The following is a 288,358-nucleotide window of genomic DNA, read 5'->3' as shown; positions in this document are numbered from 1 at the left end:
AGTGGGGTGACATGTTGGCATGGATAGAAGATTGGCTAGCTAAAGGAAACAAAGGGTAGGCATAAATGGGACTTATTCTGATTGGCAAGATGTAACGAGTGGTGTGCCACAGGGATCAGTGCTGGGGCCTCAGCTTTTTATAATTTATATAAATGACTTAGATGAAGGGGCCAATGGTATGATTACTAAATTTGCTGATGACACAAAGGTAGGTAGGATATTAAGATATAAAGAGGGCACAAGGACTCTACAAAGGGATGTAGATAGGTTAAGCAAATGGGCAAAGACCTGGCAAATGGAGTATAATGTAGGAAAGTGTGGAATTGTCCATTTTGGCAGGAAAATAAATAAGAAGCATATTATCTAAATGATGAGAGATTTCAGAGCTCTGTGATGCAGGGGATCTAGGGGTCCTAGTGCATGAATCACAGAAGGCTAGTATTCAAGTACAGCAAGTAATTAGGAAAATTAATAGGATGTTACCATTTATTGCAAGGGGAATTGAGTACAAAAGTAGGCAGGTTATGCTTCAGTTATACAGGGCATTTGTGAAACCACATCTGGAGTAGACAGTGTACATTATTGGTTTCCTTATTTAAGGAAGGATGTAAATGCATTGAAAGCAGTTCAAAGAAGGTTAACTAAACTAATACTGGATTGGGCGAGTTGTCTTATGAGGAAAGGTTGGAAGGCTAGGCTTGTATCCGCTGGAGCTTAGAAGAGTAAGAGGCAACTTGGTTGAAACATATAAAATCCTGAGGGGTCTTGACAGGGTGGATGTGGAAAGGATGTTTCCTCTTGAGGGAGTATCTAGAACTAGGGGTCACTATTTAAAAATAAGAGGTCGCCCATTTAGGACAGTGCTGAGGAGAATTTCCTCTTCTCAGGGGGGCTTTGATTCTTTGGAACTCTCTTCTTCAAAAAGCAGTGGAAGCAGTGTTGTTGAATGTTTTTAAGGCAGAGGCAGAGAGACTCTTGATCAGCAAGAGGATGAAAGGTTATCGGGGGTAGGTGGGAATGTGGAGTTGAGGTTACAATCAGATCAGCCATGATCTCACTGAATGATGGAGCAGGCTTGAAGGGCCGAGTGGCTTACTCCTGCTCCTAATTCGTATGTTCATATGTTGAAAGTCATCATTCTGTGCATGCAAATGATGGACCGGGAACCCAACTAAAGAAATTGTTGGATGCATGAGGGGTGAAATAAGACAGAAACAAAGAAGTGTGGGTATCTTAACGAGAACCTAACTGTGTTTTTATTTCTTTAATCCAATAATGTAACTTTAATTAAAAATAGCACATGAATATATGAGTTCATTAGAAAGGGCAGAGTAGAGCTTCTGCTTCTTTCTGCTAGTTTTACACCCAGCTTCCAGCGCAAAAGTCAACCCTGACTTAAAGCACTTACTTTAAGGTTCTCCGTGATGTCTTATGATGGTTTGAGAGTCAATTTGTCTGAATCTACCGCATTCAAAACTGGCCACACCCTCCAGATCATCATTGAAAGTTTCCTTTGCTAAAAGAAGGCTCTTGCTTCAAATTATGCTGCTTTTCTTAGGTGCACAGGTATTATTCATAGGCCCATTTAAAAACTTTTTAATCATCAAACTACTTAATTTACTAAGAAACTGACTAGTGTACAAAAATCAAACGAGTAAAAATGGTTGTGTAGCTCTTTAAAACTCACTTTCAGGTTAAAATCAGGCTACTCACTGGTGGAGTACTCAGTAAATTTCTTGCAATAAATCCATTTTCAGCTGTGCTTATAAAACAGCCCCACATTACCCTCCCAAATGCATCAATGAATAGTTTTTAATGCAAAGCAAAACTATGTTCTATTATCCAAGTGCACTGGTTTTTTGGAAGATTCTATCTTTGTGATTGTGTAAATTGTGCATTTTGGCGGAAAGTTGAGCTGTAAACCGAGCAGAGCAATTCGAGTTCTGGAGTCACATGCGACTCCAAACGTTAACTCTGTTTTTCTTCCCACAGATGCTGCCTGAACTGCTATTTCCAGCATCCGGAGTATTTTGCTTTTATTTTCGCACATTTTACCCATTGCGCCCAAAATTCCTCTGCGGCGACAGATGGACCTTAAAAACTTTGCCTCCCCATCAGAGGGCGCGCTAAGGGGCTTTGTTCTGCGAGGGAGGCGCGCGCGTGTGGTGAGGGGACGCGCGCCGCCGCCGCCGCCGCCCCTACCCCTGCCCAGGTGCGCGCACGCCGGGGGTGGGGTGGGTGGGGAGGCGCGTACGCTGGCGCTTTACCCAGCATGCGGCGGGTTGGCGCGGGGCCGCGCGTCAGTTATTTACAGCCCTGGCCAAGATGGCGGATCATGAGGAGCAGGTATCGGAGGAGGAGAAGGTGAGAGCGGCTGCTGCGGCGACTGTCTCAGTGAGCGAGCGGCTCTGCTCGCTCCCTCGCTGCACGCATTTGGAAAGGTGTGAGGATCGCCGGGCGGGCGGTGCTGTTGTCGTTGTTGGCTGCGGGGCCCCCTTGCCCTGCCCTGCCCGGGGCGGCTGCTTTTTTTGGGCCGGAGCCACTTTATTTTTAGCTCGGCCGCCGCCGGCCGCAGTCCTTGTACGGTCGTTTCATGGCGGTCGCCTGGGCAGTTACCCACTCCTCCCACCCTACACCTCTCCACCTCATCCCCCCCCCTCAACCCCAAAAGCGGAGGGGGCAGGGCCCGTGTGGCCTGGGTTAGGGCCTGGGGAGGAGGGTTGGCGGTCGGGGCGGGGTCCTGCCACCCCGCCTCTGGGCTGTGGGACTGTGGAGCGGCCGCCTCCAGATGGCCGCACCCGGCCTGGAGGTTGGCTCCAGGGAGCTGCTCGGTGTGGGGCCAGTGACCGGGAAGCTGGGGCGTGGCGCGGAGCAGTAGCCGGTGTCCGCCTGTTGTAATCTCTGTTCAAATTGTCAATCCCAAACCCACCCGATTGAGCCAGCGAGGGAGGTGAAGTAGCTGCTTTAGGGTAGCACAGTCAGCAAGTACTGAAGGAAATACTCAGGCTATATCTTACACTTTTTCTTCCCTTTTAATTATATATTTTAACACATTTCCTGCTAGCTAAAATTACAAAGCTATGATCTGTTTAACTGGCTTCGACCCCTATTGTTCCCAGTTACCAAAAGTAGCAGCTTTGCTGAAAGCTCTTGCCCCTCTCCCTCCCCCCCACCACCAAACAAACACCTACAATCCGAAGCATGTTAACATCTGAAGCAGTTCAGTGTCAAACTGCCTGCAAAATCAGAACTGCAGGCCTTAAACTCTGCCCTATACCTCAAATATTACTTTGGATCAGAAATTCATTGAGCTTTACTCTCACTGTTTAGGATGTCATTGGGCACTTAAGTAAATTTGCAACTTGATGCCTGTCATAAATTATTTTAAGACTTACAAGAGTGAATATCAAGGTAGTTAATTTTAGTTTTCCTAGTAACACTTTGTTCTTGTCACTTGGCCTTCATTAGAGTCCTGTACACTTTTGTTCCTGTCACATGATGTAAATAGAATGGTGGATTTCATACGGACAAAACTGTAGACCTGTGATGTTCCAGTTTGTTAAAAGTAGCTCTACTGTACTTGAGATATTTTCCTCTAATGGTATAATAAGCTGCATAGAGTTTTTGTGACATTGTGCAAAGCAGGATTGTAATAAGTCTAACCGACTGTCTCCTTAATGGTTTGATGGGGGAACAAGAGAGCTTAACATAATTGTCCAAAATGGTTAAAGGAACATTTTGTGATTAACTGATTAGCTAAGATTGACATTAGGGCTGCTTTCCACATTGAAGCTGAATTGTTTAATCCTTAAATGTCTTGGTACCTTTTTAGATTATTTTAATGTGAGGCGATATGAAATTGAAGTTTTTGTTCACTGCACCTGTGACTAATTTGTGACAGATGTCATGTACCAATCTGAAGCCTTACAGGAAGTTTGCTTAAGTGAACATTCAACAGTTTGTTGGTTTGCGACAATAATATGTCAATACTGACATTTCAAAGTCAAGTTATAAGCTGTTGCATATAACTCTTGTTTTTGTAAGAGTATTCTGGAGCAATATGTCATACTTGTGTGGCAGTGGAAGACTGTCCAAAGTTGTCACTAAGAACTTGGTAACTGAAATTGTGGGTATGCTATCAAGTATGTCATATACACGTCACACATTTTCTTCCTTTTCTGTTCTCTTTCCAGTCCTTGAAATATAGTTTTATGCACATGACAGTTCACTTGGCAAGATGAAAGAGCTTTAATCAGTTTTTAAAGTTATAAAGAAGTTTCACTTCTGAGTGACATGGGTCATTTCTGTCTCAATTACTATTTAACAAACTATCTAGCCAGCGAAAGACAATAATGTGCCAAACTACTTTTAAAGCATGTCAGATCGGTTGTAATTTGTAGTGTGCTAGGGCTGTTAAGTTTAATGAATACAATGATGGTAAATGTAGTCATGTTACAGTAATATTTTGTTAGAGCAATGTTTCCCATGCTTATTTTTAAAAAATTTTTGGATTCTCCCTAAAGTTTATTTATTTCATGAACTAAAGTGTATGTGTGTGTGTAAAATGACTCCCTCGAAGCCTAAAATTGTCATCGTGTTTGCTGGTTTAGGTCTTGGAACTATATACTGAAATCATAAATATTAATTGATAGGCTTCATTTTATGATCTATTGGTTGCTGTTCTTTTTGAGAAGAAACTATAGTTTTGTAAATTGCGTCCCATAACCTGCTCTTGGAGAATCTATTTTAAATTTGCTGAAAACACAACTTTCCCAGTTTTTATAATTGATTTAGTGCTAAAGGTGAAAAAAACTTCTCCAGACTCCTACATACCTTAAATTCTAGCAAAATACTTTATGGTTAAAATATGTAGTGCTTTGAACAAAATGCTGAACAAGTTTTTGCAAAATATATGGTAAAGAGCAGGTAAAGAAAGATCAACCAGTTCATTGATCCTGTCTCATCCTGACATGGTATAACATCTAGACACCATTCCTACTCTCCCTCTGTGTTGCCTTCCCCACACCCGAACATACATGCCTGCAATCTCTCGAGATGCAATAAGAAAAATATAGCCATTGGCCAATTTCAGGGGAAATTTTTAGCTGCACTTTCCCAAAGGCAATCAAATATGTTCCAGTAGAGCATGATGACCAGGGTATAAATCAGCTAAAGTTAAAGCTAAACCTAAGTTACACCATATTTCTATTCCCTGATGTGCCCTAACCAAGTTAGGGGAGACTGCAGGGAGTCAGGTAGTTAAAGTTGCAATATAAACATGTCCCTTCACTTTTGATTAACAAATTCTGCTGTTTAATAGAGGCCAGTCAGAACAATTATGCTCTCTTTCCTCCATCCTGGCTCTTGTTCTCTTTATAAAGATTAATTAGGAACCTTTCTACTTAGCAATTCTCAAATAATTACAGTTATCGAGTTTGTAATAATGGAGCAATATTCGGTGTCTGGTCTGGTGTGCATCATGTGATAGTTATGGTCCTTCTGAGTATTGTTGACCCAATTTCAGAAAAATATATTGCTTTTTTTGTTATTCAGTGGTATTCATTTATTAATGTTCACTTTTTAATGGTAACTATTAGGGAAATTGATATTTGAATCCATCACGAGTTTTCAATTAATATTAATGACACCAACAAACGAAGCTTAAAGGGGCGAGATTAGCAGCACAGCTAGAAATGCAGTCGTGAAGAGGATTCAGTAGTTAGGAGGGGCTTGACAGTCTGTTGCAGTTCAGACCAACTGTCCCAGATACTTCATTGTTTCCTTTATGTTAGGGTAAGGCACACATTAAATAGACTAGAAAAGATTCTGTAAGATGTGAGACAACGCAGCACCAGCTATCATGGCCCATGTAGGTAAAGAAAAGCCTGAATGTAAATTCTAGGTGGAAAATAAGCTCAGGAGCAGGATCTTATGGGTGGTAGTCTTAATTTTATTGCCCCAGCCATATGGTAGAGTAGGACAAGAAAAATCAGTACATGGCTGATGTCTGCCAGGGAGAGGGATTCCGCTTTGGGTGTCAGCACCTATTCAGCTGTAGCCTGACTTTTGGAATAGGCAGGATGCTAATGTGCTGGCAAATAGTTAAATAGGGAAGTAATGAAATATTTAAACTACGCTAGGAAAATAAAATAAACAGGATCAACTAATAGAGAAGGAGAGGTAAAGAAAGATAATGCGGAAAGCAATTTACCAGAAAGATTTGGAGTAGAGGAATAAAATCAAATGAGTTAATTATAAATGGTGGACCAAGTGTGACAGGTAAGGGGTAGCTTAAGAAAAAAAAAGCATGAGGAAATCAAAAAAAAAAACTCCAAATGCATGTTCTGCAATATGCAGAATGCAAGAACTGGGAGAACCGGAGGCAGGTATTTTTACTGAAGCATCTAGTTTTCATAGCATTACCAGACACTTGATAGTTAATATGGTTGGAGCTCAAGGATTTTTAAAAGGCCTCGTTACATTAGTAGGGATCTATGACATACAGATAGTGAAAACGAAATGGAAGAGGAAAGTCAGATTAGGGAGATGAGCAGGCATAACTAAATTAGTCTGAAAGATTTTAATTGAGACAGAGGAGAACAGGCAATGAAATTCTCAAATGTAGGTAGGATTACATTAGCAGCCAACAAGGAAAGAAACATTGCTACATCTGGTTATGAGTAATAAATAGATAAGTTAGATGAGGTAAGTAAATTTAAGATCCAACTTTGGAGCAAAGATTAGATCACTGGCTGGTTAAGGGCTGATTTTAGAAAATTGAGCACACTAGCTGAGGTAAAATGGAAGGAGAAATTGGACTCTAGAACAACAATGGAATGTTTTAAAATGGGCATTGCCAAGTTACACGTTAAGTATATTCCATTAACAATGGACAATGTTAGTTTTACAGTTGAGGCTAGGAACCTACTAAAGTTAAATAAGAGGGCCTATGATGGCTCTTAAGAATAATGAAAATCACCTAAGTTAGAATGAGAAAACAATTGGTTATTAGCTGAAAAAGGAAAGCCAGATGGAAGTAGGAAGAATTTTTGGGAAACATTTAAAGGAACAATAAAGTGATCAATGTCAGTGAGATGTGATCCCAAAGAGAAGATTGACACTTAAATACACCTGCAATTTTTTCACCTGTAAGTATATCACATTGGTCTTCAGCGAAGCATATTGGAGAAGTGAATTCTGAAGTTGTTGAGTGAGATAACAGTATTATAATAAAAGAGAAAATGTAGATGCTTTAGTTAAGCTAAAGGAAAACAAGAGCACCAAGGTCCCATGGGATGCATCTGAGAATCCCGAGGGAGGAAATTGCAGGGCAGAGTGATTGTCCGTCAGAGGACCAGAGAGTAGCCAAAGTAGTATCAGTATTTTAAAGGAAGATGGACGTAATTCAGGTAATTGCGGACCAGTTAGCTTAACTTTTGTGGTAGGGAAAATTTGAGTCTTTCAATCAAGGATGAAATTACCATATATTTGGTTGGAGAAAATAGAAGTAGCCAGCATGGAGGGGCAATAGGGCTCAACAAACCTTGTAGAATGCTTGAGCTAACATGCCATAGATGGGAGGAATGCAGTGGATGTGCGGACCTTAGGAAAATCTTTGACAAGGGATTATACGAGAGATCATAAGAGAAGATTAAGGGGTATAGAGTTAGAGGAAGGATAGCAAACTGGATGTAAAAATTGGTTAGAAAGGAGTAAACTGAGTAGGAGTTGAGTTTTTTAAAAGTTTTTCTTTCTCACTATAAAAGTGCCTGAACAAAAGTTTTGAAAGCTTCAAGTTGAGGCAGCACTACTTGTATTTGTCACGATGCATAAAAAAATGACAGGCTTGGAATCTGAAGGGCTGATGGGATGTGGTTGGTGATGCTGAGATCTCTTTTAAAGCAGATTTTTAAAGGTGATGTATTCAAATTGTGTGTAGGCAAGATGGTTGAAGGCTCAGCTACCATTAGAAGCTAGACAAGGCTAGAGAAGTTAGGGAGGCCAAAGGGGGAATTTGCAGATGTAATGAGACAATGGAGATCAGGAAGATTTGGGTGATAAGTGGGATAGGATGAAACGACTGAGCTTCAGATGAGTCAGAGTTTATGCAGGTTAGAACTTGAGATGCTAGCAGAGAGTGTTGGGAAAACTTTAGTCTGGGGATGGCAAAGGAGTAGATGACAGCTTCAGGTAGCAGTGAGCTAGGGGCAAGGTAGTAAGCTGTTGTAGTGATGGACTGGACATGGTGTATGAAGCAGTGGAGTTCAATGAAATGTAGTGGTGTATGTGTGAAATATCATATGCTGACATGAAATGTGGTGAACCATCTAGCAGTGTTTAGATGTAGCCGTTCCAAACTTGGAATGTGCCTATATTTACAGCTGGGGTGATGTCCTGGCCTGTCATATGTTGTGGTGTGTCAACGTTTTGAGGTGACAAATTAAGTTACCAAATAAGTAACAACTCTTGTTCAGTTATGGTTCCACTCTTGCAGGCATCTTATTTAAATGCCCATTCTTCAGTTGTAAACTTTCACAGGTTGATTGATTGTTGCGGCAAACAAATCATAGTTTTATCTAATGTTGACACATACACACTTTGCAGTCATTTTATTGATCAGTAATCTCTTCTTCCTTCCCCAACGTGCAGAAAGTTCAGGCATTTTAGCATGCTGACCACGCCCTTCTTGAGATTAGGTGAGATGATTTTGTTTGTAGAGGGAGGTAATAAACTAAAAGTTTAGAGAATAAAATCCATGGTCTGGATGGATTATACTGAACAAATTAGAAGTTAGGGAAGAGATAGCAGAGGCATGTATATGTATATAAAAGTTAATTAGAAAAGGGAGTAATGCCAGAAGACTAGCAGATAACTAATGTGATTCCTATGGATAAAAAGGGACATGGAGCCAATCCAGCGAATGTTAGATCAATTAGCTTCAGGTTGGTGACAGGAAAGCTGATGGAACCCTTACTCACAGATATATTAGAAAACCTCTAGAAATGAAAAATACAATAGTCAGTACAGATCCCAAAAGGGGAGGTTATGCTTGCCAACCTGATTGAATTCTTTGAAGAATTAGCCAGAGGATTATATAAGTATACTATAGTAGGCAACATATTTGGATTTCTAAAAAGCCTTTATAAGGTCTGGCTCGTGACTGAGGTAGAATGGGGTGTGGGGAGCTGTAGCAAAATGGATACCAAGCTGGCTACAAAACAGAAAACCGAGTAGGGAAAGTAAGATTTACAAGTATTTACTCATAAAATGGTGGGAATGGTGCTTGGGCCATAGACATGTAGATGTTTCCATTTGCGAGCAAGGCCAGAGCTAGGTGCCATAAATAGCCACTAATGAAACCTGTAGGGAATTCAGGATAAACTTTTCTACCCAGAAGGTGACTTAAATGTAGAACTTGCTCCCATAATGAGTAGTTGAGGCAAATAGCATACATAGATGCATTCAAGGGGAAGCTAAATAATATCACGGGTGAAAATAATAAAGGATGTGTTAAAGTTCGATGAAGTGGGATGGGATGGAGGTTTGTGTGGAGCATAACCACTGGCAAGGATCTTTAGGGTCAAATGGCTGTTTCTGCACTGTAAATACGTTGTAATACGTTTCAGCTAGCTGGAATGAATTACATAGAAACAGACCATTTTTCCTTTAAGGTCCATGCAGATGTTTATGCTCCACATGAACTTCCTCCACCTTTTTTTTCACTCTATGAACGTATATTTCTATTCCTTTCTCCCTCATTTATATATCTAGCTTCATCTTAATTGCTTCTCTGCTACTCCATATCTCACTTTATCTCAACTACTCCATATGGTGGCAGAATAATGGAACAATGGTGTGTATTTATATAGTGCCTTTGACATACAAATTATTCTACAACACTTTACAGCAGAGTACAGAGAATGGAACGTCAAGACAAGGAAGACTTGAGAGTAAAGATGCATTTTGATAAGGATTTTCAATGAGGGAAAAATGGAAGTTTCCAGAGGAAATTGTAGAGGGCAGGCCTCCTGGGTGATATGAGTGCCTTAGAGAAGGTCCAAAGGACACCCAACCCAGACTGATAGCCAAAAGCCCTAAACTTAGTTGTCAGGCTCAGAAAAATGGCCTTTGTTCATTGGATGTGCAGACTTGAAAGTAATATGATTTAAGGTTTTTTTTTAAATGATAAAGGAATTAGATGTTGTTTGACTGAAGAGGTTAACTTGGACTATATTTGAATAGAAGTACTAGAGGGGGGATTGGTATAAAATGAGAATATATTTGGCTAGATGCTGGAAAGTATTTCTTTTCAATGAGTCATTAACCTCTGAAATTTACAAAACGCACAGGTGTGGATTTTTTATTTTGGGAAAGGTGGAAGGTAAGAAATGTGTATTTAATTGCTATTTTGTTTATTGATATATCCAATCCTCTAAAAGGAGAATCCAGGAGCTGAAGCAGAGAGTAATAATTTTCTGGTTGATTCCTGGACCTTGCAATCATTTACATAGGCAGCAGATAGGAAAGGATGTACTTCAAATCATGAAGTCTATTGACAGAACTGCCTGGTCACATTGAACTCAAAGGTACTTAATGTACAAACCCATGAAACAAAAACAAAGTGCTGGTAAAACTCAGCAGGCCTGACAGCATCTGTGGAGAGAAAACTGAGTTAACATTTCGAGTCCGTATGACTCTTCAGAACCCATGATTTGGGCTGCCAAGTTGGAAGGAGGGGTTCAGGTAGTGAAGGTTTAAGTCACCAAGGATCAGGAGTTAATGAGTACAAAGACAAAATATATTTGAGAACATGTTGTCATGGGCTTTGGAAGGGTGGTAAATGGATTTGAGTTGGGAGCGGTGGAACAGGGCAGGTCATGCCAGAGGAATTAGGGAAGAAGCTAAAGTGTGTTTTGGTGATTGAGGCTTCACCACTGCCCCTTGGATGGGACAAATAATGGGAAGTATGGGATAGGGAGGTCTCAGTGAGGGGATAAGAATTGCCGCTTGAGCCATTAATTATGGCTCAATTAATGCCAGATACCTATGGGCTTATCCATGACTAACCTGGCTAGCAGTCTGTCCAGAATATGAAGTCTCTGTTGCTGACTTAAGTCTTTGATCTTAGTTTAATTATGATGGTTAAGTGATTCATAATTAGCATCTAGTCTAAATATTGGAAGTGTTTACAGAAAGTGTTTTGGTGTTTGGATTTTCCTTTAAATGTTAAGCAGATGGTGTTTGCAACACATATTGACGTAAAAGATCCCATGGCACTATTCAAAGAACAGAAGGGTTCTCCCGGTGTCCTGGCTAACATTTATCCTTCAGCCAGTACTCAAATTATCTGTTCGTTATCTCATTGCTGTTTGTGGAACCTTGCTACGTGCAAATTGACTGTCCTGTTTCCCAACATTACAACATGACTACACTTCTAAAGCACTTAGTACCAACCACTTTTGAACGTTTGAGGTCATGAAAGACATTGTACAAATGCATGTTGTTTAAGAAACTTTATCGAATTTTAGCTTAAGGGAAAGGAAAGGTGGGGTATTGTAGCTTTGGTGATCATTGCAATATTGTAGCTGGTAATGAATTTGCTGTTCAGAAAAGGAATTCTGAATTAGTGAATTTCCCCTTTTCTGGAACAGTTTCCTTTGACAAGATTTGACAACTTTAAATCAGGCATGAATGAACATCCCCTGACCTATTTGGAAAGCCAGATTCTAGTTAGTTTTCTTCCATTCTTGTTTTACATTTTTTCACTTTAGCAGAGGATATTAAAACAAAGAAAGCACAGACATAGTTACATTGAATAGAAGTAATGGTACCAGAGGTAAATTCTTGCTTAGGGTATCCTATATTACAGGCTAAAGTGAAAGCATGATCTGAAATTATGGGATGAGGTTAGAAGGGTGATAAGGGGTCAACTGTAGTAGTTGGAGATTTTAGTTTGCTGTAAATTGACAGACAGTATATGTGTTGGCAAGACAAGGAAGGGATTTCTAGAGTTAATGAAATGTTTTATGAGTTAACAAGGGGAGAAAAATCATGAATTTCAGTAATTGATCAAATCTCTAGCAGAAAGGTGAGTGAAGCTTTAAATGAACATGTGATCGCATTTGACATTACAAGGATCATTATAAAAACCCAAAGTGCTTGAAGTCTTGTCAGTGAGTTTGACAGGTTTACATATGGCTGAGAGTGGAGAACCTATCATCATCGTTTAAGGTGACTGAATGCAGTAGACCAATGCTTACTTGTACAAAACAAATGGACCAAGCTTAAAGGCTCACCCGTCCAGTTGAAGGGGATAACCAAATAACTTAAAAATTAAGTAAATGCATTTAAGGCCATGAAGAAAAATGGCACAGCATTAAAACAAAAACAATATAAATAGGTGTGCCAGGAGTGTAAAAAAAAAATGCAACTGAATGTCGAAGAGAAATTTTGAATTAAATATGACGAGAAAAGTGAAGCATGTCATTTAGTTATATTAAGAGATAAAGAAAATCTAGGGATTGGTTTGGGCCACTGAAATTCGTCTTGGATGAGAACCTGACAACATAATGTGTCTCAAACTGCAAGATTCATGGGATGTTGGGTATCGCTGGCTAGGCCACCATTTATTACCCATCCCTAATTGCCCTTAAGAAGGTAGTGATGAGCTGCCACCTTAAACCGCTGCAGTCCCTGTGGCGTAGGTACACCCTCGGTGCTGTTAGGGAGGGAGCTTCAGGATTTTGACCCAGCAACATGAAGATATGGCGATATATTACCAAGTCAGGAGGGTGAGTGGCTCGGAGGGGAACTTCAGGTGAAGGTGTTCCCATGTGTCAGCTGCCCTTGTCCTTTTGGATGGTAGTCATTGTTGGTTTGGAAGGTGCTGTCAAAGGAGCCTTGGTGTGTTGCTGCAGTGCATCTTGTAGATGGTATACACTGCTGCCATTGTGCATCAGTGGTGGGGGGAGTGAATTTTTGCAGATGGGGTGTCAATCAGACGAGCTGCTGTGTCCTGGATAATGTCAAGCTTCTTGAGTGTTGTTGGAGCTGCAGTCATCCAGGCAAGTGGAGAGTATTCCATCACACTCCTGACTTGTACCTTGTAGACGATGGACAGGCTTTGGGCAGTTAGGAGGTTAGTTACTTGCCGCAGGATTCCTAGCCTCTGACCTCTTGTAGCCACAGTATTTCTATGGCTAGTCCAGTTCAGTTTCTGGTCAATGGTAACCCCCAAGTGCCTCAATTATTACCAAAGAGGGGGTAGGCAATTATCTTGATCTGGAAAGGGAGATGGAGGGTGTGGCAGAGATAAGTTATGACACTATCCATATTACTATTGGCATTGCACATTTCAGTAATTTCATCTAAGCCATCTTATGCAACAGTTCACTAATTTAGCAAGGAGTGTTGCAGATGAGCCTAATCCTGTGTTCAATGGAAGTCCAGCAATCCATGCAGTAATGCAGGTTATTAGATAGCAGTTGGCTGCTGTTCACCTTATCAGTTACGAGGTGTCGGCTATGGCTCAGTCCATAGCACCCTCGTCTTTGAATCAGAAGGTTGTGGGTTCATGTCCCACTCCCGGAAACCAAGAACTGTGATTGTACTCAGAAGAGTTGCAATCTGTGACTGTTGATAACTCGAAAGAATTTTTTATCAGTTACCACCCACTCTAACTCCTATTGTCAAGGCTGATTAACATACCTTTGCTGTCCTGGCTGCAAGTAGTAACTTGTCACAAATGAGATTTGGGACTTGCATGTTCTTTTGAGAATATTTCCAAATATTTACCCAAAGGTAATATACATGTGTGACACGGGTGCATTAAGATGCCTGTCTTAAGTTTCTAAATGTGCGTATTATGCTTTAGTTATAACCCAGGTGCTATGCAGGGCTATTATCTGCTCTGAGTGGTGCATCATGTTGTACTGCTGGCTACACTTTGGTCTAAGGAGAAAACAGAGCTCTGCAAGTTCCAATACTGGTCAGTTAGCTTCAGCTTTTCTAACATTTTAATATGAAAGTGGTCCAATGAACTGCATTTTAAAGTTAAAAACATGCTACTGTGGGTCTCAAGGACTGAAAAGCTTCAGTTATACTTGACCAAGTTTCAAAAATTTAGCATACCTCTGATCATTTATCAATTATTTTGAAAATGAAGTGAGAATTCACAAACCATAAATGTACTTCATATGCTTGAGACTCATTTTTTGATTTCCCTTCAGGGCTAAAATTAAGGATGAGGGGGTTATCTTAGAGACAGTTCTTGCCCTCACTCAGGTACTCCTAAAGTGACATGGCTTTCAATCATAGCTCAGTGGTAATCAGAAGGTTGTGGGTTCAAGTCCGACTCCAGAGGCTTGAGCACATCATTTAGACTGACATCTCAGTGCAGTACTAAGGGAGTGCCATCTTTCAGATGAGATATTAAACCAAGGCGTACTTAAATGAGTGTGAAAGATTCCATGGCACTATTTAAAGAAGAGCAGAGAGTTTTCTTAGTGTTCTGGCCAATATGCATCTTTCAATTAGCATAACTCAATCTATTTTAAGTAATCATTGTTTTGGGATCTTGCTCTGTGTAAATTGGTTGCTGTACTTCTTACATCAGTGCAGGAAAAGACACTGACTGAAAAACTGACTTAATGATTATAAGATGCTGTATAAGTGAAAGTTCTTGTTTCCCCCCCCCCCCCCCTCCTTCCAATGACATTGCCAGCAGTAGCAGCATGGCAGTGCATTCCTCTTACCTAGAGAGGTCAAATGTTGCTTTACTCCACTCTTCTGAACTGTGATATTTAATTGGCAACTTTGCTTCCTGATTTCAGTCCAAGCTCCAGCTGCTGATTTTAAACCTGGGTAAAGAGGTGTCAGCTGTGGCTCAGTTCATAGCACCCTCGCCTTTGAATCAGAAGGTTGTGGGTTCATGTCCCACTCCCGGAAACCAAGAACTGTGAATGTACTCGAAAGAGTTACATGCGATCTGTTGATAACTCGAAAGAGTTACAAACATGAGAAAAAGCAGGACAGGGTTTAAACCTGGGTAAACAAGGGTTGCAATCAGCAATGTGCAGGGAGGTTCAAAGTACAAGAATGCATTGGTTGAAATGAGAAGCATTAGGGAAATTTTTAATTGTGAATGCCAACCAACATAGAGGTGCTAATTAGCAATCTTTACCCCTTACTGAAGTGGAATTGTGGTGAAGCTGTGTTATGCCTGTATGTATATATGGTGACAAAAATAGCGCTAAACTGTACTGAGTTTCTGAATCAGGCTGAACAAGTAAAACAAAACAAAGGAAACAAGTATATTTAGGGTAGTGTTGGAATGCACTGTAGTAGTACTGTATATTATAAGAGTCAATCTCATGTAAATGTCAATCGCGTGATTTTTAGCTTAAAACCAAAATCTTTAACTTAACTAGTGTAAAAGTTGACCCTAGTTTTTCAGGGAACAAAAGCCCAAAAATTTCAGAACCAAAGTATAATCCTAGAGATGTTCATGATTTGATTTCAGTGCAAATGTATAAATGTTATTTAAAAATAAGAACTGGTAAGTAAAACATTTATACATTTTGTTTTTATTTAAATTTTTTAAGTGATCAGATTATGAATTATATAAATTCTTTAGTGTTGTTAATTTTCACTTTATTCCATTGTGATGGTTTGTTTTGAATTTCACTTGGACCCAAATCAAGTACACATGCCAACTCCTCAAACATCACCTGTGTAAAAGTCAACCCCAGGACTTTTGTCCTAAAAAACTGGTCTCAAAAATCTGACTTTTACATGAGTATGTGCAGTCTATCACAAAGTGGACCATTAGGCACTTTCAATATTATTGGAAGGCATAAGAATGCAGTTGCTGTTAATGAAACCTGATTTATTTCCTCTTCATTTTGGTATTTTACAAATGGTGAGTGGAATGTAGAAGGTTAAAAATGATGAACCATATAATTCAATAAAGAGTTTTGATAAAATTCTGTATTCTTTTATTCTCAATTAGGAACATTAAAACTTGAGCTATTTTAAACTTGAGTGTAAGTTATGGATGAAAATTAATTAGAACGTCTCTTTTAATTACAGGTGCGCATAGCAGCAAACTTCATTACTCATGCTCCACCAGGAGAATTCAATGAAGTTTTTAATGGTGAGTTCTGTTAAATTGCTTATAAGGTGACTGTGCCTTTTCATTTTATTTGTAAGGGTGCAACTCGGGAGCCTAATTGTTAACTCTTAATTATGGTTGAGAATTAACAGATACAAGCTTGCAGGAAACTACGGCATGACTATTCTATATTTACAGTAGTTATCATGTAAGATTGTGAAAATACAGCATGGTAACCTTGTGTATTTGTATGCCAGATTAAGTTTGAAGTTCCTGTCAAGCTGCTTGGTTGAAACTAAAAGGTACAGCCTTTCAGAGGGATGGAACGTGAACAGTGCTATTCTTGTCCAGCTGGTAGTTCATCAATATTGCATGTCTGGGAATACATTTTCTGCTCTCCTGATCAGCATCCTGTCCACTTTTTGTTCATGCACCTGGTTATTTATGCAACCTGAGCAACTAGACTTATTAGTACACGAGTATCTGAAAGTCAGTTTTGCACCACTTTAAATGGATTCTGCTTCAACAGAAGCTCCTTGTGGTGGTTATGCCTTGCTTGTTCCCTTATTACTCATTGGACTAGATTTTGCTGTCAGATGGAAAGAATTGGTGCTCGCCATTCTATGCTGACAGCTGCCCACAGAAGTTTTTACAAGCTTTGGAAATTTGATCGAATCAGAAGTTTTTAAATCCAGCCAGCCCCCTCTAGAGGACATTTGTGGCCTGTGTGAGCAGGGCGAGAAACAGTGAGGCTGTTTAAAACACCAGATTGAAAGATCCTCAGAGATATGCAGTGTCTAAACTAGGATGTGCAAAGCAGGAAGTTTAAATTAGGTTCAAATCATGTAGAGAAAGGGAAATAAAGATTGGGAAAATAGATGGGATTAAGAAAGAGAGATGAGACAAGAATTTTTTTTAATTTTATTAAATCTCAAAGCTAATTAACTTCTACAGAAATCAGAGCCTGTGATTTGTAAGATTAAATTTTCAGGATCGGAGGGGTTGCCGCAATGTTCATTCTTTGGAGCGGTTTGATCCAACCGAGTGGCTTACTAGGCCACTTCAGGGCAGTTAAGAGTCAACTATGTTGGTGTGGGATTTGGGTCACAGGCCAGACCAGGGTTGGCCAGCTGGTTTCATTCCCCAAAGGGCATTATTGTTCAAATCGAGTTTGACAATTTCATCGTCACTTTTACTGTTACCAGTTTTATTTTCAAATTTTTTAAAAACCTCTATTCAAATTCTCAAACTCCATGTTAGGATTTGAACACTCATTCTTTGGTTTATTAGTCCAGGCCTCTGGATTACTGGCCCAGTAACAGAAGCACTGCAACATTTAGTAAGCGAGGATATAAAGCCCTCAACCATCAAAAAAAATTATACAACTCTCTTACTAGTTTATCAATAAATGCATAAAACAGTTAAAAGACGAATGACTGTTGAAATCATGTACCCAACAATGATGTCCACTACTGATTTTTTTAAAAACTACTAATCAGAAATCCATTATTGACATCTGGATCCCCAAATAGCCCCATGTGCAAATTGATATATCTGAAAGCATTGTGGAATTGAGCATTTTCAACCTTTTGTTCATTTGTACAGAGGTTATTATTGGGTATCTCTAGCAGTTAAAGGTTAGCAAATGTAGACAAAGTTGAAGACAAAAAGCTAGAGCAGGAGACTTGAAGCTTTTACATGTAACCAGAGTAAACTGTTGACTGGCAAATTTGCACAAACATTGATTGAGTTCCTTTCCAGTGAATGATTTCCTGGGAACATCTCTTCCTCCCCAATGTGTCGCTGTTTGAGTATTCTTGTACGTATCATATTTTTTTCTCCCTTTCTCCAAAGTTGCCTTTATGCCCATGACAGTTGAGGGGCATGCAGAAAGTCAGTCATAATTCTTGTATTCCTACTCGCACATTATTTGAATAATGAGATATTCTGTTCGCTGCAAGTACCAGATGGACATGCTGACCATGTAAAATACTTGTCTTTTAGTAAGATACTGCTTTCAGATTTATTTCTCTTGAATTAGCGTGGGAACTGTCTTTAATTTAAGAACTTTAAAAACAGTGAAATAATTATTTTTTTCGTATATATAATATGGATACAGTAGCATAGTGATAATATTACTCGACTAGTTATCAAGAGGCCTAGACTGATGCTCCAGAAACATGAGTTCAAATCCCACTAAGTCAGCTAATAGACTTAATTTAAATAATTAATAAATGTGGAATTAAAGCTTGTAACAGTAATGATAGTCATGAAATTACCAGTTGTCATAAAAGCCCATCTGGTTCACTAATGGCCTTCATGGGAGGTGTTATGACTACTGGACTTGATAAGACAGGTATGTTTTAAACTGCCTCCTTTAATTCAAAGTGAAATGTAGCTGTTTAGCGAGGGGAATATGACCACCTATGAAATCTGCCATGATTAAGCCCGTGTGACCTGGTTGTCATGGGGACAGAGGCCAAGGTCAAAACTTACTGAAAGTAAGGTGCAAGTTTTAACACCTGGGCACAAAGGAGGTGGCGAGCTGGTCTTGCTGTGTGCAGACTCATAGACTCTTAGTCAGACACAGAGATTTGGGGAAGTCAGCCAAAAGAAGGTGCTGCTATGCCCAGCAGAGGAAAAGGGCTGTTTTGGGTTAACCACCAAGCAGAGTGCTAGTGAGGATGGATTCCCTGTTTGAGGAGGATGTGTGTGTGGAGAATTAAAGACCAAGGAGTCACCAGAGGGTGTCTAGCTACTGGAAGTCCATTTGGTTCTGCTCATAAGATTGAGTGAGGGAACTTTGTTTGAAAGGACACTAGAAGAGTCACCTTGGTGGGACTTACAAGACTACATCTCTGCTGAGAGTGTGATGTAATGTATAAATGTGGAGTGGGGTTTCGATTGTGTTAGAAGTCATTTGGAAGTACCTTTTATGTGGTTCAATGTATTTGCCTACCAAATCTTCAGCTGATTTTGATTTGCTACAGCAAAAGTCTTAAAACATGAAATCCTGCCATGTGGTTATGTCAATGACTGGGAAATTTATATATATTTTTAAGTTATCTGTATCTGCAAGGTTCGTAACGAAAGCAAGTCTGTCGTCCTTTCCCAGTCTGGCCTAAATGTAACTCCAGTACATTTGACTTTTAACTGCCCTCTGAAATGGCCTAACAAACCAGTTCTGTCAAGCCACTAGAGAAAAGTTGAAGAAGAATAAACCCAGATGGACCATCCATATTGGCACTAAAATGACAAAGACACACACTGTCCAATCAACCCTGCAAAGCCACCCTCATTAACATCTGGGAACTTCCCAAAATTGGGAGAGCTGTCCCACTTGACTAGTCAAGCAAAAGTCTGACGTAGCCATACTCAGTGAATCATACCCTACAGACAATGTCCCAGACTCATCCATCACCATTCCTAGGGTATGCCATGATCCACTGCTAGAACAGACCCACCAGAGGTGCTGGCACAGTGGTATACAATCAGGAAGGAATGACCCTGGGAGTCCTCAACATTGACTGTAGACCCCATGCTAATGGCATCAGGTCAAACATGGACTAGAAAGCCTGCTGAGTACCACAAACTACTACCATACCCTCCACTGATGAATCATTGTACTTCCATGTTGAACACCACTTGGAAGAAGCACTGAGGGTGCAAGGGAACAGAATGTGCCCTGGCTGGGAGACTTCAGTGTTCATCACCTAGTGTGGCTGAGTCACATCATGACTGGCTGAGCTCTGAAGGACACATCTGCTGGACTGGGCCAGCAGCAGATGGTGAGAGAATGAACAAAAGGGGAAAACCTACTTGACCTCTCCCTCACCAATCTCCCTGTTGCCAGTGCACCTGTTCATGACAGTATTGGCAGGAGTGACCAAAGCACAGTGATTGTGGAAACAAAATCCTGTCTTCATTCTGAGGATACTCTCCATGTTGTGTGGCGTTACCATCATGCTGAATGCTGAAGAAGAAATCTAGCAGCTGAAAACAGGGCACCCCTGAGGTGCAGTAAGCCATCAGCAGCAGAATTGTATTTGACCATAATCTGTAACCTCATGTCTGGGTATATCCCTCACCCTACCATTACCATCAAGCTGGGAGTGAACCCTGGTTCAATGAGGAGTGCAACTGAGTATGCTAGGCCAGCACAAGGTATATCTAAAAATGAAGTGCAAACCTGGTGAAACTACAACACAGGACTTAGATGAATGCTAAATCATGGATGCAATATGCAACAGACACAGCTAAGCGATCCCACAACCAAAGGATCAGATCAACGATCTGCAGTCCTGCAACATCAGTCATGAATGGTGGTGGACAATTAAACAACTAACCAGAGAAGATTCCACAAACAACCCCATCCTCAGTGATTTCAATGCAGAAGACAAGGCACTTGTAACCATTTTCAGCCAGGAATGCCAAGTGGATGTTCCATTCCTGCTGCCTTCTGAATACCCCAGCATCAAAGGTGCCAGTCTTCAGCCAATTCAATTCACTCCATGTGATATCAAGAAACAGCTGAAGGCACTGGATACAACAAAAGCCCAACAGCATCTCGACTGTAGTACTGGAGATTTGTGGTCCAGAGCTAACTGTGCTCAGAGCCAAGCTGTTCCAATACAGCTGCAACACTACCACATTTTTGGGTAGATGTCAAATTGTCCAGGTATGTCCTGTTCTCAAAAAGGACAAATTCAGCCAATTATTGCCCCACCAGTCTCCTCTCACCATCAGTAGTGATGGAAGGTGTCTTCAGTGTTGTCAAGTGGCACTTAGTCACCAATAACTTCACCAGTGTTCAGTGTGGGTTCTGCGGGGGGGGTGACGAGATACCATTGACCAGAAATGTAACTGGACCAGTCAAATAAATATTATAGCTGCAAGAACAGGTCAGAGGTTGAGGATTCTGCGCCGAGCAACTCTCCTCCAATCACATCATCTTGACTTGGAACTATATTGTTGTTCCTCTAAAATCACTGGGTCAAATTTCTGGAAGTCCCTCCCTAACAGCACTGTGGATGTACCTGCAACACAGACTGCAGCAGTTCAAGAAAGTGACTTGCCCCACCTTAAGGGCAATTAGGGATGGGTAACAAATGCCAGCCTTGGTAGCAAGGCTCACAACACATTAATGAATTTTTAAAAAGTTGCCCAGTGCTGATTTGAAGATGTATTACTGCAGCTATATGTAGTCTGTTAGCATAACTCCTCTATCATTCCTGAATTGTGCTTTTTGTTGCCATGACTAACTCAGCACTATTGTTAAACTTGCCACCAGATGTGCGGTTGCTGCTCAATGAGGACAATCTTCTCAGGGAGGGTACAGCACAGTAAGTAGAGTTATGGTTTAACTATTCAAATACTAAATCTGTTATAATTGCAAAATAAATGTTTCTTACAATTATTCAGACAATAATATGATCAATCAAAAACAAACTCCATATGACACAACCTTTCAAATATGGGGAGATTTCCTTTTCAGTATTAGTTGCGTTCTGCTCTGCATCAGAACTTTAGTTCTGCCTGCAATGAGGCAGGTAGGCCAGGCGTCTTGCTTACAGGCCATTGGCTTTTGGCCAAACGCTGGGAGGCAAAGATCCACAAAGGTTTTAGAGACCCCATGACATTGCAGTAAATTCTCTGCAGAGATAATTCACTGCCCTACCCAGAATACTGTCAAGTTCTTGAAACATTACATGAAGACTGAACTGTACATGAAAGCCAGCAAAAATATGAATAGTGCAGTTTTCTCAGCACTTTGCTCCCCATCAGGCCATTTCCTTGTTGCTGGATACTGTCCCCTAGAGGACAGTGACTGATTCTGAACGTTGACAGGAAGTTCAGTACAAGGGGTATCACAGCCCAGCCTGATCCTGCCCCTCACCCTATCTTTGCATGTGTAGAGTTTTTGTATTTAAAATGAAAGTATTTCACTGTGCAATGCAGATGACCATTTTAGTGTTCTAAAAATGAAATAAAAATCTTCCTTGTTACAAAAATTTATTAAATGCTCTAAATTGCTTTTATTATGTTAAGTTTTCCCCCAATAGGGCTTTGTAAAATTTGAATATTTGGGGAGCTAACTATTTTAGCTGCATGTGTTTGTACTTGGGGAAATCTATCCTTTCTATACCTTATAACCTAATATTTTGATTTTTATTCATAATCTAATTTTAGTGCCTTTGCACAGTATAATGTGGACCAGTTTACTCCAGCAAAAATTGAAGGGTATGATGATCAGGTATGGAATAATCTGTCTGTCATCTTGAAACTGCTAATATATAAAATTGGCATGAGCACGTTTAACTTCACATACTGTAATTGTTAATTTTATTGCATATCTGTGCTGTACTTCCCAAAGCAAATATTTAACTCCTTGTCTTGTGGGGAAGGTGGAAGAGGAGATCTGTGGGTGAGCAAGCTCAGCTGTCTGTGTTGGCAACAGAATTAGAGGTATGGTCACTGATGGCCTTTTTGTTATATTTGAGTCTCCAGTTCCCAGATGGTGAACTCCTGATCTAATGTTTGATTAGCCAGCTAAATTTCAGCAGGATATTTATTTTGATTCTTTATTGCAAATTTTTATAATGGCATCAGCGAATCAACATAAAATGAAGCTAAAATCTTTTCATTTATACTTTTTGTGGACTAAGTGACGAAGCAATTGAACATATTTTTGTGGTGATGAAGACCATTCCTGTAGCAGCCTGCTGATTCTGTATTCCTACAGAGAGGATAATTGAGCTGCCACCTGCTATTGCTTAACCAGAAGTGAATGGCATAGCTTTTTAAAACATCATATCCTATTCCATTGCCCATTTTTTCAATAAAGTTTAAAAAGTGGAATTAATTCATAAAATAATTAGATTATTTCCTGATCAGTGTTGCCAACTTAGTTTGATTGTTAACTCCACTAACTGTCTCCCACTAGATAAAATGGCCAATTTACATTATTTAACAAAGTAAACCTAATTCTACTGACTTTATAGCACAAGGTGTCAGTTTATGTATGTTATAAGTATGTTGCAGATATAGCATAACTATTAACGAAATAAATTAGAATAACATCAGCTTATTCAGTTTTGAAAATGCAAGATCTTGCTGATGGACGTAATTTCACAATGAAAAGCCATTTTACATAGTTGGAAAGTAAGATTCTTTCATTTCCAGTCAGAGTAATAATTCTTGTGTTCCTACTCGCACATTATTTGAATAATGAGATGTTCTGTTCACTGCAAGTACCAGATGGACATGTTGGCCATGTAAAATACTTGTTCTTTTAGTAAGATATTGCTTTCAGATTTATTTCTCTTGAATTAGCGTGGGAACTGTCTTTAATTTAAGAACTTTAAAAACAGTAAAATAATTATTTTTTCGTATATATAATATGGATACAGTAGCATAGTGATAATATTACTCGACTAGTTATCAAGAGGCCCAGACTGATGCTCCAGAAACTTGAGTTCAAATCCCACTAAGTCAGCTAATGGAATTTAAATTTAAATAATTAATAAATGTGGAATTAAAGCTTGTAACAGTAATGATAGTCATGAAGTTACCAGTTTGTCATTAAAAACCCATCTGGTTCACTAATGGCCTTCATGGGAGGTGTTACAACTATTGGACTTGATAAGACGGGTATGTTTTAAACTGCCTCCTTTAATTCAAAGTGAAAAGGAACTGTTTAGCGAGGGGAATATGACCCCCTATGAAATCTGTCACAATTAAGCCCATGTGACCTGGTTGTTATGGGGACAGAGGCCAAGGTCAAAACTTACTGAAAGTAAGGTGCAAGTTTTAACACCTGGGCACAAAGGAAGCAGCGAGCTGGTCTTGCTGTGCGCAGACTCATAGACTCTTAGTCAGACACAGAGGTTTGGGGAAGTCAACTAAAAGAAGGTACTGCTATGCCCAGCAGAGGAAAAGGGCTGTTTTGGGTTAACCACCAAGCAGAGTGCTGGTGAGGATGGATTCCCTGTTTGGAAAGACTAGGCTTGTGGAGAATTAAAGACCAAGGAGTCGCCAGAGGGTGCCCAGCTACTGGAAGTCCATTTGGTTATGCTCAAAAGATTGAGTGAGGGGACTTTGTTTGAAAGGACACTAGAAGAGTCACCTTGGTGGGACTTACAAGACTGCACCTCTGCTGAGAGTGTGATGTAATGTCTAAATGTGGAGTGGGGTTTCGGTTGTGTTAGAAGTCAATTGGGAGTACCTTTTATGTGGTTTTATGTATTTGCCTACCAAATCTTTAGCCGATGTCGATTTTGATTTGTTACAGTAAAAGTCTTAAAACATGAAATCCTGTCATGTGATTGTCGGTCACTGGAAAATTTATATTAAATTATCAGTCTCTGCGAGGTTTGTAACAAAAGGAAGTCTGTCCTCCTTTCCCAATCTGGCCACCGAATGGAACTCCAGTACAGTTGACTTTTAACTGCCCTCTGAAATGGCTTTCATTTTCCCTCCCTCGGGGAGGCAGTGGCATAGTGGTATTGCACTGGACTGGTCTGCTACCGGATAAAATGGCAAATTTAAATATTTAACAAAGTAACCATAATTCTACTGACTTTATGGCACTAGGTATCAGTTTATGCATAAGTATGTTGCAGATATAGCATAACTATTAATAAAATGAATTAGAATAACATCGACTTATTCAGAATTCTGAAAATGCAAGATCTTGCATTTGGGGGTACTCCAGAGACCCAGAGTAATTTTCTGGGGACCTGGGTTTAAACCCCACCATGACAGATGGTAGGATTTGAAGTGAATAAAAAGTCTTGAATTAAAAGCCTAATGATGACCATAAAACCATTATCGATTGTCGTAAAAACCCATCTGGCTCACTAATGCCCTTTAGGGAAGGAAATCTGCTGTATTTACCTGGTCTGGCCTACATGTGATTTCAGACCCACAGCAATGTGATTAACTCTTAAAAGCCCTCTGAAATGGCCTAGCAAGCCACTCAGCTCTTGAGGGCAGCCAGCGATGCCCACATCCCATGAATGAATAAAAAAAATAACATGCCGTTCGGTATTGCTATATTACAGGTCTTAATAACAGAGCATGGTGACCTTGGCAATGGTAGATTTTTGGATCCCAGGAACAAGATTTCATTCAAATTTGACCATTTACGAAAAGAAGCAAGTGATCCCAAGCCCCATGATGTCGAGAATGCATTGGAATCTTGGAGAAGTGCTGTGGATAATGCTATGAGAGCATATGTAAAAGAACATTATGCAAATGGTGTCTGCACTGTAAGTATTTCATTTTGAATTAATAGTGGCCAATACAGTTGTTCATGTGTATTACAGGTATTTTGCAACTCATCCATCTGAAACATTGTTAGTATGCTTTTCCACAGTGAAGGTGTCAATTTGCCAAAGTTCATCTCAGCTGCTTTTGTCACAGCATATCTGATTGCTGTTAAGATGGCCTACTTTACATATGTTTCATCTAACACTGCTGTTTTCATTGTAGGTTGGTACCCATGTTACTGTTCTGCCCCATGCCAAATAAAGTGCTCTTCCTCATGACTGTCCTTTTTAAATCTCTGTTAATAACTTGGATGCCCTTATTACACTTTTGTGATTGTGCTAGTACGTTTTCTTCTCACTCAAACCTAGTCAGTAGCTTATTCAAGCATTCAAATTAAATTCAACTGGTCCTTTGTGGGTGGCAGATGGCCAACCCTTATATTAACAATTATTAAACTCAAAGTATATTGTGTTGCATAATGTTTCGTATTTTTCTCAAGTACTACCCTCAAATGCCTACATGGAAGCTGTCTTCCAAAGGAGAGTGAGTAGTGTACCTGCTAAAACAATGATCCTAGGTCTGCCTTTTCTGTTTACGTATTATAAATATGGGAACTAGTGTCCACGAGGCATGATTGAGTCTGCATTCCTCTGCTTTGTTTTCTCACCATCTGGTAGATAAATATGGTCATTGCTTCTCCTCAAATTCTACTTGTTGGTCTGGGTACCAGCATCAGACGAGTGATGTCAGCCCTAGCTGGTACTGGTTGACACTGTTACTGTATGGCAAAATGTATTTGAAAGATTGTTTCAATTCCCCCCACAGCTTTTTCTCCCAGGCCTTTTACCAACTACCTTGCTACGGTTGCCATATATAAAAGGCCTGAGAGAAAAAGCAACAGTGGGAAATGAAACCAGTGAAGCCGCCAGACTGTGAAGGGTAGCAACACTAGGCTCTCTCTCTCTCTGGATTGGTTCTGGAAGTAGACAAAATCTGTACACCATAAAGGTTTTGCCATATGTGGTGAAATTCTCAATGGAATTTATGCCACCAGGAGAAAGTACTGCCTGGTCAGATACTTAGAACTCTGGAATATTGAAGTACTTTTAACCTGAAGTTGCTAACAATTTCATTTGGCAGTGAATGTCATTCCTTCAGGGCATGTATTCCAGCTGCTGCTTTCCATGTCATCTAAGCATAATTTGCTTTGGGAGCATCCAATTATGTTTTTATCACTGGAACTTGAAAATTTACTCTAAATACTCCAGATTTAGAATTGACACTTGTTCCTGAAACTCAGTAAATCATATTTGTTTCTTTAGGTAAAAAGATTCCTTCATCCAGTATTCAAATTCTATTTTGAACATGCTGTGTTTATTAAATTTTATAATCTCTTTCCAGGTATATGGGAAAACCATTGAAGGACATCAAACCATCATAGTATGCATTGAGAGCCATCAGTTCCAACCCAAAAATTTCTGGTATGTTGAACTTTTCTTACGATAGCTTTTTTGAAAGGTATTTTTCAAATGAAACCCCTGAGAAGGAAAAGTAATCAGCATTGTTAAAATTGATATTTGTGGCAACTCTTCATAAATGACACAGTAAAAGGTGTTGACAAAACTACCATGCTGTCTGACTTGAGGCATTTAAGACAAATCAAAAGGAGGATGGCTGGGAAAAATAAATGTTTGCTGATGATTGCAGTTTTCAGTACCTATCGCAACTCAGAAACTAAAGCAGTAGACTCATAGACAATTACAACACAGAAGAAGGCCATTCGGCCCATCGTGTCCGCATAGGTCAACAAAGATCTGACTATACTAATCCCATTTTCCAGCGCTTGGCCCATAGCCCAGGAGGCTATGGCAAAGCAAGTGAATATCTAAATACTAAAATGTTATGAGTTTCTGACTCAACCACCCTTTCAGGCACTGAGTCCAGACGCCCACCACCCTCTGGGTGAAAAAAATTTCTCCTCAACTCCCCTCTTATCCTTCTACATCTTACCTTAAATCTATGCCCCCTGGTTATTGACCCCTCTACTAATGGAAAAAGTGCCTGCCTATCCACCCTATTGATGTCCCTCAATCTTATACACCTCTATCAAGTCCCCTCTCAACCTTCACTGCTCCAAAGAAAACAACCCCAGCCTATCAAATCTTTCCTCATAGCTCAGACCCTCCAGCCCAGGCAGCATCTTGGTAAATGTCCTCTGCACCTTCTCCAGTGCAATCACATCCTTCCCATAATGTGGTGGCCAGAACTGGACACAGTACTCCAGTTGTACCCTAACCAGCGTTTTATACAGTTCCAGCATAAGCTCCCTGCTCTTGTGTTCTATGCCTCGGATAATAAAGGCAAGTATCCCATATGCTGCCTTAACCACCTTATCTACCTGCCTTGCTACCTTCAGGGATCTGTGGATATGCACACCAAGTAGTCTGTGCCTGGATGCAGCAAGACCAGGACAACATTCAGACTCAAGCTAATAGTTGCCGAGTAATTTCCGTGCCAGACAATGACCATCTCCAACAAGAGAGAATCAATCCATCTCCCCTTGACATTCAGTGGCATTACCATTACTCTCACTATCGACACTGGGGGTTGCCATTGATCAGAAACTTAACTGGCCCAGCCATCTAAACACTGGCTGCAGGAGCGGAGCAGATCAGAGGCTGGGAATTCTGTAGTGCGTAACTTACCTCTTGATCCCTCGAAGCCTGTCTACCGTCAACGAGGCATAAGTCAAGAGTGAGATGCAATACTTCGCACTTTCCTGGCTGAGTGCAACCCCAACAACACTTTAAGGTCAACACCGTCCAGGATCAATCAGTCAGCCTGTTTGATCAACACCCTTTACACCACCTTAAACATTCACTCCCTCCACCACTGCTACACAGTGGCAGAAATGTGTACCATCTACAAGGTGCACTGCAGCAACTTGTCAAACTGCCCTTTGACAGCACTTTCCAAACATGTGGCCCTTACCACCTAGAAGGATAAGGACAGCAGATGCATGGGAACACCACCACCTGCAAGTTCCCCTCCAAGTCACACACCATCCTGAGTTGGAAATATATTGCTGTTCATTCGCTGTCACCAGGTCAAAACCCTGGAACTCCCCAACGGTGGTTGTAACTGTACCAGATGGACTCCAGGAGTTCAAAAAGGTAGCTCCAAACTGCCTTCTCAAGGGCATTTAGGGATGGGCAATAAATGCTGGCCTTGCCAGTGACACTCATCTCATGAATGGAATTTTTAAAAATCCAACTCCTTTCATGACCTCAGGACATCCCAGACTTTATAGCCAGTGACTCTCTGGAGGTATAACCAGATTTGTAATATAAGGAACGTGGTAGCCAATTTGCACTCAAAGTTCCCACAAAAAGCAGTATGATCTAGAATATAATCTCTCTTTTTAGGTGTTAATTGAGGGATAAATATTGACTAGCCCACTGGGGAGAACACCCCTATTACCAACATATGAGGCTTAACATATGAGGGACGTTTGAGGACTCTGGGTCTCTACTCAATGGAGTTTAGAAGGATGAAGGGGGATCTGATTGAAACTTATAGAATACTGAAAGGCCTGGATAGAGTGGACGTGGGGAAGATGTTTCCATTAGTAGGAGAGACTAGGACCCGAGGGCACAGCCTCAGAGTAAAGGGAGGACCTTTTAGAACAGAGATGAGGAGAAACCTCTTTAGCCAGAGAGTGGTGAATCTATGGAATTCATTGCCACAGAAGGCTGTGGAGGCTAGGTACTTGAGTGTATTTAAGACCGAGATAGTTAGGTTCTTGATTGGTAAGGAGGTCAAAGGTTATGGGGAGAAGGCAGGAGAATGGGGTTGAGAAACCTATCAGCCATGATTGAATGGCGGAGCAAACTCGATGGGCCGAATGGCCTAATTTCTGCTCCTATGTCTTACACAAATTTTAATTAAAATTTATATATTTGTTATTTATACAGGCGGGGCAGGTACTTGAGCAAGATCCTGTTGTACACTTGCCTTGATTGTTAAAAATCAATGACAGTTATATTTATGTAGAAAATTGTATTAATTCTGATTCCAAATCATCCTAGCTCAACTATTTTGCGAAGATCTCTTACATTACCACAGCTTTTTCTGTTCTTGCCAATTCTCTCCCCTACCACCATCACCTTGCCCCCTCTCTCCCCACAAGTTCCCTTTCAAAAAGGGATAACTTTTTGCTGGAATATGTTTTTACAGTTAGTCATAGAAGGTTAGTATGCAGGTACAGTAGGTAATTAGGGATCTTGACAGGGTAGATGTGGAGAGAATTTTCTCTCATGGGAGAATCTAGAACTAGGGGTCACTGTTTAAAAATAAGGGGTCGCTCATTTAAGACAGATGAGGAGAATTTTTTTCTGAGGGCTGAGTCTTCAGAACTCTTCTTCAAAAGGCGGTGGAAGCAGAGTCTTTGAATATTTTTAAGGCAGAACTAGATAGATTTGTGATTAACAAAAGGGTGAAAGGTTATCAGGTGTAGGTAAGAATGTGGGGTTGAGGTTGCATTCAGATCAGCCATGATCTTATTGAATGGCAGAACAAGAGTGACCTCCTCTTCCTAATTCACATGATCGCTCTTTGGTATCTCGTCGAGTGGGCACCATTCATCTGCGTCTATAGCCGTGGGTATTGGAATGTTCATGGACTGCATGTAACATCACACCTAGTCCAAACTTGACTTTGTCTGATTTTCCCACACTCTCACTCCTCCTCCCCCCCACTTTCTGCTTTACAGCAATTACATTTGGTAATCATGATTGATACTCTAATTTTAACCCATGGGTCACTGAGGCCAATTATAGCACACTATCTTCTTCCAAACTAAGATCAAGTAACATGACATAGATTGGGAATTGATGTTGGGACCTACCTTGCCTTGAAGGCTAAGCTACCTATTTGATCAAATATCTCACCTAAAAAAGTCTATTAAATGCTTCGAGAATTTGCTTTGTGGCAGACAAAATGGAAGGTATTAGTTATGTGAAGACAAATCAAAACTGCAGGAAGTAGAAGATAAAATTCTTCAATTGAATACACCTTTTAGTCTCATTTAACCAAGTTTGCAATATTTCCACTTTGAGATTAATGTCTACTTTACATTATTGACTTTTTAAAAGGAGGGGCTGATTGTTTAGTACTTTAATTATCATCTTGCCTATTTGGGCCATTGATATACTTTGACTTGTATATAGTCTCTTTGCATTTATGTATACCTATACATTTTATTACTTCTGTCAAGTTTTCATCCAGGCTTAGCTACATTAGACCTACAATTTTTGCAAAAACTCAAGGATTTGCTAACGGAACCCAAGCAGTTAATGTTACGCTCAAATGTGTGTTTTTTTTAAAACAAATTATATCATGTTGACTTTATCAAAATAGGATTCAAGTTACCTTATTTATTTGCAAGGTTCATGGACTGCATGCATTTGCAAGAGAAATACCAATTGTTGTGACAAATTGCATGTATAAAGCATTATTTTGTTTGACCACCACCTTCATTTTCTGTTAATTGAATGAAGGAATGGACGTTGGAGATCAGAGTGGAAGTTTACTATCGCTTCTTCATCAACTCAGGTGGAAGGCATTTTGAAGATTCAGGTTTGTAATAACTGTAATATGGCTGTGAATCTCTCAATCCATAACCAATTCCACCCAAAGAACTTTTAAAGATCTTATTTGTTCTTGTTGATCCTCTCAATATTAAGAAATAAAGCAGGAATCAAAAATCACTTGACTCTGTAAACCTTTCCCTTCCTCAGACCATACACAATCTCCATCATAGGCTCTACCAAATGTTTTTTGAAAAAAAAAGATTATGCTAAACTCTCTAAGTGGTACCCACTAAAACAAACTTTAGTATATAGCTCTAATCTTACAATAGTACATTATGCCCTAGACCAATTTTTCTTCCTTGGGTGAAATTTCCATGGTCCTTGGGGTCCAGACCATTATGTTCTTTATAACATTCGAATACCTAAACCTACCTTTAATATCAGCTGTGTTTCTAAGTAGATACTCATGTAAAGTTGTTTATCACTCCAGGTTTAATTTTTTGTGTGTATTTCATATGTTGCCCACTTTCTCTTGAGTTATGGGTTTATTTTTTTGAGTGTAATTGGGTGGGCAGAATGTGCCCTACCATCCAACTGATGAAGTGTGCTGGTGGCTCCACCCATTTTAATGTCAAACCTTATTCAAATATTATCCATACACTGCTTACACATTTAGAGCAGAAATCATACAATTCATTCACAGAACCAAGCCAGCAGCTTTTCCCTTAAAGAGAAGGCCAGGTTGTCCTGGGCTGGGATCATAGGACTAGACGTTGAATGGGTAGTTTTCCATGGGGCTAAGAGGAGTGTTAGTGCTCCTCCTAGCTCTACAAAAAAAACAGTAAAAAAACTTAACTGAAGCATTTTCTGAGCAGCCTCTGTTGCCCTTTTGAGGACCACTGATTAGGCACTTTCTGTTGAATTTCAAGAAAACACGAGACCTGTGTTTCCCAGCTTGCTCCAAAGCCACAGTGGGCTCTGCACAAAAGGGAGCAGAGTGTTGCACAGTAGTTTTAACACTAAGGCAGCAAATGACTGAGACACTATTGTAAATATTTGAGACTTAAATTCAAATGCTGTCCTCCCAAATGGAAGTCTCATGCTTTAACATTATGGCTACTAAATCACCAATAAAGGTTTAAAATTAACAGTGAAAAATATCCAATGATCCTAATTATAGAAACTGATGACCTTTTAACAAATGGCTCATAGGTTTGAGAAATGCAAAAGATGTATTTAATTTCATGTGACTGACTTTCTGGTACAATATTGGTGTAATCACAGATGAATCAAAATTTCTGAGCATATTCCGTAACCTGGGTTCTTAGTGTGCTTGTGATTGTCAACTAAAAACAGTTTGCAGACCATTTTTCAAAGGAACAAACTTTTTATGCCACACATTATGCTGTAGTTACAATTTTTTTGTTTGAAAGTGGGGTACAGGTTTTTAAAAAGACAACTGAATACAAATCTAAATGTGTTGTAAATTGTAGTATGGATTGTTAGGAGTATTGTAATTTTTAAGAAATTTTAAAATCCTTTTAGGTAAAATTAGATTTTAATAAATGTAATGAAAATTGCAAATCCAAACCTTTTCACAAGTTTGTTTTTTAGGTTCACTATTATGAAGATGGCAATGTTCAACTGGTCAGCCATAAAGATGTACAGGAAACAATGTCTGTCACTGTAAGTAAAACTACTATGCCACATTCTAAGAATAATAACCATTATAGTTTCTTTCTCTTTTTATGATATTCTTTCAGGTAACTGCAAATTGTTTTTGTAAATCCTGCCTTGTGTTGCATGTTTTATTTTTATGGCACAATCTTTTACATATTAATGAATGATTTTTGCATTTTTTCATTTCCCACCCCCCACCAACCACCTTCTGTCTTCTCTCTTCCACTCCACATCACCCTGAAAGCACTGAATGTTGTTGATGTACTGTTTGAGGTGTCAACGGCTGTGGCTGATGGCTGATTGTCATTTGTCAACCTGGATGGAGCATTGGCTGAATAGTCTACCGAGAAAGGCATCAAGCTTCACCCGATCCTCCTATCCATATTCAATTTTCCAGAATGAATTTCTGATTAGCAGACAGAAATTGGAGCTGTTTTTTTGCCCCCGCCCCCATTTGGTTGAAGAGTATTGAGGCGATGTTTAGACCAGCTAACTCAGCATAGACAATCAAGTCTGTTTTGCTTAATAGTTAACTAGGTAGTATCTATACCATGTTGACTATCAGGAGAGCCTTTATGATTCTAATTGAAACTTTAACAAAGCTCAAGTTAATTGTTTTCATGTGCACATAACGTGCCTTCGGATAGTCTATAATCTAAATCGGACTCACTTGATATTTTTACATCTAGATTGCTCTGCTTTCTTTTATAGAATGAAGCCCAGATGGCAAAAGAATTCACAAAACTTGTAGAAGCAGTAGAAAATGAATACCAGGTATGAAATGGACATTTGATTATCTCAATGAAATATTTGGACTGATTTCTAATATTCCAAGATCTATGTTTAATGTGGTCTTGTGTAAATCTGATTAGCACACAGTTATAGATGCCCTCAGTCAGGTGCCATTCTGTCAGTTGAAGCAGAGAAATAAACTGCACAGCTATTCAGCATTCGTTTGGCTGAAACTTCCCTTTCATTATTTTTACATCGAAGCCTTTCATGTGTTTGTCTCAGGATTTTCAAATTCTTTTGTTCTTGTATGGTAATGTAAATATCTAACCCAATTGCCTCATTGAACAGTGCCTGAGTCTTCAGGTGAGGACCACGTGAATCAGCAGATTACCAACACTTTCACAAAACATGCTTAAAACAATAGCTGCTTAAATAGACAGATATAGCCAGAAAAAGCCCACCCAGGAATAGAATATAGCTGCTAACTGATTTCAGGAGGCGCACTTAAAAGTATTGTTGCAGAAGTATAATTTTCATATTTTTCTGCTTTATTATAAAGTAGGTTTATGGGTGAGAGTATAGTTGGGTCTGTCTGTGTGATTTAATTACACTTGGAGTCAAGTAGACTGCAAGTTTGGAGTTGTCAAAAGAAGTTAGGTGTAGAAATGTTTGAAATGCTGGTTTAAACATGGATGCTGGCTTAGCATGTAAGGTGTGAAGGGAATTTGCATTTTTAGATAGGTGAAGGGAGATTTGGATTTCAAAGGGATGTTAGTCTGTTTACAGCTAGCCAGACAAGCAAGGCTAAGGAGTGTGTTTATTTTTCCCAAAGGTTACTGATAATATTGGCAACATGAAAGTTTTTATATTATGAGAAAAATACAGTTTCAAAGTTGTATGGAGCAATAGAATTTACATTTTAAAGAGAGAAGCATATATAAAGGAGAATGAAAGGCTATGTGAGGAGAGGGCCATGTAAGATCTAACAGGAGTGTGTGAAACAGCCTTCAAGAAGCCTCCAGCATTTATGCATAAATCTGTTATGTAAAGTAACTGAAGTTGGGGAAGCCATTTGGAATTCCACTATCAATTGGGTACTGTGTTAGCTTGCTGGTTTTGTTTTAAATCTCAAATCTATTTTGGACTGTTGCCTTAAAGGGGGGGGTGTAACTAGTAGTCGGGCTAATTAGGAATTTTAGGAGGAGTTGTAGTATTAAATAATTGTAGTCTTATGTATGTTTAAAATTTTTAATTTTGTTAATAAATATTCTAATTTAATTTTTTAAATCGCAAAAGGTCTTGGTGGACTCATTACTTCTGAATTCAGTGCACACATCTCGTAATAAATACAAATTGCAAAACCATTGTGATAGAACGACTAAGTTTCCCATGTAAATTTGGTCCACCTGGCGCACGCCATCTGCCATGTCATAACAGTATATAAAGGAAACTAGTATGACCTCTCATTGAACTGATGATTACTAAGTTGCACAGACCTGTATTTAACAATATATTATGCACAAAATGCTTCTGAGCTTCAAAACAGTGTATTTTCCATTTCACTGTGAATGGTGTCATGATATATCTGACACATTCAATAAAGCTAATTCTGTGGTTAGTTATCACCATTGATATATATTAATTCTCTGTTTTTCCAGTTTTAATTTTTGGATAGAATTTAATATCTAAGCCTGTGGGGATGGTGTGTTGGTTGGTGGCAGAAATTTATTCCATTGACGAGGGATTTGACTCTATTGGTCCAGTAAACTGAGGCTTTCTTCCTATCACCACAACCAAAATATTAGTCAGTACTCAAAAGTAGCAAATCTTGAGTTGATTCGTCAGCTCGAGAGGGACTTGTAGGTGAGCATCAATTAGTGATTGTTATTTGCACTTCCCTTTTTTATGGAACTTGTAGCAAATTATTTTATTTGTCGCACTTGTGTTTCACTTTTTCACTATCTAAATGTTCACTTTTTCCAGACTGCTATCAATGAAAACTATCAGACCATGTCGGACACTACGTTTAAAGCCTTGCGTCGACAGCTGCCAGTCACTCGCACCAAGATCGATTGGAACAAAATTCTGAGCTACAAGATTGGCAAAGAAATGCAAAATCTTTAAGAGGAAGTTTTGCATGACTGGATAATTTTCGTGTCTGTTTTAAAAAGGTCTGGTCTCACAAGTGTGAAATTGTTGAATTACATTTATAAATAATTTGGGAAATTGCCTCATAACCTTTTTTAATACACTTTCAGTTGAATACCATTAGCGCTCATGATAGATTTACTGTGCACAAAGCACATGGCTTTCAATGCAGCATTTCCCTTTCTAACAATGTTAAAATAGTCTGACTCCTTGGTTTACTCATTAATGTGTTTGTTTTCATTTTAATGTATGTTCACTTTCTGAAGCAGCCATCGTGTTTAGTTGCCATACTTGTGTTTACAGTACCATGGTGAGACCATGCCTTTTTTAGGTTTTCTTTTTTGGTTCCCGCTTAGACAATTAAGTTGCTGAGGATCCAAGCAAATTTTAAATTTAACAGAATGGGCCTATTTCTTCCCAGTACCTTTATTTCGAACGGTTGACAACTACTAATCATTTATATCTGAAATATATCCCTTCATAGATTGCAGTCACTTCCACATAATTTCTGAACTTGCCTTTGTTCTCTATAAAGAAGTATTCTGTTCAGGGGTAAATGGCATGGGACAGAAAATACTGAGTTAATGGGTAAATAATTCAATGTGGTTAGTAATGTTTATGCTTTACTGACATGGCACTGTCTCAGATGTAGTTATTTCCTGCAAAAATATACATAAAACGCAGTTACTGCTTTGTGCCCACATAAACTCCTCCTTCAATGAGCTGTGTATTAAAAGTTACCCATGAGTTATTTTTTATGAAGCAGACACAACTGTACCAGAACAAGACACATTGTAATATAAACCTGTATTCATTAATTTGTGTGCCAGCCTGGTTTGTTTTCTCCTTTTCAGTGGCAATAATTTCAACATTGAATTCCCTTTCCATTTGTAAATGACAGCTGAAATTGTCATTGATAAATCTAGATCAGATTTCTAAAGGAAATGGACGGACATGGTATTTGTTGCACTGACAAGTACTGCCTTCCCAAGTTTGCAGTCAATATTATTTCAGCTATCTAGAATATAAGGCTTCAGTTAAACTGCCACAAATGTGAGAAGGTTCATGGTGCATTTTTCTAAGTTTTATTAAAACTTGGGCACTTGATCCCAATATGACTTGAATAAATTAAAGCCAAATAGCATGAAATGCCATATGGGAGAGGTTGCATCTTAGAGCCTGGTTGTTATACCGAGTGGCATATTGTTATAGCCCAGATGAAGCTGAACCTGAAAAAAGCTCAGTTGGTCTGCTGAATTGTTGCGAATTTTAGTATTGAATATTATTAATGATCTCTGCCGATATATTAAGTGTACTGGCTCAAGTAGCTTTGCCCATAAAACCCACGTGCAGTGTGCTCTCCCAGCAGACATATTTTGGCTTGACCACAGTATAATTCTGGTTTTGACTAGTGTTTTATGTATATGTGGCCTTAACGAGTGCAATTACTAATGTTTCCGACATTACAAGAGTGACTACTACACTTCAAAAGTATTTAAAGCATTTTGAGATGTCTGGTGGTCATGAAAGACACTATACAGATGCAAGTCTTTTTTGAATAAACTCTAGCCATCAGTGCTGAATAATATTGAGACAAAAAAAAACAAGGACTTTAGTATCCACGGGTTTATTTATTGAACTCATGAGTATCTGCATTTTAATATAGTAAAATCTATACAAACCTCCAAAAAGAGGACACTTTGGGGCATACAGTTAAGTATGAGGTGGCACTGGATGAAATGTTTTCAGTAGAATGTCGGATTACTTTACATGGAATTCATAGTGTCAGAGAAATCACAATCTCAGGGCTTGAATGCTTGTACAAATCTTCATATCCTACAATGGATGCTGGGTAAAGAACTTGCTATCCTGCAAAAGCCAGGAACTACGTTGTTTACCTTCATATAACTGTCCAGTTTCCAGGATGAATCTGCCCTATCCTCAACACTGCCACCAGCAACTTGGGAGATGAGTAATTCAGTGCATTCACATTAAAGTGTGGGAGAGTGATATGGGAGCTCTATGGGGATGATGAGAGAAGAAACTCTGCAGGAGCTACAACCAATCCTGGAATATTTAGCTCATCTAGTTTACAATGACCATTTTGGAAATAAAAGCACACGATACAAGCTCCTTAGATATCATTAATTTACAGGTTTCACTGTATAATATACAACAATCCCTCAATTAGCATTGCTAGTGTATTCCTGAAAAACGGCATGCTAAATGAAAACGTGCTAAAAGAAAATAATTTTCCTGAATGAAACCATGTAATAAGTGTAGGTTACAATCATGGCCTGTAATTTTTAGATTAAGTTGGGAGCTGGCTGACTATGGGGTGTAAACTGGCTCTGGCACCTCCAGTCGGTCACAGGCTTCTGCTATCTGTTCCCTCAATGGTGGAGAGTGGGAAATGATGGAGAATTTACCAGGTTTCAGCCTGTACCTTAGCCCTGGTAATGTTGCTGGCTGGCAGCAATGCACATTGAGAAGTGAGGGCCAGGCTAAGAGTCCCCACACCTTCACCTTGGGTGGGCGGGGCCTCTGGAAGGTCACAAGCTTGACTGTACCTGGAGTTAGCGCCATGATTACAGGAGAGCTACAGGCAAACAGTCCGAGCGGGGGACAGGAGCAGAAAGATTCTATCCCACCCCACTGGGAGAGGAGGTTGGGAATTGTTACCTGTCTCATCAGGAGAGCCCAGGAATCATTCTTGTTCTACCAGCAGAGATTGGGAATCCAACTCTGTCCCGGCAGCAGGGGCTAGGGCTGATCAATTCAGCTCTCACCAGGACAAGTTGGAATATTTCATTGTCCCACCTAGATGGACTGGAACATAGCCATATAATAACAGGGGCAGTCCATTCATCCTCTTGAGACTTACCAGCTGCTAAACTGAAAATTGAGATCATGGCTGGTAATGCTCTTTGAAAAAGTTCCTTGATGTGAAAACCATTCTGAAATGAAAACAAATTTTAGAAAGTGCTCCAAGTGGGGGTTTATTGTACTCTGAAGAACATTAGGTGATTTTTGCTTGGTCTGTTTTTAGTGAAAACTTACTCCCAAGATTTAAGCAGATAATCTTGGCTGACACTTGGGTCCTGTTTGGACAGAACATCAAACTATGCCTCTTCACGTTGGTTTAAAAGGTGCCCTGGCACCGTTGAAAGAGGGAGGTACTGGAGAAGATTTATCTCTCAATCAACACAAAATAGATTAACTGGTCATCTGTCTCATTGTTGTTTGTGAGACCTTGCTGCGTGTAAATTGTCAGAGGCATTTGTAAAAGTGATAATATACTGAAGTCATTCATTGACTTGGAAGCACTTGGAAAGTTCAGCAACGTGACAGGTACTATATAACTACAAATTCATTTTCTTATCCACAATGAATTGCATTTGCCACCTGTTGGTCCAGTTATTGAAAAGGTCTAATGTATCTAATTTCCCCTGCTCATCATTTACCCTGTCATAGTTTGGTATTTTCAAATTTATAGAACTCTGCTGATGACATGTGTGCAACTTATTAAAATACGTTAAAAAATACCAAGGGCTCTGAGACTAAACCGTGGATATCTTGTTCATAACCTCATTCCAGCCTGCAAAGTTCCTATTTACAACTACCCTTCATCAGCTTTCTATCCAGCACTATATTCTGTCTCTTGTTCTGTGCCTCCTTAGTTATTAATGGTTGATCTGGAGCCTTGTTTGACAAGCAAAGTAAATCTGGCCTTTAATTTAGTATATTACTGTATTTTGGATTGTACCATTTTCTGTGGCTCTCAATCAAACCATAAGGCATAATCTCTGTTTATTTCCTGGATTGCCATGTTGTAAGTTTAATTAGAAATTTAGCACCATAACCACCTTCTGGATTGTGATTGTGTTATGAAGTCCATAGAAATGCATTACATGTTCTACTAATGAGATCATCTGGAAACACATCTGACGATGAACTTGGCTGCGGGTATTCTTGTTCCACCAGCAGAGACTGGGAATCTGTCTCTGTCCCATCAGCAGAGGCTAGGAATGAGTTAGCTCCCATCAGGACAAGTTGGACTATTTCATTGTAATACCAAGGCAGACTGGGACATATGCATATAATAACAGCATTCCATTCAGTCACTTGAGGCTTACCAACTTCTTTATATTCATTCATGGGATGTGGGCATCGCTGGCTAGGCCAGCATTTATTGCCCAGCCCTAATTGCCCATGAGAAGGTGGTGGTAAGCTGCCTTCTTGAACCACTGCTGTTCAGGAGGGAGTTCCAGGATTTTGACCCAGTGACAGTGAAGGAACAGCGATATATTTCCAAGTCAGGATGGTGAGTGGCTTGGAGGGGAACTTCCAGATGGTTGTGTTCCCATGTGTCTGCTGCCCTTGTCCTAGATGGTGGTGGTTGTGGGTTTGGAAGGTGCTGTCTAAGGAGGCTTGGTGAGTTCTTGCAGTGAATCTTGTAGATGGTATACACTGCTGCTACTGTGTGTCGGTGATGGAGGGAGTGAATGTTTGTGGACGGGGTGCCAATCAAGCGGGCTGCCTTATCCTGGATGGTGTCAAGCTTGAATGTTTTTACACCTATGCTAAACTGAATAAATGGATCATTAGAATGTGACTTTTTAAAAATGTGAATGTTGCCTAAAACGACTTGACTGGAAATTCTAAATCCAACATTCCAGACTGGAACACTGCATTTGCTATCCTGTGGGGTCAGCTTGACCTCTCTAAAGGTTACGTAAAGAAGTGCAAAAAAGTACACAAAATTTTTGACCCTTAGAATCACTGACTGAAATGTTTACCCTGTGTAATGAGTGTGCAGGGATGGAAAAGTAATTGTTGCAGGCATATGTTTGGATTTATTTGCGATATTACTATGCGGAACAGTCCAAGAGCAACTCTTTCCTTTAGGTGAACTATATCCTGGTTGGTGCTGAGCATCCGGGGTCATTCTTCTTTTGCTGCTGCTCAGATTTTCTGAATTTTTTCATTTTGCCCCTGCAAAATATCAGCAGTGAAATTTTTGAACATATTGTAATGCTTACAACCGTCAACTATTTTTCTTTAATTCTCAAAAGTAGTTCTACTGGGGGGCATCTGTACACAGTATTGAGGAACATAGACCCTAGCCTTCTTTGGGCTAGTAATTTCTATCTCTAACATCCTACCATCTTGAAAGTTGCATGATGCAATAATAATGGTGTTGGTTGATCATGACAATCTATCTCTTTGTCTAAAACCGACCCAGACATCAAGCTAGGTTCAAATTCACCTGACCCTTCAACCCCCAATCCCCTAACTAAGCAAAATACAATTGCTGCACGTTAGTATCATATTACACATGTAATGTATCCTGTTATCTGAAGATGTGTAATTTGCATATTAATTTCATTTTCCATGTCTATACACGTTGACCTTTAACAAGTTGTTTCCAAATATTCATTCCCTACTAGATCTAGGTCTTGAGCTCTTTTTGGAGATATTCCATACAACGATTGTTAAAACTTGTTTAATGGTTTTGAGTACATTTCTTTACACTTTTTTTAAAAAGTTATATTAGCCACTTATCAGTCCCTTGGGGACCTCATTAATTAGTGTATGTACAAAAACATCAGTTAAATGGGGCAAAAAACACACGCAGCAAAAGTCCAAGCCAACTTTTGTTGCTTTAAAAATGTTGTCCATATGTTCAGATCCTCCAATCCTGGCTCAAGTTATCACTGGAGATGCAAGATATTTAAATGTCAAATGCATCTTAAATGGTACTCTGCCCAAAAAAAGAAATTCCAATGGAAACTACATAAACCATAGAATTATAGAAGTTCCAGCACAGAAGACAACCGTTCGCTGCTCTTTCCTGAATTTTTTCTCCCCCTCTTTATTTCTTTCAAATAGTGTGCTACATGGCTTCAAATTAACCAAGTGATAACTTAATTGAAATTGTTAGCATATAGGCTCCATAAGTTAAGTAGACATGCACAGTTTATTCCAAATAGCTATTGAAGCAGATAATAAGTGGAACTCCTAAATATTTGAAGGGAGTATAAAAGGATATTCAGAAATTGGATTCGTGTAGATGTAGTTCCAAATTAAGTGCTACAGTTTCTTCTGCAGATGAAATAATTTCAATGATTGAATAAATAATTTCAAAGTAGTGTTTTTTGTTTGCATTTCAAACTCTGACAATAATAGTACATTTACACATGAGTAGCCTGCCCAGATAACCTGGCAGGTCAGGCTACTCTCAGGAAAGAATTAAGAAAGATGACCAGGAAACAGCAACCACTTTTGAGTCAGGCAGGTCTGCCAGAAAATACAGTGGCCCTGCGTGTTAGTCTTTCTTTGAAAATGTTTTAGGATTGGTATTTATGAAGGGGTGTGGGTTATTAGACTTAGAATGCCTATTGGTTCTAGAATTTCAAATTCCTCCATGACAATAAATTGAATTTACATGGCACGGGGAATCCTGGCCAAGAGGACATAATCTCAAAATTAGAGCTAAGCCCATTTGGGAGTAAAGTGAGTAAGTGCATTTTCACAGTTTCAGATTTCCACTACCCTATTTCCCACAAAAGACAGAATGCTGAGACAATTGAAGTTTAAAAAGTGAAAGACAGTGATTGATTTTTAAAAATAGATAAGGGTATTGATGGATATGAAGAAACAGTGGGTAAATGGAGTTGAGGTACATATCAGCCATGGTCTGATAGAATGATGGCACAGGCTAAATAGGCTATGTTCCTACTGGGGGCACAGCTCCACCCTATGGTTTGAATTGGTTATTTTGTATAAGTTAATTGAACCTGGCTAAATAAATTAATTCTTCATTTGGAAAATAGTCATTTTCCCTTTAATTACAGTAATTTCTAAAATTAATTTTCCACATACCACTCCCTTCAGGCCCCATTTTGCTTGATCGTGACAGTTCATTTTTAGAATTACAAGTGTGTATCAGAAACTCAAATCATTCAATAATAAAGTGCAACTATTCAGTGTTTAGAAGAATTTGACCAGGGTTTTATTTTCCTTTCTAATATTCTAGTGCTGGTTTGCTATTGTTGTCCAGGTCGTACTAAACTTGTATAAGTGAAACCATGTAAATAAATTAATCTACTTTTCTGTATTGTACAAATAGGCCTTACATTCACAAAGCCTTGATTAACAGTGTTCACTAAAATAGGGGATAAATAGCTTTTGCAGGAATTTCAAAGATTTCAAATACTCCCTACAGAAATAGGCATTTGCACTGATACTATCAAATCTTTTTGCTTTTCGATCCATTCAATTAGGAATAAAAAGAGGAAATGTCTGAAATCTCAAAGGAAGGTGTGATTCTCTCAATTCTGGCACCTTCAAAATGGTTCTGTTCATGCCCAGTACAAGCACAGGTTCCTATGAATCAATACCTGACCTTAGGCACAAAATGAGCCAGAAGCAAATGAAACAATCTTCTGATGTCTAGAGCAGCAAAATCTAGACTTTAGTCTGTGTTGCACATCAGGACCCTGCATAAATCTGGAGCACAAGTATGCTAAAATTGCCTGGGAAGTTTAATTTTTCGTTGGCCTGATTTGCACTGCTTGGACACTATGCAAATACCTCTAACATTGAGCTTCATCAGAGACTAGACTAGATACACAGGACTTGCTTGGATATGTACCCTGGAAATGTTACACAGTTTAATCTCTGGTGTAACTCAGATTGACCACATATGCTATGTCTAAAGCAGCTAGACCACTGGAAGCTAATACAAAAAAGTAATTTTTTTTTAACCTGAATATGAAACCAGGAGAAGGAGGTGGATTGTTAGTCACCCCTCACCCTGCTCCGAATTGCGCCCTCCCTCCACCTGACACTGGATGTACTTTACGCCCAGTATCAGTCACACTGGCCAACCTCCCTCATCTCCAACAGCCACACTGCCTCTTAGGGCACAGATAGTGCCACCTGCCCGCCAGATGCATCCTGATGATGCATGCAAATTAATTTTGCATGCTTCTCTTGTTCAATTGTGTCAGTGCTGCCACTAGATTTGTGACCAAATTCAGGTACAAACTATCACCACAGCCTTTGGCTTATGTTCTATGCCTGATTTACAAAGTTTCCAGTAAGAAATGCAATGCATAAAACTGAACGGTCTACGGATAAAATATAAGGCATGTAGGAAAGGAAGAAGTGCTGAGGAGAGTGAATGAACAAAGAAATTTGCTGGCCCTAATTCAGAAGAGGCAGAGACATTAGGCGGGGCACATGGTAAGAGGAAATGAACTAGTAAGACATTATGGAGGGAAGTTTTCAAGGAAAAAAGGACTTATGATGCGGCAGATTGTGTGCCAGGTGGTTCAAATGCACAAGGGAAACTTGATCGCGCCAACACAACAGTTTTGTAATTTGTATTTAGTTTGAGATGTGTGCTCTGAATTCAGAAGTAATAAGTCCACCAAGACTTTGAGACTTTTTTTAAAAACTAAATTAAAATATTTATTAACAAAAGAGATGCTTTCAAGCACATCCATAGAAATACAAATTACTACTATAATAACTCCTAAAATCCCTAATTAACCTGACTCCCATTTACACCCCCTTTAAGGCAACAGTCCAAAAATAGATTTTAGATTTAAAACAGGTCCAGCAAATTAACACAATACCCTGGATAGTGGAATTCAAAATGGCTCCCTCCAGCTTCGGTTTCTGTAGACAGCAGACTTATGCACAAATATTGGAGGCTTCATTAAGGTTATTTCACACACTTCTGTTAGATCTTACAATGTCTTCCCCTGACACACAGCCTCATTCTCTTTTATATATGATTCTCCCTTTTTAATGTTTAAATTCCACTGTTTCCATGTGCCTTTGGAACTTTATCTTTCTCATAATATAAATCTTTTCATGTTGCCAATATTCTCATTAACCTCTTTGAAATTCAAACCTCCTTTCATCTATCTAAAAATGCAAATTCCAGTCACAATTTACACGCTAAGACCTGAATCATGTTTACCTACTTAGCATTTTAAAGACACTTCTACACCTTCTTTTGATAACTTCAATTTGCAATCTGCTTGGCTACAAAATATAATTAAATCTCACACACACAGAAAAACACAACCCCCATAAACCTACTTTACAATAAACCAGAAAAATATGACAATTGTTATACTCTCATAACAAAGATGAGAATATCAATGCTGGATGGTTTGAAAATTGAAGAAAGTTATTGGAAAATGAAGTGATTGGTACAGGACCGATAGGGCATGGAGAAGACTGTGAGCCAAGAACCTGCCTTTGGACAGAGCACACATGGTGATGAGGAAACATAATTAAGTATTTATTGCTAGATAAGTTAATGTATTTTTATTTTTCTGGAAGAACTCTATTTTAGTAGGTCCATTGTTCCATCACAGTACATCACTTCAATTTCAATGTGTGAATAGATAACCTGTGAGGAACCCATTATTATGATTAATTTGTGATCAATATTGTAAACCTTAAACCAGAAATATCTTGGCCCACAAATAATCCTCCAGAGTTTAACCAGAGCCATGGAATAATTGATACTTATGGATCAAAATCTGTTTTTTCAAATCATGAAATACACCATTTTAAAAATATTCTTAGGGGATTTTGATTGCTGACTGTCTCTTTAATTTGATTACTTCTTGTTGAAAACAACATATGTGCATGAATGTATTAATTATCTCATGTCATAGGGTCAATCTTGGTTCAGTGGTAGCACTCTTGTCTCTGAGTCAGAAGATTGAGTTCAAGATGACTCCAGAGACTTGACATACATAATCTAAGCTATCAATTCATGGCAGTACTGCAGGAGTGCTATACTGTCAGAGGACTGTCTTTCAGATCAGACATTAAACCAAAGTCCTGTCTGTCCTCTCAGGTGGTTATAAAAGATCCAATGGTACTATTCAAAGAAGAACAAGGAATTTCCTTTGGTATCCTGACCAACAACAACAATCTAGATTGCCAGGCTGCCTTTGATATAGCAAAACGTCCCAAGGCTGTACACCGGAGTGGATGAGCAGAATTGGAGGAGTGCAAATATCATCAGAGCGTTGGAGGAGATTACATGTGGGGAAAGGCAAGAGGCGAGATCATGGATGGATTTGAAAACAAGAATGAGATTTTTAAAATCAAGGCATTGCTTGACACTCGAAGATATACGATTGGAAATTATTTTAAAATAGAATTCTAGTGGGGTCTGTATCTATGTGTGTGTTAATTGGATTAAAGACAGCTAGTCTGGGTGCTTTGCTGAATAGTAGTTTTGAGATGTTAATTAGATAAACGTAAGGATGGAGAAGGTAAAGTGTAAATTTGCATTTACATTCAAACCATTCAAGACTGTGGGTGAAATCTTACACCTAGCTAGGAGACATCAAGCAATGTGTTTTTTTTTCAAGCTTACTAATAAAATTTAATGGGATGAAAGGAATTATTGTTAGAAGAGGTAAAGTTAAAAGCCTAGTGATACAATGGAAAACTTACATTCAAAGAGAAAGATATGTATAAAGGAGAAAGGAGATTGTGTATTAGATAGAGGCATTTTAAGATCTAACAAGTGTGTGAAGCCTCCAGCCTGTTGAGCCCCAAGTCTGTCTGCAAGGACTCAGAGCTGAATGAAACTAATTTTGAATGCGACTGTCCAGGGTGTGCTTTGCCAGAGGTCTGTTAAATCTATGGGTTTTACTGTTGCCTTAACAGGGGTGTAACTGAGAGTCAGATTAATTAGGGGATTTTTGTAGTTATTATAGTAGTAATTTTGTAGATGTATGTATGAGTTTACAATCTTTCTCGTATTAATAAATGCTTACTTTAGTTTTATTTAAAAAAACCTCTTGAGACTCAGTGGTATTGAATTCAATGCCTGCATGCCGAAACATACAAATTGCAAAAGTGGGTTATGACAGTTGTTTCAAGTTTCCCTCTGGGATTTGAACAACTCAGCCTTTATCATCGACTGCGTCATAATATTGACCAGGAGCCAATCTAGATCACCAAGCAACAGGATTTGGTATGAGTTAAGACAGGGGCAGCAGAGCTTTGGATGACCTCAAGTATACGGAGGTTTGAATGTGGGAGACGAGCCAGGAGTGCATTGGATTAATCAAGTCTGGAGGTAACAAAGGCATGAATGAGGATCTCAGCAGCAGATGAGCTGAGGCAAAGGCAGAGTCAGGTGGCATTATGCAGTGAAAATAGGCGGTTTAAGGTTGGGGCAAATGTGGCTGGCAGTTCATCTGGGGTCAGATATGACCCCAAGGTTGTGAACAGCCTGGTTCAGACTCGACAGTTGCCAGGGTGAGGAATGAAGTCAGTAGCTAGGGAACATGGGCATGAATTTTACGTACCCCCCCCCCCCCCCCCCCCACCCCCCACTCCAGCTGTAGGTAGGCTGGCAGGTGAGGGGAGTGCAAAATTGGGTGGAATAGCAGGAGATGTCCTATCTGTCATCTACCCACCTCCACTGAGTTTCACCAGTGGTGGGGAAGTTTTCAGACAGGCTGTCTGCCCATGGGCCAATTGAGGCCGTTAATGGTCACTTAAGGATCTCCTGCTGCTGCTGGTATTTTACTAGCATGGCAAGGGCACCAGCTAATCCTTAGCACTCTGGCTGTGGGCTTGAGGGGTGAGGCCTCAGGTTTGGGCACTCTGTGCCTAACCAAGGCCCCTCCCCAATGTCCTCGCACTTGTCCTCCACCCCTGGCCGCCTGATCAAGCCCCCCTGCCCCCCATTAAAACGTCCCAAGCAGCAGAACTAACTAAGAAAACCTTTTTTTTGCCTATTTGCTTAAGAAGCAGCGCTAGAGAGAGATAGACCAAGCCCTAAGACCTAGTCACCAGGGAAGGGGAGAGTGACCTGGGCAAAGCTAAAGAGATCGGTTTAACTAACACCGACTTTACCTCTGGTGGTGCACAATATGGGCGGAATCTTCTCCCCTCCCCCTCCCCCTCCCCACATTCAGTGAAAATCATGGCGGGCGGGATGGAAGACATGGTGGGGAGTGAAAGTTAGTTTCCCAACATCGGGAAACCAGGTTGGGATTGTCCCCTCCTGACGTTCATGGCGGGATGATGGTGGGTCAGGTGCCCCACTGAAGTTTGTCGGGAACTCACTCTGCATCTCATGCATGTTCACTAAAAGCACAACAGACCAGGATTATGCGCCCCCGTCAAATCTTCCACCCCGCCAGCAGGAATTCACATTGTTCTGTAACTTGACCAGACATTCGTGGCATGCACTCAGCGAGGGAGAATTTTAACACACTTACCTGGAGTCAAAGCTGGCTGCACCACCGGAACTGGCTGCAGGTATAGTGCGGGCAGAAGACACGAAGGTGGACATGGGGTGGGTACAAGACACAAAGGTGGGGGTCCAGAGGGAAAGAAGTGGAGGTCAGGTGGACAGAAGAGAAGAAGGGGTGGCCTCTGGTTGAGAACGGTGGGGGGGGAGGAGGGTTAAGGTCTGGATGGAGTGAAGGTGGGGGGAAGGTCACATGGCAACAGTTTTGGTCCAGAGCGTTCAAACAACAATGAGATCCCAGCAAGGTGCAGAGCTGCCATTCACTCTGAGCCATTGGCCATTTGCTCCAGGCACAGTTAGGGAAGAAAGGGGGAAGGGAGGGAGATGCCTACAAGGGGCATGCAGGTGAACGGCAGAAAAGTCGCGACTGCAAACCTCCATCATCCCAGAGGAATGGACCTGCCTGACAAGGGCTCATTTGGTTAGTCTTTCCATTGAGATGAGGTCGATCCATTCAGCTTCGAAGGCAGTGGAAGCGAGCTGAATATACTGTGAGTGGGAAGCTTCTCGCACATGGCAGTCTTCACCCTTGTTAAAGAGTAATGTCTCCATGCACAGCCAGGTATTAAGGGGAGGAATATCTATCTTTGGTTCACCCCTTGAAGGGTTGGAGTGGATGCGACCATTAAAACTACTCGCAGCAAGGATGAATCCAGGAGACTTCCAATCAGTGCAACATAACATATTTTGGAATGTAGAAACTGAATGAATCAATGATCAATGAACACCCATGCCACCAGTGCTCATTCAATGCTTTTTAACTTTCATTAATCTACCACTACCTCCAAGTACGGCCCCGACATCTGCAATGGAGATGCAGGCAGCCTGCTGACTGCCATACCCTGTAGTCTGTGGTGATTTCGGCAGTTGTCCTCTGGAGGGTTGAGACCTGGAGGGCCCCAACCAGTTTTGGGTCTCCTCTCAGGGGCAGGCACACCCTTCTTGGCCTGAGCAGCTGAAGCTGATAGGGTCACAGTAGGGGGGATTGGCAATGCCTGGACACCCTTGGAGATTCCCGGCTGGATGCCGCCGGGGTGTCTGCCTGATGCTCCTTACTCCTCCTTCCTTTGTGTGCCTGAGGACCCCTCCCTGACTCCCTGAGGAGAAGGGGCTTCTGGATGGAGGGCAAGGTGCCCTGTCCCCCTCTCGCATAGCCACTGTGAAACCTCGTCCATGGATACTGCGATGGAGTGCAGGTCTGAGCACATCTCCAGCAGAAACTGGGTGTTCTGCTGGACCAGGTTCTCCATGGCGTCTGCCATCCTCCCCATGGAGACTTTGATGCATTCACGTGTCAGAGCCACTACATCAGAGAGCACGCGGACACACTCCTCCGCCTCGCACGCCACTCTATTGAGGGCTTCTGACACTTTGCCTCATGTTCCCTCGCGTCTCACTTATAGTCCAACGTCCTCTCCATGACCGCTTTCAGAGGCTCATCATCTGACTCAGACTTAGTAGAGATCTCTTCTCCAGCAGTTCTCCGAGTGCCAGAGACCTTGGCTCTCACTACCTCCTCCTACTATGGACATGTATCTGTGAGGTGACCGCCAGAGTGTGAGCCCAAGCCTAAACTAGATCTATGAGCCAGCGAAGTTATGTGTCTCTGGGCTGTTGGGGTGATGGTGAATGCTGTGATGGCTGTACAGGTGAGAAGTCATCATCGTCCTCTTTGGAGGCCGCCTGCGGGCTGGGGCTTACTTCAGGTGCGGGGACTGGCCTTACCCTCTTCCCGATGGCACATAGGATGGAGAGAGCAGAGAATGAGTGACTGCCTAGGTTGGCTCATACTTGGCACTCAACAATCGCCTTGATTTTCCGAGGTTGTCTGAATTGTGCACGCTTCCATGCTAGATGGTCGGCGGATGCCAACCTTGCCGTTGACACAGGTATGGTCACAGTTCTTTACTGCCAGCTCTGCAGCCTATTGTTCAGATTGTGTGAGGAGCTGGAGCTCAGGCATAACCCCCTGCCCTCTGTTTTCTCTCTCTCCCTCCTGTTGTGGGCCGCCTTCTCCTGCATAAAGACAGACAGATGGATTGCGAACAAGGATGGTGAAAGAGCAGGTCACGTGCTGGTAATTCTGTGGCTGCTAACTGACCTTGTGACTCCCCAGATCTGACCACCACATGCATGGCACAAGTGAGGAGTGAGATGGAATAGTCTCCGGCTGCCTAGATGAGTGCAGCTCCCAGGACACACAGGGAGCTGGGTACCATCCAGGACAAAGCAGGCCACTTGATCGGCATCACATCCAGCACCCTCAACAATCAGTCCCTCCAGCACTTGTGCACAATGGCAGCAGTGCGTACCAAACACAAGATGCATTGCAGCAAGTCACCAAGGCTCCTGGAACAGCACCCTCCAAACCCGCAAGCTCTACCCGTGGAAGGAATAAGGACAGCAGATGCGTGAGAGCAACAGCACCTGCAATTGTCTGCTGTGCCTTCACTGTGGCTGAGTGAAAGCCCTGCAGTTCCCTCACAAACAGCACAACAGATGGGCTGCAGGGGTTCATGAAGGCGGCAGCCCACCACCTTGTCAAGGCCATTAAGGGATGGGCAGGAGAAATGCTGGAGTGACATCCCAGTCCCATGGGACAAACACAGATGTGGTGAGGCTTACTTACCCTAAAGGCATGGATTAAATCGTTAACCCTTTTCCTGCGCTACAGAGCGGTCCTTCTCTGCACCTCGCCTGACGCTGACTGTCCTGGATACCTCCTCCCAGGCCGCAGTGGTCAGCTGGGATGGTCGCAGGACTTTACTGAACTGCCTCCAAGGGATGCATCGCTGAATCGGGAGCCGTGGCTTGCTGCCTCCTCCTACTCATCCTTTCCTTCTTCCTGTTAATCAAGGGCTGCCCAGGTGCCTTTCAAATGTGGTGCCCAGACATGATGGCAGGGCGTCTGACCTTCTGCCCCCCCTGGCATGAGACTTGGCGTGGAATTCGCGCATGCATGGCTGATGACACGGGGTGCGCATGATTGCTCCATGGCGGGAAGCACTCCTACTTTCTCATCCCGCCACAGAACTTATGGCGGGAGGGGAAGATTCTGCACTATGAGCTAGCCTTGGCAGAGTTCATACAAAAGTGAGAGTCGGAAGTGGGTTGCCTTTCAGCCTGGGTTTTCTTCCTCACCCAGCCAGTGTGTGGATAGATTTTTAGGGAGGGAGGAGGAGGAGGGGGAGAACGTGTGTCCCTGAATCAAGCAGCCTGCGTGTGTGTGTCCAGCTCACTCCCGGAATCAGGGTTCACACATTCCCACACACTCACTCGCTCTCACGCTTATATGCACTCACTCACTCTCACACTCACTCACTCACTCTCTCACACTCACTCACTCTCACACACATTCACTTGCTCTCACACTCACACATGCTCATTTGCTCTCACATACACTCACTCTCTCTCACACATACTCACTCGCTCTCATACACACACACTCGCTCTCACACTTAACAAAGTCCTGTCTCCACATTGAGAATTCCCTCCGTGGTAAATGGAATAGATTTCAAACAGATCTAGCAAATCAAGACTGGGCATCCATGAGGTGCAGTGAGACATCAACAGCAGCAGAACTGTACACAACCACAATCTGTAACCTTATGAAAATGAGTGAGTGTGTGTGACAGCAAGTGAGTGTGTTTGAGAGCTCTTGACCTCATTACAGCCTTGGTTCAAAAATGGACAGAAGAGCTGAACTCCCAAGGTGAGGTGAGAGTGACTGCTCTTGACATCAAGGCAGCATTTGACCAACTGTGGCATCAAGGAGCCCTAGCAAAACTGGAGTAAATGGGAATCCAGGAGCAACTTTCCACTGGTTAGAGTCGTACCTAGCACAAAGGAAGATGGTTGTAGTTGTTGGAGGTCAATCATCTCAGTTCCAGGACATCACTGCAGGAGTTCCTCAGGGTTGTGTCCTAGGCCCAACCATCATCAGCTGCTTCATCAATGACCTTCCTTCCATCATAAGGTCAGAGATGGAGATGTTCGCTGATGGTTACACAATATTCAGCACCATTCGTGACTCCTCAGATACTGAAGCAGTCCATGTTCAAATGCAGCAAGACCTGGACAATATCCAGGCTTGGACTGACAAGCGGCAAGTAACATTTGCGCCACACAAGTGCCAGGCAAAGACCATCTCCAACAAGAGAGAATCTAACCATTTCCCTTTGACATGCAATGACATTGCCATCACTGAATCCCCCACTGTCAACTTCCTGGGGGGTGGGGGGTGTGGTTACCATTGATTAAACTGAACTAGCCATATAAACACTGTGGCTACAAGAGCAGGCCATAGGCAAAGAATTCTGCATTAAGTAAGTCACCTCCTGACTCCCCAAAGCCTGTCCTCCATCTCCAAGCCACAAGTCAGGAGTGTGATGGAATCCTCTCCACTTGTCTGGATGAGTGCAGCTCCAACAACATTCAAGAAGCTTGACACCGTCCAGGACAAAGCAGCCCACTTGACTGGCACCCCATCCACAAACATTCACTTTTTCCACTACCAACGCACAGTGGCAGCAGTGTGTACCACCTACAGGATGCACCACAGGAACTCACCAAGGCTCCTTAGACAGCACCTTCCACAGCTGCTACCATATAGGAGGACAAGGGCAGCAGGTATATGGGAACACCACCATCTGGAATTTTCTCCTCCCAGCCAAACAGTATCCTGACTTAGAAATATATCTCCATTCCTTCACTGTCGCTGGGTCAAAATCCTGGAACTCCCTCCCTAACAACACTGTGCGTGTACCTACACCACATGGACTGCAGCTGTTTATAATATTTACTAAATTTCATTATACCATGAGACAGGAAATCACAAACCCAGCAAGTTCCTATTGACAGAGGTTCAAGAAGGCAGCTCACCACCACCTTCTCAAGGGCAATTAGGGATGGGCAATAAATGCTGGCCCAGCCAGTGAAGCCCACATCCTATGAATGAATGAAAAAATGTTGGTGGTAATGTAGAGCTGGGTATTGAGAGCATACAGGTGAAAATAACATTATGCTTGCAAATATGTCACCACGGGACTTTATGTAGGGGAGAAATGGGGTGGGTGTGGATGGGAAATAACAGAAGAGATAATGGTGAAGAGAAAGCATTGCAAGTGATACTCTGACCAAGGTTAGATAGATAAGAATGGAAACATTCAAGTGCAGTCCCATCCAGCTGGACGAGAGTGGAGAGGTATTGGGAGGGGATGGTGTGGTTAACTGTGTCAAAGGCTGCGGACAGGTTGAGAAGGACGAGGAGGGACAATTTACCTTTGCCACAGCAACATGGAATGTCATTGTCCAGCATTATGCCTCAACCAGATCATTAAAACATATTTGTTTAGTTCATCTCTTTAATCAGAATAACACACATCACTTTTAGTGGGAACTTGCTGTGTTCAATTTGATTGCTTCGTGTGTCCACGCTTAAAAAATATTTAATTGGTTGTAAAATGCTTTGGAATGTTCTGAGGTCATGAAAGGTGCGATACAAATGCAAATGCTTTATGTGCCAAAGCCACATCAAAGACTAGATGAGTTGCCTCTCTCCTCTTGGACTACTCTGCTAGCTGTCAAATGACAGGAGAACCTGGCTGTCAGAAGAAAATAAAGCTAACTGTTTGGAACAAAAACAAAAATTGCTGGAAAAACTCAGCAGGTCTGACAGCACCTGTGGAGAGAAAAACAGAGGTAACGTTTCGAGTATGTATGACTCTTCTTCTGAACTAAAGAGAAGTAAAAATGTGGTGAAATATATACTGTTTAAGGGGGTGGGACAGATGAAGTTGGATAGAAGGCCAGTGATAGGTGAAGGCAAAGGAGAGATTGCAAAAGATGTCATAAGCAAAAGGCTGAAGGGGTGTTGATGGTGGTGATATTGGCTAAAGGAGGTGCTGGTGGTGACATTAAGAGTAGAAAGCAGGATGAGCAAGTGACAGATGGACCGAGTGGGGGTGGGGTGGGGGGAGAGGACTGTGTGGGAATAAAGATCGAAACAGGCTCAAAGGTAGGGACAAAACAATGAATGGAAATAAATTTTTTAAATAATAATAGAAATACGTGGGGAAAAAATATATACATAAAAATTAAAAAATAAATATTTGAAAAAAGGGATCAAAAAAAGGAGAGGGTAGAGGAGGGAGCTCATGATCTGAAGCTGTTGAACTCAATGTTAAGTCCGGAAGGCTGTAAAGTGCCTAATCGGAAGATGAGGTGCTGTTCTTCCAGTTTGCGTTAAGCTTGACTGGAACAATCCAGCAAGCCAAGGACGGACATGTGGGCATGAGAGCAGGGTGGAGTGTTGAAATGGCAAGCGACAGGGAGGTCTGGGTCATGCTTGCGGACAGACCGAAGGTGTTCTGCAAAGCGGTCACCCAGTCTGTGTTTGGTCTCTCCAATGTAGAGGAAACCGCATTGGGAGCAGCGAATGCAGTAGACTAAATTGAGGGAAGTGCAAGTGAAATGCTGCTTCACTTGAAAGGAGTGTTTGGGCCCTTGGACGGTGAGGAGAGGGGAAGTAAAGGGGTAAGTGTTGCACCTTCTGCGGTTGCATGGGAAGGTGCCGTGGGAAAGGGTTGAGGTGTAGGGGGTGATGGAGGAGTGGACCAGGGTGTCCCGGAGGGAACGGTCCCTATGGAATGCCGACAGGGGAGTGAAGGGAAGATGTGCTTGATGGTGGCATCATGCTGGAGTTGGCAGAAATGGCGGAGGATGATCCTTTGAATACGGAGGCTGGTGGGGTGATAAGTGAGGACAAGGGTTCTGGGAGGGAGAGGAATGTGTGAGGGAGGATGCGCGGGAGATGGGTTGGACACGGTTGAGGGCCCTGTCAACCACCGTGGGTGGAAAACCTCGGTTAAGGAAGAAGGAAGACATGTCAGAGGAACTGTTTTGGAAAGTGGCATCATCAGAATAGATGCGACGGAGGCGAAGGAACTGAGAGAATGGGATGGAGTCCTTACAGGAAGCAGGGTGTGAGGAGCTGTAGTCGAGGTAGCTGTGGGAGTCAGTGGGCTAGTAATGAATATTGGTGGACAGTCTATCACCAGAAATTGAGTTGGAGAGGTCAAGGAAGGGAAGGGAAGTGTCAGTGATGGACCATGTGAAAGCAATAGAGGGGTGGAAATTGGAAGCAAAATTAATAAATTTTCCCAGGTCCAGATGAGAGCATGAAGTAGCACTGAAACAGTCATCGATGCACTGAAGAAAGAATAGTGGGAGGGGGCCTGAGTAGGACTGGAACAAGAAATGTTCCACGTATCCCATAAAGAGACAGGCATAACTGGGGTCCATGTGGGTACCCAAAGCCACCCCTTTTATTTGGAGGAAGAGAGAGGAGTTTAAGGAGAAATTGTTCAGTGAGAGAACAAGTTCAGCCAGACGGAGGAGAGTTGTGGTGGATGGGGATTGTTCGGGCCTCTGTTCGAGGAAGAAGCGGAGAGCCCTCAGAACATCCTGGTGGGGTATGGAGGTGTAGAGGGATTGGATGTCCAGGGTGAAGAGAAGGTGGTTGGGGCCAGGGAACTGGAAATTGTTGATATGATGTAGGGCATCAGAGGAATCACGGATGTAGGTGGGAAGAGACTGGACAAGGACAAGGAAAGAGAGAACGGAGTCAAGATAGGAAGAAATTAGTTTCCTGGGGCAGGAACAGGTTGACACGATCAGTCTACCGGGACAGTCCTGTTTGTGGATTTTGGGAATGAGGTAGAAGCGGGCTGTCTGAGTTTGGGAGACTATGAGGTTGGAAGCTGTGGAGGGAAGATCTCCAGAGGAGATGAGGTCAGTGACAGTCCTGGAAACAACAGCTTGATGTTCGGTGGTGGGGTCATGGTCCAGGGGGAGGTAGGAGGAAATGTCTGTGAGTTGGTGCTTAGCCTCTGCTTTTATCTAATTGTTTGGAATTGGCCCTCCTAATAGCAGTATGTGCTCCACATACCACTCACCTCTGCCTTGATGTAGATGTATGAGTGGAGACATCTCTAGGAGAAATGCAAAATACTGCGGATGCTGGAAGTCTGCAATAAAAACAGAGAGTGCTGGAAATACTCAGCACATTTGGCAGCATCTGTGGAGAGAGAAACAGTTAACGTTTCAGGTCAAAACCCTGAAGTTCTTACGATAGGTCATCAATCTGAAATGTTACTTGTGTTTCTCTCTCCACATTTCAAGGAAGTTGCCCTGATTTGAGGTTTGCAATATTGATCACCAAATTGACTCTAACAATGCGTTCCACAGAGGGTATTTAGTCATGTTTTGAGTTCAAAGAAATGTGCTGTGATTGATCAATAAAATGCTTGTAATAGAGTTCTTCCAGAAAACAAAAATGCACGAACTTATGTAGCCAGAATATTTTATGTTTATTTGTCTTATATTTTCTCAGGCTGGTCAGATTTATTTGCTTGAACTGCTCTAGAAATCTTGTAAAAACACATAAGCTGTGTTAAGGGCACGTTGGCCTTGGCTAATGGCTTTGAAATTACTATAATGGAGGAGTTGTCAGTCAAATGGATGTGCAGAGAATCCAGATATTATAATCTTTTAGCTCATTTCTGAAAGGCTCAGTTTATGCCTTGTCCTAATTTGTTCCTGGGCTTTGTGCCAAAGGTTAACCACAAAGACAAAATTGTATTTATGTATTTGATGTAAAAATTTGTCCCAAAATGTTTAATGGTGGAGGGAAACAGACACAGGAGATAACCAGAGATAACCAAATTAGGAGATGGTTGAATTTGTAGATTTTGAGGAGGTTTCAAATGGAGAGAGGGGAAGGACTGAGAGCTGAATGAGAGTAAAATAGATGGTACTCAAGAGGTCGGGATTAGATGAATGAAGGTTTCAGTGTGGACACTGACTAGTATAAATAAAGCTACAGACGGATCAGTAGCTGAGGATTTGAATTTTATGGTCAATACAATGGGGATAGGGTGCTAGTGTAGATTTACAAGGATTAAGGGCTGATAAGTAGGAATTTGCGCTGGAAGGATGCACCTGGTGGAATTTTGGAGGAGTTTGTCGAGAGTGAAGCTTGGGAGGCTGGCAAAGAAGGCATCAAAAAAAATTAAGTTAAAAGCTGACAAAACTATGGATACGAATTTGAGCTGTAGTGGAAGTGAGGTAGAGATTGAGGTGGGTGGTGAAGTATATATTTTTAAAAGCAAAAAACTGTGGATGCTGGAAATCCAAAACAAAAATGAAAATACCTGGAAAAACTCAGCAGGTCTGGCAGCATCTGCGGAGAGGAACACTGTTAACGTTTCGAGTCCGTATGACTCTTCAACAGAACTAAGTAAAAATAGAGGTGAAATATAAGCTGGTTTAAGCCTTTTTCGATTCCTTCATCCCACCCCACCCCCACTGGGGCTATCAGTACCTTGCTTGTCCTGCTTTCTACCTTTAATTAGCACATTCCTTAGATAATATCACCACCTTCAACACCTCTTTGTCCTTTTGTCTAGGACATCTTTTGGCTATCTCCACTTATCACTGGCCCTCTATCCAGCTCTACTTGTCTCCCTCCCCCCCCCCCCCCCCCCCCTTTAAACCAGCTTATATTTCACCTCTCTTCTATTTTTACTTAGTTCTGTTGAAGAGTCATACGGACTCGAAACATTAACTGTGTTCCTCTCTGCAGATGCTGGAAGACCTGCTGAGTTTTTCCAGGTATTTTTATTTTTGTTTTATATATTTTTAAATATCGTTAAACTAGGTTATGGGATCTGATATTCTATTCCTGGGCTGCAATAGCATTCTAAGGCTTCGTGCTAGCTAATAGGGTCTCAGCAGCAAATTAATCAGGAGAGATGGAATCCGTGGTAAGAGTTCAGAGTTTTTTTTATGAGGGCTGAATATTATGGCTTTGGTCGTGCCGGTATTCAATTGGAGGACATTCTGGTACACCCATGACATGATGTTGGGAAAAGCACAGAGGTAGCTTTGGATCGAGAGGATGTGGAGAAAGTAATAGTGCTGGCTGTTGTCAGAATACAGATGGACACTGACCCTATCCCTACAGATGATGCCACAACAAGGTGGTGCAGAGAAACCAAGGAGGACAAAAGGAGCCAATTAGCTGCTTAGCGGTTGTATCCGCAAGCGTTACCTTTTTATGTTTACAGGGAAGAGCGAGACTAGAGGCCATCAGTATAAGGTAGTCACCAAGAAATCAAAGACTAGATTCAGAAGAAACTGTTTTTATCCTGAGGGTGGTGAAAATGTGAAACACACTAACACAGGGAGTGGAGGAAGCGAATAGTATAGAATCACTTAAGAGGAGGCTTGATAAGCATACGAGCGAGGAGGGAATAGAAGGTTAGCTGATAGAGTTAGGTGAGGAACAATGGGCGGAGGCTCTGCAGCATAAACATGGGCATTTACACTTTGGTTTGGAGCTGAATGGCTAGTTTCTGTGCTATATATTCCAGATATTTCTATGTTTTGTACTTTCAATTACCTGCGCTTGTGTGTCTGGTAAATTATGTTTTGCTGTCCCAACTAAGAGTGATGTATTGACACCCAGGGACCTACTGACCAAAAAAAAACTATAGCATCTAATTTTTGAGCACCTCATCCACAGAGCCCGCACTCAGATGAGGAGGTCTGAAGAGTTTGGAATTTTGGGTCTCCGCCCTCAATATCATGTAGAAGGCCCTGCGGTAGAAGCCCGCACAAGTCGATGTGCTGATCTCCAGGTATGACCCCACGGATTAGGAGTATTGTTAGCTGGCCCTTGGAGAGCAATTTCAGGCAGAGGGGGCTTGGAGGCTGAGGAAGAAGATCATGGGGGTCTTGCAGGGGGCCTCGGAGTGCGATCGGGTGGAGGCAGGGACTAGGTGGTCAGGGAAGCGCATCGCGGGGCCTGGAGTATTTTTGGAGGGGGAGGTGGTGGAGGGGGAGGGTGGGGGTGGAGGTAAGGGCGAAGAGGTCAGAGTCTGGAGTAAGATTGGAGATCTCAGGACCAGGAATGGCAGTGATTAAAGTAAGGGCTCATTTCTCCCTGGCAAATCAAAATTGCAAAGTCAGAAGCAGCCGTTAGGCCTCTTTTTGCATATAATAATTACCAAATGCCTCTTTCTCCTGTGAGTAAAGGGCACCTCTTGTTTGTCCTTTACTAAAATGGCATCTGGCGGAGCCCATACCAAAATTGTGCATGTGCGGCGCAGACACCATTTGTAACAATGTGACATCTATAGTATTGAAAACCCGGGCACCACAGAACTGAGTTTCTTTATCTTTATCTTTGAAGAGGCAATACCATGAAAAGGAACGTAACTTATGCTTTTCCGAAATCTGCATTACTGATGTAAACTTGGGGGGGGTGGAGACAGCGGCCTAGAAGTAATGTCACTGGACTAGTAATCCAGAGGCCCAAGCTAATTCTCTGGGGACATGGGTTCAAATCCCACCATGGAAGGTGGTGGAATTTAAATTCAGTTAATAATCTGGAGTTAAAAGCTAGTCCCAGTAATGGTGGCCACAAAACTATCATTGATTGTCATAAAAACCCATCTGGTTCACTAATGTCCTTTAAGGGAGGAAATCTGCCATCCTTACCTAGTCTGGCTTACATGAGGCTCCAGGTTCACAGCAACATATTTGACTCAACTGCCCTCTGAAATGTTCAGTTCAAGGGCAATTTGGGATGGGCAACAAATGCTGGCTTTGCCAATGACACTCACACCCTGTGAAAGAATAAAGACAAAAACTAGCATACTTTTCTTGATTACTGGCCTCCTGGAAGTCTTTTCAAACATAATTTTAACGATATCAATGTTTAATTTTAAAGTATGTTGACATAATATTCAATTCTTTTAATGTTATTTTTATCCATTTATGGGATGTGGGCATTGCTGGCTGGGCCAGTATTTATTGCCCATCCCCAATTGCTCTTGAGAAGGTGGTGGTGAGCTGCCTCCTTGAACCGCTGTTAATAGGAACTTACTGAGTTTGTGATTTCCTATCTCATGGTATAATGAAGCTTAGTAAATATTATGAAGTAGCTGAATTTGGAAAAAATATTCAACAGATTAAACAGCTGCTATAAACTTACTGGAAACTGACACTAATGTAAATGCTTTGTTCATGTCTTTACAAGTTAAAGCTTACTCATGGAAGAAATGGGCCAACATGTTGTCAGGCTGTAATTTCTGGTAAAATTATCTGTGGATTCACAGATATGCAAGTAATTTGAGATACAACCGAGCATGTTCAAACAAACAGGAACATAATTATTTTATGCCATTAATAATCCAGAACCAGCAACACTCTATTTAATTATGTTCTCCACAGGAACTCCATCAGTATTTGTGAACTCAAAGGTTCACACTATTTTGTAATTAATTGCTGAAAGTAATAAAATCGCGGACGCTTTTCTGAACATCAATAAACTGTCTCAATGGAGACAAGGCGACTCTAATTAGCCATAGTTCTCAACTCTTGTTATTATGAGCAAGTCTATACTCAGAGTACTATGATCATAGAAAATTTACAAAAAATACAGCGCAGGTAATGGCAGTAAAGAGGTCAGCTAAGCTAGGATGGAGAGGGGCTTGATGTTAAACAACAAAGATCCCATGATGAGGGCATTGGTTGGTATAAAGAAAGACCATTAAATGTTTTTAAAAATACACAATAGGACTTGTGGGAAAAAAAAAGTTCACATGAGCAGGGTGTTCTGGAAGCTAAATGTGACCTGAAAATGAACAATTCCAGGTTTGCAATATGGTTATGAAAGTTGGATCTAGATATAAGGGCTTGAAAATAAATAGCTGAGCAATTTATATGCTTAATCATCATCTCTTCTATGGGGATAGGCTGTATAACATGATAAAAAAAACTCCCAGTATATCTTAAAGAGTTCGAAAGGAAGCATTGCATTATATAAGAAGGTTCAACAGATTCCATTGGTGACAGCAGGCTCTGAAAGTTACCAGGATCATCAATCTTTTATGTAAGAGCTCTGTTAAAATGAGGCTATTGCAACGTTGTGGAGTTCTCAGGCAGGTTAAACACTGGAACAGTTTGTTCCTTAAATTAGTCGAAATTTGTTACTTTGGCTGACAAAGGTAACTGTGTTGCAGATGACAACACTATATCGGTCAATGTGGAAACTTTAACAAAGTTTGGTTTGTTTTTATTGTTAGAATCGAGTGGAACAGACAAAAGGTTATGGTATGCCCTTGATCATATCATTTCACACTCAGTTGGCAATGTTGCTAAAGATCTAGCAAAGAGACAGTTCTAATGCTGTACTGACAAAAGCTTCTTCAGCTTTTCAATTTGTAGCATGCAGTTTGTCACATTTGACTAGGATCTAGGCATCAAATTGCAAACCAGCAAGTACTATCAGATAAAAAAAAACACATTTTGACTTTTTGCTTTGAATTTCCAGAAAGCAATTAAACTACAAGTTTCTGTTTGACCTCATACATTCTCCCTCTGCCTCCTAAGCTACATACTGGTTTGATCGAAAGCATTGCTTTAAGGCATTGTTAATTTAAGTACAATAATAGATTCAATGAGACCTTGCAATAAGGACAAAGGTACAAATAATTTTGTCAAACTACGTTTCAAACAACCTTAAATTTAAGAAGACTAATTTTCTGCACTAATCTTTGCAAGCGTCATAAGATTCTATACTTATGAAGAAGATCACTCCTCCACAAGGTCTTCAAATTTAAACTTTTGGAGGTAAAAACAGAAAATGCTGGAAATACGGAGCTGGCCAGGCAGCATTTGTGGAGAGAAAAACCGAGTTAACGTTTTGGGTTGATGACCTTTCATCCTGGCTTTGCTGACCTTTCACTGCCACTACACGCACTGTTTTTTCACAAGTTCTATATGACAATAGTATATTGAGTATAGACTTGCTTGCAATAACAATAGCTGAGAACCATGGCAAACTGGAATTATTCTGCCTCCGCTGAGACAGTTAATTGATGCCCAGAAAAGTATCTGTTCTGTTGAAAGGTCATTGAACCTGAAACGTTGGGCACAATTCAATCAAGGCAACGAGCGTCTTGCCTGCTGGCTGGGGAGTCAGTGTCACCTCCTTTGGGGAAGGCCTGCCATATTAGGTGCCAATTAGGTACTTAAGTGGTCAGTTCTGGGCCTTCCCCAAGATCAAGGACCAGGGGTTGGGGGGGAAATCCTGCCCCTGAGAGCTGCCGGCCATTTAGCGACAGGCAGCATATTGCAGGCATTACCAACAGGAGCAGTCACGGCTGCCGGGAATGCACCCATTAGAGCCCCAGAATCAACAAGAAGAGTGAGGGTGGGATGCAGGTTTGCGGGGTGGCGATTGCATGAGAGGGTCAAGGGAGGTTGGCAGCACTTTGTTGATGTCGGATCCCTCGATCAGGCACTGAGTACTTGACAACGACGGACCCAGCCCCACCCCCACCCCCATCCAGGAGCCTGCAAGCAAACCCAACAGGGTTTTGCTTTGCAGACTTCCTGCACAGCCAATCCTCTGCCCGCTGCTCATTGGATACATTAATTGCCCACTTAAGGATGTCAATTGGCATCAAGGTGGGAGGACCATCCAGGAGCCTTCCCACCCTGGACTTAATTAGGCCAGAGACAGGAAGGTGGTGGGGTATCCACCCGGCACCTCCCCTCCCAATTAGATGCCACCACCCCCCCCCCCCCGCCTCAGAGAAGTTCATGAAATTCCGCCATTATCTGTTTCCCTCTCCACAGAAGATTCCTGACCTGCTGAGTAAGATTTCCAGCATCTGCAGTATTTTGCTTTTACTTTTTAGACGGTGTTTCTGCTGATTACTTCTTTGGAGCTTTCTTATTCCTACAGAACAAAGGTCACTACACGAATGTCCAAACTCAGTTCCCATTTCCTACAAACCATTTCTTCTCCGAAATAAGTAAATTGTGAAAAGAAATCCTGGTGAATTGCTCCTAAAATGTAGATGTCATTAAGTAAGATTGTTTTTTTCCTATTGAAATTGATTAACTCTTTGAGTAACAATCTATTATACAAGGTTCTAGAGGGTGTTACCAAATCACACCCAGCTTTCTATTTATTATGAAATATTTTTATGTGCTTTTGTTTTTCAGTGCAGATCATTATTTTTATAATTTGATGAAGAAATGCATTTCAACTTTATCAGCTGGAGGATGACGGTGCTCTCTATGACAGCAACAATACTGTTGAAATCTTGGTAGTTACCCAGGAGAAGAAGCCTTACGCCACTCCAAAAATAACATAAGGCTGTAGAAACAGGAGTCGGCCATTTAGCCCCTCAAGCCTATTTCTCCATTCAGTGAGATGCTGTCTAATATGCAACCTAACTTCACATACTCAACTTTGGCGCATATCCCTCAATATCTTTGGTTAACAAAAATCTATCAATCTTAAATTTAAAATTAACAATTGATCTAACATCAATTAACCACGCTTTGTGTGTAGAAGTATTTCCTAATTTCAGTCTGAAAAGTCCGGCTCTAGATTCTAGACTATGGCCCCTAGTCCTGGACTGTCCAAGTAGCGGAAATGGTTTATCTCTATCGACCCTCTCTGTTCTCTTTAATATTGTGAAAGCCTTGGGTGGAATGCGGAGAGCCATTCAAAAGTCCATTGACTTCGGCGGGACCCTAAAATCCCACCGGTATAAAATTCCACTCATGCATCAAATCAACACTTAACCTTCTAAATTCTAGGGAATCCAATCCTGCGACGGAATTTTACACCAGCGAGATTTTATGGTTCCGCCAAAGTCAATAGACTTTTGAACGGCTCACCGCATTTTGTGGCCCTGCCCCAGCCACAATGGGGCCATAAAATTCCTCCCCTAGCTTGTGTAATATCTCCTCATAATTTAACACTTTGAGTCTCGATATCATCCTGGTAAATCTATGCTGAACTGCCTCCAGGTCAAAATATCCTTCATAAGATGTGGTGCCCAGGACTGCCAACAGTACTCCAGGTGTGATCTGAGCATGGCTTTGTATAGCTGAAGCAATCATCTACTCCATGGATTCTACCCCTCTAGACATAAAGACCATTGTCCATTTTTGATTTTTTTTTTGCATCTGTTTATGAAATGTTAATGATTTAGGCACCTGGGCCCCAAGTCTCTTTGGGGCCTCCATTGCTTCCAACTTTCTACCATTTAGAAAATAAAAACTGAATTCAAATTCACAAAATGCCATGGTGGGATTTGAACTCACCTTCTCTGGATTATTAATCAAACCTCTGGATTACAAAAACTAAGTACTGTGGATGCTGGAAACCTGAAATAAAAACAGAAAATGCTGGAAACACTCAGCAGTTCTGCCAGCATCTGTGGAGGGAGAGAAACAGAATTAACGTTTTAGGTCAATGACCTTTCATTGGAACTAGAAAATGTGACAAATGTGACAGAGGCAAGAACAGCAGATGGGAGGGAGAGAAAGAAAAGGGAAGGTCAGTGACAGGGTGGAAGGTAGGAGCGATTAAATTACAAAAGGGATGATGGTTCAAGGAAAGGAGGTAATAATGGGACAAGTAAAGCGAAACAAGAGGTAGGTCTAGAGTAGCTAGAAATGGCAATAGAAATTCACCAAGGAATTCACCAAGCCTCCTTAGACAGCACCTTCCAAACCCATGACCACTAGCACCTAGAAGGACAAGGGCAGCAGATAGATGGGAACACCACCACCTATAAGTTCTCCTCCAAGTCAGTTACCATCCTGCCTTGGAAATATTTTGCCATTCCTTCACTGTCGCTGAGTCATAATCCTGGAACTCCCTCCCTAACAGCACTGTGAGTGTACCCACAACACATGGACTGCAGCATTTCAAGAAGGCAGCTCACCACCACCTTCTCAAGGGCAACTAGGGATGGGCAATAAATGCTGGCCCATCCTGCAAAACCCACATCCCGTGAATGAACTAAAACAAAAAATTCTGTTCGAAAGAATGGCAGCAATGGTTATGATCTGAAATTGCTGAAATTGATGTTTAGTCCAGAAGGTTCCAGAGTACTCATCGAAAGTTGAGGAGCTGAGATTCTGTTAAACTTCACTGGATTAATGTAGGAGGTTGAGTCAGAGTGGACTAAGACTTCACATGGCAAGTGACCAGGGTCATGTTTGCAGACTGAATAGAGGTGTTCAGCAAATCTCCGTCTTTTAGAGAAGAACTTGGAGAAGGAGGGGCGGAGGAAGGATCCAATTGTTGCGTTTCCTATGTGTATGTGTACTTGCATAACCAGAGATTGCAACATTAATAGACAGGATCACGTGCAAAGTGGGAAGTTGATAATTTGGTGAGAGAGGGAATTCAGTGCTGAGAGGGAAGAATGTGCTCCTATTTGGCACTAACACCTGTAGCGGATTGTGTAAGCTCGAGGTAGTAAGTATTAAAAGTTTTGTTTAGTGTTTTAGCGCTTAGTGCAAGTTAGTGTGTTTAAAATAAAACAGAAAAAGACTAAAAGTTAATTACCCATCAATAAATCTAAACTAAGATATGGTAAGGACCAAAGTTAAAGAATTAGGGAAACTAAACTGGATTTCAAAATGCGTGAGATTTTCCAGTGATGTCCAGTTAACTGGGATAAGCAACCCCTGAACCCTCATCCCTGGAACCATTCTCATGAATCTTTTCTGCAGTCTCTCTAATGTCTTCACATCTTTACTAAAGTGTCCTTTTGAAGTTCTACACTATCCTCCTTGTGGTTTACAATGCTTCCGAGTTTTGTATCATCCACAAATTATAAAATTGTACCCTGTACACCAAGGTCTATGCCATTAATATATATCCCGAAGAGCAGGGTTCCTAACACGGATCCCTGGGGAGCTCCACTACCTTCCTCCAGTCCGAAAACTGGACTCGCTGTTTCCTATCAAACTACTACTCGCTGTTTCCTATCATTCAGCCAATTTCATATCCATGTTATTACTGTCCCTCATATTCCATGAGCTATAATTTTGCTCACAAGCCTATTGTGTGGCACTTTATCAAATGCCTTTTAGAAGTCCATGGGCACTACATCAACAGCATTACCCTCATCAACCGCTCCATTACTTCATCAAAATCTCAAGCAAGTTAGCTAAACACGATTTGACCTTAACAAATCCATGCTGAATTTCCTTAATTAGCCTGCAATTGCCCAAGTGACTGTTAATTTTGTCCCAAATTAACGTTTCTAAAAGCTCCCCCACCACCGAGGTTAAACTGACTGGCCTGTAGTTGCAGGGCTTATCTTTACATCCTTTTTTGAACAAACGTGTAACATTTGCAATTCTCCAGTCCTTTAGCACCACCCATGAGTCTAAGGAAGACTGGAAAATTATGACTAGTGCCTCCAGAATTTCCACTCTCACTTCCTTCAGTATCCTTGGATATGTCTTACCCGGTCCTAGTGCCTTATCAACTTTTAAGTACAGACAGCCTAACCAATACCTCCTCCTTATCAATTTCAAACCCTTCAAGTGACTGAACTACCACCCCTTCCAACATTACATCTTCTTCCTTGGTAAAGACAGGTACAAGGTATTAATTTAATACCTGAGCCATGCTCACTGTCACCATGTGTAAATCCCCTTTTTTGGTCCCTGAGCGGCCCCACTCCTCCTTTTACCACCCTTTTCCTATTTATGTGCTTATAGGACACTCAAGTTAGCTGTCAGTCCCTTCTCATACTCTCCTCTCTTATTTGCTTTTCAATACCCGTCTGAACCTTGTATATTCGACTTTTTTCTTTATTGTGTTATCCGCTTAACATCAGGTTTCATTTTAATCTACGTCTTTTTCACCATCCTGTGAGCTCTGGATTTGTTTCCTCTATGTGTCCTTCTCACGGGAACATACCTTGACTGTACTTGAATTATCTCTTATTCAAAGGCAACCCATCATTCAGTTACAGCTTTGCCTGCTAATCTTTGATTTCAATTTATTTGGACCAGATCCATTCTTACCCCATTGAAGTTGGCTTTCCTCCAGTTAATTATTCTTCTCTGGATTGTTCCTTGTCCTTTTCCATAGCCAATCTAAACCTATACAATGATAACTGTCCACTTAATGCTCCCCTCCTGACACTTGATCCATGTGGCCCATCTCATTCCCAGGAACCAGGTCCAGCAATGCATCCTTTATTGTTGAACTGGAAATATTTTCAGTAGAAAATTCTCCTGAACACACTCTGGGAACTCTTGCCCCTCTCTGCCCTTTACACTTCCACTATCTCAGTCTATATTTGGATAATTAAAAGCCCCCCCCCCCAATTATAACTACTCAATAATTCTTGAACTTCTCTGTAGCTTCCTTGCAAATTTTGTCCTCTGTATCTTTCCCACTAACTGGTGGCCTATAGGCTACACTGAGCAATGTCATTGGGCCTTTTTTGTTCCTTAGTTCTAGCTAAATAGATTCTGTCCTTGACCTCTCTGGGATCTCTCCAACATTGCAATGTTCTCCTTAATCAATAATGCCACCCCAATCTTTTCCTATCTTTACGGAACACCTTGTATCCAGGAATATTTAATACACAGTCCTGCCCTTCTTTCAGCCACATCTTCGTTATCACCACAATATCATATTTCCATGTTTCTATCTGTGTCTGCAGCTCACCAAACTTATTTACCACACTCCAAACATTCACATACATGCACTGTAATGCTAGTTTAGACTTTATTACTTTCCATCCTATGCTGAACCCACCTAATACCTTACTATTTCCTTCTCTAGTAATATCTGTTTCTCCTAATATTCTTTGCACCTTGGTATCCTTCACTAGTATTACCTCCTTGACCCCACACCCGAGCCAAGTTAGTTTAAACTCTCCCCAATAGCACTAGTAAATCGGCCCTCAAGGAAATTAGTCCCGGCTCTGTTTAGGTGCAACCCATCTGGCCAATACAGGTCCCTTACCCCCAGAACTGACACAAATGTCCCAAGAATCTAAAGCCCTTCCTCCTGCACCTCCTCAGCCACACATTCATCTGCTCTATCCTCCTATTTTGAGCACATGGTGCTGGGAGTAATTAGCAAATTACTACTTTTGAGGTCCTGCTTGCTCATTTCCTACCTAGCTCCCTAAATTCTGACTGCTGGAACATATCCCTCTTTCTACCTATGTCGTTGGTATTGATGTGAACTATAACTGCTGGATGTTCACCTCCCCCTTCAGGGAGCCATTCAGTGACATCCTTGACCATGGCACAAGGGGGCTAACAACCCATGTCAGATATACATCTATGGCCACAGAAACATCTGTGTGTTCCCTTAACTATCAAATCTCCTATCACTATTGCTCTTAAAGTCTTCTTCTTCTTCCCTGTACAGCTGAACAACCCATGATGCCAGGGACTTGGCTCTGGCTGCATTCTCCATATTCAGAATTGAATACTGGTTGGAGAATGAGATGCACTCAGGGCTCTCCTGCACTACCTAATTATTTCTTCTTGACTGCCTGATGGTCAACAGTCCCTCTCTCTCTCCCTCTCTCTCTGCATACTCTTATGCTGCAGGGTAATCAAATCTTTAACGCAGCTCACCACCACCTTCTCAAGGGCAACTAGGGATGGGCAATAAATTCTGGCCCAGCCAGCAAAGCCCACATCCTGTGAATGAATAAAAAAAACCATGCTATTCAGGAAGCTTTCAACCTTGTAGATGCGCTACAGTGATGCCAACTGATGCTCAAGCTCCAGAAGCTGGACTTTGAACTGCTACAGCTGATAACACTTCCTGCACCTATGGTTATCCAGGACACAAGAAATATCCTAGAGTTCCCACATGGAACAGGATGTGCACTCCAACGGCGGGTTTTCAGGGCATATCGTTAGCTTCCCAGCGCATCCCACCTCATTAATAATGCATTCTCAGGAAACATACCGGATGGCTGGCGGGTGGGCTTGGATTTTCCCGCCACACTGTGACCTCAGCGCTTCCTCGCTCCGGGCGCCAGACCAGGACTGCTCCAGGCAACAGATGGCCCTGAAAGCAAAGGTCACGGCAGCCCCCACATTTAGTGACACCTCCCTGGGGCACCTGCTGGACACTGGAAGGCTGCTGCTCTGGCCGCAGGAGGTCCACCAGAGTCACCAATCCGGCCTGGGAGAAGGTGGCGGCAGTGGTCAGCACCAACAGAGGCAGTGCAGGGAGAGGATGAATGATCTCATCCGTTCCACCTGGGTAAGTCAGCCACTGCATCACCCTCAACACACACTCCCAAACCCATCACACTTTAAAAAAAATTACTCACGGGATGTGGGTGTCGCTGGTTATGCCAGCATTTATTGCCCATCCCTAATCTAAGAGTCAACCATATTGCTGTGAGTCTGGAGTCACACGTAGGCCAGACCAGGTAAGGATGGCAGATTTCCTTCCCTAAAGGACATTAGTGAACCAGATGGGTTTTTACAACAATCGACAATCGTTTCATGGTCATCATTTTGAGCACTTGGCACGTCATAACATTGAAGGTTATGGGCCAAGTGCTGGTAAATGGGGTTAGGTAGGTGGTCAGGTGTTTCTCACGTGTCGGTGCAGACTCGATAGGCGGAAGGGCCTCTTCCGCACCGTGATTCCGTGATCAGACTTTTAATTGCAGATTTTTATTGAATTCAAATTCCACCATCCCGGGTCCCCAGAGCATTACCCTGGGTCTCTGGATTACCAGTCCAGTGACAATAGCACTACGCCAGTGCCTCCCCATATTCACTTTCACTGAATAATGTGTAATGTTGTCTTTCAGCTTCATTTACAGGCTTTGTGAATGTTCCACCTGCACCCCCACCCCCCAAACAAGCAGTCCAGCTGTATGCAGCTGAATGAGTGATTCTGGAGGAAGCAGTGTCTGTGGCAGGGCATTTCAGGGGCTCGGGCAAGCACCCTCCCAAGCATTTGGAGCATTCATCCATCACACTCGTCTCACTGTCCCAAGCATTTTCAGTGCTGCCTGCTGGGGTTCGCTTACAGTTGTCAAGCTGAACTGACCTGCATCTCCGCCCACCCACTGACCACACTCCCACCCTGCACCTGTGCCTGACGAACACAAGGCTCCGCTCACTTTTGGCTTTGAAAAGATGGTTGTGGTCTAACTCCTCATGAACTCCCCCACCATTTCCCCTCCCCAGTCAGCCATGTCTTTTCACCCATAACCATAGAGCCTGGCATAACCTTCAACCTCCCCAGCATAACCTTCCAGCCCAAACCCTTGTAATTCCAGGATGTCCAGGTGAACGTGCATGTTCCCTACGTTCCTGAAAATTCCACCCCCATCCACATTGACCACCCAACCTCACCCTTTCCACCACCCGTGTCCGTGTTTACCTCCATGTCCCCACCAACCACCCTTGCTGCCCCTTCTACCTATACCGTCACACCCTCGTCCTCCCACCCTACTGTCCTCTGTTACTCCAACTATCCTCTCCTACCACACCCACCCTGAGTTTGCTACCCAGGAAGCAGTCAATGATTCCACAGACCCCTCCTTTGCACATTCACCTGGATGTTTCATACTCCCAACAGCTTCCTCCCCCTTACACCTTGTTCTACCCTTAAGCCTTCCTCCCCTTCGTGTACTCCATCCCCCCACCGGATACCTTACCCCTTCCGTACTCCCACCTCCCCCAGTCACCTTCCTCCCTCTGGACTCCCTCCTCACCTGGACGCCTTCCTTCCCCCAGACACCTACCCCTCTCTGTACTTCCTCCTTCCCCTGGACACCTTTCCCCCTCCAAACTCCCTTCCTCACACCTTCCTCCCCCGTTACATCTGCATCCCCTGCCCCCCAGACTCTCTCCTCCCCCCGTACTCCCTCCTTCCCAGGATACCTTCCTTCCCACTCCCAACCTCAAACCCCTTCCGACAGCTTTGCTCACCCCCTCCCAGACACCTTCACCTCCCCGACCTCACACCCTCCAACACCTTCAACCCCCCCACCCCTGACACCTTCGCGCCAACCCCCACCTTTCCAACCTCACCCCACACCAACCCCCCAGTTCACCTTCCTTTCCCACCCACACCTAGACCTTCCTCTCCCCCAGTCATCCATACCAGCTCATTGCAAAGTCCGTGACCTTCTGAAGCAGGTCCAAAGCTTGAACGGAGATCATGGAAGGTGGTGCAGGCCCACGGAAAAGTCCGTGAACTTCTGAAGCCTCAGCAAAGTTGAAGTTTCTGCATAGAGGCCTCCCACCTTCCGGGAGCTGCTTCGCGGTGGAGCCATGTGTCCCGTGTTTTCCCAGGATGTAAATCGGGTTCACACCAACCTCCAGCAGAATTGGTGTTCCGCCATGGCAGACACCATCGGATGATCTCGCTGTGATTTCACGTTGGCATGAAGCTAACTTCTGGCCCTCCTGCCAAATTCTCCACCCCCCCACCCTCCCCCGCCAGCATCCGAGGAGGAGTAGATGCTGGAACCCTACAGCTACCGGACCCTGGAGGAACACGTGCATCGCATGCTGGGTGGATTCTCATGGACGTGGCTCCACCGCAAGGCAGCTCACGGAAGGTGGGAGGTCTCCATTGATGCTTCGGGTCTGCTTTGGAACATCATAGTCTTGGCCATGGGCTGCCACAGCGGGGATTGGCGAGGCGGCGGGGGAGAGGAGGGTCCAGGTGTGAGTGGGAGAGAAAGGCGTACTAGTAGGCGGTGGGGGAGGGTGGGGGAGGTGGGGGGCTGCTGGGAGAGAAAGGTCTATGTGTGAGTGTGAGAGGAATGTGTACCAGGGAGGTGATGTTGGGAGGGGGTCTGTGGAGTCAATGACTGCCTCCTGGGGAGTGAACAGAAGGTGGGCGTGGTAGGAGGGAATGGGAGAGGGGGCAGAGGGAGCCAGTACAGTGGGAGGGCGAGGGTGCATCGGCAAAGGTAGAAGGGAGGGTGAGGGTGGTTGGTAAGCACTCGGAGGCAGACATGGACACTGGGGGTGGGAAGAAGGAGGTTGGGAAGGTCAATGTGGATGGGGGTGGGTTTCTCAGGCAAGTAGGGAATCTGTACGTTCAGCAAGACATCCTGGAATGACAAGGGTTTGGGTTGGTAGGTGATGGTGGGGAGGTGGAAGGTGATGCCAGGGGTTGTCCACATTGATGAGGGAAAGGACATGGGTAACTGGGGGAGGGGAAAGGACGGAGGAGCTGATGAGATACTCGACCACGACCATGGCTGTAGAAGTCAAAAGTGAGCAGAGCCTCATTTTGGACAGGTACAGGTTCTGCATGGGAGTGTGATCAGTGGGTAGGCGGAGATGCAGGTCAGCTCAGATGGACAACAGAAAGAGAACCCCAGCAGGTAGCATTGAAAATGCTCAGGAGAGTAAGATGAGTGTGATGGGTGAAGGCTCCGCGTGCATGAGAGAGTACTTGCATGAGTCTCCAAAAGGCCCTGCTACACGCACACTTCTCCCTCCTGATTCACTCGTGGTCTGGCTGAGTACAGTTGAACTGCTAGTGGGGGGATATGCAGTGGGAGGACTTGCGAAGCCTGTCAATGAATAATGTGCAATGTTGTCTATAATCACAGAATATACAAAAGTCTAAGTGGAGGCTCTTTTCTCCTGACTTGAAAAGGCAGGTTTACATCTGGTGGGTTATGTTATTTGAGAAATAAACATTCCATTTCCTTGAAATCTGCCTGTTATAATTTCAGCTTCTAACTACTGATCTTGTTCCATGACAAAATCCTTGTTTAGGATTCAAGTTTCATTGCAACATTATAACTGCTCCTTTCTTCAGTCTAAGTTTGTACAGTGGGATGCCAGTTGGAGTCAAAACCTCTGGAGGGTATAGACTGTTCTCTCCTTCGCCTTTAGAATCAATGTTGATGTATTCATTTAACTCACCAGACAGCTTTTCTAAAACTTATTCATTCAAATCATTTTTAGCACAAAGAAAAGCTTTTGAATAATAAGTTGTATCAAATAATTGTCCTTGCCATTTTACCACACTTAACCAATTCCATCATCTCATCTACCCCTCCCTTGCCATCCCCATCCTATTCTTTTCATTCATCTCATGCCACCCCCATTCCACTCTTTCTATACCCATCCCTCCCATTAATCCCAGTCTCTTCAGCCAGGATAACTTTGTGGTTGGGCTCCCCTTACCTTCCGTTGTTTGTGTTCTTCATCAATGCCCCCACCAACTGTTGGCAGCTGCACATGCGTTAAGCAGTCCAGTCATCCGTGCACCCCATGTGCCTCCACATGCCAGGCACCACCCACCAAATAAATCCACTAACAAACACGACCCTTAAACTGTCCAATCAAAACAGTTTGGACAGATGAAAACAGAATATTATTATTACGGAAGGTTTCACGTTAAATTGGAGAACAATGCGGTTATTTCCAAAACTAGAGTTTTCGATTTAACCAAAGCCAATTATGGAGGTATGGGGAGTGAGTCGGCTGAGGTAGATTGGGAAATTAGATCAAAAGATACGATGGTAGAATGGCAATGGCTAACATTGAAAGAAATAATTCCTAACTCTCAATGCATATGTACTCCTTTGAGGGAAAAGTGGAACAACTACTTAACCGGGGAAGTTAAGAATAGTATTAGATTTAAAAAAAGGGGCTTAGTGTTGCCAAAAATACAGTAAGCCTGAGGATGCGTGTTTTTAAAATCACTATATGATGAACATGAAATTGATAGAGGAGAAAATAAAATATGAGAGTAAACTAGCAAGAAATATATAAACAGATTGTAACAGCTTTTATATGATGCAAAAGGGAGAGTTTAGCGGAAGTTAACGTTGTCCCTTGAGACAGAGACGGGTGTAATTATAATGGCACATAAATAAATTGTTAAGATATTAAACAAATATCTTGTGTCTGTCTCCAAAGTAGAAGACTCAAGGAATGTACTGGAAATTGCAGGAACCAAGGGTCTAATGCAGTAGAGAATTTAAAAAATAAGTATTAGAAAAGGCATGGGGGAAATTAATAGGACTAAAAGCTAACAATGCCCTGCATGTAGTAAATGCATGGTGTTTGATCTTCCAGAATTCCCTAGATTCTATAACAGTCTATGGGTGCATTTGGTGTATTGTTTTCCTGCTTCCCCGATGCCCTTTTGCTGTTTTTGGGGACAGCTCTCTATGGGTTTAAATTCACCACTTCCCTGGGTCCTCTGCACCTTTGCAGTTGCACTATTTTCCTGAATTCTCTCTCACTGCACCTTTACAGTCTATGGGCGCAGTTGCACTATTTTCCTGTAATTGTATCTCTCCCTGCACCTTTACAGTCTGAGTGCAGTTGCACTATTATCCTGAATTCTCTCTCCCTGAACCTTTGCAGTCTATGAGTGCAGTTGCACTATTATCCTGAATTCTCTCTCCCTGAACCTTTGCAGTCTGAGTGCAGCTGCACCATTTTCCTGAATTCTCTCTCCCTGAACCTTTGCTGTCTGAGTGCAGCTGCACTATTTTCCTGAATTGTGTCTCTCTCTGCACCTTTGCAGTCTGAGTGCAGTTGCACTATTATCCTGAATTATCTCTCTCTATCTGCACCTTTGCAGTCTGAGTGCAATGGCACTATTATCCTGAATTCTCTCTCCCTGAACCTTTACAGTCTATGAGTGCAGCTGCACTGTTATCCTGAATTCTCTCTCCCTGAACCTTTGCAGTCTGAGTGCAGTTGCACTATTTTCCTGAATTGTATCTCTCCCTGTACCTTTACAGTCTGAGTGCAGCTGCACTATTTCCCTGAATTCTCTCTCCCTGAACCTTTGCAGTCTGAGTGCAGTTGCACTATTATCCTGAATTCTCTCTCCCTGAACCTTTGCAGTCTGAGTGCAGTTGCACTATTATCCTGAATTCTCTCTCCCTGAACCTTTGCAGTCTGAGTGCAGTTGCACTATTATCCTGAATTCTCTCTCCCTGAACCTTTGCAGTCTATGAGTGCAGTTGCACTATTATCCTGAATTCTCTCTCTCTCTCTGCACCTTTGCAGTCTGAGTGCAGTGGCACTATTATCCTGAATTCTCTCTCCCTGAACCTTTACAGTCTATGAGTGCAGTTGCACTATTATCCTGAATTGTATCTCTCCCTGTACCTTTACAGTCTGAGTGCAGCTGCACTATTTCCCTGAATTCTCTCTCCCTGAACCTTTGCAGTCTGAGTGCAGTTGCACTATTATCCTGAATTCTCTCTCCCTGAACCTTTGCAGTCTGAGTGCAGTTGCACTATTATCCTGAATTCTCTCTCCCTGAACCTTTGCAGTCTGAGTGCAGTTGCACTATTATCCTGAATTCTCTCTCCCTGAACCTTTGCAGTCTATGAGTGCAGTTGCACTATTATCCTGAATTCTCTCTCTCTCTCTCTGCACCTTTGCAGTCTGAGTGCAGTGGCACTATTATCCTGAATTCTCTCTCCCTGAACCTTTACAGTCTATGAGTGCAGTTGCACTATTATCCTGAATTCTCTCTCCCTGAACCTTTGCAGTCTGAGTGCAGCTGCACTATTTTCCTGAATTGTATCTCTCTCCCTCCACCTTTACAGTCTATGAGTGCAGTTGCACTATTATCCTGAATTCTCTCTCCCTGAACCTTTGCAGTCTATGAGTGCAGCTGCACTATTATCCTGAATTCTCTCTCCCTGCACCTTTACAGTCTATGAGTGCAGTTGCAATATTATCCTGAATTCTCTCTCTCTCTCTGCACCTTTGCAGTCTGAGTGCAGTGGCACTATTTTCCTGAATTGTCTCTCTCTGAACCTTTGTAGTCTATGAGTGCAGTTGCAGTATTATCCTGAATTCTCTCTGCATCTTTGCAGTCTGAGTGCAGTGGCACTATTTTCCTGAATTCTCTCTCTCTCTCTGCACTCTTGCTCTCTTTGCAGTCTATGGGTGCAGTTGCATTATTTTGCTGGGTTCTCCCTCTGTCTACATGCCCTTCTTTTGCAGCGTTGCTGTTCCAGGGTTTGAGTCATTGGGCTGGAGGCTGGACTGATCCCAGAATACACTGTGAGTTGGAGCTGACAGCAGCAGCTGGAAATGGCTGAAGTGAGCAGCAGCCTCCTGGAGCAACTCAAATCCTGCATCGTCTGGTCCTGGACCTACTTGTGGACGCTGTGGTTTTTCCTGATGCTTTTTCTAGTTTACATCCTGCGGGTTCCTCTGAAAATCAACGACAATCTGAGTACAGGTAAAGGAAGGAGAGAGAGGCTCAGCTGCTCCGCTGGGGAAAAGTTTAACAAGTTTCTGTTGTTGTTTATTGGGGGGGGGGGGGGTCTGTGAGACTCGGGGCTGGGACAGTGGGAGCAGCTCCTGCTGAAGCCCTCCCCGGACACACAACCGGCTAATTCACCCTAACCCCGCCATCACTGCACAACTTCACTCAAACCTGTGAGTTCCACCAAGAATAACACTGGTAAAGATCGATACAGCCGCAGATCGCAGCTCCCCAGCTGGGTCCTAAAGCCTGCAGCCAGCATTAACCCAAACCCTCCACCCCCCAACCCCCCCCCCCCCCCACTCTCCCCCCCCCCCACTCTCCCCCCCCCCCCACTCTCCCACCCCCCCCCACTCTCCATCCCCCCCCACTCTCCATCCCCCCCCCACTCTCCATCCCCCCCCCCACTCTCCCACCCCCCCCACTCTCCCACCCCCCCCACTCTCCCATCCCCCCCCCACTCTCCCATTCCCCCCACTCTCCATCCCCTCCCCACTCTCCATCCCCTCCCCACTCTCCATCCCCTCCCACATCTCCCACCCCCCCCCCACTCTCCCACCCCCCCCCACTCTCCCATCCCCCCCACTCTCCCACCCCCCCACTCTCCCATTCCCCACACTCTCCATCCCCTCCCCCACTCTCCATCCCCCCCCACTCTCCCATCCCCCCCACTCTCCCACCCCCCCCCACTCTCCCACCCCCCCCACTCTCCATCCCCCCCCACTCTCCCATCCCCCCCACTCTCCCACCCCCCCCACTCTCCCATTCCCCCCACTCTCCATCCCCTCCCCCACTCTCCATCCCCCCCCCACTCTCCCATCCCCCCCACTCTCCCACCCCCCCCCACTCTCCCACCCCCCCCCACTCTCCCACCCCCCCCACTCTCCCACCCCCCCACTCTCCCATTCCCCCCACTCTCCATCCCCTCCCCACTCTCCCACCCCCCCCCCACTCTCCCACCCCCCCCACTCTCCATCCCCTCCCACTCTCCCACCCCCCCCCACTCTCCCACCCCCCCCCACTCTCCCACCCCCCCCACTCTCCCACCCCCCCCCACTCTCCCACCCCCCCCCCCCACGCTCCCACCCCCCCCACTCTCCCATTCCCCCCAGTCTCCATCCCCTCCCCCACTCTCCATCCCCCCCCCACTCTCCCATCCCCCCCCCACTCTCCCACCCCCCCCCACTCTCCCCATCCCCCCCACTCTCCCACCCCCCCCACTCTCCCATTCCCCACACTCTCCATCCCCCCCCCACTCTCCCATCCCCCCCACTCTCACACCCCCCCCACTCTCCCACCCCCCCCACTCTCCCACCCCCCCCACTCTCCCACCCCCCCCACTCTCCCATTCCCCCCACTCTCCATCCCCTCCCCACTCTCCCACCCCCCCCCACTCTCCCACCCCCCCCCACTCTCCCACCCCCCCCCCACTCTCCCACCCCCCCCCACTCTCCCACCCCCCCCACTCTCCCACCCCCCCCCCACTCCCATTCCCCCCACTCTCCATCCCCTCCCCCACTCTCCATCCCCCCCCCACTCTCCCATCCCCCCCCACTCTCCCACCCCCCCCCACTCTCCCATCCCCCCACTCTCCCACCCCCCCCACTCTCCCACCCCCCCCACTCTCCCATTCCCCACACTCTCCATCCCCTCCCCCACTCTCCATCCCCCCCCCCACTCTCCCACCCCCCCCCCACTCTCCCACCCCCCCCACCACTCTCCCACCCCCCCCACCACTCTCCCACCCCCCCCACCACTCTCCCACCACCCCCACCACTCTCCCACCCCCCCCACTCTCCCATTTCCCCCCCACTCTCCCACCCCCCCCACCACTCTCCCACCCCCCCCACCACTCTCCCACCCCCCCCACCACTCTCCCACCCCCCCCACCACTCTCCCACCCCCCCCACCACTCTCCCACCACCCCCACTCTCCCATCCCCCCCACTCTCCATCCCCCCCACTCTCCATCCCCCCCACTCTCCCACCCCCCCCCACTCTCCCACCCCCCCCACTCTCCCATTCCCCCCACTCTCCCATCCCCCCCACTTTCCATCCCCCCCCACTCTCCATCCCCCCCCCCACTCTCCATCCCCCCCATTCTCCCACCCCCCCCACTCTCCAGCCCCCCCCACTCTCCACCCCTCCCACTCCATCCCCCCACTCTCCATCCCCCCCCACTCTACATCCCCTGCACCCTCTCCCCCCTGCAACCCCCCCTCCCCCTGCAACCCCCCTCCCCGCTGCAACCCCCTCTCCCCCCGTGCACCCCCTCTCCCCCTGTGCACCCCCTCTCCCCCCGTGCACCCCCTCTTCCCCCGTGCACCCCCCTCCCCCCCCCGTGCATCCCCCTCTCCCCCCCGTGCACCCCCTCTCCCCCTGTGCACCCCCTCTCCCCCCGTGCACCCCCTCTTCCCCCGTGCACCCCCTCTTCCCCCGTGCACCCCCCTCCCCCCCCCGTGCATCCCCCTCCCCCCCCCGTGCATCCCCCTCTCCCCCCCGTGCATCCCCCCTCCCCCCCCCGACACCTCCCTCCCCCCCCACCGTGCACCTCCCTCTCCCCCCACCGTGCACCTCCCTCTCCCCCTCCCGTGCACCTCCCTCTCCCCCCCCGTGCACTCCCCCGTCTCCCCCCCGTGCGTCCCCCATCTCCCCCCCCCCCGTGCGTCCCCCGTCTCCCCCCCGTGCGTCCCCCGTCTCCCCCCCCACCCCGTGCGTCCCCCGTCTCCCCCCCCCACCCCGTGCGTCCCCGTCTCCCCCCCCACCCCGTGCGTCCCCGTCTCCCCCCGCCACCCCGTGCATCCCCGTCTCCCCCCCCACCCCGTGCGTCCCCGTCTCCCCCCCCACCCCGTGCGTCCCCTGCCTCCCCCCCCACCCCGTGCGTCCCCTGTCACCCCCCCACCTCGTGCGTCCCCCGTCTGCCCCCCGTGCATCCCCCCCCCTCCCCTCTCCCCCCTTCCCCTCCTCTCCCCTCTCCTCCCCCCTCCCCATTCACTGGAATCTGGTTTTTGATAGTTATTTTTCTTCTCTCCTTTTCCATAATTTTCTTTTTCTCACTTTGTGTCTTTGTTCCTCTCGTTGTCTCTTTCTGTACCCAGTCACATTTTCACATGTTCACCTTTTCTCCCTCTCAAACTTAATTGTTAATTTCCTTTTCCCCGGCATATTTTCTTTTGTTCTATTCTCTCTATTTTTGTCAGCCATATTTAATGTTACTTCCTCTCTCTCTCTCTCACATACATTTTTTTCCCCCCCTCCCCTCTAAATCTAATTTATCCTTTCAGATACAAGCTTGAGGTCATGTCTGTTTGACTATTGCTGAGTTTGTGTTTATGTGCGAGCAGCTGGTGCTGTGGGCCACTGAGATTTCTTGGTTAGAATTGTGGAACATGAGGACCAGAAGCCCAGCAGAAATATTGTAGCTCTGGGAATGCAGCAGAAAGGAAAAGGGGCCCATGTGAGTGAAAGTTTGGATTGGCCTGAATTTCACATTTACAAGAAAGTGTTAGCGTACCTCATGCCCCACAGTTTTATTGCCACACAGATTGCACCAATCGCAAAACACGTAATTACATAGATTAGTGGATTTCCTGCGAGTTATACATGGAAAGTCAAATGACACACTTTTTGAACAGGAAAATTATAAAGTAACGGGCGATGCATTATGCTGGGCTCTCCTCCCAGGTTTTGCTGTACACAAATCCCAATTCATCTGAAACTGCTGCCTATGTGTTGTCCCGAAGTAAAGTGTGCTCACTCATCATTTCATCCTTGCAGACCTCCATTGGCTCCCTGTCCTCGATGCATAAAATTCAAAATACATGTCCTCATTTTCCGATCTCTCCGTGGCCTCATCTCCTTCATGCCTGCCTTCCCTATATTGCAGCTTCCTGTGCACCCCCCTCACAGCTTTCCCCCGCCACATCCTGAGCTGCTGCTCCTCTATTCATTGGAATTCCTTCAGCCACCTCGGCCCTACTTTCCACAACTCCCTCCGTAATCCTCTGCCTTGTTACTTCTCCCTCCAATTCTAAAACACATCTTTTCAACCAAGCATTCAGGTATCTATGGGTTTTATGCAACAAATGTTCCCCTTCTGTGAAGCTTCTTGGGATTGATTTCCACGTGAATGGTGCACTCTAAATGCAGTTGTATTGCTGCTAAAATGGAGCAATGTTTAAACTGAGCTGAAACAAAAACAGAATTACCTGGAAAAACTCAGCAGGTCTGGCAGCATCGGTGGAGAAGATAAGATTCGACGAAAAGAATCTTTTCTTCTCCGCCGATGCTGCCAGACCTGCTGAGATTTTCCAGGTAATTCTGTTTTTGTTTTGGATTTCCAGCATCCGCAGTAGTTTTGTTTTTAAACTGAGCTGTCCTTTTCAAATCTCCAAAGTCTTAATTACTGTAAATGCCCAGGTCATTTGTTTGTGATGGAAATCTACATTGGCAGTCGCTTATAAATTTCTGGATTTGGGTTGGAAGGCAACAAAATGGAATTTTTCTTTAACATAAATTTCGACATTTTGAAATGTGACAACTGGAATGCGACAGACATGCAAGCTGCAAGACATATTATCTAAACTAAAGTATATAAATTAAAAGTACCATCTGCCTGGCATTTTCAGTACTTAAAAGTATCTTAATTTGTCCTGCCTGAAATATTGCAGTGAAAATGTTGTGATATTCTGTCATTTGCTGAATATTTTATGGACGATTTATGGTATTTTCACTTATACCAGCTGTAATAATTGCCTCACCGCTGACTGTCCCTTATCCAAAGCATGCTGTGGGCGTAACAGCAACAGCTTTGTATAATTAAGCTTGCAATGTGACGAGAAAAGGGTGGTAAATGGTTAGATGCTTCTGCTTGAGAAGAAGCAATGATGGTGTTGTGCCACCAAATAGTACTTGTACTTCAAGCCTCCAATTTTTGCCAAAACTAACTTTTACACCTCAGCTGGTACATTGTAGAGTGATGTCTAACTAAGATTTTTCACTTTGTTAATGAGGGAGAGAACGTTAAGAGAATCACTCTGGCTTACTTTCATGAATTTCCTAACAGCTGGTTATGGAGATGAGGTGGAAAAGGCTTTAGACCAGGTTGCCTGTCCCTTTGCCTTGTGATATACTTGGGGAAAAGACCAAGGTGTAAAAGGGGAGGGAAAAAATGGGTCAAAGAAGAGACAGATTTTTCTTTTTGCTGTATTTAAACAAGTGGCGCTTCAAGGTAATGTCAGCAAATCAAAAAGGAAAACCTGCCTGGTCAGTGCAGCATGGAATGCATTGTTGCTAAGAATCCCATGCCCAAGTACTGTAATGATATATAAAAAAGTGATACAAATAAAATTCCTTTTTTTATATTTATAATCTTCTTGAGTTCTCTGCTTGAAGGGAGGTCCAACCCACAGCGCTGTGATCTCCACCATGGGCAGGGCAAGGAGGCAGGTCCCAAATGCACCCCAGCCGGAACAGGGATTGAGCCCCATGCTGTTGGCACCATTCTGACCCACACCAGCTGTCCAGCCAACTGAGTCAACCAGCCCCCCTGATGGAAACGTCTGGGCTTGCGAACCAGGAAGGGCAATCCCTAAGAAGTGATCTTGGAAGAATATTGGAAAGCAATAGCTTAACTGTGCCTCCTAGCATATATGATGAAAAGCTGAGGCCCCAGTACAGATACCCTGGGGAACACCACTTGTCGCATTCTGCCAGTCAGAGAATGAACACTTTATCCCTACTCTTATGGGCTCATTCTTTGACTGGCAGAATGCGACAAGTGGTGTTCCCCAAGGTATCTGCACTGGGGTCTCAGCTTTTCATCATATATGCTAGGAGGTACAGTTAAGTTATGGACGGGAGCAGGAACTTATAAAGGAACATAGACAGATTAGATGAGTGGGCAAAACTATGACAGATTCAGGTTAATGTGGGGAACTGTGATGTCTTCACTTTGGATCTGAGAAACATGAATCAGAATATTTTCTTAATGTTGAGGGACCAGAAGCTGTAGCAGAAGCAAGGAGATTTAGGTGCCCATGTATATAAACCACTAAAAGCTAGGGCGCAACTACAAAATGAATCTAACAGTCTATGTTTGCCTTTATTTCAAAAGGGTTTGAATACAACAGTGAGGAAGCGATGCTCCAGTTGCACAGAGCCTTGGACAGGCCTCAACTGGTGAACAGTATTACCAAACATTAAGTTTTGACCATCAAACTACAAGAAAGATATATTGGCCTTTGGGTACTGTGCAGGTTCACCAGGATGATACTAGGGCTTAAACTTTGGGTTAAGTTATGAGGACTGTTTCATAAACTTGGTATGTATTCCCTTGAGGTCAGAAGGTCGAGGGTGATCTGAACAAAGTGTTTAAAATGGTTATACCAGATTGGATAGGGTAGAAACAAAGTAAAGATGATTTTCTCTGGTGGGGAAATCTAGAACAAGAGTGCACTAAATCTTAAAATTAGAATGTGAAATCAGAAAGCACCTTTTTTACATAAAGGGTAGTAGAAATCGGAAACTTGATGATGGATTTTGGGTCAAATGGAACGGATAGATTTTTGTTAGGTAAGGGATTCAAGGGATAGGGACAAATGTGGGTGAATGGAGTTGAAGGACAGATTAGCCATCATTTCTTTGACTGCTGGAAATATTGTGAGGAGCTGGTGACCTACTCCAGTTTCTATGTTCCTATGTAAGCATAAATTTAGTGTTTGAAAGTTTGAGAACATCAATTCCAAAACGGGTGCCTAAATTGACTCATGAATTCATCAGTTTGCAACCTCCAATGAGGCAACACACCAAGAGATAATAACAAACTAAAGGGCTTCCGAGTGTGTGAGGTAACTTGGTGGAATTCAAGAACATGAGTTAAAAATAATCTGGGTGAACCATGTTATTTGAATTTTCCATGGTGGTTATGGCAGTGCTGGTATTTACTATTTCTACTGCAATATTTAGCCTTAACCTTCACTCATGACAGGCTTTTGGACCATTTATTTTAAAGTGGTGGTTTCAAATACGTTAACATTAAATTTTGCATGGATTTATTGGTGTACATTGATTCTGAAGTGAGAATTACCTTACGCTACAAAGTGACATCAATTCCTATTCTGCTGGAGGGTGAGAAACAGTGCAGTGCAGTATCTCACCTTGCATTGGAGTGAGGCATTTTGTTTTTATGGCATAATCTCCCTCTTTGTGATGTAAAACACAAACATCCACTCATCTTAATGTGATCTATGTTGCTCTGTATGCATTTGTGTGTGTGTGTGAGGCTATGTGTGTATGTTTATATCATATACACAGAGTGCAGCTTTGCTTTACTAAGAACTCTCTGATTTTTGGTTATCATGGTTCTGGTCAGTAATTATTGCCAATTGTGTTTTAAAAGTATCAGAAGCTACATGCTTTAATTCTTTAGGGGAGGTCATGGCAAGTAGCATAATATCATACATCCAATGCAGATAAGAATATTTTAGCAGTTCAATTCATTGAATTCTCAAGGTGTTTTAATCAGTTTAACTATATAGAGGGCCTGGTAATATATTATCTGTGAAGTTTCATTAAATTCCCTAGCATTGAATGTTATAAATTTGAATGTATGGAGTCAGGTAATATTTCTGAGAACTGTACGTTCCTTTAAATGTAATTGTATTTATAAGTCTTTTAGCTAATTATTGAATTCGAGATGGGGTGGGGAAGTAACTCCATTTAATTTTTTTATAGGTCCAAAAGTCCTATTGCTTCCAAACTAAGTTTGCTTTCGGCTTGTAAAAAGCTGGCTGTCCATCACAGATGACTCACTGCCATGATCTCATGACTCCACCTGTATTAATTAGACGCTACCTTGTGTTGTCAGACTGCTTGCCCAATATCCAGTTTTCACCAGTTAAAGATTGGAGAGACTAACCATCGTCATTGGTCCCACGCCATAAACTCCATCTCCCCATCATGGATTCCATCCCGCTCACCAGTCACTGTCTCAGATTGAACCAGGTTTTTAGTGACTTGGAGTCCTATTTAACTCTGAGATAGATTTCCATCCCCATATGCTCTCCATATAAAACAAAGACCGCCTACTTCCGTCTCCATAACATCGCCTGCCTTAGCCTATGTACTTCTGAAACCCTCAGCTATGCTTTTGTCACCTTGAAACTCCATTGCTGTCTTACTCGCTCATCCTCCACCCTCTGTAACCATGGTCTCATTCAAATCTCTGCCAGTTGTATTCCAGCCCTGTTTACCCGTCATCCCGTCCTTGGCTAATCTGCATTGGAAAGTGGACACCCCAGCGTGTCAAAATTAAAATATTTGTCTGTGTTATATCCCATCATTAGCTTCGCCCATGTTTATTTCTTAAACAAACTCTGTTGTGTGTACAGTTGTTATCAGGGATTTGTTTGGAAGAATTTGTAAAGCCTGTTATTCACTGCTGTACATGGTCTTCAGACTGTGTTGAATGCCCTTTGTAAAAGCAGTTACCAGTGGCATTGTAATAGTTTATTTTCTGTAGAGAAGGGCTTAGTCTAGTCAGTGTTGAACAGACATTTTTAATTTTTTAATATTTTAAATATTATGAATGTTTTAAATATTTTAAGCTCACTTGTGCACTTATGAAATTTTGAATAATATGCCTGACTGCCTTGTGATTGTGATAAAGCAGTGTAGTGCACAGCAATACAGTGCATTGTCTTGTACTTGGGGATGATGACTCACCTATAATGTATGGTTCATAATTGTCAGGATACCACTTCTCCCCTTCCGGAATTAAATTGTGAACGGTGTGAGGTTAAGCAGCCATTATGTAAGATGAAGAAGGAAAGCCAAACGGGAGTATTTTCATTACTAAGTACTTCCCCACACACAATTCAAACAAAAATCATTTCCTACTCAGGAGATGTTTTCAGTGACCAATTTTATTTCCTTTGGAAAGTGGCCGTTTGAACACTAAACTTGATGGATTACATGTGGAATTGAGATCAGGTATCTGGAAATTCCATTACTTATTTGCCTAATCATCCTGGTAGAAGGAGACCTCAGGTGCTGGGATCTCCTGAGTTAAAATAAACACGTAGTGCTGGACCCGAGCAAAACTGTGGAGTTTCAAACGTGTTTGCTTACTCGTGCCAGGGTGAAGGATAATATGGAGTGGCAGAAAAATGTTCAGAAAGAAAGGGAAAGGGGCCAGAAATGGCATCCATATTCAAACCAGTGACAGAGATAGAATTATGTTTGAAATCTTGCAACAGGGTTGAAGAACAGTACCTCAACAGTTTTAATCTCTGGTTTGTATCCTTTGGCTTGTACTGGACAGGTTAATAGGAGCAAAAGGGAGGTGGGTGAATGGGACTTGGTGGATAAGTCACTGGGTCTTAATGGCCAATGCTATTAAATATATATATCTTGATGCCAAAACAAACTAAACGCTAGTGAGACTCCATAGGTAAATAACACAAGAACACAATAAATAGGAACAGGAGGAGACCACATGGCCCACTGAGCCCGCTTCACCATTTAATATGATTGTGGCTGATCTTGGGCTTCAACTCCATTTTCCTGCCTGCTCCCCATATCCCTTAATTCCCTGAGAGACCAAAAATCTGTCTATCTCAGCCTTAAATGTATTCAACCTTGGAGCGTCCACAACCCTCTGGGGCAGAGAATTCCAAAGATTCACAACATTTGAGTGAAGTTATTTCACCTCATCTCAGGCCTAAACGATTGGGCCTGGGACTTGTACCCCATGTGCTAAATTCCCTGACCAGCAGAAACAACCTATCAGTGTTCACCTTATCAAACCCCTCCAGAATTTTGTAGGTTTCAGTGAGATTGCCTCTCATTTTTCTGAACTCCAGAGAATATAAGCCCAATTTACTTAGCCTCTCATCATAGGACAACCCTCTCATCCCAGATACCAATTTAGTGAACCTTCGCTGTACCGCCTTGAATGCAAGTATGTGCTTTCTTAAATGTGGAGACCAAAGGTGTACACAATACTCCAGATGACATCTAACCAAAACCCTGTACAACTGTAGCAAGACCTCTTTATTCTTGTGCTCCAATTCCCTTGCAATAATCGCCAGCATGCCATTTAGATTCCTAACTGCTTGCTGCACCTGCATGCTAACTTTGTGTCCCTTGTATGAGCACACAGAAGTCTCTTTGAACATCATGTTCCGCACCTTTTAAAAAAATTCTGCTTCTTTATTCTTACGACCAAAGTGAGTAACTTCATACTTCCCTATATTATTCTCCATTCGCCATCTTGTTGCCTACTCACTTAACCTGCCTATATCTCTTAGCAGCCTCTCTGTGTCCTCCCCACAGCTTACCTTTCCACCTAGCTTGGTATCATCAGCAAACGTAATGTCTGTCTCTTCATCTGAGTCATTAATATGGATTGCAAATAGCTGAGGACCCAGCATTGACCTTTGTGCTACTCCCCTATTCACTGCCTACCAATTTGAAAAAGCCCCGTTTATGCTCACTCTATTTTCTATCCATTCACCTATCCTCTATCCATGCTGGAACCTTTCTGATCGAGTCCCATTCAAAAGCATGTTCCTCCTTCACGGTTTCGCTGGAATGTAAACCCTATGGACAGCAGGACTTCACTGTACTTATAAAAGCTCTTGCAATCTGTTTTTATATTTCTGGCTCGTTTGCTGTCATATTCTATTTTTTCCCTAAAGATGTAAGGGAGCAGTTAAGGGTTAGGAAAGAGGTATACATTATATACACAGCAGAGGAGTGCCCGATAAGAGAGAACACAAAGAGATTAGGAGAGAAGTTAAAAAGCAATTAGGAAGGCAAAGATAAGCTATGAAATTAAGTTATCAAGGAACATAAAACAAAATACCAAAATATTTTACAGGCACATCAATAAAAAAAGGATAACTGTGACGGAAATAAGACCATTAAGGAATGGACAGGATAATACCACAGGTAACAATGGAGAGATTGAAGAAATATTAAATAATTAATCTGCTTCAGTATTTACCAGGGAGATAGAACAGGTAGACATGACATTGAATGAGGGAGAGAATCTCTTAATGTCCTTTAGGGAAGGAGATCTGCTGTCCTTACCTGGTCTGGCCTACATGTGACTCCAGATCCACAGTAATGTGGTTGACTCTTAAATGCTCTCTGAGCAACGGCAATGCGGGATGGGCAATAAATGCTGGTCTAGCCAGTGTTGCCCACATCCCATGAACGAATAAAAAAAGAACAATGAAATAAGTGCATCTAAAATAAAAAAAGGGCATATTGAATTTTTAAAAATTCATTCAGGGGATGTGGGCTTTGCTGGCTGGGCCAGCATTTATTGCCCATCCCTAATTGCCCTTGAGAAGATGGTGGTGAGCTGCCTTCTTGAACCGCTGCAGTCCATGTGGTGTAGGTACATCCACAGTGCTGTTAGGGAGGGAGTTCCAGGATTTTGACCCAGTGACAGTGAAGGAACAGCAATATATTCCCAAGTCAGGATGGTGAGTGACTTGGAGGGGAACTTCCAGGTGGTGGTGTTCCCATCTATCTGCTGCCCTTGCCCTTCTAGATGGTAGTGGTCGTGGGTTTGGAAGGTGCTGTCTAAGGAGCCTTGGTGAATGCCTGCAGTGCATCCTGTAGATGGTACACACTGCTGCTACTGTGCGTCGGTGGTGGAAGGAGTGAATGTTTGTGGATGGGATACCAATCAAGCAGGCTGCTTTGTCCTGGATTGTGTCAAGCTTCTTGAGTGTTGTTGGAGCTGCACTCATCCAGGCAAGTGGAGAGTATTCCATCACACTCCTTGTGCCTTGTAGATGGTGGACAGGCTTTGGGGAGTCAGGAGATGAGTGACCCGCCACAGGATTCCTAGCCTCTGACCTGCTCTTGTAGCCACAGTATTTATATGGTTAGTCAATTCAGTTTCTGATCAATGGTTACCCCAGGATGTTGATAGTGGGGGATTCAGTGATGGTAATGCCATTGAACGTCAAGGGGCGATGGTTAGATTCTCTCTTGTTGGAGATGGTCATTGACCGCCACTTGTGTGGCGCGATTGTTACTTGCCACTTGTCAGCCCAAGCCTGGATATTGTCCAGGTCTTGCTGCATTTGGACATGGACTGCTTCAGTATCTGAGGAGTCGCGAATGGTGCTGAACATTGTGCAATCATCAGTGAACATCTCCATTTCTGACCTTACGATGGAGGGAAGGTCATTGATGAAGCAGCTGAAGATGGTTGGGCCTAGGACACTACCTTGAAGAATTCCTGCAGGTTTGTCCTGGAGCTGAGATGACTGACCTCCAACAACCACAACCATCTTCCTTTGTGCTGGGTATGACTCCAACCAGTGGAGAGTTTCCCCCCTGATTTCCATTGACTCCAATTTTGCTAGGGCTCCTTGATGTTGCAGTCAGAGGATAAAGCCCCTGGTCTAGATGGATTTCATCCATGTATTTTAAAATAATCTAGGGAAGAGGTAGCAGAGGTGTCACACCACACACTTTACAATTTATTAGAAAAGGTGCAGTGCTAGAAGACTGATGGATGGTTAATGTAATTCCTTTATTTAAGGAGAGGGACAGAACATAGCCAGGGAATTATAGCCCAGTCAGCTTAAATCAGTGGTGTGATAAATAATGGAATCCCTGCTCAAGGGGAGAATAGAAGAACATCTCTCTCTCTCCAGGTAACATCCTCATGGTCCGAGGGTTGCTAATCATGACTTATGGCATAATATCCCTTTGGGTAAAGGCAAGGAGGCAGTCCCCAAGAACTACTGTTGTTCTGCATCACACTCTAGCCATCTAGCCAACTGATTCTGTTAAACATTGAGAAATTAAAAATATAATAATCATAAAAATATAATAATATAATAAATGAATAATCAGCATGGATTTCAAAAGGGAAAATCTTGCCTGACCAACCTTATTGAAATTTTTGAGGAGCTAATGGAGAAAGTAGACAATGGCAATGCAGTTTATCTCAGTCTCTCTCCCTCTCCCTGTCTGTCTGTCTCTCTCTCTCTGACTCTCCCCCTCCTTCCCTAAAGGGGCATGAGGCAAACCATTGTTTATTTTTTCCTTCAACAGGTTGCTAGCCTGAAGCCAGAGTCAATAGCTTGAGGGATGCCACTTCACATCCATCATGGCTGACCAGGAATCTCTTCCACTCTTACCATTTGGGCTAAGGAAGGATTTGCAGTTGATAACCAACCTCTTTGGCTGCCCTATTAACACATCACCTATGGCTATCAAGCTGTGGAATGGGATGCGAACCCAGAGTATTTGGCTCAGAAGCAGGGAAGCACCCACTGTGCCTACAAGATCCCCGCCCCAACTAGAGGAATAGAATTGAAAAGTTGGGAAGTTATGCTAAACTTGTGCTGAATTTTGGTTAGACCACACTTAGAATACTGCATGCAGTTCTGGTTGCCATATCATACAAAGGGTTCAGAGGGACTGGAGAGGCTGCAGAGAAGATTTACAGGGATGATATGACAAACGTGGATATACACATTAGGAAAGCATTGACAGGCTGGGTCGCATTGTTCTTGAAGAAAGAACACTGAGGGGTGACTTTAAAATTATGAGAGGTTTTCATATAATGGGTACAGAGAGAATGTTTCCTCTTGTGAGGAAGAGCATGACTATAGGCCATCAATACAGGATAGTCAAGAAATCGAATGGGGAATTCAGAAAGAACTTTTTTACCCAAAGAGTGGTGAGAATATGGACCTCACTGCTACAGTGAGTGGTTGAAGCAAATAGAATCAATGTATTTAAGGGGAAGCTACACAAGAATATGAGGGAGAAGGGAATAGAGGCTTACAATGATAGAGTTAGATGAGGAAGTATGTGAGGAGTCTCCAATGAGCATAAAAGCTGGCATGAATGGCTTGGGCTGAATGAGGGCCTCCCAGCTGCCTGGTGACAGAATTAAATATCAGCCACATGGCATTCAACAGTCATTCATATTGACATGATGTCAGCAGCAAGTGAAATATGATCATGCCCATAATGATTACTTAAAACATTCTCACCTCGACGTTTCTAATTCACGTCTTTAATGTTCCACAGGGCCTTCAAGCATCCCGCAGGAGGGCTCTTCAGAGGAGGTCACTCACTCTGAGGGTGCACCATCACGGGGCTCATGCAAACCATGCATCTGCTCAGGTATTCACACTGCGGAGGGTCCAGTAAGATTGATAGCTGGGTTCTAACTTGGTGACTCACAGGTTACAAGTGAGCAAGAGTAGATCATACAGAGTCTGCTTGGGAGGTCACAGGACGCTCCAAACTCTGCTCAGGTGGATGCAGGTTCTATACCTCGGGGTCTGTCACTGAAGAGGATGTTTCTGGAGTGGCAGCAGAGAATGTGTGATATACTGGCAGGTATTGCAGCCTCACTGTACATGATTATAGAGAGGTTGGCGGGTTCTGTCTCAAGTAGGAGTGGCAGGCTGTCACAGGCCTTTGCCATGATGTCTTTGTCCATGGAAAGAGTGGCCTGCATTAGCAGCATCAGGTGCAGCAATCAAACGAATGCATGCAGGGCCTCATCAATGGCTGGCACACTCTGAATGCCACCTTAAATAGGACAGATGGTGCCCTAGTCTTGGCCATTCATCCCTCCACAGATCTGCTGCAAAGTGTTCTCCAGCTCATTGCTGCAAGGTAAGTGTGGCTGGGCCATGAGAGGGAGAATGGTGGAAGGGGATATGGAAATGGGAACATGGCTCAAAGCGTTTTGACTTTTCACCCATTGTCACCCCCCTCCAGCTCAGTTAGTGCCCCACATGCTGCCTTGTGTTGTGGTGACCAAGCCGGACCCTGCACAAGTGCACGTGGGACAGTCTTTGGTGGGGCCCTCTTGGGTTCCAAAACCCAGAGGACGTCAGCCAAGAGCATCTCGGCGGTCAGAGCCAGGACCTGAGCAGCCTGCCTCTCTCTGCTGAAACTACAGGGGTAGTTATGAAGGAGAGTAAAGATTTGTAGTTGCACAGGGGTGTGCACAAGGTTGTGTTGCACAATGTTAGATTGTTAAGTTTCTGGTTTATTTTTGAGCCACATAAATAGTATTTCTTCTCACCATTTTCCAGTGATACCCGCTTTTGCTTCCTGGAAAGTTGCCTTTATGAGGAATGGTAAGACAAGAATTGACACCGGGAACGGGGGAGCTGTGCTGCTTGTTTGTTTGAAGGACTGCTCTGTGTTGGGGGAAATGTCTGGGGTGGGGGCAGTGTTGGGGGGGCGTGGGTGGTGGAAAGTGGCTTTTGCATGTGATTGTCAGATGGGCGAACTGGTGAGACCTAAATGAACCTCACAATAATGAGGGCATCCCGGGCTGCAGGGAGCGCTGTTGCCTTGGCTGTGTCATGTTGCATCTTCTACTCGGAATTGTTTGAAGAGGCCCTGTGCCTTGTGCCTCCTGCAGGTCCAAACCTCACTGCTGTGAAATATTGTGCAGAATGTAGCACTCCATGACCATTCTGGAGACCCTGCCTGGTGCATACTGAAGGAGGGCTCCAAATCTGTCCAGACATCTGAATCGTACCTTCAGCATTCTGAAGGCTCACTCAGTTACATATCTGGTTGTCATATGGCTTTACATTGGATGGCTCCTGGGCCTCATTGATTGGGTTCCTCATGGGTATCATCAGCCACATTTTACTTGAGTAACCCTTTTCTTCGAGCAGCTAGATGGTAAATCTGCTTCAAGGTGTGAAGAGATTAGGGAGGGGTAGACTGCCGCAGGATAAAAGCATTGTGAAAGTGGCCTGGAGATCCCATGCGCAGCTGCGTAAAGAGCATTTTGCAGTTGTACACAAGCTGTACAATAATGGAGTGGACACTCGTGTGGTTGGTGAATATTCCAGGGTGATCTGGGGGTGCGGTGCTGTAATTACCACGTGTGCAGTTGATGACACCTTTCAACTTGTGGGAAACCAGCTAGAGATGCAAATCTGATTGCCCGCTCATTCTGATAGCATCATTGGTTGACCTAGTTGCTGACCCTAGCAAACAAGGCATCAGCCACCTGCCAATTGTGAGATCCTGCAAATGTTTCCTGAAAGGATCCAGAGGCAAAAACATTGAGAGTGATGGCAACCTTGATAGCGACTGGTAGCCAGGTCCAGTTGGCAACAGGTAAAGGCTGCAAATGTCTGCCAAACATCTGGTGCAAGACTGTGAACCTCCTCAGACGCGAGTTATGAAATGTTGAGGAAGTTTATCCTCTGTCTGTACAGGACCTTCTGTATATCTCTGTCGATCCCCTCTCTCTGGTGGAGCTGCAGGCCTGTGAGCAGTAGGCTGTTGCTAATACTGCTGCTCCCATTGCTGCTCCTCCTGCTGGTGCTGCCCCCTCTGTTGGTGCTGCCCCCGCTGCTGGTGCTGCCCCCGCTGCTGGTGCTGCCCCCGCTGCTGGTGCTGCCCCCGCTGCTGGTGCTGCCCCCTCTGCTGGTGCTGCCCCCTCTGCTGGTGCTGCTCCCCCTGCTGGTGCTGCTGCTCCCCCTGCTGGTGCTGCTGCTCCCCCTGCTGGTGCTGCTGCTCCCCCTGCTGGTGCTGCTGCCCCCCCTGCTGGCTCTGCCCCCCCTGCTGGTGCTGCTGCCCCCCCTGCTGGTGCTGCTGCCCCCCCTGCTGGTGCTGCTGCCCCCCCTGCTGTTGCTGCTCCCCCTGCTGGTGCTGCCCCCCCTGCTGGTGCTGCTGCCCCCCCTGCTGGTGCTGCTGCCCCCCCTGCTGGTGCTGCTGCCCCCCCTGCTGGTGCTGCTGCCCCCCCTGCTGGTGCTGCTGCCCCCCCTGCTGGTGCTGCTGCCCCCCCTGCTGGTGCAGCTGCCCCCCCTGCTGGTGCTGCTGCCCCCCCTGCTGGTGCTGCTGCCCCCCCTGCTGGTGCTGCCCCCCCTGCTGGTGCTGCCCCCCCTGCTGGTGTTGCACCCCTTGCTGGTGCTGCCGCTCCTGGTGCTGCCCCCCCTGCTGGTGTTGCACCCCCTGCTGGTGCTGCTGCTCCCCTTGCTGGTGCAGCCCCCTCTGCTGGTGCAGCCCCCCCTGCTGGTGCTGCTGCTCCCCCTGCTGGTGCTGTTCCCCCTGCTGGTGCTGCTCCCCCTGCTGGTTGCTCTTTGTGCTGCTGCTCTTGCTGGTTCTGGTCATCTTGGTTCTCGTCTGATATCCAAAGCGACATAATGTGCATCCATGGTGAACGGATGGATCGGATCAACAAAATGGAGATGAGACCTGCAAACCACCAAGTGTGTAAAACAACCTCTCAGCACAAGCGCTGTGACCAAAGTCTTTCGCGCAATCAGGCAAGAAAGCAGCCGTGAAGTTTTAGTACTCATTGGCACCTTTTCTTATCCTGTCTTCAGCCCCCTCAGTTGCCACTATGCTCTTGCCCTGTTTTCACTGAAAAGGTCCACGCTGTCAGGGAAATCTGTGGGAACACAGTCAAACTGTAACAGTCTTGTTAACCTCACTGTAATTGAGCACTTAACTGCTTGAACCTGACAACCTGCCTCTCCTAAGGGGGTTTCTCATGGATGACAGAGTTGGAGCCGGTTTCCTGACACACTGTCAGTTTCCCTGGCTTTAACACCATTGCCCCACCTCCCCCCACCACACCTCCACCGCCACTCCCCAACCCACAAGATCCTGCACATTAAAATTCAGCCCATAGGTTCAAACGTGCAATTTTGTGAAAGCAGATAGATAAAGCTCTCAAAAGGTCGCAGTATTTTTTTTTTCTTCTTATATCTCTGTGGAGTTCCTTGGCACCTATTTCTATGTTAAAGCTGAAGTAAGATTGCAAGTTGTTGTTTAGAAATGTGAACAAGAGTAAAAAGAGATTGCATTTGTACAAAATATTGGTAAGGCCACATTTGCATTATTGTGTACCATTTTGGGCACCCATTATAAAAGGGCATTAAAGCTGTAGAGAGTGTACAGCGTCCATTCATCAGGATGATGCCAGGAATAAAGGAACTATGGCTCCAAGTAGAGTCTTTCGATACTGACCCTGTTTCCATTGGAAACAAAGATGGTTAAGTGAGGATTTTATGAGTTTTTGTGGGATTCTGTGATTTTACGGCATTGCAGGAATAATATAAGAGTAAGAACAAAGTTCACCCGGTAAGCCGGAACAGTCTGTGTGCAGTGAATGAGGATTTTTAATAAATACAACCTATTCTTAACTTAGCGATTTGAAACTGGCTTCTTCGCACACTCCTTTCATTATATGCCCTTTTCCATGTGAATTGCTAATCAGCAGCATTTCTGTACAGTTTTTTACATTTAGACAAGGGATGTGAGCATCGCTGGCAAGGCCAGCATTTATTGACTTTGAGAAGATGGTGAACTGCCTTTTTGAACCATTGCAGTCCATTTGGTATAAGCACACCCACAGTGCTGTTAGGGAGGATGTTCCAGGATTTTGACCTAACGATAGTGAAGGAGCAGCGATGTAGTTCTAAGTCAGGATGGAGGGTGTGTGACTTGAAAGGGAACTGAAAAGGTGGCGGTGTTCCCATGTGCCTTCTGCCCTTGTCCTTCTAGGTGGTAGAGGTCATGGGTTTGGAAGGTGCTGTTGAAGGAACCTTGAGTTGATTCAGCGCATTTTATATATGGTACATGCTGCTGTCACTGTGCACTGGTGGTGGAGGGAGTGAATGTTAAAGATAATGGATGGGGTGCCAATCAAGCAGGCTGCTTTTTCCTGGATGATGTTGGGATTCTTGAGAATTGTTGGAGCTGCACACATCCAGGCAAGTGGAGAGTATTCCATCACACACGTGACTTGTGCCTTGCAGATGGTGGACAGGCTGTAGGCATTCAAGAGGTGAGTTACTCGCAAATGAATTCCTAGCCAACTCTTGTAGCCACAATATTTATATACTCGGTATAGTTCAGTTTCTGGTCGATGGTAACCGCCCAGGTTGTTGATAGTGGGGGATTCAGTGATGGTAATGCCACTGAATGTCAGGGGCCGATGGTTAGATTCTCTCTTGTTGGAGATGGTCATTGCCTGGCACTTTTGTTACTTGCCACTTATCAGCCCAAGCTGGAATGTTGTCCAGGCCTTACTGCATGTGGGCATGGACTGCTTCAGTATCAGAATCGCAAATGGTGCTGAACATTGTGCAATCATCAGCGAACAACCCCACTCCTGATCTTATGATGGAGGGAAGATCATTGATGAAGTTCAAGATGGTTAGGCCTAGGACACTACCCTGAGAAACTCCTGCAGCAATTTCTTTCCATCATAGAATTTTATACTCTACTGGCAGTGAATGGTGGAGTTTCAGTGCTGGTGTGAAGTTGGCTTCAGACATGACCTGTCCCATTGTTTATCTCGAACCTGACTCTGAGCATGATGTACAGATGCTATAAAAACCTCAGTCACCTTTCAATACCTTAGTGCAGAATTGCTGTTGCACACAAATTGTCAATGAGACACCGGGAAGTGTGTGTTGTACAACAATAGGCTAGATTTAATCCTCCCCTGCTGGCTTGTCTGAAGGCATGGGGTGCTCTTAAGTTGCAGCGTGTGGCCTTCCCACCCGCCCTGACCTGTCATCCATTTTACAGGGGCTGTGGGGGGCGGGATTAGTGCAAGGTGGAGCCGTTGGGTGGCCCACCCTCCCTTGGGCCTATTGAGGCCCTTAAGCGGCCAATTAATGGCCATTTAACTGCCTCATCCTGCTCTCGCCGCTGCTTTACCCTTGGGAGGGAGAGGCCCGCACCAAGCTGGTAGCCCGACAGCTTTTACTGGAAGGGCTGGTGCTGGGCAAAGGGTGGAAGATAGCCCCTTGTGGGGTCCCATGTATGTTCGGAGGCACATCCCTAAGGTCCTATCCCCTGTTTGACCCGCACCCCAGCCTCTCAAACCTGACTCTCCTCACACCGCTCACTGAGGCCTGTTAGCCATGCCCTGCCAATACCTCGGATTTACCATCATTCCGATCTCCATAACCTATTCTTCTTTGGGGATCAGTTGTAGTCCCAGCAGTGGCCTCTGCTGTGACCCAAGGTGGGACTGCCTCCCGAGGTGGTGGCAGCATCCCCGCCCTGAGCCAGTTAATGCCCCTGTAAAATGACAGCAGGCCAGCCAGCTTTTTGATGGGCGGGCTGCAGATGGACATTTTAAGTCTGGGGCTGGGTGGTATGGGGAACACAGCGCCCTGTAAAAAATCCAGCCCAGTGTGAGACTGACAATTATATAGCAAGTGCCAGTTAGTTCACGTTAGTTTCCTTGTATGTAACATTGATTCAGCCCTTGAGATTGCTGGAAACCTACCACTACATTTGAATATACCACCGCCGACATAGCTGGGATATTTGTGGTCAAGTTGCCAGTACACACTTGTTTTTTTAAAGAGAAACACGTACTGATCTGTATAGACTGCGGTTCTTTAGGCTAATGGATATCCTGCTGTCTTGGAATTAATACTGGGCAGTCCACCCTAACAGCAACAGCAGAATCAGGCACATTCATCCTTGTGGCACTAGGAAGTCATGCTTAGCTCTCCGAGGATTACAGTAACTTCCACAAAAAATAGTACATTTTAAAGTTGTAACTGAAAAGTCAGAGAGTTGTTGAATGTTCTGGTTTTTCTGTTCTAGCAATTTAATGTTTTTTGGAGAGGATCTGCCCTAATAAGCTGGTGCTGTGTGGTATATTGTTGAGCCATCGATATCAGGAAGGTCTCTGTTGTGTTCGCTGAACTCAGCTGGCTCTGTGGTAGTGGTGCTTTGGTGGGGTGGTGGGGGGAATAATTAATAAGGGTACCTTGTTCTAACTGCTATCCAGTGACCAATGCACCCTCTGTTTTTTTCCTGTAGCCCGCGGCCAATTTATTTAAGTGCGAGGATCCTTTAAATTATTTTTTGCATGCACGGCCAGTGAAAGAGGTCACTGTGTGCATGGCCTGCATGGGAACTTTCAGGTTGCTGTGTGGCCACGCAGCTTAGAGGGAACATTGCCAATGGCCTGACGGAAAAAGGCATTGATTCGATGTCAGGTAAGAGCTTGCAGACATGTGATGCACTTCGCGGTTAAATCGTCCACTCGTACTTGCTGTCTAAACTGGGATCTGTGAGTCACTGCCTTCGGAAGGAAGAAAATGTAATCCTTCCTTTTATTTTTAAGTACCGTCACCTATATGGCTGTAAAATCTTCTGTATGCTATTTGCGCTTACTGTCCAACTATTTGCTGGCATGACTTTGGACTATCACTTGGGGAAACGTTTAATATTCAAACTGCCGATGTAAGCATCTAACGTAGAAATCTCATGTTTCGGGGCTGTTGCCTGTAATGCCGTAGTTACATGCTGTCACCAGGAGGTGGTGGTGTGGAGTGAATTTCTGAATTCACTGTTGTGCCATTTTCATTTTGTACATAATGAACTTGTGTTTATCAAGTGACCATGGGAAATGCCAAAGGCAATTTAGCTGTGATAAAATCTCACTGAAAAGCACTGATATTGTGTGCAGATTTTTTTTTTTTGTACTGGCACTGTGCATTGGGCAACAGGAGCAGCCTGTGTGTTCCTAGCAAAGGCGTGTGTACCTGAATTACCTGTCTTACACACTAGCAACGCCTGTGTCAGTAGATGTTGCCATTACAGATATTGTCACCTCCGACATCGTGTAGCCCCTCCTGTAGGACTTGTCTCCCATTCATCTGTACAGACCTTTCTCAGTTACAAGGGACAGTTATCTAAACGAAAGAAAGAAGTTTAAAAAAGAGCTTGAAAGCACTTGTGAGCTGCAGTGATTTGGCTACATGCTGCTGTTTAGGAAAAGTGTTCAAATTTCATAGGCAATTGGCTGCCTGTGATTGATTTAGTGAAATTCTGTGTATCGAAAATGGGATTTTTCCAGATTATTTTTGACGATTGAATTCTTGCAATTCTGTTTATAATGAGCATAATTGATTTCAAGTAACTGAATAGGTCAAATTATGTTTATATGGTATGGAATTTTTCCTTCTGATTTGGACGTTTTGTTTAGTTCCCCACAAGCCTCTTTCCACACCATACAGACTTAGAAATAGGACTGAATTCATTCAGGCTGAGAATGGCCATCTTATACCTTTATCTTTAAATTGTGTGCCATTTCTCTTCATTTTATTTATTCGTTCATGGGGAATGTGGGCATTACTGGCTAGTCCAGCATTTATCGCACATCCCTCATTGCCGTTGAGAAGGCGGTGGTGAGCTGCCAGGGACTGCAGTGCTTCAAGAAGGCAGCTCACCACTACTTTCTCGAGGGCAATGAGGGATGCACAATAAATGCTGGTCGAGCCAGCGATGCCCACATCCCATGAACTAATAAAAAAAGAGGCAACAGCACCAATAATAGAACTCATATCAAAGTACGGCTGAAGCAGAATGATTTAATACCCCCTCTTGTGCCATAATACTACTGCCAGTAGCAGTGTTGTATTGTACTGAGCGGGTTGTCCAGGACCAAGTGAAGTAGCATTCAGGGGACTACACATGTGCTAAGTTGCAAACGTAACTCACTGTTATCAGGGATATTCTAGCTTTCTGTCTCAACATCGCGAGACTGAGTCGCTTCTGGAACTACAGATCAGAGATGTGGTTTTGTATGTTGGTTGGAATCGGTATACACAACAACGCGTTATCTGCAAATTAGCTGGTTTCCTGCCAACTCTCTTCAGGTAGCCTAGCAACACACATTTGTCAGTCAACATGAGCACAGATGAATTGTGTTACTGCTCAGACCTATGTTATGCTTAAATTGATAGGTAAGAATGGCATGTTCAGGTGCAACACCCTGATTCCATTTATTCCCACTAGGGCAAAATGCTCCTCTTCTGAACCTAACCCATACACCTAAGGGAGTGTATGGGGGAAAAATATAGGGAACACTTGTACCCTGGTGCAGGAAATTAACACACCAACACACTGCACCAACCAGTCACCTCAAATAGTATTCAATTGAAAGAGAGTCATATATCAGGAGGAGGAGAAAAAACACTAAAACACTTCCTGTTTCCTTAATTTAAGATAATAAAATGTTCTTTTAGTCTATTTTGCCCCTTAAAATTAATTGAACTGGTTTCTTGCCCAAAGGCCACATGTTTATCTAGAACATCATTCTTACATCACCAGAGGTGTGTTGTATTGTATTGTACTGCTTTGTATTTGGAAATAGAGAGCAGACCTATCAACATGTCAAGGCATTCTCTATATTATTGCAATTATACATGCTAGTATACCACCTCCAAATGCGATTGACAGAAAACATGTAAATTTCCAGAATATAAACACCCTCACCCTGGGAAAATGGCGTCATTGCAGAGCCACCAAAATGTTTGTGCTAATGTGCAGTGGGAGCTGGTCTCTGATAGTAGCAAACTAAAAGTAAAATACTGCGGATGCTGGAAACCTGAAACAAAAACAGAAAATGCTGGAAAAACTCACCAGGTCTAGCAGCACCTGTGGAGAGAGAAACAGAGTTAAGGTTGCGAGTCCATATGACCCTTCGTCAGAGCCCTCTGAGTTTTTCTCTATTGAAGCTTCTCACAATCTTGACATCCTCTATTACGTCATCCCTTCTGGAATCTTCTCTGTTCCAAGAACAGCTCTGACTTTCCTAACCTCTCCTTAAGGAGGTCTTAACAATTCACTTAAAAAAAATCAGAGTATAATTAGACATAGTCACACGGTTTTACAAAAAGGAAAATTGTGTTTAATAAATTTATTAGTTTTTTTAAGGAAATAATTTGTAGGAGAGATAAAGAGTAGATGCAGTAATCTTGGATTTCCAAAAATCATTCCGTAAGGTGTCACACAGAAGGTCAATACGCAAGATGCAGGCTCATGGATTTGGAGGTGGTATATTAGCATGGATGGAGGATTGGTCAATGGACAGGAAGCAGAAAGTAGGAATAAATGGGGTATTTTCATGTTGACAAGTTAACTAGTGGAGTGCTGCAAGGATCAGTGCCAGGGCCTTAGATATTTTACAGTCTATTTTAATGCCTTGGTCAAAGAGACCGAGAGTAATGTATCTAATTTCGCTGATGATACAAATCTAGGTGGAAATGTAAGCTGTGAGGAGGACATAGAGAGGCTGCAAAGGGAAGTCAATGGGTTAATTGAGTGGGCAACAGGATGGCAGATGGACTATAATGTGGGGAAGTGTGAGCTTCGGCTGCAAGCATAAAAAAGCAGGATCGAAAGATTAAATAAGGACTTAGTTGTTTGATGTAGGTGGAGTGAGAAATAATGTGAGACCCTGTACGCGCAAGTGAGGGCAGAGCTTATGAATTCTACCAGTGCCAACTACTGAATTTCTATTTGTACTTGGTAGTGAAGAGTGGTACATGTAATGGGTAATGAAGTATATCTGAAAACATATAGACGTGTTATGTAGTTCAGTACCATTCCATGTCAACTTAAAGTTGTATGACATTGTATTGGAGAGGGTGGAGGGCATGTTATCTCTCACTCCATCTACTTCATAAACTCAAGATCAAACATCAAACAAGTAACTTCTCATTTAACCTTTTGATTTTATTTCATAACAGTGATTGTTCAAAGTAATGTGAGATTTTCAAAGCAAAATTCTGGCCTCGCAATGCCAGCTCAAAACAAATATACAGGTGCTATTACATTTAAAATTCGTATAGCGCACATGAATAACAAATCTAGTCAAATTTGTGGCTTCTATAACACTTTTGATGTAATCTGTTGATAGGTGCACCTGTAAAAAAAACAGAGACAATAATGCCCAACACTGTGTTTCACCTGTTTGTATATCCAAGTACGTGTAGAAAATAGAAACATACTCTCAAACAGTTTCCCTCGCCTGAGGCTCAAGTTACTCCAATTCAAAAAGCAAAGAGCAGTTCAAGTCTTTCATTTTGAAAACACTATTCGTACAAGCATGTCCCTTAATTTAAGCAGACACAAGTGTACTTTCTAGTCCTGCAATAATGCCGTTGCAAATGTATTTACATTATCTTTCATGGGCTTGTTGTAGTGTGGAATGTTTGAAAAGTTTTTTTCACTGCTCCATCCTATGTAATGTCCAGAACTGGGATCGTGGCTAACTTAGCTTTAGATGTGACTGCAGCTCTTGTAGAATGAGGTTTGAACACTGACGTCGATTCCAGCTTTGATCATGACGTGACGTATCCACCTGGCTACAGCGTCCATGGTCCACCATTTTGTGTGGTCTTCTGAAATTCACGAAAAGGTATTTAGCACCATTTTGAAGGTGTTCAGTATGAAGCAAATATTGTCGCAGATGACATGAGTCTGGTGGGTATGCTGTCAGCACAAGCTGGCAACCAGTTTCCCATGGTTTGCTTTGCTTCAAAAGACCATTCGCTTGAAAAAGAAAGAATTTAGGAGGTTTTTGCGTACTGCTTGTGTCTGGTAGATGTATGGTCTGCTGACGCTTTGCAGGCACCAAAGTAATTAACATAAATGTTTTCATTGACAATTCTTGAAGCGTGAATAGTGAACCAGGTGAAAGCTCTCAGAGGTGCCTATCAAAGGCTTCACAGCCCATGTGGCATTATATTTTGGCACTGGTGGTTTGAGGTTATACACACACCTCATAAAACAAGTGAGCAATGGAAGTGAGCCCAAAGTGTGCCCCTCTGGCAATCCAGCCAAAGAAGACAAAGCTGACTTTGCTGTGTTCATGACACTGTAGCCCAGTCTGTGAAATAATGAGGTCAAAAATTCCAAAACAGCTTCCACAGATGTTTGCAATGGATTAATTTGTTGTCTACTGATAAACCCCATCTGTTGTTTGTTGGAAGTAATGTACTGCTTCCTGGTCAATGGTCACCAGGTAGATAGGATGATGTCGACAGTTTCTGCTGAACGGCCCTCATTTTGTAGGTTTTTCCTGAGAACCTGCAGGACATAAAGTTAAGACACTCACAAAGTGAATGGGATGTTGTTGAAGTAGGTTGAGAAATTAAATGCTTCATTGTTGGGAGTATCTCTGGTTCTTGCATTGGCAAATGTAACAACCTTGCAAACCATGGCTGTGTTGGCCATCTTGGTACTATCATACCATCAGCTTCTGCCTTTTCAATTTTCTGTAAGCATTTACTTATCAAGCAAAATGGGGGAAATGCATAGATAAAAATAGCCTTGCCAGGTGATTGAAAAAGCCATGGCACCCAGGTCTGGTAGCCAAGAAACATAGTTTTCTACCTGTGCATCTAAACGTGATGGAAAAAGATCAACATCTGGTTTCACATTCAGATTACACGGATGTAGGAAAACAGTCCCATCTAACTTCCATTCAAGCTGGCCATTGAATACCCTTGATTTATCATCAACTATTTGTTCCAAGTCACCAGGTCATTTTTTATTTGTGACCCAAATGTTTCTAGATATGCACCATTCCCAAAAAATCTTGGCAAGTTCATGACATGCCTGTAATTTTGTTCCTCCCATGTTGTTTATGAATGCCACTGCAGTTGTGTTGTCTAGTTGCATATCAATATGTACTTGACTGTTGTATGTACAGAAACCTTGTAAAGCAAAGAAAGCTGCCTTCAAGTCTAAGTATTTAATTTCATTTCTTTCTGCTTGTGCTTTCTCTTCAGCATTCCATCTTCCTCCAATGTGTGCGGTACCATTGGATGCACCCCATCCTAATCCTGAGGCATCGCTTGTGATGTGCATTGTTAGTGTCCCCTTATCAATGTTATGGACTGTGGTTGACACACTGTCAACCCATCAAGTTAGCTCTTCACAAGCTGCAGGGGAAAGGATCATTTTTCTGTCGAAATGCCCTTTGTTTGCTTTCTAAGCCCTTGCCTTCTCTCTGTAATGCAATGGCCCATATTGTACACCAGGGAAAGCGGCCACCAATTTGCCATTCACAGAGGAAACAAATCGTATTGATGATGAATGTGAGGCCAATGAATGTTTGCAGAGACAACATATTTCCTCTGATTTTGCTTCAGTGAGGCTGACTTGCATTGTGGAGGAGTTCAATATAAATCCTAGAAAGGTAATTTTGTGTATTGGGTCAAGGACTGATTTGTGTGGCTGTATGACGAAACCAAGGATAGTGTTTGGGCAATTTCTTTGACTACATTCAATGCCTCCTGTTTCGTTTTGGCAACCAGTGAGGTATCATCTGTGTATGCCACTACAGTATGACCTTTGCTCCTCATAGTTGCAAATGATGGTTTCAACAACATTGTGAACACACGAGGTCCTGAGCTCAGCCCATTTGGTAATCAGTGTCTAAAGCATCCATTTTAAAATGGTGGTATTTCGTATGTTTGTTCAGATTTGATAGATCTGGAATCATCTGATATCTACCATCTTTTTTTCTGACAAGTGAAAATATTTGAGACAAAGTTTCCATGTTTGGGCATAGTCTTTTTAGTCATGCCTTTGCATTGAAGTTTAAAAATGTCCTCATCAACAGCTTTAATTCGCTATTCAGATTGTATGGTTGAGGTACCAAAACGTGTTCGGCTGGGTTATTAATTTCAAATTCCAATTCATTTCCAGAAACAATGTTCAAAATGGCTCGATCCGATGTAATAGTTTCCCAAGAATCTTTATGGTTGCTCAGTTGATCTCCGATATGCTCAGTTTCAGTTGTGACAAGAAAATAAGGCTGTGCACTTTCACTTTTTTGAGGTGCATTAATACAGGCAGAGTCTGGCTCAGCTGGCGTCTGTCTGACGGCTGGTGGGTAGTTTCCCACACTTAATTGTGCCTTGGGAGTCTTCCTCGCTGTCCATGCCTGTTTTGAAGATACTGTGGGTGGCTTAAATGGTGTTTGACCCCTAAAAAAGGCCCCGTGGACGGCACTAACCCAGAATCTTGTTATTGCTGGTGAGGAAAAAGCCTGCTTGCACTGCCTGCCTTGGGACTGCGATATGGATTGTAGCTGTAAACTGAGTGCGCCTTCTCGTCACACTTGCTGTCTTTTGTTCCTCGTCCGTTTCATTCACAATCTTATGGAGATCGTCTCCCAACAGCTGTTGTATTGTCTTACACTCGGTTTACAGATGTGTGTATCTCACTTTGAGATCAGTCTTTCCTGAGCTGATTCATCTCGAAGCTGGCATTAACTAGCGGAGCAACAGCATCCTGTTGAGTTTCACTAAGGGTATTGTCACTTGTGGATTTCAAGAAAGCTGTGATCCCCTCCACAAGGGGCCTTTGGCTCCTCACAAGGGGCCTTTGGCTCCTCTGAAGTTTCATGTCCAAGCTGCGGACCGAGTGATTCAAGTTTTCCCAAATCAAGGGATTCACCTTTGGGAGGATCAGGTTGCAGTTACCTGGCCTGAGGTACTTCTGGCAGGTTTCCAACATGTACTTCATCTCAAGGGGACATGTCAGAAGAACGTTCCCGCTCCCTGCACGTTCATCACTCAGAGGGTCTCCCCCCTCAAAGGGGGATGCAAATCTCAATGCAAAACCGATCAATTGTTATTCATGCCGTTTTGTAGTTTTGTCACCAACAGCTGATTGGGTGGTCCATCTTTGATCAGAAGAGCACTAGATCTAGATCCATCAGTATCAGCTGGTCCATCAGAATCTGGATTGGAACCATTGCTCCAGTGACCGCTCCACTTGGGGGTATGAAATAACCATACTCGTATTCAGTGCTCCCATGTTCCTGTTCAGCATAGACATCATAGGAGATCGAGTCAGAGTGTTGCTCATAATCAGCCAAGTCATGAAGACAGGCCTGCTTGACTTCTTCTCGTCTGATGTGACCGATTAGCACCACTTCCACTCCTGCTGGCACTGCCATGACTGCCACAGCCGGCACTGCCATGACTGTCACTACCGGCACTGCCATGACTGCCACAGCCGGCACTGTTGTTGGCATGGAGAGCTTCAACCATAATTTTCAGCTGCTTGCTTTCCTGTCTTGACTCCAAAAGCAGTCCATGCCGAACGTTCCATGCAAGAGTCAATAGTCCCTTTCTGTCTCTCAGACTGCATGGGCCTGGCAGCTTTGACTTTGGTTTTCCCACCTAACTCCATAGAGCCAGTTGCTGCGGCCTTATCCTTTGGCTTTCCTGAGCCAGCAGGTGCCGGCCCGGCTGGGGCTTGTGCTTCACGCTGGCTGCTGACTCATTGCCTGGCTCTGTGGGGTTGGCCTTGCTCTGACACTTGGGCTCTGCTTGTTGTGCTTTTCCTCCCTCAAGAACAATATCTCTAAAATATTGGCAAGGTAGCAATGTTCACCTCTAGTTTCCGCAAATACTTTGATAAAGTCCCTCACATTATCCTGTTTAACATGTGCGTCTGCGAATCGGGTCTTACATTATTTTGAACGAACACCATTACAGAATAAAATACTTCTTAAAGGTGGGAGACTTCTAAATGTTGATGTTCAGAGAGACTTGAGTGCGCTTGTACAAGAAACGCACAAAGTTAGTTTGCAAGTATATGAAATAATTAGGAAGGCAATTGGCTTGTTGGCCTTTATTGCAAATGGCTTGGAGTATTTTGTGTTTTTCAATTTATTTTATTTTAAAAGTTATTTCTTTACAATATAGAAATGTAGCAATGTAAAGTATTGCAACTTACAGGGTATAATGTTTTAATTTTTTTCTAATGAGGAAGGTCTTACAGAACTTACTTAAGTTTGTAGTTGTGTTCCTGAACATCGCGACTTTAAGAACTGACTAAGTGAATCACATTTTCTCATTAAAACCGATGTAAAAGTCGTAGTTAGGCTCTGTAAGACCTTCCTCATCAGAAAAAATTAAAACATTATACCCTGTAAGTTGCAATACTTTACATTGCTAAATTTCTATATTGTAAAGAAATAACTTTTTAAAAAATAAAATAAATTTAAAAATACAGAAGAAATATGGCAACTTTCTACGTACGCTATCTCCTGCTTGCCACAGATCCTGCTTCCTGCTTCCCGAACCTCCTATTTGCTACACATCCCGCTCTCTGACCCTCCTGGTCACTGCGGACCCTTCCTCTTCCCGACTCTCTGACTTGTGGTCTCTTCTGCCCTCTAACCCACCCCCTTGCTGCTGACCCTCTGACTTGCAGCCTCTGCTGCCTCCTGACTTGCCCTCTTGCTGAACCTCCCGCCCGCCGCTCCCCTCTCTTGAATGTACTTTCCTGTTCAAGTTCCAGACCCAGATCCGATCTGAAGTCGGAGCTCAGGAGTTGTGAAGAGTGCAGGTTGTGTCGTTGCAGGAGTGTCAAGCAGGGGCTGTTATAATCCGTGTTTTTTTAAAAAAAAATGATTCCACTCGCTGCTTCCCTCTCCGGTGAGCGAGGCCGCTGGAGATGAGCGGTAAGAGGCAGGAGGAGCAGCTTCGAGTTTAGTCTTTGACTCAGATCGCTTAAAAAAAAAAGAACCCTGTGGCATATTTAGCCTTGAATATCGAAAGGCGGAAGCTGGTTTGCACAGGGCTAGTGGGAGATGTGACCCTGGAAATAAGTAGCTGGGGTTGTGCTAGGACCCTGGGGACGTGACTGCAGTGACGAATGGTGGAACTGTGTACAGCGGACAGCGATAGGGAGCAAAAGTAAACTCATTCTTGGTTTCTCATACTACTGTTTGCATCTTTAAAAAAACCCAACAATTATAAGAGCCCCAGCTCAACACTTCTGCACTGTCAGGACTTACACTTTCACAACCTTGGAGCTCCGGCTTCAGATCAGATCTGGATCTGGATCTGGACCTTCCTTGAACGGGAATGCAGATTCAGGAGAAGAAACCAACAAGCGGGAGAGTCAGGGGACGGGACGTTAGGTGAGAAGATGGGTCAGGGAGCGGCAGAGGCTGCAAATCAGAGGGTTGGCAGCAAGAATGTGGGCTGGGGAGGGGTAGAGACCACTCCAAAATAGCGCCAATCGGGTCATACAGCTCTATGTCAGACTTTAGAATAAATCTCACGCTGCTAAATGAGAATACAGGCCTCATTAACTGAGCGACAATAAAGCAGAACAACTTCAAGCGGGGCAATATTAAACGGGGCCTCTCTGTAAAAGAATTAGGAAGTCTTGCTACAATTGTACAGGGTTTTGGCGAGATCATATCTGGAGTGCTATATGCAGTTGGGGTCTCCATATCTAAGGAAGGATATATTTGCATTGGAGCCAGAACAGTGAAGGTTCATTAGATTGGTTCCTGGGATGAGAGGGTTGTCCCATGATGATAGGCTGACTAAATTGGGTCTATATGCTCTGGAGTTTAGAAGAATCAGAGATGATCTCATTGAAATATCGAAGGTTCTGAAGAGGTTTGATAGGGTAGATGCTGAGAGATTGTTTCCCCTGGCTGGGCAATCTAGAACATGGGGGCATAGTCTCAGGATCAGGGGCTGATCATTTAGGACTGAGGCGAGGAGAATTTTTTTCACTCAGAGTGTTGTGAATCTTCAGAATTCTCTACCTCAGAGGGCTGAGGATGCTCCATCGTTGAATACGTTTAAGGCTGAGATAGACAGATTTTTGGGGCGGGATTGTCCCAGATTTGCACTAAGTGCAGTAGTGGGTGGGAAAAAGGACATTTTACCCGCTGGCCACAATGGTGGGTTTTCGCACCGTATCACCCCAATCCCACCTCATTAATTGTGCGTTGCCGGGAAACATGATGCTTCGCTGGCGGGCGGCCTCCGATTGGCCCTCCATGCTGTCAGCTCACTGCCTCCTCACGCCGGGTGTCATATTTAAAGTGCAGCCACACGCACACCTCTCAGTGCTTCCAGCCCAGGACTGCTGCACAGAAGACATGACCCCGAAGGCAAGAAGACTGCATCCCCGCCCCCCTCCCCCCGATTCTGTGACACATCCCTGGGACGCCTTCTGGAGACTGTTGGAGCCCACCGCGACGTCCTCTACCCCACTCTGGCCACAGGAGGCCCAACAGTGTCACCACTCCAACTTGGGAGGCGGTGGCAGTGGTGGTCAGTGCCAGTGCTGAACAGAAGAGGTTCGCCATCCAGTTCGGAAAGAGTATGAATGATCTCATTTGTGCCTCTGCCCTCACCCCCTTGAGGCCACTCGCACAGATCAGCATCTGTCCCCACACGCACCCTGGGATACCCCACCTTCCCCAATAATACCCTAGCCCTGCAGCCTCTTCCCTTGCTTGAGGCCACTTTTCCCCCTTCCCTAAGCAAGTCGTAGCCCTGCAGCTGTTGAAAAGCCACCCCGCCTTATGGCTGGTCTCATAAGTAGAGACCTGCCCGTGAGCCCCCTTAAAAGTGATGTGGTGCTGTCTGCTAAGCCTGGCGTTGATAATTGCAAGTGCTGCCCGAAGCAAGATAGGCAAACAAGCCTCAAATTCCCGAGTGAAGCACGGCTCCCCAGGTGCATGTCGCTTATGTTCAGTTGTAAAGCACGTCGGCGTGATTGTGCCCAGATGATCCAGAGGAGGGGGCGATGATTCCGGTGAGCTGGGCTTATAATGATATGCAGATGTATTACGATGGAGTTCCCGACATGCGGTGGTGGGAAACACTGCCCGCCGTTGACGGGCAGAGTGGACAGTTGCAAACTGGTTGCAAGACGTCGTGAAACCGATGTTTGGCCTTCCCGTCATACTGTCCGTTCACACCCACCATGATCCTGACGCTATCGAGCACGGATAATCCCTTGGTCTCGAGCAATCCAGGGTCATGAAGAGCAGGCGGGAGAGTGGAGCTGAGGCAAGAGATCAGACATGATCATATTGAATGGCGGAACTGGCTTGAGGGGTCATATGGTCTCCTCTTATTTCTCATGTTATTATATTCTCTCCTCATAACTGAAATCCCTCCACCCCCAGAACATTCTGCAAACTTCCTCTGCATCCTTAACATCGGTCCTGAAATGTTCTGCCCAGAATGTTCCTGCTGAGGCCTAACCAGCAGTTTATAAAGCCCCAGCATGATCTCTTTGCTTTTATATTCTATTCCTATCTTTTTAAATGCAAGTAACCCATATGCTTTTTTTAATCACCTTATCCACTTAACTTGCCACCTTCAAGAATTTGTCTACATGGACATTGACCAAGGCCCCTCTGCTAATCTCCACATTTCAAAATTGTGCCATTTACAGTGTAGTCTTTGCACATTAGTCTTCCTAAAGTGCATCACCTCACATCAGATTTTAGTTTTTTGACGGTGTTCTTTATTTTAACTGCATGGCAATTTAGGAAAGCAGAAAATCTCCAACTGTTACTAGTGTCTCCAATTTTATTGTATCTGCAGTTTAAATGTATTTATAACTAAGCCTCAAAGTACGTATCGACTAATAAATAGCCCTGGTCATGTTACCTTCCTGACAGACCCTGCTGCCAAATTAACAGCCACTTGTCACACAAACTGGAGAAAATGTGTGACCCTCATTTAGGGGCCTGGAATAGAGATGTTGGGCTGAAGAATGAAATGTCAGAGGGGAAAGGAAATGAGAACCACTGGCCTCATTCCTATTCCAATTGTGAACTGTTTTAAACGACCCCGTTTATAAAGTGTGCAAGTCATGTTTTATTCAGTGTTGTATACAGAATGAGAACTGGTTCACAAACGCATTCAAGAATCAAATGACAATCGGATGCCGCATTCATAATGGTTGCACTGGGACGCTTTGCAAAAACAGCCTCGCGATTACTGCTGATCCCCCTCCACCTTTCACAATAACTTCTCGTATTTCCAGAGGCATACGTTTTGAAGAAAAGTGTGATCCAAAATTTCCTAAAAATGACACGTCTGAAATGCAGGGTGAGAATTTTAACTCGACAAGGTGGGTGAGTTTGTGAGTGGGCAGCAAGTTGAAAGAGCAGAATTTGCTGGTGGGTCAGGAAGCTGACAGGAATACATCGACTTCCACCTTTAACCTGAGTACAGTGTGCAGTACACAGGAAACCCACGGAGGTTCTGCACACTCAGGTTAAAGGTGGAAGTCGATGTATTCCTGTCAGCTTCCTGCAAAAGGGATTCCATCAATGTTCAGCACCTGCAACCACCAAAAAAATCATCATTCATGTCCGTGCACAATCCCCACGGAGCTGCATGATACTTTCACCCTGCACCAGCCAAGCCACCCTGGCCCCATGGCGACCAGGTCTGCCCTCTGATGACACCTGTGAGGAGCCCCCACAATGAAAGGTACCACGTAAGCCACCTGACCACCAGAGCCGCTTTAGAGCAAGCGGTCAGGATGCTGAAGGTGTGCTTCAACTGACCAGGGACATCCTTCAGAATGCAATAGCCCGAGTTTCCAGAATGGTAGTGGTCTGCTGCACCTTGCACATCATTGTAGAGCAGCGAGAACTGGAGACCCAACAAGAATGAGGTGCTGAGTTCTCCATCACTTTTTGGAGGAAGAGGAGGAGGAGTTTGATGCAGCAAGGGCAGCCTCATTCAGGCACGCTTCGCTTAAACTGAGGTCATCGGACACACACACTCTGCATCCATTGGATGCCTCCCCCAGCCCCAGCACAAAGCAGTCCCACGACCAACAATTCATCCCTTTCACAGACACTCATTGCTTGTCTTTAATCCTGGCCCTACCCTTCTTCACAGTCAGAAGGCCACTTGGCAGGTGTCAAGCAAAAATGGGAATAATAGAGGAGTGAAGTAAATGTCATGGTGTGTAAACATGCAACAGAAATGTAACATTATGACACTATTATAATCACACAAGTGAACACTCTTGTGCAACTGCAAATCCTTTATCTCCCTTTTTTTCCAATTACCTCCAGGCGGTGCTATCTCTGTGACTTTAGCAGAGCTAGAGGCAGGCTGCTCAGATCCCTGCTCTGACCTCAGATGTTCTTGGCTGATGTCCTCTGGGCTTTGGACTGCGTGAAGGCCCCGCCAAAGACTGCCCCACCGCCACCTAAGCAGAGGCAAACTTGGCCATCGGAACAGGGGGCAGCGTGTGGGATTCTGACTGAGGTGGGAGGCAAGGGAATTTGACGTGGAAGCACTTTGAGCAAGTTCCCACATCCATATGCCCTTTTTCCATCTCCCCCCTCATGGCCCACCTACACTTCCCTGCTGACCAAGGGCTGGAGGGATGCTTTGCTACACTACAGTGAGGCATTGAACAGCCAAAGTGAGGCTTCTCTCCGTTTTGAGAACTGGCAGGCCACTGGCGGGGGCCAGTGTGATTGGTTACCTATCGCGTATGATTCTTCTTCAGGTGGCCACAATTTCTTTGGACGTGGATATCAGCGAGAAGGTCTGAGACATCATGGCATTCATGTGAAAGACAGACTCTCCAATCTCTCTCTAGTCAAGCACTGTGTGGTTAGAAAGGCTGACAGAACCTCTCACATTTTCTGCTGCTGCTCCAGAATAGTCCTCAGCCCCCACGGCTCAGCATCTCCATGTAGCGGAGCAGAACCTGGAGTGTCTGATGCCCTTCAACAGGGGCTCTCCACTCTTCTCCCTGCCACTGTCACCTGCTCCTCCCCACTTGTGAAGTGTAAGACACGTGACAATTCAACTACCTGCCTTGGTGGCCCCACCACGGTTTGCATATGGAGTTAGTGGGCGGTGTACTTGAGTCTCTTGATGGTGCTTCCTTAGAGGAGTCTTTGTCCTCTTTGCTCCTGAGGAGGCACTTGAAAAGCCTCTGGGAGATGAAAGGCATGAATTAGAACTATCAAGTTGAGAGGATTCAAAGTTATCATTGTACACAGTGGCTTTTTCAGTTGCTGCTGACATCAAGTCACCATGAGTGAGTGTTGTATGCCATGTGGCTGAGTGATATGTAATTCTGTCATCATGTAGCAGGTAGACGCCTATCACCGATAGCCAGGCATGCTGAGACCTGGTTTATCTCCAGCGCTGCCTCCACATCTGTCTAGAGCTGACTGGAAGGTCACCCCCTAATCTCTGCCACTCCCTGGTTTTCTACGCTGTCCTCCTGCAAGGAGAGAAAGAAAAGACCTATGAGGGTGAGCTGCGAAACGTTTTGAGAGGATGGAAGACCAACATTTGTGGAGGGTCACTGTGAGGGATGGGTGACATTGCATTAAGATGAGAGTGAGTGTCAGGGGTTGGTCAGGTGGAGATATGAGAAGGTGCCTAGACAGAGGATGGGTGCATTAGCAAAGTGTGTTGGTCAAAGGAGTAATGTACAGGAGAAGGCTTGGGAAGGCAAAGTGAAGGCTCTAGGATATAGTTGAATGCACTATGCCACTCACTTTTCTGCCTTGATTAGATCATTGAACCTCTTGCAGCACTGCATCCAGAAGCTGCCCACCTCCTCTGGCACTTCTGACCATGCCTGCCTGTTTTCAGAGGCAGACTTTATCCCCCCCGTCTGTAATGGGAAGAATCTCCCTGTGGGAACATGCAGAACTCAGCATCACATCCAGAGACGTGTTACTGAAGCTTGGGGCTGCCTTGTTTTTTTGTGTCTCCATTGCTGTGGCTTCTGGCTCCGTCTGAAGATCTCTACCATGCATCAGCTCTGATCCAAGCGTAGTCCCTTTAAATACTTCACCTGAAATAGACAGCTGTCATTATGCTCGCTCACTCTAGTTGGGAACTCCGAAAGTCAGGTGCAGTTGCAGTGACTGAGTCTAAAAAGTCACTGACAAATGTGCAGCTGAAACTTCCAAGATGCCAATGAGCTGCTTTCCCCCCCCCGCCCCCCCCATCCTCCACTGTGAGGGGGTTAGAGGTTAAACATTGAGCCCATTAATTTGACTCTACTCTCCATGGGTGCTGACTGATCTGCTGAGTGTTTCCAGAATTCTCCTGTTTTTGTTTAATGCTTTGTTTTTTGTTTAACAGTTTGTCTAGTTCCTTTGTGATATGATGGGAGATGGCCCATTCTTCAGCATGCAATGGCCAAACCCATTTTGAGGGCAGTACCTTTCTTAGAAGAGCCACAATTCTTTTGCAACCCTGCACAGCAAAGAAAGATGAACTGCAGCCAGAAACAGCCCATTTTACCCATAATCAGTTCTGTGAAATTGTTCAAACATTACACTTAAAGGATATGAATGCTCTCACTTTCACTTTGTGTAGCTGCTGGAAAATTGCACCAACCCATAACCAGGTGAGCCAGGTGAGCCTTCCACGATTTGTACTGGATTCGCAACATTAGCTGTAGTGACGCTAAGGAATCCTCGCTGAGGTAAACAACTCCTTTACAAAACAAAATGTTAATATGGTGACATTTCACGTTCGTTTTATTTCTCCCGGAATGTAAAGGATGAAAGGCCTCAAGATGGCCTGACCCTAATGCAGGCGTGATTGATGCTTTGGGTGCCTGACTCTTAGCTTTTCTCGTCTGAACTTGCCTACAGTCTCTTTTCTTCCCCTTCCTGAGGCAAATCTGTCATCGCCTGTTACTTCTAGCCCACCGAAACTTGCTCGCAGACAAATCGTGCCTAGGGCAGTAAATCTGAAAAATTATCTAGTGAGGTTTGGAGTAAGTGGGTGGGCACCAGTGCTGGTTTAACAGGGTTTGCAAGAGTGATTCTTTGGGAGAACTGACAGCTAAAGGCCTAAGGGTGGTAGCATATGTCTGGATGTTAATTGAAAAGCTGATTGGAATGTCTTAGTATTTCATTTGGTCTGTGATTTACAGATGACCTGCTGAATTAAAGTTCAGGGACCCATCCCCATCTGTATGTGTCAGCCACTCCTTCCATTAATCAGCTGATCTATTAGGAGGGCCAGGAAAGAGCATATTTGTGAACTGTTTGCACCGGTGCTGTGGATCGCATCTCATTTCGTAAGTTCATTTGTTGAACCATGCCTATCAGTAAACGAAGCTCCTATTCAGGCTCTTCACCTGAACTTGTTATTTTTGCACTGAGCAGGAGGTTCCCCCCCTCCCTCCCCCAATAAAATATGCATCTACTAATACAAAAAGAAGTACTCTTAAGTATAATGCGGGAAGATCTAAAACATCACGCAGCAGGAAATACCACTAGCCTCGATAAATCACCATCTTTTAGTTTGAGTCTTTAAAGGGACATCATTTTTCTTTCCTAGCGTTGCAGAAAAGCTCAGTTCCTGCACTTACTTCAAAAAATAAGGCTGGTATACGTACTCTGTTGGAAAAGTTTCCAGGAGTGGTAAGTTTTTAATGAATCATGAAATCAGTGGCAGAAATCATTGATGTGGTGGTAGTCATTAAGCCAAGAATCATAATTGTTTAGAAATATTTGGTACGGCTATTGCTTGGAGAGTTCTACTCTAATATTGTAAGGTCTCTTGAATTTAGAGTATTAACTGGTACTCTGTACATTGGAGGATATCAGGTTTCTGTCAGTTTATTAATCATAGGTTATACTCTTGGTTCCGATTGGAAATTGCAACCCTTAAAACTGCTCTTACTTTTAAAAACTGGAGTGTTAACCCATTTTGCCATTGGATGGAATTGATTAGAGATCTATTAATTTTTACCAAGAACTGTAGTCCATAGATTGCAAGGAGATAGTTTGCAAGGAGAATAAAGCGCATGCCTTTGGAAAAAATTCTGATTTATTAAATGGATGGGCCATGCATTGAAAGTTGTTAACGCCAACTTTTAATAGTCTGAAATGAATGTCTATACAGTAATGTTTTGTTGGTGCACTATGTATTTTATACCAGGTCTAATCTTAAGGAATTCCTAGCAGCAGACCACAGATATGTAGCCTGCTGTTAAAGGAGAGTTAATTTGACTTGGGAGGTGAAGCTACTTTTCTGGAACCAGCCGAAAACTAGTAATAGTTATTGTTAATGAGGTTGATGTGCAGTTCTATTTGGAACAAGTTCCCTTGATTGGCGCGGTGAAGTTATCAATGCCTGTGAAAGTGAAAGTCGCCACAGTCCCAGAGGACCATAGGCTGCTCTCTCATTGCAGAGAGACGACTGGTGGTAAGTTTAACCTGAGGGTCACCACACCTCAGGTGAGGGGTGAGGTTGAGAAGGTGGGACCTTCATGGACGACCCCAGCCGGTATGGGAATTGAATGTGCGCTGTTGGTGTCACACTGCATCGCAAAACAGCCATCCAGCCAACTGAGCTAACCGACCCCCTGTAATGTTGTTGCTGCACCTCCTTTATCTGGCGCAGATTGTAGCCTCTGTTCCATCGAAAAAACATGAGTACTGATCCACTATTTGCAATGCGCTTGGCTCATTTTTGAACATGATATGATGTTGCTGTGGCTTTGTAGCCATCAGTGCTGTTCCAATGAGCCTGAATTTGTTCAATCTCTTGATTGCTTAATTTTCAAAGTGCTAGTTCAGAAGCCTGAAGTGTAGAGGAGAAGCTTCACTAACAGAAGGAGGGATGCATGCTTTATAATCGGGACTCGTGACGAGTTGCTCTCAATTGAATGGCCTCTGTTAGTTATTCACACTCCTTTGTCGGATTTATTCTCTACATGAAAGTGAGTGGTGTGCATAAGGTCTGCTTAACGTAGCAATTTTAATGGAGAACACTGCTAAAGACTTTGGATAGATGCATCACTAAATAATTACGTAAACAGGGAAATGACAGGTTTTGTGCAGAAGTGAGGCATGTCTGCAAGATTTAAAATGAAAGGAATCTGAGGGCCACAGCATTCTGTGCTAAAAGCTAAATGTTTGTATCTCTTTAGTTTTAGTGTTTTGGATATCTGAGTATCAATCCCATCTTCCTCATTTGTTTCCCTCTCCCTGGCAAAAGTCTGAGATTAAACCAAGCTGCTCACACCCTTGATGTCATATTTGACCCCGAGTTGAGTTTCCAGCCACACACATTCACACCGTCACTAAGATCATCTGTGTAACACCCCACCCGACTTTTCCAGCCTTTGCCCCTGTCTCAGCTCATCTGCTGCTAAAGCCCTCATTCATGGCTTTGTTACCTCTAGACTTGACTATTCCATTGTACTACTGGCTGGCCTCCCACAGTCTCCTTCTGTATACTTGAGGTTGTAAAAAAACTCTGCTGCCTGTGTCTTAATTTGTCCCAAGCCCTGTTCGTCTGTCACCCCTGTGCCTGCGGACACTCTCTGGCTCCCGGCCAAGCAAAATCTTGACTTTAAAATTCTTACCTTTTTTTTTCAAATTCCTCCATAGCCTTTCCGCTCCCTACCTCTGTAATCTCCTCCAGCCCCACAATCCTCCAAGACATCTGCATTCATCAAATTCTGGCCTCTTGTGACTCCTTAGTTTTAAGTGCTTCACAGTGGGTGGCCATGCCTTCAGTTAGGCCTTAAGCTCTGGAATTGCTTCCCTGTACCTTACTGTCTTTCTACCTCACTTTCCTCCTTTAAGACGGTCTATAAAACTTAGCTCTGACAAAGCTTTTGGTCTTCTGCCCTAATAATTATGTTAACTAGTTAAATTACTTAATATAACTACAAATCATTGTTGAATAATACTTCTAAACTTGAAACCTAATTAGTTAAATAAAACAATAAAGATGGCAGGACTGGTGATGCGTTGCAGCTGTAGCATGTGGGGTCAGGTGGGCATTTGTGTGATCCATGGCAACCACAGCTGAAGTAAATGTCTGCAGCTTGAGGAACTTGGACTCAAGAGTTGATGAGCTGGAGTCTGAGCTTCAGACACTGCGATACATCAGGGAAGAGGGAAGTCAGCTGGACTTCCAGGAGGCAGCCACACCCCTTAGGTAGGTAAGCTACTTCTGACTTGGTCTGTGGTCAGGAACAGGAGGGAATGACTGCAAGTGAGACAGGTATGGGGATCTAGAAGGTTATAATGAAGGAACCTCAGCCCTCGCACTTGTCCAACAGATTCACTGTTCTTGCACCTTGTGTGAACGAGAGCAGGGACTGCAGGGAGAATGAGCAAACTGCTCATGGCATCGTGGCACAGGAAGCCATTCAAGTTGGGAGAGTTAAAATGAATGTAGCAATAGTAGGGGACAGTATAGTGAGGGGGATAGATGCTGTTCTCTGCAGCCGAAAGCATGAGCTCAGAATGCTGTGTTGCCTGTTAGCTGCTAGGTTTAAGGACATCGCCTTGGGGATGAAGAAGAACTTGGAGTGGGAGGGAAACATCCAGTTGTTGTGGTCCGCGTGGGTACCAATGACATAAGTAGGAAAGAGATTTTGTTAAGGGAATATGAGCAACTTCAAGCTAAATAAAAAGACAGAACCACAAAGGTAATAGTTTTTGGATTATGACCTGAGCCACGAGCAAATTGGCATAGGGTAAATAAGATCAGAGAGTCGAATGTGTGGTTCAAAGATTGGTGTGGGAAAAGTGGGTTTTGATTCATAGGGCACTGACACCAGTACTGGGGAAAGAGGGAGCTGTACCATTGGGATAGTCTGTCGCTGAACCGCGCTGGGACCAGTGCCCTGATGAGTCATATAACTAGAGCTGTAGAGAGGACTTTAAACTAAACAGGGCAGGGGAGAGTTCACATGAGGGGAGATTTGGAAAGTTAAAGACAAAGGACAAATCAATAGTGCAATGTAACAATATGGATAATGATAACCAGAGTGTGAAAGGAAGGGACAGAGTGTACAAAAATTATAGAGCACCAGCAAATAAGATCAGAGTAGGGAAAAATTGTAAAAGGATAGTATTAAAGCCCTTTATTTGAATGCTCGCAGCATTCATAACAAGCTGGATGAACTGATAGCACAATAGAAATAAGTATGTATGATAGCCATTAGAGAGATGTCGTTACAAGATGACCAAGACTGGGACCTGAATATTCAAGAGTATTTGGCATTTTGGAAGTGCAGGAAGAAAGGAAAAGGCAGTGGGTAGCTCTGTTAATAAAGACGAGAACAGCGTAGCCATAAAAAAAATGACCTTGGTTCGGAGGACCAAGGTATAGAATCAGTTTGAGTGATGATTAGAAGTAGCAAGGGAAGGAAGTCACTGGTGGGAGCAGTTTATAGGCCCCTAGCTGTAGCTACACTGTAGAATTGAGTATAAATCAAAAAATAATGGGACTTGTAAGAAAGGTAACCTGGAGGATGAGTTAATAGAGTGTATTTGTGAAAGTTTCTTGGAACAGTACGTTCTGGAACCAACCAGGAAGCAGGTGATTTTAGACCTGGTAATATTTAATGAGACAAGATTAATTAATGACTTCATAGCAAAGGATCCTCTAGGCAAGAGTGATCATAACATGATAGGATTTCACATTCAGTTTGAGAGTGAGAAATGTGGGCCTAAAACTAGTGACTTAAACTTGAAAGTCAAGTGGTGACAGGGAGGGATGAGCTTAATGCAGTCACCATTACCAGGGAAAGGGTGCAAGGATAATTCTTGGGCCTAAAGGCTAGCAAGTCCCCAGGTCCAAATAGCCTGCATCCTAGGGTCTTAGAAGAAGTGGCGGCACAGATAACAGATGTATTGGTCATAATCTTTCAAAATTCCTTAGATTCTGGAAGGGTTCCAACGGATTGGAAAATGGCTAATGTAACACCTTTATTTAAGAAAGGAGGGAGGCAGAAAGGAGGAAATTATACAACAACAACAAAAATTTCTGGAAAAACTCAGCAGGTCTGACAGCATCTGTGGAGAGAAAGATGTTTCAAGTCTGTATGGTTTCTTCAGAGCTAAGAGAAGTAAAAATGTGGTGAAGTTTATACTGTTTAAGGGGGGTGGAGCAGGTGAAGCTGGATAGACGGCCAGTGATTAGTGGAGGCAAAGGAGAGATTGCCAAAGATGTCATAAACAAAAGATCAAAGGGGTGTTGATAGTAGTGGTACTGGCTTAAGGGGGTGCAAATGTGCCATTAAGGGTAGAAAGCATGTTGGGATCCTTGGACGGTGAACAGGGGGGAGGTAAAGGGGCAGGTGTTGCACCTTCTGCAATTGCATGGGAATGTGCTGTGGGAGGGGTTTGAGGTGTTGGAGGTGATGAAGGAGTGGACCAGGGTGTCCCGGTGGGAATGGTCTCTATGGAATGCTGACAAGGGGGGTGAAGGGAAGATGCGTTTTGTGGTGGCATCATGCCGCAGTTGGCGGAAATGGCGGAGGATGATCCTTTGAATGCGGAGGCTGGTGGGGTGAAAAGTGAGGACAAGGGGGACCTTATCATCGTTCTGGGAGGGAAAGGAAGGTGTGAGGGCAGAGGTGCGGGAGATGGGTTGGACATGGTTGAGGGTCTTGTCAATCGCTGTGGATGGGAAACTTCAGTTAAGGAAGAAGGAAGACATGTCAGAAGCGCCGCTTTGGAAAGTGGCATCATTGGAACAGATGTGACGGAGGCGAAGGAACTGAGAGAATGGGATGGAGTCCTTACAAGAAGCAGGGTGTGAGGAGCTGTAGTCGAGGTAGCTGTGGGAGTCAGTGGGCTTGTAATGAATATTGGTGGATAGTCTATCACCAAAAATTGAGACAGAGAGGTCAAGGAAGGGAAGTGCGTCGGAGATGGACCATGTGAAAGCGATGGAGGGGTGGAAATTGGAAGCAAAATTGATAAAATTTTTCCAGGTCCAGATGAGAGCATGAAGTGGCACCAAAACAGTCATTGATGTACCAAAAGAAGAGTTGTGGGAGGGGTTCTGAGTAGGTCTGGAACAAGGAATGTTCCACATACCCCATAAAGAGACAGGCATAACTGGGGCCCATGCGGGTACCCATAGCCACACCTTTTATTTGGAGGAAGTGAGAGGAGTTTAAGGAGAAATTGTTCAGTGTGAGAACAAGTTCAGCCAGACGGAGGAGAGTAGTGGTGGATGAGGATTGTTCGGGCCTCTGTTCAAGGAAGAAGCAGCGAGCCCTCAGATCATCCTGGTGGGGGATGGAGGCGTAAAGGGATTGGATGTCCATGGTGAAGAGGAGGTGGTTGGGGTCAGGGAACTGGAAATTGTTGATATGATGTAGGGCATCAGAGGAATCACAGATGTAGGTGAGAAGAGACTGGACAAGGGGAGAGAGAATGGAGTCAAGATAGGAAGAAATGAGTTCCGTGGGGCAGGGACAGGCTGACACGATCGGTCTGCCAGGACAATCCCGTTTGTGGATTTTGGGGAGGAGGTAGAAGTGGGCTGTCCGAGGTTGGGAAACTGAGGTTGGAAACTGAGGTTGGAAGCTGTGGAGGGAAGATCTCCAGAGGAGATGAGGTCAGTGATAGTCCTGGAAACAATGGCTTGATGTTCTGTGGTGGGGTCATGGTCCAGGGGGAGGTAGGAGGAAGTTCCTGAGAGTTGATGCTCAGCCTCTGCGAGTTAGAGGCCAGTATGCCAGACAACAACAGCACTACCCTTGTTGACAGGTTTGATAACAAATTCAGGGTTGGACCTGAGACAACGGAGTGCGGCAAGTTCAGAAGGGAATTATAAGCCAGTTAGCCTATCATCTATCATAGGGAAAGTGCTAGAATTCATTATTAAGGAGGTTATGGCAGGATACTTGGATAATCATGATTTGATCAGGCAGAGCCAACATGGCTTTGTGAAAGGGAAATTGTATTTCACTAATCTCTTAGAGTTTTTTGATAAAGTAACATTCGAGATGGATCAAGGGGAACTAGTAGATGTGGTGTACTAGGATTTCCAAAAGGCATTTGAAAGCATACCACATCAAAGGTCACTACACAAGATAAGAACACATGGTGTAGTGTGTAACATATTAGCATGGATAAAGGATTGGTTGGCTAACAGGAAGGAGAGTGTAAGGATAAGTGGGTCTTTTTTGGATTGGCAAGCTGTAACTAGTGGATTGCCACAGCTGGGTCCCAAACTATTTACAATCTATATTGGTGTCTTGGATGGAGGGACCGAATATATGGTAGCTATATTTGCTGATGTCACCAAGATAGGCAGGAAAATAAGTTGTCGAGAGGAGGTAGAGAGTCTGCAAAGGGTTAAGTGAGTGGGAAAAATTTGGCAGATGGACTATAACGTAGGTAAATGTGAACTTGTTCACTTTGGCAGGAAGAATAGAAAAGCAGTATACTTTTTTATTCGTTCAAGGGATGTATTTAAATGGAGAAAGATTGTGGAACTCGGTAGTGCAGAGGGACTTAGGTGTCCAGGTACATGAACCACATAGAATTAGTATGCAGGTACAGCAAGTGCTTAGGAAAGCAAATGGAATGCTGGCATTTATTGCAAGAGGAATTGAATGTAAGAGTAGGGAAGTTTTACTGCAGCTATACAGGGCCTTGGTGAGACCACATCTGGAGTACTGTGTACAGCTTTGGCCTCCTTATTTTAAAAAAAATATGTAATTGCTTTAGGAGCAGTTCAAAGAAGGTTCATTGGAGTCATTCCTGGGATGAAGGGGTTGTTTTATGAAGAAAGATTGAACAGGTTAGGCCTGTACCCATTGGAGTTTAGAAGAATGAGATTTGATCTTATTGAAGCGTTGAGGAGACTGGTTAGGGTGGATACCTGGAGGATGTTTCCTCTTGTGGGGAGACTAAAACTAGGGGACACAATTTAAAAATAAGAGATCTCCCTTTTAAGACACAGGTGAGGAGAATTTTTTCCCCCCATAGGGTCGTTGGTGTGTGGAATTCTTGCTCCTGGAAAGTAGTGGAAGTTGGGTTATTGAATTTATTCAAGGCAGAGTTAGATTTTTGTTTAGGCAAGGGAGTTGAGCCTTATGGGTGGGCAGGAAGGAAAGTGGAGCTGAGACCACAACCAGATCAGCCATGATCTTATTGAATGGTGGAGCAGGCTTCAGGGGCCTAATGCCCTACTCCTGCTGCCATGTTCCTAAACTTAAATAAAGAGAGAGCTGCCTAAAGTGGACTGGGAAAATAGGTTAAAAGGTAAGATGGTAGATAAGCAGTGGCAGACATTTAAGATGATATTTCATAACTCCTAATGAAGATATATTCCATGGAAAAAAAAGGAATCTATGAGAAGGATGCACCACCCATGGCTAACAAAGGAAGTTAAGGATGGTATTAAATTAAAACAAAAGGCTTACAATGCTTCGAAGATTAGTATGCCAGACGTTTAGGAAACCTTTAGAAAACAGCAAAGGATGACTAAAAAAGACAGAGGGAAAAATTAGAGTATGAAAGAAAACTAGGAAGAAATAATTAAATAATAATAATAATAATAATAAAAAGAATAATAAGAAATAATGGACAATGAAAGGTTCTACAAGTATGTAAAAAGAAAAAGAATAGCTATAATAAGCATTGGCCCCTTATGGGATGAGACTGGGAAATTAATAATGGGAAACGGCAGAGACTTTGAACAAGCACTCATATTCATACTCTAAAATTATGAACATTTAAGTATACAAATAATTACAAAATAATTACAAAACATTGCAAAATGCAGGTCTCCTTAATAGAATAAAAATGAATGGTCTACACTCTGCAGTTTTATTAAAGTCCATAGATCATACGTTGTCAGATTGAGTTCCTTAAATGCTCAATCATTTACATACTATTTATGAGTTTTATAAAATAGCGGATTGGGCTGTTTTGTAGTCTATTTGTTCTACATCTTTTTTGTGGAATGTGTCTTTTCTCCTTAATTCCATCATATGTTTAAATTTAGGTGGTTTTGGCAAGAGAGAGTGCCAATGGGAAGTGGGATTCAAGAGTTTTCTAGCAAACTCCAAACAGAACTTTTCCACCCTTCAGTATGGGAATACATGTTCAGTTGTTTGATTGTGTCAGAGTAGCTTTGGTTCGCATTTTCCAGGATCGGTTTCAGTGCTTGTTTCTGTATGCTTTCGAGTTTGTTCACATGGTCTTTGTCCAACATTCCAAACAGGTGCGGCGTATTCGACAGTGGCCGGGATTTTCCGGCCCCGACACTGGCGAGTATTATGATGGGCAGGACAGGAAAATGTGGAGAGCCACTTGGCTCTCTCAATTTCCCCATCCAGCTTGCGATGATGCCCGCTGCTGGCGCGACTGAAAATTCCTGGCCGTTGCCATAATGCATAACCATTAAACATAGTTAATAGGTCAGTTTGAGATACATTGTGATGCTTCTGAAGACAGAGCATGTGAAGTCTTCCATTTGCGCTCTCAAGCATTTCACACACTTGGTAATCCCATTAGACATCACTTTGAATGTAGATTCCGAATAGATTAATGCACACTTGTTGCACACTCTCAGCATTGTCCGAGTTGATGAGAGAGGAATCAAGAGAGTTGTGGATGAAGCACAATTCCATGACGTTGCAATTTTTGGGGTTCAGTCTCATGTGATTCGCTGTTGCCCATTGGCTCACTGAAGTGATTTCCCCTTGCATGTGAGACACGTCGCCTTGAACTCAACACTCCAAGAGAGTCAGGTCATCCACGTATTTATAGTAATGATAACAATACAGGCATTGTTTGTGATGGCGAAAAATATAATGGGCCTAACTTGGTTCCTTATGGGACCCCAGCATGTAGTGTTATCCAACTGGAAGTACTTGATTCGTGTCGAATACGAAGTTGTTGGTTGTTGAGAAAGTCTGAGATCCAGTGTACCCATGATGGGCTCACTCCTAATGGTAGCAGATTATTGATTGTGATGTGTTACTCATGACAAGTGCTTGTTGTGGAAGAATGAGTCCAAGCTAGTCTTTTACTTCAAGCTGGTTTACTCTCAAGACAGCTCTGCAGTGTCGCAGACTCTCCCAATGCCTTCACACTGGAGTGTTACAGCTGTACCCAATTATACCATTTTCATAACTCTTTTGATTAAACAATTAAACTAAATTAACAAAATGAGGGACAGATTAAAAAGCAGCCCCTTAAAGGGATACTGCAAAAAGAAAAGCAAAACCTGAAAGAAAACTTACAAACATCAAATTAAAACATGATTAAAGGTTTCGCTGAAGCACCCCAGTCCCCACGGTGCCCACTGAGCACAGAAGGCCTCAATCATGCCAGTAGGCACCACGTGCTCCCTCTCTAAGGACACCCGGGCCACGAATGCAGCCGAAGAAGAGGGGCAGACAGTCGGGCCAGATGGCCCCCTTGATCACCCGGTGCCTGGACTTGTTGATGGCCAACTTGGCCAGGCTCAGGAGCAGGCTTACGAGGAGGTGCTTCTCCCTCCCTGCCCTTCTCTGCACTGGGTGCTCGAAGATCAAGAGCGGTACCCATTTATAGGCAAACCAATGCCCATCACCTGTGTTAACAGGCAGTTGTAGGAACAATGTAAGTACTATACAAAGTAATTACCAGTCAACAAGAAGGTTATTATTGGACTTTAACAATATAAACATTGACACGATGTTATGATCTACACTGTCAAGTGCTTTGCTAAGATCGGTTAGCACTCCTGTTGATGGTATTTTCTGTTTTGTCAGTGTTAAGACCAACAAGGATGCCTAAGGTAATGAGAGACAGGCAGGAAGGCGGAGTTCAGGTCACAATGACATCAGCCATGATTGTATTGAATGACGAAGCAGGCTCAAAGAGTCAAATGTCCTACTTCTCCTATGTTCTTAAATCTCCTTATGTGGCTTGGTATCAAATTTTGTTTCATAACTCTCCTTGCAACATTATGTTAAAGGTGTGATGTACATATAAGTTCTTCTTGTTTGTTGATTGAAGAGATCCACAAGACAGTGGATTGTGGACAGTCCCATTCTATTACCAAAATGCTCATGGTCAAAATGTTTCTTAAAAAAAACTTAAACAATCACTTAAAAAATGCTACTGGGAAAACCTCTCCTTCGCTCCCTGCCTGAAGGCAGGTCCAACCCACAGCTCTGCGATCTCCACCACGGATAGGGCAAGGAGGCAGGTCCCAAATCCACCACAGTCAGAACGGGGATCGAACCCCATGTTGTTGGTACCAATCCAATCCACATTGCCAGCTGAGCCAGCTGGCTCCCCAAAGAGTCTGAGTTGCTGTGCACTTTTACATGCATGTTGTAGTCTGGAGCTAAGAGTAGCGATGGCCGAGGCTCCAATTTTCTTCCCATCACATGGGAAGTCTTGCTGCAACACTACAGGGAATTGATGAAACCACACCTAGGGTATCGTGTGCAGTTTTGGTCTCCTTTTTTAAGGAAGGATATATTCCTATTGGAAGCGGTTCAGAGAAGGTTCACTCAGCTGATTCCTGGGATGTAGAGGTTATCTTAGGAGGAAAGGTTGAGCCTATACTCATTGAAATTTAGAAGAATGAGAGGTGATCTTATTGAAACATATAAGATTCTGAGGGGCTTTATAAGGTAGATGCTGAGGGGATGTTTCCCCTCATGGTGGAATCTAGAACTAGGGCACACAGTTTAAAAATAATGCATCTCCCATTTAAGGCTGAGATGAGAGGATTTTTTTTCTCAGAGGATCTTCAGCCTTGGGAATTCTCTTCCGCAGAGAGCAGTGGTGACTGGTCATTGAATATATTCAGGGCCGAGTTAGACTGATTTTTGATCTACAAGGATGCCTAGGATTATGGGAGACAGGCAGGAAAGTGGAGTTCGGGTCACAATAACGTCAGCCACGATTGTATTGCATGACGAAGCAGGCTCAAAGGGCCAAACGGCCTACTTTTCCAACGTTCTTAAACCTCCTTATGTGGCTCGGTATCAAATTTTGTTTTATAATTCTCCATGTAGCATTATGTTAAAGGCATGATGTAAATATAAGTTCTTATTTGTTTCCCACCCCACTGTCTCTTACACCTTGAATCAATCTAATATAGACAAAGTGCTGAGTAAAATGCCAGGGAACTTGATTGAAAGCAGAAAATTGAAAACTGACGGCAATGGGTAAAAATGGAGTCAGCATCTCAACCCATAGATGAACAGATTTGAAAGAATATAGCCATTTGTTACCATATAGTTGGAGAATAGTTTTACTTTACAGTAAATAGTTCATCCGCAAAGAAGGGAATTTTCTGTTCAAAAGAAGTATGGTGAGGAACAGTGGATTGAGCTGTACTGAAAGTAGAAACAGTGGAGACTGATGACTGGCGCACATAGAGATACTGTACCCATTTTTGGGACTAAGAAGAAATTAAATCTGAAGTTCATTTAGTCCTTCACTGCAGCAGATAGGTGATGAAATTTGAGTTGGTCTGGCTAAGAGAGGTATTGCTGTTAAATCTCTGAAGTGGATAGATCCAGATTATCCAGATGAGGTGTTTTGAGTTCGAGGATGAGGGGGCGGATGAGAGTTTGGTCGCTTTTTTGTCTCTCATCAGCACTGGGCCCACCCCTCCCACCTGCAGGTTGGTGTGGTGCATCAAGCTGTCAATCACCCTGAGGGTGGGAGTGGCTCTACTGCAGTCATGCGTGATTTTTATCTTCACCACAAGCCTAAAGTGATCTTATTTTTTTCCCCCTCACCATGACGGGGGAGTTATTTTCTTTTTCTTTGCAAAAAAGTAATAAATATCCATAATCAACTGGAGAGTTTCTGTGGGAGTGAAGTCCTTCTTTTGATGCCCCCATCAACTGACTGAGACTTGCTTTGTTTTTCTTCATTTCTCTTGATCTAATTTAAGGTTCACATTCTATAGGCAAAAATTATGTAGTAAGAGGTTTCGTTGATCATTTCCCGCTGTCGTTATGAAGTCTGATGATTGTGGGTTGATTTCCTCAAGGTCAATGCCAAGACAGAGAGTGAAGACAAAATTGGATTCGGTCCTAATTTTTCATATGCATTGGCAAGTTTATACAATTGGAAATGGGTAAAAAAATTTCATTTTTACAGAGTATGGGAGATTTATTTATAATAAATTTAGAAGGTTACGACATGAGTGTATCACCTCAGGTAATAAAGGAGTTAATAGGAATGACAAAAGAACCCACAAAAACTAGGAAGTTTAAACTGAAACAGAATATTGATATTATTTTATCTTGTAACTCTCCTATTAACATACTTGAGATATATTGTATGTTCAGAGTGCTACATAAATGAAAGTTGTGGTTAAGAAAATTAGCACATCATTATATTTGAAAGTTAAGAAAATAAATGTGGTAGTTAATTTGGTACCACAAGTTCTCAATCAGCTGACAATGCAGGGACAGATATAGTGGGCTATCTATCTTGTGTCACGGCTAAAACCAGAGGTTGCGTGGAAAGAATGTGGGGCTTAGCTAATTAGTTACTTTAACAAGCTGAACCCATATTAAGCTTCCAATTTAAAGTATACGTAAGTTTCAGGGATTTGAGGGGATAGAGAGGTTTCCAGTCCAGGATTCTGCATTAGTATATTTGTAAGTGACTACATGCTACACAGTGCAAACCACATCAGGTTTTCTTTTAAAAGATGGTAACTGATTAAAATGGAGGGGAATGTGTTCCATCCTGGGAGATAAAAAGGAAAAGCTTGAGCTCTTCACTATCTAACCCGTTCTGCTCTAAATTCAATTATATTTCAGATACTTGCCTACTTTGGGTGTCTGTAAAGAAAGACTCGATGAATTGAGTAAAATGTGTACACCCATTATCATTGAGGCTTGAACTCTTGAACCAGGAGGGAAAAAACAAAATACAAAATGAGTAACACAGCAATAAAAAGCCAGTCTGATATAAACCACTGTGCCTTGTTATATTGAGCTGATTTTTGTTGAACAACTCTGCCTGGTTTTCCTGAATAATCTTGCTCACCAACTAAGTATTTTAAAGAATCTTGAACTCTATTTTGTGAGCATTGTGCAGAAGTGAAACTTGTAATATTGTTCATTACCAGGAAATGCAGCACTCTGGTAGGGATAGTATCACTTAGCCTGGGTATTGTTCAATATCTGTATGGGGATGGCAGCATGTTGGTTATGGTATTGGACTAGTAATCAAGAGTCTTAGACTAATGCAAAAACAGAAAATGCTGGAAAAACTCAGCAGGTCTAACAACATCTGTGGAGAGAAAGACAGAGTTAACGTTTCGAGTCCGTATGACTTCTTCAGAGCTAAAGAGAAGTAAAACTGTGATGAAATTTATACTGTTTAAGGAGGGTGGAGCAGGTGAAGCTGGATAGAAGGCCAGCAATAGATGGAAGCAAAGGAGAGATTGGTAAAGATGTCATGAACCATAGGACAAAGGGATGTTAATGGTAGTGATGAGGGCTAAAGGAGGTGCTGATGGTGGCATTAAGGTCAGAAAGCAGAATGTGGTAATAGCAGGACAAGGGTAAGCATTCTGGTAAGAACAAGCATTCCAGTATCCACAGTATTTTGCTTTTATCTTAGTGTTTAATTCACTACCACTTCTCTTCCAGGAATGCCTACCTTGAAGAAGTATTACTCTTCGCTCCGACAGGATTTCCATTTGTCTCTTTCACCCTGTTCACCTTCATTGCTTTCCATTTCCCTCCTGGTGTTTGGCTCTTCTTTTCAGAGTGCTTACCCTTGTCCTGCTATTACCACATTCTGCTTTCTGACCTTAATGCCACCATCAGCACCTCCTTTAGCCAGTATCACTACCCTTAACACCCCTTTGTCCTATGGTTCATGACATCTTTGTCAGTCTCTCCTTTACCACCACCTATCGCTGGCCTCCTATCCAGCTTCATGTGCTCCACCCCCCGTAAACAGTATAAATTTCATCACAGTTTTACTCCTCTACAGCTCTGAAGGAGAGTCAGACGGACTCAAAACGTGAACTCTGTCTTTTTTCCCTCAGATTCTGTTAGACCTGCTGAGTTTTTCCAGCATTTTCTGTTTTGGTTTGATTTCCAGCATCCGCAGTATTTTGCTTTTGTCTTAGACTAATGGTCTGGATATATTTGAATTGCACAACTGCAACAGGGGAATTTAAATTCAGTTAATTACATAAAATTGGAATAAAAATCTATGGCCCGGATTTCCCAACCCTGTGGCGGGCGGGAGCCACCGCGAGTGAGGAGTCCATTGACTTGCGGCGAGACCGGAAGTTCATGGCGGCGGGTGGGTGTGGAAAATCCCGCCCTATATAACAGATGGGTGGCTGAGGGGGTTTCACTTCAATTTTTTTGACCCTGTTGACCAGCCAAATAATTCCCAGGTTGTTGTAAAAACCCGTCTGGTTCATTAATGCCATTAAGGCAAGGAAATAAGCTGTCCTTACCTGGTCTGGCCTATACGTTGACTTTGAGATGGCCCTGCAAGTCACTCAGCTGTTTTCAAGGTGGCAGCTCATCATCATCTTCTCAAGGACAGTTAGACATGGGCAATAAATGCTGGTGTTGCCACCAACGCTGATATCCTGTAAATGAATAAATGTGCTAAAAGACGCTGTAGAAATTTGGCTTATAAAACAGTGTCCATTAAGGTCTCCAGTTTAAGAAGTTAGAATTGTAGTACAGTCATATCCTGTCAAGTTAGCCACAGATACCATAGATACGCAATATAACCCAAGGGTGAGAACCTCCAGAATACATCGAAGAGGGAGTAGGCTGCTTGGAGTCCAGCTGCAGAGAAGTTGGGGGGAGCATGGGGATGGTGATAGTGGAATTACAAACTGGATTCCTTTCACATATATTTCTTTCCATATTTTTTCACAGTACTGCCAAATTAAATAGCCCCTTCACACTTCAGAATATCCAACAGTGGTTTTGTTTAGGCATAGATGTTAAATTCTATAGCTATTAAATAAAGTTGGGTAATATTCCTTGGGTTGTATTCCTTAATATTTGGCCTTGTGGTCAGTAGAACTGCTAATATTTCTACAACTAACAACCTCCATAATGAAAGCACTGCAGCTGTCTCTCAAGGATTGTCATATAACAGATGGATGGCTGAGTAGTTTTTCACTCTGACCCCGTTCCCCAGACAGCTCGTGGTACAGTCACAGATACAATAGGCTTACTTCACGACTGTGACTCAAATTGACCCTGAGGCCCGTAAGTCTGGCTAGACCTGGGAACTGAGTAATTAAATCTCTTTTTTTTTTAAAGAATATATGCCCAAGAGGAATAAGGGCAAATTAAATTTACACTTTGTACATTAAAAGGGACTGTTTGTCAGTTTTTCTTCAGATCACTAGATAAGCTTTGCTGTTAATTTTTAGTCGATTACCAAATATTTTATGATTTAAGTTTTTAATTAAGTTGTGTCAGATAGTTCTTAACATTGAAAGCTGAAATTTAATATATTTGCCCGGATTTTTGGTGGATGGTTATGCTGAAACTGTCATTATTACTGTCATTATTCCACTGAAGCTGACAGCAGCTTCAGGAGTTTGTACATGCACAGAACAACATGGAAATCCAGAAGGTACTGTCGGTGATTTTACACTTCTTCAGAGGGTGTACTGTTGAGGTTTCCCCGGAGAGGCATCTGGGGAATCTAGTAGATGGGGGTACAGTCTCAGGAAAAGGGGTCGATCATTTAGGACTGAGATGAAGAGAAATTTATTCATTCAGAGTTGTGTATCTTTGGAATTTTTACCTCAGGGGTTTGTGGATGCTCCATCGTTGACCATATTAAAGGCTGGGAAAGACAGATATTTGACCTTTCAGGGAAATAAGGGTGAGAAAGTGGAGTTGAAGCCCCAAGATCAATCATAATTGTATTGAATGATGGGCCGTATGGTGTTCTCTGGATCCTATCTCTTGTGTTCCAAGCAATCAGCAAGTTGACGAGAACTGTACACTGTAAACTTTAAAAAGCAATAAAATGTTATGCCTTATTGAATAAGGTGTAACTGAGATTTTAATGATGTACTATGTTCATAATTACTGCTAAGCACCCTCAATGGCCCTGGAAAGCTGATTTTAGATTTGTAGAATATAAAATTTCTTGATATAATAAAGCTGTTTATTTTTAAAGCATTAATTTTTGAGAAATGTTTGTACATGTTGATATTTTAGCTTCCATCTAAATCCAACCATAATTATTTATTTTTCTACTTGAAAATTTCAATTAAATATGAAAGATAAAGTGCTTTTAAGTTCCTGGTTTGCTGTTGGTAAGAATACTTCAATGTGATTGGCTGCATGCTGACACCTGGAGATCCCCTTGTCTTGATACCAGATATAAGCTGCCACTGAGAAGGGGGAAATCTATGCCACAGAGATCACCAGATCTTTAAGGGCATCTTCCTTCAAGTTCAGTGGAGAGTGGCATTGCTTTGCCACTGATTGCAAAATCCAGCCCACTGGATTTTGAACAATTATTATTGAAAATCATAAGCAATTCGCAGTGAATAATAGATGAGTGAGAATGATAATTTACTGCTCATGGCATTTTCACTAAAATTGTCATATATCCATATCAATCACTGCTTGCAGACATACCAAGCATAAAGGAAGATGAATGTGGTTGTTGGAGGCCAGTTACCTCAGTCCCTGGACATTGTTGCAGGAGTTCATCAGGGTAGTGTCCTTGGTCGAACCATCTTCAGCTGCTCCATCAATGATCTTCCCTCCTTCATAAGGTCAGAAGTGGGGATGTTCGCTGATGATTGCACAATGTTAAGTACCATTTGCGACTCAGATAATGAAGCAGCCTGTGTCCATAGGCAGCAAGATCTGGACAACATTAAGTCTTGGGCTGAGAAGTAGGAAGTAACATTCAAGCCACACAAGTGCCAGGCAATGACCATCTCCAACAAGGGAGAATCTAACCATCTCCACTTTAATTAATTCAATGACTTTACCATCACTGAATTCCCCACTATCATTATCCTGGGGGGTTACCATTGACCAGAAACTGAACTGAACCAACCATGTAAATACTGTGGCTACAAGAGCAGGTCAGAGGCTGGGAATTCTGTGGCAAGTAACTTGCCTCCTGACTCTCCCAAAGCCTGTCCATCATTTACAAGGCACAAGTCAAGAGTGTGATGAAATACTCTCCACTTGCTTAGATGAGACTGGATCCAAGAACTCTCAAGAAGCTCAACACCATCCAGGATAAAGCAGTTTGCTTTATCAACACCCCATCCTCCAATTTAAACATTCACTCCCTCCACCACCGATGTGCAATGGCAGCAGTTTGTACTATATATAAGATACACTGCAGCAACTCACCAAGGCTTCTTCAACAGCACCTTCCAAACCTGTTATCTCTACCACCTAGAAGCACAAGGGCAGCAGATGCATGTGAACAGCAGCACCTGGCAGTTCCCCTCCACGCCATACACCATCCTGACTTGGAACGATATTGCCTTCCCTTTACTGTTGCTGGATCAAAATCTTGGATTTTCTTTCCTAACAGCATTGTGAGGGTAGTCTCACCAGATGAACTGCAGCAATTCAAGAAGGTAGCTCACCACCTTCTGAAGGGCAGTTGGAGATAGGCAACAAATGCTGGCCTTGCCAGCAATGCCCAGAATCCAAGAAAGAATAAAAAAGACCAAGCCCAGTTATTGAGAGAAGCTCGACATAAAAAATGTCACCAATGTATGAAAAAGCACAAAAGAACAATTCACTAGCCAAATTTATTCATATAGTTGTGAATTTTTTTTAACCTTACATTTTGTTTAAACTCTTGTTTTGAATATCAGAAATATCAGTTACTGAGGAAAAAAATGTGAGAGATGAAAATTTTTTCAAAAAGCACTTGGAATAATTTGTGGGCAAAAACACAATTCAGCACCACCAAGTAATGTGGCAGCTGATGGTTACAGGTAAATGTTGATGTTTTAACATTGGAATTCTCATTGGAAATGTTTTTGTATGGCAAGTTACAGTAGTGCATGGGCCCATGTCTCTTATGTCAGTGTGAAATGCTACAAACATGGTCTTCCTATTCCTCCCCCTGTGACATCCCTCCCTTTCTAAGTGACATCTCCACATTGTCTCACTCCCCTATCTTTTTGACCCCATATCCTCTCCCACTGTTTCACCCTTATCTGCCAAACTTCTTGTTACCCTAGGAGCTCATCCCAAATGGTTTTAAGAAGAAATTAGCTCTTTGAAGTACTTAAATGCTAGAAGAGGTACTGCAGATACTTCTACTTTTTCCAAAGTGCTTGTTGTTGGCAGGAAGTATTAATGCCAGCAAGACCAAAGAAGGGGAAACACAGACATCATTGGCTCAGTCGGGGTTGGAGAAACCAGAACTGACAAAAATAGGAAAGGAGTGTCAAGGAACATCAGGGCAGAATGGGAATAGAAGCAGCTATCAGAGTTGGACACTTGAGCCAGGGCCATTGTTAGGCCAGTGGGAGTTACAGGAACTGGTCCCACTGAAGGTAGAAGAGGAGCCAAGATGCCATTGGGTCCATGGGAGCAACAGTAAGAGAGAGCAGGAGCAGACATTGAAGAAGGTGGAGGAGGGCTTAGGCAGCAAGGATTTGGGCAGCGATATTCCCCAGAGTTGTTTGCTGAAGTGCTTCAAAAGTTGAGTGGAGTGGAGATGAGCTTGATTCGAGTTGTTGGAAGCTTTCAAAGAATGATAGGCTGGAGTAGCTCTTACAGTTAGAAAGAACTGTGAGAAGAAAGTGAATATATAAAGTTGTCTATACAAGAATTACTTGCTTTATAGATTAAAACCTTTCTTTTTTTAATTTGAGGTTGCCAGTATAACCTCTGTTTAAGTATCCATAATACATTATTGTTCCAGTAGCTTCTTCATCTTTTGTTCAACAAAGGCAAATGTTGTAATGCTCAGTTGCTTTTTGAAGATAGAATGAAATTGCTGTGGTGGCAGGAATAGTTAACAAAAAGGTTCTTTTTGTGGGCTATCAGAAAATTACCTAAGTATCAGAGGTGCTTGCAGTACTGTAGGGAGTTTAGATCCATCTATGGTGGAAGTCTACTTCTGCAAAGTGTACACTCTGTTTCCTGTATGGATCACTCCACTTACTTAAATCCAGTTCTATGGGGCTTGGTACAGTTACCAATTTAGCTGTTGGGGAGCCCAGAGATGCATTGTGCAATGGTGGCTGGATTATTGTCTGTCTTTTTGCTTATTCAAATAAAGGTTGTGCTAATTAGTAATGAGATTGAGATTCAGATTCATGTCCAATATTCATGAAATACTTGTGGTGGAATGCCACTGAAAATGGTGATCTTCCTTTCTACAGGTTTTTATAGAATGGTTGCCTATACAAAATGTCAGCATGTTTAAAGAGGAAACTCTAGATTTGCAATCAAACTTCAGCTAAAGATGTCAAGTCAAGAGTTTCCTTGCTCATTATCATGCTCCCAAAAGATTTTGCTTAATTGAGAGGACCAGAACTCATGCCTCTGAAAGTTCTGTTTCATAACTAACTTCTAGCGGATTCATACAAGCGACCTCGGTAATGTGTCAAAACAAAAACAGAATTACCTGGAAAAACTCAGCAGGTCTGGCAGCATCGGTGGAGAAGAAATCAGTTAACGTTTCGAGTCCTCATAACTTCTGCTGAAGGGTCATGAGGACTCGAAATGTTAACTGATTTCTTTTCCACCGATGCTGCCAGACCTGCTGAGTTTTTCCAGGTAATTCTGTTTTTGTTTTGGATTTCCAGCATCCGCAGTAGCTTTTAGCTTTTTGTTTTTATCTTGGTGGTGTGTCATGCAGTTTTATCTTTCCCTCCTTCACTGGTTTCCTTCTCCCAGTAAATAACCTGATTTTGTGAATTAACGTGGAATTATAGGAGCAGATGTCTGCTACGTTAATATCTGATGTCTGATCTTAGCCATCGGAGCAATTTCAAATTTATATTAGCCTGATATTAAAGCTAACTTGTCTAGGATGTAAGATGTGAAAACAAAGGGATATGCAAATAGACAAATGTTGTCTTCAACAAAGTAAAGAGATTCAATGCAATTTGGATATGCTCTACAAAAACTTGTGCTCTTTATTAGTAGAATCAAATCTGTGCACATAGGCCTTGCACTGTTGGGCTCCAGAGTCAGTGTGTTACCTGTGAGTTAAACTGCGACTTCAGTGTTCCTTCAAACCCAAAACTGCTTCAACAGTGATTTTAAAGCTGCAGCGAATAAAATCTGGTGTCGGAATAGCAGGTTGTAAATGTACTGAAGTGATACTGTAGCTGTAACAATGCACTGGAGTACTATATGCAATCCTGCCACCACTTTATCAAAGGGATGTGAAAGAATTGGAGAAGACTCTGAGAATAACAAGAATGATTCAAAATGTGAGGCTGAGGTGCAGAGGTGGTGAGATATGTGGAAAGGTTAACAAAGTTGATCGCAACAGGAACAGGGTAAGTGGAATGTATAAAATATTAAAGACCTTTGAAACGGTCAATGCAGACTATTATTTTGAACAGCGACAGGCTGGTAACACTAGAGATTGGAAATACAAACTACCGAAAAACAAATTTAGACCACATTAGCAGTATTTTTTTTCACACAATGGGCTTCAGATGGCTGGAGTAATCTATCTGGCAGGGCAGTGTACAGAAACCGGTTTGCAGGGGATTCAAAATGTAGCTGAGGATTGGACTGGAAGAGTTGGGATACTGAAAGGACAAACTTTGATCTGTATGGCCTTCTTTTGCCTTTTGCTTATATTTGCATATTTAAGCCTCAATATTCTAGAGGTTTAAATAATCATGGAAATATTTGATTAGACCTTTGATTTTAGTTTCTCTCTGTCACGATCCCAGTTTTTCTTCAGAATATCTGTGGCAATTAGTTCCATTAGGCAGGAAATTCCTAATGGGTGCAAGACTAACCTGAATTTTCTTGCAAAATGGCTAGAAGATCATGAAATAGTATGGCAGGCAGTGCCTGCTATTTCTCCACCTCTATAACATTGGGTTTATTTAATCCACCTCCAAAAGGCAAAATGCGAGTGAACCCTACCTGGATTTGGACCCAGAAACTTCTGGTCCAAATCTGACGCTGAACCTGCTGAGTTACCTGACGACTTAAACATTGATTGAAAGAAGAGCAATAGAAGTTTCTAGCATGGAATGAAGCTCAATCAGCCCAACATGCCGTGCTGAATTCTGGTAGGAAAATTCAAATATCATCCCACAGTCCTCCTATCTTCCCAAAGTTCTGTACCTTCCTCTGCTTCGAATACTTATCCAAGTTTCATTAAAAGAAGCAATGGTGCAAGAAGCAATCTCAACCACTCCCTGTAGTGCAGTATTCCGTATGTGTTCCAACAAGCCTCTGTATAAAAAGAGAATGCCGTAACTTCTCTCCGCACTCTCCTAGTGATAATTTTAAAGTGGTGACCAATTGCCACTGATCCCAAACTTGATGAAATAGTCTTTCCTCATTCACTTTATCAAAACAGCTCATAATGGTAAAAATCTATATTGTATCTCATCATAGACTTCTCTGCACCAGTGGAAATATTTCCAGTATCTCAAACTTTTACTTATAACTATAAGTTTCCCAACCCTACTAGCATCTTTGTGATTCCATGCTGTAAACTCTCTATGGCTATAGTGTCCTTACTATAATGGGGTGTCCGCAGAGTCTGATGAGTCTAAATCTAGGCCTAATCATTGTTTCATACAAATTTATCAGCTTTTCTTTACTGTTATTCTTTATCTCCTACTTATAAAACCTTAAATGCTGTTGGCCTCTGTTATGGCTCCATCTATGTGGACTCACGCTTTCAGGGAATGATGTATTTGAACCGCTAGATCCTAACTGTTTTGACACTATGGAAGCCTGGAAAGGCTAGGAATGCCACAGCCCACGTCTTTCACCATGTTTGGAAGCGAGATGGCATGGGCAGGCCTTATGTGTGCCGGAGGCATGCAGAGTGGGCAGATTGAGACATCAATCAGCGTTAAACTCTGATTTGGTGCCCACCCTGCAATTTTGGACCTATTGATGTCCCCTCTTAAAAACACACACAGCTAAATATGTTTTCAGTGACATATGAACACTATTCAAAAGGAGCAGCCTGGGACTTTCAGGTGTGGTGCTTTGGACTTCCTTTTGCTGCTGCAGACATGCTGGAATACTGTGTTCTGTGTGGTTGGAGGCGCTCATGTGAGTTGTTTGATTCAGGAGGGAGTGGTGCTGGACCCTTGCAAGAAGTTGACTGGTTTTTGAAGGCCTTTGTGCAGGAAACATGCGTTCACTCATGGAGGTTATAGTCGCAGTTCCTCTTGGGCGCAGCCCCACACTGAGATGGAGCACGGGCAGCAAGCAGAGAGGGGGAAGCTTTTCACAGAGGGAGGAGGAGGAAGGGGAAAGGCATTCGGAACATCATCACTCCGACAGGCTTTCTGAAAGCGGCTCATCAGACTCTTGATTCCCCTGAGAACATCCGCACATCACCGCTGCTCTACAATTCCCGCATTTCAATCCATCTGCCACAGCGACCTGAATTTTACATTCCGAGGTCGGGCACGCACCTGACCTGAATGCACGTAAAATTGTGCGATTGATGTTGGGCGTGCGTCCTGATGTCATTGCACACGTGTGCAATATTGAGGTTGGGAGGCGTGTGCAGGGGTCGTAGTCGTGCCCGCCGACAATTAAAGGGCCAATTGAGGCCATTAAAAATCCTAATGACTGAGATTTTACGTTGCCTGTGGCGTTGCCTGCCACGGACAGGCAGGCAGCACGTTTTTATCAAATTGTCAGCCAAGGGCAGGATAAAAGGCCCCTGGAGCACAAGCACTTTTGTTTTCTTTGCAGGTTTTACTGCTGTCATATTTCTGAGTTTTTCCAGATTTCCTTTTGATTGCCTTAGCTTTCTAAGCTGGTTCACCTATAAATCTGTGCCAAAGTTCTAACAAAATAGAGCAGCCTGTACAAACCATGGGCAACATTGTCGTTTACAAAAGATATTGGGCATTGAAAATCCATGGTCATTTGGCATATTGCTACTGTAATTATATTGGGGGTCGGTGGGGGTGAGGGGGCGGAATACCATTGGACCCAGCGCCCAACTTGTTCTCACTTCTGCCCACACCATCAGGCCAACTGGAAGACGTGCTTTACGCTAGGCGGGCCTTAATTGGCCACCCAGCGTGAAATTGTGTTGAGAACATGATCTCGCCCTGGAACAGGTTCTATGTCCGTTTCCGAGCCCACCGACTTCGCGCGCATGCCAAGTGTGAAATTCAGGCCAGTGTCCTCTGGTCCAAAACATTGCAATAAAAGGCACCACAAAAAAACCTTACTTAACAGCTTTACCCAAAAACACATCCAATAATACATGCAAAAACTGAAATATTCACCCTTCTGCATTCCCTTAGTGCCTGTCTTGTGAGTGCCTTTGCCTGTCTTAATGTTCCTACACTGTGTTACCCCAGTATCCACAGCATAGCTGGTGGAAAGCTGCTGACTTCCACTGGAGGGGACTTTAGATGGCCTTGCAGGATGCCATTGAGCAGCTCTGGGCCTTGTGAGCTCAGCTTTGGACTATCCCACCTTGGCTAACTGAAAGGTATCGGCAGAGGCACTGGCGGAGAGGCAGGATGAGAGCATGAATGTTGTTACTCCTGAGAGAGGACAGCAGGTTCGTGCACCAGAGAGTCACTGCCATTCCCCAGGGTCAGCACCTCAGCAATCTTAGTAATCTGCTGGAGCACAGATTGCTGGACCGTCACATAACCCTGCAAGCCCTTTTGAGCACTCTATCTGACCCTGTATGGTAGCAAGCTAGGCCTGCATGGCCCACGAGAGACCTTGGGTGGCTTCTGCGGTGTTGCAGTGAATGTTGATACATCAGCGACTGGATGTTGCATCACGGCTGGCTCCAGATTGTCCATCACTTACATGCTGGAAAGGATAGACTTCAAGCTCTGCACAAAGCCCTGTGCCAATTTGGAGTTAGTCTCTTTCATACTCCTTGGCAGTGAAAACAGGTTTTGTGGCAGACTGGCTAGTGCACCAAGCATCTCCATTTGTATGCCCTTCAACCTTATCCTGTACACTACTCTATCCAAGTCCTTATCTGTGTCCTTTGCGGAGGAATTTGTACACAACCTCACTGCCAGGGAACTGGCACATGCACTATTCTTTCTTCCTGCAGCCCACTCTTGCCTGGTGACTCGCGGATGCAGATCCCACCTCTGTACTATCCTCTAAAATATGCACATTGCCAGTATCTGCCCACAAGCATCAGATTGAGCGATGGTGTTTCTTAATTAGGCTCTTCTTGGTCTTCATGGTGAGGCTGCACTGGCTGGCCAAGTAGCAGGCCTTGGGTAGCTGAAAGTATAAATGTAGAAGGGATGGGTTGGAATGAGGTAAGTGGGATAGTATGGAAAATAAAAGGTGCATGGCCACATCATCTGCAGCTTGTTCTTCACATTGCAGGATGAGGGTGAAATGGGATTTTAGAAGATTCATATGGAGGAGCATAACATCAATCTGGATGGTTTCAGTGATGCCACTCACCATGGCCTCAATGACTTCCATGCCAATAATTCAGAGCACCGTCTCCTCCAATGCTCTCAGGCGATGCCTGCCCACTGGTGGTTCTCTGTTGCTCCTTCCTCTAATGGGCCACCTTGGCCCTCGAGAGTCGGGGGGGGGGAAGAGTGCCGGTGATCATGTTGCAATATGTGTGGCTGAGCTGCGTGTCTTGACTGAATAAATGGAAGTATGTGGAGACTGCTGGATGTGGCTGTGAGGCTTGCAGCCGTGGTAACTGTGTGAGGGCGAAGTGGATTATATGAATCTTAGGCATTAAGTCCTGGTTGCAAGAGATTGCTGATGGGAGAGCGATGGGGTTGAGCAGGGCATGAGGTTGCTGGTGGTATGGTGATCATGGAGGTGAGCAGACAGAATGACGTTTTTGTGCTGTCTGCATCGCTTCAGTCGGGCACAGGGTCATTGAGCATTGTGATTCTTGGACCCGCAATCTGCCATGTTGAATTTTTAGCTGTATTGCTCACCCAAATCCTTCAGCCTCTTTCTGTTGAGAGTGTACTCCAATTCTTTGATCTTTTAACTCTCAAAATATATTAACATATACTTAGTCACACTGAATTCCATGTTCTACCTGTCCACACCTTGCTCCAGTTTGCCTGCGTGTCTGGAAATATTTGGCAGTCATTCTTACTGTTTATCAAACTCCCTATTTTCATGCCACAGGCAAACTTCAAGCTTGTGCTCCATTAACCTAGAACAAAAGTGGACCCATCACAAACTCCTGGGTTACACCACACCCATTCTTTCCCCAATTTGAGCAACACTCATTAACTTGTGCTGTTTGTATCCTCCCCTGTTAAGCATCCCCCTATCCTCGTTGCTGTATTTCCTTTTACATGATATGCCTGAATTTTTCTAACAAGTCTCTAAGGAAACAACTTTCTAAAGAACCATAGGCTGGATTTTACGTGCCCCAGCCGGGACAATTATCATGGTCAATTGGCTTGTTAACAAGCTCAGTTGAGCCTTGATTATTTATTTAAATATGGTGGATGAGCTGCCAATTTTAGCGCCCGCCCATCTACTGCGTAATGGGGGTGAGCTTGGAGGCATTGGCAGGAAGGCACATAAAGTGGGGCAGGTGCCCACCCACCGCCTTCCTGCCATGCCGCCAAGCTCACCCCCATTACACAGTAGGTGAGTGGGCGCCGAAATTGGCAGCTCATCCACCATATTTAAATAAGTAATCAAGGATCAATTGAGCTTGTTAACAAGCCAATTGACCATGATAATACACTGCCCATGTCATAATAAGTTTGGCCTGGGCAGCTGGGCTGGAGTGGGCGGGCCCTTTTTTAAAAAAAAAAGTTTTTGAATGGGCAGGATACTATCTTTGATGTGTGCTCTTTGTACATCAGGGGGCAGCCCGCCCACTAAAATAGTACAGCCCCTCCTTCCCACCCGCCTGCTCGCCAAAATCCACCACCCCCACTCACCTCACCCTGCTCCCTAAACTGGCCGAACCCTCCCCGTCCAATCCCCTAGACAGACCTTACTCCAGGATCCATGGGGCCGCCTTCTTGGGGCTGGTCGCAGTCCCGGCAGCGCCCACTACTTTGCCCTTGGCACTGCTGGAGCTGCCGGCTAATCCGATTGGCTGTCAGCTCCCTGGGGCGGGACTTCCCGCCCAGTGACGGGTGGAAGTCCCACTGGCAGGCGATGGAGCCTGGCCTCAGAACGTTACGGCTGCAAGACAGGCTGGCGTGGAACACGTCAGCTTCCCGCCGGCTTTGCTTCCTGGGTGGCAAGCTGCCCGCAACCCCGTAATATGCAGTCCCATATTTGCTGCATCGACTAAATATCCTTTCTGTAATCAGTTTGTCACCCCTTCACAAAACTCTGTAGATTTGTCGCACGTAATCTTACCATAACAGTTCAGTGCCAGCTAGCCACGATTATATTTTTATGTTCTTAAGCCATACGTTAATATTTGCTTACTAATTTTGTCTAAAATTATATATTTTTTTGGTGATGACATTTATTTAGAAATCTCTGATTACTTGTAGGATTTATTTTAATGTCTTAACAGAGAAAGACTGATCCATTTAAACTATCTGCATATTGTAGAATTGACGAGGAGGTCTGCTTTACAAATAACAAGGGGGATTTTGAAATGCTGAGACCCTTGCACTGTGCAATTGTATCGCACATTGCACAGCACCTACAGTTTTCTTACAAGTTCTCTTCATTTTAGCAACTCATTAGCATGTCCCTAATCCAGTTAATTTTTTTTATAGCTTTGTATGACTGAAAAAATATAAAATAAAAGTGCTCTGCAGTGGAATATGTGTTCTCAGAGGAGATTGTATAGCCTTTGGATATTGTAACAACAGTCTGTCTCCTGAATCTCATCTCCCATTCATTCTGTTTCTGCTGCTGGTCCTGGTTAGCAGGAATCAGTCTTTGCAGTAAGTGCCTTTGACGTCACTCAATGTATGCAGCCTGTGCTATTGTCTTACTCTGAGCTGTACTGTGTATCGTAGTGTCTGGGCTCAGCTCTTCATTCAGACTCACTGCAGCAAGACAAGAGAGTACTTGGTCTTTCATTTCTGTTGAATTTCCAGCAGAAGCTTTTGGCTTTTACTTGTGAGAGAAGTATAAACAGCATTTTGTTGAGGGCTGCTGTGTGTTGTATCAGCTTTCAGGCTTGAACAAGGCAGCTGGCAGCCGCAGAGCCTGGGCTGCATTGTCTAGTCTCATGACCCCTGCTGTGTAGCTGCCTCATCTTTTTGCAGCATCTGAACCAGCCATGTTCGGCACGGAGTCCTCATGTAAGTACAGTACTGTAACACTCCAATGATTAGTAACATCTTTAACGTTGTGCCAAAGCTTTGTTTTATTGCACAGAACGCAGGCTGCAGTCAGGGCCACTTCAAACAATGAATTCACAGCTTCTCTTAGAATAGAATCATGCAGTGTGAATCAGATCTGAAAGATTCATGTCACTGTATCTGTTTTTCAGAATTCGAGAGAATTATTTTCTGGGTGATTTTACACGAAATGTATTAACAGCACAAATGCGATTGAGATGCACAAAATAACAGAAATATAAGGCCTTTCTGGCAAAAAGCAATAAATCACGGCAAGGAGTGGAATGGCTGACTTTGTTACAGAAATGCACTGCATAGAATCCACTCGGTCATAAATTATACAGTGAATTTATTGAAATACATTTTGTTGTATAATCCGAGGCCTAGTGACAGGACTGAGTGCGAGAGTTCATGAAGTTTAAGAACCCCAAAGCTCCTAATAAGATCTGTAACCTGCACCCATAAATGATCATATTCTCAGGAGAGAATTGGTGACTGGGAAACAGAGACTGCTCCACCCCCCCCCTCCCCACCCCATTATTTTTACTGTTGTTGTTATTGACAGAAGATCGAGACGTTGTATACAGGACCCTGAATGCTCTGGCGCCATAGTTGTCTGTTTGATAAGATGCTACAGCATGGAGAGTTGCATGGAATTGGTTGAGCAGCTGGGCAAATGATATTTGTGCTGTCGTGAGCTGTCCATCTTGAAAGAACACTGTTGTTTGCGTGAGGCTGGAGAGGGCCTGTTATCACAAAGTGAACTGTTATTTACAGCGCTCCCTTGTTTGATAAGGCTGTCCACGGTTTGCCCGGTGACACCCCTTGTGTTTGCTGATGTCTCCTGCTGCTGTGGTAACCAGATTGGGACGGCTGGAAATTAATATCTCCTGCAAGCTGGCATTACTAAGTATGGGCTTTTGATGAAGTCCGTGGGTGTTAAATGGCCCTAGCTTTTCATCCGGGAGGAGGGAGTTTGGCTGCTCGTCGGCAATGTGGCTCACATTCAAAATAAAATGGGATCAGGTTGCCACATGAAATAGTGTTTTAGGTATTGTTCGCAGCAAAAATATTGTACTCTTCTCATGAGGTGCGACGATACTGTGACATAGGTAATAATTTTTCTCTTAATGAGAACAACCTGGATGAAATAGGAGGATGTGCAGAAATGTTTATACTGGCTTCACACTTTCACTCTTTGACGAGTCGAGGAGCAATTTGACAAAATGGCAGGTTTTCAATGAGTTCCTTTCACTTTTAGTCCTGCAACTGGGCTTTGACACATTTCTTTAATTCCGCCGTTAAATTTCATTTTCCAGACTTGCAGGAAAAAAAAAGGTTTCTCCTGCTGTTCTGAGAAAAAGGATGAGAACCTCCATGCATTTAAAATCATGTAACAAGAACTCTGTGCTTAAAGTATTAAAATAGTGTCAGTTTCTGGACAGAATTGGTCAGACATGGTTCTCAGGACTGACAGCTCCGACTTTTACCTTTTGTCACCCAAATAGGAATCCACTGTGTATCCCTTTTCAAACAACACAAATGCCAATAAAAACGTCTGTTCTACATATATAGTAATTCTTGCCTAATGTCTAGTTGGAGGGATCATAATGGAGACGGAAGGAAACAGTTTATTGAGTGTTTATAAGTTTTGCATTTAATCTGTTTTTTTTTAAAGAATGAAAATTACTCTGAACCAATGAATTACTGTACTTTCATTCTTAACTAATTGACTTTTTCCCATATAAAACGGTGCCTCGTACATATCCGTGGCTTGGCATGTTATTTTCACTTCTGCATTTCAACTGCTGCTGAAAGAATGTAAAGAAGTATAATGTAAGTTAGTGAAACAAAGAGCATCATCTTTCATTTGGATTGTTGCATTTTTGAGGTTTGTGATTCGTGCTTTTTATTTGCACCAGCCCTCAGCAGGAAGCCAAAGGGTAATTATTAAAATAGGTAGAAGCTAACCTGTCTGTGGAATCTCATGTAATTAAGTTGTTTGAACTTAGGCAGTTGAGTAAATAATTGTTTTACGTAGGGTGTGCTGAATGGTCACTCTGACCTTAGACTAATCAAGTGAGTTATGGCGTGTTGGGCTATGATATAAGTACTGACTTGTCGTTGGGATCAAGCAGCCAGTGATTGGTATTCTCCAGCTTGTTTTCATGAGGATCATAATTAGAAAGATTGCCCCCATAAGTATATAAGTTAAACTGAGAACACATTATTATTTTGTAGTGGATGTTAATATGGACCAGTAAAGTGGGTTGTGTCATAGTACAGTTTAAGTTGTTTAAATACCTATGTTTATGATGTAGAAGATTCATTCTAGATTAGACAGAATTATTGAATGAAATAGTGATAAGTTAATTGTATGCCTCCTGCTGCTAAACTGGAAGAACGTTTGTAATATTGATTTGGATTATGTTTATCAACTTAAAGTATGGTGACGAGGATTTAAAACCTGAAATGTCACACGTCTTCCCTCGTGGCTTAGTGTGCTCCAGTTGAAGTACAGGCATTACAAATGCTTCAGTCACTTGAGTAAGGGAGGAAAAATAAACCAGGTTTTGCTCTTGTGGTTACCATTTAGTGACCTGTGCGTGTGTCTTCATATGAAGGGAGGATTGGATGGGCTCAGTCAACTATAATGCTCTTTGCAGTCAATAGCCCGCGGACACTCTGCCAAGGCTCATAAAGGATAGTGGCCACTTGGGTGAGATTCTGGAGGATCAGTGGAGCTGATGGAACTGTACCCGAAGAAAGAGTCAACAGCTTCCGGAGAGGAGATAAGAGGTGATGAGAAAATTGATTAGAAAAAAGATACCTAAATTGGTTGTGACAGTGTCAAACACAAAATGTGAGATCAACTTCCTTCAACTAGATTTTTCTTATAGATATTGAAAACACTATTCTGGCCATTGTCTCTCCTGGAAAAATTCCAGTAAGAAGGAGTTACATAATGGAGGCTCCTGAGAAATGAGCTTTCCACATGGAGCATTTTATTGAAAAGCAAGTCCCAGGAATGATGGTGGGATTGAAGTAGGTGGAGTGAATGGGAGGGGTTGTGACAAGGGCTGAGGATGGGCTATTTATTGATGTGACTGCAAATGATTGTACTGCACTGGCCAGGCTTGTTTGCAAACATGTGTTGATGAAAAAAATCTCAAGGAGCCCTCTTTGTAAAACAATGAAGAGGTAATGTGGGCCACTGGGGAAATTAAGCAGGATGTTAGGAAGGATATGCAACTTCTGTATTCCTCCCTGGTGAGATGTGACTGCTGTCTTACAACAGTCCTTACGCCGGAGCAGATATGGATCTGGATGATTCAGATTTACATGTTCAACCATGAAACAAGATCTGCCAGAGAATCTCAAAGATGCTTCTTCACTGAGAGTGTAAAAAAAGGCTTTAATTTGAACTATGATTACAAAACTAATATTGTGAACATACTAAGGCTTTGTTCACTAACAGTGGTATAACAGGAAATCCTTCTAGTTTAAGAAACATGCAATCAACTTATACCTGCTTGATCTTCTGTTGTTGACTTTACAATATTTAATGTGTATATAGTTGGCTGTCAGGGAGTCTGTGTTTACTCGTGCTGTTAAATGAGGTATTTCTGCATCGCCTCCTGCACAGAACAATTTAGTAAGAATAAATCAGGGAAAGACACAGAACTCTGTTGTATCACTGCAGCTTTTTTCACCCTCCAATATTTCCCTCTTTTGTTTGTTGAAGGCATCGACTTGTGTTGGTCTACTTTGCCATATGTATCAGCAATCCTCCCATATCTTGCTCAAAAGGCAGCTCAAATACGTTAGGTCGTGAGGGCTGGATTTTCACTACCGAGGAGGGGGAGCTCTAATCAGGAAATTTCCTGGGTTGCCGGGCCCACCTTCAGTACCCTGAATCGTGCAGCTTTCGCTCTGGGAGGGTGAGTGCAGCATTGGTTCCGGCCCACCTACCCTGGAAGCAGTGTTTAGGTGGCCACAGGGATGGGCAAGAACTGAGGTGGGCTGGTTAGAAGGCCTGCCTTGGTTCTCTGAGACTTTGTCCCAGTTGTTTCAGAAGCTGTCAGGTACTCTAGCCTTCACCCCTCAGGCCCTCACATCCTCACCCACACCTCATGGCCCCTCAAACCCTCCATGCCAACTCATGCCCACAAACCACCCTCCGTGGCCCCTCATACCCTCCATGCCACCTCCATAGCCACTCACCCAGTGTCCAGCATGAGCAGACCTCAGGAGCCATGTGGAGATGAAAAAAGATAAACTTCTAACAATCTAATACAGTTCTCACCCAGGCATGCTTGATAGTGAAAAAAAACTCCCATTCATAGAACCCATTCAAATCTTTTAAATCTTTTCAAGTGGTTAATTTCTTATAAAAGCAAACTTTTATTCAGACAGAACGTCAAAGAAAGCTGATTCTTTAATAGCTTCTTTAAACAGTCAGTCAAACTGAGCTCAGAACCCCTTGCTGAGATAATTGTAGCTTTTAAAATTCAGCCACTGTCCTTGGAGAATGTCAACAAAGAACTCTATTGAAATTGGGCAGCTGTAACTGCGTTTTTCTAACCTGCAACAGATGGTCTGTCGATCAAAGCAGTCCAATAGAAGTTTTTTTAAACAACCTGTGACAGCTTCAGCTTTTGTTTTTAAAGTTTAAAGAGGAAGGGACTTAAAAATCTTCAGATCATGACTGTTATCCAGACCTTTTCCACACTTCAAGAGTGTTTACATTTATTCCATCAGTTCATAACTTCCACACTGTGGATTAAGACCTTTGCAACAGCCAAAATGTGGCCTGTTTGAACTCATCACCACTAAGTTCAAATGGCCCTGCTGAGTTTGGCTTTCCCTCCTGTGTGAATCATGCCCGGTCCCCTTTTCCCTACAGGCAAAAATTGGATCTGACGGAAATGGGGGGTGGGACTTCTCCATCGAGTCCCAGCCACCGTTTTTAAAAGTCCGTGGAATTGGAAAGACTCTGAAAATCTGTCCCTGAGTGCTAACAGGCTTTCTGACTGTGGATATGCAGTTGAAAGCTGTACCCTCCTGGTCCCAAAACCCATAGACAGTGCACTTTACAACAGGATAGTGCTCAGGGGTAGCATCCTTTCAGATCTCCAATTTAGCCTCAACACAGAAATTATGGAGACAATTATTGATTCCCCACTATCTAAATTAGGAGTTTAGGCTCGTATCTTCCTGGTTGTATAGCTCAATACTACATTGCAGGAGCCACTGGGGCAGTTCAGCTTTTAAATTAGGGTTGTGGTTTTATGCATTTACCATAATGAGTATTTTAAAAGCATTACATGGAGTTCCCTCTGATAGCTCAGCAGAGTGAATTTATGAAGTAATTAGCTGGGTTTCATAAATCAGATAGGCCTCAGGTTTAACCCCTGTTCTCTGCTGAGTTATTTCTCAGCTGGCTTGGTGACTGGCTTCTACAATTGGCCCCAGAGCCCAGGGAAGGGAAAATCAATCAGTGATCCTGCAGCCAAATGTTATCCATTGACTCATTCTGGAAGGGCATGTCTAGACATTGGATGTTTTAAATGGACAACTGTGATGACTGCTATTCAGCTGACAGGAGGGCAACTGGTACCTGCAGAATAACATGTGAGCCAAGAGTCAATATCGTCAGCTTAGGAGGGGAGAAAATCATCAAAGAAAGATCTTTAAGAAAACCTCCCCCGCACTATTCATGAGGCCTAAGTACATGAATTGCACAATCCTAAAATGAATATCTACTGCAGAAATATGAATATCTTTATGATGGATTGCAGTGGGAGGATTTTAATAAAACATATAAGTAGGCTCGCTTTGATCCTGCTACTATACTAAATGGAGATTTTTTTATATTGATGTTGAGCGTTTGTATTCCTTTGTAATAAGCGCATTTATAGATTAATAATATCTATGAAAAGTATTATTTTAAAGCTAAACACCCGAGACCTGCACCAACATACCTGGCTATTTTACCTTTATAATATTTTCTATAGGAACTCAAATCACATTTCCAGTCATTTTGTTTACTTTTTAATTGTCTTATCAGTATGTACTCTCCTGTCTCTCAAATTATTATTGCAGATGGAAAAATGCCTGCTTGCCCCACAAATTTGTCCCGATCCTTGGAAAATCATTATAGTTGCAGCACCTTGCAATCGTTGCTGCCTTTCCATCAATGTGCGGGTAGAAGTTGAGGAAATGTTCCAGTTTGAATATATGTTGTCAGTGCCATCTGCTGACCTTTGCGGTGACTTTTTGGTTATGTCTCTGTAACTGACAGGAACCCTGGAGCGAGGAACAGAGGTCATTGGCAAAAGCGCAGTTTTGAAATTGATATCCAGTGTAAAAACATGAATATCTTCATGGTAGATACTGAGGAAGTCAGCTTATTAAAATAAAGACCTCTACTGCACCACCTGCCTTTGTGCTGGAAGGAAGAGAAAGTGCTTTTCAATAATGGTGGGACATTGGTACATTTTAAAACAGAAATGCCAAAAAATCCAGGAACAGCCTTGTAAAGCTTGGTTCTAAGCTCTTAGTTTAGGGGAGTTTAAGCTGTAATTAAAGTAATGATGAAAATACTAAAATTGTTTCCCTTTTGCTGTTTTGCTCTATAGATTGGGTTTGAAATACTCTGAAATTTAAAAAAAAAATAAAATCTGTGACGTTCTTTCCTCTACTGAAGTTGGTGACTAAAGGAAAGGAAAGATCTTGTATTTAGAAGCACCTTTCATGACCTCTGGATGTCCCAAAGCACTTTACAGCTAATGAAATGCTTTTGAATGTAGCCATTGTGGTAATGTAGGGAAATGTGATGGCCCATTTGAGCACGCCTAGCCCCCAAAAACAATAATCAGATACATCAGATACCAGGTAATCAATGTTTAGGTATTAGCTGAAGGATAAATATCATTCAGGACATCAAGAGAACTGCCTGCTCATCTAATAGTGGCATAGGATCTTTTCTATCTGCTTGAGAGTGAAGACAGAGCCTCGGTTTAATGGCTTATCTGGAAGACAGCAATTCCAACAGTGCAGCACTCCCTCAGTGCTACAATGAAGTATCAGCCTAGATTACTGTATATACTCATATAAAAGCCAAATTTTTGAGACCTTTTTTTTTTCAGACAATAAATTAGGAGGTTGACTTTTAGACTGGTATTGTTTTTGAGGGGCTTACTTTCAACTAAGAGGTAATGGGGAAAGTCATCATTGAGGCATACGGGAATGCCTAATCAGCACACTCATATTTTGGGTATGTGTAAATGAACAGTCCGAACCCATGGAACTTTGCTTCCAAACATGGTGCCTGGGCTTAATCGGTCCTTTGTGTGCCAGATAGCTACCTCGTCACCGTGAAGGTTCTTTTTCTCAGCCCTGTGAACTTTGAACTGGACGTGGAGCTCCCAGCCTTTCAGGTAGCATGGCACTCGGTTCTAGATTGATCCACTTCTACTGCGCTTATGGGGTGTCAGGCGAATGTAACCACCCATCAACATGGTGCTGTCACCAAAATCCCATAGAGGCCTCAAACTTGAGCCCACTCCCTGATGTGGTGTCATCAGGCTGGTCTGTCGCTTCAGGGAGCATCCCCCCCTCCCCCCCCCACACCCACACACACACACACAGCTCAGGAGAAGAAGCAGCGGAACTGAGGCTGCGATTTCAATGCTGCTTGGGGATCAGGGGATGGGAAGAAAAGGGGAGGGCCACGCCATTGGAATGCATGACGCTGATGGCTCCCAGACCTGAGCCTTGGTGCAGGGGGATTTCACTGAGTTGGCATTTGCAAGTACAGCTTTAATGAATAATGAATTGGGGTTTTATAAAAAATTAAGAATTTTTTGGACAAAAGTCGGGGGTCAACCTTTACACAGGGTCGATTATTACTTGAGTTTATACATCATATGCTCAGACCTCTCAAGTGGAATTTGAACTCACGACTTTCTGTCTCAGAGGCAAGTGCACCACCACTGAGCCAAGGTCGACTAGCTGCTTGTGTGCATCACTATTCTTATTTCTCGCCTACATGGTCATTTTGATTCACCTGAGATGGGTCTGTAAATGTTCACAGCCCACAAGAAATTACAGGGCATCTCAACTCAGCCTGACCCTGTCCTGAATCAGGCACCCACACAATTACACTTTCTAACAGCAATTACTAGATAGCAGTTGCTGGTGATATTAGTTTTCCTTTATCCCTTCCTAGCCTGTGCACGCTGCCATCAATTATTGACACCATACCATCACCCTAGCTGATATCAACTTGAACCTGGGACCTTCATGGCATGGCATGATACTTCACCATGTAGTGCTTTCATCTAATTAAAGGAATCCCATCAAAATTGATTGGGAGCAAGGAGAATAAATGGGATCAGAGCAGCCACATGGGATTACAACTATTGCTTGTGTGGAGAATGAACACCAAACCAGAGTGACTGAGTTTATGCATTTGGATATAATTATTTTAGACGTGAAGCAATGACAGATATCACCACTGTACCTTAAGATTACAGATTAGTAAGAGGCATGCACCCTTTGCCAGTTACTCAACATTCTCTTCATTAGTACATGCACATAGTGAGGTAACTAAAGTGACCTAAGATTTCATGGGTTTTTCTTTTGCCTTATTTAAGTTTGCATCTCAGGGGGACTTTGGGAGTGAAGCAAGTTTCTACAAGTTTTAGAATCTGTTCAACCTTGATTTTTTTCAAAAACAATAAAGACTGTCTGTGTATATTTGTAATGTTCAAGTCATTAGCGGGGAGGTTTCCACCCCATTGTATAACTAATATCTGCTGAAGTTCATCTTGCTATGTAGGGCTTGTTTGAGGTGAATTTGCAGCCAAAAGGGAAATGTTCAGATGCCATAACTTCTAATAAATCCATTACTTTATAAACAGTGCTTCTGAATAATAAAAATATAAAAGTGTGGAGTAACTTGAATTGTTACTAATGAGAACCCGTTTGTTCTTTTTCTTTATTGAGTGAGCAACTATTGGGTGCAGTAGAAAGTTGCTCCTTGATCTTGTGGGCTGTTTCAAACTTAAGCAGTGGAACTCTGAGGATCTGCCTGCATGCCCTGAATTTTGTCCTCGGCAAATGCTAAGCAACAACCAGAGATGTTGCATTTGAAAATACTGTTTTCAGTCGGCACTCCATCCCAGTGCCTCGTATAACCACTTCCCCATGACCTGCATCCCCTTTCACCCAATTATCAGATAAAGTTCTGACTGTGTATAGATCATCATTTCTAATATTTCATGCTAGTTTTAAATTGAGGTGCAAGCACAGCATGTGTAATCTTGTTTGCTTATTCGTCCATGGCACACAGCTAATGAGTCGCTTCCTACATTTTACTGAGTCTCCAACCAGCCGCCATCTCTCACCTCTCCTCCATGCTCTTTCCATACCAAATTTTAAAGTGTTATCTGCAGCTTCTTGCCCTAAAATCTGAAATCCTGCACCAACTATTTTTTTTAAATGGCCCTTGACAACTGAATGATGATGTTGGTTATTTCTAACACTAAAGTTTGAATCCAGCCTAAGCACAAAACCGTAAGACATAGGAGCAGATGTAGGCCCTTCGGCCCATCGAGTCTGCTCCTCCATTCAATGAGATCGTGGCTGATCTGATAATTCTCAACTCTGCTTTCCTTCCTTCTCCCCATAGCCCTTGATTCCCTTACTGATTAAAAATCTGCCTTGAATATACTTAACGACCCAGTCTCTACAGCCCTCTGCGGTAAAGAATTCCACAGATTCATTAACCTCTGAGAGAAGAAATTCCTCCTCATCTCTGTCTTCAATGGGCAACCCCTTACTCTGAAATTATGCCCTCTGGTCCTAGACTCTCCCACAAGGGGAAACAACCTCTCTGCATCTACCCTGTCAAGCCCCATAAAAGTCTTAAATGTTTCAATAAGGTCGCCTCACATTCTTCTAAACTCCAGTGAGTACAGGCCCAACCTACTCGACCTCTCCTTATAAGAAAGTCCCTCCATACCAGGGACAAACCTAGTGAATCTTCTCTGGACTGCCTCCAATGCCAGTAGATCTTTCTTTAGATAAGGGGACCAAAACTGTTCACAGTATTCTAGGTGTGGTCTAACTAGTGCCTTGTATAGTTTTAGCAAGATTTCCCTATTTTTATACTCCACTCCCTTTGAAATAAATACCAACATTCCATTTGCCTTCCCTATTACCTGCTCAACTTGTGTACTAGCTTTTTGGATTCATGCACGAGGGCTCTCAAATCCCTCTGTGCTGCAGCTTTCTGCAATCTTTCTCCATTTAATAATATTCAGCTCTAAAATTTTCCTGCCAAAGTGCATAACCTCACATTTTTCCACATTATATTCCATCTGCCAAGTTTTTGCCCACTCACCTGACCTGTTATATCCCTCTGTAGACTCTTTGTGTCATCCTCACCGCTTAACTTCCCACCTATTTTTGTGTCATCCACAAACTTGGTTATAGTACATTCACTTCCCTCATCCAAGTCATTAATATATATTGTAAATAATTGTGGCCCCAGCACTGATCTCTGTGGCACTCCATTAGTTACAGGTTACCATCCTGAAAATGCCCCCCATCCCAACTCTGTCTCCTATTAGTTAGCCAATCCTCTATCCATGCTAATATACTACCCCAACACCATGGGCTCTTATCTTATTAAGTAGCCTTATGTGCGGTACCTTATCAAGCGCCTCACATGTTTGTGAGAGCTTTTTTGGAACTTTCTATGGAATAGAAGCAAAATACTGTGGATGCTGGAAATCTGAAAAAAAACTCAGCAGACCTTGCTGTAGAGAGAGAAACAGAATTAATGTTTCGAGCCCAATACGACACTTCTTTGGAACTGTTCCGAAGAAGTTATACTGGACTCAAAATGTTAACTCTGTATTTCTCTCCACAGATGCTGCCAGACCTGCTGAGCTTTCCTTTCTATGGGATAGGTTGTTTCAAACCGTGTCCTAGGGATTCATGAGCGCACAACACAAATTGCACACTATCGAGAATGAAGTAACAGTCACACCAGACAGATATGGCTATCCATATGAAGGATAAATCAACCAATGAGAATTTTGAACACTGTCCATTGAGGGTTTTGGACTCCCGTTGTCACATGTTAATTTTATATCCAGAAATCTCAATGCTTTCAGTATCCCATCAGGAAGCTCGTACAGTAATAGTGAGCTCCATTTGATAGACAGCCTGAAAGTTTCATTCCTCCTTAGCTTTCCAGCAGATGTGTGATTATTATAAGAATAAGGTACCTACTGTTTGAGTTTTCAAATGACAGAAGTACAGTAGACACTATGATCCTGGACCAGACTGCCCAAGTTTTTGGTACGATCCGGTTAGAGACCAGTAGCTTTTTGTTTAAAGTAGACTCATTTTGAGATCCAAGACATTTGCTAAGCGAATAAAGCCACAATTTCTGAACAAACAAAATAAACTTTAGTATACAAGACCAGAAAAGTAAAACAATTTACAATATCTATCTTATACTCCAACATTCCAAAGGGTTACCTTTTCCCCAATGGCCTACAGCACGGAATTACCAACGTTCTGATGCCTCTTCAGATCTTCAGGGCTTCTCCCAAGTCCTTGCTACTTGAAGGTCACTAACTGCAGCTCTACTACTACTTGAAGCCTCTTTCTTTGCTCCCCTTCCTTGTGGTTCCTACCGGTGGTCTCCTCTTCCCTGTGGTTCCTTCCCCAGTTCGTTCCCTCTCTCACGCTCGCGGGCTATCTCTGTCTCGCTCTCTCGTGCTCTCTGGGACCTCTCCCTGACCCATCTCCCTGGGTTCCCACTTTGGGACTGCTCCCTGTCCCCCCGTCTGGAACTCCTCTCAGGCATGGCGTCCTGCTCCTTGGTCATATGATCAGGGTTTTTGCACCGTTTCCTTATTCGCGCAAGCACCCTGAGAACGTGTCGCTGGCTCGAAGAACTCCAGATGCGCCTTCGGCGCTCATGCACTAACTCCTGGGGGCTGTCAGGATTTGTAGTTCCCGACCTCCACAAGGTCAGTTTGGATCTCGTAACATAGGTCAAAAAAGCATTGCTAATGCGGACATTGATTTGTGAACTGGTGAAATTAGAAAAATATTGATATATTTTCTCAAAACCTTATACCTAGAGGGAGAACTTCCCCAGGGAAAAAGAAATGACAATAGTACTGTGGAGACCAGCTTGAAAAAACAGTAACAGTTGTGATGTTAGAAAATTACTTCAGGAAAAGCCTATTTCAACACAAATTCATGCACATCATGCTTCAGTGCCGAAAGCAATTTGACAGCTGCCCCAGACACCCAGCACAGTCAGTTTTATGAGTTTAACCCTTTTGACTTGGTTGAGCGGTATGTTTTTATTGCCACAAAATATATAGAATGTTAAAATATACCTGCATTTATCAGTTTTGTCAATTAGGGAACAGACTCATTTTAAACAAACAATGGACACCAAGTGCTCTCCCTATTTTTATTTGGCAAGACCCTTCGTACACAGATCATTAAAGTATTCTATCAGGTTTCATTTTTTAAAATTTTAAAATCATGGCAACAATCTAAAGCCTTTAAACTTCACTAACCCAGTGGACACTGTGAACCATTATTTTCTCATTTTTGTTCTCGACATTGTGGTACCAAATTCTACATCTTTATAAGTTTGCAGTTTTGGAAGAGAATGAAAGCCGAATGCCGTGCAATTGAGACAGCCTCCCCCCCTTTTGGATGTGGTTTAATCCAATGTGACCTTAAAGCATGATTGATGTCAAAGCATCATCAGGCTGGCTCAGCTGATGCCTTTCACTCAGTTATGGCATTAAAATGGTCAGGACTGGGACCAGATTATAAAGCCTACAGGAAAGATAAGAAAAATGGGAGAAGGGGAGGAGTATCCTTAGTGACTAACAATGAAATCATTTAAATGATAAGAGAGGAAATAATAAGAGGTGCACAGGCAGTGGAAACTTTATGGGTATAACTAAGAAATTTAAAAAAATTTAAGACTTCAGTGAGGATTGTGTATTGACGCCCTGGTAAATGCTGTGAAGCAGTCGGATTGTATAAATGCAGAGATTAGACAAGCATCCTACATGAATGAATATAAAAAACATGGAACAAAGGCAGAGTTGGTTTAATGGGGAATTTTAACTTTTCTTATAGATTAGGATAAGCAGACTGGTACATGTCAGAAAGGTGGTGAATTTATCAGGTGTTATAAAGGATTGCTTTCTGCAACAATTTGTCCAAGAAGCAACAAGGAAATCAAACAAACAATCGTGAATGACGACAGAGACAACATGAAACTAAAAAGAAAACACATACACAAATGCAAAAATGGCACAAATCCTAACAAATTGGAGCGATTCGAAGAACAGCAAAAGGTGACAAAGCACATTAAGAGCAATAAAAATAAAGTATAAAAAGAAACTTGCAAAGAATATAAAAATCATTACAATTTTCATTTCACAAATCCATAAGGAAAAGGAGGCTGGTCAGGAGCAATGTGGGCCCCTTGAAAACTGATAACAGTGATATTGCCAAAGAAAATAAGGAAATGGTGTGCATGTTGAATAATTACTTTGCATCAGTATTTACAGTGGAGGAAGAGGTCAGCATGCTGGACACGCAGTGAAAATTAATACTGAATCAGGGACAGGAATTTACCAAAATTGAAGTAGGCAAAATAATAGTAATGAAAAAAGTAATGGCAGTAAAGAGTGACACATCTCCAGGACCAAATGGCTTCTATCCCAGGATTTTAAAGGGACCAGGTGTGAACATTGCAGATGCTGGAACTATAATCTTAAAAGTCCTCTAGATTCGGGAACTGTTCATTTAGAATGAAAAATTGCATATGTTACTCCTCTATCTAAGAAAGATGAGTAATGGAAACTAGCCAATTATAGACGAGTTAGTCTGACACCTGTTGTTGGGAAATTATTTAGAGCCTATAATGAGGTATAGAGTAGTTGAACATCATGAAATTTTTCAGATGCTAAGCATAGATTCCAAATATACCTTTCAAAAGCTTTACTGAGATAGATTCTTCTTTACCATTTTTTCTAAAATGCCAATAGCTTGTGTGTTTGTGTGCATGTATGTTTAGTGGGTGAGAGAGGGAACGAATAGCAGTGTTCTGAAATTGCTTCTGTGTGATAAAATACTGTGTTATTTACACAAATATAATAATGGATGACATCTACCTAGAAAAATCAACAACTTTGACGCTGGACTGTTGAGTGGAGATCAACACATATTTATCCTACTCAGTATTAGCTGTGGCTCAGTTGGTAGTACTCTTGCCTGTGAGTCAGAAGGTTGTTGTTTCAAGTCCCACTCCAGAGACTTGAGCGCAATAGTCAAGGCTGACTCCCTAGTGCAATACTGAAGGAGAACTGGACTCTCAGGTGAGATTTTAAACCAAAGGCCCTCCTGCGCTTTGAAGTAGATGTAAAAGATCCTATGGTACTATTTTGAAGAAGAGCAATATTTATCCCTTAGTTAACTTAACAAAAACAGATTATGCTGTTGTTATCACATTACTATTTATGGTAGCTAGTTGTGAATTTCTATATTACCGCAGTAGCAACACTTAAAAAATATTGGAAAACTCTGTAGTCCTGATGGCCTGAGGTCATGAATAGTGCCATACAAATGTAAGTTTTCTTTTCTGTGTTCAAAAACTAGTGCTTCTAACTAACACATTGCATATATATAACATTCTAATGTATTAAGTATAAGGGTCTGTTTCATATTAATTTTGTTTAACATAATGAAATGATTCCCCCTTGTTACGTTCTGGTGTATAACACAATACTCTGTCCCTTACATGAACAATGTCAGATATTGTCAGTTCTTTCTCTCTCTCACCCACATTCTTTAAACTTTATAAAGGATAAAACTGAGTGTGAGGGGGGACAAAGCGGGGTGAGGAGAAAGTGTGTGTCTTTCGTTACAATCTCTGTAGAGACCAATAATTTTTAAAAAGAAATTCATACTTCAAGTTAGCAGCTGAAAGGATGACATAAAAAGATGTTTTAAGACTTTTACTGTAACAAAAAGCACCATAGACGAAACACTATCTTTGTAGGCAACTTATACTTTAAACCATAAAAAAGAAAATTCCCCCTTTTCTTTCGGCACAATCAAGAGCATATTTCACAGATGTACTTTACACTGCCCTTTAAGTAGACATTCAATCCTCCCAAAAGCACCCCGAGGTGATTCTTAGCTCCCGAAGGTCTAGTTCTGTTCTTTTCCTTTCTTCCTGGAGATTCTTCTTCTAGCACAAGCTAGGCAAAACTTGCAGCCTCATTTTAACTCCTCATGAATTTGGTCTTTTCAATCAGAGCACGAGCTCCCATTTGCATTCCTGTGTTGTAAACCGCAATCCCTTGCTACCTATAGCTGCTCTCCCTCTCCTGGATCCTGCCAGACTAACCTTGTCTGTGAGTTTTCAGGGATATCTTAGACTCTGTCCCTCCATATTACTTGCATTTATATGGCACCATTCATGACTTCAGGGCATCAGGACTAAAGAGCTTTCCAAACATTTTTGAAGTGTTGTCACTACTGTAATGTAGAAACTCACAACTAGCTCCCACAGACAGTATTGTGATAACAGCATAATCTGTTTTTGTTATGTTGGACCCATCTCCATGACAACATGAATCACATGGGCCTTGTATCCAGGTAGAAATGCTGATTAGCTACCCTTGAGACCCCAACTCTCTTTTATATTGGAAGTAAATGGACAGCTTAAAGCACAACTGCTTACAACCCTGCATTCTCAACACTTTTCTGAGAATTTGAAGACTCAGTCTAACCACTGTTAGCACACTAGCAATTTCCATTGCCTTCAAGTGTATACATCTTGCACCTTCTTCCCAGTAAAACAGAATAGGCCCCCTATAATCTCTAACAATCAAACCAACCAGGCTTGCTATCAGGCAGACATCAGAACAGGTCACCTTAGTTCCCTGGTGCATTCGCATGGCGACATCTTGACCCCTTTCTGTCACTAGTGTATGTGAAGAGCTAATTCAAGTGCGATACCAGTATGCTCAACTCAACAGTATGTTCCCCATTCAGCAACAGTTCCACGCTCCTGTGTCACTGAACATCTCTTGGTCGTATGCAAAAATCAATGCTGATGTAATATAAACATTCCAGACCAAATTTATGGCTGAAATCACACTATGTTGCATATAAACTTAAAAGAAAAACAAACTACTGCGGATGCTGGATATCTGAAATAAACCCCAAAAAATGCTAGAAATGCTTGGCAGGTCAGGCAGCATCTGTGGAGAGAAACAGAGTTGACTTTTCAGGTCAAGTTGACCTTTCCTTTGGTGCCCATCTTCCGCCTGCCTTTGCCTGAACCTATGCAGTGCTACTCCAGTGATGAAGCATCGCTGGTGGAAGGCTGCTGACTTTCAGTGGGGAGACGGCAGATGACCTTGGGGGCTGAACTTGCGCAGCTCTAAGCCAAGAAGGCCTGACTGTGGACAGCACGATCTTGACAAAGGCACTAGCAGAGTAGTAGGGGGTGGGAGCACGAATGCTATCATCCTGAGAGAGGGCAGCAGGTTGTGAACCACAGACACACTGTCACCCCCTTGGGGTGGTGCTTCAGCAGTCCTAGAAGTCTGTTGGAGGACAGATTGCAGGATTGCTGTGACACCCTTCAAGACCCTTTGAAACTGAAACCTACAGCCATGATGTCTGCATTCTGTGCTTGCATGGTTACAGGCTGAGCTTCTGCTGCAGCACTCTGACTTCTGGTGGAAGTTACTTTACTGAAACGGAAGCTGAGACATTGGCTGTCAGATGCTGCAGGGTCCACAAGTTGCAAACAGAGCTGGTCACCACTCCCATGCTGGAAAGGATGGGCTCCAAAACTGTGCCAAGTCGTGTGCAAAGTGATGGACTCCTTCTTACTCCTGAACATTGACCACACAGGCTTTTGATTGGCTTCCCACTGGACCAAGCATTTTGTTGTGTTTACCCATCCGCCGCCGTCTTCTGTAGCGTGCTCCATGTTGAGATCCTCATTGGAGTCCTCTGCCACTGAACTTGTGTGCGATCTTGCCCTCTGTCGGGTTGGTACCTGTGTTGTCCTTGCCCCTGGTCCTGGCTACCGTGCATTTGCAGAAGGTGTCCCACAGTGTGCAGATTCTGCCTCTAATCTTCTAAGATATGCATAGTATCAGTAACTGAGCTGACGGCTATGAGTGTGAAATCAGTAAGCGCGTGCTTTTATTGTCACTGCATTCTTGGCCTTCATTCACTGTCTGGTCCGATGGTACTTTTTGGGTATCTGAATGGAAAAAGGCAGAAGAGAAACTTTGTAATGAGGCGAGGGAGAAAGTAGGAGGTGTTTAGTTACACCATCTGCAGCTTGTGAATCTAAAGAGATAGTGAGTTGAGGGGGACATGGGATATGGGAAGGAGGATTAGGTATATACTGTCATCTTCAATGGGTTCAGCCTTGCTACTGGCCATTGCCTCAGCAATTGCCCTTCTGACAATGGCTAGCACTGTCTCCTTTGCAAGGGTTAGAGTGTACAGGCATGTTTCTCTCTTCCAGTTAGCTCCTGCTGCCTTTGGTTGTTTGTCACGTTGTCCTACAAGAGAGAGGGATATGTATCAGTGAGTGTCGTGTAATCTATTTGGGTAACGTGGTTGTCATGGTTGGATAGTTGGCAGTTTGAGCAAGTTGTGAAATGTGGGTGTGAGCTTGCAGCAGTGATATGTACGTGAGGTGAAGCATATGAATGTCAGTTTGGTCCTGACTAACAGAGATTGTTGATAGATGAATGATGGGAGACTTGTGATTTGGGCATTGGCTGAGATAGGTGGTGTTGCAGTTGGTAGGATATGGCATTTACAGATGCATTCACTCACTTTGACCACTCGTGAGGACATTAAACTTGTTGCAACATTTATCTAGGTCCCTGAGGCTGCACTTGTGGCATCGACATCCACGGCTCTTTGCTCCCACTGCCTTTTCACATGTGCCTGGAGGGCCTCCTGCGGATGCCTCTCTTCCTTTCCACCTCCTCCACTAAGACGTTCAGTGCATCATCGGAAAACCTGGGCGCCCATCTTCTCCTTTTGAGCCAGCCTTCTCCCTTTCTCAGGTCAGGTTTAGCTCACAAAGGTCTCCCAGCAGCTGCTGCAGTCACAGTGCACCTCGTCTTTAAGCAGCTTTAAGTGGTGCTAACAATTTACGTTTTAGGGCCCCATGTTGATGCGTGCAGGCAATCAACGCGGTTACCTCTGACTGCTCACAGAAATCATGGTAATGAGCAGGCAGCATGCAGATGCTGCTGTGCCTTCATTATATCAAACAAGTACAGGGTAATTACACATCAACCTTGTTTTCGGGCGCTATGCAATTTAACCCCCTTAATGTTTACAACGCTTATAGTATAGTTTAGCAAATTTTGAAAAAGCAATAGGAAACCTTGAGATCTGTCATTTTGTATTTTGTCTTCTCTCGCAGGGTAGTCCCTGCTGAACTCTGCAGTGCAGCCATTTTGCTGCTAACCGATTGAAGGAATTGTACTAATAAATATATTGTAAGTATTAATCACAAACTCTACTCTAGAGCTATGGCTGTAAACTTAATACTTAATTTGATTAGTTCCACGTAGAGTACATTTATCCTTTGTCTATGACTAGCAAATCATTGTCTTGTTGTATTTGGAATAACCATACGTAGAATGGATGACAGATTTGATTTACTTATAAATAAATATTCCAGGTGTCAATGTAGGACAAATAGTTAATGCAGTCTCATATACCCTCTGGATGTTTTGAGACTATGAAAGGTCATTAGAACCGTCTGACACTTTTGACACCTGATTCACAGAATTTCAGAATTGTGCTAGCGTTGCTGACAGAATTTTAAGGTTGAGAGAGGTTGCAATGCTCGGCATTTCTGTTGGGAAGGTAAGAGCCATATTGCTGCTGTTTGGTTTGCAGTCCTGTAATCAAGGAATAGCATACCAAAGTTTCTTTTGCTAGAGAAACAGCAAAGAATGGACTTATTCTAGATTTGCTTTTATTCAATTCTGTGGGAGCCTTGAACCTTGCTGGCTCCTTTCAGTATGGAGAAGGGGGTTTTTTTGGGAGGTGCCAGTTTGAGTAGCTCAGCTTTGTTGTTGTGACCGCTGCCTGTCACAGATGTTATAAGATATACAAGGCTGATTTATGGGCCAGTGAACTCTCAATTTTGCATTTAAGAATTGCCTTGCCTCCACCTAAAAGTTTGCTTCTTTTAGGCATTAACACAATTCATGTTTGTCAGTGAACCTTCAGCTGATTAATGACCTCTGTGTTACTTGGAATAAAATTAAACCTAAAATTTTACGCTGCATTAGTGGTTCTTAAATTGCAAGTAGCACATTTAGAGCTGGCACAGTTACAATACTATCTCGTAGTGTCTGAAGCTACAGTCTTTCTAGGTCTGCTTTCAAATACAGAACTTAGAGAGCAAGGGGACCTATTCCTCTGATCTCCTAGATAGGACCAAGCTCTGAAGATGTAGCTCCATGGCATTGTAACTGATGTTTGTTGTATTTATTGATGTGAACTAAGAGAGTTACTATCATTCATCAGTGAAACTATTCTAACTACTAATGTTTCAGCTGCATGTTTAATAATTGGGACTCTTCATTTACTTATTGTGGGAGACATAAATAAGTAGGGCAAGGGTTTGGACACCATTTCCTAATTTATTCCCACAAATATATTTGATAACTTCCAATTTATGAGTGAACTCTGCACCCATGATAAACTGTATTGTAGACCAAAACAGAAAATCCTGGAAACACTCAGCAGGTCAGGCAGCATTTGTAGAGAGAAGAAATGAACACAAGAAGTAGGAGCTAGAGAAGGCTATTTGGCCTGTAGAACCTGCTCTGCCAATCAACAAGATCAAGGCTGATCTTCTACAGCAACTCTGCCTTCCTGCACTATCCCCAAATCTCATAATTACCTTAATACCCAAAAACACAAGAACATTAGAAAGAGAAGCAGAGGTAACGGGCTGGATTTAATGCAGCTCGTCATGGGGGGAATATTGGTGGCTGGGCCCAGTTAATTGCAGGAGAGGACCAACATATGCCTCCCGGTGGGGCCAAAACCTCCCCCGCTTAAATCAGAGGGTGGAAAGGGCTGATGCGGGATTCCTGCCGCTGGCAGAGGGATGTCAACCTGGTTCATTAATCCCAGAGCCCACCACAATTCAGTAGTTGCTCAGGGATTAAATCGGAGCCGCAAGGCTATCTCATGCCCTCGGAAGGCTGTCCAGCAAATCCTGTTGGATTGGCCAATGGCCTCGTAGGGGGACGGGGGTTGTGGGTAGCAGGGAGGCCTTGATATCAGGCACTCTGTGCCTAATGGAGGGACCCCACATCAGGAGGAGGTGTGTCTGTTGAAAGCTACCTGCTTGCTTTTGCCTCCGACCCCGCCTTGGCACTCCAACCCGCACCCTGGCAACCCCTATCCTGCCTTCACTCACCTTTGGCTCATGGTTCCATGATGATCCTGGGCCTCTGGTGGGTGCATTGCCACCACCTGCCACTACTCTGACTGGCGCTGGTGTCATGAGGAGCTACTGGCCTCAGATTGACCAATATTGGGTGGGACCTGCACTGCTCGGTTCTCAATTTGGGGAAAGTCTGAAGGACACCTGATTCTGTTGCGTCTCCCACACAGAACTGATCAGGGTTCCCCACCAGCCCTCCGACTGGTGAACAAGACCTCGACCCCATTGGTCCGACAGAATCCCGGCCAATGTTTCAAATCGATGACCCTCGTCAAATGTTAGCCCTGTTTTTCCCTCCGCAGGTGCTGTCGAATATACTGAGTATTCTTTTCTTCAAATTTCCAGCATCCACAGTATTTGCTTTTGTATTGTAGGCCATGTCACTACAACAATATAGAATATTTACAGCACAAATACAAGCCATTTGACCCAACTGATCCATGCCAATGTTTATGCTTCACACGAGTCTCCTTCCACTCTTCTAACCCCATCCATATATCTCTCTATTCCTTTCTGTCTTGCGCTGATTTAGCTTCCCCTTAAAAGCATTTAACCTTCTCACCTCAACTACACCTTGCGGTAGCGAGTTCTATATTCTAGCCACTTTCTGGGTAAAGAAGGTTCTCCTGAATTCCCATTGAATTTACTAGTGACCCTCTTACAGTTATAGCCTCTCCTTCTGGTCTTGCCTCCAAACATACCTTCTCAAACCTTTTCAAAACCTTAAGAACCTCTAGCAGGTCACCCCTCAATCCTCTGTTTCCTATAGAAAAGAGCCCCAGCTTGTTCAACCTTTCCACCTGCGTAAAACCTCTTAGCTCAGCTAACATTCTGCTAAACCTTTTTTGCTCCTTCTCCAATGTCTCTATATCTTATTTTTCTCATATGGAGACCAGAACAATTCACAGTATCTCAAGTATGATCCAATCAAAGTTAATGTAACATTTCTGCTTTTCAATTCTATCCCTCTCAAAAAGCATCCCTGTGCTTTGTTGGCTTTTTATGGCCTTATTAACCCATGTCAGTACTCTCTCTGTGGCTGCTCTTGCTGATTGGAAAGTCTTGACACTGTTTTTGGTGATGAATCATCATTTTTGTCGTGATTGGGTGACTACTTCCCATCTGTTGATGTTACTAGATTAAGACCTTCATGGGCGTTTTGAGATTGTCTTTGAAACCTTTCCTTTGGCCCCCAGCATAGCTCTGAGGAGAACATCTTTTTGGGCAGTCTTGAGTTGGATGTTCTGACGACATGCCCCATCCATCTCAGCTGATATGAGATTATCATGACCTCAATACTTGGCATACCTGTGTGTCTTCGAGGATGCTCATGTTTGTTCTTTTGTCCTCCCACTGGATTTGCAAGTTCCTTCTAAGACACTGTTAATGATGTTGCCTTAGGGCCTTAATAAGCCATCCATTAAGTTGTTCAAACTTCAACACTGTAGAGAAGTGTGGGCACAACCACTGCTCATTAGATTTTGAGTTTATTGTCGGGTCTGATATCGCGATTCTCAAAAACTCAAGTACATAATGTACCTTAGGCTGAGCTAGCAGACTGGATTTGGTGGTGTACCTCTTCGTCGATGCCAGATTTTAGGATAGATACTTTCCAAGACATGGGAAGGGAGGAACATCTGCAACACTTCACCATGAATATCAGTTGAGGGCGTTGGATTTGATACATTTGATGTGAGTTGGGAGAGGACTTTACTCTTCCTGGTGTTCAGGGTGGGTGCCTTGCTTGCGCAGGCTTCAGCGAATACGTCAACTATCTGTTGTAACTATTCACAGTCAGCACTAACTTCTGCATCGCCAGCTTATTGTAGTTCTGTAACAGGAGTGGTTACGGTCTTGGCTTTGGCACTCAGACAGTTGGAGTTGAAGAGTTTATCATAAGTATTGCTGAAAAAAGAGACCTGCCTGAGCTTTTCATGTTGCACTCATCAGGACAATGCTTAGCAGTTAACTGTCAGTCACCATCACTGGTGCATTCTCCATGGCAATGCCACTTGCCAACCAATCAGCACACTCTTCTCATACAGTATAAATTCTTGTTTTCCCCTTATACTGGTATTCTTGCGAAGTGCCCTGATGAGTGCAAGACAAAAAGCTTAGGCATGTCTCTTTTTTCAGCAATACTCAAGTTCTGCACTACCAAACGACTATTAGTTTACCATCAGTGAGATAAGTTGTTATCACACTTGGGGGAAGCCTGTCAGTAGTAAATTACTGCAAGAAAGATTGAGAATCGTTTTGGTGCAGTGACACACCCCTGTTTACGCCTGTTTTGACAGGGAAGGGTCCTTTAGTGGAGCCATTGCATAATGCTGTTATTTGCATGTTGGCATGTATGAGACAAATTATGTTTTTGAACTTAGCTAGGTATCCGTATCGCTGTAGCACCTTCCAAAGGGCAGTTCAATTCACTGAACATAGTCTTTTGTGAGCATTGACCAAGTCGGAGGCTTTTGTGAGACTTTTCCAGCAAGAACCACTGGATATCAACCAGGAGCAGGAACCCTTAGTGATTTCTTCCCCACACCACTTATGGACACATGGTTAACTGTACTGACCTTGCGGTTATCCTGGCTGAGATGAGGTAACTCCACACAAATGGAGAATCAAACCTAGGGATGTTCTGACATGTATTGTTTAGACATATACCAGACAGTTTTTCACCTACTAGTTAATCAGGGGTGCCTGCAGAATATTACTTACTCAAAGGTGTGTCAAAGTCAAGTTTGTTTTTAAAAAGGTGGCATTTTTTGATTTAGCTCGGAGCTTTTAATGTGGTTGTTAAAGGACCCAATTCTCTGAAAATCCCCTAATGTGCCTAAAGAAGCTAATCTAATAGTGTAATTGGCTTGGTGTGGATCAGATTTCTGCTGATTAACCTTGACTATGCTTGGGGGTAAAGAGCAGTTGAAATCTAAACAGTCAGTCTTTCATAGACACAAACCTAGAATTTGGTTTGAAGAATTACTCCTGAACAGCAAGCCTTGTTTTGTTTTATTTGTATGTGTCACCTTAATTGAACAATTTTCTCAGTAAGATAGGAATCAAGTCTATCATGCTAGGATGATCAAATAATTATTAAAACATGACTACAATGCAGCAAAAACAACAATTTGCATTTATATAGTGCCTTTTAATGTTGTAAAACGACCCAAGGCACTTTACAGGAGTGTTATCAGACAAAATTTGGCACTGAGCCACAAGTGAAAATGTTAGGACAGATGACCAAAAGCTTGGTCCAAGAGATAGATTTTATGAAGTGTCTTAAAGTAAAGAGAAAGGTTGAGGAGAGGAGACAGACATATGAATTACTGAGACTGCAGAATGCAATCAATTCTTTAATTTGCTCCCCCTCCAGAAGCACCTTTGAATTCAAAATGATTTTTGTGAATCTTGAAGATTTTATCGATTGTGTATGTGGGGGTGAGAATATTGTGATCTTGTTTTTAACTGAATGTTTTTCGACACTCATGATGGGGAGGAGTTGGACTGCGCAAATGGTTGAGCACCAAACTCTAAACAGAAATGTAGACTTACCAGAATGAGTAGAAACAGCTCTTCCTGCTGACCTGGCAAAGTGAAGCTTTGGTCCGATGCATTTGGAGAATTACCTATTACAGCAACTTCATGGCTGGAGCAAGGTACAAAAGTGGTGAGCAGTCAACGAACGGGGAGGCAGAGGAATGGAAAGAAAGACAGGGGTTTTACTGGTGGAAAAATATACTAAAAGATCAACTGATAGCTTTGGTGTCCAACAGTGCAATATTTTAACTGTGACGATGTCATAATGAGCATGTAGAGTAATTGAAGCTGTACGGTTGTTAATGTGCAGAGGCTAGGTGCTTTAAAATTATTATTCTTCTCTACATCCTTTTTAACCACTATTTGTGCCTCCTTCTTAAAAAAGTAGCGGATATTTTCCCTGGACCCCCATGGCCCGGCTCCATCCTGCCTTTGCATGTCATTTCTTTCTTAGATCCCATTGTGGCTTGTCTATTTTTCTGTATCTGGACTTTTGTTCACTTCTATCCCCGGCTGTTCTTCAACATTGGCAGATCCACAACGCACCATGGTCCTGTCTACTGAAACTCGGCCCTAGAAATAGTTGTGCCCCTTGCTACATCTGCCATCAACTGTAAATGCCTCTACCAAGCCTAACTTGTCATCTGCATTGTTGTAGTAGAGGATTGTTTAATGTACACCCCATTTGTGATGTATTTCTCCCAGACTTTCATTCCTTTATTTGGGGCCCTGGTGTAAGTATAATTGTAGAACGTGAGCAGTGTGCAAACCCTGGCCTGGATACTCGCTCCTGGGTTGGGAGCACAGTGTCGGGTCATTTCCCGGGCCTGCAAACCGGAACTGGCAGAAAGTGCCCTGGAAGGTTGAATTTTTGTTCCTGGCTGGCGGGGTTCTCTGGGAGGCAGGCCCGTCGCCCTCCTGGAAATTGTGCGGAGGCTGCTGGGCGCAGAGGCGGGCTGGGCAGAAGGCCTGTCTCTGTGCTCAGGCACTGTGTCAAAGATTTTAAAAAAGATAAATAAAGCAAATAACAGCCCTCACCCCTCACAGCCCTTTATCCCTCCCCACACACACACTCCCCATGCCACATCCATGCCAGCCTATGCCCCTCTACCCACCCCTATGGCCCTTTTATAGCCCCTATTATTATAACCACATGAGAAGAGGTAAAAAAGGCTCCCCCATTATACCACTCCAAGCCTGACTGTATCAACGCCTATGCTGAACCATTTATGTGCTGATTGTAAATAAACTGGCCTGACAGGCTTTCTTGAGTTTAAAACTAAAAAGGGTTAGTTTTAATCGAGTTAAAAGCCCACCCAGATAAAGATATAAAAACATTCAAAAAGATAAATCCACGCCCAACCTTCGCAACCCACTCACAGACACTAACAAGCATGTGGAATTACAAGTTATGTAGTAGGAAGTTACTTTTCGGCCAAATTAAAATTCATTGCTAAAAGGTTAAAAAAAATTGCTACTATCTGTGCCTATGGCAGATTTTTCTGCAAGGTGGTCTTGAAATTCCAGGAGTTGAAGCCCATGTAAACTGCAATTGCTGGAGACAATTTCTTTTAAAACGTAACTTGTCTTTTCCAAAAGTCAGTGATCTTTGCACCTGAGGTTTCTTTAGATGGGAATTCTCTATCTCTTTGCTGGATTTCAAATTGTATCGTGATAGGGTCTTTGAACTTGGAAGAGAAGAGGAGAGGAAGAGTATTACTGCTCCTTTGGAGGTTTCTTCCAGACTACACCTTAGCAGCTGGTCGGTTGTAATAAAGGAGATCCAAAAAAAATGGTTATTCTAGCCACATGACCTCCCTCTCTCCATAATGATTTCAGAAGGTATTTAATTAACTTACATCAGGACAGACAATGGCTATTGACCCATGGCCTAGTGTTATGACCGATGCAGTTGGTAAAGCGGTGTTATTTTAAAATCCCAGAGGGAAACTTTAAACAACTGTCATGGCCTATAATGTTAAGTGTTATGTTTGAGATGCGACTCTAAATTCAGGAATCAGACCACCAGTTCTCGAGGCTTTACACTAAACTAAATGAAACATTGTATTAATTTACACATTAAAATACATGGCAACAAATTATTCCTAGCATAACTTTTAACAAATTCCCAAACTAATCTCCATTAAGGTAACAGCAACCCATAGACTTAACCAAACACCAGGCAAAGCATTTTCATCTTACAAATTCAAAATGAGGTTCCTTTCACTTTGGTTCCTGTGGAGAGAATTAGAGGCTTGCAGCTGCCTTTTGATTTCACATTGCCTCTGCTCTGCACACCCAAAAACTACTGAAGGTATACCTACTACCACTGACTGAATGCAAATTCTCATTGTATCAACAACCTCTGAACTAAACCTCTCTAACAGTAAAACCCCTTTCATAGTACCAATTTTATTAGTAATGTAAACATTTGCTTGGTAGCTGCTAGAAAGATGTCATTTTTCACCCGACCTCTTGAATATTCTATTCAAAAAAAATGCAAATGCACGTTATCTCTCTTATTTATCAAAACTATTATATATCAAAGCACCCAGACTAGCTGACTCTAATCCAATTAAGACACACCCACAGACTAAACCTCTATTTTAAAAGAAAAACCTTTTCCAATAATGCTATATACATTAATAGCTTCATGACATCTAGGTGATTAAATTCTGTAATGTCCCAGCCATTAGCTTCTGAATAATTCATTATCCATCCTGGTGAGATAGGAAAAACACCTTTCCATATAGCTATTGTCCTGGTAGCCTTTCTGTCTCTGCTTAAAAGGTAGCTTTATAGAAATGTGAATGTGAGGTCCAGTATATTTTCAGTAAGCCTTTTGAAATAGTTCTTGATATCAGCAGATGTGAAATTTCATAGGAGAACGTCTGGGCATGTCTTAATTGTATTCCACGTTGGAATCTTCCAGCAGACTGGTCAATTTGAAGTACCAGACATCAAGTGACTTGCGGCAGCTATCTTAAGTCAGTGTCTTTGCTTGCTTTTTAAAATTCCTTTTTAAACAGTTCAATCTATGTTTGATAAACTGGTGAAATTAGAGATTAGTATCACACATGCATGAGTCACATCAACATGACACTATGTCACCCCACCCATCACCCTTTGTCCTCCGTCATGCCAACTCACCCAGTATCCACCATGGACAGGCCATAGGAGCCATGGCTGAGATTAAATAAAATGAAGTTCTAAGTGCCTGATGCAGAGTTTATTTTTTAAAAAACTCATTCATAAAAACTTGTTCACTATATTTACATTCCTTCAACTACATCCTTATAAAAACAAATATTTCATTCAAGTGCTTAATCGTTTGTAAAACAAACAATGGAATTCATAGTCCCACTTCAAAGAGCCTATAACCAGTCTATAACCATTGTCAATCAAACTGTGAAATGGCAGACACCCTACTGTGACAATTGAAGATTATGAAATAAGTCATGCAACACTAATCCAGTAATGGAAGCCCTCAGGCTTATGTCAGCAGGTAAAGTCAAATAGCAAGCAATGACTCTTTAAAACATTTCAAACATTTTTTTCAAAGATTTAAAGAGCACGAGTTTTAAATGCATTGACAGCTTGACAGTAGCCTTTGACAGTTCATTTTGACACTTCTGACAATTCCAGTGAGCCCGACAGTTAATGACTTTACGCACATTCATGCCTAATTTTAACAATACCAAGGGGCACCTGACCTCCCCCAAAGGTGTCATGGGACCATATCCAAAGGGGTACCCTACCGCCCCAAAGGATTCCGCAAAGTTCAGACCTGCTCCTACCAGGTCTAACCTGCACATGTGTTTCACAAGCCTGGGTTACCAAAATTAGACATGAGTGGAGGGAGCTGCAGATTTATATAGGCAGATATCTCAACAAAATGCACATGCAACAATCCCGACCCAGGCCCATTCCTGCCCCCACAAAAATGGTAGGTGCCTTGTTCGGTGGGGGCACTTACGATTTTTTGGCCCCGTCCACCATTTTCACAACAACAGAGAGGTTGTCCGTTGTTGTGAAAATCCAGGCCACTGTAGCCAAAGTTAATAGCAATTTGAAGGGCAGCCCTCTGGACAACTGAAAAATGCAACACGCAATCCTACTTTTAAATAAAGTATTAAACTGCTTGGTTTGGGCTGAAGGCTTTCTCCATGACTGCTATAACGTCACTCCTCTGATGTCATTCCTCTGCCAATTGATTTGAATTACACTTCATGATGCAACTAGTTTTTTTTAATCATGCTCCAGGATGGAAATATTTACTACAATACGATGCTGTATTTAGGTTCATTGTCACCGTTTAGTCCAGTAAAAAAAATTGAAAATGTTTTTGGCTTAAAAAAATTGTAGAAGAGATTTGGGGCTGGATTTTCACCCTTGAGGCTGTAGCGAGAGTCAGGAAAATTACCGGCTTGGCCCGCCCACCTTGGGAGAAAGTACCTGCAAATTTGGGATTTTCCTTCCGTGAGGGGTTGTGTGGGCTGCAGTTGGGCCAGCTGACCTGGGAAGAAGTTCAGAGGCAGCCACAGGGGCTGCCGGGTGCTGAGATGGGCTGTTTAAAAGGCCCACGTTGGTGCTGTGGGACTTTGGCTCAGTTATAATAAAAACAGAAAGAGTCTCCAGCTTTCACCCCTCACACCCCCTCGCCCAACACACACTCCCCATTCCCTATCCATGCCCCCCCACCCACCGCGATGGCCCCAAATTTTCCTCCCCATGCCAAGCTATGGCACTTCCATGCCCGTACATTGTATAGAACCAATGAACCCCAATTGCTAATAGGATGTGTGAAAAAATGCTTTAAAAAGAACAGACATTCATTGATAATTTAAAAATCTCCTTTTTACTATAGGCCTATAAAGTATCTATAGCAGAAACTGCAAGCAGTTGAAACCTCTCTATCTTGTGTAAATAAACATGGTGCAATTGCCAGCATAGATATGCAAACCAGAGCTGTCAATCAAGCAATGTTTTCCCTGGGCCTCAGGCATTTAGGCTAGTGGATGCCTGGGCTTGTCAGCTAGAAACGTATAATGAGGCTTGGCTGAGAGCCCAGAATGCCATTAGAATACTAAAGTGGGGAAAAACGCACCAACTACCATTTTGAAATTCCTTTGGTGTGGCAGGAACAAATTGTGCAAACGAGAAGAATGTCACACAGGGGGCACAGAGTGCCACAACTGTGGAAAAATAAGCTACTTCAAAACTGTTTATCACTTGAAAATGCTGACAACCTGTAAAACGAGAGAGAAAACTTCAAAGCAGAGCCACATACAAGAACCACAAGCAAGGGAACTAACCTTCCTGGGGGAGGTAAATGACACTGAAACAAGAATTGGAGTATAAAACTCAAAGTGGATGGATACCCCCACAGGGTTTAAACTAGACACAGCAGCAGGGGTTCCTGTTTTATCAGGTGAAGTCAAATGGCTCAAACTGATTACATTGCGACCATCCTCTATCAAATTACAAGGTCCTGGTGGGGCAACCTTAAAAGTGAAAGGCCAGCTCATGGCAAAGCTGAAATATAAAGACTGAGAAATCCTTGAGCCTGTCTATGTCGTTCAAAATCAAGAGTGCTCTCTACTAAGCAGAAAGGCATGCCTAAATCTGAAATCAATCTATTAAGTGGATGAAGTTGCTGATGGAAACTACACATTTCGAAACAAATTTCCAAAATTATTTACAGACTGAAGGAAGTTAAAGGTGACATCCTACGAGCTGATGCTAAACCAATTTGCCTCTGACACCGAGGAAAGTCCCTCACCCACTATTGCACAAACTCAAGGGTGAAACTGAAACAATGCAGCAGCAAGGGGTTATCTCATGCCAATAAAATGGTGCTCAGGAATGCTTACGGTCCCAAAGCCAAATGGCTGTATAAGAATCTGCATGGATTTAACTCAACTAAACAAACCAGTGGAGCATGAGATTCATCCAGTGGCCTCAGTAGATGACAGCCTTGCTAAACTAGCCAAGAGTATTTTCTTTACCAAATTGGATGCAAACAGTGGATTTTGGCAATTGCCTCTGGACAAAGAATCCAGCTTGCTGACCACATTTATAACACCATTTGGAGCACCATTGTTTCAATAGATTGCCCTTTGGAGTAGCATCCGCTCAAGAAATTTTCCAGAGAACAATGCTTCACGTTCTAGAAGGCACGGAAGGCATAATTGGCCATATGGACGACATACTTCTATATGGCTCCAAGAGGGAAGAGCATGATTACAGAGTCAGAGCAATCCTGAGAGCCTTACAGGATGTAGACCTAATATTGAATGAAAAATAAAGATCCTAGGTCAAATAGCACAAGCCACTGGAATCACAGTTGATCCGCAAAAATCAAAAGTAATCAGAGAGTTGCCACAAGCCAGGAACATAACTGAGCTTCAGAGATTCCTCGGGATGGTCAGCCAGGTTGGAAAATTGTAGCCAAATTTAGTAGGGGTCACTGAACCTTTGAGACAACTGTTAAGATGGGGTCAAAGGGGTGCTAGAATGTGGACCAGCAAAATGCTTTTGAAAGGATTAAATAATTTGTAATCTCTTCTGAAATATTGGCACATTATGACCCAGAATTACTGACCATAGCAGCAGATGCATTGTCTACAGTTCTGGGGTCAATTTTATTTCAAATGTCAAGAGACAGTAAGTGTAGGCCAGTTTATTATGCCTCCAGGTCATTAACAGAAACAGAACCATGATACACCACAATAGAAAAAGAAGCATTGGCACCAATATGGGCATGCAAAAGATGTTTGCACTGTTATGGGATTGCATTTCAAAATCAGAACAGACCATGAGCCACTAGTCACACTTCTGAACATAAAAGAAATTGCTAAGATGCAGTCCAGAATCCAGCAGTTCAGATTAAGATTGATGAGGTATGACTCCATCACTGAGTAAGTGCAAGGGAGGTATCAAAGAACGACAGACATACTGTCATGAATACCACATGAGGAACTAAACAAGAGGATTTACACTTCATCATACATCCTTAATCACTCAGCACTTAACCAGCTCCTGCTTAGAAATTGCAGGAAATAAAACAAGCCCAGCAACGAGATGAAGAATGTCTCCAAATCCGAGAATATTGCCTGGAGGGATGGCCAGGCTATATCCTCACTAAATCTGATACTACAGCAGTACTTTGAACAGCGCAAGTACCTCATCATCATTGACAACCTATTAGTCTTCAGCAAAAGAATAGTCATACTGACAGCACTTTAGCTTGATATTCTTTAAAAACTTAACCAAGGTCATCTAGGAATAGCAGAATCTCATGCAGGAGCACAGCAGTGAGTCTGGTGACCAGGCATTATGCACTGTACAGAAGAAATGATTTCTAACTATCTTACTTGAGCCATAAACAGCCAGGAACAAAAAGAACCACTATTACCTTCCACTTTTCCATCAAGGCTATGGGAGAACCTGGGAATGGACTTATTTGAATTCATTGATTACTACTTAGGGTGGATTGAAAGAAAACCGATTGCATAGCATTACAGCAGAAGCAGTCATTCAATCCCTCGAGAATTTATACAACACATGGCATCCTGGACATTGTAGTGTCCAACAATGGGCTGCAGTTTGTTAATGGGCTATACCACAATTTCTTTCGCAAATGAGTATGACTTCATTCATGTAACCATTTCACCTCACTATGCGCAAGCAAATGGAGAAGCTGGGAGAGGGGTTCGAACCATTAAAGATTTATTGAAGAAAAATGAAGACCTTAATCTAGCTCTTCTGAGTTATCGAACCTCACCACTACAAAATGGTTTCTCATAATCAGAGTCACTTATGGGTAGGACAGCTTCCATCTCTAGCACAAAAACCCAAGCCCAGTATCATCATGAATGACCACAAGAGGGTAAAACAACGTGAGGAAGAACAGAGAAGCAACCAGGTCAGAACTTTAATCACAAGCATTGAGCCCAGGAAGAGAGAGTATGGGTCTGAGACCAACAGAAGGAAGTAACAATCATTAAAAAAACTCCACAACCAAGATCATACAGGATTGAGACAGGCCAGCATATCATAAGGAGAAACCACAGCACCATAATATCCTTGGAGAGAAAGCCAATAGAAACTTGGGCTTACTACTCAGATCCTGATGAAGAACAAGAAAGACTTACTACAAGCTCTACAGCCACCCAGGAGAAGATCACTCATACCGACAGAAGGGAGAGAACAAAATATCCTCATCCTCAAGAGGAGATCAGAATGAGATAAGGGAAATTGGTCAAGGCACCTCAGAGTCTAATGCTGTGAAATCTGACACTTACGGGAGAGATATAGGATGATGTAAATATGATAGGGATAAAGACTTGGGGAGAGATGTGGAGCAAAGGGTTAACATCAGAAGCATACATGATACTGACATAATAATGCTGTCAGATCACATGGCTGCAAAGTAAGAGAGATCTGGAAGGAGAAGCTCCAACCTCGTGTGGAGGTCCGAATATGTAAAGACTTGCTGTAAATAAAGAGTAATGGTTTTAAGAAACTACAGATTTGAGTAGCATACTTTGGGAGAATAGACAATCCCCAAAACCCCTGACTAGACCCCAACCACACAAGAATGCAATATCAGGCTTTCTTTGAACAAATAAGTTATTAGTTGTATATTAATAGGAAGCACCTTGAGCTATCCTTGAAGTCTTTGATTTCTAAAGTTAGTATTTCCTTATCCATATGCTGTTTAAAAAAAAAAGTATCACTTGAAAGGTTAGCAGTAGTGCTATTGTTTTTTGGATTAAATTTAGATGTTTCTGACTTGAAGCCAGTATCAAATATAACCGGAGCAAAGCCACATCACTTGTCAAGTGTAAAAAGCAAAATACTGCAGATGTTTGAAACCTGAAACAAAACAGGAAAAGCGAGAAATACTGAACAGGTCAAACAGCATCTGTGGAAAGAACTGGTAAGTTCATGTTTCAGGTGTAAATCCTTCATCAAACTCTGACAACATCTCTACATCTGAAATGTTAGGCCATCTGTTCTCTCCAAATATTCTGTTCAACCTGTTGACTGTTTCCAGATCTTGTTTCAGGTGTAACTAGTTCCTTATTCACAAAGCATGATAGAAAAACATGAAACGGGTGAAGTTAATCTGTTGGTCAAGTTAGCATGGAATGACCATTGTAGGAAACTATTAAAATCATTGGCAATGAATTATTCTGTGTTTCAAAAAAGCACATTTAGACACTTACTTTTGATAGCTATCATGCTGATTTTGACAACTGCCAGCATTTGCACAGAAGTTCTTCGAGCATTCCTTGAATGTTAATCGTGCATGACACTGTTTGATTTTGCACAAGGTTGACTAAGCTTGGTAACATATATAGGGTAGCTATGAGAGTTAAAATTTGTGAATCAAATTGAAGTAATTGCAGAGCAACACTCGACCATGGAATTGGCATTTCTGTGAATTCTATTTTGTAGATGTACGTCATTTTGCTTTTGAAGCTCAGTCCAAGAACAACAAACACTTTTGAACAGTAAATACTGAAGAACATTTTCCCACACCCTGAAATGTTGATCTACAGACAACCCGTTAACCAGAAACAGATGGGAAAACGTGTCTACTACCCTCCTCAGCTAACAGTGAAATGCTGCTTGGGACTCTGTCTTTCACAAGTATCATGGGGCCAGATTTTCATTAGCCAGTGGGGATGTAAATGGTGCGGGCAGTATTTGTAAATTGCATTTCTGGAGGGTGACACTGGATCGCACCTCCTCTGGGGCAGTTTGCAATTTTCAAAGGGCCTGCAAGTGGGAGGAAATGGGAAACTCTTTCGCCACCAAGTAACAGTGCCTTAAGCTCCTCAGAGAGCTTGTTAAGGGGCCTGTCTGGAACAGAATGGGTTTTTCAATCTTTCTTCTGGACGAAACCGAGCTGTCTGGTGCATGTTAGTGCAGAGCTGTCGGGGTTGCCATGAGGCGGAAGGAAGTACTTTTTAAATGAAATTTGAGAGGTCAAACTAGCGCTGGTTTGAGTGCTGCACTTGGACTTGGCGTCCATGGCCACTTTGCGCTGCCTTTATCCTCCTAACCCTTACAGGAGTTGCCTGCTCTCCTCAGCAAGCCAGCAGCAGCCTCCAACATGGCTGCCTCCTGCCTTTGTCACTGTCATCAGACAGGCAGTTCCTGCCTCCAAGAGGCTCTTGACACCCGTAATTGGATGCTGAGCTCAGCTCCTGACCAACCTATTTACATTTTAAAATAGCGTTGTTACAGTGACGTAGTTCAGGCGTAGTGTCAGGACCTTATATTCGTCTGGGTTTCAGGATCCTGACCTTGCCTTGAAAACCAGCCCCTTACGTCCACAGATTTACAAGTTTCCCGTTACAACAGCAGTTGAAGCTTGTACCGTTGTATTAGCACAATCACAATCTTTATGCAATGTGATACAATGTTTTTAAAAAATTTTGAAGCTGTTCTCTCCCAACCTTCATTTCAAATATGTGTACATCTAAAAAAAACAATAGTGCTTTATAGGGAAGAAATTAAAGAAGGCAGGAGCACTAAAAGACGGAGTATGATTTGAAAACAACATTTATTCTCCAGGGCACTTGTCTATAAAATATGAAAACAGTCTGGTCACTGTGCATCTATTTCTTGGGTGCAAATAGATGCGCAGGCATTCACCCACTATTTTAATGGTGGCCGACAGTAAACGGAGTGATTAAGATGCAGTACAAGGAGGAGGAGAAGTTGGTGATTGGTTTAAGAATTTGATTTCTGGATAGTTTTCTTAACCTTTTTTTGAATTCTTTGAAGCCTCTTTGGTTTACTTTATTCTTCTGCATTACAGAGGTTGCTGAAGATGGAGGTAGTTAGCTGGTAGGAGCAAAGGTGATTATGTGGTTTGGAGCTATTTCTACAATTACCATTCTGAATTTCTATTGGGAAGCTATTTCATCATGGGAAACACCGGAGTCAAGACTGTTCCTGCCCACATATGAACATTATCAGGGGCCACTAAATATTGATCAGTAGCAGAAACCCTGACTGATTTTCTCTGCTCGGGGCTTTAGTCGCTCAATACAGATGTGATACTCCCAAAGCTGCCCCAGCTGAGATCAACTCATTTAACACAGACTATTGATTGAATCTGGAACCTTCATAGTCTGTTGACCTAATAGCACCATAAGCTGCTTTTAACTATTGAGCATCAGGAGATTTTCTTCCTTGTTGATCGACATTTCAAGAAAGAAGTTCCTCAGTTTGAGCATATCTGCCCCTGGGGCCACAGAAAACATTTTTTCTACTGGTCTTTGCAAATAAATAGCAGATTCAGCAGACATGACAGTGCTTGCACACGAGCAGGGTAGAATCCTCATCCTGAGTGAGACACAGTCAGAGTGAGTGTGGGTATTGGCAATTTGGTGCACAGTGGGAATTCAATGCAGAGGGGAAGAGGTGCTCTTTGCAATTTTTCTTTGCTATCCAACTTCTTAAATCTTCAGAGAGTGGTCTTGCCCTGCTGCAGCAGTAGAGGCTACAAGGGAGAGAAATGACTAGTAAGTAGTGGGTAAGATCGGGTAAGTATTTACTACTTTCATCGCTTATAGTTTAAGGTCTTTTTGTGGTTTATAGTTTGTTTATTCTGTAGTAATGAGGATCAGGAAAGAAGGGCCCTAGAATAATTGATTTAAAAAGTTTAATTTAAAGGGATAAGTCATGGCAGGTGAGCTCAAAGCCGTAGTGTGCTCCTAGTACTCCATGTGGGTAGCGGGGAACATTTCCAGTGCCTGGGACCAGCATGTGTGCAGGAAGTGTGTCCAGCTGCAGCTCCTGGAAGCTCGGGTTTCAAAGCTGGAACGGCAGCTGGGGACACTGTGGAGCATCCCCCGCGAGTCTGAGAGCATCGTGGATAGCACGTTTAGAGAGGTGGTCACACCACAGCTGAAGGAACTTGAGGAAGGAAGGGAATGGGTGACCACCAGGCAGTCCAAGAGAAACAGGCAGGTAGTTCAGGAGTCCCCTGGGGTCCCGCTCACAAATTGGTATTCCATTTTGGAGACTGATGAGGGCGCTGGTTCCTCCAGGGAATGCGGACAGAGCCAAGCTTCTGGCACCACAAGCAGCCTGTCTGTACAGGAGGGGAGGAAGAGAGGAAGAGCAATAGTAATAGGGGATTCTATAGTCAGGGGAACAGATAGGCGCTACTATGGCCGTCAATGTGACTCCACGATGGTGTGTTGCCTTCCTGGTGCCAGGGTCCGGGATGTCACTGAACAGCTGCAGGGTATCCTGAAGGGGGAGGGTGATAAGACAGGTCTTGGTACATGTTGGTACCAATGGCATAGATAGAAAGAGGGTTGAGGTCTTGCATCAAGAATTCAAGGAATTAAGCAGTAGACTGAAAAGCAGGACCTCTCGGGTTGTAATCTCTGGATTACTGCCAGTGCCATGTGCTAGCGAGCACAGAAATAGGAGAATAGCGCAGATGAATATGTGGCTTAAGAGTTGGTGCAGGAGGGAGGGTTTTAGATTCCTGGATCACTGGGACCGTTTCTGGGGAAGGTGGGATCTGTACATGCGGGACGGTCTAAATCTGAACCAGAGCGGGACTAACATCCTTGTGGGCGGCTTTGCTAGTGCTGTTGGGAGGAGTTTAAACTAATTCGGCAGCGGGGTGGGACACAGAATGTTAGCAGAATAGGGACACGTCATAGTACAGTAAAACAATCAAGTCAGAGGGAGTACAGCTGCATTAAGTTTCAGGGGAGTAAGGCAAGGCTGGATGGCCTCTACTTTAACGCCAGGAGTATTACAGGTAAAACAAATGAGTTAAGGGTGAGGATTGACACGTGTAATTGTGATATGGTAGCCATCACAGAGACATGGTTGAGGGAGGAGCAGGATTGGCAGCTCAACATTCCGGGATATAGAATGTTCAGGCGAGACAGGGGAGAGGGTAAAAGAGGAGGAGGCATTGCATTATTAGTTAAGGAGTCAGTTACTGCAGTAAGGAGAGATGATATTTTGGAGGGGGCAACGAATGAAGCTTTGTGGATAGAGCTTAGGAATAAAAAAGGGGCAGCCACATTGCTAGGTGTTTATTATAGACCCCCAGACAGTCAGCGGGAAATTGAGGAGCAAATATATACACAATTTGTGGAGGCATGTAAAAACAATAACAATAGGGTAATTATATTAGGTGATTTCAACTTTCCCAACATTAATTGGGACAGACATAATGTTAAGGGTTTGGATGAAGTGGATTTCTTGAAATGTGTACAGGAGAACCTTTTAGGTCAATATGTAGAGGGTCCAACAAGGGACGGCGCAGTGCTGGACCTAATTCTGGGGAATGAAGCCAGACAGGCGGCTGAGGTGGTGGCGGAGTAGCATTTTAGTGATAGCGACCACAACATGGTACAGTTTAAGCATGTTATGGAAAAGAAATAGACAAGTTACAAAGAAATAGACAAGTTGCAAAAAAATATTTTGGATTGGGAGAGAGAGGATTTTAGTAAACTAAGGCAGGATCTGGCCAAGGTAGACTGGGAACAGCTACAGAAGAGCAGTGGGGGGCGTTCAAAAAGGAAATGGGGAGGGTACAGGCTCAACATGTTCCCTCTAGGGTGATAGGAAGGAGTAACAAGCCCAGAGAACCATGGATGACCAGAGATATTCAGGATATGATGAGAAGGAAAGGAGAGGCTTTTAGCAGGTACAAGGGGAGCAAATCAGCGGAGGCATTAGTGGAGTACAGAAAGTGCAGGGTGGAGCTTAAGAAAGCAATTTGGAGAGCAAAGAGGGGATATGAGAAAGCTCTGGCTGGTAAAAGTAGGGAAAATCCCAAGATATACTATAAGTATATCAATGGAAAGAGGATAACAGGGAAAGAGTAGGGCCCATTAGGGACCAAGGGGGCAATCTGTGGGTGGAGCCAGAGGACATAGGTAAGAGTGTTGAATGAATACTTCACATCTGTCTTCACCCAAGAGAATGAGAATGAAGATATGGAACTCGAGGAGAGGGACTGCGAGGTTCTTGAGCAAATTGATATATGGAGTGACAAGGTATTGGAGGTGTTGGCAGGCTTAAAAGTGGACAAATCTCCAGGTCTGGATGATTTGTGTCCCAGACTGCTGAGGGAGGGCTCTGACCCAAATTTTTAATTCCTCTCTGGCCATGGAGGAGGTTCCAGAGGACTGGAGAACAGCTAATGTGGTTCCGCTATTTAAGAAGGATTGTAGAGATAAGCCAGGGAACAACAGGCCAGTGAGTCTCACGTCAGTGGTAGGGAAACTATTGGAGAAAATTCTGAAGGAGAGAATCTACCTCCACTTGGAGAGGCAAAGTTTGATCAGGGATAGTCAGCATGGCTTTGTCAGAGGGAGGTCATGCCTAACAAATTTGATTGAATTTTTTGAGGAGGTGACCAGGTGTGTAGATGAGGGTAGTGCAGTTGATGTAGTTTATATGGATTTCAGCAAAACCTTTGACAAGGTCCCACATGGGAGACTTATAAAGAAGGCAAATGCACATAGGATACAGAGTAATTTGATGAGGTGGATTCAAAATTGGCTTAGCTGTAGGAGACAGAAGGTGATGACAGAAGGTTGCTTTAGTGACTGGAAGCCAGTGTCCAATGGTGTACCACAGGGATCTGTGCTCGGTCCCCTATTATTTGTCATTTATATAAACGACATAGATGACTATGTGGGGGGTAGGATTAGTAAGTTTGGGATGACACAAAGATTGGCCGGGTGGTTAACAATGAGGTTGAGTGTCTTGGGCTACAGGAAGATATAGACGGGATGGTCAAATAGGCAGATAAGTGGCAGATGGAAGTTAATCCTGCAAAGTGTGAGGTGATACACTTTGGAAGGAGTAATTTGACAAGGAAGTATTCAATGAACGGCATGACACTAGGAAGTTCTGAGCAACAAAGGGACCTTAGCGTGTGTGTCCAGAGATCTCTGAAGGCGGAGGAGCATGTTAGTGGGATGGTGAAAAAGGCATTTGGGACACTTGCCTTTATCAATCGAGGCATAGATTACAAAAGTAGGGAGGTCATGTTGAAGTTGTATAGAACCTTGGTGAGGCCACAGCTGGAGCACTGTGTGCATTTCTGGTCACCACATTATAGGAAGGATGTGATCGCACTGGAGGGGGTGCAGAGGAGATTCACCAGGATGTTGCCTGGGATGAAACATTTAAGTTATGAAGAGAGGTTGGATGGACTTGGGTTGTTTTTGTTGGAGCAGAGAAGACTGAGGGGCGACCTGATCGATGTGTACTAGATTATGAGGGGTATTGACAGGGTTGATAGGGAGCAGCTGTTCCCTTAGTTGAAGGGTCAGGCACAAGGAGACAGAAGTTCAAGGTGAGGGGCAGGAAGTTTAGGGGGGATGTGAGGAAAAACGTTTTTGCCCAGAGGGTGGTGACGGTCTGGAATGCACTGCCTGGGAGGGTGGTGGAGGCGGGTTGCCTCACATCCTTTAAAAAGTACCTGGAAGAGCACTTGGCACGTCATAACATTCAAGGCCATGGGCCAAGTGCTGGTAAATGGGATTAGGTAGGTAGGTCAGATGTTTCTCACGTGTCAGTGCAGACTCGATGGGCCAAAGGGCCTCTTCTGCACTGTGAGATTCTGTGATAACCATTGAGCAGTTTTTCATGCATTAATACTACTAGCTTTTTTCCATAAAAGCAGGACTTTGGTGAAAATTATTTGACAACCCTTTCTTCATTTGCACGTAATGATTTAATTTACATTGCAATGTGTCATTTGGTGATCTCATCATTCCAGCGAAAATAACACATGACTCTTCTTGCCATTCTCACTTCCTAAACAAAAATATTTGAGCACTTTTTGAAGAAAGATTTTCGTCCTCACTGCCTGGGCCATAACACCGCGAGGTGAATCACACACACCATTCATAGCATCTACCTGATTCTCACTCCATTGAAATGCCCTGCCGGATTAACATCCAGGTTCTGAAGATCAAAAATATATTCTATAATCTCTTTTCAAATAATACTCCATTCTTTTCTTTCACAAGATAATAAGAGACAAGGAAGGCCATTTGGCTCATCTTAATTCATCCACTCAGAGAGATCCCTGTGAACCAGCACCTCCCCCCCACCCCCAATGAAGCTAAAGCCAAAACAAAATCTACAGAAGCATTGGTGTTGTGTGACCTTGCAGAAATGACACCTGTTGCAAATGCTAAATTAGTGTGGTAAATTGTCGAGCCACAAGTTGACGAAATCGGAACAGGCCAATGGCAAACAAAAGGCTTTGTTGTCTGCAGCTAGCTAACTGTTTCATTTATTACACAAAACTGATGCATTTGTTTGTCCAGAACACAGTTTATTAAATCACTCCATTCGTGCCAACTTCTTCTGTAGTTTTAATCTGTTAAATTGTTATGCATTATGTTTGTCTTGTGCTGCCAATTTTGCTTCATCAATTCACAGATAATTACAGTGTGTTCAGCTGGAGCAGATGAGCTTTCCATTTGGCTCACTCGAAAGCGTATTACTGCATGAGCTTTTAGGATGAAGATGGTCCTGTTTGTCAGGCATTTCTATTTCTTGAATGCAAGACAGATGTGCAGAGAAGGTGGTGCAGTGGTAACATCGCTAGACTAGTAATCCAGAAGCCCAACACTCTGGGGATATGGGTTCAAATCCCACCACATCAACTGGTGTGTATTTAATTTATAATTTAAATTCAATTAATAAATCTGGAATATAACGCTAGTTTCAGTAATGGTAACTATGACAACCATCATCAATTGTTGTAAAAACCCATCTGGTTCACTGATGTCCTTTAGGAAAGAAATCTGCTATCCTTACCACTCTAGATCCACATCTAGATCTAGACTCTTATCTGGCCTAGCAATTCACTCAGTTCAAGGGCAATTAGGGATGAGCAACAAATGCTGGCCCTGCCAGTGACACCCATGTCCCATGAAAGAATTAAAAAAGACCAAATATTTTAAACAATATTCCTCTGGCACTTCATTTTAGTAATTAGTGTTTTTAGCTTTTGAGTCTTTTCCACATCCTAAAAGGTTCTGATAATTCTATTTCTGTAGACAGAGACTTGATAATCTTTTGTTCTGGGATGAAGCAGTACAGTACTGTGAGGTAGTTGGTGGCTTAGATTAGAGTTAATGAGCCTGATTTTGCTGCAGCAGGAAATCCAATGGCATCTGGCATCAGTTTATCTTGCCCTTGCACCCTTCAGCTCAACAGATCTTTCCCCACAAAGTTGCTGAATGTGAGAATTTTGCTTGGAGAAGTGAAGGTTGAGAGGAGATTTGATTGAGGTATTCAAAATCATGAGGGGTCTGAACAGAGTAAGTAGATAGGGAGAAGCTGTTCCCATTGATGCTTGGCAAAAGAACTTGTGGAACAATCTTTTTACGCAATGAGTGGTTAGGATCTGGAATGCACTGTCTGAGAGTGGCTTTCTAAAGGGAATTGAATAATTATCTGATTTGCAGGTCTACGGGGAAAAGGCACAGAGTGGCACTGGGTGAATTGCTCTTAGAGAGTCAGCATATATATAATGGGCTGAATGGCCTCCTTCTGTGCTGTAACCATTCTATAATTCTATAATGGTACTGCAAGCGAGACAGCGCAGCGCACCTGAGACCTGCTTGAATAGGGCAACCAACAGGAGATCTCATTAACCAGCGAGAATTAAGATTGGGAAATAAACAGAGGAAGGACTGATATGGAGGGTGAATTAGACCGGGCAAATTCATCTTAAATTAGGCTCAGAAAGATAAATAAAGAGGGAAAAATTGGATTACGTAGAGAAGATGACAAAAACGGAAAAGTCAGAAAATTTTTTTGACATTTTTAAAATCTCAAAAAATTGATAACTTGGAGGAATGAGACATCACTCTTATAATAGTTAATTTTCAGTGCCAAGGATGTCGGTTGGAAATAATTAACAACTACCACATCACTAAGAGGGTACTTACTCATGTAATTAAATATTTGTGGCTGGTTTTGGTTGTAGCCACCATGCAAATATAGCAACTTCACGCCAGTTAATGCATGTCAGTAGTGGTACAGGCAGTAAGTTGCTGCTTTTGTGAAGCTAAAGGACATCATCTTTTGGATATTAGCATTTAACTGCAGATCTGTTTCCTGCCCAAGTTGCTGTACCATTTATGCATAAATAACAGAGAGCATAATTAGCCCCACTGTTATCTTGAGAACAACTTCTGGCCCATTTAAATTCTGCAATTGAAAGAAATTAATTTGAAATGATAAGGGATGCGATTTGAATTTCTGCCTTTTACAAGCTATCAACATTGATGGAATACAGCAAATGATATTTATGATAGCTTTGATGATGGCATATCTTACAGTGAAAGCTTTTGAATCTGATTATCCTTCTTTCATAAGAGCCTGTTCCTGACCTGATGTACAGAATCTGTTTGTGTTCTTTTATTCCTGATCATATGCCTATCGGAGGATTCTAGAAGACAATGTAATCTATGGTTTAAAAAAATAGCAGATGCATGAGGAGAAGAGGACTTATTTTTGGGCAGTACTGTTGTTTTAATAGAGACTGGTCATTCTGTATCTAATGAGACTTGATGCATCTTGTTCAATTTTGGCTATTTTCAAAAGTAGCATTGATCGGGATATTTTTATGCAGTTCATTAATAAATGATAAAAGACCTGATATTTTAGCAATGCAAATCAGCCTTTCTTTTAAAATTATTTCCTAAAGTCTATCATTGATAAATGCTTATTTAAACTTATGTTACGGAGAGGAGAGAGAGGAAAAACTGAACTCCTTTATTCTTTCGCTGTCTGTCCATAAGCAGAGGTGTTTTTTGTTTCAAAAATACTCTGTGATGCATATTCCAAAAACCCTTTGTTTGTGTAGTCAATTTTTAAAGTAGCTTACAGCAAACTCTCTTAGGATTAAATTAGAAGTTTAGTTTATTCACACATTCAAACCTGGGGGGTGGGGGGAGGGGAAGGGTGTGGGTAGGTGGGGATGATTGCAACTTCACATGCACACACAAATATACAGTAAGAGGAGAAAAGAGGGTGTTTTAAAACCATGAATATCTTAACAATAAAAAAAAACACAGAAATTGATATTATTCACATGTTTGCCAGAATCCAGGAAGTCAAAATCCAGAGGGAGGAGGGCCTTCATGGAGAAAATCCAGTTCAGGTGGGTTCCTGGCTGAAGACTGAAGTGCAGAATTCCTTCAAATTGGATGGTGATGCAGTGAGCTGAGGTTGATATACATAGACTTAGGCTGCTTGGCAGGTGGTAGCCATTGGCTTCCAGATAAACAGGCTTTGAGGAGGGCTTGTTGCAGGCTGCTTTAGTCAGCATTGAGCCCTGCTGTCAGATGTTTGCAGGTTGGAGGTGTATCAGTAGACTGGTTGTTTCTGAGTTCTCAACTGTATATGGAGATTTCAAAATGGTTACGAGGCATGTGATCTCCTTGCTCCACAGTGATTTCATAAAGGGATGTTTATCTGGTGTCTGGAACTGGCTTTTGTTTTGTGACTTATAATGCCCCAGTCATTTGCCTCTGAAAGAATCCACATTGATGAAACCATTCCAGGTAGCTATTGCCTGGGTTGACCCTCGGACTCCGCTAGAGGGTAAGCTTATAAAGATGCAAATGAAGCCCATTTCCTTTCACTAGTTCCTTCTTGAAATGGACCATGACAGTCCCCGGCGTGAGATTCCATGAGCAACATGTCAGGGCATGTCTCCAGTGCAATCCATATAATGGCTTAGTGGTCACCTTACAATTCCAGACATCAGGTAACTTGTGGTGGCCATCTTTTGGTTCAGCAAAGCTCATTTTTAAATGAGCAAAAAAAAAGAATAAAGTTTGATTTACATAGATTATGATTCCTTCCATGTCTTACTGATATGTGACTTAACTCTGCAATAAATTACTCAGTGAATGCTGTACTGTTGGGGTGCCATCTTTTGAATGAAACATGATTGAGACCTTGCCTGTTTCTTCACGTGGATGGTAAAGATCTCATTCATTAATCATTCATTAAGGACGTCCTTCTGGTGTTTTTTTGCCACTATTGATATCAAACAAAACAATGAAAAACTGATAAACATGGCAGTGGTTTCTATGTTTGTAAGATATTGCTACCACATATCTACTTGATGAGAATCAATACACCTCAAATGTAGTTTACAATATGAAAAGCTTTGTGAAGTTTTAACACTATATGAAGGGACCATATGAACACAAGTATTTTTTCCCCAACCTGGTTACTATCTGAGTTTAGGGCATCAGGCATTTGCTCCACAAAGTTGGCAGCTGCATGTTCATCGGTAGAATTTAACACAGGTCAAGGGGTAGCATCATTGTTTAACTTTGGGATCAATTGCATTAATCTGTTGAATCACCCACAATAAACTAGAAGGAAGCCTTTGATGGAATGTAAAATATTCCTACTTCTCAGCAGATTTAGCCTTCAATCAGCTTGCTGCCTTTTCCTATAATAACAAAAGAAATAGGAGCAGGAGTAGGCCATTCAACTCCTCAAGCCTGCCCCGCCATTCAATAAGGTCATGGCTGATCTTCCCCAGGCCTCAACTCCTCTTTAGTGCCAGCTCCTCATAGCCCTCAACTCCCTGATATTTCAAAAGTCTATCTACCTCCTCTTTAAATACTTTCATTGATCTAGCCTCCACAACTCTCTGGGGTAGAGAATTCCAGACATTCACCCTCTGAGAGAAGAAATTCCTTTGCATCTCAGTTTTAAATGAGTGTCCCCTAGTTCGAGATTCTCCCACTAGTGGAAACATCTTCTCAACACCTACCCTGTCAAGCCACCTCAGAATCTTGTACGTTTCAATAAGACTACCCCATATTCTTCTAAACTCTAATGAATAAAGCTATTTAGCCATTTTTGATAAGTCAACCACTTCATCCCAGGAACAGCCTAGTGGATCTCTTTTGAACTGCCTCCAATGCCAGTATATCCTTTCTTAAATACGGGGACCAAAACTGTACACAGTACTCCAGGTGCGGCCTCACCAACACCCTGTACAGTTGCAACAAGACTTCCCTATTATTAAACTCCAACCCCTTAGCAATACAGGCCAAAATCCCATTTGGCTTCTTAATTACTTGCTGCACCTGCATGCTAACTTTGTGTTTCATGCACAAGAGCACACAGATCCCTCTGTACTGCACTTTTTTTGGAGTGTCTCTCCATTTAAATAATAGTCTGCCTTTTGATTCTTCCTACCAAAGTGCATGACCTTACACTTTGCTACATTACACTCCACCTGCCGAGTTTTTGCCCACTCACTCAACCTAACTATATCCCCTTGCAGATTCCTTACGTCCTCATCACAACATGCCCTCCCACCTATTTTTGTATTAACAGCAAATTTGGATACATTACACTCTGCCCCCTCCTCCAATTCATCATAAAGATAGTAAATAATTGAGGCCCTAGGACTGATCCTTGTGCGCTCCACTAGTTACGTCTTTCCAACCTGAAAAAGGCCCATTAATCCCGACTCTCTGTCTTCTGTGTGTTAACCAATCCTCAATCCATGCTAATATATTACCCCCAATACCATGAGCTCCTATTTTGTGCAATAATGTGGCACCTTTTCGAATGTTTTCTGGAAATCCAAATACACTACATCTACCGGTTTCCCTTTATAACTCTGCTTGTTAATATCCTCAAAGAACTCTAGCAAATTTGTGAAACTTGATTTCCCTTTCACAAAACCATGTTGACTCTGTTTGATTGCTTTAAGCTTTTCTAAATGTTCTGCTATTTCTTCCTTATTAATGGACTCTAGCATTTTTCCAATGACAGATGTTAGGCTGACTGGCCTATACTTTCCTGCTTTTTGTCTCCCTCCCTTCTTGAACAGGGGCGTCACATTAGCGGTTTTCCAATCCGCTGGGACCCTCCTGGAATCCAGTGAGTTCTGGAATATTTCGACCAATGCTTCCACTATCTCTGCAGCCACTTCCTTTAAAACACTTGGATGCTGCCAGTCAGGCCCTGGTGACTTGTCTGCCTTCAGTCCCGTTAGTTTGTCAAATACTTTGTCCCTCGTGATAGGGACTGTTACAAGATCTTTCCTCCCATTAGCTCCTTGCTTATCAGATATCTCTGAGATGTTTATAGTGTCCTCCACTGTAAAGACTGATGCAGAATATTGGTTTAAATTATCTGGCATTTCCCTGTTCCCTGTTATCAATTCTCCAGTCACATCCTCCAAGGGTCCCACGCTCACTTCAGCTACTCTCTTTCTTCTTATATACCTGTAGAAGCTCTCACTGTTTGTTTTTATATTTCTTGCCAATTTACTTCCATACTCAATTTTCTTCCTCTTTATTAGCTTTTTAGTCATCTGCTGCTGGTTCCTAAAAAAAATCTCAATCCTCTGGCCTACCACTAGTTTTTGCTGCTTTGTATGCCTTAGTTTTTGATTGGATACTCTCCTTGACCACCTTTGTTAACCACAGGTGGTTCATCCTTCTCATTGAGTCCTCCTTTTTGACCAGGATAAATTTTTGCTGAGCGTTATGAAATATCTGCTTCAATGTCTGCCACTGCTCATCCATTGACTTCCTCCTTAGTCTGTTTTCCCAGCCCGCTTTAGACACCTCCTTCTTCATACCTCTGTAATTGCCCTTATTTAAGCTGAGGACCCTGGTTTGAGACCGGAGTTGCTTGCCCTGAAACTGAATTTGAAACTCTACCATGTTGTGATCGCTACCCTCTAGAGGATCCTTAACTACGATATCTCTTATTAATGCCACCCCATTACACATTACTAGATCTAAAATAGCCTGTTCCCGGATCGTTTTTGCAATGTATTGCTCTAAGAAACAATCCTTGATGCACTGTACAAATTCGTCTTCCATGTTACCCCTGCCAATCTGATTTGTCCAGTCAATATGCAGATTAAAATCACCAATGACAATTGTAGCGCCCTTCTTACACACCTCCATTATTTCCTGATTTACACTTTGTCCTACTCTTCAGGGGCCTATAGAGGACTCCCTCCGTAACTTCTTCCCCTTGTTATTCCTTATTTCCACCCAAACTGATTCCACATCACAATCTATTGCGCCCCCGTCACTACTCACCACTGCACTGATACCCCCATTTATTAACAAAGCTACCCCACCTTTTCCTTTTTGCCTATTTTTCCGGAAGGTTGAATACCCTTGAATATTGCGTTTCTAGTCTTGGTCTCCCTGTAACCATGTCTCTGTAATAGTTATCAAGTCATATTTACTTCTATTTATGCCGTCAACTCATCTATCTTGTTACAAATGCTGCGTGCATTCAGATAAAGAGCCATAAGTTTTGACTTTTTACCATTATTGCTCATTCTGGTTCTAATTTCTGATGCACTCTCCTACTTATATTTTCTGCCCCTTCCTGTCAAACTTTGATTATTGTTCACCTTTTCACTACCCTGCACCTCTCCACTCTCATTTCATTTTGATTCTTTAAACTTTGCTTCAATTGACCCTCCTGTCCCCCCCACCCCCCAGTCATTCATTTAAAGTCCTATCTACAACCCTAGTTAAATGATTCGCCAGGACACTGGTCCTAGCTTGGTACAGATGAAGCCTGTCCCAGTGGAACAGCTCTCTCCTTCCCCAGTACTAGTGCCAATGCTCCATGAATCGGAACCCGTTTCTCCCACACCAACCTTTGAGCCACAGATTTACCGCTCTAATCTTATTTACCCTAAGCTAATTTGCAGTGGCTCACGTAGTAATCCGGAGATTATTACCTTTGTGGTTCTGCTTTTTAATTTAGCCCCGAGCTGCTCGTAGTCCCTCAGCGGAACCTCTTTCCTACTCCTACCTATGTTGTTGGTACCTACGTGGACCATGACAACTAGATCCTTCCCCTCCCACTCCAAGTTCCTCTCCAGGACAGAAGAGATGCCCTTAACCTTGGCACCAGGTAGACAAGGCACCCTTTGGCTCTCTCTGTCTTTGCTGTAGAGAACAGTATCTATTCCCCCAGCTGTGCTATCCCCTATTACTACTACATCCCTCTTCTTTTCCCCCCCGCTTGAATGGCACTCTGTAACACGCTGCTGTGGTCAGTTTCTTCATCTTCCCTGCAGTCTCTGCCCTCGTCCGCACTGGGAGCAAGAACCTCGTACCTATTGGACGAGGGCACTGGCTCAGGCTCCTCTAAAGCTAAATTCTGGATCCCCATACCTGCCTCACTCGCAGTCACACCCTTCTGTCCGGTCCAAATTTGATGTAATTAATCTAAGGGGCGTGACTGCCTCCTGAAACAGTGTCCAGGTAATTCTTTCCCCCCCCATGTGTCACAGTGTCCGCAGCTCAGACTCCAGCTCATCGACTCTGAGCCGAAGTTCCTCGAGCAGCCAACACTTGCTGCAGATGTGGTCAGGGTGGATTACACCGGCATCCACCAGCTCCCACATACTACAGCTGCAACACATCGCCTTCCCATCATCTCTATTCTAATTAATTAATTAACTTGGATGGTGAATATTTTAAAAGTGAATTTCTTAACTGTACCCTTCAGCTTTAATAACGTCTCCTGATTTGGCCAATCAAAAGAGGGACAGAAGAGATACCAGCCAATCACCTACCTTTTCCTTTGACGTCACACTTTGGTTGACGGGGCTCTCCGCCACTGGTTTTTATCTTCCACCTCCATTACCCTGCTCACGCACGTCCGCTCTCCGTGTGCTGGGCCTCCCTCCCTGCCGCCGGTTTTTATCTCCTGCTGCCCTCCTCACGCAGGTCCGCTCTCCTATTGCAGCCATGAACAAATATAAATTTCATAGCATCCCCTAAAAACAACTAAAAAAAAGACACGAGACGGGAGCAGCCTAAAACAATGTCAATCACGAATTTCAACAGTAATCAGACTAAAATTAGCATAGCTAATTTACCTGCAGGGGGGAAAAAAAATTGCTGCTTAGCCAGAGTTTTGTTGAAAAGAGATTTGTTTCCTATGGATGACAGGGTTCATAACACAAGGAGAAAAGTTATAGAATAACCTTTTTTATAGAGGGAGACATTTTGAAAATTTGGTGGTGTTTTTGATCAACCACTTCATTTCTCATCACTTTTTTTTAGTGTGATGATTCTAAAACTGCCGAAGGATAAGAGTCAACCTTTAACATCCAAATTATTGCAAAGAAACTTTCTCTGAGTTTTCTTCTTCCTCCACACTGTATGGCTATCAGGAGAAAATTTGGATTTGTTCATGTTGGAAATCTCATTGATAATTTTTAATCATGCTCACTGAGGGAGATTTGCAGCATCAACCTGGTGAAACCCTTAAATTAAGGACTTTGTGTATTGGGAACTGTTTCTGTTTGTCAAGCTGCATTAAACCTTTTGTAAAGGAGCGGGGTACTGCTCACAAATTGTAATCTTCAGTAAAGCCGTCTGATCCCGGAGAATTCCATACACTGGTGTGTTGGATTCCTCATTTGCATTCTTCTAAAGTGAAGAATGCCCCATAAATTTATTTCAGACTCATTGGCACATAACCCTGGATATTGTGAAGTAAAATGAAACCAATATAGGAAGGGCAAAATACATCGAGTGTTTGTAGTAGTATTTGAATAAGTTAGGCCTACCACTGCTGTGTGAGATGCACCACATGTTCGCCCACATGCAGTTGGCACAATCTTTTACAGAACTAATTGATCATCCTTTTTTACACTCTATCAGTAACATTTCCTGTTTCCTTTTTTTAATAAAAGAAATAACTATTGAACGTCAGCTTGGTTTATTAGCAAGCAGGTTGATGGTTCGACCCTGCTTTAATAATTGGACAATATATCCTAGCTGATGCTTCAGTAAAGCACTGAGGAAGTGCTGCATTGTTGGAAATGCAGCCTTTCCAATAAGATATTAAAACTAAGATTCTATCCACTTGCTTGAGTGGATGTAGAATATCCATTGCACAGTTTGAAGAAGAGAAGAGTAGCTCTTGTCTTGTCTAGTTCTTTACCCTTAAACAAAAGCATCAAATAAACTGATAGTTCATCACATTACTTTTTGTAAGACCTTAATGTTTGCAATTTGGTTGCTGGACTTTCATGTCACACTACAGCGACTACACTTCAAAAGCACCATCATTAATTAGATATAAAGTATTTTGGAATGTCCCAAGAATGTGGGAGACACTACATAAATGTAAATTCTTCTTATTTTCTTATTGTATGACATTGTGGCTCACCATGGAGTGCCCATAGCCCATAATGGGGATCATTTAGATGATTACTGTATTATAAACTAATTATTCACTTACATTAAAGGACTTCAATAGATGTAGATCACCAGTTTGAGCTGTTTATTTGGAACGGTAGCTGTATGAGTACAACGTTGACTATCTTTATGATGTTTGAGCTTGCCTTGGAGGGCACTTTGAACTAACCTATTAGTGTTTCAAAGTAACAGACTAATTAAATATTTCTTATTGGTTTGGTGAGTAGGTGGAAGAGAAAGGGAAAGAGAAAATAACTGGGCCTTGGTTACGGTTGAATTCCTACTTCTAGGACTAAAGTTCAACTCCAGACCTTAACTGACATTCAATCTAAGGTTTGGGGGCGGGGGTGGGGATGGTTGTAGAGAGGGGTGGATGGTGCTTATCAAAGTATAGGATGTTAGTACTGAGGAATGGAATATTCCCTCATTTTTAAGCCACTATTTTCACCCAGACTTCTCAGGCCAAGTAGAACAAAAATACAATATTTAGAGAGTATAAAAGTAGGCCATCTACAGTGCTGCTTCTGTCTGCACTGCTTTGGGCTACATTAGAGTGCTTAAGTTGGAGTTTGGTGAGTGAGGAGTTCAATGAAGAAGGAAGGAGGTGATCCTTTCATTTTCTGCCTTTCCTCAGAAAGAAGAGCGGTGGCCTTGGTAAGTTGGACCTGGTGAGTATTTCTACTGTCCTTAATATTCTCTAAACTAGAGGAAGTAAAAGTAAAGGGAGTAATATAAGGGTAAGTCATGGCAGGGCAGCTCAGCCACGTGGAATGTTCCTCCTGTGCAACGTGGGAAGCCAGGGACATTGCTGGGGGAGATGCATTCTCAGGGGGCTGTAGCAGCAGCCAAGTCCATGGCACCATGAGTGGCTTAGCTGCACAGGAAGGGAGAAAAAAAGAGTGGACGAGCAGCTACAGCTAGTTAGTTAGATACTGGCTTAAACAGGTTTTCAGAAGCTATATTCAGCAAGTATAAAAGCAGGCCATCTACACAGGATGCTCCACAGTAACTCCAGCAGCAGCTCCAGCTCCAAATTGCGGATTTCACGTAGCTGCAGCTGGAGATACTTCCTGCATGCGTGGTCACTAGCAGTGTCCCTGACTGTTCAAACAATGGGGAGGAAGCAAACAGGGAATTACAGACTGGTTAGCCTATCGTCAATAGTAGGGAAGATGCTAGGGTCTATTATGAAGGATGTGATAACAGGACACTTAGAAAATATCAACGGGATTAGTCAAAGTCAACATGGATTTATGAAAGGAAAATCATTTTTGACAAACCTGCTGGAATTCTTTGAGGATGGAACTAGCGGGATAGATAAGGGAGAACCAGTGGATGTGGTGTATTTGGATTTTCAGAAAGCTTTTGATAAAAGTTCCACACAAGAGGTTAGTCTGCAAAATTAAAGCACATGAGTTTGGGGGTAGTATATTGGCATTTGTTGGGTTGAGAATTGGTTAGCAGACAGGAAACAGAGAGTCGGAATAAATGTGTCTTTTTTGGAGTGGGAGGCGGTGACTAGCAGGGATCAGTGCTTGGACCCCAGCTATTCACGATATATATCAATGATTTGGATGAGGGAACCAAATGTAATATTCCAAGGTTGCTGATCTCACAAAACTTGGTGGGAATGTGAGTGGTGAGGAGGATGTCAAGAGGCTTCAAGGCGATTTAGACAAGTTGTGTGAGTGGGCAAATACATGGAAGATGCAGTATAATGTGGATAAATGTGAAAAAACACATAGGAAAAACAGAATGGCAGAGTATTATTTAAATGGTGATGAGTTGGGAAATATTGATGTACAAAGGGACCTGGGTGTCCTTGTACAGCAGTCACTGAAAGCAAGCATGCAGGTGCAGGAAGCAGTTAAGAATGCAAATGGTATGCTGGTTTTCATTGTAAGGGGACTTGAGTACAGGAGCAAGGTTGTCTTACTGCAGCTGTACAGGACTTTGGTGAGACCATACCTGGAGTATTATGTGCAGTTTTAGTCCCCTTACCTAAGAAAGGATATGCTTGCCTTAGAGGGAGTGCAGCAAAGATTCACCAGACTGATTCCTGGGATGGTATGATTGTCGTTTGAGGAGAGATTGGGTCGACTAGGCCTGTATTCACTGGAGTTTAGAAGAATGAGAGAGGATCTCATTGAAACATATAAAATTCTGACAGGCCTGGACAGACTGGATGCAGGGATGATGTTTCCTCTGGCTGAAGGTTCTAGAACAAGGGGTCACCATCTCAGGATATGGGGTGGGCCATTTAGGACTGAGATGAAGAGAAACGCCTCCACTCAGAGGGTGTTGAACCTGTGGAATTCTCTACCACAGAAGGCTGTGGAGGCCAATGCACTGAATATATTTAAGAAGGACATCAAGGGGTATGGGGAGAGAGCGGGAGCCTGGCGTTGAGATAGAGGTTCGGCAATGATCATAATGAATGGCGGAGCAGGCTCGAAGGGCCGAATGACCTACTCCTGCTTCTATTTTCTGTTCCTTGTCAGCTGATGGCTCTGCCCACAATGATTAGACAACAGAAGGGGAGAAACTGACAAGGCCAGAATCTGAGGGCTGGTGGATACAGGAGATAACGGGCTCATGTTGTTTGTAAAGATAAGGTAGGATGAGTGTGTAAGGATTTGTAGTTGCAGATGTCAATATGAAATTCAATTCCTTGGAGGACAGGAAGTCAATGTAGATCGGTGAGGATGACAAATATAATCTGATAATGTTGGGGAACCAACTTAGAAGAGACTGGTTCCCCAGGATGCATGGAAGAGGAAAGACTTGCATCAAATCTAGGCCATAGATGAGAGTTCAAAACTTTAGCCCGCCTTGTCACCATTGACTTTCACCTGCTCCTGACCAGATTGCTACACAAACCAATGGACAGAAGCACAAGGAAAAATGATGAGCGCAGTGCCCAAATGTTAATTATAAAATTGCATAAGGAATGGATACATTGAAATTTGTGGATAGGGAGTATTTTAGTCGAGCTTAGTTGATTTTTTTTGTCTTTAATGGTATGGTGAATAAAATGATCAAAATAAAATTAGTGCCTTGCTCAAAAGCCCTATCATCTTTCAGTTTTATGCGAGAAGTATTAAGAACTGATAGCCAGCATTTATTTCTCAACTCGCCTTGTCCTCCTTGCTGGAGGAGGAAACATAATTAAGGTCGCCTACTGCACCAATAAGAACGTAGTGATGGATGTACCATATTGCGCATTTTATCTGTCTTGTATGTTGTGTCATGAGCTGTGGAAGCCAAGGTTGATCTTTTCTGGATCCTGCAAGACTGCACAGGTCCAAGTGATTCTTGGTGGCCTCCGAGTTGACACCAACCTGGAGGAATTCTCGATTGGGATTCCCTCAGGGCTGTCTTCACATCAAAGTTTTCATCTGATCAGACTGTAGACCCAAACTTCCATTTACCAGAGAAGACTGTGTACAGTGTAAGGAAGCAGCATAATAAGTGTTGCAGCTGTTTTTAATCTATCTATGCAACACAGTGGTGCATAACTCCAGCAATTGAAACGTTCACATGATTTTGCAACCAGCCTGAAGAAATCACATCTCAGCTATGAGAAATGAGATTTATTGGATAAAGTCATTGCCATCTGTCATGTAGTGAGTAAGACAGATTTCTGGTTGAGTTAAAAATCGGTTTTAAACTGCTCACTTACTTGAATGAATCTGTACAGTTTGAGGGAGCTCAGCTATCGTAAATGATAATCTCATGCAGACTTCTGCTAACTGCCATGAATGTCAACTGTCCATAGTGTAAATCAGAGGGAAAACAGTGTCTCCTCTTAGTAGGTTTAATGTTCATATTTCCTTTCTGGAATGGCGCACATTATGTCACTTGTTCATCCAATAAGTTCAGACTATTGTATCTCTCTTCCCAGTCTGATTTCTTTGTTTTGGTCTTCCTCTGCACTTCTGCTTCTCTCTCTTTGATGGTGACATACGGCATACATACCTAGCATCATACCATACATCCCAAAGTCTGGCAGATCATATCAAACAGCATGTCCCTTCCGCTGTTTGCAACAGGCAACGTTCGGACCACTCCCAAACAGCCGGTGCTTGCAAAACTCAAAACATAGTGCCCGACATTAGATGTGATTCTGTGATGGGACAGCATTTGCTAAATAATCCTGAGTGTGCTAAGAATTGCGCTGGCAGCCAGTTTAGGTTGTCAGCCGGGCTCGCCGTGCGGTGCATTTGTGTGTACTGGAAGCTACATGTGTTAATACACAGGGCCTTGATCTTTTCAGACAGAAAGAACATGAACACACATTATGCCTGTTTCAGCAAAACAAAATAAGTGACAGCCATTTGCTGGTTCATTCCCCAGGGCAATGTCTTATCCAATCAGAGTCAAGCTGCCTGGTTTAAATTTCAAACAATGTTTGGCAGTTAACTGCCAGTTGCCATCAACTGGTGCATTCTCCATGGCGATGCCTTTACCAATCAGAGTCCACCTGCCATCTAATCAGCACTCTCTTCTCACAGAGTATAAACCTGTTGTCTCCACTGACATTGGTATTTTCTTGCAAATTGTCCTGATGAGTGCAAGACGAAAAGCTTTGACAAAAAGAGTTTTTTTCAGCAGTACTCAAATTCAGTACTACCGAATGACTAGTTATAAGGAATATTAATCAAAGTACTCTGGTTTAACCCTTAACCCCTGATCTTAACTCTGTATGAAACAATCATCTGGGAATATACTGTCTACATTTTGCAGAGTATTAAATGCTTGAATTTAACTTACATGAACAGTCTTACATCAACTGGTCCAAATTATACCGACGCATACATGAACAGTCTTCTATTGGCTTGCCCAATTCATCAAAGGGAAAGACTGAAATCTTGAACCAAATAATTCAATTAGAAGCTTTTGGATACCAGTGTTCCTTACAGGTAGTCATTTGGTCGTACAGAACTTGAGTACTGCTGGCAAAAAAAAGACTCTTTTTGTCAAAGCTTTTCGTCTTGCACACATCAGGACAATTTGCAAGAAAATACCAATGTCAGGGGAGACAACAGGTTTATACTCTGAGAAGAGAGTGCTGATTAGTTGGCAAGTGAACTCTGATTGGTAAAGCATTGCCATGGAGAATGCACCATTGACGCCTGGGTTTTCGCTCCCGGGTCGGGTGCGCAGAGTTGGGACATTTACCTGCTCTGCAAACCCAACTCGGGAGCAAGTGGCCCAGAATGTCAGATTTTCGATCTGGAGTGGCGGGGTTCCCTGGGAGTCGGGTGACACCGAGATGAGCGCGAAGGCTGCCTGATGCAGAGACAGGTATCAAAGTTTTAAAAAAACAGAAAAATGTAAAACAGCACTCCAGCCCTCACACCCCCTCTCACTCACCATGTCCCATCCATGCCACCTCATGCACCCTACCCAACCCTATGCCCCTTCATCTTCCATGCCAACCGATAGCCCTACCCACCCCCATGGCCCTCATAATCCCTATGCCAACCTAGTACTGTCCCATCCAGAAGACAGGAAGAAAATATATATATATATATATATATCTATGTCAACCTGGCCACTTTATAAAATTACTATTTATATTTTTAAAACGGACAAGGCTTCCGCCTGACTAGCCATGACTCATAGCAGTGGGATTTCTAACCTTCAGAAACCAGCAGAAACTTGTTATCGCTGAAAAGGCGCTAATGCACCCCCCCCACTCATCCGGAACTGCACAAAACTTCTTTACGTTGCCAAGGAAGAATTCTAGCCACTGGAGACAGTATGTTTGTAAAGGACAAAAGGGACCCTGGCTCCTCTATTAAATTGCTCAAGATTCTATACCTGGGAAAATACATCTTTTGTTCAACACCCAGGAGAAGTGGTGGGAGGTATGTCATACGACCTCCCCCAAGCTGCTTGAACCTGTAATATAGCCGTGTGGAACTGTGTCCAGGCAGTCTACCATTTTATCATCTAACAGGTAACAGCAGAAAGAGCTCTGGCCAGATGAAGTGCCTGGCCCTCATCTACACTGTGAACTACTGGAACATTGGAACTTCTGTATTTGTGTCTTCAAGACTAATTCATCTCTACGTGCCTTCTCCCATCGTGGAAGCCCTCACTTCCGGAAAGTTGGATCACCCAGCAACAGTTTCAGCCTGCTAACCTCTGAAGGAATGTGCCATAGGAATTTTGATTCTGGACTCCGGACTCATGTGAAGGCATGACTCTTATTTTTATTGTAGTCTTGCCCGGTAACACTTTATTTCTCTCCAAAACTGAAGGGTTGGGGAAAATATGCCATCAGTTAGGGGGAGATCAAAAATCAAAAACACCTTTCTGTTTACAGACGGGTAGTGAGAGGAGAAATCAGGACTGTTTAAATTAATCCCCCTCCAGTCTGTAACAGTACCAATTCATGCCAACCTGTGCCCACCCACCAGCCTTTTTCCTTACACCTACCATGCTAACTCAGCCAGTACCCACCTTGGGAATGCCTCAGGACCCATGCTGAGATTAAATAAAATAAAGTTCCAGGTGGATTATAGACTTTATTTTTTAAATTCTCATTCGCTAAAACCCATTTACTATATTTATATTCCTTCAACTGCATTATCCCTTATAACAGCTAAGTTTCATTCAATTGCATAATCCCTTATAAAAACAAGCATTGGAATTCATAGTCCAACCACCAGTTGGGAGCTGTCAATCAAACTTTAAAATGGCTGGCCCCCTACCTCACCTCACCTCGGGAGTTCTGCTCTTTTGTCCGTGTTTGAACAAAAGGCTGTAATGAGGTCAGGAGCTGAATGGCCCTGGCAGAACCCAAACTATGTGTCAGTGACAGTGAGCAGGTTATTGCTAAGCAAATGCTGCTTGATAGCACTGTTGATGACCCCTTCCATTACTTTACTGATGATGGAGAGCAGACTGATGGGGCGGTAATTGGCCGGGTCGGATTTGTCCTGCTTTTGTGTACACAACATACCTGGGCAATTTTCTACATGGCCGAGTAGTTGCCAGTGTTGCAGCTGTACTGGAACAGCTTGGCTAGGGGCACGGCAAGTTCTGGAGCACAAGTCTTCAGTAATATTTCCAGAATATTGTCAGGGCCCATAGCCTTTGCAGAACCCAGTGCCTTCAGCCATTTCTTGATGTCATGTGGAGTGAATTAAATTGGCTGAAGACTGGCATCTGTGATGCTGGGGGACCTCCAGAGGAGGCCAAGATGGATCATCCGCTCTGCACTTCGGCTGAAGATAGTAGCAAATGCATCAGCGTTATCTTTTGCAGTAATGTGGTGGCGACCCCCATCATTGAGCGTGGGGCTGTTTGTGGAGCTTCCCCCTCCAGTGAGTTGTTTAATTGTCCACCACCACTCACGACTGGATGTGGCAGGACTGCAGAGCTTAGATCTGATCTGTTGGTTGTGGGATCGCCTAGCTCTGTCTATCATTTGCTGATTATGCTATTTGGCACGCAAGTAGTCCTGTGTTATTGCTTCACCAGTTTGACACCTCATTTTTAGATATTCCTGGTGCTGCTCCTGGCATGCTCTCCTGCACTCTTCATTGAAGAGTGCAGGAGGGCATAGATGAGGTTACAGATTGTGTTAGAGTACAATTCTGCTGCTGCTGATGGCCCACAGGGCCTCACGGATGCCCAGCCTTGAGTTGCTAGATCTGTTCAGAATTTATCCCATTTAGCACGGTGAAAGTGCCACAGAACACGTTGGAGGATATCCTCAATGTGAAGGTGGGACTTGGTTTCCACGAGGACTGTGCGGTGGTCACTTCTACCAATACTGTCTTGGACAGATGCGTCTGCAGCAGTCAGGTTGGTGAGGATGAGGTCAAATATGTTTTTCCCTCTTGTTGGTTCCCTCACCACCTGCCGCAGACCCAGTCTAGCAGCTTTGTCCTTTAGGACTCGCCCAGCTCAGTCAGTGGTGGTGCTACCGAGCCACTCTTGGTGATGGACATTGAAGTCCCCCACCCCAGAGTACATTCTGCGCCCTTGCCACCCTCAGTGCTTACTCCAAGTGGTTTTCAACATGGAGGAATACTGATTAATCAGCCAAGGGATGGTGGGACATGGTAATCAGCAGGATGGTAATCAAGTCCGATGCCATCAGACTTCATGGGGTCTGGAGTCAATGTTGAGGACTTCCAGGGCAACGCCCTCCCGACTGTATACCACTGTGCTGCCACCTCTGCCCTCCTGGTAGGACAGGACATACCCAGGGATGATCTGTAAAATATGATTCTTTGAGTGTGACTGTGTCAGGCTGTTGCTTGACTAGCCTGGGACACAGCTCTCCCAATTTTGGGGCTAGCACCCAGATGTTAGTAAGGAGAACTTTGCAGGGTTGACAGGGCTGAGTTTGCCATTGCCATTTCCAGTGCCTAGGTCGATGCCGGGTGGTCCATCCGGTTTCATTGTAGCAGTTTGATAGTACTGAGTGGCTTGCTAGGCCATTTCAGAGGCCAGACCAGGTAAGGACAGCAGATTTCCTTCCCTAAACGGCACTCGTGAACCAGATGGGCTTTTACGACATGGTCATCTTTTAATTCCAGATTTTTAAAAATTGAATTCAAATTCCACCATCTGTCGTGGTGGGATTCGAACCCAGGACCCCAGAGCATTACACCCAGAGTCTCTGGATTACTACAATACCACGACACTGTCGCCTCCCCCTATCAGAACAAATCCATAAAGTTCGGACCCATTGCTACCAGGCCTAACTTGCCCAGGTCGGGTTTTAGACACCTCTCACGTCAAAATCATACGACTGGAGGTAGCTACTGATTTCTGTGGGCAGCTGCCTCCGTGAAACACACATGCGCGAAATGCAGTCCCACCCCATTCCCGACCCCACGGATATGGTGGGTGCCGTATTCGGGGACGGGACTTCCGATTTTCAGTTGATTTGCCACTTTCGGAGAGGCTTTCCGTTGTTGCGAAAATTCAGACCCAAGTGTGTGGCAAGTACTTGGATATTATCAACTGGCAGAGCTAATATGAGGCTACAAAGACAGTTTAAGCGCTTCTTAACATATATATCCATGAAGAAGGATGTCACGGTCTTCGTTTAAATTTTAAAAATACTTTTGTAAATGGAGAATAAATCAGTGCGGTTTGCAATTTACATAAATGTACAGACAAAGCTGAGAGGTCTGCTACAACCCTGAAACTAATTAGGAAAATATTGCTCTGAATTTACAGCAGAGGCCTGCTCAAGCGACTTACAGTATGGCATTTACAGTGGCTAGCCCGATCTGTAGGTCGACTAGCATTGAAAATTTTCAGCCTGAAGCTGAGCCCATAACTGGATATTACTCCGAATGTTCAAGAATTTACATAATCAGGTTACAGTAGAAATCAATGCGGTAATTTGTCTTTTTTTTTACTGAAACAAGTAGGTATGCACAAGGTAGAGTGCCTGGTATATTAGAGTGCAAAATGTTACCAGAGTTTAAACAGACCTGAAATTTTGTTGGCTTATGTCACATTTTTGAGTGACGTCTCACTCAGATAAATTGCCGGGAAGGAATGGCCTGAAAATTATTTTGCCCCGCTCAGATTGGATCATTAGTGCCCCCTTGTGTTAGCAATGAGGTGGTAGAGGTTTTAAATCCTTTGTGCAAATTTGGTCCACAGTGCATTGCCAAATTGGAATAATTGACTGAACCGAATGTTAAGATTTTACTTTTAAAAGTTCGCTTTTCAAACCTTAAACTTTAAAAATTGTATTAAACGAATGCGAGAGTTACCTTTTAGGCTTCTTCATTAATTTACTCAATTTGTACCTTTTACCTTTTTGAAAGCTTAGGGCTTACAGCAAGATGGTAGTGATCGTCTGGGTCCGAGAGAGTAGGGAGAGGCAGAAAGTTGTAGCTGTGGCTGGCACCTGGTAGGGAGAAACTGAACCAGGAGCTGCTGTAGCAACACCTCTGTGTGGGAGAGCGAGAGCAGGCATGATTAGTTTGCATTAAGAGGGTAAGTGGTTTGTCTGGACAAATGTTAGTGTCACCAGTATCTCAGCCATGGCCAACTTTCTTCAGGTCTTCAGAAATGCAGCTAGTCTTTGACTGGTATTTCAAGAAATTTGTAAATGGACACAGGCAGCAGAATTTTGGATTATCTTAAGTTTATGGAGGGTGGTAGATGGGAGGACAGGCAGGAGAGCATTTGAATAATAATCCTGGAGCTAACAAAAGCATAGATGTGGGATACAGCAGCAGATGAGCGGAGGCATGGCAGATAAGGGCAATGTGCGGATGTGGGCGTACAGAGAATTTGTGACGGAGAGGTTATGGCACCATGTGTGGAGCATTTAACACACAAAGTGTCAATATAAAGTGCTGTAAATTGGTAAGACCTGTACCTTTGAGAAGAATGTACTTATTATTGATGAATTGGATCAGGACACTGTCTGGATTTGTAGCTACTTGCAGCCTGGAAAGACTATTTTGTGTTCTACTTCTGTTCTTTAATGTGAAAGTCAAAGTCAGCTTGTGACTGTTCTCCAGCAGCCAAAAGCTGAATATGTCACACTATTATTAAGCCATACAAATCAGAAAGACCTAAGTCTGCTTTCACAATCATGGATATGTTGGCTAATCTATAATTTGACATTAATTGGCATGTTATAAATGGTCTCAGCCCCTGTGCTAAGAAGAGGAAAGTTCAGCTATGCTTCTTGCTCCATCGTGCGATTCAGTGACCAATGCAGGACCTCTTTTCTTGGGGTCAGATGAGGATAGCATTAGTCTTGAATGTGATGTAAAATAGCTTGCAGACATCCACTACCTAAGCGCAAGCAAAGGAATAGCCATTTGGATGAGATACCAGAGGACCACCAACATTCATTGAATTGTATTCCAGCACAATAGGTGGGTGTTTATCAATCTAAGCACTTGTAGTCCAACTAAGGCCTCAAGTAAGTTGGCATCCAGTCCTTATAACAGTAAATGAGAACTGGTGACTGGAATCTAGATTGTTGATGTGGTGCTGTGATTGTGAAGCAGTCAATAACAGCACAAAAGCAGAAGGTAAAAGCAAAATACTGCGGACGCTGGAAATCTGAAACAAAAAACAGAAAATGCTGAAAAAACTCAGCAGGTCTAACAGCATCTGCGGAGAGAGAAACTCTCCTTCTATCCAGCTTCACCTGCTCCACCCCTCCCCTTAAACAGTATAAATTTCATCACATTTCTACTTCTCTGTAGCTCTGAAGAAGTCATATGGACTTGAAGCGTCAGCTCTGTTTCTCTCTCCACAGATGCTGTCAAGCCTGCTGCGTTTTTCCAGCATTTTCTGTTTTTGTTTAAGAAGCAGAAGGGTTTGTGTCATTTGTAAACTGCTTAGGAATAGTTTTTTAGCTTGCATTAGACAGATGAGAACAAGGAAAAGCCTGTTGCTGAAGGTCATGCTTCAGAACTATATTTGATGCATTTGAATCAGCTTTGCTGGATGCTTGTTATTGTTGGTGTATCAAGGTTGTATCTTTTGAAATTAATCAATCATGTTGGAAATATAATGGGGGGCGGTGAGGGTCTCAACCTAGCTGATGCCATTTATATTTGCTATCCAAGTGTTTTTTTGTGTGTTTCATGAGCTGTGGGCATCACTGGCAAGGCCAACATTTGTTGCCCAACCCAAGTTGCCCTTGAACTGAGTGATGTGTTAGACCATTTCAGAGGGAAGTTAAGAGTCATGCTGTGGATTTGGAGTCACACATAGGCCCGACCAGGTAAAGATGGAAGATTTCCTTCCCTGAAGGACATTCGTGAACCAGATGTTTTTCTTTTAACAACAATCGATGGTGGTTCCATGGTCTGAGACTAGCTTTCAATTCCAGATTTTATTAATTGATTTAAATTCCACCAGCTGCCATGTTGGGATTTGAATCTCTGTCCCCAGAACATTAGCCTTGGCCTCTGGATCACTAGTTCAGTGACATTACCAGTACACCACCGTCTCCCCTTTATTCACTAGTCTAGTTTGCATTCAATAATTTCTGGCTTGCAAGCCAGGAGTTCTTGACATGAAATGACCCTTTTAACTTTGTAAAGTTCTTATCTGAGTTTACATTTGAGTGCATTTTAAAAGGCAAGTGTTGATTGTCCGCACATCTTTAGCAAAATGGCAATACCAATGCACAGGTAGTCACTAAATGGTCTTCAGCTTTGCTCTTGTACTAAATAAGCATTCAGAATGTGTGGCAGCCAGGAGTATACACGGTTGGTACTCAACAGAGAATGGTAGGATCTATTTCTCATGCAGAGATGTATTAACTCATGAGTGGGGTAAACTGTGTGTCTGGCTGTGTACCTGATGATGCAATGTTGGAAGGTGTAGGACCAAATGAGACCATTTCAGGTCATATGGCCAAATTCTGTTTATGCAATGTTTTTAATGTTTAAAAAATAGCTTGCACTGCTTAATAAATATACAAATCATAAAGCTCATGATGAATATTTCTCACCCATAAATGTGATGACAGTTGACCAGATTTTGTCCTATTGCACGTTTGTGCATCAATGATTCTGTGATTCTGCTTGAAAGATTCTCCACCATACCTTTCAGTACCTACTGCTCTCGTGACATGGTAAATCAAGAAAGTAAAAATAAAACTTAATAGTTTTGGAAAATTATTCTCTGGATATGGACATTGCTAGTAAGGCTAACATTTGTTGCCCATCCCTAAATTGCCATGAGAAGGTGGCAGTGGGCCGCCTTCTTGAACCACAATAGTTTGACACAACTGAATGTTGTTTGCTAGGATACTTCAGGAGGCAATTAAGAGTCAGCCAGCCACATATAAACCAAGTTTCATTCTTTACAGAGAAGGAATTAGTGAACTAGTTGGGGTTTTACAACAATCTCCAGTTTTATGGTTACCGAGACTAGTTTATTTCCAGGCTTTTTTCAAAAAAAACTAAATTCATATTCTCAAACATGATATTGGAATTCAGGCTCTCTGGATTATTCAAGCAGGCCTCTAGGTTAGAGAAAAGCAAAATACTGTGGATACTGGAGATCTAGAACAAAAACAAAATTAGCTGGAAAAACTCAGCAGGTCTGACAGCATCTGCAGAGAGGGGTATAGTTAACGTTTCGAGTCCATATGACCTTTCATCAGAACTAAGACATATGTTTTAGTTCTGATGAAGGGTCATACAGATTCGAAACGTCAACTGTATCCCTCTAGTTTAGAGAGTTCAGTAACAGAACCAGTACACTACTATAACCAGCTGTTAAGCTCTGAGACAAGCACTGTTTTTGAAGAGTATTCATAATTGTAAATTGTGGGATAATAAATTGAAATCTATAGTGCACATATGCATGTTGCTTACAATGATTGTTACATGAAGTTGGGTAAAATTGTAATCCAAGACACTTTATAAGTTTTATTAAAATGCTGTAGAACTGTGCTTTTGCCTTTGAAGATGAATGTTAATGTTTCTTTCTCTTCTTTCTTTTGCAGTGAGTATGTTTTTGAATACATTAACCCCCAAATTCTACGTTGCTCTGACAGGCACATCATCTTTGATCTCCGGGCTTATTTTGGTGAGTAAATATCATCATTAATATTAATAAAAATAATAATAGGGACGTAAATAATGGTTGCAGAATCAGATGGAGGATTATCCAGCCTGCTGGTGAGCCTGTCTAACATTCTGAACTTTTTCAGTTTTTCCACCTATTATAATTTCTTGATTTTTTTTTTTTGCAAGCATTTTAATACTAATGCTTCGATAGACGGTCACTAAAGACATGGATTTGCCTGCCACTGCAATCAAGAAGGCTCACAAATTCAGTTCTTAAGAATTTTCTGCTCCTGCCAGTGGTGGGATTTGTGGCAGGCGGGGGCATTTAATTTGGCACGATTGGAAAAAGTCAGTTTCCCACCAGCAGAAAAGTTTGGAATTTTGTTCTCCCAACTTTGGTGGCAGGTTAAAGGCAGGTCAAGTTTCCTGACGAACAACGTCGGGAGCCCCATTTGCAATCATTTAACATCTCATGCATGCATCTTCAAAGGCCATCTCGTCGGAATTAGGTTTGTCCTCCAAATTAAGCACCCCGCCAGTGAGAATTTAGAGCACTCAGTTTTACAACTCTATATAAGTGGCATGCACCTGACGAGCTTCACCTCTTCCACAACTTTGAGGTCAGTAGATGTTGCTTTTGCCTTCTTGGGGACCTCATATAACTTCACTCGAATGCTGGTAGCAAACGCAGCGCCAAGGCTGGAAATGGGAGACACAGGAAGGCTGGAATTTGGCGGTGGGGGGTCTGGCGGTAGGGTGGAAGGGTGGAACGAAGGCTGGACAGGGGAGGCAGGCTTACCGAGGAAGGGAGGGAGAGTGACTGGGGAAGGGGGTGGGGTTTAGGGTTAGGGTTATGCCGTTCACCATGGACCATTTGCCATTGGCTGCTCTCAGAGGCAGGGAGGGAGGAAGATGGATGTGTGCAAGGGGCAGGGCTGGTGGAGGGCAGCCATCCTCCTGGGTGAATGGTCTTGGCCAAAGAGGACTCAGGCGGTTAGTCTTTCTATGTTTCCAAGGCAAAGGTGTCTCTATAGAGTCTCTAGGGTAGTGGAGACAAGCGGAATAGTGTCAGAGGGAGGCTGCTTGCACATGGCTGTCATCACCCTGGTCACAGAGCAATGTCTCCATAGGCAGACATGTATGAATGGGGGGAACACCCAGCAGTGGCCCTCCAGGATGTCCTTTACATAGAAGGGGTGGGATGGGGATGCCATGTCTAGACGGAGGCCAGGCAATAGGCTTAGCACTGGCCTGCTGGCTTTGAGATGGAGGAAAGCCTGTAAAGGACATGCTCACTAAATGTATCAGTTCAATTTGTTAATGCATCCACTCAGATCTCGCTGATGCAGGCTGCAGGCAAATCCACCTTGATAATGGCTCCCGTCCAGATGTGGAGAAAGAGGGCCCGTTGCCAGTTGGTACTGAGCATCAAAAGGCAGTGGGGCCTCTGTAAGGTCAAGCAGCTGGTGAACATGGATCACTGCAATGGCGAGCATTGGCCCGAGCATGGGTGTATCACCAGTGCTGCTCTGATCTAGAGGTGAGCAAAGGGTAATGCCGGAGGTGCCCGCTGATGTCCCAGGATGTTGTGGTTCACATCTGCCAACTTCTCCATTACGAGCTGCGGTCGCAAGGACTCTGGAGGAATAACAAGCAGCTCCTGGCCTGTAATGAGCGAATGTCTATCTGGCTGCCTTTTAAATATGGTGCCAGGACCTTTGACCCCATGAGGTGATGGCGGGACGGGCAACTTCCTGCCCACCTGCCATGAGTTTTGCCGTGCTTACCACACTTGCATGCTTAATGAGCTGAACAGTGGAAGATCGCACATGTTTAGTTGTGCCGTCATCCAGCAGGAACCACACCGGCTTTCCCAACCGCCACCAGACTTAATCACCAGAATGGAAAATTCCACCCAAGGAATACCTACTGCTGCTGAATTCAGATAGGATTCTTGGAAGTGCTTCTTCACTGGAACTGCAAGGTCTCTGGATTCAAGTCCTGGAGCTGCCTGCCTCTTTTTCCAATTACATAGAAATAAAAACTTGCATTTATACAACACATTTCATGACCCCGGGACATCTCGAAGCACTTCACAGCCAATGAAGTACTTTTGAAGTGTAGTAATGGTGGAAACATTACACTGTTGCAATGAAAAAATTGCAGCAGAAAATTTGCACAAAACTGGCTCCAACAAACAATAACGTGTTGATAACTGGATCATTCATTTTAGTGATTTTAATTGAGGGATGGATATTGGGCGGGACAACACGGATAACTCCCCTGCTCTTCTTCAAAATCAAGCCATGGGATTTTTTTTACCTAAGAAAGCGGATTGGGCCTTGTTTTTAACACTTCATTCGAAAAACCGCACCCCTGACAGTGCAGCACACCCTCAGTACTGCACTGGATTGTCAGCCTACATTTCTGCACTCTAGTCTCTGGAATGTGACTTGAACTGATGACCTTCTGACCAAGTGGTGAGAATATTGTAAGATGAACTGCTGACAGTTGTGACTTTTGTGTGTTTTCATTTGTGCCACTGGTTGGACTCCTCTCCCTTTTTCAAACGACTAAATATCTTTAGGATGGTGAATAATTAGAAGGGAAGGAGGCACAGCAGTGGACAGTACTCATTTCATTTAGGATAGTTTATGGAAGGATTATTAGCACACTGTATTTACTAGCACACTATTATACTTTCTGTACTTCTTTATGCATCTGCTGCTGATTTCAAGGCACTCCATCCTTAGCTTCTTGAAACATGATGATGTGTTTTGACGCTTTTTCAAACAGTTCATCTCAGATCATATTGTCTGTTCGACAGAAATCGAGGTCAGCCTTTAATGGATTTTGAAGCCTTCTACCCAGACTGAAGCTGAGCCTGCTGAAGGCAGTGTTATGTTGTTAAACATTATGGTTAACATCTATCAATCTAGATAGAGGAAAGGAAAGGAGTTATTAGCACAATTACCAGAGATATATACTATTTTGCTGCACAGGTCCAGTATGGCTGTAGTCATTTATATTCAATGTTTTTGATGCCATTCTGCAGTTAGTATAGTTTTTTTTTATTCACCATGGGATGTGGGCATTGCTGACTAGGCCAGAATTTATTGCCTATCCCAAATTGCCCTTGAGATGGTGGTGGTGAGCTGCCTTCTTGAACCGCTGCAGTCCATGTGGTGTAGGTCAACCCACAGTGCTCTTAGGGAGGGAGTTCCAGGGTTTTTACCCAGCGACAGTGAAGGAATGGTGATATATTTCCAAGTTAGGATGGTGAGTGTTTTGGAGGGGAACTTCCAGGTGGTGGTGTTCCCCTGTATCAGCTGCCCTTGTCCTTCTAGATGGTAGTGGCCGTGGGTTTGGAAGGTGCTGTCCAAGGAGGCTTGGTGAGTTCCTACAGTGCATCTTGTAGATGGTACACACTGCTGCCACTGTGCGTAGGTGGTGGAAGGAGTGAATGTTTGCAGATGGGGTGCAATCAAGCGGGCTGTTTTGTCCTGGATAGTGCCAAGCTTCTTGAATGTTGTTGGAGCTGGATTCATCCAGGCAAGTGGAGGGTATTCCATCACACTCCTTACTTGTGCCTTGTAGATGGTGAACAGGCTTTGGGGAGTCAGGAGGTGAGTTACTGCAGGATTTCTAGCCTCTAACCTGCTCTTGTAGCCACAGTATTTATATGGCTAGTCCAGTTCATTTTCTGGTCAATGGAAGCCCCCAGGATGTTGTTAGTTGGGAATTCAGCGATGGTAATACCATTGAATGTCAAGGGGGTGACAGTTAGATTCTCTGTCGTTGGAGATGGTCATTGCCTGACACTTGTGTGGCGCGAACATTACTTGCCACTTTTCAGCCCAAACCTGGATATTGTCCAAGTCTTGCTGCATTTGGACATGGACTGCTTCAGTATCTGAGGAGTCACGAATGGTGCTGAACAATGTGCAATCGTCAGCGAACATCCCCACTTCTGACCTTATGGTGGAAGGAAGATCATTGATGAAGCAGTTGAAGATGGTTGGGCCTGGGACACTATCCCGAGGAACTCCTGCAGTGATGTCCTGGAACTGAGATGATTGACCTCCAACAACCACAACCATCTTCCTTTGTGTTAGGTATGACTCCAACTAGCAGAGATTTTCCCCCTGATTCTCATTGACTCCAGTTCTTGATGCCACATTCGGTCAAATGCTGCCTGCTTATTAATTATTCATTTGTCTTAATTCCTCTCACAGTTCAAACACTTATCTTATTACCATATCTGGAGCTTGGCATTGGCTCTATTGTCATCTCCACTGCTGGGACATTGTTAACTGCCTGATGTGATGGTTTGCTTGTACTTGTCATGCCCTAGCTTGTCGCAATCTAGTTCCCCTGCATTGAAAGAGCAGTGTTTATGGCTGGGTAGCAGCACTGTTGCTGTGTTTGTGCTGCATTGAGCTGCTTCACTACTGTTTAAATTCTCATTGAAACAGAAAATGCTGAAAATATTCAGCAGATCTGGCAGCACCTGGGGAGAGAGAAACAGAGTTAATGGCCAAGATGGTCACAGCTGTTGAAAATCCCAGCCAGTGTTTCAAGTCATATATGACTCTTACTCAGAATAAAGAGAGTTCTGTAAAAAGCCATAATTTGACTTGAAACATTAACTCTTTCTCTCTCCACAGATACTGCCAGACCTGCTGAGTGTTTCCAGTTTTTGCTATTTTTATCTCAGATCTCCGGCATCTGCAGATTTTTGCTTTTAAATTCTCATTGAGTTTGCCTCATGGGACTGCAATGCACTCACTTATGAAACCCTGTATGGATGTGTTTTAGTATTCAGGCTGGAATGTGAGGCTGTGGCATTCCTGTGCTTGTTTTTTTTTCTATTAATTTGGAATCGATTTGCGTAAAGGTAATTTGAGCCTTTTGGATTTAAAGGCTTTGCTGTTATTTTGGAGAGTGATCACCCAGCTCTTCACTGAGCACACATCCCACAGCATTGAGTGTGGGGTGAGCAAGACTCAAGTTTGTGTAAAGTTTTTTTTTGGTTCAATACTTCTGAACTTAAAAGACATTTGTTGAGACTGGTGAATAGATAAGCTTACTGTACAATCCTCTCTATTCAGAGATAGTAAAGTGGGCTGGCAGGCAGTAATGTACAGGAAGTGGTGAAGGATAAACATTATTTATTTGAAGGATACATTATTTATTTGACCTGGGAAGGTACAGTACTGGGAGTATGTCACATTCATCACTAATGAGATAAAGACTTCATACCAATAAGCAATGGATCAAAGATAATATAGTGCCACCTGACAGACTCCATAACGTGTGTTCTCTTCAGCTCTGTATGTCACGTGGATGATGCTGTGAGTGTTTTACTTTAGGTAATTCACCACTTACCGCCCTGCCCTGCTGGGTGTCCTTTGATAAATGCAGGATCTGCCAGGATATTGCACATGGATCTTTTTTAATATAAATACTTTTCAACGTGATTTTGAAATGTCTGTTTTATTACAGAATCACATTGTGTTCTGAAATCCAATGAATGGTCACAATGTAAACAGTCCCTCCTGTTCGGTAACACCATGTATTATTTATGTTAGGCGGAAGGTGTTTACTGTTGGGTGCATTCAACACATCAAGGCATGGCAGCAAAATTCTCCCCCTCACATTTCATACACCTGCGTGCACATACACTCTCATAAACTAGAAAGAGATTTATTAAACATATTTTCACCAATATGGTACAGCTTGAATATTTTTAAACAATCCTTCACCCCCTGTCAGGTGTTGAAAACACAATAGTAAATCCACGGATAGAATTTGTACAGGTGTTCTCCCAGTCATCTGCTATAACTTTGGCAGAAGTCTCTGGGAAGCAACATAAACCGCCCTTTACACTGTTCCTCCAGGGATTCTCCTGAGTTCCACAAAGAGATTGGGAGAACCCCATTGAAATTCTATCCCATTGCCTCTGTTGAAGTACTATTACCTATATCCCGTGAATGAATAAAAAAAAAAATGAATGCCCATGCCTCAAGGCTGCCAGGAATGCTGATCTAGTCAAAGATGGAGAAAAAATAAATTATTTTTAAATGACATTTTTATTTGATAGAGTATTAGAATTCTAGTTTTGGCCATTCTTTCACCAGCAGGAAAGAAGAAACTTGCATTATATAGCACCTTCACAAACTCAGGACTTCCCAAAGCACTTCATAGCCAATTACATAGGTTTGAAATGTAGCTCCTGTTGTAAAAGAGGAGTCAATTTGTGCACAGGACGTTCAAAAATCAATAAGACCCATGACCAGGTAACCTGGTTTAGTGGAATTTGTTGAGAATAAATATTGACTGGACCCACTCCTGACAAATGAAGGCGGACAAAATCCTAATAATTCTTAGCAGAAAATGACTGGGGCAGAGAGAAGTATGTTGTAAACAACGCCATCTGAAGAAAGGCAACAAAAAATTGCCAATATCTCTGACCTGAAGCTGACCAGTTTTGAATTTTGTTACTGCATCTGACTGATCATCAATATCTCTAAGTGCAGACTATCCTAGTGGTTGACTTTGCTTTAACCAAAATAATGTGTGTGTTAAGTATATACTAGCAGAGATTTGCAAAACATTTGCGTGAAATTAGTATCTTTAAATACCCATCTCATTCCACTCCATCCCTCCCATGCTATCCTTCTCATGCCATACCCATCCCATTCCTTTCATCCCTCCCATATCATCCCCATCCCATCTCTTTTTTACTATGCCATTTCCAACCCCCAGCCACTCCTCATCATCATCAAGAGCACAGTAGGTGAGGCTAGTGGGTGGCGGGGGCTGGGGGCAGTAATCAGGGCCAGGGAACAGCGAGAAATAGAGCCCAGTAACAAAGGCCAGGTGCACCAAGAGCTGGGGAGCGGCAGTAATGGAGGCTGGGGAGTGACTGGAATTGGAGCACAGTAACTAAGGCATGTGCGTAGACTCCGCCCACCAAATGGAACTGCCGACCAATCAGAAAATGCAGCCAGAATGTGGATTTCCTAAGGAGTCATTGAGACGAATAGCATGCATGCATTTAAGGGAAAGCTCATGGACCTGTGGAGCTGAATGGCCTGTTTCTTTCCTCTAAATACTATGTAATGATACATAATCCTTTAAAAATATTAAACCTGTTCATTCAAGTTGATGGGCCATATTCTTTCTGTTGCCAAAAACCTTGAATTACTTTTAATTGGCTGACTACACACGTACTAATCCTCATGCACGGTCAGCAGAGAAAAATGGAACCTCTTCCCATTTATCTTTGAATAAATTTATTGTAAATGTCACATTAACTTTAAGTTGTGCATGACTTTTTAACGCTAAATAATTGCTTTAGACTTAGGGGCGGGTGTCCACTACAGAAGCAATCTTAAAGGTTGTTCCAGATTTTCAGGTTTAATCAACACTGATTTTTTTCTTTGATCCACAGATATTTGAATGGTGGTATTTTCGAAAGTATGGAACATCTTTTATTGAGCAAGTTTCAGTCAGCCACTTACGACCATTGCTTGGTGGTGTGGACAATACTGCCCCCAGCAACTCCACCTCCAATAATGGAGATACTGATTCCAACAGGCAAAGTGTATCAGGTAACCAGCAGCATGATCTTCTGTGGAAATGTCCATTCTTTGAGCGGTGGGTGCTTTCTATTTCTCCTAACTCTCCTGCTTAAGATATTTTTCCCATTAAAAGACCTGTTAGCTTTGACTGATGCAGGATACCATAGTTGAGGTTAAAGCATGCAACAGATGTACTCCACCACTCAAGGCTTCAGCTTTAGGAATTTCTTCCCCACAGCTTTCTTCCTCAGCACCTCCCTGCTTTTAAAAGTCTCCTTAACATCCTTCTCTTTGCCTTTTTCTTTGCCTCCTCCCCAAAATATTTGCCTACCTTTCCCTATTGCGTAGGGACCACTATTTGTCCATCATCCTGTAAAATTCTCAGATAGTCCCCTATATGTGGGAAAGCAGTATAGAAATGTAAGTAGAAATGATGTGTTAGGGTGAAGTAATGTTCACAGAATTAATGGGCATCCAAGTGAATCGTAAATATCCCTACATGCTGTTAAGCTGATATTAAACGTAGTAAATACTTACAGAATTAAGGGTGTATTGTCGTGCGTAAGTAGATAGAATGTCCAGTGAATTAATGCTGACCCTTTGAAAATGGTAAGTGGCATTTAATGTTGAATGCCAGGTGCAAACCTTTGTAGCATTTGACTGTTCTCAGCTTCTCAGTTTCTCTGGGTTTGCGAAATTTAGGATGTGTAGATTTTACGAAAGACTTTGAATTCCTTTGCTAAATGTAGCAAATTGACATTGCTGAACTATGAGGGCCAATTGCGGATTTGCACAATAGATCTATGTTGTAAAGATCTGAAAAGTTCACTAAAGGGTTTATTTCTGAATGAACAAGGAGCAATGGGACGAGGTCAGAATAATTCCTGAACCAGAATCTTGATGAAGTGAATTGGAATCTCATTGCTTCATTCCCGTATTCTAAAAGTCTGTAAATTATTGTGCAGTTTTATTTATGGCTGCTTCACACGTTCACATCAAATTCCTCAGACCATTATTTTAACAAAACACAATCTGATTATTTTAATGGATAATGTCTCAGTTAAAATAGACAACAAAAGAATTTGATGTGAATTCATTAAATGCATAACATAATATCTCACAGTGTAATTTTTAGGCCAAAGACTTACAGACTTTTAGCAGTGAGAACTGTGGCCACTTGTATGATATCTTTCACGGAGTCAGAATGGTGGCAAATGAAATCGTAATTTCACCAACAGCTTTTGTCCAGAATAAGGTCAATATCTAAATTCCAACAATACTATTGTGTAAAATATTTATATTTAAAATTCACAATACAGAAAAGTAAAGAGCTTCTCAAGAATTCTATTAATCCACACTTAATAGGACGAGCACATTAACATTCCCTCTTTTTTTTTAAAGCTTGGCCAGCAGGGATGCATTTGTACAGATAACAATCAAAGCCCCAATAATGGGAATCTTGTCAAGGTGGACATTAAATCCTCTGCAGACATGAATACAGTTTAGGAGTGTATAGTGTGTTGGGTTATGTCCTGTTTTCTGTCCTGAAAGTTGTTTAGTGAAGACATATTGGAAGAGTATTTGTCCTGTAAAGTATTTTTTTAAATTCTTTTGTGGGATCTGGATGTTGATTACAAGGCAGCCACCATTCTGACTCCATTAAAGATATCGATACGAATGGCCACAGTTCTCACTGCTAAAATTGTCGATGACAATTTGTTGTCCATCCCTAATTGCCCTTGGTGTGCTAGGCCATTTCTGACGGCAGCTAAGAGTCAACCAGGTTGCTATGGGTCTGGATTCACATGTAGGCCAAACTGGGTAAGGGCAGCAGAGTCCCTTCCCTGAAGGACAATAGTGAACCAAATTGAAGATATAGTTTCATGGTTGCCATTACTGAGACTAGCTTTCAATTCCAGATTTATTAATTGAACTTAAATTCCACTAACTACCATGGTGGGATTTGTACCCACATACCCCAGAGCATTAACCTGGGCCTCTGGATTACTAGTCCAGTGACATTACCACTACAATGTCATCCTATGTTTAACATATTTGAAAAGTAGCACTAGAAAGTTTATACTTTGGCTCCATTTAGTGATTAAGATAACACAGCAGATTCCCTACCAAACTATTTTGAGAAATCTACAAAATGCTTGTTTTGTCACAAGAGGACTGTGGAAGAGAAATGTTATGTAGACGCCCTGTCAACGCTAATGGTGTATCTGATATATTATTTACTTTGCAGGATAAACCTGCTTTATCAATAAATATAGCTATCTTTCACCGGCTAATGCTGTTTAATGAAAAGTTCATATTTCTAGACAGAGCTGCAGCTGTTGCAGATTCCTGTTGGAAATGTAACTTTACCTGATGTCCTTGATAAACGATGCTCACTGATGTTTTGCTTTTAGGACCTCTTTTCCCCTTATGAATTACAATATGAACAGACTCTTTCAGTTTTATTTGGGATTATGAAAGCTAGGCTTATTGTTTCACTGCAAATTAATCCAACAATCAGCTGGCTTTTGTAACACTGTGTGATGAGAGTGAGGTCAGCAAAAATACCCTGATCTAGGGGACTTTAATAGACTGATCCAGGGGGCTTTGTCTGCTATTTTAGCAATGACTTGCATATTGATCAGCTTTAATCTTTTAAGATTTGCAGATTTGTTTGCAACTGGACTGAAGGAAAAGATTTAGAAACAAATTATAATGTTAAAGTGATTTAGAAGAAGATTATACATAGTTGTTTCGATGCCTTGAGCATTTGTCTTAAATAATAAATGAACTGTAAGCCTCGGAAGATACTAGTTTGTGACAGAAGTATAATAATTTTCATAATATTATCTGGTTTATTGTGAAGTAGGTTTACGCATGTGATTATAGTTGGATCTGTCTGTGTGATTTAATTACTTTTGGAGTCAAGTAGACTGCAAGCTTAAAATCATCAAAAGAAGCTAGGTGTAGGAATGTGCTTGACATGCTAATAAATAAACATGGATGTTGGCTTAACATGTAAGGTGTGAAGGGAATTTGCATTTTTAGATAAATGAAGGGATTGTTGGATTTCAAAGTCTGTTTACAATAGCTAGATAAGCAAGGCTAAGGAGTGTGTTTATTTTTCCCAAAGGTAGCTGACAATATTGGCAACATGAATGTTTTTCTATTATGAGGAAGATACAGTTTCAAAGACATATGGAACAATTGAATTTATAAAAAAGAAAGAAACATATATAAAGGAGAATGAAAGTCTATGTGGAAAAGGCCATGTAAGATATAACAGGAGTGTGTGAAACTGCCTTCAAGAAGCCTTCAGCCATTTGTGCATAAGTCTGCTACGTAAAGTAACTGACATTGGAGACAAACCATTTGGAATTCCACTGTCAAGTGGATACTGTGTCAATCTGCTGGGTTTGTTTTAAATCTAAAATCTATTTTGCCTTAAAGGGGATGTGTAACTGGGATTCAGGTCAATTAGGAATTTTAGGATTTGTTATCGTAGTAAGTAATTGTAGTCTTATGTACATGCTTGAAATCTTTTATTTTGTTACTAAATTTTTTAATTTAATTTTTTAACAATCTCTAAAGGTCTTGGTGGACTCATTACTTCTGAACTCAGTGCACACATCTCGTAATAAATACAAATTGCAAAACCATTGTGATAGCGCAACCAAGGCCAGAATCTTCGGGTCAGCGTGCATGGGCGGGCCCCGCTCGCCAACACGCAAAATGACGTGTGGTGATGCCAGGCGTGTATCCCGATGTCACTGCGCGTCATTCAGATCTTCAGTTCGGCAGGCGCACACCGGAGTCGGCTACATGCCCGCCAAACTGTCAAAGGTCTGTTAAGGCCGTTTAAAAACTAATTACAATTGTTAACTGAGCTGCCCGTCCAACCTTAAGGTTGGCGGGCAGGCGAAGAGCCTAGGCGGCCTTTGCATTTACCATGAAACCTCATCTACGGGCAGGATGAGGTTTCATGAAGGATTTATAATTCAAATAAATTTTTTTATTAAAGTTCATTGACATGCCCTAGCTCCTGCAACACTGTCACATGAGGGGACATGTCTTAAAAAAAAAAATTTTCTCTTTATAAAAATTTTTGAAAATCAGACTAATCTCCCTGAGGCAGCTCTGTGCCTCAGGAAGATTTCTGCACTCCAACTCAGCCTTCTCCCCCCCACCCACACAGGGAGCGCTCAGCGCTTCCGGGTGCGTGTCATGCTGGATGGGCCTCAATTGGCCCTTCCCACGTAAAACAGCGGCGCGCAACTGATCGCGGGCGGCGATCGGCTAAGCGTCCACCCGTGCCCACTCCTGCCCAGCACCCCCGACAGGGAGAAAATTCTCCTCCAAGTTTCCCTTGTGGATTTGGTCTGCCTGGCACTCATCATCTGCCACATCATAAGTTGCAGAACTATTTCTAATGTACCAGTGATGCATGCTATCTGAAACACAATGAATGTGCAAATACTCAAAGATAAATGAGTTTTTCTGTGCTTTCATTGTTCAAGAGATTATTATTGAAGGACTTGATGATAAGGCTGGTGTTTACGAGATTACTGGGGTTAGCTCAGTATAGAGAGAGTCATCAGCTGCATTTTATGTCTTGCAGCTCTCAAATCAGAATTGAATGTTCCTTTCTTCTCACTCTTCCATCTACACGCCCTTTTCAGATGGGAGGGTGTTGGAAATGTGTGCGCATTCTCCCCGTGCGTAACCATTATCAATATTGTTCCATCTCTATTTTGTGCAGAGTGAAATGGATAAGAAACTCCCAGGAGGTCTTCAAAAAATGGCCTTCAATTGGCTTTAGTTTGTTAGTGAGGCTGTCATTCGACATTGATCAGAAAAGGGAATGTGCTAGCCCTCTTATACACCATGGTGGACCTAGAAAGCAATAAACTCTGAATTAGATTAGACTAAAGGGGTGAATTTCCATTCGGATTCTCCCAATCATTTGCTGGAATTTCATCAGAAGAGTGGATGATACATCAGAGGAGTTGCATAAACGGTGTTTACATAATTTTATGGGGTTTGTGCGGTTCTTTTACTGAAGTTACAGTGGACGATTGGGTGATTCTCCATAGGAATTCATGCCTTATGCCAATGGGAGCGCGAAACTTTATTCAGTACCCCAATACCCAATCCCAACTACTGTCCAAGCAAAAGTAGTTTTTAGAGGTAGAACCAGTCTCCTATTAACCAGAACTTGCAATGTTATGCCATGATTTGGATACAGTGTAGCGGAGAACATTCGTGATGACTATATTTACTGGCGCCTGTTCCAAGCGCTAGTACACACCACAGCCAGACCATTGCATTCAGGTTAAATCAATAGCCACATTTAGAGTCATGGAGTTATACAGCACAGAAACAGGCCCTTCGGCACATCGTGTCCATGTCGGCCATCAAGCACCTATGTATTCTAACCTCATTTTCCAGCACTTGGCCCATAGCTCTGTATGCTATGGCACGTCAAGTGCTCATCTAAATACTTCTTAAATGTTGTGAGGGTTCCTGCCTCTACTGCCCCCTCAGGCAGTGTGTTCCAGATTCCAACCACCCTCTGGGTGAAAAATATTTTTCCTCAAATACCCTCTAAACCTCCTGCCCCTTACTTTAAATCTATGCCCCCTGGTTATTGACACCTCCGCTAAGAGGAAAAGTTTCTTCCTATCTCTGCCCCTCATAATTTTGTATACCTCTATCAGTCACCCCTCAGCCATCTCTGCTCTAAGGAAAACAACCCTAGCCTATCCAGTCTCTCTTCATAGCTGAAATAGTTCAGCCCATATGCCAATGGGAGCTTTTGTTTGGACAGTAGTTGGATCTATTGGGAGAAAGCCCTCATCTAGTTTCAAGCTCCCATTGGCATAAGGTGTGAATTTCCATGGAGAATCACCAATTGTCCACTGTAACTTCAGTAAAATAACCGCACAAACCCCATAAAATTGTGTAAACATCGTTTATGCAATTTCTCTGACGTATCATCCATTCTTCAGATGAAATCCCAGCCAAGGTATCGTCCTGGTGGATCTGCTCTGCACCCTCTCCAGTGCAATCATATCCTTCCTGTAGTGTGGCGACCAGAACTGCACACAGTACTCCAGCTGTGACCTAACTAGTGTTTTACACAGCTCCAACATAACCTCCCTGCTCTTATATTCTATGCCTCAGCTAATAAAGTCAAGTATCCCATATGTCTTCTTAACCACCTTACCTACCTGTGCTGCTGCCTTCAGGGATCTATGGACGTATACATCAAGGTCCCTCTGATCCTCTGTACTCCCTAGGGTCCTACCATTCATTGTGTATTCCCTTGCCGTGTTAGTCCTCCCAAAATGCATCACCTCACACTTCTCAGGATTAAATTCTATTTGCCACTGCTCTGCCCATCTATATGCCCCATCTATATCGTCCTGTAATCTAAGGCTTTTCTCATTATTTATGACACCACCAATTTTTGTGTCATCTGCGAACTTACTGATCACACCTCCTATGTTCACGTCTAAATCATTAATGTACACTACAAAGAACAAGAGTCCCAGCACTGATCCCTGCGGTATACCACTCGTCACAGGCTTCCAATCGCAAAAACAACCTTCGACCATCACCCTCTGCTTCCTGCCTCTAAGCCAATTTTGGATCCAATTTGTCAAATTGCCCTGGATCCTATGGGCTCTTCTTGACCATTCTCCCATGCGGGACCTTGTTAAAAGCCTTACTGAAGTCCATGTAGATCACATCAACTGCACTACCCATCAACACAACTAATCACCTCCTCGAAAAATTCAGTCGAATTTGTTAGACGTGATCTCCCCCTGACAAAGCCATGCTGACTATCCCTGATTAATCCATACCTCTCCAAATGGAGATTAATCCTGTCCCTCAGAACTTTTTCCAATAGTTTCCCTACCACTGGTGTTATACTCACTAGTCTGTAATTAACTAGTTTATACCTACTACCCTTCTTGAATAATGATATCACATTCGCTGTCCTCCAGTCCTCTGGCACCTCTCTTGTGACCAGAGAGGATTTGAAAATTAGTATCAGAGCCCCTGCAATCTCCTCTCTTGCCTCACATAGCAGCCTGGGATACATCTCATCTGGGCCTGGGGATTTATCTATTTTTAAACCCGCCAAAACCGCTAATACCTCCTCCCTTTCAATGCTAATTTGTTCAAGTATATCACAGTCCCCCTCCCTGATTTCTACACCTACACCATCCTTCTCCATAGTGAACACAAATGAAAAGTAATTATTCAAAACTTCACATACATCCTCCGGTTCCAAACACACATTGCCACTTTGGTCCCTACTCTTTCCCTGGTTATCCTCAGTATATTTATAAAATGCCTTGGGATTTTCCTTTATCTTGCCTGCCAGTAGTTTTTATGCCCCCTCTTCGCTCTCCTAATTACTTTTTCTAAGTACCCCCCTACACTTGCTATACTCCTCTAGGACTTCTGCTGTTTTCAGCCCTCTGTATCAACCATAAGCTGCCTTTTTTTCCCTTATCCAATCCTCTACATCCCTTGACATCCAGGGTTCCCTAGACTTGTTGGTCCTGCCTTTCACCTTTACAGGAACACGTTGGCCCTGAACTCTCACCATTTCCTTTTTGAATGACTCCCACTAGTCTGATGTAGATTTTCCTACAAGTAGTTGCTCCCTGTCACCCTTGTCCACTTTGGCCAGATCCTGTCTTATCGTACTGAAATCGGCCTTCCCCCAATTCAGAACCTTTATTTCCGGTCCATCTTTGTCCTTTTCCATAACTACCTTAAATCTTACAGATGGTCACTATCCCTGAAATGCTCCCCCATTGACACTCCTACCACTTGCCTGACTTCATTCCCTAAGATTAGCCCCTTCTCTTGTAGGACTTTCTACTTTTGCTGGCTCAAAAAGCTCTCCTTTAAGAATTCCGCCCCCTCTAATCCTTTCACACTTAAGACTATTCCAGTTAATATTGGGGAAGTTGAAATCCCCTGCTATTACCACCCTATTGTTTTTACACTTCTCTACATATCTGCTCCTCCTGACTGTTTGGAGACCTATAGTACACTCCCAGCAAAGTAATTGCCCCATTTTTGTTTTTAAGTTCTACCCATATGGCCTCATTTGAGGAACCTTCTAAGATACCATCCCTCCTTACTGCAGTAATTGACTCTCTGATCAATAGTGCAATGCTGCCTCCTCTTTTACACTTCATTGTAATATTTAAACCAGATGGATTTTGATAGATGTGACTCCAGGATGGTGTATTGCCTCCCTGGTGCCAGGGTCAAGGATGTCACAGAATGGCTGAAGGGCATTCTGAAGGGGGAGGACGAACAGTCAGGGGTCGTAGTTCACATTGGTACCAATGACATGGATAGAAAGAGGGATAAGGTCCTGCAACAAGAATTTACGGAGCTAGGTAGCAGATTAAAATGCAGGAACTCAAAGGTTGTGATCTCTGGATTACTCCCTGTGCCACATGCTAGTGAGTATAGGAATAGGAGGATACAGAGGATGAATGTGTGGCTGAAGAGATGGTGCAGGAGGGAGGGCTTTAGTTTCCTGGATCAGTGGATCTGTTTCTGACGAAGGTGGGGCCTGTACAAGTTGGACGGGTTGCATCTGAACCGGAACGGGACCAACATCCTTGCAGGGAGGTTTGCTAGTGCTGTTTGGTGGGGTGGTGGGGGGTGGGGTTTAAACTAATTTGGCAGGGGGGTGGGATACAGTGTGGTGATCACAGCGGGTAATGCACAGACAAATATAGAAGAGAAACTAAGTCAGTCTGGAAGGCAGAGCAAACGTAGACCTATTAAGGCACAAGGGAATAATACAAGGCTGGATTGCATCTATCTTAACGCAAGGAGTCTCACAAGTAAGGCAGATGAATTGAGGGCGTTGATTAACACATGGGATTATGATATTGTTGCTATCACAGAGACATGGTTGTGGGAAGGGCAGGGCTGGCAGCTCAATATTCCAGGGTATAGAATCTTCAGGTCTGACCTGGGGTGGGGTTGTAAAAGAGGAAACACCTATCTGCACCCCTCACTATTGAGTCTCCTACCACTGTTGCTCTTGCACTCTTACTTCTCCCCCTTGTGCAGCTGAGCCACCTATAGTGCCATGAACTTGGCTCTGGCTGCACTCTCCAGAGGGACCTTCACTCTCACCGTTTTCCAATACAGAAAAACGGTTCTTGAGTGAGATGCACTCAGGGGCTTTCCTGACTACCTGCCTGCCTTCCTTCTTCCGACTGGTGGTCACCCATTGCCTCTCTGACTGCACCTCCTTAAGCTGCAGAGTGACCACATCTAAAAACGTGCTATTGTTTATGTTACGGGATGCTTGTGTAGATGCAGTAAAACACAGAAAGTTAATGTTGGTGCAGTTACTTAGGAAACAAAGGTAAAATCCGTTCAGAGATGTAATATCTTCTTCATAGCAGTTATCATGTTGTCTGATAGTGTGCACGACACTTAGAGGAAGCAATCCTCATTAGACTCTTTAATGCGATGTGAGTTGAGACAGTAACTACCCAATGCTTTGAGTCTAAGAGTCGAGGTCAATTCTACTGGAACAAAACTGAAAATGTTAAGAAAGGTCTGCGATAAATCACAGCCCAGAGGCCTCGAAACAAAGAGCTGTCAATCAAGTTCAAACACACAGGTTTGAATTTCCACTCCGGGGTCGAGAGCACAGAGTCAGGACAAATCCCAGCTCTGCAAGGCCGACCTGTGGAAAAGTGCCCCGGCACTTCCGATTTTTAGCCAGGGTGGGGGGACATGGGTGAAAATGGGAGTTGTGGTGGGCAACCCCGGAAGGAGTTCAAAGGCTGCTGGCTTCGGAGGTGGGCTGACGGAAGATCTGCCTGGCACTTTGCCAAAGATATTGAAAAATGATAAAACTAAAGACAGCTCTCTTACCCCATCCATGCCACCTAATGCCCCCCACCCACCCCCTCATGCCTTTCATACCCCCATGCCAACCTATGCCCCCACCCACCCCCATGGGCCCTCATACCCTCATGCCAACCTATGTCTCTCCACCCACCCCCATGGCCCCTTATGTGTTCTGTGCCAACCTATACTCCTCCATGCACCCCAGTTGCCCTTTATATCCCTAATGCCCACCTATGCTCCTGCACCCACCCCCATGGCCTTTTGTAGCCCCTATGTAAACAATCCTAACTCATGCTAACCAATATCCCCCCCACCCACCTCCTTGCCCTTACACCTATCATGCCAACTCACACAGTATCTACCTCGGGCAAACGTCAGGACCCACATTGAGATTAAATACAATTATTAAGTGTCTGTTGATGAATTCACTATTTCAAAAAAAAACTATTTTTGATTTAAAAAAAACATGCACTGCATTTAAATTCCTTCAGCCACTTAATCCCAAGCATTTGTATTCATAGACCCATTTCAAAGACTTTAGTGGCACTTGGAGTTGTCAACCAAACTATGAAATGACAGGCACCCAAATGTGATAATGATAGCTTGTGAAATCAGTCATGCAGTTCTAATCCTTTTGTGATAGCCCTAAGGGTTATGCCAATAGTCAGAGTGAAATAGCAAGCACTTTTTACTGCAGTTTTGTTTCTAATGTCTTAAGGGCAGGACATTTAAATGCCCTGACAGCTTGACAGTTCCTTTGACAATTCCAATGAGTTTATGCACCTTTTATGCACATACATGTCTACTGTGAACAACCCCAAAGGGCACTTTACCCTCTTCCAAAGGGCACCAGAACTCTCCCAAAGGTGTCCCACAACCATATCCAAAAGGGTACCCTATCTTTCCAAAGAACTCTGGCAGCTTTGGACTTTCTCCTACCAGACTTAAAGTCATGTTTTGGACATTCCACTAACCAAAATCAGATCTGACTGAAGCAGCTGCACTTAAACATGTGCAGTTGCCTTTATGAATCACGGATGTGTACATTAGAACCTGCCCCCATTCCCCCACTGCAAAAATGGCGGAGGCCTGGTTCGGGGGCAGAACTTCCAGATATGGGCCTCCGTCGCCATTTTCACTAATCCGTCTACGTGTAAAATCTGGCCATAATGGTGCATTCTATGTACATATAATCACTTAAACAGCAGGAGCTTATAGATTGATTTAATGCACATGTAATTAGCTTAGCAGCTAGGCAAAACATCAAAACTCTTGCCCAAGTATAGATCAAAACACCTGTTGTAGTCTTGTAAATAGGCTCCAACTTGTAAAGAAAGACAGCTTTCACTGTAACTCGAATTATCCCCTTGTGTTGCCTTTATAAAAAATACAAAGCTGATCTTAAGTGCAGTATTCTTTGAAAGTGTGACGTATCTTTCTCTTGAAAATGTAACAATGAAAGCATTACATTTTCTAGGCCGTGTGTATTTTTCTGTCTTCTCCCCTACCCCTTTCTCAGATGAGAGGAGGCCCGTGTGACATGCCAAGCTGAAGGCACCAGTAACCTGGGTTAATTCAAATTGCAGTTTTCCCTTCTTCACATTTTACCTTTTTGCCACGGGAAATCTGTGGTCTCCTCAGCACCTTTGCACAGAAACAGAGGTGAGATCATCAGCTCAACGCATAATGGATTAAAGGAACATGTAAATACAAAGGCATGGCTGACGCTTGGGTAACTTTCTTTTTCTCCCTCTTCCCTGTTTACCTGGCACTATACACCAGCGGAAGACATATTCCCAGAAAGTCAGCAGTATCATTATGAATTGGCTTCTGGGATGGGCACAGATGTACCCATTTCCCCCTCTTCCTTTGAAGAGAGCAGCCAAGACTTAACTTTACGTCTTTTCACAATAACAGCACTATGAATGGGCAGCGAGTGTAGAATTCAGATCCAAAGCTAGATCACATTACATGTATTTCTGTGCTATGCTATTTATTAACCTAATGAACAGAATTTTACAAGCCCCGGCCAGTGGGTTGCAGGCATTGTGGGGGTTGGGTGGGAAGCCCTGTGAAACAACCTGGGTGGCCTCTCACTGCCTACCCACCCTCCCTAACCTGTCCACAATTTTAAAGGGAACGGGCAAGGGCTAGGGTGACCTACCAACCCTCGCCCCATTTGAGGCCCATAAGTTGACCAAGTATTGACTACTTAAGGGCCACTTCCCATCTGCCCTCAATTTTAAGGGCAACAGGAGGAGTTCAGGGAAGGTGGGGAGGAATCCCTGAAGATAAGCTTGCTTGGAACTCAAGCAAGAGAGTTCAGGGGTGGCGGGGGGGGGCGGGGGGGGAGGTGCACCTCCATCACTGGTCTCTTTTCGAGATCGGGCACCCACCTTAAGGTCTGCCCTCCCCCGACTGCTTCCTTCCTGACTGGCCTTGCCATCACAGGCCCCACCCCTTAACCCCCCGGCCTCCCTTCCCGTCCCCGCCGTGAGAATCTGGACTCACCTGCTCCCGTGGGCTCTGACACTTAAGACTGGTGAGACTGCATGTAGTCTTAACAGTGGACTATGCTCCCAGAGGCACTGCTGGGACTACAGAGCTGTCAACCAGTCAGATTGGCTGGCAGCCCCCTGATTCAGTATTTCTCCCAAAGGAGTGCTGGAAATCTCACCTCCAGCCAATTAATGCTCCACTGAACATTAAATGGCTGTGGGGCTGCCTTGATTGGCGGAGTTAGGTGCTCTGCCGACTATTTCATTGGCATGCCGTCTAAAAAATCCTGTAATGTTTTATAGTTGCAGGTGTCATGTTACACCCTCCCTTTGAAAACCTCAATACCGAATGAGTGATTGAAAAATGACATCCTGATCCTTATAAATTACTGTGATAATTCATTTCTTCTACAAAATAAATACTATTATTTGTTCCATACAACATTAAAATAAAAGTGAGGGAAAGCAAAAGTCACACTTTAGCTTACACCAAGAGCGACAATGCCACAAGCATCTATTAGCCCCCACTTCCTTCCCCACACTCAGTAGGAAGAAATAAATGATCAAAAAATGATTAATGATGAAAAACCAAAAGCAGTGCACAATGAAATATTGCCTTGCTGTCACTAGGGTAGACTGCTCCCCTCTATAAAGTGCTAAATAAAAATTATCTTTTTATTTCCTTCTCTTTTAAGGTAACTGTTCAGCTGCACACATACATGGCCATAAACATTCTGCACCCTGAGGGTTTACCCACTCGTTCTTCACATTTAATAAAGTCTCATCTGGTCATTGCGCCTAAAATCAATCATTCCAAATGTTATGACGTGGCAGGTGATATGTGCCTGGCAGACTAAATCCACAAGGGAACCTTGGCCACGCTATCACAACAGTTTTGCAATTTGTAATTATTACAAGAAGGCTTCTGTACTGAATTCAGAAGAATTGAGTCCACTAACACCTTTCGAGGTTTTAAAAATTAAATTAAAATATTAATGGAAAAAGAAACAATAAACACACACAAGGTTACAATTACATGGTTCATTAGTCTTAACAGTTCCCAAATCCTTAATTAAAAAGGCTCCCAAGTACACACTCCCTTTACGCAACAGTCCAAAACGGATTTGAAATTATAAAATCAATTAGCAAGGTTACTACAGCACCCACTCGACAGTGGAATTCCAAAGGCTTGTAACACAACTTTAGTTACTGGAGACAGTAGACTTCTGCAAAAGTGGCTGGAGGCTTATTCCCCAAGGCTGTTTTACACGGTCACAGAATCACAGAATCACACAGTGCAGAAGAGGCCCTTCGGCCCATCAAGTCTGCACCGAAACGTGAGAAACACCTGACCTACCTACCTAATCCCATTTACCAGCACTTGGCCCATAGCCTTGAATGTTATGATGTGCTAAGAGCTCATTGAGGCACTTTTTAAAGGATGTGAGGCAACCCGTCTCCACCGCCCTCCCAGGCAGCGCATTCCAGACCGTCACCACCCTCTGGGTAAAAAGAGTTTTTCCTCACATCCCGTCTAAACCTCCTGCCCCTCACCTTGAACTTATGTTCCCTCGTGACTGACTCTTCAACTAAGGGGAACAGCTGCTCCCTATCCACCCTGTCCATACCCCTCATAATCTTGTACACTGCCCCTCATAATCTTGTACACTTTTAGATCTTACATGGCCCCCCCAACATAGCCTTCTATCCTTCTTTATATATGTTTCCCTCTTTTAATCTGTAACTTCCACTGTTCTATATGTCTTTGGAAATTTACTTTTCTCATAATATAAAAAATTTTCATGTTGCCGGTAAGGTACCTTTAGGAAAATAAACATACTGCTTGGCCTTGCTTATCTTGTTAGTTATTAACATCCTATCATCCCTTTGAAACCTGAACAACCCCTTCACTTATCTAAAAATGCAATTTTCCTTCACACCCTACATGCTGCCTTCATCTATGTTTACTCATTAGCATTTCAAAAGCCTTTTACACCTAACCACCTTTGACAATTTCAACTTTGCAGTCTATCTGACTCCAATTCAATTAAATCATACAGACAGAACCATATACACACTCTCATAAACCTATTTTACAATAAACCACAATATCATGAAAAATATCATGACACAGATTAATATCTTGTAATTATTTTTGCGCAGCGAAATATATTTATTTATGGTAGCCCATCTTGCCATGTGATTTGTCCTGTTTTTTTTCAAAAAGAATCCTTTAGACAGACAACAGATCTCAGGAGCAGTTTTGAAATGTTGATATGAAGTTCCAAAAAATAACCCTGGACAATTTTCAACCTTACCAACAAAGAGAAAAGAAAATTTGGGGTGGGTGCTAAATTCTTGCTTAGGGAAAGCCATGCATCAGAACGAGATTACTGTAGACTGTAGCTGCTCTGTTATGTAATCGTTTTTCCCCACCCTAACCTGCAACGTCTACCACCAAGGACAAGGGCAGCAGATGCATGGGAACGTCACCACCTGCACTTCTCCTCCCAGCCACATGCCATCCTGTCTTGGAACTATATTGCCATTCCCTGTCGCTGGGTCAAAATCCTGGAACTGCCCTCCTAACAGCACTGTGGGTGCACCTACGCCACATGGACTGCAGCCGATTAGGAAGGTGGCTCACCATCACCTTCTCAAGAGCATTTAGGAATGAATAATAAATTCTGACCTAGTCAGCAATGCCCACAACCTGTGAAGAATACAAAAAAAAGCAACGTCTTGATTTCAAAATTTTCATCTTTGTTTTCAAATCCCTCCATGGCCTTGCCCCTTCCTACCTCTGTAATCTCCTCCAGCCCCAAAACTGTCTGAGATATCTGCATTTCTCAAATTCTGGCCTCCTGAACATGCCCAATTTTAAACGCACCTCCATTAGTGGCCGTGCCTTCAAGTTGCCTAAGCCCCAAGCTCTGGAACACCCTCCTTATATCTCTCTGCCTTGCTACCTCGCTTTCCTCATTTAAGGCACTCCTTGAAACCTACCTCTTTGACCAAGCTTTGGTTGTCTGACCTACTATCTCTTTATGTAGTTCAGTGTCATACTTTGTTTTCTAATGCTTCTGTGAAGCACCTTGGGATGTTTCATTATGTTAAAGGTGCTACATAAATATAAGTTGTTATATTTTCCACCATTGGGAATTGTGAAGTTAAGAAACTCTAAATGGGCTTTTGGAATGTAGCACAGTTTTATTTATAACAATAATGTGTTATATTCACTCCAGAGCAATAGACAATAATCACATGCTGGTAATTGGTTTCTTTTTACTCTGACAGAATGCAAGGTATGGCGAAATCCACTAAATTTATTTAGAGGAGCAGAATACAATCGGTGAGTAATTTTGCATTCGGTGCTTAGTACCACAATGTGTACAGATAATTCTCATTTTAAGCTGCACAAATAACATGTGGCACTACAAGAGGCAGCTATAATCCTCAACTATATTCCTGAGATGCTTAGTTTTCGGCCAGCGTAGTTAATATTGTAAAGGAATCTATTTGCTATATGTGTACCTGTAAAACCCAGAAGTGCGATGCTGACTGAAGCACTGACTGAACAAATACTTCTATTTTGATCCATAAGAAAGAATTATGCAATAAGGATTTGTGTCCCCCATGGATTGTTTTTTCTGTTGGTGTAGCATAAAATATTAGGCTTTTATTCTTTAATGGAAACGAGATTAATTGAGCTTTCATGTTTGGGCTAAGTACTTATATTCTTCGCATTCTGTGGTTAATTTGCAATTTTGTTTTTGGAAGCAACAGAATTTCTAGTAATCACTTTTTTGTATTATTAATTGCAGCAATATTTGCTCTTTAGAATTGGGAGTTAAAGGGCGTATTGATTGCCAGTATTCAGCTCATGTTGGCTGAAGCATATAGAATGTTTGTTCAGTGGTCTTTTTTACTCTGCTTCATTCTTTTTTGAAGGTATACGTGGGTAACAGGAAGAGAGCCTCTGACATATTATGATATGAATCTTTCTGCACAAGATCATCAGACCTTCTTCACTTGTGAGACCGACCACTTACGGCCTGCAGACGCTAGTAAGAAGGACTGTAAGATCTAGAATTCAGACATTCATGAATATTGTATTTTTGATTTATTGTTTGCTTGTCTGACTTGTAATGCAAAGATCAGGATCAGTTTTGCAACTCCTAAAAAAAAATCTTTCTGGTTTCCTTTTAGACATTGCAAATTAATCTCACTTTGAACCTCATTTAAGCTTAGTAGGTACAACGCCCTCCAATTTTAGAAGGAACTTGCCTGTATTTTAAAAAATTTTGATTTGTTTTCTGCTCTTGGTTTTCTTTTCAACATTGTTTCCCTTCATCCATTAGACGTGCTGATTTGTGTTGGCATATTTTTCCACAAGCTATGAACTCCCTCTGGGACCTGGCCGAAGCTCATACTTAATATGTGAATGGTGTAAACCTGCTGCTCAACTGAGGGAGATCTCAGCCAAGCTCGTTTCTGTCCTCACTCTGCATGTCTGCACTTTTTTGAAGGATACTAGATCTTAATCTTGAATGGAAAACCTTGACAAATTGGTTCTTCCTTTTTCCTTGTTAGAAGAGGTTCAGGCCGGTTGTGGCCCTTACTGCCACCCTTGGTGTAACCTGGGAGCAAACCTGACATGTTATTGTTCTGTATAGCTCAATACCATACTAGTCTGCACATGTACCAAGTTGCCTTTGGTGAAGCTCCTTATCAATATTAGTCAAATTCCTAGTGACAAGTAACATTGCAAAAGTGAAAAAAAAAATTCTTTTTTCAGGCTGTTAGAATTCCTCTTTCTACAGTAGTTTTTTATTGTTAAATTTATAATTGGTCGCTATATGAGCAGGTTAATTTTCACAAAAGAAAACTTAGATGCATAATGACACTGAGCAATGGAACTTATCTAAGATAGAGTGTGAGTGATATTGAGTTCTACCATCACAGAGGCAGCCATCTAAAGATATAGGGGGTTATTTTGATGAAAGAGTAAAAACAGGCACTAAATGGATTTTGTGCTGATAAGACACGCCTGTTTGAAAGTCTGGTTTTAGCATGCAACTTTGGGCCTAATGTTCACCATAATTTGAACTTGCCTGGAGGTGCTAAATCAGAAACCTGCAGGCCCAGCCCTCAAACGCTGATTAGACACAATTATTCATGGAGCAGTATATGAGGGCTCCACTCATCCACTTCCACTGAAGCTGACACACAACGTGAGGTTTCAGAATTACTCAGGGACTGATTGAGAAGGCGCACAGGTTCTCAAAAGGAGCACTTGAGGCCATGTTGGGAGGGTGACCTGTACCCACAGGGTGGGGAGGGGGGGGAAATGGATCCACCTAGTCCCCCTCTCCTGCCTGCCTCATGCTCTCCTCCTGTCCCTCCTGCACGCCAAAGGGGTCCTTAGCAAGGTGTCGATGATTGAGCACTCCTTTCACTGTGGTGATGCCCAATAAGATAGAGTAACACAGCACTCACTCTTTTTAGGTGAAGCCCTCAGAATTTCCAGAATAAATCTTGACAGATTGACAATCTACTGGCTGTTGTTAAGAGGTGTTGTCAAGCACCAGCCTCCAAAATGCCATGCAGCCTTGTTAATGAGCGTGAGCAGGCAATTTAAGTGGCAATCAACTGCTTAATGATCCTCTGGGCAACAGTTCCTAATGCAAGCTTCAGCTCTGTAACCAAGATGGTGTCTTGCACTAAATGCGGACTAAACCAGTGTAACAGCTTAAGGCCACATCTTGGCCACATCTTGGAGGCTCGTTAGTGCCTAAAGTATCTGGGGAAAATCCCCCATTCCACCGCCCCCTGTCTCTCAAACCTTGAAAATCAAATTGTACTACAGTATGTAATTTAGGATTTTTTTTACTACTACTTGTTCCTAAGTTACACCGTTCTCTGAATGTTTTTGATTCTTGTACAACTAAGCAGACATTTTGCTCCTTATTTGTGACTGATGTTAATCTTGCTTTGCTGTGTGATGATCTGAAAAAATATTGTATTTATTGAAACGCTGATCCGTCTTGTGTATTCTGATAATTAGGTTCCAAATTCATAAATATCAGTAGTTGCATTTCTGTCAACTGACTGGATGCTTTAAATCTAGAACTTCTCTTTGTCTATCTTACTCATACTACTTTTAATCCATGAGAGGCAATAATTCCTGTTAAGTGAATACACCCCTCCACATTTTAAAAAGGAGTATTTCACAAAGCGAAGCAAAAAATTGATTTGAAGTTTTACAAAAGCAGAAAAATACGACAAGTTGCAATGAACTTTTGAAAATCGTTAGTATTGGCCCAGATTTCACTGTCAGCAGCAAAGTGATGGTGCTCGCTGCTGACCTCCAAGAAAGCTGCCCACAAAAATCTAGCGATCTCTGTGGTGTGCATTTTCCCTTTCCTGACATTAGTTTGAATCGGGCAATAAGTCAAGGTGTTCAGCAATAGTGGCATCATAAAACGGATAAGCAGCCATTCACTTTGAAGCTTCTTCACAGACAGCAAACCAGGAAGTGAAATGCACTGATTATCTTCCACTTTTAATTAAATTTTACCCAGTGTGAAGTAAATGATTGGGACATTACACAGGATTAAGGTAAAAGGTGAAATATTATTTAAACATTTTTAAAGCGATTTTTTTTTATCATAATGGAGAAATTTGGCATTCTACAAATATAAAATTAGTTTTTCAGGGCCAGTGAACTTAGTACACCCGTAAAAATTGAATTGTACCTCATTCAACAAGGTGTAACTTTTTCAAGGATTTTTACAGTGAGGCTAATAGTGTAAAGGGGCAAGTTTCCATCAGTTCAGTGATTGCCACTTGATCACAATAGGGAATTTGGGGGCCGCAAAGGTGCTCTGGAGCAGCATAGGATACCGACAGCAACTTCTAGATTTTCGTGTTTAACTGTGCATGTGCGGACTCCAGAAGTTGTTATTACTTCTCTGAAATTGACGGTGGCAAATGCTGACAGTCCTGCCATTATTAATCCCTCAAAATCCACACCATTAATTCCATATGCACAAATTAGTGGAATATAATCTCCTAACCCTGACACCTGGATATGAAACAATTGATGTTTTTTAACACCTAAATTGAACTATTTATATAAAAAAAATTAGAGGCTCAGAGGTATGAAAATGGGAAAACCTGCCAGTGGTAAGTAACCTGCAAATTCATTCCCTTGAACGCATCCCTGCATTAAAGCTGCTTTTTTATTCAGCAATATGCGGCATCAATCTGCATTGCCAAATAAATATTTGAGTTCATTGTGTGTTTCTAACATTTGTTAATGGTAGCAGACTGGAATTCTCTTGGTGAGGATTTTTTAATTAATTAATTCTCAGGTAATGGGCATCAATAGCAAGGCCAGTCTTTATCACCCATCTTGAAATGCCAATGAGAAGCTGATGGTGGGCTTTCTTCTTAAACCTCTGTGGTCTGATGGTACTCCCACAGCGTGGGGAGTTCCAAGATTTTGACTCGGTGATGATATAGGAATGGTCTGATATATGTACTGGTCAGGATGGCGTCTAACTTGGAAGTGGTGGTGTTTTCATCCACCTGTTACTCTTGGCCATTTAGCTGGTGAAGATTGCATATTTGGGAGGTGCTGCAGAAGACACCCTGGAGATAGTAAACATTGGAGGTATGGCACAATGGAGAAAGAAATCCAGGCGAGTGGATAATCAGCTGATCAATGGACTGCTTTATCCTGGATGATATAGAGTTTCTTGAGTTTTATTGCAGCTGCACCCATCCAAGCAAATGGAGTGCATTCCATCACACTCCTTGTCTGTACCTTGTAAGTGGTAGCAAGGCTTTGGGGAATCGGAGGTGAGTCGCTTGGTGCAGAATACCCAACCACTTGTGCTCTGATAGCATCGGCAATGGTGCAGTTGAGCTTCTGGTCAGTGGTGAAGCCCAAATGTTCGTGATAAGGGATCGCGAAGATTGGTGATTAGGGATCTTGAAGATGATGCAGTTGAATGTCTTGGGGAGATGGTTAGGTGCTCTCTTGTCAGAGATGGTTATTGCCCGGCATTTATGCGGTATAAAAAATGTTGCTTGCTGCTTAGCAGCCCAAGCCTAGTATGGACAGCTTCATTATCTGAGGAACTGCAAATGGAGCTGTACAATTTACAACTATTAGTAAACAGTTCTAACCTGATGGAGGGAAGGCCATTGATAAGCAGCTGAAGATGGTTGGGCCTATGACACTGATCTGAGGAACTCCTGCAGCGATGTCTGGGGGCTGCGATGATTGGCCTCCAACAGTCACACCATCTTGCTTTGTGCCAGGCATGTCGAGCCACTGGAGAGATTTCCCGCAATCCTCCTTGACTTTAATTTGACTAGCAACTCCTTGGAGCAACACTTAGTCCAATGCTACTCTGATGCCAAGAACAGTTATTCTCGCCTGATCTCTAGAGTTCAATTCTTACGTTTACATTTGGCCCAAAGCTGTAATTGGGTCTGGAATCAAGAGGTCCAGGCAGAACCCGAGCTGAGCATCGGTGAACAGGATATTGCTGAGTATATGCTCCTTGAAAGCGCTGTTGACGTCCCCTTCTTTCACTTCACTGCCAATTGGGAGAAGGCTGACAGAGCAGTAATTAGCTGGGTAGGACTTGTACTGTTTTTTGAGAACAGCACATACCTAAATGGTCCAAAATAAATTTGAAAACCAGTTCTAACTGAATCAGATTCATAACATTTTGCAAAAGTGACCATGCTCAGCTTCCAGATTGCTATCCAACAAGACCGTGTTTTCGTCTTCTGAAAGTGATGCAGGTTTATCTCACCATTGGGTGGCTTGATTCAGTGAAATGCTATAACCAGGGTAGTGAAGCTAATCTTGAGGTTAACATGTCTTTATTTTTCATGAGAGATTGTTATTTTGAGAGTTTTGCCGCAGTCTACATTATCATTTAGTTTTTCATTTGGTGGAATACTACCAAAGCCTTTATCAATTTTCACACAACGAAAATAAGTCGGGTTGGATGAAACTCAATTGGAATTTGTTTGTAGAGTAGTGCCAGAGCAAGGGTAGGAAAGCTTTCTAGTGATATGTTCCACCCAGGACATTAATCTTGTTTTAAAAAGTGCTCTTGTTTTGTTTGAGCAGTAATGCAGAAAGCTTGGAGAGAGAGGAACCCGCAAGCAAGAATTTCAGCAGCACATGAAGCCTTAGAATTAAATGAGTGAGTGACTTTTTTTGCATTGTGGGCTCAAATCCCTTTTTATTTCATCTGTTCCAGCAATTCGGTGTGTACTCCTAACATGTCCTTTCTACCTGGTACTTCTGTACACAGTTTTTTTTAGCAATATATTTTACAGATACCATAAGGACGGACGGTTGTTTTAATGCTGATTGTAGTATGATCAACTTTTGTACAGTTTTCTCATTTCCACTGTGTTCTGATGAGACCCCTGTCCGCTTTTCACCCAGGATATTTTACCATTGGCGTCCACTGCTACAGCCGCTGCAAGCAAAAAGAAGGACCCAAAATGGAATAAACTTCACAATGTATGTTCTTAAAAAGTCACCTGGGAGTGATTTCAAGGCTGTGATCTTAGTTCAAAAGTAGGATGGTGATTATAAACTGCTCGAGCTCTGCTCTTGTGATTTGTGACATTATCTGAACTACTCAAAGAAATGACTGCGTCTTAATCACTCCTGGGTGTCCATTATTCCCCATTTCACTTTATTTGCTTTGGCACCACATTAGCCAGGCTGAGAGTTGTACAATCTGGCACTCATGTTTAATTCACTTACTTAGATCCTGTTCCACTGATGACTTCTGACATCATTGCAGTAACAGAAGGTTTCAGTGTTTGGCTTCTTAGCTTCTCATGAACATGTATACATTAAGAACTAACAGCAAGCTACAGCTTGTTTGGTATGACACCAACATGCCCCTATGTGCACATGTAACAGGAATTAATATCTTTATAACCCCTGTTTGATTAATCATTTCAGTAATCACTAAAACATTCATTGACCATAGCAGTTGGCAGTTAATACATCCCCACTGTTAAACACTATTTGACTTTGTATTTCAAGATGAAAGCTCTCAACATTGCTGGTATCCTGTAATCTGTTCTGTTCTGGCGCTAAACATTCCACTGGCTGTCAACTGGCTCAGTAGATAAATTTTCCATTAAAATGACAAAGTTGTTGTTCTTCAAGTGTGAGCTTGGATGGTTAAGCCGAGATTTTCCGATTGGAGTTGAAGTAACAGCAAATGGGAAATCTAGCCCTGAGTCAGCCCAAGTCCCAGCAGCCTATTTCACATAATCTCACATTTTCTAGTAGTGCTGCTATCCGCCAGGCATTTAGGAAATTTAGCTCTAAATTCATTCCTTCCTAATCTCTTGGACCTGTGACTTGGTAAACAGGGTTAGTTCTCAGTGTATACATGTCCTTGAGCAGTAACTCGAAAGAATTGCCCTCAATCTGAATATTTTTTGGCTTCTTCATATTTTGCAGGAAGCAAAATTAGCCTCATGGTGCCATATATCTTGTATCTAATTGTATACAATATAAACAAATGTGTGTACATATATATATCTTCACTGCCATCTTTATTACCCTTTATCTAAGTCATAGTGTCTCTGTCTCACTCAGGGCATTCACTTTATAACAGTTACAAATATTCTCAAATTAAATTGGAGAAAATATTGTAAAGAGTGGCAGTGAGTTATTAGCTGGTAACATGCTGGGGCTACTGTAGCCTAGTGGTCATGGTACTGGGTTAGCAACTCAGATGCCATGAGTTCAAATCCCACTATGGCAGAGTATGAAATGCATCCAGTGAAATTTGGTGATTTGTGGGCTGATACCAGGAAAATGCAGCCGGTTAGCTCAGTTGGCTAGATGGCTAACGTGTGGTTCAGATTAAAAGCATCATTGTGGGTTCAATTCCCATTCTGGCTTGGGACCTGCCTCCTTGCCCTGCCCCTGAGAGTGGAAAGCAATGGCCAACCACCACTGACAAAAATCTGCCAAGGTGAAGCGTCAGGAGACAGTGAGCCAAGGACCTGCCTTTGGGTAGGGAGCACATGAATGAATGAACCAGAAAAATCACACAAATGTTCTTCAGGGAGGGCACCTAAAATCTCTGTCCAGTTTGCCCTCCACATGATGCTTTCTGAGGTGATCTCCGCACCTACTCAGAGTGACCAGGATTGGGTAATAAATGCAGCTTTTTCAACATTGCCCGCCTTCTGAATATAATTAACTGTATTTTTAAAAAATAATCCTTGGGGATTCAGCCGCTGTTCAGAGAGGTTTAATTGAATCACGACACTGTAAACTCACTGCCACCTCTTTTACCCTTATGGAATGTACTTTTCACTCGTGCTATGACTCTACTTTGCTTAAACAGGATCTTTTAAACATTTGAAATTGCAATGTATTTAGCCTAAAGCTTAGATTGAGCTGTACATTATGATGTGTGTAGATTGATTCCATATCCATCAGTTCATGTCTAATGTCAGTCTTGTGTAATACAAGGAGAGCACTTTTAAAGTGGACCTGTGGGGTTAAGATTTCCCCTGTTAAGCAGGCTGCAGTGAAATTATAAACTAATTTATAATGAATTATATTCTCATTTGTTTTGGTCTCCATTTTTAAGGAAAGATCTACTTGCATTGGAGGCAATACAACGTAGGTTCACTAGATTGTATGCTGGGGTGAAAGGGTTTCCCTGTGATGAAAGGTTGAGTAAATTGGGCCTATATTCGGTGGAGTTTAGAAGCATGAGAGGTAACTTTACTGAATCTGAAGGGGCCTGATAGGGTGGACGCTAAGAGATTGTTTCTGCTAGCTGGGGAATCTGGAACAAAGGGACACAGTCTCAGGATAAGGGGCTAGTCATTTAGGACTGAGATGAGAAGAAATCTTCACTCAAGGGGTTGTAAATCTTTGGAATTCTCTTCCCCAGAAGATTGTGGATGTTCCATCGTTAACTATATTTAAGGCTGAGATTGACAGATTTTTGGCCTCTCAAAGGATTTGGGGACCAGGCGGGAAAGGGGAGCTAAAGCCCAAGATCAGCCATGATCGTGTTAAATGGTGGAGCTGGCTCGATGGGCCATATGGTCTACTCCTGCTCCAAGCTTATGTGTTCTTGTGAATTTGTAATAAGTGTAACTAAATCTAAAAACAAGCATTGATAAAAAGCATATAATAGATTTATCAGCATGTAGCTACAAGCCAAGGTAGAGAAAATTGATTGGTTCAAAAACCAATACATTCTGAAACCTTATATTATTGCAATAGATAGTTTATCTATTAAGAGACACAGATCTAACAAATCCCAATGGATTCCTTTCGGGGTCTAACCAATGTCATGTTAATACACTGAGGACAAGCCTTCATGTGGCTTTTCATCAAATCAATAAATACATTTTCAGAAGTTTGCAATCTTTCAAAATCTCAGGCCTAAAATGAGACGTTTATTAAATACCATGGGTGTCTTAATTTTTTTCCTCCTCCTTTCACGAAGCTGCTGGCCCGTGCTCGGGTTACAGCTTCATGAACGCCTGCATAGCTCTCAATACTTTGCCCAAGTAGCCATTTTTTTGGGAGGTATGTAGACAGTGAACGTCGGCAAGCTGTCCTACTAAAAGGGGTATTTCAGACATCTATGACCCTGCAAGCACCTAACTGCCAACATTCATTTTTTATATTTCCCAACAATGGCACTAGACAATCATTGGGAATGTGATTTGTTCCTGTTTAAATTTCCTTCCCTTCTGTATTTGGTGCATACTGAGGCTACTTCTAGCTTGCCAACTACTGCGTTTTGATGTCAACTAACGCAGCATAGACTTGGAATGGAACCTGACAGGTTTTGGTTCAGACGCAGTTAAAAAAACGAATTTAAGGACGGATGCAGTTGTTGTTGCAATCATGTCATTATGGCACCAATTTGCATAATTTATGCTTTTCTTATTTGTGGCCCTGAATAAATTATATGATCATCTTTTCCCTAGGATAAATATAGTCCTTTTGGTGGCACACCACTGAACTTTCACTGATTTATCTGCCAAGGTGTCCATGGGAAGTAGAACACATTATTTAGATGCAGAGAAGTGGGCATGCAGTTTTTAATCTAGGCCTAAGATGTCTGCTTTTCTACCTTAAAGGAAAAAAATCTACTTATGGATGTTACTTTATAATTTTATCAGCGCAATAGCATCAAATGAAACCAAGAGTAATCGGAGATGAATCTTTTTCAGGTGTGCCACTGCCTACATTCTTTTGGCTGAAGAGGAAGCTACTACCATTGTGGAAGCAGAAAGGCTTTTTAAACAGGCACTAAAAGCAGGGGAGGTTTGTTACAGACGTAGTCAACAACTGCAGCACCACGGAGCTCAGTATGAAGCACAGCACAGTAAGTAGAGAGTTAAAACTACTCATATTGATGACCAGCAATCTTAATTCCAGTTTGCCCCACTTTCTTCATTTTTTTGGAGGTGCTGAGTAGAAGTTGCAGAATGTCACTATGCTGGGGGAGAGAGAAGTAGGAAATATAAATCGTGCCTCAGGGGTGACATGGGGATTATTGCCGGTGGTCGTGGAGGAGACTGTTTGCCCAATACCTTGGCATCATAGGTGTGAGTGCCAGCAGGACACAGGCAACCCGCAAAGAAAAATCGCGTCAAAGGTTTCGTGTGGAAATACTTCACCAGTCTCACTGCTTTTCACTTGTGTTCAGAAGCTTGCAAGTATTGCTCTTATAGCATCTCTACAGAGTTGAAGAAGACAAGTAGCCATTGTTCTGTATACAAGTCAAAGAAAACTTTTAAGAAGATGCTTCACTTATTTGGTTAAATGGAGAGTTATGAAAATATGAGCTTGGAGAGAAACTGGCATTTTCTAATTTGAAGAGAATGAGACCCCACCATCAAATCTTTTTTATTTTTTCAGGGCATGTGGACATCACTGGCAAAGCCAGCATTTGTATCCATCCCTAGTTGCCCTTGAGAAGGTGGTGGTGAGCTGCCTTCTTGAACCACTGCAGTCTATGTGGTGTAGGTGCACCCACAGTGCTGTTAGGGAGGGAGTTCCAGGATTTTGCCCAGCGCCAGCGAAGGAATGGCGATATATTTCCAAGTCAGGATAGTGTGTAACTTGGAGGGGAACTTGCAGGTTGTGGTCCATGGACCTGCTGCCCTCTTCCTTCTAGGTGAGAGAAGTCATAGTTTGGAAGGTGTTGTCAAAGGAGTCTTGGTGAGTTGCTGCAGTGAATCTTGTAGATGGTACATACTGCTGCCACTGTGCCAGTGGTCGAGGGAGTGAATGTTTAAGGTGGTAGATGGAGTGCCAATCAAGTGGACTGCTTTGTCCTTACTAGTGTCGAACTTCTTGAATGTTGTTGGAGCTGGATTCATCCGGGCAAGTGGAAAGTATTCCATCACACTGTTTGTAGATGGTGGACAGACTTTGGGGACTCAGGAGGTGAGTTACTCACCACAAAATTCACAGCCTCTGACCTGCTCTTGTCGCCACAGTATTTATATGGCTAGTCTGGTTCAGTTTCTGGTCAATAGTAACCCCCAGGATGTTGATATTGGGGGATTCAGCAATGGTAATGCCACTGAACACCAAGGAGTGATGGTTAGATTCTCTCTTGTTGAAGATGGTCATTGCCTAGCACTTGTGTGGCGCGAATGTTACTTGCCACTTCTAAGCCTGGATATTGTCAAGGTCTTGCTGCATGTGGAGGCAGACTGCTTCCTTATTTGAGGAGTTGCGAATGGTACTGAACGCTGTGCAATTATCGGTGAACATTCCCACTTCTGACCTTATGATGGAGGGAAGGTCATTAATGAAGCAGATGAAGATGGTTGGGCCTAGAACACTACCCTGAGGAACTCCTGTAGCAATACCCTGAGACTGAGATGATTGCCCTCCAACAACCACAACCATCTTCCTTTGTGCTAGGTATGACTCCAATCAGAGGAGGGTTTTCCGCCTGATTCATATTAACTTCAGTTTTGCTACGGCTCCTTGATGCCACACTTCGTCAAAAGCTGAAATTGTAAAAACTCAGGTCCGGCAACATCTGTGGATAGAGAAACAGTTAACATTTTGAGTCCGTATTACCCTTCTTCTTACCCTTGTTCTGCTATTAACACATTCTGCTTTCTTACCTTCATGCCACTGTCATCACCTTCTTTAGTCTTTAACACTACAGTTATCACTCCCTTTGTCCTGTGTTCAGCTAAAGAGAAGTAGAAATGTGATGGATTTTATACTGTATAAGAGGGGGTGGAGCAGGTGGAGTGGAATAGGAGGTCAGGGATAGGTGGGAGCTCAGGAGAGATTTTCAAAGATGTCATGGACAGAATGTGTGGATAGCAGAATTAGGGTCAGCAATCTGTGAAAGCACAACATAGAAACTAGTGACAGATGGACCTATGGTTGTGCTTTCACAGAGAGCTTACCCTTGTTCTGCTATTAACTGCTTTCTTACCTTCATGCCACTGTCATCACCTTCTTTAGTCTTTACCACTACAGTTATCACTCCCTTTGTCCTGTGTCTATGACATCTTTGTCAATCTCTCCTTAAGTCCCACCTATCACTGACCTTCTATTTTGCTCTACCTGTCCACCCCTCTTATACATTAGAAAATCCATCATATTTCTGCTTCTCTTTAGCTGTGAAGAAGGGTCATATGGACTCGAAATGTTAACTCTGTTTCTCTCTCCACAGATGCTGCCAGACCAGCAGAGTTTTTCCAGCATTTTCTGTTTTTATTTTTGATTTCCAGCGTCCGCAGTATTTTGTCTTCATCAAAAGCTGCCTTGATATCAGGGACAGCAACTGTCACTTCACATCTGGAGTTCAGCTCTTTATCCATGTTTGAAGCAAGGTTGTAATGAGGTCAGGAGCCGAGTGGCCATGGTGGAACCCAAACTGGGCATCAGTGAGCAGGTTATTTCAGTGATGCTTGATAACACTGTTAGCTACACTTTCCATCATTTTGCTGAGTAGACTGATGGGGCGTTAATTGGTCAGTTTGTCCTACATTTTGTGGACAGGACATTCTTGGGCAATTTTCCACATTGTTAGGTAGCCGTCCTGGAACAGCTTGGCTAGGGGCGCAGCTTGTTGTCAGGGCCCGTAGCCTTTGCAGTATCCAGTATATTCAGCCATTTCTTGATATCACGTGGAGTGAATCAAATTAGCTGAAGACTGGCCTGGGTGATGCTGGCGACCTCAGGAGGAGGGCAAGATGGATCCTCCACTCGACACCTCTGGCTGAAGGTGGCTGCAGATGCGTCAACCTTGCCTTTTGCACTGATGTGCTGGGCTCCCCCATCATTGAGGATGGGGATATTTGTGGAGCCTCCTCCTCTGGTCACTTGTCCATCACCATTCACGACTGGATGTGGCAGGGCTGCAGAACTTTGATCTGATCCCTTGGTTGTGGGATCGCTTAGCTCTCTCTATCGCATACTGCTTCTGCTGTTTAGCATGCAAGTAGTCCTGTGTTGTAGCCTCATCTGGGAAAGGATGTGGAAGCCTCTTGAAATAGAGGCTTGGAATGTGGAGATCCTTCACTTAAGAAAATAACTTCCTTACACGTATTTGTTCAGAATCCAACTATCGCTCTTGGAATCAGAGAATATAGGGGTTCCATGATGGGGGCACTGAAACTTTTGTAGGATGGGATGGAGTTTTTTATTGGAATTTTATCGAGGCATGGTTTGAGACATTGATATTCTACATATCGGACTGGATATCAACCAAGGTCTGTTGAATGTTTAAAGGGTTGAGCCTAAACAAATGTAAGGATTCTTTCATTCAAAAAAGCATTGAATCTCAGCTAAATACCCCTATTAATTCTGCAGCGGACTGGTGTAACCAGTAGTATCCTGGTTTGAAATAGCTGTGCTCATTTAATCTTCAGTTAGGAGATTTGCAAGGAAGATATGGTCATTCCTTTTGGAAGGTGAGAAACATGACCTAATGTGGAATATTAAAGCAACTGTTGTGCTTGTAACAGCCCAATTAAAACTGAATAAGTAAAACTACCCACTTAAATAACCTTTTGTGTTTATTAAAAACCATTGGAGTGTTCTAAATTGAATCTGCAGAGACATGGCAGTAAGTATTTTATCACTACTTACAAGTCAGGGCATTACTCTGATGCTTTAATTAATGCCCTACTTCATTTCCCTCTGCAATATGTCATGTAATTATTGTAAATGATTTAAATAAGTATTTGCACAACAGCTCATGAGAACATACCTAGAAAGTTCCAGATCCTATCATATTAGGTTCTGTGGTAATTAGGAGGGAAAGCTAGAGAGTAAGGAACTCCTGTCCTTTCTTGCCCTGCTCTAGCAGTTAAATGGGATAAGATGTTTGCAGCTGCTTTTGTCAGGTAATCATTTGTAACATAAAGTGACCTGAAGCAAAAAGCAGAAAATAAATAAAGACCAATGCCAAACAAAGAAATTGCAACAGAATGTGGGACGGAGAATTGTGTGACACTGACAGATATCTCTGGCCATAATTTTTTCATTATTACATTAAGATGCACTCCAACTTTTCCACTTATTCCCTCAAGAAAACATGACCATGATTTCTCTGAGGGATAACGCTGATATATCAGATAGATAATGGGTGTGCGCCCCGACGTCACCGCACGTCATTTTGATCTTTCGTTCGGCGGGCGTGCACCAGAGTAAGCTGTGTGCCCGCCAAGCTGTCAAAGGCCTGTTAAGACCATTAATAAACCAATTAACCAAATTGACGGGGCTGCCTATCCAACCTTAAGGTTGGCGGGCAGGCAAAGAGCCCAAGTGGCCTTCGCATTTTTCATGAAACCTCATCCACGGGCGGGTGAGGTTTCATGAAGCGTATATTAAATTAATAGATAATTTTCGAACATTTCATAAACATATCCCAGCTCATGTGACGCTGTCACATGAGGGGAGATGTGTAAATGATTTTTTAACCTTCTTTACTAAAAATTTTCATTATGAAATTAATCTCCCTGAGACAGCTCTGTGCCTCAGGGAGATTTCTGTGCTCTTTCGCACACGTGCGTGAAGGAGCGCAGGCCCCGACTCTCCCTCCTCCCCCCGCCCACACAGGTAATGCTGAGCGCTACCGGGCGCGTGTCACGCTGGGCGGGCCTTAATTGGCCTGCCCATGTAAAATGGCGGCGCGCAGCCGATCGCAGGCGGCAGTCGGCTCCCCGCCCGCTCCCGACCGGCCTGCTCGACAGGCAAAAGATTCTGCCCAATGTGATAATGCCCAGATTTATATTTATTTCGCTTCCCACTTCTAACTCTTTCTAATCCCTGTAGGTTATCAAATGAGTACCTTGCTGAATAATTAGGTGAGGGCGATTGCTAAATGGAGACTTTATAAAGCCCGGCAGTTCTGTTGCGTCAGACTGGTTACTGGACAAATGGCTGTTAATTCAGATCAAGGGATCAGAGGCAAGTGAGCCCTATATCCAATTGAGTATAGAATGCATCCTTTGCAGCCTTCTAGACAAGACATATTTTGTATTCATTTTGACATCAGTTTGTACAAATTTGTAACAGCTACACACAAGAAAGGCGAGACTGAAGAAAGCACAGACTCTGTGAATCCATTCAGAGGTATATTAGTCCGCTAATATAATTCATCACGTCATTTTTTAAAAATTAGAATGTGGTTTGAATGAAGCCCTCTGTAGCTGTCAGTTTAACTAGCATTACAACATAATCCTTATGCTTTTATAAAGGTACCGAATGTTTTTTGAACTGCACTATTTTAAAACTGCTTTGAAAATGTAAAATATTTTCCAGGTACTCTAAGGATTAATTTACAACGTCCTGTGATTGAAGTTAAAAGAAAAAAGGTTGCTTTTTTTGAATTCTGAGTTTTGATGCAAGGAATTAACTGAAGGATGAAGGAGATAGATCAATGATTACCTAATGGAATAGAGGAACAGGCTTGAGGGGCTGAATGGCCAACTTCCGCTTCTCGGTTCATAGGTAAACCATTGTCTTCACCACTGAAAACGTACATACAGGATGTTCTGTCTTTCAGGGAGGGACACAAACGTGTTAGTTTACATTAAAAGAAGATTGGCAATGTGTTCGAGAAAACTGGGAAGGACAAGAGAAGCAGTAAAGATGATGCGGGATGTGAGTAGAAGTGGACATTGTCAGAACAATGCAGTTGTGGCTGGTTGTATGTGATAATCTGGTTAAAAGGACTGAAATGTTTGAACGGATTATTAGAAAGGTGGACTATTCCTATTCAGTCAGTAATCTGGAGACAATGGCCTGGGTTTTCATCACCCAGGTGGGCAGCAAGAGTCGGGAAAATTCCCGGCCTGGCCAGCCCGCCTCAGGAGAAAGTGTCTACAAAGGTGGGATCTTCATTTCCAGGGGGCAGGAAGCAAGAGTCAAAAAAATTCCCGGCCTGGCCTGCCCGCCTCAGGAGAAAGTGTCTACAAAGGTGGGATCTTCATCGCCAAGGGCAGGTTTGGGCTGCGGTTGAGCCAGCCGACTTGGGAAAGAGTCCAAAGCAGCCACAGGGCCTGCCGGGTGCAGAGGCGGGCTATTTATAAGGACCACCTCCGTGCTATGGGACTTCATCCCAGTCAAAATAAAACCACAAAGGCCCTTCAGCCCTCACATCCCCTCCCCCCTGCATGCACTCCTCATGTCCCCTATGCTAAGGCATGCCCTCCACTCACCCAGGTGGCTCCTCATGTCCCCTATGCCAAGCTATGCCCTCCACGTTATGTATTCTAGACTGAGAGCCCAGACATCCATGACTCTAATAAAACACCTGAGCCCCGGGGAAAACATTGCTTGATTGTCAGTTCTGGCTCTCTGGTCTCTGCTACCAATTTCACAATATCTATTTACAGAAGGTTAAGAGGTTTCAAGTGCCTGCAGTTTTTGTAATTGATATTTTAAAGGTTTGCATGATTGTCACTTTTTTATTGCACTGTAGTGAAAGGACTTTTTTCTAGCATAGTAGAAATTAATAAATTAATGACTTTTTTGACTTTCATGTATTTTTACACATCCTATTGCCACTATAGAGTTCGTTGGTTCTAAACAGTATATAGTGGGTGAATGGCATGGAAGTGGCATAGCTTGGCATAGGGGGCATGCAGGGCCATGGGGGAATGGGTGCAGGGACATAACCTGGCATAGGAGCATGAGGGGGCATGGGAGGGGTGGAGGGGTATAGCTTGGTAGAAGGAGCATGAGCAGCCATGGGGGCAAGTGGGGGGCCACCTTGGCATATGGGTCATAAGGGGCCATGGGGGTGGGTGGAGGGCATACTTAGGCATGGGGGATGGTGGGTGGAGGACATAGCTTGGCATAGATTGCATGAGGAGGACTTTCTGAACTTTCCTTTTCACAGGTCCCCTCATACAGACTATAGTTCACGACACCTCTAAGGTGCTGTGAATCACAAGTCTCGCCTGATAATTGTGGAGGACTTGGCAATGCCTGTACCCGCAATGGAGCTGACCAGGTCGGGCATGCCGGGTGAGGGTTCGCGATAAACCAGCCCGCACACTTATAAGGCACTCCTGAAAATCGCACAGCCAGGTGGGGTCGGGAATCCCAGAATCGGGACCTGCCCGCCATTTTCAAAGGGTTCCTGAGTCATCCTGACTTGGCGAAAATCCAGGCCAATGGGTGAAATTTTTAAAACGACCTGATGCTCCCACAATTTCCTGCTACGTGCTGGTATGTTCCTGGAAATATCCTGATTCAGTGGGTAAATAGATAACTACCTGCAAGTGGAACGTAGAGCAGCTGATTTCTCACGGCTGAATGGCCTCCCATTGGCCCTCCAGTCTCAGGGGCTGGCCTGCTGTCCTCAATTGAATGGTGAGCGCACTCCTTGGCCACTAATTGACCAGCTTGTAAAAAATCACATTGGGTGTCAGGTGCCAGCACAGCGTGGGGGTCAGGACCCAGAAATGCGCCCGATATCCCAACCCAGAAAGTCCCAGAACTAAAATCCAGCCATTTGAGACTGCGTCCTGTAATAACAATATTGCCTATAGCACCTGACTGAAAACATGCAGAAGTCAGCGTGATATTGTTGACACGTGATGCTCTCCTTCTGCGCTATTTATCATTTAAGAACACAAGCATATCAAAATGAGCATAATATTGAATTCGAATTAAAAATAATCCTCCAGCATAATATTCAAAGCATGTTATGCTTCTCCTTGGATCAACATAAATCTGTAAACAATAAATATTACCATTTTACCTTGTAAAACATTGTACCAGTCTCCTTCGATAAGCCATTGTTGTGTTGCATCAGCATTGTGCACAACAGATTAAGTATTTTAAAGAATAACTAATTTAACCACTCACATTTGTTGAAGTTAGGATCTGGAGCCTCAGCAAACCAGCTGAACAAATCCACCCAGCCTGTACTAGTTATAACATAAAATTCAGATGCTGCAAGGTTAGCAGAGAATCCGAATTAAACTTACATGTGCTGGTTTAAAAACTTGGAACTATCAACACAAATGGACAAAAGTTCTGATCTGTTGAAATTACGTAATCCAAATGGGTCAATTTACTTTGCAGTACCCTTAATGCCTTTTTGTTTTACAAATCCCAAGCTTATTACCAACTGTATTTATCAGTCTAACTGTCAATTTGTTTTACAGTTGATGAAGGAGTTCCCTCTTCTCAGTATGTTCAACATCCATGAAAATTTACTGGAGGCACTTTTAGAGCTACAGGCCTATGCCGATGTGCAAGCAGTTTTAGCCAAATATGATGGTGAGTCCTTGTTAAGTGATAAAATCAGAGTATTTTTGTACACTGGAGGAAAGGTGGGAAAATAGTTGGCAGATAGTTTGGTTAACAGCAACAACTGCAACTTGTATTCATATGGTGCCTTTAAACCTAGTAAAACATCCCAAGGTGCTTCACTGAAGCATTAATGATTTTGCCTGATAGCAAATAAGTGCAGAGATGCTTCTTTGAGCTCTCTGTCCAGTCAGAGTCTGAAGGTGCTGTTTCATGTTCATATTTCTGCCTGTATTTCCAAGGGATTTTCCCTAACCTGTTCTCCTCAAGGCCCTGCCTCTTGCTGGGGACATTGTTCCACAAATTCTGGCAGCCTTTCGTTACCTTATCAACTTAAGCTTTCTTCATAGGTGAAACTGGACAATGAGAATTGAAATAAAAACAGAAAATGCTGGAAAAACTCAGCAGGCCTGGCAGCATCTACAGAGAGAGAAACAGAATTAACGTTTCGAATCCACATGACTCTTGTTCTTCAGTGAGAATTGAAAGCTATTCATTCACGGAGTGTATGTCGGCTGAACCCAGTTGCACTCTCATCCACCGTCCTTAAATATAAAGCTTCCAGCAGGGTTCCCTGGATAGCCAACAGGTTTGCGAATCCTCAGAACATTTTCTTCTCCCTAACCTAGGTGTGTTGAGACTAATTGTAAAGCTTCATTGCTGTTGGTTGAGAGAAGCTCACTCAGACAGACCACAGATCAAGCTTGGGATCTTTTATCTGAATGGCTTAGTATAGAATCATGTGGTCCATTCTAAAAGGAATGACCCTAACAGCACTGTGGGTGTATCTACACCACATGGACTGCAGCGGTTCAAGAAGGCACCAACACCTTCTCAAGGGCAGTTGGGGATGGGCATTAAAAAAGCCAGTGATGCCCACATCCCATGAACAAATAGAAAATAAATTCTCCAACTCAGCCACTGGGAATGATTCTGGAGTCATTTTCAATTTAAGAATTAAATTCATGTTGCATATGAGACGGTCATGAACATAACAGTAATTCACACGAGGCCAGATAAAAAGGTATAATTATCCCTCTCTTTGTTATCACGCTGCACTTTTGTAGCTAATGCTCCTGGATGAGCAATCCAGAGCGTCCGAGGAATGAGAGTTTAAATCCTACCACGCCAGTTTGAGAATTTGAATTCCATTTTAAAAATCTGGAAATAGAAAGCCGGTTTCAGTAAAACTGACCATGGAGCTGTTGGATTGACTTAAAAACCCCATTGCCTCACTAATGCCTTTTATGGAAAGAAACCTGCTGTCCTTATCCAGTCTGGCCGATGTGTGACTCCAGACCCACACTAACGTACTCATGGGGCAGGATTTTTCGCTGAGCGGGCGGGCTTGCGCCTGACTTGCTCGAACGTAAATTGACACGCGATGATGTTGGGCGAGGGTCCTGATGTCATCGCGCACTCGCGCGATATTTTGGTCGGTGGGCGTATGCGGGAGTCGGCAGCGTGCCCGCCGACAATTAACAGGCCTATTAAGGCCATTCATTAAATTATTAATTGAATGCAATTTTTTGCTGAAAGGCAAAATGGTCAAGCAGCCTTTGCATTTTTTTGTGAAACCTCATCCACATTTTTAAAATTTCATCCTAATTTCTAACATGTCCCTGCTCAGGTGACAGACTCATATGAGCGGGAACATGTGTTTGGACATTTTAAAAATCTCCAATTTTAATTTTCAAAACTCTCCCTCTCCCTGAGGCAGCTCCGTGCGAGCTTACACTCTCGCCCTCCTTCCAGCCCCCCTCACCCCCACACAGGCATCGCTGAAGCATGCATTTCACGCTGGGCGGGCCTTAATTGTCCCGCCGGCGTGAAATCGCCGTCCAGCCCCGGTAAGGGCAGGTCGGCTTCGCCCTCCCCCACCGAGCCCGCCCGATAAGGGCAAAATTCTGCCCTTAATTGCGCTGTGGGGTGGCCTAGCAAGCCACTCAGTTGTATTAAACCATAGAAAAAGAATAATTGCATCAGTTCAAGAAAAAGGCTCGCCACCAGCTTCTTAGGGCAACTGGAGATGAGCAGTAAGTGCAGACTTGCTAGCAACACCCACATCCTGATCGAGGTGTACAAGATTACGAGGGGCATGGAGAGGGTGGATAGGGAGCAGCTGTTCCCCTTAGTTGAAGGGTCAGTCACGAGGGGACGTAAGTTCGAGGTGAGGGGCAGGAGGTTTAGGGGGGATGTGAGGAAAAACTTTTTGACCCAGAGGGCGGTGACGGTCTGGAATGCGCTGCCTGGGAGGGTGGTGGAGGCGGGTTGCCTCACATCCTTTAAAAAGTACCTGGATGAGCACGTGGCACGTCATAACATTCAAGGCTATGGGCCAAGTGCTGGTAAATGGGATTAGGTAGGTAGGTCAGGTGTTTCTCACGTGTCGGTGCAGACTCAATGGGCCGAAGGGCCTCTTCTGCACTCTGTAATTCTGTGAATAAACAAAAGAATGGAAATTGAGCTTTTGTGGTTGGCAAGCAAAGAATTAAGACAAGAATCTTTGATTCAACTAAGGAATGAAAAATAAACATAACTTCAGGAGAATTGACTTTAAGTAAACTTTAAATCTCTATTGAAATTCAAATATACAGAAGAAAAATATTTTTAATTTGCAAGACTGACATAGACATTGTAGTTTTGTTTACGTATTATTGATACTGTTTTATATGTTAAAGTCCTCAGATAAATTCTGCACAGAAATACAATTGGTTGGTAATTCTTGTTTCAGGTACAATTTGAGAAATAATTTCTTGTGCACTTTGTGGGCTTTTAGATGTCAACTCTGTTTTGCTATATTTTGCCTGAGCACTGTAGACCAGCAAATTGAAACCATCACCGAGCAAGAATTTGTTTGTTCCAGGCGTAAATGCTCTGATCTTACAATCTATTGAAGATGTTGCATTCATTGTTGCTAAACACTGTGCTAAGCAACAGCAGTGAATGTGCTGTGCATTCAAAGGAACACTGCCTAATTTATAACGTCATGACTGTGATTTTTGAAGGTCAGTCTGTATCGGGTGGGCTTTTTAAACCTTTGCTTTTGAAGAATTGAACCCAAAATATGGAGAAGAGCTGCCTCTTTCACTTAAAACACCTAAATGTTGTTGTATTTTGGAAACCATTACATCTCCAGTATTTTGTGCCGTAGTTCATTCAGTGTAATACTAGCGTTTACTGTAATGCTGCAGCATTGTTTATTTGCTAGGCCAATTAGTTGTTGTCATGCTGGTGTGCGCCAGTTACCAAGGTGATAAGTTAATCTTTACCTCATTTTGCTTTTGGGAAGCTAACTCCGCTCTGTTTTTTAGTATTTAGTCCAGTGCTTCCCAAACTATTTTCCAATGTGACCCCATTTTAACACATGAAGATTAATGTGACCTCAGATACCAGCAAACAAAGGACAGCAATAAGTAGTAATGTTCAGTATATAAGCATTAAAGTTTGCTTACTATAGGTCAACGGCCTGAATCCTCAAAGCAGGAGCAGTCACTGTCAGATTGCTACTCCACTCCTACTTTCCTGTGCCACGCCAGAGCTCCGCGTTTCTGGCCGGGACTTCTGATCCCTGCTTCTCCGGAAATGCAGAGCGTGTCCCGAAATTGAACCACTTATTTGTAGCAATAGATTATCAGGGGAAGACAAGCCTTGTCCTCTTTTTATGGCACTAGCTGCAGTATTCTGGTAAGTAAAGAGTTTAAATGTCCCGAAGTCTCTTTGAAAAGCTACAGAGAGAAGGTAAGTGTGTAAGGGTTAGGATGGCACGTGGGTAGGGTGGCAGGTGGGTGAGGTAGTAGGATGGGGCGGGTGGTAGCTGGATAGGTGGGTCAGTTTTGGTGGGGTTAGGTTTAGGGTTACGGTTGGGGGCTAGTCAGATCAGGCCGGTGTGGGGGGAAGTCGGATGGTGGGGGCTTATCGAATTGGGGCAGATGTGGGTTGGGGGTGGGGGGGTCAGCGTGAGTGATTGGGGGTCAGTTGTATAGTTACCCAGGAGTTAGACTAGGATTTTTCTGCCTGATATTTCCTGGGTAACTAACTTTCCAGGTAAGTAAGACAGAACTGTCTGAAGTCTCTGGCTCTAACTTTGAGACTTTTGCGGAGGGCCCCTGGGAGCAGGGTAATTGCCCATCGGAAGTTCAGACTTCCCGGGCAATTTCCACGGAATCATTGCACTGGGACTTCTGGTAAACCAAATAAATAATTTAAACCCCCTTATTGAGGCAGCGGTAGACATCCTGTCTCTACCATGACGCCCAGAGAGGTAGCCCATTGTTTAGTTTCCAATACTTCCCACTGTCGCCTTATAAACGAACATAGGCCATCTTTGATTTGTAATTACTTCAGGTTTATTTACCAGCTTCTCAAGGCTGCATTTAAAAATTTCAATTCCCAAATTATAAGTTACGCTCCTAAAACGTATCAATCATAAAATTAGATATTCGTAACACATGACAGAGTTAAAGAGTCACGACAAAGACCATTGACAGAACAAAGGATTCCTGACATCCCCTATCAGCCTCCCCTCTACATGTGAGGATGTGTAAAGATAAAATTAAGCCTATTGACTATGCCTACATTGATGGCCACATGTGTGAAGTGCCAGAGAGTGACCAGTATTCATGGTATCATACCTCCTCAAGGAGAGGAGGAAGACAAAGGGGGAAAGATGGAAGATAAAGGAGAAATAAAAGTATTGAACTATTCAGCTGTGCTCATAATGGCCATTAATAGATTCATTATAAATTGTTTTGATTGGATGGACATTTGTGACCGATTCCTGATGAGGTCTCACAATAGAGATGATTCATTTTAAAATTACACTGACTGATGAAAAGAGTTTCAGGTTGACATTTTAACCATGTTGTCAGAATTGCAGGTTGCAGAGAATCAAAAGAGTCACCTAGATTGCTTGTAGAGACCATGTAGGAGGCAGTTTACAAGCAGCCAAATGACACTGAAACATTTAGTGCTAGCGTATTCATATTGTGCTAATAGAGCATCACCCATGACCAGGGATTTAAATCTTTTTTTAAAAATTCAAACAGTTAGTAGACTTTGGCCCCAGTGTTAGTAGGGAGCTCCTGCCAATCCACCTGTGTGGGTTGGATTGTTGAGATTAGATTCTAACATGAATTCTCAGCATTAGCAGAGCTTAGTAGCCTGTACTCTAAACACACAGCTGCTTTGGGACACCTGGGGTGGATTCTTGGTGTGTTGGTGATGGTCTCGCCTGCTGGCTGGAGGGCCCGTGAGGGACCCGCGGTGCTTCTTCAGGAAGGCCCACCGAACCCCCACACACCCATCAGGCAATGGCGAGGCCACTGACGGGCCTTGCCCTGGAATCAGGACCCTGGGGGCAGAAGTCCCACCTATCAAGCAGCCCTTGCGCTCAGCAGCGCCACTGAGAAGGCCATGGCTGTTGCTGAAGGACACCCCTGAGTCCCGGGGTTACGGAGGACCCAGGCTACAAGAAAGTAATGTGCGGATGGGAGGGGAGGTTATGTGGGGTGGGGATTGCGGAGAGGGGGGGGATGGGGGCATGCAAGGGGTCAGATGCAAGGGAAGAGGTGTGGCTGTCAGCGCAGCCCCCCCACCCCTGCCCCCGATGTCCAGTACCTCCTCCCTTGATCAGGCACTGATTGCCTTTGAGGGACTCGAGAGAAACCTACCCCTTAATTGGCGAACGGGCAGGAAGGTCGGCCATAGGCCTTCCTGCTCAGAACTTAATTCTGGTGGAGGCAGAAAGGCAGCAGGTTTCAGGTACGCCACCACCCTGCCCAAGTAAATGCCCTTCCCATCTCCTAGCTCGCCACCAACGAGAGCAGAAGATTCCACCCCTTGTTTACACAACAGCAGCACAGACCACTTATTCCAGAATCCAGCGAGCACCTTTTGCATTTAGTCTCCAGCAATTCATATTGGCAAAGGGCTATTAATTGCGTTACATTTGTTGTTTGTGTTTGAGTTTAGCAATATATGGACTGCCGGGCTATAACTCATGCTTTCCATCTGAATTCATACTGAAATAGTTTGGAGTTGGTCCACCAGGAAGCCCTTCATGTTTGCTGTAATAAATTTACCCGATTTTTCCAGTATGTGTCTTAACCTTACTTCCAGCGCCTGCCAACTCCATGACTCTCAACACCTGGAGAACCAGGTGCTCCAAGTTCCCCCAAAGTCATACACCATCCTGATTGGGTGTGTATGACTGTTACTTCACTGTGCTGGGTCAAAGTCCTTGAATTCCTATTTTACACCATCTCGTGAGCACCATCACCACAAGGGCTGCAACAGCACAAGAAGGCAATGGGGACTGGCTCTAAGGACAGTAAAGAATAGGCATTAAATTCTGCCTTCCCAGAAGAGAGAAACAGTTTGGACCAGTACTCTTATTTCCCAGTTTTTACTGGTGTTCCATTTTAAGCTATACAAGACCAGTTCAGACCAGTCTTCTTCTTCCCCAGTTTTTACTGCTTTTTTCCTTCTGGCTTGCTAGTGTCATCCACGTTCTGAGAACAAATAAAATTAACAATCTCAGTCTAGATCAATCCTGAATTTGCAGGAATCCTGAGCATGTATATAAGTAAGTATTTAGTATCAGTAAGCACATCAGAGCATCTATCTCCCTAAGTTCAAGCTAACTGAAAATGTTTTGGCTTGAAGTTTCATGGGGGGGAAAAAAATGCATTAATTTCCTTGTATGGGCTCAAATTGAAGGAAATTGTACATTAATTTCAGAAGTTCAGGCGCAGACACTGAGACCTTCACCAAAGATTTGGTGAATGATCTGTAGACATGGTACAGGGCTAGGAGGATGGTTTCTCATACAAAAATATTTCTATTTTCATGTAAAATGCTGTCATCCTTGGGAGAATATGAAAATTGCAGTTTACAGTCTACACAGATTGCAATCTAATTTTAACGCACTGAGATGCTTTTATACTTTAAAAATTTCCAAAAGTCTACAGAGCAGAATGAACCAATATAAAATCTGTCAAGCCCATGTACGGTAATCCAGGCACCATGAATTGATGACAATGTGAACAATTCTTTCTATGATGGATTACTTACTGGATTCTTTCTGCATGGAGTTTTTCTGAGTTTTGGATCAGTTAAGAAAAATGGAAAAAGGAACTCCTGAAAGGTAGACTCGGCTAAGAGCAAATGTTTTGTGGGAAAATTCATTCCACTGTTAAGAGAAATGGAGTTCCTTGATTTTTGTCGTGTGTTGACGTCATTTAATGATGGATTTCTTCTCTCTTTTATGACAGATATTAGCTTACCAAAGTCAGCAACAATATGTTACACAGCGGCACTACTTAAAGCAAGAGCAGTCTCTGACAAGTAGGTATTCTCAACATAGTTAATCCTAGCATAATGTCAAGAATGACATTATTGATCAAAAAGACTGAAACAGATTAAATATGTATGGCATAATATTCAGATATGTAGTGCAGAAAAAATGCGCACGAAGAGTAGCCTTAGAGGTCCAAAGTGGAATCCATGGCACACGTGCTAACTTTGGTGCGAACCATGCTTGGTGCCATATTGGTGAAAGTGTTAGTGTACCTTCAGTGAGCGTCCTCCAGAAGTATTCAGAGTTGGCAGATCATGATGTAATTTAGCAAGTAACACTGAATTAATGCCATTTCTGCCATTTTGGAGCTCAACGCTCCAAGCTGTCTCTTGATTATGCACAATTGAACAAGTGTTCAGTAGCAGGAGAGAAATGACACTAGTGATATTTAAAGGATCATCAACTACTTTCAGGCTAGTTGCTGATTGATTTCTACTGGCTGTTGCTATGATTGGACGAGTGCTTTTTGGAGTTGTTTAAAATTGCTAAAGTCTACACTGAGTGGTGTGGCGCATGCTAAAGGACATGGCCCTGACTTCAAGGCTTCTGCACAAACCACTTGCTCCCAGACGTAGGTATTCCACTTGGAATACAGCATGATTGGGAGAATGAGCAGAAGGCATGCAGAACAGGACAAGCTGCCTGAAGGGGGAGGAGGAGAAGGAAGGGAAGAAGTACATTCAACAGGAGGCCATATTTGCCCAAAGTATTCAGGGAGCAAATCCCTTATCTGAACCTCAGCAAAGAACAATGTGCAAGCCATCTGTGCTTAAGTAAAGATGTCCTCACTAAAATCTGCCACCTGTTGTAGCCACAACTGCAATCTCAGAGCATGACAAGGACTGCATTGCCAGTGACTCTGAAGATGACCGTGGGTTGTGAGCTTTTATACTTCGGGTCGTTCTGAGCTGGTGGTAGATATTTAAAACACCCTGCAGTTTCCCATTCAATGTCCCGCAGGGGAGGTAACTGATGCTTTCTATTCAAAGAGTTGAATATATTTCATCCCCTATTGCCAGAGAGCAACAAGCAGAGTGTGCATGTGACTTTACAATGATTGCAGGCTCCCTCATGGTACAGGGTGCCATAGATAGCACACACATCACTTTGCCGGCACTGAATGTCTACTCTGAGTTGTACTGGAACCGGAAGGCATTTCACTCACTCAGTGACCAGTTGGTGTGCGACTGGTCAGTGCAGGTCAATGCCCAGTATCCTGGCAATTGTCATGATGGCTTCATTCTGTGGCAGTCTGATGTATCATCAGCATTTGAGCCACCACAACAAACCAGAGGGTGGCTACTGGGTGATAAGAGCGATCCACTGATCACATGGCTGTTGCCTGAGAGCCTCTTTCTGACTCTGCTGCCCAAGAAGAACTTATCCAGCTGCAATAACAAGAAACGCAACCCTAATTCCCCATTCACCAACAGCCCCACACCTTCCCTCTGTCATCAACCATTACTGCATCTGCTTAGCCACAATGTAATAATAATAATCATATGGTATTTTATTCAAGAAACACATTTAAAGCCCAAAGGCTGAATTGCGGTGTAACTTGTATAAAAAATTCATTTGTAGGCTGTAATCAGGTTATAAACATGGAAACATGTAACAATCAAATGTGAGAATGAAGCAGAGCCTAGTACCTCAAATGGAATAAATCAAACCTTAACATTATGAACATAAAATAAATATTCTGAACAAATTTTAAAATCAAAAATTTCGAATATTGCATACAAATGTCAACTAATCGACCGTGTGCATTCCCTTAGTGTCTTCCCTGTGCCTTTCCTAGTACTCCTGCACAGTGCTACCCCAGTGGTTACAGTATGGCTGGTTGAAGGCTATGCTGGAGACTGCTGATGGCCTGGGACTGCACCAACTTGACATGGATGGCAACAGCCTCTGGGCTGGCTGGCTGACAGGCATCAGCAAGGGCACTGCTGGTGAGCTGGCATCAGTGCTTTCCTTTCACTTTGCCCTGGCTATAAGCCACTCGTATCTGGTGCCTCACCAAGTGCATATCCAGTCTGTGTGCTCCCCTCTAATGTACACACTGTGCACCATTCCAGCTGGTGGCTGCAAGTGTGACAATGAGTGACAGTGTTTCTTCATCTTCACAATTTTCTTGCTGTTCCACCACTGCCTGGCCAGGTTGTACTATGCTTTCTGAAAAGAGAAAGTCAGAAGGGTAGGGTTGTGGTGAGGGGATGGGGAGAAAGTAAGAGATGCAGATTTACACCATCAACAGCTTGTAAATCACAAGGAAGTGTGGAATGAGGGGAACATGGGTGTTGCACTCCATATATCCACGTGGTGAAGGATAGAACTGGACCTTAATTTTTACACAGTTTATAAGCAATATACGAGCTCAAGTGAACTCCCAGTTAATGGCTGCCACCTGAACACAATTAAACACTCAATTACTATACACTGGGATGTGGGAAGAAAGATTATGTATGAGCATAATGTCATTTTCAGTTGTTTCAGCTCTGCCACTGGTTATGGTCTCATCAATGCTCCAATGATAGCCATCAATCTCCTGGATAGGGATAATAACATGCAGGGGTGCCATTCCCCCTCTGGTTAGCTCCTGCTGCTCTGGCTGTGTGCTACCTTGTCCTGCAAGACAGAGGGAAGTGTGTCAGTTTGCAGCAATCAGTTTGGATGATGTGGCTGTCATGATTGAATAGCTGGCAATGTGTGCAGACTGGGAGATGTGGGTATGAGGCTTGGAACAGTTCTAAGCATGTGAGGGTGAGGTGAATCTATGAATGTGATGTATGAGCCCTGATTGATGGAGATTGTTGGTAGGTGAGTGATTGTGAAACATCAAACAGTGTCAGAGGCGAGTGGTGCAGTTTGTGGAATATAGCATCTGAAGATGAAATCAATGACCTTATCTATTTGTGTGAGGCCATTGAACTTTTTGCAGCCCTGCATCCAGATTCACGGGGTCTGACTCCTGGAATTGACCACCACAGCTTTCTGCCCTCACTGCCTTGTGAGAGCTTGTCTGGATTGCCTGCTGGTCCCCTGCCGGAATAACCCATCTCTCCTTCCCGGCACCTCCTTGGCTAAGGCCTCCAGTGCAGCGACCGAAAATCTTGCAGCCCACCCTTTCATGTGTTATGCACTTCATGTGCCTTTCCCAGGTCAGAATCAGCTCTAGAATTGCTTTCAGCACCTGCTTCAGCCACCTCTGCTTTGAAGAGCTGCTGGCTGGATTTAACTGATGCTAGCCTCTCATAATTTTGGGCCCCCTGTTGAAACGTGCAGCCACTAAACAGCACTTCATGCCGGCTGCACACTGCAATCATGTTAACTAGCAGGCAACGCGTGGCATGCTGTCAGCAGCAGAGCAACTGGCTTAGGTTAACCCCACATCGTAATCACACAGTTGCTTTCGTAGGCTGTCGAATTTAGTCCCCATTAATTCATTAAATATTGTGTTCATGGTTTATGACATTTGAATTTGAGGATGAGATGACACCTAGTCGTGTCTCCCAAATGTTCATTATTTATTCTATACATAAACCATCTGATAGATTAACGGTTCAAATGGACACCCTCCCTCAGAACTGATAAAGTAAGGCAAATAGGTCCTTTATAGGATGGATTAAAACAAGGGGGAGAGAGAGAAACAAGAAATAAAGTCACAATTTAATAGAAAGGAAAATTAAATGGGCTGTAGAGCAGGTGGCTTATCTGCTACTGTCAGTTGGCCGACTGTGCTCAAATTGAAAATTAGTCCATAATATAATATTTTGGGGCACCAGTATCTCTTGATACTTTCATGACTTCTGTGAGGGTGGAGCAATAGCAGATGGTGCAATGAGATATAAAGAGTCCCTTTCTTGAGTACTGGGTTTCTGGGAACCCGGTGTGTCATTCTGCATGTTCTTCAGTGGTCCACAAAGTCGTGCGGTTTCATGATGTAAACTGTGATGAATGGTTTTGCTGTTGTTGTAGATTCTCACCAGAGGCTGCCTCCAGGCGAGGGCTGAGTACTGCAGAGATGAATGCTGTAGAAGCAATACACAGGGCAGTAGAATTTAACCCACATGTACCCAAAGTGAGTGGCTGCTCTTTTCTCCATTAGTTCACAAACTAATAGCTTTGTTTGTAAATGCTAATTGTAATGTTTTATGATTTGAAATTGGCTTGCAATCTCTTACCATTTGTCAGTAGAAAAGGCATGAAGGAGGAGTTGTTTGTAATTGTGGGGAAGTGGAAGGCAATGAGGGAAATCTCTGTGACTGACATGTCTGTCTAAAACTGACAGTTAAATTAATTCTAAAATAGTGCTATTAAACACTTGATGCCTGACAAGTCGAATAGCAAATAGGCTATTTAGTCATTTACAAGACAAAAAAAAAATTCATGTGAAACATGCTAAGGTTTCAAAGAGTTAATGACTCTATTTACAGTTCTTGGTCTTCCAACAGTGTCTTTTATAAAAATTACTTTTTTTCTTTTTTTTTAGTATTTATTAGAAATGAAAAGTTTAATACTGCCACCAGAACATATTTTGAAGAGAGGGGACAGTGAAGCAATAGCATATGCATTCTTCCATCTTCAACACTGGAAACGGGTAGAAGGAGCTCTCAACCTATTACATTGTACCTGGGAGGGAAGTAAGTGCCTTTCAGAAGTTGGTTATCTGAGTTATTTAGTCCAACTGCAGTGTACTTCATTAGTTCTTTGATATTCCTTCCCTAGTAAAATTGCCACAGTCATTTTCACAGTCCTGACCACCAAAAGTCTAAAGTCTACTAGCTGGCATGTACCTATTGAAATTAAATTCTTCAATTTATCAGGTTGCTCCTGTAAAGTGAAATACATTGGAAATCAATTATTGCCTTTGAAAATGTCTCCAGTGTTTCCATTGCTTGAAAGAAAATTTGACTTACCTTTCACAACCTCAGGACATAACAAAGTGCTTTACAACTAATGAAATACTACTGAAGTGACTGTTGTCATGTGGGGAAAACTGCAGTTAACTTACACGCAGCACAGTCCCACAAACATCAGTGGGATAATGACAGAGAATCTCTTTGAAGTGATGTTGGTAAAAGGGTAAATATTAGCCAGGACACTGGGTGGAATTCCCCTGCTTATTTTCAAAACACTGTCACGGGATCTTTTACACCCACCTGGGAGGACAGATGGAGCCTCAATTTAACGCTTCATATGAAAGACTGCACCTTCAACAGTGCAGTGCTCCCTTGGTTATGCACTGGAATTCCAGCTGAGACTGTGCTTAAGTCTCTGGAGTGGAACTTGAACCCACAACCTTATGATTCAGAGGTGACTGTGCTACAGAGAGAACTACAGAATAGTATACTGTGACCTTTGTACAGTCTGGAATATTGCTGAAAATGTTTCTGATTATCTGTAACTCACCTTGCAAGATTAGTTATAAGATATTTCCTTTAAGTTGTCTATGGCTTTGTTTTCCTCGGAGGTGAAACTGTTCTTAACGACAGAGTGCATTAAATGGGAGCTAATATTTTTGCCCATTTTTCTCAAAGCACTCACTGGAACCTCCAGCTTTTCATTCTTCTAGAAGCTTGGGTGCATTATGAAGCTAAAAAGAAACACAGCTGGCTGGCCAGTTAGAAAATATGAGCAAAAATACTGCTCAACCTGCTCAAAAAGTCACTTAGCCAACGTGTATAGTATATTCAGACCTGTCCAGTATGAAGTGTACAATTTCTTTAGGAAATGGATGGAGAATACAGAAGGCATAAAGCAAGATTTATGGATCAGATTCTGCAGATTATAGTAGACAACCTGAAAGCATTGAAGTGCTTTCTACAGATAGAGGAGTCATCTACCTGTGCTCAGAGGAAAAAACAAGGGTGGGAGTTCTTCACACAAGGGGTCATTATGGCACCACATACAAGAACAGTTTGGAAGGATGTCCAGAAGAATGTGTCAGACTTGAAGAGAAATGCCAAGGTAAGAAATTAGAATGAAGGTGAATATATGTAGCCTACTGGTAGCTACTGACAACAATCAAAGTTACAATGTGACACAAATGCAAATGAAAAAATAACCGACTACAAATGCAGTGTAAGGGGAAGCAATGAACATGATTAAAAAAGAACCTGGAATGATGCAGCAGAGAAGGATTGGAATTGGTTATGATTCATGCATATCGCTGTATAGCACGCTCACATATTCTCACACATTTTTTCTAGATAAGGTACCTTCCATTCAGATAGGCTATGCTTTAGGCCACAAAACTGCTGCTTCCTAGATCATGCAGAACAGAATATTCCATAATTTATTTCCTATCTATCTTCTCTTTACAGAAATAAAACAGAAAGCACAGAGCACAAATGGGTCACAGGTTTCAACAGGTCAAACATTGCACCCCCTCCGACAATGCTATAATTAACAAGAAGTTGTACACAGCATGGATTAGCACAAATTGGAGGAGAGGCACATCACTATGTAGAGATATAGCATCACCACCGACTTTTTTGGGATTCCAATCCCAAGGAATAGCTAGAAAATAGTCATGAGCATGAATGTGTGCAACAGTTCATTGCCTCCTCGTACACCATGTTACAAATTGGTTTGATATACCTACAATTCTATTAACCATTTGCACATTGTGATGAAGCAAGAGTCGATTGTTCTGCTTCCTGCCACTAGCAACATTCAGCATCAGTGACAATGATGGAAGACCTCGGTTATGTAGGTGGCAAGTACAGTTGGAGCATCTCTCAGGAAAACCCTCACTAATGATGTCAAGGTGTTGAGTCCCCAATGCCACGACTTGATAAAAACCTGCTATAATGCAACACATTCTAAAGCAACATAACTGAGGGATTCAGACAATGTAATGTTCTGAGGACTCGACTTCCAGTAGGGCTCATGTGACTAGAAGCACAGAGGCAAGCATATAGCTGTCAAGTTGCTGACAGTCTGTCATTTGCTCCTTCCAGACAAGGATCAGGAAAAATCCATAAAAGCACGTCATATCACAAATCACGTCTTGAACAAGTAACACATTGTATGATTAAGGTTAAGGATTGATTAAGCATCTTGAGTACATATAAAAAGAGACTTCTGGGACACTGGGTGTTGGTTAGGGAGGAGGCAGACATTTATAATGTTGCATTCTGTAAATAAATTTAGCATTAAGTAAAAGATTGATGTCTGCTTTCCTATTTCACCATCTTGCAGTCAGAAGTTTAACATGGTAGCATAGAATGTTGTCTAGGAGTAAAGATTGGAAATGAAGAATGGCTGAAAGCAAGTGTAAATTGGTGGATTATAGGTACCCACTGATGTTCTCCGAATCTGAACCTTATGACCAATGGAAAACAGAAGTGTGTATGTGGACACAGGTTACATCTTTATGGAATAGAAAACAATGTATGGCCTTGTCATTTTTGTTTCCTGATAAAAGTAAAATCAGAAGCAAGGTATTTTGTGGGCTGGGTGCCCATCAGTTGGATACTGGTGAATGTTTGGATCTTCTATTAAACTTTATGGATGAAATTTATAAGAAACATGATCTTTTGGATGCCTACAAGGCATGGTCAGACTTACTAGATTTCAAAAGACAGATAGTCATTCCATAAAGGAATATATCATGGACTTAACAGATTGTCTGAAAGATTGCAGAAATTCAATTTGGAGATTCCTAATTTAGTGCGCATATTTTAAACTGCTGGGTTATGCTAAGGTGTCACATATAGATAGGCTCCTAGTCTGAATTCACATTGGGTTCTCAGAACAAGACACCCTTTTGGATCAAATGTCTGCTGCTTTAAACAAAAACTTCTGGGGAAGCAGTCATTTCCAGCAACCTTAATGGCGCAAATGGGACATTTTGAAGTATCACAAAGGATGGAGGACTCATGGGTGTCAGTACAACAGAAGAGTTACAGACAGAAGGAATGAGGATGAAGGCATTCTTAGCAGATCTGGATATCACAGCAGACAATAGGATTGGCGTTGCAATAATAGGCGAATGAGCTCCAGGAATGCCCGGGGAACAGTTAACATGTGCTTAAGATGTGATTCAAAATATCATTGTGATGAACTTCCCAAAGTGGAACAGCTGGGTTTTCAAAGTGGTGCTTGACACACAGAATTTGGAAGTTGAAGGTGATGATAATAATCCGTCTGAGGGAATTGTGCTAATCACAAGAAGCTTTAGTCCAGTCATGAGTGTATTAATCACTGATTAATTTTAATTGTGCCATGTTAGATAGTGATGCTCCTCAACAGTGTGTGGATCAGATTGGCTAAAATGTTATTTAGATTCACTCAGTAGTAAGGATCAAAGCAAGGTATGGGAGTATGAAAGATCAACTTGTTTCAGGTTTGGGGATAACACATTAAGGTCACTAGTAAGACTGGTGATTCCGTGAAAAAAGGCTGGAGCAAGCCACTTTATTAGTACTGATGTATTCTGTAGTGAGCTACCCTTGCTGGTGAGCAAGCTTTCTATGAAAAAGACACAAATGAAACTGGACATGGAACATGATAAAGCAATTATTTTCGGAAAATCAGTGGATCTGCAGTTTACCCAATCAGGGCATTATTGCATCCCTTTACCAAAATCTGACATTTCTAAAGACATGTTAATAGCATCAGGTGATATGAATCAGAGAAAAAAAGCAAATTGCCTTAAAGTTACATTGACAATTTGCTCACCTTTCTTGTCAAAGATTAAAAATCCTACTAAAGGATGCAGGTGTGGTTGACGATGAGTACACAATGCTCATTGAAGAGATTACTGCAAAATGTGGCATACGTAAAAAGTATTGGAGGATGCTGCCACGTCCCATTGTAAATCTTCCATTAGCACGAGATTTAAATGAAGTAGTAACCTTGAATTTAAAAGCATAGGACAAAGACAGAAATACTTTCATTTTACATAGTGAACAGAAAAGGGTGATTGTAGGTAAGTCATGGAGAAATGGAAAGGGACCAGACTGGGAGCACCGGCTAAGTTTATGACTGACAATGACAGTGCTCATGATAATTTTAGAGATTTCTGTGAAAATATGAACATTGTGGTTATGAACACTGCAGCTGAAAGTCCTTTCAGCAATGGACTCTGAGAAAGAAATCACACAGCGTTTAATGAGATGATCATGCTCCATAAGATCTTAGCCGATCAACCGAACTGCAAGTTAACAACTGCCCTGATATGGACGGTCCACACAATGAATTTGCTTCAGATGGTTGTTATAGTTCTTATCAATTAGTCTATGGGAGGAATCACAAATTACCTTCTATGCTGTGTGATAACCCCCTGCTCTAGAAGGGACTACACTTAGCTCCATTTATCTCTGCATACTTGAATGCCTTACTTGCAGAGAGAAGGACTGAAGTCTCAGCAAAAATTCGGAGAGCTCTAAGGCACCACGTAAGACCGTCCAAGATAAACAGAACTTATCCTGGGAATTTAGCATACTGTAAGTGAGGATCATAAAGATTGGAAGGGTCTGGTTAAGGTGATAGTGTGTGACTGTAAGACAATAGCTTGCCAACATGTTAGTTAAACTATTAAGGTCCATTCATCAAGTTTAGCTGGGATTGATTACAAACTTTCAGAATCTCAGTAATTAATAGAAGATAATGAGGAACCCTGAACCTCTCATACTCATGTGAAGGGACAGAATATGGTAGATCAGGGGCTGGATGGCAACAGGCTGGATGGCCATAGGCCATAGAATGTCCATCATCTTGATATTTGAATTTGCTTGTAGCTTTCCCTGCTGCTTCCAGAAGAAGAACTGGAGATCACTACCCTTTATACACCAGGAGCAGCTCCTTAATAGCTGAAGACTTGTCCAGTTTTGCAATTAATGTCTACCTTTCATTTCAGATCCCCTGCTCTTAATTTCCATAAGCAGGTAGATTATTCAGATAAAGTGAAAGTCTTGCCTTGCAAACTTCAAGAAAGCACAAACCCTCTCTAATTGCTGATGTTGGCATTCCCATTCAATGGCTAAATGTAGACCCAGTGTTGCGAGTATCTCAAACACAGGGCTTTAGAGTCTTTTCTTAAAAATGCCTCAAGGTGAAAGATACTGCAGCAGTGGCTTTTCCCCTGTTTGCCACTTGGTGGCATTGTCAATTGTGCTTTATGCTTTCAGATAGTAACGGTCAGTTTTTTAACAAAACTCAATGAAAAGCAGACAATTCCTGGAGAACATTTATTTTTAACAAAAACACAGAGAAGATCAGAGTGCTTTCCTTGAATCTAATGGTGGAGTAATATTTCTGATCATAAATAAAGACAGTTCTTTGTTACTGCTCTGCTCGATGGTATGAGCAAACTATTAGTTACTTCCTTACTTTAACAAGTTCAGTTCAGTAACTAAGTCGTTCTTAAGCCTGAGCTGGTCACATAACCAGTAGTTGCTTAGTTGGTTGTATATGTGGTTCTTGTTTATTCTGCAAATATTGGCCTATAGCACTGTCAAAACAAGGGCAAGACTCATTGGCTAATAATTAACTATTAGCACATCATTAAAAAGAATCTCCAGCTGTTAATCCCAGTTTAATTAAATATGCACAGACCTTAAAATAGCTCCAAAACATGCTCCCTCCGCCACATCAGTCCAGCTGCAACTTTGTGACAAGTTTAAATTGTCTATACTATGAAAGTGCAGTAACTTAACACTGCTCAATGTATTTCAGTAGTGAGCCAGACAGTGAACATTAAACCATGTTCCTCAATACAATTGTTTTAGCTTTACCCTTCTATAATTTCTTGCAACATATCAATTTTGTAAATAATTCATGGTTGAAACAACGAATGCACTCTAGTTACAAAAATAGAAAAGGCTGGAAAATTGAGCACCTCAAAAGTACTGAGCTACTGAACTCAAAAGAAGTTATCCTCAAAGTATTAAGTTAAAATGGGTAACTAGTTTTGAATTTATTAAAAAATGAGGCCCATGTTAAAGTTTTAACTAAGTGCATGCAGTTCAAGCAGCAGATCTAAAGTCCAAACAATATGAGGTTTCTTTTAAATATCCCACATATTTTCCTTCGTTTGTAGTTTTTGATAATTCAAGTAAGTTATTAGTTACTGGGCAGTATGGAATTATAAATATTTACTTAGCAAGGGAACTTTATGCATTAAACTGGAGATTTTTTTTAAGACTATGTATAATTTTGTTGATTTTTACAACTTGCAGTTAACAATAATGGAATAAAACATTTTTTCCTCAGCTTTCCGAATGATCCCCTATCCCTTGGAAAAAGGTCATCTTTTTTATCCATATCCAATCTGCACAGAGACTGCAGACAGAGAACTGCTGCCATGTAAGTTAATGAAGAAAACCACGTTTCTTTCATGCTATTGTCACAGCTCTGTTAATTATTTCCAAATTCCTATTTAGAATTTAATGAGCCAACCTGTTTTCTTGTTAGACTAAGGGTTAACCCATTCTTCATTACATCAGATTTGTTTCTGGTAGACTTTAGCTTTGTGTGTAGACACAGACATGAATGGATGCCCACAATCATCATCATCTCGCAGTCCCTTGAAGTAAGGAGGATGCTTGTCATGGAGTATAACCCATGGCAAGAACCTGCATGTGGAGTCTTTTAATGTGGGGAGGCTGTTGCACAAGCTACCACACATAGGGTTCTGGCTGATCAGGAGATCTCCCGCTCTTACCACCTGCCGTAGGTGTATTACAAGGATTTACAGGTTGATAATCAGCCTGTTTGGCCAAGTCATGAACGCACCTTCCATGGCCATCAAGTCCTGAAGTGAGACTTGAACACGGAGCTTCTGGCTCAGAGGCAGGAATGCTACCCGCTGCACCACAAAATTTCCAGTTACCTACAATCTACAGTTGGTTGTTTTGGCAGAAAAACAGCCCATTCACTCTATTAATTCCACAACATCTAACCTAATCCCACTGTCCTGTTCATTCCCCAATCCAGTTAATATTCTTTTTAAAGCAACTATCTAATACTCATTTAAAATAATATATGGATTCTACTTCAACAGTGATTTATGGAATTGCACATTATAATCATCCTCTGTTTAAAGATATTTGAAAAATCTCCCTTTTAATCCATGTTGTGATAATCTAAAAAAAAATTTCCTCTGATTATCATTTTCCAAGCAGTAACAACATTCTATCACTATTTACCATAATTGTTCATAATTTTTACGACATCTATGGATTGTCCTTTAACCTCCTGAACAAAGCTCTTCTCAAGATTTTCTTTGTAACCATAACCCCTCATCCCTGATAATATTCTAACGAATCCACATTGTAGCTGTTCAATTGCTTTCATATTCTTTCGATAAGTGGAGGCCCAAAATTGCGCATGATACTCCCAACCATGGCCTAACCTGAGGTCTTATACAAGTTCAATATTACCTCCTTGGATTTACATTCTATGCCTCTATATGCAAAACCAAGGATGTTCTTTGTCTTATGTTTTTTATCTACTCATGTTGAATTTAATGCTATGTGTACCTACAGACAAATCCACTCTGCCTCTCTCAAATCCATGTAAAATTTTACCATTTTTTATTTCCTTTCCCTGTTTTGCTGATGTGCTGTTTCACATCTTCTGGATTGTTTGGTCTCATCACCAATCTTCCCACCCACTATTCATGTCCGCCTATAATCCTTCAAAATCCTTGCCAAATATTCTATATTCCCCAATTGTTCAAATCTTTATTGCACCTATTCTTTTACCACTTAATCCATCACCCCTATTTTCATTACACTACATAGGTTCCCCACCCAGTAACTTTCAAAAATTACATACTTGAAAGAGAGAAAATTGCAGTGCATTAGAGAAAGAGCCAGGGAGTGTGACTAATTGAATAGCTCTTTCAAAGAGCCAGCACTCTGGCTTTTTATTCATTCTCTTTTCCTCCATCCCATCATTGGTGGTAGGATTCCAAAAACTACACACATCCCACACTTTGGAATTCATTCCCTAATCTGCTCTCCCTCTTCTCCTTCAAAATCAAATCAAAGCCATCTCTTCAACAGCCTTGAGTCATCCTTTCTAATCTCTCCCATATTAACTTGGCATCTGTTTTTTATAAACCTATGTGAAGTGCCTTTAGACATTCTTGAAATTAAAGGCGTTGAATAATGAAAGCTGTTGTCACTGCTACCATCCCCATTGTATCACTAAACCTCTGCATCAAGCAACTTCTCAGCTACATAGCTTCCATCTTGGCCTAAACCCCCTCTTCACTTCTGTCTTGTCTTCATTATTTTTTCATTCACAGAACATGGGGGTCACCAGTAAAGCCAACATTTATTGCCCAGCACTAATTGCCCCTTAAGAAAGTGATGATGCACTGCCTTCTTGAATACAACTGAGTGGCTTGCTAGGCCATTCCAGAGGGCAGTAAGAGTCAACCACATTGGTGCAGCTCTGGAGTCATGTATATAAGACAGATCGGATAAGGATGGCAGATATCCTTCCCTAGTGAACAAAAATCCAGTAGATTCAAGTTCAGCAATATTGATACTAGCTTTTTAATTCCAGATTTTATTTAGTTAACTGAATTTAAATTCCCCAACCACCATGATGGAATTTGAACTTATATCTCCAGGCTTTTGGATTACTAGCCCAGTTAAAAAAAAAGAACACTAGGCTACCATACCCACATAAGCATCCCTTTTGAGTATCTTTAGTACAGTTATCCTGACCTTTTCTTTTCCTTTTGAATTGTATTTGATTCATAGTCCGGATCCAAAGACGGCCATTTACTTATGTCTGCATTTAAAAAGACTTACTTAAGACAAGAAGGATTATATAGCAGTACATAACATGCAGTTATTTAGTAAAGATGTATTTTTATATCTGTCTTCCTTTCTGTCTCTTTCCTGTCTTATTATGTCTTTGTTTCTGACTGTTTCTTTCTCTTTATGTTTCTTTTTTTTTACTTTCTTCCTGGCCATCTGTTTCTTTTTGTCTCCTTTCACTTTATTTCTATTTCTTTCTCTCTACCTATCTGATGCTATCTGTTCATATCCAGCGTTTCATGAAGTTTCAGTGTATCCCAAGAAGGAGCTGCCATTCTTCATCCTCTTCACAGCCGGCCTGTGCTCCTTCACCGCCATGTTGGCGCTCCTCACACATCAGTTCCCAGAGCTCATGGGCGTCTTTGCAAAAGCTGTAAGTATCTCTTCAGGTCAATTATAACACTGTACATTAGTTTCCTGCACTTTACCAACTCTACACACTTAGAATGTTTTCCTTGCATGTTATTGGCAGTACAAGTTTAGACATTTGTTAGAACTGTGGCATTAATCCTATTCCAAACATTGAGAAATTGTAATTATAGAGTTCTTTTCATATTCTGAAACTAGGGACAGGGTAGGTCATTCAGCTCCTCAAACCTGTTCCCTCTATGGAGGAAGTCAATTTGCCTATTCCTCTGAGATTACTTTGGGAACACAGTGCAACACTGTATTTGTCATTTTAGTTGACTTTTCTCTTGCCTGTATTGAAGTTGAGAAAGAACATGCATTTATGTAGCCCCTTTCAAGACCTCAGGGTGTCAAAAGCTCTTTATGACCAACAAAGTAGTTTCGAAGTGTAATGTATTCTAATGTAGGCAAATGCAGCAGCCAAATTGTGCACAGCAACCACAAACAGCAATGAAATAAATGTCTACATCATCAGTGCTGGTGCAGGGATAACTGGTGGCCAAAGCTCCCAAATCCCTACCCAAACCCTTCAACATTCCTCGACCTTCTCTCTCTCCTGCTGCTGCCGCAGGCTTGACTCCCTCTTAAAATTTCCAAGCCCACGAGCTTGGAAAAAACAAACAGACCTCCAAAACCACTTGTTAGAAAAACAATGACCACGAAACAAAATAGCAGGTGAAGCGAGAAGAACTATTCAAGAATGCCTCCCAGCAGAGTGTACATCGACACTCTGAACCCTCTCCTACAAGCAGAATAGAAGATGGCGCCACAGGTGGCAACTTATTATAGGTACACTGCATTTATTATTCAATGATACATCTTGCTTTTCTGGCCATTTTATTGACTTTAGACAATAGCCAGCCTGGGCTTAAGCCATTGTAACGTAAGTAGGCCTAGTCCTATATGCCGTATCGGAACACCAAAATTATCTAAAATCCGAAACACGATCGGCCTCGAGGATTTTGGATAATGGATACTCAACCTGTAAAATGTTGTATAATGAAATTCTAGCTACTCTAAAGACTTATGATTCAAAATACCACACAGTTCAAAGTAAAATGCCTACCACTTACTGGCATTAATATTTTTCACTTAAAAAGCATAGTTTACTGATTTTTGGGGACTCAAATGATTAATACGTAGCTCCTGCACCTCAAAATCTCCCACTACACCACTGCCTACCACCTTCTGAGATCTCTGCACCATTTCAATCCTGGCCTTTTGCTCATCCCCAATTTTAATAGCTCCACCACTGGCTGCTGAAACCTCAGCTACCTAGGCCCTAAATTCTGGAAATCCCTCCCTAAACCTCTCTGCCTTTCTACCTCTTTTTAAGATACCCCTTAACATGTATCTCTTCGACCAAGCTGTTGGTCATCTGTCCTAATATTGTTTTGCTAAGGCTTCTGTGATGCACCTTTGGCTGTTTTGCTACATTGAAGGCATTATATAAATGCAGATTGTTGTTGATGAGAATTTCCCTGTTCTTCTTTAGATATTGGTGTGTGACCTCTTTTACATCCATCTAAGAGGGCTAGGTTTAAGGCCTCAGCCAAAAGAGAGCACCTTATTCAGTGCAGCATTCTCCCAGTACTGCATTGGAGTTCCAACTAGGTTATGTGTTCCATTCTCTGGAGTGCAGCTTGAATTCATGACCCTCTCACCCAGAGGAAAGAGTGCTATTAATGAGCCCTGGCTCAATTTTATCTTGTTTATGGTTCTCAAGGTTTTTTTTTTTTGCCTCTATGACCCGGTGGTAAAGTTTTTCTTTACCTCTTTTCTGCACATTAATTAGTTTCTGGTTTCACTATAAAGTCAGGTTAGAGAGTTTCTTGAGCTAAGTAAGATAAGAATTCTACACATTTCTTTGCCATCTCAAAAGAAGTCAAGACTGGAGCCACGTTTGAATCTTAGATCGCAGAAATTGCACAGCTCTTCAGAAGGCAAAGGAAGAAGATAATAGTGCCAATCTTCAAGTCAGCCTTCTGTGCAAATCAAAACACTTCATTAAGATGACGTTCTTTTACGTGAATTTTGTGAATAGATTTTCAGCAGTACAGCTAAAACACCGGGACATCACAATCCAAAATATGTATATGTAAATTATTTCAAACAATAGCGTGGATCAAGAATTCATGATTCTCGGATATTTAGTGGAGATCACTGAAGATTCACGCACATTGCACAAAGTAAAATATGTGCCTATTTTGAAACTGGGAAGGTTTTTCAGTATTTATAACACATCTTTTTATGGGGTAGAATTTTAAGCCCCCCCCCCCACCTCCTCCAATGGACTGGATTGCAGACAGAGAGCCTATAAAATTCTGTGGGTGACTTTCCCACTGCCTGTGGCTCCCAATCTTGCCACAATTTAATGGGTGGCAGGCAGGCAACCCCTCCCTCCCTTCCCCCCCGGTGCCCGATGTCCGCTCCTTCCCTGGCTTTTGTACCCTGACTACCGCTGCCATCATCAGCCTCCCCAGCCCCACCTCAGAGACTCTTAGCCCTGCTATGAGACCCCAGACTCACCTCCCATCCGGCTCCTTACTCTTCTTCAGTGGGACTGGATGCACTCTCAGCAGTGGCCACCACTCCCAGTGGCGCTGCTGGGACGAGAGGGCTGTCAGCCAATCAGATGGCCAGCAGCTCTGGGTGGTGGGACGTCCTCCCCAGATGGGTTGGAAGGCTTGCCTCCAGCCAGTCGACGCTCCTTTAAATGGCTGTGGGGCAGCTGTCAGGAGTGGGGGTGAGTTCCCCGCCGACTTTCTTGGTGGCAGGGTAGGAAATCCTGCCATCCGTTAAAAGCTACCAAGTATTTTCTTCGGGAACAATGATGCAAACATCCAACAATGTATCAGGTTGTTTAGAGGTCACAATAATACTGAAATACATGCTTTTATAACTAATGTAAAATGAAAGGAACAAAGCCAGAAGGCATTGATTGCCAGTGTAGTAGCTCAATCATTTGAGTCATGATTTCAAACAGAAAGCTGCAAAACTGAATGGCAGATTCAGTCTATTTTCCACAGAGGTTGACTTGCAGAGATTCATAGTCAGCCCAGTAAATGAAGAAGCAAGATATTGCATCTTTTTGTGAGTGGGTGAGCAGACCAAGGAAAAATTGAGTTTTCAGCTCATGGCAGTCAGTCATAGTGTTGCAATAATAACAGTTCTGTGCACACTACTGACTGGAGTTGAATGCTTACAGCAAATTGCCTGTTAAGAGAGAAATTTAAAAAAAATAAAAAACCATTGCACTTGAGGTATTGCAAAGACCTGCTGGAACTTTCAGATCTTTAATTTTAGTAATATGGACATATCATATGAGCCAGAGACCTTGAGCTGACAAATTTATTTTAGAAAGTCTTCAGCCTCAGGTAACAGCTGTGCTCTGATGTCAAAGTTTTGTCAAAATCTGAACCCGGGTCACAACATGAAAGTCAGTGACCTTAACGCATTGAACCACCTGAGCCCTCGGTGCATAGTTTCTGACTTTCTTGTCCGGAGTAGTGTGCGTCCATTGTGTTACTCAATAAGTCTAATGATAGAAGTTCCCTTGACTCCAAAGTGATGATGTTTGTGTGTGGGTGCCTAAAGGACCCCTGTGACTACTGTAGACATATCAAAATCACAATTCTTTGATCTTTCTCTGACCCTTACCTTGGCTGATAGCACGAGTTCCAGTAGAACTAAACTGTGTCAAGCACAAATGCCTTTTTTGAGTTCGACAGTTAAGATCTGATTTGGCAGCAGTGTGACAGAAGTAGTAGTTTACATTGACAAGTATTGAAAGATGGCTGTTGACTCACCACCACTGCTGTTAAGAATGTATCTATCTATCACTTGTGTAGCATACAAAGTGATAAAATGACCATCTGCTTGAGAAATGGGATAGCTCTGATATAAAAATGGGCAGAACTCATTAACCATAATGTACATTATTACATTCGCTTTCTAAAATGTAATTTAAAATGAAATTTTTTGCACCTGGTCTTAATGGTGATTTAATACATTTGCAGATCAATGGTATTAAGAACATCGAATGAGCAAACAATTCAGAATTACTTTTGTGTCCTTAAGGTGCAAGCCTTTTTGATCTTATCCTTATCTTTCTGATCGGTTTTGCTAAGCAAGAAGCAAGGTTTTGTTAGGTCACCCTTATGTGCAAAAGGTGTCGGACGGAAATACTACAGAATCTTCTGATTTTACCAAACTGGGGCTGCTTAATTGCTATTTTTTCATTTTTGTTTTTATTTTTTTTACATGAAGGCGGCCTTATAAAACCCAGATGCAAAGGGGCAGTTGGAAAGATCAAGGAAACTCAGATCAAAGGATTTTCACCTCTGTGCCATGGTTATCCTTAGTCTGTGGAGTGAGCTTTGATTCGTGAATGGAATATTGTTCAAAGTCTCAATAATACAAGCTGGCTATTTTGGCTCTGTGCGTGCCAGGTCCCAACTATCTTTAAAATGATGGGCCATGTGCTGTATATAATGTGTATGTGGTGGTGCCAGATAAAGCCAGTTTTTGCTACAGTTTCTTGCATAGCTTTTAATTATCCAAATTCAGGATATGACTAAAGATATAAGATGCCAAGTTCGGGTGATTATTAACTCACAGTGGCATAGGTTCAAGCTTCAGTGAGGTGCAGATACCCTTAGTTCAATCTTAATGCTAGTTTAAGTGTTCTCTAATCTGACGTATAGAAGGGTATTTTAACTCACTGCCCCCCACACGCCGGTGGAAACTGGGCAGTTGAAATAGATTTGGAGAGACAGCCACTGGCCTCCCGACTTGTGCTGATAGACTGCAATTTTAGACCGTAGGTGGCAAGAGCACCTGCCCAAAGCCTTTGGAATCCTCCTATAAATGCACAGATAGGAATCACAGCCAAGGCCTGGGTGCCATCTTAACCTGAGGCCTGAGTGCCGTATTAACCTGAGGCCTGAGCAACGGAGCAGTGGTGGCTTGCCTGCCAGGCCAACCTGCTGGGAATTACATCAAGGGCTGGCAACATATCAATTTAAAAAAACACATTGTTTTCCAAATTGCTCCATGCGTTCGCCCCTCCCTATCTATGTAATCTCCTTTGGTCCTATGACCTCCTATGCTCTCTAGGTCCTGCAACTCCAGCCTCTTGCATATCCTCTGTTTCAGTGGCGGGATGCCTTCAGCTGCCTGGCTTGGACTCTGGAATTCCCTCCATAAATAAACCTCTCCACCACTTTGCCTCTCTTTCACGTCACTTCTTGAACCTTACCTCTGACCAAACTCGGTCCTGACATCCCCTTATGTGACTTGGTGTCAAATTTGGTCAGAAGGCTCTGGTGAAGTGCTTTGGAAAATTTCACCTCCCAACTGCAGGAAGAGAATATAAAAATGGGTTGAGTAATGACTGAATTGAATAATTAGAGCATAAATCGATTGTTTTAGAAACTATTCCTTAGTGATTTTTTCTCTTTTCTTGTCAGTTCCCGCACCCACCCACCTCCCTCTCCATTGTGCTTATGATGTTAAAATAGAGCATTTACATCTGTGATTGATTAGTAATTGATTCTCCCTCATTAGCCACAACACACATGGTTAAAAGTAAGCTGTCTTTAAAGAAAACTAAAACAGGCTTTCTCATAGTGCCAAATGATTTTCTCCCTCTCCCTGGCATTTATATTTGGCACATATTTGTAAATTGTCTTTTTGTACCAGATAGGCTCGTCCATTCAGTTCAATGCAGCTAATAATAGTTTTTCAGCTGCATGCAGGTGGGACAGGATATTTTGTTCAGAGGCAGCGAGTGAAGCTTTTCTATTCAAAGATGCCGTGTGATTGACTCCAGGGATTTATTTGTTGTTGTTTTGAAGTAACTGGTTTGATTGGTAGCTGTATCAATGTTGAATACATTTCGAGTTCATGAGAGACCAGGGCCGTGATTCTTTGATGGACAGCTGTGCGCTCAGGAGCTTTCACTTGTAGGATGCGATTTGATTGCCTGGGCTCAGTCTCTTTGCAGCTGTCACATTGAGCCTGGTCAGAGGACCCATTGGTTGCAATAGGCCATGTCAGAAATAAGAAATAATGTTTAGAGGGTCATACTTAGGTTAGAGTTGGTGCAGGAGATGCACTTTAGTTGTTTTTGACGGTTAAAGGAGAACAGTAAAAATTTGTAATTGCTGCTTGTGCTGAATACTGGTCATTTACCTGCCTTGTGTTGAATCAATTTGATCGTTGGTCTGATATTGTGCATAATCCTCTACCAAGTTTGAGGAGATCACATGGCAGCTTGTGATATATTCACTAAGCTGGAATAAGGGTTTTCTCATTGTGACCCTGATATTATCAATTAAAGGCACACTCTGGTTTGGCGTTCCCAAATCTCCAAGATCATGCTGGAGTCTCCAGGAATTAGAGATTTGTCTCCTGACCATTGCTCTGTGCAACTCACCCCCCCCCACCCTCAAAAAAATGCCGCCTTCATTTTTTTTTGTTTATTATTTGTAAAAAATATTGGAGATGGGAATAAAAATTGTTTGACTGGGCCACGCAAATGATCATGTGATAAAACTTCCAGGAATCTGCCCGACCAGAGTTGCCATCGGTGTCTGGTTCATGGGTGCAAAGTCCGTCGACAGGAGTGATCCCTAGCATATATCCCCAAATTTGTAGTAGCCATCCTGAAAGCAGTGACACCTCTCTAGGGTAGATTTCCACAGGCACCAGTCGCTTTCCAGCACCTCACCAAGTAGCTGTCAGTTTTGTGTAAGCCTTGGCAGTGAGTTGGGAGCAATATCATTGAGGGGGGGGTGATGGCGGCAGCACCAAAACCAGGCCCTTTAGTGGCATCTGACGTTGCACACCTTTCCAGCAGAAGCTGTTGGATAGTAATTTGGTATAGGACTCTTGGTTGATATTTCTCCTTAATCCAGGGACACCGGGGCTAATTTGTAGTGAACTAGCTCAGCGTAGACTGGAGAGCAACCTGGGACTTTGCTTGTTTAGATGGCTAGTTTAATCATTGGACTAATTAATTCATACATTGGGAACCCTTGTTGTTGATTTCAAACCTGATTTAATTCATTGATGATGAAGAAGAATGTTATCTTGTTTCAGACTTTAAATCTTATTTTTAGTTACGCAGGAAAATTGATTCAAATTATAATGAATTGTAATTTACAATAGTTGAGAAAGTTTTGGTCAACTTTTAACCCTGATTGTTTGAACTTATTCCTAAAAAACAAAGTCTCAGTATACAAGATGTATCCAAGGGATTGGTTTACAAAGCCATGCAGTGTTGTTGTGCATAAGTCAATTGAGATGTAGAAAGTAAAGGTGATCATATTTGAAGTGTCACCATTCTGGGCCCAGTTACCTGTGAACAGGGATGAAATGGTTTTTTTAGGAACTTAAGAATGACTTAGTTTTGACTCAGCAGATATGATAACTCAGTGTTTTGAAAATGTGTGCTGGATCAATTTCCTGGGCACAGAGTTATTTCCACAATTATTATTGTAATGTTATGTGCCAACTGAAATGTGCAATCATGATACTTACGTTTCTGTCATGCCATTCACAATCTTAGGATGCCTCAAAGTGCTTTACAGATGATGATTTCTTTTGAAGTATTCTCACTGCTGTCATGTGTGGATTTGGTGTTAAGATTAAAAGCCCTTCCTTCATCTATCTTCATCATTAAAAGTAAATCCTTGACAATCTTTTACATTTAATTATGCTAAGTTTGCTGTCTTCTGTAAAGTGCATTGTAAAAAATGATGCTGGCACAGCGTGTCATTTAGCATCTGCTTTTAAAATGGGTGTGTTTAGCTGTACAGAGCAGCAGTGGAGTGAATGTCAATGTTGCCCACGGCCAGATAAAGCAGTAAAACTGTTGGTCCAGTAATTATCTGATAGTCTTGTATTCTTGAATGGTATCTGAAAGATGTGGAGCTTTCCAGACTACATGTCGTGCGAGGAAACGACAGTTGCTTTGAATAAGATCAGGTATTTTACTCCATAATACCTTATTCCCACTTTTGTGCCTCAGTGGGTGTTTAATTTGCTAGAATTTGCACACAAATCTGATACCAGCTTGGCTTTCTCCCATCCACCCTACTCTGATGCTCTGAACAGAATTCAGTGGAAAAATGCGGAGCCAATTTTCCTCTGCTTTATGCAGGCGCAGTGCGAAGCAGAGAATATAGTGTAAAGAGCCATTAAGCCGGTTCTCTTCCTCTTTTGCACTTGATACACATTTCCAGCAGTATGCCTGGCTGTGGGTGAAATGTTTCCATCAGAAACAGATGGGAACATTTAAATCGAAGATCGATCATGTGAGATTGACGGCAGACTACATCCCGTGTCATTTTCCTGGATTTTTGTCTGGCAGGGCCAAACACAGAAGACCAGGTGAAAATGGGCCTCCGAGGATGTGCTCTGCCCCCTTGAGAAAGTTTTTATATTTCTGGACCTGTAAGGAGGATCCGTGGGGCTGGAGGCCATTTGGTTGATTACGGACAGAAGCTCCTGGGGAGCAGCTGTCGCCACAGCAGCAGCTCTGTGAAGCCTGCAGCAGTGGCTGTGTTTACACCCCCAATATGCCCATTTCAAGGGGTACTCCTGCTCCCGGGGTAACTGTCTGATTTGTGTGCAGTGGGGAGGAAGAACAATTGTGCTTTTGAGGTTTTGTTATATTTAAAAGATCACATCTGCAAATACTGTATGAGTGTACCCTCTCACACATGCTAGTTCTACTCGCACTGCACTTTTACCTTAATTTTTACACTTTGTATTTCTTCAGTGCTTTTCCCATTGGGAGTGGAGCTCAGCCAAGGTCTGGTGGGTCTGGACGTGCTTGGAGTTTTGTTGGAGAAACAAAATTTAGAAATTAGTTTCCCAATCAATAGTTGGATTTAACAGAATTAGCATTCAAATCTAATGTCACTATAGAACAAGAAGTAAAGTGCTAGTACTTACTAATTAACTGCAGCAAACTGATCCCTTGATTAATCAAGTGAATTTCTGAATGTGATCTTGTGACCTGAAATAGTATGATCTATTGACTGGTTGCACTGAGGAGGTGCCACAAACATGGCTAAATCTTATAGAGATTAACCATTAATGCATCAGATGAAGGGAAAGAAAAGAATTTGCATTTAAGTAGGATCCTATCACATCCTCGGACATCCTGAAGCACTTCACATCCAGTGGATTACCTGAAGTGCCATCATTCTTGCTTTTGAAGGTAAATGAAAAGCCACTTTGTGCCCAGCAAGGTCATGTAAACAGCAAACTAAATGAGGGACCAGTTCATTTATTTTGGCGATGTTGCTTAAGGGAGAACTGTTGGCCCAGATACCAAGAGAACTCTATGCCCTTCTTCCATTAGCGCGACCTCAGCCAAAATTTGATGCTGACAACTGTCTCGGTACTGCACCAAAGACAGAGCGTCATTAAATGTGACATTGCAACCTGGGTCCTATTGAAATATTGTACATAGAACAGCAATGCTTCCTAAAGAATGAAACATGGGCACAGATTGCACTTAGTTGCTCCAAAGAAAAGTCTGTAAAAGCTCTTAACTTTTGTATGTATGTTGAAGCAATCTGTAATTAATTGAATGAGTAGTTGCCAAAATATCCTTTTAAATCAATGTCTCTCAAGTTGACTTTCTGTATCTGTAGTTTACTGCACTAAATTCTAAATTCTCTCCTTAAGTGAGTTTTTTTTTTCCATTATTTTTTCCCCACAGTTTCTCAGTACACTGTTTGCTCCATTAAATTTTGTGATGGAAAAGGTTGAAAGCATTTTACCTTCTAGCCTGTGGCATCAATTGACACGGATCTAAGAAGAAAGAAGCTGTAATAGACTGACTTACCATGACACCTGTGCCAAGCTCACATCTTGCAGAGTGCAAAACAGCATGAAAAAAGGATGGAAATCTGTGACTTTAAGACTCTATATGCTATGTTTTGTTCTTATGTGAACATGTTTTCTGTTGTACCAAACAAAGTTGTTGTTGTTTTATTTTATTATTTTGCCGTTAGCAAAATTCTACAAAAATAAACAAAAAAGGTCCCAAAAATAAAGTTTAAATTTTGTGTAATACAAGTGGAATGGAACGTTTCTTTACCGTTGGATTTTTCTTTCTCTTTTTTTCCCATTTTTTATTGTACTTTCTCCCCTCCCACAGGCAACATACCATTTCCTACTCTCAATGGGAAGGACAGTCATTCCTGAGCTCTGCCAACTCCAGTTTTTATAATGAACTAATCTCTTGGAGGAGGTTATATTTTGGAGCATAGCGAGATGTGAATGCTGGGGAAGGAGGATGGGAACACTTCGTTTTTAGTGTCAACTATCCCCACGGCCAAATGCAAAGTGAAACTCTCTACTGTGCCTTAATCCCAGCCTCATCACACCGTCCCTACTCACAAAACTAAGATTTACCACACCAGTGTTCTGAATGATCTCTCTGAGTAAGACTGCGTTTTGTAGAAATTAAGGAGGGGTTTGTTTTGTGGAGCCTTGATGACTAGAAACAGGTTAAATACCAAAGTGTCACCAATTTTTAACAGCTGGTATACAGCAATCTGAGTGCACTAACGCATTATGCCACTTGTTCTATCAGGATGACAGTTTTGATCAGGTTACTGGAAGGCGTGAAGAATGAATCGGAGTGCCTTGCCCAAGTCTTCAATTATTTTCTTCATTCCAATGGGAAACAGTTCAATTGCTTCTCATAGCACAGCTGAGATCAATGACTCCCATCCTGAGCCACATGACAAATCTTTGTCTTGTTACTTTTTCTTGTTAGTTTAGTGGAGTACCGAAAGAATGGCCTAGTGAGGAGTCCCATCTGAAAGTCAGATCTGTGAGGTAGCATTGTTACCGGCCATCATTAAAACGTTATTAGTGGCTGAGAGCTGAAGCTAAGATTTATAATAAAAACATTTTAAAATTATACTTCATGATAATATGACTAAATTTACTTTTAATTTTTGAAAACTTAATAATCTGTAGAGTGTCCTTGCTATGCATGCGGCTAAGAAATTGGGTATTAATATTTAGTTCAGTAGTGTTGGTTGTGGAGTTCATAGAGGATAAACCATATTGAGTGTAGGAACAGGAGTTAAGATCTCCTAACATCATTGCTATGACAGTTTTGTCAGTAAAACCCAGCACAGAAATTCGTCATTTTTGTCATTCATTGGTGCTGAAGAAGGGAAGATGGTGTGAAGCGTAATACCCTGGATGTCGCTGTCAAGTTAACACAACTTGGCCAACCGTTGGTTTAGGCCAGTGGTATGGGTCCAGAATCTGCTGAGTCTTTCAATCTTTATCAAACTGGTGCCTTTGTCAAATAATTTACCAGATTTTGAAGGTTGCATAAGAGGTTTTAGTGGGTTTTTCTATACAATACAGGCACATTTCAGAATCATAAATTGCTGCAAAGTATTGTAGATTCAAAGAAAAACTAAGAACATAAAACCATAAATAGGAGCAGCAGTGGACCCCTCCAGTTTGACTCATGATTTAATAGGATCATGGCTGATCTTTGATCCCAATTCAACTTTCCTGCCCAATCCCTATATTCCTGGATTCTCCTGAAGTCCAAAAGTCTACCCATCTCAGCCTTGAGTATACTCAACCACTGAACAGCTCTCTGGGATGGAGAATTCCAAAGATTCACTTCAGTGAAGAAATTCCTCCTCATCTCAGTTTTAAATGATGGTTCCCCCTTATCCTGAGACTGTGCCTCCTTAGTTCTGGATTCTCCAGCCAGGGGAAACAAGCACTTAGCACTGGCTGAGTTGCATGTTTACTTCCTAAAACTGTCAGATAAAATATATTTTAAAAAAAACATTTATACTGGAAAGGGTATGTGACATGTTTCAGGAAATGAGCTGACCATCCCTAAATGGCTTTTCATTTTCGCTTTTAAGGATGATTTCATCAGCGATTCTTAGGCTTAACTTAAACAGAATTCGACATTGTTGTGGCGTTACTGAAATTGTCTCAAAACCAAGCCCAACTGGTTCCCAACCTGATTTTACGATTAAATTGCTTACCCGTGTAAGGGCTACAATTTCAAGGAATATTTTATGTAAGCTTGATTGTAGCTCCTGGAAAAATTGCTGGAAAAACCCAGCGGGTCTGACAGCATCTGAGGAAAGGAAGACAGAGTTAACGTTTCGAGTCCGTGTGACTCTTCATCAGTAGTTTCTGCTGCACTGCCTGGGCAGTAAACCCATTTTCACTCCCGTGGCACTGAATGGGTCTTGTACCTATGTATAGAAATGAACCATTCGTGTGGCGAATTGTGTGATTACCTAACCACCCTTTACTTTTTCAGTCTCCCTGAACAATTGGCAAAGTCTAACTTAACCCAGTTCAAAATGTTTCAGTTGAAAAAGTCCCAAAACTGAGTAGCGGAGAAAGGGAGGAAGAATTTGGGGTAAGTGTTTATTCAGGTGGACATAAATCTTTCAACTGTAACTGATGGACCCTCCTCGCAGTGTGATCAGAAGGCTCAGTGGAAAAATGACTCGAAAGCAGATCCACTCATTCAATCCTTTTGGAAAGCTGTCAATGGAGTGTTTCTACCAGCTTAGCCAACCATCGATGTTTGCATTTTTGTTTTGAACTACAGTGCTCAAAAACCATTGCTTAATCATTTCAGTTAATATTGAGGATGAATTATTGCGGGGCGTTCCTCTCATCCACCGTTACTCAAAAGGAAGGGAACCCTGGATCTCACAAAGCTTAAAACACAGATGCACCCTCAACACGAGTCAAAACCAGTTAAATATGCATTTTTTTGTGTGTGTAAAGAATGCCAAGTTTTGCCTTTACCTTCATGTAAAGATCAGACGTCTCTGCTTTGATTTACAGCCAGGAAGCTCATTCTGGGCAATGACTTGATCAACAAGTGATTATGTTACCAGACGGAAATTCGATCTCCACCAACAATCGATTAAAGCAGGAGGTTTTGTCTGAAAATACTAGGTGGTACACAGCAGGGAGGGAAAGGAAATTAGTGCGTGTCACCAACACTTGCTGACCACAACCTTCTTTTAAAGTTTAAGCTGAAGCGTGTTCCCCAGAAATAAACAGCACCAGATGACTTGGACAGAAATGGTAGAATTGGCTTATTTTGGGGACAAGAATGGGCTCTTCCAGCCTGCAGAAAAAATAATGTTGGTTCCTGTGGATGCATTGATTTTCTACACTCCAGACTTCCTCCACAGACAGACGTCTACACTGATAGTACCATTTATATTGCCAATTTCTGTTGATTAATAATATTTAAGGTAACTTTAAATTAGTATTAAAATAATTAGGGAAAATTAGACCTATTCATAGAATCCTGGTGATTTATTTTTCACGGATTCTCAACCACTATCCGTAGTTTAGGAAAGCAGTTATAAAATAGATAAGTTTTTGTAAATCCCACACAAAGCAAAATATTTCAGCTCAAAGCAGCCACCCAGTGAATAATGATAAATCAGAACGCAATAAGTACCGAAGACTGCGGTAAATCTGAAGGGGTAGTGTGCAAAAATTAAACATCATCAACGATTCAAGTCTCCATAAAAACACAGCTATTCACTTCTTTTTGGAAGAACATAAGCATTTAATGAGAAAGGTTTCGGCTCACCAAGCCTACTCTACCATCTACCCTGTCATGGAGTGTACCTAACAATTTACCTCGAGAGAAAGTTCTCTATAATTACTCCCTGATCTTGAAGGTAAGTACTTTAGTGTCTAACTCTCCCCCGAAGAAATAAGAGGCCAGCCAAGTTTCCCGTGCGGAGTTGGGAACCCCACAGCCGAATGGATTCCGGCTCCCGAAAGGCGCCGCTCTCACGCCGTTATGTATGGCTTCTTTGGCCAGGAGGCAGGAGCGATCCAGCGGCAAAACCATGTTAGAGGCTCCTCCAGGCAGAAAGCCGCCGTGGACAAGAAGCGCAGGAGCGGCTCTGCGGACCCACAGAGTTGAGTTAAAATTCAAAACTAAAACAAAGCAACTTACCTGGGCCCAACAGCGAGCCAGACAACTATCGGGTCTATAAGTACCAACAGTTAAGGTTTATTTTTTTTTTAAATGTATGGTTACACAACTTAAACTGTAAATTAATCTCTCTAAATCCATCATGCAAAGCTGTGTGTCAGCATATCGGCTGCAAAAAACACCTTTTTCCCCCCCAAAAACAAGATCAGATTTTAAACTTTAAAAGAATGATGTTAGATATCTATATTATAAAGCAAAGAGCCTTATCCCCAAGTTCAAATGACAAAAAACACAAGTTTTTCTCTTGCAGTGAACATCACCAGACCTGCCCGTGAAAAGTATTTCCTGGTGAATGTGCTAAGCCATCCTTTTTTCTCTAACCAAAAACTCCACAAGTTGATGCTCTCCCTCATATTTAAAAAGTGGATGGCTCTGAAATTGCCCCAAATCAGGTGAGGTTTAACATAAGTTGCCTCACAAGATAATACTTTTGGACCTTGTGTGACAAACTATTTTTAATTTCTAAAGTCTTAAAAAAATCTATGGCATTTTAAGTTTCAATATTCAACATGTATCGGACATTATTGTGGAAATATAAAATACATAGTTGAATAAACTAAGGCACCAGGGTTACAGCTCGAAGGTACTGTGCCATGGATTTGCAGATGAGATCAGAAAAGAAGAATATCTTGTATTAATTAAAGCATATGGATGGACAAAAAACTAGATTGCTAAAAGCATGGTAAACTTGATGTTTATAAATGTAGGAATTAGATTCCAGTCCAGATAAAGATTATATAAAACTCAATGTATTATCATTATCCTGATAATTAGTGTATGAGTTACAGTGGAAGGAATGACCATTGTAGACCACTAGGACAGAATAATTAAAGGGACAGTAACTTTAACTTCCCCCTTTACAGTCACGCAGTAGTGAAGTTCAAATCCTGATGATGATTATATCACGTATAATGCATCTCATCACTTATTCTTTGAACCATGAAAACTGCAAGTTACGGCAGTGCGAACTAACTCCTGGTAAATCTGAAGTAAGGAAGCTACACTAGTAGGAAATACATCATTCTTGCCTTCCCTTTAATAGGTGTGCAGGAATCAAGTTGACATCATGCTGCTGTGTTTACACAAAGTACTGCTAAGTCCAGAATGTGCCATTATTTTCATGTTCCAAAAAGGCAAAGTATAAATTTTAATGTACAGTGGAGATGATAGTCCAAAGCAAACAAGCTAAGCTTGTTTTTCAAACATACGGGTGTATAACATTATTCTTTTTTGTCCTTTATCAAATCTGTTTCTCTGGTTCCTGCAATTGTAGGCTTTCCTTCTCTTCCCTACATCTTACCTCTCTTCTGTGACCTCTCTCTCTTCACATCTGCTCCCCTATTCTTCCACTTTACACAGGAATGTGTTTCTTACACCTAGGACTAATCTAGGAAAATTGAGTATAAATGGACCATTTCCATTTCAGCCCACCCGTATCCTGTCAATCATCATTCTTGTGTGAGACAAGAGGAAAATCTATATTATCTCTAATGGCTCAGCCATCAGGGATTATGCTTTGGAAGAAAATAGTTAACAACTCAACATTGACATCTGTGACATGCAAGGTTTTTTAAATATTTATATTTAACTTTATTTCACTTTTGAAGTGGAATTTTGAAATAAAGCTAGGAATTATACTGCTGTTGTATGTCATTGCAACAGCAAGTTAATGAAGGTTATTTTCATATACAAATCGTATAGTGTGTGCATTTTAGAGAGGGTGCTTTAGTAAATCTGATTGCTAGTTGCATCTGAAAATAATCATTTGACATTATGGTATTTTAAACCTTTCTGAAAAGATAGGAGACATGATTGGATTCCCAAGTAATCTTCAATACAATATTTAAAGAGTAATTGTTAGTCATAGTATGATAACCTATTCACTGCACACACGAAGGAACAACTTTCAGTTCTAGGAAACTCAACTGCTTATGTAAACTGTGTTAGGAGAAAACCCAAACTACAATAATTGGTGAGGGATAAAGTGAACTAGACCACTTGCTGACCACAATCTTATTTTAAAGTTTAAACTGAAGCAAGTTCTCCAGAAATATACAGCACCAGATGACTTGCACACAAAGGTAGAATTGGCTTATATTGGGGGCAAGAATGCTCTTCCAGCCTGCACAAAAATAATGTGGGTTTCTGTGCATGTATTGATTTTGATTGATTTGATTTTCTAGACCCCTTACTTTTTCCACAGACAGACATCTACACTGATAGCACCATTTATATTACAATTTCTGTTGATTAATAATACTTAAGATAACTTTAAACTAGTATTAAAAGAATTAGGGAAAATTAGACCTATTCTTACCATAAGTATCTTCGATAATGCGTTAATTTTCAAGACTATCTCGCTCTCCACATGATCTTAATTGTTTCCTGTTAAACTGGCTTCTGTATGGACAGATGAGGTTTCCACTACTATTATCCCATGGCAGATGGTAGTGTAGTGGTAACGTTGTTGGACTAGTAATCTAAAGATCCGGGCTCATTGTCTGGGAACAAGGGTTCAAATCCCATTATAGCAGTTGGTGTAATTAAAAGCTAGTCTCAGTAATTGTGACCATGAAGCTTTTATTGATTGGACCTCTTTTTGCCTCCACTGGCATTTTACAAGCAGCTGGAGAGCCTGCCGCCATGTGGAGAAACTGCAGGGTAAACCATGGTGGTCTCCCAGTGGACCTGGGGGAGGGGTGGAACCTCCTTTTTGGGCACTCTTTTGCCCATGGAAGGACCCCCTTGACAACGGCACTGTTCATTAGTGAGCTTCCCAGCTCATTGGGGCCTGTCTACCTGATCCTGGTGACCCCAGCCCCCACTTCAATGAGCCCTCATCCTCCAGGTGCATCTGCAGCAATGGCTGCACCTAGCAGTGGCGCTGCTGAGATGCCAGCCCTCAGATTCTCATAGACTCGTAGACATCTACAGCACAGAAGGAGGCCATTCAGCCCATCATGTCCGCAACAGTCAACAAAGACCTGACGACACTAATCCCATTTTCCTGGAGGCTATGGCAATGCAAGTGAATATCTAAATACTTCTTAAATGTTACAAGAGTTTCTGACTCAACCACTACCTCTGGGTGCAAAAGTTTGTCCTTAACTCCCCTCTTAGCCTTCTACCTCTTACCTTAAATCTATGCCCCCTGGCTATTGCCCCTCTACTAATGGAAAAATGCCTTCCTATCCACCCTATCTATGCCTTTCATAATCATATACACATCTATCAGATCCCCTCTCGACCTTCGCTGCTCCAAGGAAAACAACCCCAGTCTATCCAATCTTTCCTCATAGCTCAGACCCTCCATCCCAGGCAGCATCCTGGTAAATGTCCTCTGCACCCTCTCCAGTGCAATCGCATCCTTCCTATAATGTGGTGACCAGAACTGCATGCAGTATTCTAGTTGTGGTCTAACCAGCGTTTTATACAGTTCCAGCATAACCCCCCGTGCTCTTGTATTCTACACCTCGGCTAATAAAGGCAAGTATCCTATATGCCTTCTTAACCACCTTATCTACCTGCCCTGCTACCTTCAAGGGTCTGTGGATATGTACACCAAGGTCTGTCTGATCTTCAGCATCTTCCAGGGTCCTACCATTCATAGTGTAATCCCTTGCCTTGTTAGCCCTCCCCAAGTGCATTACCTCACACTTTTCCGGTTGAATTCCATTTGCCACTGCTCTGCCCACCTGACCAGTCCATTGATATCCTCCTGCAGTTTACAGCTATCCTCCCAACTATTTACCACCCTATCAATTTTCGTGTCATCTGCAAAATTCTTGATCGTACCCTCAACATTTAAGTCCAAATAATTTATGTACACCACAAACAGCAAGGGCCCCAGCACTGAGCCCTGTGGAACCCCACTGGAAACAGACTTCCAGTCACAGAAACATCTGTCTACCATTGCCCTCTGCTTCCTGCCTCTAAGCCAATTTTGGATCCAACGTGTCATTTTGCCTTGGGTCCCATGGGCTTACTTTCTTGACCAGTCTGCTATGAGGGACCTTATCAAAAGCTTTGCTAAAGTTCATGTAGACCACATCAAATGCATTACCCTCATCAACACTCCTAGTTACCTCCTCAAAAAATTCGATCAAATTTGTCAAACACGACCTTCCCTTAACAAATCCATGCTGACTATCCCTGATTAATCCATGTCTCTCCAAGTGCAGATAAATTCTGTCCCTCAGAATTCTTTCTAGTAACTTCCCCACCACCGAGGTTAGACTGACTGGCCTGTAATTTCCTGGTCTATCCCTTCCTCCCTTTTTTAATAATGGGACAACATTAGCAGTCCTCCAGTCCTCTGGCACCTCACCTATGGCCAGAGAGGATTTGAAAATTACTGCCAGGGCCCTTGATATCTTTTCCCTTGCCTCCTTCAACAGCCTGGGATACATCTCATCCAGGCCTGCGGATTTATCCACTTTTAAGGTCGCTAATCCTGCTAGTACCTCCTCTCCATGTTAATTTCCTCTAATACTTCACAGTCCTCCACCCTGATGTCTATACCTGTGTCATCCTTTTCCATTGTGAAGACCGATGCACAGTATTAATTGAGGACTGCACCCACATCTTCCGGGTCCACACACAGATTACCTCTATGGTCCCTAATTGGCCCTACTCTTTCCCTAGTTATTCTCTTGCTCTTTATATATTTTTTTAAAACCCCTTTGGGTTTTCCTTTATTCTACCCACCAATGCTTTCTCATGCACTCCCTTAGCTTTCCTAATTTCCTCCTTAAGTTCTCCTCTGTGCTTTTTATACTCTCCTAGGGTCCCTGCCGTATTGAGCCCTCAGTATGTGTCATAAGCTTCTCTTTTTTTCTTAATCCTAACCTTTATGTTCCTTGACATCCAGGGTTCTCCAGACTTGGTCCCCTCTATTGTCTTTACAGGAACATATTTGCCCTGTACTGTTGCTGTTTCCTCCTTGAATGCCTCCCACTGCTCTGACACAGTTTATCTGTAAGTAGCTGCTCCCAGTCCACCTGGGCTGAATCACATCTCATCTTAGTAAAAATAGCCTTTCCCCAGTTTAGAACTTTTATTCCCAGCCCAACCTTATCCTTTTCCATAACTATCATAGATCTAACTGACTTATGGTCACTATCTCCAAAATGCTCCCCTAC

At 42.8% G+C, this 288,358-nt stretch overlaps 2 protein-coding genes across 15 annotated transcripts; both read left to right on the top strand.

Annotated features, from left to right (window-relative positions):
- Positions 1-2,244: 2,244 nt before the first annotated feature.
- On the top strand, positions 2,245-36,350 carry LOC144696581 (F-actin-capping protein subunit alpha-2). The gene is made up of 10 exons (XM_078568041.1): positions 2,245-2,364; positions 16,090-16,153; positions 21,402-21,453; positions 22,301-22,364; positions 25,174-25,380; positions 26,783-26,862; positions 30,940-31,018; positions 32,587-32,658; positions 33,364-33,426; positions 35,368-36,350. Exons 1-10 carry the CDS (start codon positions 2,326-2,328, stop codon positions 35,506-35,508), a joined length of 861 nt encoding a protein of 286 aa, XP_078424167.1. The 5' UTR covers positions 2,245-2,325; the 3' UTR covers positions 35,509-36,350.
- Positions 36,351-75,654: 39,304 nt separating this feature from the next.
- On the top strand, positions 75,655-279,254 carry LOC144696580 (suppressor of tumorigenicity 7 protein homolog). Of its 14 annotated transcripts, XM_078568034.1 has the most exons (17): positions 75,831-75,941; positions 113,501-113,647; positions 205,685-205,767; positions 213,205-213,364; positions 229,042-229,096; positions 229,696-229,823; positions 234,902-234,977; positions 235,226-235,303; positions 239,023-239,177; positions 244,845-244,942; positions 247,459-247,573; positions 254,878-254,950; positions 258,939-259,041; positions 259,453-259,603; positions 266,184-266,276; positions 268,981-269,120; positions 278,895-279,254. In XM_078568034.1, the coding sequence occupies exons 3-17, from the start codon at positions 205,690-205,692 to the stop codon at positions 278,988-278,990; spliced, it is 1,599 nt and encodes a 532-aa protein (XP_078424160.1). In that variant the 5' UTR covers positions 75,831-75,941; positions 113,501-113,647; positions 205,685-205,689; the 3' UTR covers positions 278,991-279,254. The 14 variants fall into 14 exon arrangements, with proteins under 14 accessions (XP_078424163.1, XP_078424166.1, XP_078424164.1 ...); XM_078568027.1 differs by lacking the exon at positions 113,501-113,647 and having other exon boundaries at positions 75,661-75,941; positions 268,993-269,120; XM_078568029.1 differs by lacking the exon at positions 113,501-113,647 and having other exon boundaries at positions 75,662-75,941; positions 205,736-205,767.
- Positions 279,255-288,358: the final 9,104 nt, after the last annotated feature.

Source organism: Cetorhinus maximus, chromosome 22, assembly GCF_964194155.1.
Source record: "Cetorhinus maximus chromosome 22, sCetMax3.hap1.1, whole genome shotgun sequence".
Lineage (NCBI taxonomy): Eukaryota > Metazoa > Chordata > Chondrichthyes > Lamniformes > Cetorhinidae > Cetorhinus > Cetorhinus maximus.
Note: the sequence above shows the minus strand (reverse complement) of the source record. Positions and strands in the feature narration are given on the sequence as shown.

Coding starts and splice junctions, on each gene's coding strand:
- LOC144696581 (XM_078568041.1), top strand. CDS start 2,326: ATGGCGGATCATGAGGAGCAGGTATCGGAGGAGGAGAAG. Junction 2,365..16,089: donor AGGTATCGGAGGAGGAGAAG/GTGAGAGCGGCT, acceptor TTTTAATTACAG/GTGCGCATAGCAGCAAACTT. Junction 26,863..30,939: donor TTCCAACCCAAAAATTTCTG/GTATGTTGAACT, acceptor AATTGAATGAAG/GAATGGACGTTGGAGATCAG.
- LOC144696580 (XM_078568025.1), top strand. CDS start 75,791: ATGGCTGAAGTGAGCAGCAGCCTCCTGGAGCAACTCAAATCCTGCATC. Junction 229,097..229,695: donor AGAGGAGCAGAATACAATCG/GTGAGTAATTTT, acceptor TCTTTTTTGAAG/GTATACGTGGGTAACAGGAA. Junction 259,042..259,452: donor TTAACCCACATGTACCCAAA/GTGAGTGGCTGC, acceptor CTTTTTTTTTAG/TATTTATTAGAAATGAAAAG.